Consider the following 288,358-nt stretch of genomic DNA (forward strand, 5'->3'; position numbering starts at 1 on the left):
GCACCATCGATAACTTACATTCATTTTTATTTCTATATTAAAAAGTAAGGTTTTGAACCATTTTTCAAATATTTTGTTGATGACACAGGGTAGTGTATATTTTCTTTTCTTTCTTTTTAGTTTCAATATTTAATTCTGCATTCTCATGGCTGACGTCGGTGGTGGGTATTTGCAATGAGAAACTCGGAACGCCTTACGAGCGTTGCGTCAAGTCGCTTGAAGTATCGAAAAAAAACTGTACCCTCAAGGTACCCAAGGAGTATCTTTGGGCATGCGAGCCGTCAAGTACAGCCCAGGCACTGTGTCACATTGCAAAAGTAGCCGATTATATGTGCCAGTTGGTCGACGTCATCGATGATAAAGTGGTTGAGGTTATACAGGAAAGTAAGATTTATGAATTGATAAATATTTGTATTATTAGTAAGTACCTTGAATACTAAGATTTTTTCTTTGTCTTCGATATGTTTGAATTATCTCAGAAAGTAGATTGAGAGTACTCGTGATTTCCTATATTTTTATTTTAAGAGATTTTTTAACTGATGTCAGCCTCCTGTAGTGAATTTAACAGGTAGTGAGCCCGTCACGCTTACAACATAGATTTCATGATTTTAACTCATGGCGTTAAGAATGATTTAAAGCAATTTCATTATATAAAATATTACAAAAACTCTTTCCATTGTCGAGTCGATTCTACAGTCCCACAAACTTATCTGAAGAACGGTCAAAAATGGAACTACGAACTACCATTTTTAATACGTTATTCGAATGTCGGATTCTGTCGAGTAGCGAGTCTTGATTGGGTAGTTTTTGACTGTGCCTCCCCCATCAATCCTTCAGATAAGTTTGTGGTATTGTACATTTGTCTTTATGTAATGTTTACTTTCTGTTCAGAGTTGGATGCATTAACAAATCGTACAAAAGATATGCTCTATTTCTCTGTGGATGTCTCTCACTCATTTGAATTCGATACAAACTCTTCGAAAACTGGCCGGCAGATAGCATCAGAAGTCATGAAAGACTTGGTCGAATCAACCAAGAATTTTGAGAAAATATTTAGCGTAACTGGAGCCATATTTAGTATTTTTGCATTACTTCTCATATTGAGGTAGGCTTCAAAATGATTTTTATCTCACTAAAATACTACCTATTAAAACTGTGATTTGAGTTCAGAGCCGTATTTGATCCTTGGCTTCCTTCTGACTGAAGTTTTTTTCAGAGTTATATGGTATCGTCAGAGGTTTTTAGCAAGCGATCGGTTTGACAATAATTACATCACCGGTGACTTCAAGAACATTGATGAACAGAGAACATTAAAGTCAAAGATTTCCATATTTCCACTAAACAAAAGAGAGAGGAGACGTTATATACCTGTAAGCCAATCGTAACTACATAATTGTAATTTCCATACAATATAAAGAAATTTCCATTCTTAAACAGAATGTAAAGAAAATATTTTATGCGCATAAATGCATTAAGGTATCTAATGAAAATATAAATATGATTTAAGAATTCTTAAAAATCATATTGTAAATAAATAATAATGTACTACAAACACAAGGTTCACAAAAAAAATTGGATTATTGCTTACACTATTTCGTCTCTGTTCTGGCAGAACACACTAACTGGAGAATACTAGTTTTGAGTAATTTGACTTTGAAGTTGTTAAAATGTTTGAAATAATGGTCTATCATGTGAGTTTTTTAAGTAATCGTAAAAAAGATGACTTTAAAATAAAGACTGTTTATTTATTAAGAAGGTTTCCAGACGGTAAAGTTTGAAATAAGGAACATTTTGGTACTAACTCAATATGTCATTTTTTTGAATTAGTGTTTTCTGCCAGAACAGTGACGATTTATAAATCAAGTTAGTAGTGTCATTACCTTGATTTAAATTACAAAGATGGTAGTCATTTTTTGGCGTAATTTTAACCTGACAAGTTATTAGAAATTATTTGTAATGACACTTAATTGAATTAAAGCTCTCACTCAGTAAGTGAATGATGTGTGTTTTAATCCCACTCGGTCCAAGATGTCTTCTAGGATTTAAAAAAAAGGTATGTTTCTGAAGCTTTTCAAAATTATATAAGTAGGTACCAAAATCAAAATTCATTTGGTTTTTTCAGGCGACATCTGTGAGGTTAATTAGAAGTGAGAAACTAAGTCTACTTAAGACTGCTGTTTTCTTGATTTTGACTACGATCAAAATGGCCATCCACATGGTTGCCGACTATTGCCTCTTTTGGGTGATGGACTTGGTCCATACTTTCGGGATGCTCCAGAGTAATATACCAGGTTAAAAAAATATGATTTCTTTGACAGTGTAGCGAGTTGAGGAAGAATATTTTCTGTACGATTATCTTTTAGCCATGTGGCAACACCAAAAAGTGCATCTTTGTGGCCCTAGATCCCAGCTGTCCGGTTTCTGTCTCCCGTGTTTTTTGTTTACTTACCTTCAACTCACTCATTAAATTGAAATTATCTTACTAATTATCCAAATGGTGTAAGATTCTATTGGGGGGGATAATAAATGATAAGTCTATAGACCAGTGGTGGCGAACTTATGGCACTAGTGGCACGCGAGATGATTTTGCATGGCACGCGAATGTTTTATTTGAAGAGAAAAAAATACGCATAAATGACAGATCGCATCATATAAAAAAATAGCTGGCAGATAAGACGTTCTTCAAGAATAAGCATTATGTTTAATGTCACTGTAATTGTATAGGTCGGTTCTTAGACTTTATGCACCACATATAATATTACCACTAACCTCACCAGGCGGCGAGCGAGCCGCGCTGCGAACCTATGATCATGATCGATTTACAATGTTTGAGACCACTGTAGCGAAAGAATGCCTCATCTGATCGAAGCAATTCTGGTGTCAATTTGAGCTTAAATAACCAAACTAAGTAATTTACCAAACCAAACAAACAATTTCATTTCTACTCACAAAAATGGATGTACCAAATAAGATACTTACAAAACCTTGGTGGAGCTAGTAGTAGTAATTCTGTCAGTTTCAAAATTAGTGTCCCGAAATGTATGGTGTAATTGAAAAAAGTGATATAGCTATATGTGTGCTATGTTCTGTGAGTGGTATCTAGAACACCATCATTTTTTAATAGAATTTTTAAATACTACCTACTTTTTCCCCCATGCTCGGCACGTCAGACAGTCGAAAAATAATATTTGGTAAATTTTGGCACGCCTATGTAAAAAGGTTCGCCATAGACTATGCGTCTCGATTCAATAATCTTACCCCAATGTAACGTAACTTAATATATCTCATAACAGTATCGTTTCACTAAAGTTTATTTTAGTCTCCCTAATAAATGTCTATGAATTTTACCGCCGTATTATTGTCTTAGTGTCCACCGGAGGAATTGAAATGATAGTCACAGGAGACGGCCTATTGGCTGATCTTCACCGCTCTATGGCTGATTCCTTAAATCTAAACGTATCCAGTGTTAAATTTGATCCCAAATCATGCTTACCAATTCCGAACGAGCCCAATTATCAAGTTTACAGGAGAATAGGTAAACGTCTCTCACACTTTAGGCAATGCACACACGACAACCATTTGTGGGTGTGACAGGTCATATGACAGGTGTTCATTGCACGGTCTGTCTGGACATGAGGAATCGATGCAATGTACTTCACAATTCCCACACCAAGTTGGTGGAATATCGTTTGCACCACTCGATTCTTATCGCACATAGTTCCATCTACAGCGAGAACTCTGCATTTCTACGCACTGATTCTTCATGTCTAGACGGACCATGTAATGAACACCTGCCTTACGATCTGTCATATCGACAAGTGGTCGTCGTATGCATGCGGCCTTAAATAATATAACGGCACATGAAATAAACTGTTACAGTTATAAATTATAACTGAATGTTTTAGGTTACATTCTGTTGATTTGCTGGATTTCAGCCATTTTTGAACCATATGGTCTGAGAGTGCGTCACCTTGTGATGTCACACTATTATCCTGAACGAGCACATCATAGAGCACTGTGGCTTTATCATGACATCTTGAAGAGGAGAAGTGAGGAATTCAAGTACTTGTGATGTGTTGAGCTTATGCAAACAATACTATAAGGACATTAAAAAACCACAGATTTGGCATGATTGCAAATTATTATATATTTGTATATTAATTGAACAATAGTTATAAACTTGACAGAATATACCATTGGATACATATTTTAATTTGTGAATCATATTGCTTATGTCATCATAATAGCAGGGGTATAAATTAAATTGTGGTATCCATTGATTCATTTTATGGATAGAAAATCTCTGAGAACTAGACCATTGCTCAGACTTAGTCGTTATATTATTGAAGGTTTGTGTAATAGTGTCAATCAAAAGTACGTTGAAATACATATAGGGATATTGGTTGGTATTTAATGGTTATTGCACAGTAACAGAATGTTAAAGTGCACCATTGATATAAGTCTTTGCAACAACTATAAGCCTAGCTTTATTATATTATGTAGATACCAGTGGCGAACAGTGGAAGTAGGCTGTTAAGATTCAACATTAATAGTGCACACGTCAGTCAAACGTATTTGTTTTCATTGAACTGAGGCTACAATGTATAGATAGTATTTGTTAGTTTTTTAAATTCAATTAAGCCCTGCCAAATTCAAGCCAAATAGGGATGATGGTGATTGTAGTGAGAGAGCATTTATTATTTAGATTTCATATTTAGGGATCTGTTCAACAAGATAACTGTTTGGAAGTAATAAAATAAAAATATTGACTGACGCAACTTTGAGGCATTCGAAAAGTTTACATCATGTTACAGTGTATTGTGCACGTACGCAATTTTATTGTTATCAGTAATACGCTATTATTTTTTAGTTTAGTCAAATTTCAGTGGCATTGCGTTGCACGAGTGACTCCAGTCCGGCCATATCGTACGGTATTAACTGAATATTTTTGTTTGAACGTTACTATCATGCAATTCAAATAGCACGCAAGCGCAGTGAATAATTAAGTAACATAAAGTTGTTATCTCACATCCTGAAAAATATCATTTTGGTGCTATGTAGTTATTCCAACTACATAATACAAAATACTAACAAAATTTTTTCAGGTTGATTTTCATACATTTTTGCTTCATATTTCATTAAAATACGGTACCTAGGCAATAAAGGAATTTAGTATATCTATTGTTGATTATTTTTATAGGTAGCATTTTATCAATTATTAAGAGACAAATAAAAGACAAGTTATCAAAAGATAAACATGACCAGGAACGCATCACATTTCGGGACTATTTTGGTGCGCGCATTCCGTAAGAAACACATATATATTTCAAGATAAATTAAGAATCTATGCATAAAATTTTTAAGATCTGTGCGAAAGGAAAAAAGCGATATGTCTTGAAGATTGAAAAACTATTACCATTTTTCAATCTTCAAGACATATCGCTTTTTTTTATAATTTCTATGAAAACATGAGAAAAAGGATGAGTCGAATTAATACCACTGAATTAGTAAATTCCACACGGAAACATTAGAGTTCTCATATAAAGTAGTCCAAAAATGAATCTTCAATTATTGGCTTGCCTGAAAAATGGTGATTTTAGGCTTTGATCATCTTTTCCCTTTCTTACGAATTATTTTTTGATTTAATTGTAATGTTTGGAAATATGTTTTAGTTGTCTGAGATGGCTAATGGAAGACAAAATAGAAGAGTACTGTATTATCTGCGGTGATCAATTGAAAGACCTAAATAAGTATGCGGAAAATAATAATTGATTTGTAAAAAGTAGTACACAATAGAAGTAGCAATCGGTATAAAATATGAACTTATTCCATTACTATAAGAAATAACTTAATAAAACTTTCATACATAATTCTGAAAACACTCATGAGAAAATATAGCCAATAGAAAAAATCTTTTTAAAAAAAGTAAGACACCCGGTAGAAATCGAACCTGCGTCTCTTGGGTATCGCTATCTATACTGTCACCTACATTATGCCAATACACGAGTGAATGATTGGTTTTGCTCATTTTGAAATGAAATAATAAAACAATTACATATTTATGAATAATTTTCAACAGATGTTTATCTCCCGAATGTCCAGGAAGATTCTGTAACGATTGTTTCGAGGACCTCAACAGAATATGTCCTGTATGTAAGATATCAGACGACGCAGGGAGCTGTACTGATTTTAGCATAGAAAGGTGACTTATACATATTATTTTTATGTTTTCAATATCAACGTTCTTTTTCGTGTCCCTAAATGTTGAGAATCGTGATCCAAGTTATGTCACTCTAGCGATAATAACTTTATTTAATAATAAATAAGCCGTAGTGAGTATCAGAAACAGGCATTTTCGGCACGATATCATTTAGCCGTGTGGTAACTGAAAACAGTGCTTACAGCAGGTGGCACTTCCTTCACAGCCCTTCTGTTTTCAATATTTTTAATTAATAATTACAATCATTTATTTTACAGAGATTCATCAGATGAAGACAAAGAAACAGGTAAATTATCTTTGTAAATATAAGGTAAATCGAGTTTATTATGTAATATATTTTCATATACATGCACTGTTGGATTATTATATTGACGAAGTGTGTGAAAAATAAAATGACAGTATAATTTTTGTTCTCTCTAAAGTTTACTTTGCCGGAATCATATCGTAAATTTTTTGTTCTTTCGTAATACACAAATAAATACAGATGAAAGTGATGGAAAAATGAACTCTTAAGTTGTGATTATAATGAGATGCACGTCGCATACTGTCACGGTGACAATTTAGTCTATAGTTTCGTCATTTTGCAGAACATTTTGAACGAACATTCTTCAACCGCTAAAAACAAAAACACGCGATTTTGATGAGTCGAAAATGTGCAGGTTTCGATGCAGTGGGGTACAACGTGAGGTGACCTCATTGTTGTTCTGGTGATTTCGGCAGATTTTGCTAACTGACAATATACATTTAAAGGTTCAAAATGTGCTACGGGATGGGAGCATCAGTCTGATAACATTTTAAATACCAAGAAAAACGACATTACATACTTTTTTCCCGTAACGGCAGCTTACTGTGACGTCATGTGATAGTACGCAATGTGCAGAATAATATAATCACAACTTTATCTGCACTGTAATGAGGGCCTATGTCCAACTGCGTTAATTCTTATGATACTGTCCGACAAGAAGATCTAGGCAATAATCCGAAGTCGCTGGAGTCGAAGTGCTATTAACTAAATATGAGGGGCTTGCCAGTCCACAGTTTTAACATGTGTGGTTTAACATAGCCGGAAGTCGTTGCGGTTTAAAAACAAGAGGGGCTTTAGTTCACAGTTTTAACACGTTGACAAGAAGATCTTGTTCGACTGTAGATATTATGGTTTTTTCTCACTAACGTCTGATGTTTACCCCATAATATATACAAATACATACCTAGTAAAACTGATTTGTTTTTAGGGTGACCATTACAGATTTTTGTCCGATGACCTTTTCTAGGAAAAGTAACCATCTTTCTGTTCAGACATTGTATGTAATGATTCATGTAGATATATCAATGTTTACAATTATACAAATTAAATTTAGTTCATACAGTATTATTGAAATTTTTAGCTTCTGAAGAATTGTACTACACTGATAATATGTCGACTGAAGATGAAGTGTCAAAACGATTACTCAACACAAAATTTGGGAAACAGATGACGCGATTTGATACATCTGACACTGAGTCCACTGGAACGATTTCAGAGTAAAAATTACATGAATTAATATTACCTAAATAAAAATATGCCAGGCAATGGGATGTATTGAGTGCATCCATGGGAAATATTAACTTCAGCCAACTCTTCTTCTAATCATCGGGTTTCTGACTCCCTGAAAAACCCTCGATCAGTGACGGTTTTCCATGTAGCAGATAAGGCTGTAGTGGTCAATGACCTCGAGCATTGTCATCATAATTTCAACATTGTAATAATTAGCAAATCATTTAAACTATCGCACAATAGTCGCATCTCCAGTCAGCATATTTTACACGCGTGACATCGAAGTGCAATAATGCAGAGGCCAGCAGATTTCTCAATAGCAAACTTCATCAACAATGATTCGCTATTTACCGAATATTCACATATATAATTAGCGGGTTATAGTTGATGAGGGGCTCAGTCTAAATACCTATTAGTATCAATCATAATCTCCGTCCGATCAGTGAGTTTCGCATAAGTCGCTACTGTCCCACGAGTCCGGACCTCGGGACAATAACACAAGTATTGTTACATAATGGTCTTGTATCGACTGTTTACGCTGCAAATAAAAACTCGCTCCTGCATCCATCGGAGCAACCACCAAATCTTGACTTCTCATCTCTCCTCCTGACTCTTCATCTACACCTCCTAGTCATCCCAAACACAGCGGCTTCATCCCCCACCAACGAGACTTGCGAAAAGGATGTCACTTAGTCAGAAAGTGTGACAAAAATCAACATAATTACATATTGCTATATTTTTAAAACCCAGTGGCAATTCTGCATACGTAAAATTTTCACAAAGGGGCGTCTAAACCCATTAGAGGTCTGGGCCTCCCCGTACCTTACCGCCAGTCGTTGATTACTCAACGTGATTGCGGGATGCAAGGCTAGTTGAGGGCTGGAAGGTCTGGAGGCATTTTATGATGGTCATATTATGCTCTTCTCGGAAGGGAATGGTGAAGAAAATTATCATGTCAGATAATAATTTTGAGGAATATGCAGATGAATAATAAAAACAGTTTGAAACTGTCAGTCAATCGTAATGACAGGTAACTTTATTCAGTTGGTAGGACTGGTGTTTCCATAGACAAAAATGCAATAGTTGTATGGCTGTATGAATAAATGTGGCTATAATAGGTAGGTAAAATAACAATGCATCTAATTATATTATTCCAACAGAATATTCATTACACATAAGAAAAATCATCACTAATGATCAAGAGCGCTTCCACATTAGCCGTTTTTAAAATGCCTGCTTCTATTTTGAAACTCTTTAACTGAGAGATAGTAATTATTATAATATACAGACGCCTTCACTCTACCGTAGTTTGTAAAAATGGGTAAGTAATAATTGGTTACTGGGTAATGGTATTGGCGTGTGACGGGAAGAAACTGCATTTAATCATGTGTGATGCAATAAAAGGTAACATGAATCTGCCACTTAGGCACTTCTATACAGCAGAAAATGAGGTATGTATTTTTTTCTTTTGACCATGTCTGATCCTAATAGGATCATATGGGCCTCTACAGAGTAGAGGCCCATATGATTTAACAGATTTTTATTTTTATGAAAAATATAGCCTATTAGGTCCATAATCTGACTCCAACAGACCCAGGATTCGTACCTGGGATCCACGACCTTATCAGCCGGCACGTAAACCGCATATGATTCATATAAATGTATGGAATTTAAAAACAAGCACACATAGCGCCACCACTAAGTGACTTGTTAAACGCCAAAGTGTAACTCCTAGTTGTACTTATTAGAATATCATAATTTTCAGTCCTGATATGACATATTATATTGTTAATATCAAAATAGTTTATGTCAAACGGTTATTGCTAGTTCTACAACGTTAATGCCAGTTTGGTTAATTTAGTAATAATGTATGAATGTATGTTTAAAAATAACAATTCTTAACACTTTTAGAAAACCTGGGTATTCTAAAAATTTTAAAGACACTTCTGAAAGGGAATTTGAATTGAAACTGGCAATTGAAAATTGGAAATCAGAGCTTCAGGTTGGGAATTATTCTCTTTGTTTACCAATTACTTTACATAAAATAAATATCTAATTCACATGAGATTTTAAGTTTAGAAAAAATGCATATATTTCTTTATAGAAACAATACAAATTTCAAAGTTTTGTCTGCGTGACTTGAATACATAAGTATTTCTTTGATTCTTGTGACTATACTATGAATTTTCAGTTATTCAACGATGGGCAATCCACAAGTAGCCCGGACAATAATATACCAACTGACGATGAAGATGGAACGGACAACGAAAGGCATAACTTCTTGCCCAAAAAAACTTATGAAACTGAAGTTAATTCAATTAATGAGGTTCCCGTGTTTACTTGGGAATGTATGAAGAAAAAGCCAGCAAGGTGGGATTTACACACCTGCTCAGTTACCATTTGTTTTTTTTAATCAATTATTAGTTTTTAAATAATTACTCACAAATATTAGTGATAGTAATTGAATGCACACTAGAATTGAGATATCTATATAATATCATCACCTCAATAGTACAACTAGATATTGATTTTCACTGTTTTTGAGATAGCTATTGTATATGATTCCTTCTCTACAAAATCATAAAACTAAGTCAGAAGTTAATGGGAACCGTATTAATTTTGTGTTTGAAAATATTAGATAACTTTAAACCATAAATACATTAAATAAATAAAATAATATATCTACAATATTTTTTCGTTCAATTGAACGTTATTTAATTGTTCCCAATTAGACAAGCACAATTTCCCATTTTTATTTTAAATAATAATTATAGCCTACATTTAATTTAATTTTCTAGTTATAGTATTGAGGTGACGATATATATTCTTAGATATGAAAGATAACAGCAAGCACTTCATGGGTAATTTTTAACATGGAGCATGTTTTACTCATGATCTCCGACACAAAAGCATTACGAAAAATAGACGTAGAATAACTATAGACTTGCACCCCGCCCCGATTACTTACGCGCGCCGATCTTTACGTTCAGTAGTCTACATTTTGTTTCCTTTGGATTCGGTTACTGTGACAAATAAATTTTCTTACAAATTTGGACAATCAGCATTCAGAGAATCAGTAGGTAAAGCATGTTCCATGTTTAATAATTTTAGCTGTCAGGGTTTAAGTAACCATCATCTGAGGGGCCCAGGGAGTCAGAGCTCCCCCTCGAGGCGCAATAACCAATAATGGTAAAACGGTACCACCGTACCTTTTATATTGAAAATGTCTTGAAATTGGAGTATGTACTACGAGAAACCTTAGGCCCGTCACACATTATAACGGCTAGATACAACCACAAAAGGTTCGAACATGGAGATATTGCATTGTGAGGGATGCAGACATATTGCACGCCTATAAATCTACCGCGCGATCAAAGACTGCGACTGAATGCAGATAATAAATTCCATGCAGCCGCGCCGTACTTGTGATTGTGGCGCAGATTGATGGGCATGGTACATCTCCTTATAATATATTTTAATGGTAGTCTATTTTAACCGGATGGCTGCCAATGACGTCTTAAGATGTGAACTTTTCCGTGAACGGAACGCCACTCATACAAAAATTACATCTTTAGACGTCCCGCTTTAAACGGGAAACGGGGGGTAAATCAATTATATTAAACATATAAAAATGTTCAACACACAACGACATATATTGGGAAAGTCGTCACATACTCAGAGTTGAAACAGAATTCGTTTTTACCACTTGAAACGTAAATTGATTTTATTTTTTTTTATTTTTGCAATAAAATTCGCGGTGTGCAAGGTACCGCCATACATACACCTACCAGCAGTAAAAAGGTTAATCTTTCTACAATTAATAGTTTGGTCTTAGACTTGTTTTATTTCGAGATCGATTAACTTACTTTCTATTTCTACTTTATGTAGGAGTTGGACCATTTCTTCTTAAGACCATTCAAGATAGAATCCTGTCGATATAAAAATGCATATTTTAAAGCATTCAATTAATGTGTTTCACTGACGTTTCCATTCATTTTTTTTTTTTACATCATAATGCCTCACCAATCTGTTATATTGTATCTTTACGCCATTCATTATTTCCATAATATCTGGTTGAATCCCATTGCATTGGGTTTACAATGATCCACAATAGTTATGTAACTGTTCAAGTTTAAAAACAATAGGTTCCAAATCTGAATCAAATGTTTCCATTTGTTCTTTGAAAGTTTCTACATCAAGTTCACGCTTAATATTTGATATTTCAATATCTACTTCTTCTTTTGCAGCCAATGTGTGTATTTCTACACTTGATTCTTGTGGCGTATGTTCTATCTCTAATTCTTGTTTAATTATTGGCTCTACAACATTTTGTTTCCTTTCCATTATTAAGTCTATGTCAGTTCTATCTTGTTGAAGGTATTTTTCGTCTACATTTTCTCTTATGGTCTGCGCGACTGTTTCCATATTTTTCACTTGCGGAACTCCAACCGATTTTAATTTTTTTTTTGTGTTCTTTTTCTTACTTGGACTCGACATTTTCTTTTCTAAAACAACCGTAATTTTACCTACTGGAGCCAATTTAAATCCTAATTTTTTCAAAATGGTTCTTAGAGTTGTTTTCGATCCAGTGAAATCACCATCCGAGTTGAGTTTCCTCAAAAGCTGCGTAAATGTTGGATATTCCTGATGATCTTCATGATAGCTTCGTATCACTCGATTCAGAAACTGCACATCAATTTTTTGCACCATAGTCGACTGTTTTCTTACTCGAACCAAGCCCGGCGTGACAAATGATTTATTTTTCTGCTTATCAAGCGCTTTCCCTTCATGGATTATTCTAGCGACAGTTTTAACAGAGATGTTGGTGGCAGCGGCAACTCTATTCTGCACTTGCTTGATATTTTTCACCCCGTACTCGGCTTCGTCTGTCATATATTTGAAGACTTCGTAGATTATCTCCCGGGACTGGCCCACTAATGTTTTTGGCATCTTTTAAGATTATCGTGTCACACTATAGATGCGGAATTTATAGAATTGCAGGTTTTCTTAGGTTTGCGAGACACAAAATTCAATTTGATTGTGTAGTATTTCTTTGGTTCTGAAAATTTTAAAGGAAATGTATTTTATTACGTTGTCTAATCAATGTGACAGGTATCTATCTGGTGGTTATGATATCGGTTAATGTATTTTCTTATTTTTAAAAACCCCACTTTACTGATATCGTTTTGCGGTCATAATTTATGGGATCTAAATCATACTAAAAAACATAACAGTCTTAGATAATTAAGTACTTAGGTTGTATTAGGATTTGGTTTGGCTTTGGATCTCAATAGACCAAGACCACAAAAATGATATTATGGAATACATAGTGTATCTTTATCACAATATTTGGTAAATGTGCCACAGATGCCGTCATGAGATTTTATAACTTTCTTTTTAGACCAAACCAAACCTAACCTAACTTAACCTAGCCTAATCTAACCTACCCCAACCTAATATTATCTAATATAATCTTAGTTTGTGATAATGATGTATAAAAATGTCAAATTTTCAATTAACATTATTGGATCGAAAATCCTATGAGCAGACAGAAAAAGGTATTTATTATAATTGTCTACATGGAATAAACTGTATTCGTAAAAAAAATATATAAAAGCTCATGACGGCATCTGCGGCACAATTACCCAATATTTTTCAATATAAAATTTATATTTATGGAATAGCAACTTTGTGGTGTTCGTAGTGTGTGGTGGATAACTTTACTAGGTACAATATCTACAGTGGAGCAGGAAAGAAGTTCCTAAAATACCCACCTATGTTCATAAAAATGACAAGACGAACACAATAGAGGTTTATAAACGAAGCTTGGAGTAATATAATAGATTTTAATACCTTGAAATCTTTCAAAATCCACTGATTCCGTCGTCAGTAATATTATGTATTATTATCAACAATCGAACTGTCAGACTTTTGCTTGCGTGTTGTCTATTACCATCAGTGTTGCCATATTTTGAAAGTGGAATTATAGTACAAAGCCTCCAAAATTATAGTATTTGGGGATAAAATATAGTACGCGTTGTCATCTGTTGAAAATGAAAATTTTCCCAATTTTTTACAGTCGACTCGTTTTTATTAGGTGAAATATTTCGTCGCGGGCCGCAGGTTCCCAATTTTTCATAGTCGGCTTGTTTTTTTTAGGAAAAATATTTCGCCGCGGGCCGCAAATTTCCAAATTTCCGAAGACCACTCGATTGCGAAATGGCAAGTGCAAAATTATAGTACTTTTATGTAAAATTATAGTACGATTTTCAAAATTATAGTATTTTGGGCGTACTATACCCATTTTATATCGTACATAGTACGCGGACCAAAATTATAGTACAAATACTATAATTATAGTACGGTTGGCAACACTGATTACCATAGACTCTATTACTATCAGTGTTGCCATATTTTGAAAGTGGAATTATAGTACAGAGTCTCCAAAATTATAGTATTTGTGGATAAAATATAGTACGCGTTGTCATCAGTTGAAAATGTATAGGTTTTTTGTTTCTCAGAACAAAAATAACGAAGAATTTAATAGAATGTGTAAATATTTCAACGCGGGCCGCAGGTTCCCAATTTTTCATGGTCGGCTTGTAGAAATATTTCACCGCGGGCCGCAGTTTCCCGATTTTTCAGAGTCAACTCGTTTTTTTTAGGAAAAATATTTCGCCACGGGCCGCAGATTTCCAAATTGATCGATTTGACTCGATTGCGAAATGAGAAATGCGAAATTATAGTACTTTTATATTAAATTATGGTACGATATTCAAAAGTATAGTATTTTAGGCTTACTATACCTATTTTATATCGTACATAGTACGCGTACCAAAATTATAGTACAAATACTATAATTATAGTACGGTTGGCAACACTGATTACTATATAATATTACTCAGACTCAATGCTGCCATCTTTTGAACGTGGAATTATAGTACAGAGCCTCCAAAATTACCGTATTTGGGGGAAAAATATAGTACGCGTTGTCATTGTTTTTTGTTTCTCAGAAAAAAAAATAACGGAGAATTTGAGAAACTCCGAGACCCCTTTTTATTTAGGTACCTCTTCCGGCCAAAAATGCTTACCGCAGAATTCTAGAAATTTTATTTTAAACCAAAGTCAAGGGATTTTTTTTACCTTTTTCGAGCATTTTTTTCAAAGTTCTCCAAATCTTCTGATATTGCGAAATTATAGTACTTTGCACCAATTTATCGAACGAAAATATCGAAATTTTAGTACATTTTACACATTTTTTCCGATATTCAAAATTATAGTATTTTGGGCGTACTATACCTGTTTTATATCGTACAATGTACGCGGACCAAAATTATAGTACAAAAACTATAATTATAATACGGTTGGCAACACTGCTCGACGCTCATGGCTTCTATTGGCTCTGGTTTTACGGTGATAACAGTAATAAAAATCATCATCGCATTTTAGTTGCTTGCTGGGTTCCATGACAAAACAGAAGAAGACAAAACAGAACACGACAAAACAGAACATGACAAAACAGAACATGACAAAACAGAACATGACAAAACAGAACAGTGACAAAACAGAACAACGATAAATATAACTATGACCTTTCAGGAAAAATAAAAATTTAATGTTGAAATTGTCCTATCTCTATTATGTTGATAGATTTTTAATAGCAGAGATAATAAATCAAATTATATACCTAATTTCTGCATTACTAATCGCTAGAAAGCCTCAAATAAACTGAACTCGGTGTTGCCGGCAAGCTTAGGATGGGTTTGGGTCGAAATCCCGAAGGCCGAAATCACGAAAGCCGAAATCCCGATTGCTGAAATCCCGATTGGCCGGAATCCCAAAGGCCGAAATCCCGAAAAATAATTAAGAGTGATAAAAAAATGCGCAACACAACACTTATCTTGAATTGCGCAACTTTTACAAAATGTATGATTTTTTTGTCTCTCTCGTGTCTCTCAAAATATGCGCAATTCAAAATAAGTGTTAAGGTTCCGCAATTTTTCACAGTAGAGACAAAACCCATTTTTTCTACAAAAAAATGTTTTTTTTTGTTTCCCTTGCAAAATTTGCGCAATTCAAAAAAGTGTTACGATTGCGTAATTTTTTTACAGGAGAGACAGATTTTTGATTTCGTCCGGCACTCCGATTATTATTAGCTAGTGCTCACACAGGTCGCCTTGAAGTTATAGAAAAAAAGTATGAGACACTTAGTAATCGAGTGGCAATAGTCGTGCATGATTATCAAAATCAAACAGATAAATTGAGGTATTTACGCCAAATGGCCAACATGCAGTAATTAGATTATACAATGTTGTATACCCTGTATATAAAAAAATGCATTATTTTCAAAATAATGGTATTGTGAAAAAAATGAAAGTATATAGGTATACCTTGATGATTTCACTTAAAAATTGTTTTTTTTTTAATATTAAATAAATATATGTATTTCGTTTAAAATTTAATTAATAAATAGATTCCACGAAAATTAATGTTTCATTTTTCCCCTGGCTGTTCTGTTTTATCATGTTCTGTTTTGTCCGCGTGTTGTCACCGCGTGTTGGTACCTAATACCTATTGTAAAATTAAGGCACATGGCACAATGCAATAAGCGGATAATCCAAAAACCTACTGGCAGATGAGAATAATCTCAAAATAATGCTTTGTCAACGGCGAAAAGATTATCTTTAGGCAAAATAATGTAATCTAACTATCAAAACCTATTAAGTCTTGATATTATTGTCTCTCAACCAGGGCCGTATGTAGGGCGAATAGGGTGATCGCCGGGCGCCGAGGTTCTGTGAAAGCACAGGGGCGCCATAATGACGCCAGGAATTTTAAGAAAGCTCGGTCACTAACTTGTTATAAGTAAATGATAAATTTAAAATGGATAATTAATGGTAGCGGCGACTTTGTTTATACTATCGATGTTTGAGAGCCGAAAGCATGGATGTATTATTTTATGGATAGGTTGATAACTATTTAAGATCTTATGATTTATGGGCGGAATCCCAATCTGACGTTTCGTTAGCGAATTCTCTTGAATTTGAAACACTGAATGAAGTCTTTATTAACTTTAATTTGTTGACTGATTCCTCGCTGAAGCTTTTAACATGCGAAGAATAATAATTATGAACATATGAAATGAATCTGTCCAACATAATATATCAACATAATTTGGATACAACTGAATTTGAAAGCGAAAAAGCGAGCTTCAAAATCAAGGAAATTCTCTTCTGTTGAGAAAAATACTAGGTACATTATCTAGGTATAACCAAAACAACTAGATGTTATCATTTTAAGAATGGCGATACTTTAAAAACTTCAAACCTAACATGCCTTCAGGTATTCTTGACATTTTATAATTATTTAGTGTTTGAATAACTAAACATACCTAATTGTATTCTTTTTCAATTTCAGAGATAATAAGGGTAACATAACAAAAGCTCATAAAATGGTTTATGAACATTTGGAAGTCGAGAATTCTGAAACTTTCGAAACCAGACGACAGGAGACCACGAAGACAACTTTGGAGAAAGTTCGAAGAAAATTAATGAGAAAATAGAAATGTTATAAAAATATTTAAAAAAAAAATAGCTTTATATCTTATGCTACTTTTTAATAGTTGTAAATACAAGGTGGTTGTTTGGTAAACAAGACGTCCGATCAAGGCCTCAAAGAACAATAAATGTTTTTTTTAGCACAGTCAGTAAAAAGTTGGTAAAAAATTGTAAAACCCGCAAATCTTCTTCATGGAAAAAAATATTGTTTCATTTCCTGTTCAGGAATCCTGTTAAAATATTCAGGTCAATCGTCGAATAATAAGCAAATCCTTTCATATGAATCGCCGACAACTAACTTGTTTCTATATTTTTATGATTAATATTATATTTTATTTATGATTACTTAAATGGAATGTAATTTGATGAGATCTTTCGAACGTGTAAAACAGACTTTTCAATTGTTAATAATTGAAAAATAATTAATTCTGATGTATTCATTATTTTGTTAGAAAATAAAAATGTGACTAAGTAGAACTCACTACTCATAGAAAATGCCAAAAATATATCTACGGTTCAGATTAAGGTTCATGGCCGACTGAGCTCTTTATCTCCAGTGACCAGTGACGTCCCGTGGGGGTGGGCAGATTAAGCGTTGCTTGGGGGCGGCAGTTACCCGAAGGGCGGCAAATCGAGAATACTTAACTAAACTAAACTAAACTTAATAATTGACATAGTTACCTAAACGGAAATTACTTTCTATTAAAAAAATCAGCTCACTGGTTGGAAACAAAATGTATTAATTATTACTATAAAAGTTTTAACAGGACTTTATATTGGTCGGGTTAACGATGTCTAGTTTACTTCCGTTGTCATTGGACATCGCGTCATTGGTGAACAGCAATGACACGTGCAGATTTGCACATAATATTTGAATTATAGGTAGGTACATACTTACCAAATTTAAAATTTATCCAAATATGTTTGCTAGTCACTCGCGAGTTTTGGAAGTTGTCAGGTGTATTTTTAAATGTACCTATCTGAAGTCGTAGACTCGCAATATTGTCTATTGAATCAGATATGGCATTTAAATTAGATTTAGTATATATCTTGTTAGTAATGTATCCATACAATACATTTCTTAGATATTGGAGTCATGAAAGGATGATAAAAAGCACTGTAAGTATAAAAAATGTGGCGGCATTTTGTATAGAGACGACACTGCTCCAGTCACTCACACTATATCCCCTGAAGGGAGCCAAAGGCGCGAGTGCCTGCTGGGGTTCTTTAATAAACTTTATGAGCTCTGAAATGTATACTTAATCTGGATCGATAACATTTAACAACAGGTACCTATTATAGTACTTTTTGCACGGTAAAGCAACAGATGAGCGTCCAGCATTAATAGTATATTACCTACATCATGGCCCCCACAATGGGGGACTGACAGGGCTCCAGTCTAGGGGCCTGGGATCGGCCAGCTAAGTGAGATAAACACAATATATCACCAATTTGTTCTAATCGTAAAAAAGCTATTTAACTTCTTAATATATTATGTGGTTGTGCGATGTAATTTGATTTTTTATTATGATGACTGATATACGTCTTACTAAAATGGTAATTCACTTGTAGAATTTTATTTTATTTTTCTTTTTAGTGTGTTTCCCTGACTAATAAAATGGCTAGTTTATTCATTATGATAAGGGGTCGCATGTTACTTGGCTACCACGAAAGGAGGTCGCGATCAGTGCTACATAATATGATGCCAACTGCCGATAGTTTAATAATTCAAGTGGATTTATTTAAAAATACAAGAAATCACTAAAATACATGGAATACCCTTAATTTTACTTCACAAAACTTTTGGGTTCCGCAGAATACCATTTGGGAAACGCTGCTGTTGTAGAGAAACGTTGCGCCATTAACATTAGGCTTCGGCCACATAGGTAGGTGCTTCGCTAGTGCTGAGCTAGGTGCTATGCTTGTCTACTAAAAACACTATTGCCACATTGCACGCTACGTGCTTAGGTACAAATTCATTTGACATTTGGGAGCGCTTAAGTCAACAACGATGTCACTCTCAAAACTAACCAGAAAGCTACTTCTCACAGAGAATTTAAGTTTAAAATTTCGAAAGTCTCAAATTCGAACTTGTTGGGTGCATAATGTCATTTCATCCCATGCGTCATTATTCATAACCTCAAAATGTACAATGTTTGACGTTTGTCATACTGAATAAATATCCGCCATCTTGCAAAATCATTAGGTGACACAATAAAAATAACCAACACGTTTGTTCGCTGGGAGACTCAGTAGGTGACTAATAATCACGTATCGAGGAGCGAAGCGTGCAGTGTGGCCATTGCGATAGTATAATATAGTGTCCGTCTGTTCGCTAGGTTATGTCACGTAGCCACCAAGCAAGGCACCTACCTATGTGGCCTTAGCCTTAGTGATAGACAGGGGGACCGCCAAAGATCGTGGCGTGGGGCTTATCTATTTTGGTTATTTTGTTTTTTACGTGTACAACAATGAATGCATATGACGTCATGTAAACTATGTACCTACCTAACTGATGAGTTACTGTGAGGATGTAGAGAACATTATGATTTTTGATGATGTCGAGAATTCCTTGCAAAGTTGCGATACATTGACTGTAAAGATGTTGAAGATTATGAAAATGGTTTCACTTATGTCGCAGGTGCTCGCGAAACACACCCGTTTAATTACATTTTTTTGTGTAATATTATAAACATATTTTTAATATACGAATACGTTATTATGATGTGTTGATACGTTTTTGTAATTGACATACATTTTCGAGGTCTTTTTATAAAGAATACCGAATATTACTGTCGAAATCGAAATATTAACATGTAAACTGGCGAGAAAGTCTCAAATATTTTCAACCGAACGTCTAATACGAGTATAATGCTTTTATGTTTTTCCGTTGTGTGAAAATACAAAATCCACCCGAAAGTTGCGCAGGTTGGCAACAGCAAAAGCTAAATTTTATAATGGGACGGGTGCTTGGCCTGCGCCGTTTTATTTCTCAAGCCTCATTAGTCTCAAGGTGGAGCGAATTTCTTTCGTTTTATTACAATGAATAATTAATTAAAATATCTCCAACATACATAACTGTACCGATTTACATAAGTATTTCAACGAAATCCTTGCAAAACATCAATGAATCCTTTAACTTCTCCGAATACCTATCACATAGTCATTTAACCAGCAGATTTGAATAAGAACTTAGGTAAGAAGTTGAATTTCTAAATACACATAAGCTACCATACATAATATGGTCCATTCATTTTCTCACATAATATACTCACATACTGGCTCCAAATGATAATTTACTTTTTGAAGTTATACTTCTTTAGGCGCGTTTGGGAAATTAGATCAGAGTGTATTTTTGGCGTGTGACATGTAACACATAATTTATTTTTTCACAAAAAAAACGCACTCGGTTGGATTCGAACCACCGATTGTTCGGTTATCAGCCGAACGCACTACCTTTACGCCACAGTATGGTAATGCAATCGTGACGATTATACAGTAAGTATAATAGTTTAGAATTGTTCCGTTGCCTAGGCAGCGAATTTATTATTGTCGGCCATTTGCAATTCCTTACGCAAACAAACGATTAAACATCATGACAGTTGGTACTTTAAAAATAAAAACAACGAGAAACCATTATATAATTTAGTAATATAAGTTAAAGTGTATAGAAATATACCAACGGCGTTCCAATAAGCGGTCCTTTTTCTTGAGTGTGTAATTTATGAAGATAATTAAGAGCTAGTCAAAAAATTTTGTTTATCACAAGTTTTGTTGTTTTGTTACACCATAGAAGTATAACTTCTAACTCGCGTACATAAGTACACACATCGATTTTTTTAAACATGGGTAGGTTTTGTAGGTACTTATTTTCTTTTATTTTTCATCTCATACTCTGTACGTCTTTAAAATATAAATTAATTCGTATTTTAAATTATATTAAATTTAGACAGACCAACTTGCGAAGATGACCTCTGTAACCAATTTTATAGTGTCATTGACTGCAGTGGACCCGAAACGCTGAGGAAGAAAAGACAATGGGAAAGATACGGTGATAACCTCAAACAACTACTTAAATAATATTATTATATTACTTATGGTTTACTTCATATTAAAAGGTCATCTGTTGATTGAAATTATATATAGTTTTGTACGTGACTTATTAAACTTATGATTTCTGTTCATGGATTTATAATTTTACTCAGTTGTTATGTAGGTATATAACCGTTGTAATGTAACTATCTGTGTATATACACAGATACATTACGGTGTACAGCAGCAATTTAATTTAACGCAGATGACGTAATCGATTTGTCAGAAGATTTAAAAAGGTGGCTCGAAACAGTTATACAATTATTAAATTATACCAAAATCTTAAGGGCGGGCGTGCTCAGCGTGGGTCAAAATGGCGCTTTTATTATATTTTCAAAGCATGATCCTGGATATTCCTTAAACGTTGTAGATAATATTTTTATATAATTTTGAAGCCTTATTATTCTTTATATTTATTTTAATCATTCGATGACTGCATAAAGAAATTTTATTACATAAAATAGTATTCTTTTAAACCTCTCGCTCTAATGTTTTAGAATATAGTCATATTTCAGTACATAAATGTGCAGTGGTGTTAAGATTTTTTACATTTATTAATTTTTAAACGCATTTATAAAACCATCCGTATAATTTATGTCGACATTATTATAGGGAAATATTTACGATAAAAAATTATATTGATAATCTCTGTGATTCCAAATTTGACAAGAATTAGGCATTTTATTATTTAAAAAATGGGCAAGATTAACACATTTGAAGATATTTCTAAAGATACTAAAAATAAGCTGTCTTTGACCATTCAAGTGTGATAAACATCCTACGAATAATGATTGCTTTATAATAATTATTGACTTAAGAATAAGGTAGTGTTTTTTTTTAAATACGCCATTTCTTTTGGCATTCCCCAGTGGTTAAGCTACAACATACGGCCGTAGCCATAAATTGACAAACTAAAACTGAAGTAGGGAGTAAGATCATGATAACGCGCGTGTTTGAACATGTACCGTTTAAAAAAAAAGATTTTTTTTTCGTTGGATGGAGAGGTGCATGCTGGGCATAACGCGAAAGGACAAAAAGAGGAATGAGTGGATAAGGAAGCAGACAAGGGTTTGCGATGTACTAGAGTTTATTAAAAGCCTTAAATGGAGATGGGCTGAAACATAGCTCTAAGAAGAGACAATCGTTGGACAAATCTAGTCATCCAGTGGTATCCCAGAAGTATAAAACTTCCGCAAGGTAGACCTAGATGGATCGATGAAATGATAAAGTTCTGCGGAAGTACGTGGCAACGCAATGCACAGGACCGAGAGGAGTGGAAGCAGCTTGAAGAGGCCTTCATCCAGCAGTGGATAGATTCAGGCTGATGATGATGATAGAAATTCATAAAATGTGTCAAAAATAAAACCCCAGGAAATAAAATTTTAATGGTAGATAGGCACCTATTATTTATAATAGGTATTTCATCTAATAATCTAGTAATCTGTAAGTAATCTGTTCGTAAAGAGGTAGGTAGTTAAACTCATGGGGAAAAAATCGTGTTTATCTTGATATACCGTTGTTTGAAGCATTACAATGGTCATGATAAGAAACATGAGATTATCATTTCAATTTATAATAATACAGAGTGTCCGCCGGGAAGGTTTACTACTTTAATTTTGTATAACCTTATGGAAAATGAAAATAAAATGATTCTATGCTGATAAATGTTTTATTGACTGTTGGGAATTACGTATGGAAGACATTGTCAGCTAAATGTCCGGGCTCTTTTTACAACATTTTCACACATTTCAACCAGTATTTCATTAATTTAGTCACGAATGTTTTGTTTAAGTTGCTGAAACGTTTCTGGTTTGTTGGCATAAACCTTGCTCTTTAGATAACCCCATAAAAATAAATTCGGGGCTTTTAAATCCGGCGACCGTGGAGGCCAATCGACATCACCATTTCTTGGGAGAATTCGTTGTGGAAACAGATCTCTCAGTAATGCCATTGTAACATTGGCTGTATGTGAAGTGGTAGATGTGGGGCATCTTAAAGCGAGCCCCCAGGCCAGGATCTTGGGCGGCCCCCCTACCTATCGTTATGGTTAAAGGCAGTCTGATGCTCTACACCGAATGTTCGAGGTCAAATAAAATTCAGTGTATTTTTAGGGATTTTTTAACACATCGAATTATGGAGTTGTCGAGTATCATTCAACACATCACAACAACCATATATTTTAAAATGGTAATAATTCCGAAGTAAAATATCGCCGCTGGCTACTTTTTTTACATTTAGAGCAAATTTAAGTTTTGTGTTTATCTCATTTATCTGGTCGACCTGTCACGCCGGGCCCCTCTGTCAGCCCCCCTTTGTGGGGGCCATGAGTGGTACCATCTTGTTGGAACCACATGTCAACCAAGCCCAAAGCATTAAATTCTGGTGTCAAAAAGTTGTCAATAATGTTACGATAACCGTTACGGTTACCGTAACGCCACGTTCATCTTAAAAAAAGTAAATGCCAATGATTCCTCCAGACCACATAGCGCACCATACCTACAGTCCCAAAGGTGACTGATGAATAATTATTTGGCCTCTAATTATCTGCTACTTAGCCTCTTCAAAATCATTCACCAATCGATAAATAGTTGGTTTTAATGGCACATTATTTGTACCCAAATTTTTACATAATTTTCTAGTCGTCACAATAATTGATGATTGATTTCAATAGAATGTTTTTACGATTAAAACATATTGGTATATCGAATATTTTTCCATAACAAATTAGCCACGTCTCTACTTCACGATTTCCAAATATGACCAAAAAAAGTAGTAAAGCTTTCCGGCGGACACCCTGTATGTGTGTAAAAGATGTATGTGAACATAGTATCAACACTTAATCCAGTTAATGGGTTGGCAATAAACAAGTTTCACGTATAGAAGTGTATCTACATAACACATTATTCTATTGTGTTGCTATACATATTCTGTTTAATAAATTACTGTGTAATTACAGTGTAACTGTAATTATTCTTATTCCATTATGTTATTAATTTATTGTCAGCAAATAAAAATTATCATGTATTTATTCCGCATTTAAATAAGCTATACATAAGGATAACATAACACGACATTAAAGTAGGTTGATGCAGTTTTTAATTAAATTCAAAAAACCATAATATAATATATTCAACACCATTGATCTACTGAACTGACTAGCAGTGGTGTGTTGCTTAAGGCTTAAAGTCTTCACTGAGCCTTTTTTAAAGAGGCACCTAGCGGAAAAATACGAAGCTTGCAATTTGAGACATTTTTTTGATAATTTACAATTTAAACTATATTAATGAATAAATATGTATCTGAAAACATTAAAAATAAAAATATTTTTTTATTTTAAGTCAAAGTCATACTTACAATAATTGTAAGCAATGTAATAAAATGTGAATTTGTTGTATCGGATCGCACCCTATTATTACATTTATTTTATGGTCATATTTATTACTAAAATTTAATTTATTAAGTTTTCTAAGCATCACTTAAGCGATTTTTGACTAATTCATAGTTTTAATATTTTTTATGTCTATTTTAAAAAACATCGATTTAATAAATCAAAATATTTATATTAATATAAATAAGTATAGTATAAGTAAGTTTCGAATGCATCTGGAGTTGGTTTAAGAATGGTTTGGCGTGTTTTAAGAGAAAAACAAAAAACAGGGACCTTTTCGAGTCCTAAAAAAGGGTAGTTAAAAATAAAAAAAATAATATTGATGACTTTGATAAATCTGTAATTCGACGGTGTATTCACGACTTTCATAAAAATCATAAAACTGTTGCAACACTGAAAAATATTCATGCCGTGTTGAAAGAAGATATTAATTTTAAGGGAAAGTTATGAAAGATATAGGATTTAGATGGAGAAAAACAGAAGACAATCGGAAGCTGCTCATGGAAAAAAGTGTCATAGTTTTCAAAATAATTGAATATTTAAGAAAAATTAAAGAATATCGTGTTCAGGGGAAATCTATTATATTTACGGATTAAACTTACATACATTCCACACATACCACATCATATTCTTATTCTGACGGATCGAGTTCTGGTTTTAAGAAGCCGATTTCAAAAGGTACTCGCTTAATAATAATCCATGCTGGTGGTGAAAATGGATTTGTGCCAGTCCAAATGCTTTATTAAAATTTAAATCCAATTTAAAAAGTGGCGATTATCATGACGAGATGAACTACAGTAATTATGAAAAATAGTTAAAAGAAATGTTAATTCCTAACCTACCACCTGAATCTGTTGTTGTTATAGATAATGCATCATATCACAATAAACTGTTGAACCCAGCACCAACATCAAATAAAAAGAAGGGTGAAATAATTCAGTGGCTACAGGATAATAAAATACCTTTCTCATCGACGATGATCAAACCGGAGCTTTACAACTTGGTACTAATGAATAAATCTCTAAAATCTAAAGAACAATATTGAAATGACAATGGCATCTGTTGATAGATTGGTGGCAGAAGCCTGCAATCAATTGCCTATAGAGCAGTGGCGGAATATCTGCGGTCATGTGGAAAAAAAAGAACGCAGTTTTTTGGAATACGACATAAGAACGGATGAATTGACCAGTGAGATTATAATCCACACCGCAGATACCTCTGACGAAGACGATATGGATACGCACACAGACAGTGACTCAAATGGGTGACATCAACGAATACCTTCAATAAATTATGTTCTTCCTACTATTTCCTATCTACTATCCTACTATCATATTGTGTACTTGTAGTTGAAAATGCCATTTGTAATTGTTCTCCGAAGTCCTAATGATTGTATGTATAATTAAATGACATTGCCAACAAAAGTATGTCTTTGCGTTATTATAATTGTCTTTAATTGTTTAGTTCTCTATAAATGTATAACTAATCTGTTAAATAACGATAGTGATATCGTTAAGGCTAATTCATAAATTCCAAAACATTGTATATTCCCAATCCTAACTAAGTAAATAATAATACACGATTAAATTATGTTCTTCCTATTATTTATTTTACTTTAACAGCATTATACTTATAGTTAAAAATGCCATTTGTAATTGTTCTCCGAAGTCCTTATGATTGTATGTATAATTAAATGACATTGCCAACAAAATTATGTCTTTACGGTATTATAATTGTCTTTAATTGCTTAGTTCTCTATAAATTTATAACTAATCTGTTAAATAATGATAATGATATCGTTAAGGCTAATATATAAATTCCAAAACATTGTATATTCCTAATCCCAACTAAATAAATAATAAAACACGATGTTTTCATTGAATATATATATAGGTACCTATGTTCTAATGTACGCATTTTTATTCTATATTTTATTAAAACAATACGTCATAAAAATATGCTTATTTACCGTAATTCTTCATGCACACCCTGTGTCAATACTACCAAAGAACACCAACACAATTGCAAATCGTTTTTAGCGTACAACAGTGCCGATGTAGAACGAAACACCTATACGTATAAGAACCAAGCGTCTATTTAATTTCGAATTGCGTGGCGTCCAGTTGTCCCGGCGCCAAATCGTCCTAGACCGATTTTTCCATAGTCACATGTAACTGATTAATTGCTTCCATCGTAATTCAAGCCCAGTTTACTACTTCTAGATTATTTCCAAGTGAAATAGTGACATTTTTATTATATTTCTTTTTTCTATTCTATTTTCACTTTCATCTTTATCCGTGTGAGTCAAAACTATAGCGTGTAACATAATATTGATGAAAACCATCTGGAGAGGTCCCGCAGCACCATTCCAGCGCGCACTGATCTCACTACATCACTGCTGACTCGAGATTATGATTTCTCGACTTTTTTCAATACTCGAATATCAAAAGTTCGAGAATTAAAGAATATTGAATTCTCGAGAATATTTGCTATGTTGTTATTAATCAAAAGAAAACAGTTGTGTTAGCTACCTACCTAGTTATTCTGCATGGTTAAATTTCAAATTTCATTTTTTTTATACATACCGTGAACATTAGGTACAAATTATAAATTTAAGACGTTCACAACATGACATTTTTAAAAACAAAAAAAACATTGTAAAGAAGAAATAAATATATGCAGTATCACAAAAACAGTGTGAAAAGTAAAGTAAAAGCTACAAAAATTATAAAAAAATATTAATTATTATCAAGGACATCGAATGAACTAAGTGGACCCTTTTTAAGAATCTATAAAAATCTAAATGTACCTATTTTTTTATATACTCTTTGTTGGACATTGAAAACACCTCAGATATAATATGACAGCTGAAAAAAAAATATACTTACGGGGGGACATGCTCGTCGAAGGTCAAAATTGAGTTTTTATTGAATGTTCAAACCATGATCCTGGATACTCCTTAAACATTGTAGATAATCTATTTATATAATTTTAAAGCCTTATTATCTTTTATAGTTATTTTAAACATTTGATGACTGCATAAAGTATTTTTGTTACATAAAATAGTATTCTTTTAAACCTCTCGCTCTAATGTTTTAGAATATAGTCATATTTCGGTACATAACTGTGTAGTGGTGTTAAGATTTTTTACGTTTATTAATTTTTAAACGCATTTATAAAACCATTAGTATAATTTATTCGGAGATAATTTTTGTAAAATATTCACGATAAAAAATTATATTGATAATCTCTGTGATCCCAAATTTGACAAGAATTAGGCATTTTATTATTCAAAAAATCGGCAAGATTAACACATTTAAAGATGATTCAAAAGATACTTATTATAAGCTATGTTTTTGACCATTCAAGTGTGATAAATATTCTATGAATATTGTTTGCTTTATAATAATTATTGACCTAAGAATAAGGTAGTGTTTTTTTGAAATACGCCATTTCTTTTGTCATTCCCCAGTAGTTAAGCTACAAGATATGGCCGTAGCCATAAATTGACAAACTATAATTAAAGTAGGGAGTAAAATTATGTTAACGCGCGTGTTTGAACATGTACCTAACCGATTTTTTTTTTTTTTAAACGGTACATGTTCAAACACGCGCGTCAATATCATTTTACTCCCTACTTTAATTATAGTTTGTCAATTTATGGCTACGGCCGTATGTTGTAGCTTAACCACTGGGGAATGACAAAAGAAATGGCGTTTTTCAAAAAAACACTACCTTATTCTTAGGTCAATAATAATAATGTCATGTTGTGAACGTCTTAAACTTATAATTTGTAATGTCCACAATATGTTAAGAAAATAAATGAATTAAAAAAAATGAATTATAAAGCAATCATTATTCATAAAATGTTTGTCACACTTGAATGGTCAAAGACATAGCTTATAATACGTATCTTTAAAATCATCTTCAAATGTGTTAATTTTGCCGATTTTTTGAATAATAAAATGCCTAATTCTTGTCAAATTTGGGATCACAGAGATTATCAATATAATTTTTTATCGTGAATATTTTACAAAAATTATCTCGTAATAAATTATACTAATGGTTTCATAAATGCGTTTAAAAATTAATAAACCTAAAAAATCTTAACACCACTGCACAGTTATGTACCGAAATATGACTATATTCTAAAACATTAGAGCGAGAGGTTTAAAAGAATACTATTTTGTGTAACAAAAATACTTTATGCAGTCATTAAATGTTTAAAATAATTATAAAGGATAATAAGGCTTCAAAATTATATAAATAGATTATCTACAACGTTTAAGGAGTGTCCAGGATCATGGTTTGAAAATACAATAAAAACTCAATTTTGACCTACGACGAGCACGTGGCCGTTAATATGAATTCAGAAATGTAATTTAGTTATACCGAATAGGAAATTTTATTAGGTAAAATAAGTTGACCGCGCGGCTTAAGCATTGGACTATAACGCCGTGGGTCCCAGGTTCGAATCCTGGGTCTGGCAAGTACACATATTGTTTTTCAATTTGTGTGTGTCAGGGTATGGACAAATAGGTTGAGCAAGTGGCTGACATCCATTTCTCGTAAAAAACAATATCTGTCAATACAAACCTCTACTCTGTGGAGGCCCATATGATCATATTAGGATCGGACATGGTCAAAAGAAAGAAAGAAGAATAGGACGTACGTGGCACAATAATTGGGAAACCACGTTGGCGCAAATCCTATGAATTCGTATATTATTGTTACCTAGGTACTCAGTATTGAATAGTAATTTTATTGAACTTGGAAACTCATAGTTGTCTACTAACTGTATTTTTGACATTCTATAATTATGCGTAATGTTGTAATTTGTAAGTATACAATCAAATCGGTAAAAATGATTTTGTAAAACATTACTTACCTAGGTACGTTAAATTTTGTTTAAGTATTACTTATTTGAATTCATATTTTTTGAAAAATTGACTCCTTTGTGAGTAAACAATGATTCCAGGATTCCGGTTCTATTTCCAGCTCTGATTAAGACAGAGTAATAATTATTATATTCACAATCCAGTAGATTTCAGTTATTCGGAAAAATACAGTTACAAGACAAAGACATGTTAATTATTAGGGAACTTACACGATTGCAATTAAACCTACGTATGGCGTGACCATTGCTTATACAAGATAAAATCGCGAAATCCAATTATTTGCATATGCAACTCAAACAACATAACAAAGAAAATGCAAGAAATTTTCCGGGTAACGCCAATGTATCACATACAATTAATATTATAGGATATCTGGTACAGGTTTAGAAATATTTTTTAATAGTTCATGGATCGGTGCATTTTAAGTCTCGCATATTATCTCGCCAAACTAAAAGCACTCTTTACAAGATACTTGTAAAGCCAGTGCTCACCTACGCATCGGAAACCTGGACATTAACTTTGCGAAATGAACGAGCCCTGAACATTTTTGAAAGAAAAATTCTCCGCCGTATAGGTATATGGACCGATCATGGACGGCACTAATTGGAGAAGATAATGCTGAGCTCTACCGGCTATATGAAGATTGCAGCGCAGTTCAATCAATTAAGATTGGGAGACTGCGATGGCTAGGTCATGTGCACCATATGAATGACAATGAACCGGCAAAGAGAGTAATGTTCGGCAATCCAATCGGGAGTAGAAGAAGAGGCAGGCCAAAGATTCGCTGGTTGGATGGAGCTGCCAATGACTGCCGTGTTCTAGGGGTACAAAATTGGAAAGCGTCCACACTGGATAGGGACAGGTGGAGGGAGCTGTTGGAGGAGGCCAATACCCACACGGGTTGTCGCGCTCCTGATGATGATGATGGATCGGTGCTGGCTATTATAATATCTCTCTAATACACTCAAAATATAAGAAATATTTGATTTTTTAACTGATTTCATTAATGAAGGCAGGTCCACAATAATACCTCGTTTACACGTGCATGGATGTACTGCTAACAGTACGAATTATCGCTGGCATAACAAAAAAATGCACGTATACACACGTATTATCATGCAAATTGCAAGATGGATTTAAAAAAATCAGAAGTTTCTATATTTTCACGCGACAATTATAATTGGACTGTGCCATATCTGTGCCTGTGCAGTAGAACGATATTGGCGAACCTGCCGGTAAAAAAATGAACTACACACATTTTGAGGTTAACCGATTTTCACAACCTGTCAAAATGTACTATAAAATGACAACATCGCGTCTTGCTTACTCTTGAATAATAATATTGGCTAGACAGTCAGCACTTTTACGTGTAAACAGTAATTATCGCGATAGTTTAAAATCAATAATATTGCTGCAAGTAAATCCATGCGCGTGTACAGGCGCTATAAGACTTTGTAATACCGTAGGTTATAGGGTGGGTACAGTAATATTTTCAAAAAGAAACAAATATATTTGTTTCTTGGAAACAATTTTCTCAAAAACATCAGTAAATTATTGTACGTTTTTAAGAACACCATCTTCATTCTTTATCAAATCAAATTTAATTATTTTACAAATAATGAACATAAAAAATTATAAATTCAAAGCGTTCACGACATGACATAAAATAAGTGTTAATCATTTTTAAAAATAAAAATACAGAGAATAAGTAATAATATAAGAAAATAAATAAAATAAGTAACAAAATAAAAGTAGATGGAAGCACACAGAGTGAACTTTGATAGAACCTATCTTAAAAACTTATAAAACAACGTCCACCTAAATTCACCCTCACGTAAGTGGAATATATCAATATCCGAAGCGATTTCATTAAACATGGTTACTGCCCTCCCAATTGGCATTACTAATGGCAGGTTAGTTCTGCACCGTGGGAGAACAAACAACGGATGCCTTCGATTCCTAAGGTAATTATCAGAGACACACAAGCCAACACCACCAAGAATGGCAGAGTTCACATTTACGTCTGAAAAAATATGTAGCTAAATAAAGATCCCTTCTAAATTTTAAGCTACAGTATGTAAGCATCCCAAAGAGGAAATCAGTCGGATAGAGTCACGGATAATATCCACACAGCTGAAAGTTTATCATTCGTGGCACAACATCCCGGGGTAGACCCTGGCCTTCTTAAGTTGTCTTCCTCAGTCCAGTGTACCCTCCGTAATGCTCGTCCAATCCGAAATTCAAATCACTCATGCATCCTGGGCATGCCATCCATTGTACCCCAAGCTGAGATTAGCTGAGAGAAGCCAAGATTTTTGATGACTTAGATTATGATAGGTTACCCTAATTCTTCGTAAAATTCGCGGCTCAGACGTTCAAATAATATAGCTCGCAGGATCTTTTGATCGATAATGTGAAGACGGTTTTCAGGCTTGCTGCTGATGACCCCGACACTCTGATCCGTTTGTGAGGACGTTAGCAGTATTTTGTTGTTACATGTAAACTGTACGTAAAACATTTTACCGTGGCACATTTCGTCGTGACCTATTTTATAGGAAAAGGCTTCCAATTTTATTAGATTCAATATGAACATTAAATTCAATTTTAATAACTGATTTTGGCAAAATTCATGAATTCAATAATGAAAACCTAACCTAACCTAACAAATAATCCAGTATATCAGATATTTCCAAAACTTGTTTGCTGCTTGCTTCCTATAAAGTGTAAACTGACAAGGACCGTGTTTTATTTAGACATGAATTTTATGTCAGTTCTATACGACACAAAGAGGTTGGACGGTCTTTAATATACGGGCAGATATTTTCAATACAACATTTCACGGCGAAGTGTGATACGGCGAACTGCATACGTACAAGTTTCCGGAGACGGTATTTTGTATATTTGAATTACCATGTTACGAAATAGCACTTTAGATTTAGATAGGTATTTACGGATTCTAAAGTAACATCTTATTGGGTATCTGCATTCGTTTTTTTGATTTCTGATTAAATATCGTTATTAGTAGTGACAATAAGGACCGTCAAAAAATTAACAATACCATTTTACCAATATTTTTCTTTCGATACAATACCAATACCAGTTATTGAAACTTTTTTTCTTTCGACATGACAGGCCTAGTGACAGCTGAACCCAGAAAAGTAGTAAATTTAACAATGACAAAACATATTTTTTAAATGTCTAGACTTAATAGTAAATGGTACTTGATGAAATCAACCATTGTTTTCGTAATACCCGTACGTAGCTACTAGTAGGCATTATAATCAATTAGTCATAAAAAGTTAAGGGTTCACATATCAATCAATACCTACGTCATAAATTAAAAATACGTCAGTCTAAATTTGATTAGATAATTCCTTGTTTTATCGCAGTGAAAAACATTGAATGTAAAAATGCTAACTGTTAATCTCTGAGTTGTTAATTTATTCTTTGTTACTTGCAGTCATAACATAACAATGGCAAGGTTATTAATGAATAATAATTGAAAAAAAACAACACAATATACGCTAAGAGAAATCATTGAATCAATAGGTAGACTAATTATGTTTTTTGACCTATCGCAAACACCTGCATCATCGTCATAAATCAGTATTGCTTCTTTGGTAATTGTAGGTATTAGTATAGGGTCTATAAAATTGTCGATTTTGATATGGCATTACTTTTCTGTATTTTTTCAAGCCTGGCATTACTCCAGTCAGTGTTGCCATGTCTACTGAAATTTTAGTAGATCGACTGATATTTTTTGCCAATATACTGATTTTTTTTATTTTTTTTTCTAAATTCAAGAAATCTACTGATATTTGTGTTTTTCCATAAATGTTAATTAACTAATGATTCTTTTAATAATAAACTTGAAATGATTTACGCATGACCTTTTTTGATGTTATACACTTCTAAATTGACATAAAAAGCATTGTAACTCTACCCTAGAGCGCCATTTTACCCATTAATATCATCATTGTTTATAATAAATTAATATTATTAGTTAATGTTATTCTTATTAGTTTTAAATCATATCTAATATACCACATTTTTCAAAATCTACTGATATTTTATAAAATCTACTGATTTTTTGTCAAAATCTACTTAAATTTTAAATTTTGACTTGGCAACACTGGCTCCAGTAGTGGATTTAGAGACGTAGAGGCCGAAACAATGGACTTATTTTGAGGCCTCCAAAATAAAAAATAAAATAAAAGAAAAGAAAAGCTATAAATTCCAATATCAACGTATACAGTACAAAAAATCGGTGTGTGTACTTATGTACACGCGTTAGAAGTTATACTTCTTTGGCGCAACAAAACAAAAACAAAACTTGGGATAACCTAGATTCTTCGACTAGCTCTAAATTATCTTGTTAAATCAGACACTCAAGAAAAAGGACCGCTTATTGGAACGCCGTTGGCTTATTTCCATACACTTTAACTTATATTACTAAATTATATTATAATGGTTTCTCGTTGTTTTTATTTTTGAAGTAACAACTGTCACTCTGACGTTTAATCGTTTGTTTACGTAAGGAATTGCAAATGGCCAACAATAATAAATTCGTTGCATGGGCAACGGAACAATTCTACTATCAAACTTGCGTTTGTATACAGCTGACTGATTCGCAGCTAACTTCATACTGTCGCGCACTTTCGTAACGGTGTGCGCGCGCAGCTCTCAATTTCACTATCTACCAAACGCACCAAAACAAGTATATCTTCAAAAACTGTCTTTCTAAACCCTTATATTTTGAACCAAAATATATGTTTAACCATTTTTATTATCGATATCTTAATTATATTGTATATTTATACTGTCGCCAAAATCTCTATCTTTCATAGAATCAATCATAAATATGGATGCTTCTTTAGAAACCTACCTGATTTTGCATTCATGCGATTTAAATGCAAATGAATAATCGAAATAGCACTATCAGTAAAGTTGTGAGCAATACTCTTAATTATAATATATTTGGAAAAAAAATGCCAAAGACTATTTTGAAACAGTTGCATTCATCGATGTTTCCTAATATGTTATGTTTATTATTATTTCGAAGTGAATTTTGTCCCGCCCAATGCGCTACGTCACAAACGACAAACTCGCAGGCCTCGCGAATAAACAACGAAAGATAAATAAATTGGTTTGTTACTTGCAACGGCCGACCTGCGCAGTCAATACTTTCTGCTACCTTGAGGTGTACCAACGAGGATTGCTTCACGTCGGGGGAAACCAACTCATAGGCACCCATAATTTATTTATTTATTTATAAACGGAGCATGTACATTTTAAAATTTATGATACAAATGAGAATGAAGTACAATGCGAACTAAAAACAGAGAACGGTACAAGACGGAAGCCAGACGGGAACCGCCCCAATTTTCATAGCCGATTTTGGCAAAATTCATGAATTCAAGAGTGAAAACCTAACCTAACCTAAACTAAGCCAACCTAACAAATAATCCAATATATCGGCTATTTTTAAAATGTTTTTTGCCGCTGGCTACAAGGATATACCTACGAAAAAATATTTAAATTCTTCTAAATTAATAAGAATATTCTGCTGGAATTTATGCAAAAAAAGATTGCCTTAAGGCCCCTTATAAATTTGGTACCTGATTCGATCAGTTCTATGAATAAACAGAACATGAAGAAACAGAACGGTTGCAAAACAGAACATGAAAAAACAAAATAGTGACAAAAGAGAACAGCGATCTACCATCTCCGCGTTTGGTGCCCTGGTTTGTGGGGCCTTTAAAGAGAAATGAACTTAAGCTGATACTGAGGCTAAGAACAGGACACACAATAGGTAAAAGATTTTATGTCTTCATGGTGAATTGAAACGTGCCCTGGCGGTAGGTAAAACGGAAGAGGTCGGTAGAATTGTAAAGTTCTTTAACATAATTGGACTAAGAGCCTGATCGGCTGATCCTATTCTAGATGAGAAGAGGCGATATGACAGCGAGTGGCAGTCAAAGCCTTGGTAAAATCTTTTAAAAAACATATTGAAAAAAAACAGGTTTTCAATACGCCGTAAAACAAATCATATAATTTCTGCATTCGTAATCGCTGTAAAGCCTCAATTAAAGGGGACTCATCTAGGTGTTGCGTGCAAGCTAGGTATATCTCGTGTTAATCAATCTAATATATTGTTCAAAATGCTTGGGTAACTAGGTACCTACAACGAAATAATCAGTTTAACAATTTTGTGGAGTTGTGCATCAATACCGGCAAGTTTTCCAGTCGATAGTAGTAGTATCTACTAACAAACGATGCAGAAGAGTGGTTTGAATCTTTGCTTACTTGACTGCATCAAAAGTTTTTCAAATAAGTTATTAGATGGCTGAAAATATTTGATTAATTACGGCCCGGAAAAAAACCGGAAATTTCCGGGTCCGGTATTAAAAGGAATAAACATTAATCACGGAAATTTCCGGGTCCGGTATGATAAGGGTTAAAATCAAGCAGATAAAGTAAGCCAACATGCAGTTATTATAAATATATTACATATTTATATAAATACTAATTTCTTTTATAAACTTATCAACTCAACAAAATAAAGATAAAAAAGGAAATTGTTGTATAGGTTTTCACAACGCCATTAACTCATTGTTTCAATATAGTCACCTAAGCATTTGGAACCTATTAGTTGGATTAAGGCAAGATATAGCTTGCCAGCAATTATTATTAGCCAATGCACATAGAAGTCACCTTGAAGTTAAGAAGGGTGTGAAACCCTTAGTAATCGAGTGGCAATGGTTATGCATGATTATCAAAATCAAGCAGATAAATTGAGGTTTTTAAGCCGATTGGTCAACATGCATTGATTATATAATATATGAGTACCTATATTAAATATTTATATATATTTCGTTTATAAACTTAAGTTTTATAAGTATTTAATTAACAAATAGATACGACAAAAATTAATGTTTTATTTTTCTCCTGGCTGTTGGGTATTGTCAACGCTCCTCTTTCTCATGGTCAATCGTAACTTAAAATCATGTAAATTCCGTTAAAGCACACTTGAGTGCGTGGTGACCTCAGTCTTAGGTAACTAATGCTGATACATTCCTAGATATCAGAAATGCTACTACTACATAACCGAACGTAGGGTCCCGTGATAAAGACCGAGTGTGGTTTGGTGGGACTATCTTCAATGTTACCTACCAACGAGAATTTTTACTATAAATTGTCATAATCATACAATTTTACCACGTTTTTATTAGCTCGTATTCTTGTTTGTCCAGTACAATTTTTTTTTTTGTTTGTTCAATAGAAATCTTGCAATCGATTTTAACTAACTTTTCGTTAACTAGCTTTCGTAACTAGCTAGACATTTGAAACTTTTAGAATATATCAGAACACGACGACAATGCATTATTTTAATACTTTTAGCCATCTTTAAGCAGAGTTGAATTCATTTTCAGTTAATTCTGTTTTGTATGAAAAATTATTTCGGAAAAAATTCGTAAAAAGTAAAACACTATTATTGGTTGCTAAGGAGGTCCTAGCAACTAAATTATTAATATATACGTGCTTTACTATGGAAATCAATATGAAATATCAAAATGACATTTCAGTATTCTATATTTATTCAGTATTTCTATCAAGTACAAAAAAAAGTATTTATTAATACATAGAATTGTCAAGTTTATATGATTTGACAGAAAATTTAAAAACGTGGCATATAAAAAGTCATTTTTATCTTGTAATTATTTATGTATCTAAACACCAAAATGAGAACAAACAAAATTTGCGTTGCAATGTTTACCGCGGGCCGGTATTTAGACTGCCCTGTGCTACGCCATCCTGAGCAAAGGTACCCATCGAATACTGGCTGGTTCAATCGTCAGAGACAACTGGTCAGTACTTTGAGTGTGCTCTGACTGCACACACGTATTTCCTATTGTAGCATCTTCAGCAAACATATTATTCCATAGATTCATATTAATACAATCAGCATATTTCTATCAGTGACCGACAGTGTTAATTAATAACTATTCTAAAAATTTCTTTGCTGCCAAAATACAGTAACAATTCGCAAAGCACAAAAAAAAAAATATTTTTAAGTGTCGTGTTTATTTCGTGCTAAGTGTCGAAAGTAAATAAAAATTTTAAAAAAATCGATTGGGAAATTTTCCGAGAGGTAATCAACACTTTATTTTATATTATCTATTCATAATTTAACATTTTTAGTATGTAGGTACCAAAGACGTCGAAGAAATTATTATCTACCTATATAGATAGATGAACTCTAAATTTATGAAAACGAAGGTGAAAAAAGAGCCTATAAGACTTATGATTAAAATATGTTCTACCGTCATTTCATATTACAGATTCATTTGTAACATAACTTAACATTTTTATCATCTGTCGTATCTGTAAAAATCTGCATGCATATTATCAACACAATTTTAATTGATTTAGACATATTATAGGTAATTAAATGTTTAGATATTACCATGACACAACCAGTTTAGATCGATATAAATAAACAATGTAATAGATTATTTTGCCCACTACGTATTATAATTATGTTATGTATTTTCCACGAGTGCATTTAGATATAAATGCACTGCCGTGTTACAAACGTATAATATATTTTTTAATACAATATATTATTCAGATTATTTAAATGAACAATCAAAAAAACATAAAATAACAGTACTTCAAACGTAAATTATGATAAAACGTCGAAAAAGGTCGCTATATTTCAATAATTTATATACCTACGTAAAAAATATAAATTACCCTGGAAGTGTTCATATGACTCTTTCAAATTTTGCAAATACGTATTTATTTTTGAATCTTCACAACCTATCTATAAAATTGTGGGGAAACATTGTGATGACAACTGAAGAAAATCGTCTTAGATAATATACGAATTGTTTGGTATTTTAATACCCATATTATAACTAGTTTCTTCTCTGCATTTCCCTCATTATATAATATATAATACTATAAGGGATTTCCCCCCTCTTCAACCACTATGGCTCCGCAGTGAAATTACGAGATTGACGCCAGATTTGTCATTATTTGTCAATAGCCAATCTAATTTTCAAAAACTAAGTATTAAATCTAGCGTTTTTCGACACAGAAATCCGCTTAAAAATTCGCATAAAATGACTCGAATATTACACCAAATTTACTTAAAAAACAACTTGCTGGCCTTTTGCATTTTATTTCTTAACAATAAAATAAAATGTAATATATTTAAGCGATTACTAAATATCAAAACCACATAAATTTTTAGTTGTATATTAGGACGTCAACACAGTATTGGTACATGTTGATCGATACTTTGATACTTTCTCTCGATATGATACCGATATGATGTCCCTTTGTATGGCATTAATTATTAGCGGCAACAATATTTTTTCTTTGGTCTTTATGACCTGTGTTTTTTTTTAACGTTTTTTTTATTATTATTACAACGTTTTTCTTAGGTCGTATTCTTATTTGTCCGCTACAAATCTTACAATCGATTTCCGACTATCTAGACATTTGAAACTTTTAGAATATATCAGAACACGATGCCAATGCATTTTTTAAATACTTTTAGCCATCTTTAAGTAGAATTGAATTCATTTTTAGTTAATTCTGTTTTGTATGAAAAGTTATTTCGATACCATTATTGGTTGCTAGGGGGTCCTACCAGGGAACTCAGAAATAATGGGAAATGAAATACATAACGGGTAAGGCGATAGCAGGTAACCAACTCGAGTAAAAAAGAATCCGGGTTAAACTTACACACGTGTCAATAATACGTTTTACGTCGAATACAGAAAACTGCTCTCGGTTTATGCATTTGCGCTCATTTAATGTTGGTGTATTACACACACCATTGCACGTGCATAATGCGTGCTTCATTTTCGTAGGACACTGACACATTCAAAATCCTGCTTCACCATGCGGCGTATTGAATATGGCCTATCTGTTCTGTGGGTCCTACCAACTAAATTATTAAATAATATATTATAAGTACGTTACTATGGAAATAAATATGAAATGACATTTCATTATCCAGTATTTCTATCAAATGTTGTAAATAAAAAGTTCTTTTTATCTTGTATTATTTAAATTTTATTTTCCAAACATTTGATCAATTTTTGAAAAAATCGACATTTTCACTGTATAATAATAAAATATCATTGACACACATTGTTGCCACAACATAAAATATAATGATTTTTGTTAATATAAATATTTTAAAATTAATTTGACAAAATACAAATAAGGTCCAAAAATGTGAATGCAAATTTATAAATAAATAAACATATAATACCTGTGGTTGCCCATCGTGAATCTCAAACATGCCTAATTTATTTAAGTAATACCTACATAGCATTAAGTTGAACCTACAATGTAAACTATATCATTTATATGTACCCTTCTATTTGATCTTGACTTGTGATCCGTAACTTCCCAGAAACGCATTGAAAAGATATCAGCAAGAAAGTCTGCAAAAATTAGCTGAATTGAATTGAAACGAATTCAAATGAATTTTTGATAAGCACTAAGATAGTACTTAAACTAGAGGTCACCAATATTGTGAGGGATGAGGAGTGGATGACCAAGTCGAGGATTCATCAAATTTACGATATGCAAGAATACCCGAACAATAAATAATCATTACAGACTGAGCTACAGGTGACGATTCGATGATGTAACATATTTTAGAAATAGAGAGAGGGAGGAAAAACTACATAATAAAATAGTGGAATCTTCAATATAGAATTTACCAACTTAGTTTAATTCTAATCAGTCAGTAAAAATATTTATGAAGCAAGATCTAAAAGTTGTCCAGCGATATAGAAACGTGAAACAGAATTTCATGAACTTCAAATCTAAAATTTTCTCATTTTGTATACCGTGGGTATTCTGCGAATAAGCATTAAGTCAAAAATACTAGTTTTGAGATAATCGAGTTTGAAAGTTTGGACGGTCTTAGCTTTTTTTATATATATAAAAGGCAAATTCCTTTCTGCGATATTGCTTTGAGTATGACTGAGTGCAGTTTTGCACGCAGAATTTTGTGAATATAGCCTGAGAATGAGAGAAGCAAATGCACTAAGTCCCTTTAGTGCCTTTTCTCTGAATAGATGTATGTCTTTTTGACTTATAACATAAATTATCTTCGCCAGTTTTATAGATATGATTGTGCATGTTTTTGTAGACTATAGAGCGTACTCTTAATAAGATTACCTCATCATTAAGTCAAAACAGCAAAATTTTGACTTAGTGCTTTTTCGCAGAACACCCACGATACTTACTAATTATTTATTTTTTATCATATTATTTAATTTAATCTACGACATTTAAACGTAGAAAGGGTTGTTAATCGTCTGGAGTTTTATTTAAAATACGGAAGGTTATTGACTTACCCTTAACCTTACAAGCAGCAGTTACAAGGGAACAATTAAGTATTAGAAACTTTACTATGTATCCCAGAAGTAAGCTCCAAAGACATTTTTTATCATAATCTACATATGATTATAGTATGGATGAGCCATTCATTATATTTTCGAGTTTTAATACACATAGAAATATCATTTATTGCATTTTTGTTAGGTTATATCAGCTAGTCATTTATTATTCTTACCTAGGTACATGCTTTATTAATTTGTACTAAAGGTTATTGGAAATTTGAATTGAATTCTATATTTGAAAATTATTATAAGTAGATATTAAAAAAAAACTATCGTAAAGAAAAAAATATGTTTACCATTTATTGTTTATCATTTTTGATCAGTTATACGATATAAAAAATCAAGGTCTCAAACATATTATTGTCTATAATTATAATACTGCTAATTATAATTGTTAATCAAAAAAACATGACAGCTGTTTAAAATCAAATTTATTTATTTACATGAGTAAAAATAAGAAATGATTGTACTTTTTTAAAAGTTTTACAACACGAAAACATAATAATATAGTGAAAGCAAAATGAAATATAAAAAATAGTGCATGAAGGCTGAATAAGCTACTTATATAAATAAACCTTTTTTAGGAATTTATAAAACAACATTCACCTCCTATACTCAGTTCACACAAGTGAGAACTATATTGGTGGCCTAAGGAATTTAATTTAACACAGTTATTGCTTTCTCAATAATAGTATCACCAATCCCAGATTAGTTCTGCAGACAGTGCAGATTAACACAATAGCAATGCTAAAGCCGGTATACATAGATCAAGACTGAAGCCAACTTTAGTCCAATGAATTCAGCCCCAGTGACCTCAAATGTAATATTACCAATATTGTTTACGCGATCTGTTTACGTTTAATACATATTATATTGATTGAAAATAAGATATTCTTTTTAACACGTGATAAAATTCATCGTACATTTCTTCACATTCTAAAACTATACATTCTTATAGTCTCACGTCTCACCCAGAAGGTAACACAAGGCAGCACACGACCACTGGTCAACGACCAGTCATTGAGACCTGTCGTACTCATAGGCCATAAGTGGTTACCATATTATGTGGATGGCCTTATATTAAAGTACGCGAGAAACCGCTTCGTTTTTCTGCACGAGAAAATGCATATAATATGTAAATACACGAGAAAAACAGCATACTACTAATTTATAGTATACAACAATGTTAATTGCGGTTGAATACATTTTGTATTTGCTGCATAACATTTGTATTTTATAAAATCATAAGTGAAGAAGGCTATGCGTGTTATTCCTCAGTAAAATGCAAGACCATAATGTTAATATTATAAGTGAATCGTTAACATAATAATCAAATAATTACGGCAATGAGAATGATAAATAACTGATTATATTATATTAACTACACAGGTGTCTCATAACCAAAAGTAATACCCCATTTACACGAGTATGGATTTACTGCTGACAGTGCGTAGTATCGTGGTCATAACAAAAATAATTACAAGATAAAAAGAAACGATTGCATCGAATGTGTCGAGAAAGAAAATCACCGCTGCATTGCTCCCTTTGTAAGTCTTAATTTAAGAAAAATGTCAACAAACCGTCCACATAAAGAAAAAGATAAATAATTACAAGATAAAAAGAACTTTTTATATACAACGTTTTTAAATTTTCTGTTGAATCATATAAACTTGACTTGACTAGTTTAAACGATCAAAAAAAATTGTACTTGATAGAAATAATAGGTACTGAAATATAATTTTGATATTCATATTGATTTCCATAGTAACGCACGTATATATTAATAATTTAGTTGCTAGGACCCCAGACCCCTAGCAACCAATAATAGTGGATTAGATTACGGATTTCTTCCGAAATAACTTTTCATACAAAACAGAATTAACTGAAAATGAATTCAATTCTACTTAAAGATGGCTAAAAGTATTAAAAGAATGCATTGGCGTCGTGTTCTGATATAAGTCTTCTAAAAGTTTCAAATGTCTAGTTAGTCAAGAAGTTAGTTAAAATCGATTGCAAGATTTTTATTGGATAAACAACCACCGGACAAATAAGAATACGACCTAATAAAAACGTTGTAAAATGCACGTGTAAACACGTATTATCGTGCAAGATTGCATACATGAACCAAAAAATTCAGAAGCTTCTAAATTTTAAGGCGGAAATTAGACCATGAATATCTTCGCCTGCGCAGTAAAGCGATAGTAGCGAACCTGCCAGTAAAAAAAACTAACTACACTGCGCAGAGACTTATTTTGAGGTTAACCGATTTTCATGAACTGTCAAATAGTACACTAACATCACAACATCGCGTCTCGATTACGCTTGAAGAATGAGATTGGAGTGACAGTCAGCACTTTTACGACGTGTAAACAGTTATTATTGCGATAGTTTAAAATACACACTATTGGTGCAAGTAAACCCATGCACGTGGACAGACGCTATACGCTCAATTTAAAAAAAATACTTCAATTAGATAGATTATCAAAAATATCACAATATAAAATCTATAATTTTAATCCAAACAGGCTGCATACAATTATATTATGATCCATAATAATATGTTAGTTAGTAAATATATTGCTTTAAAATAAATAACGGATGCACAACATAATATATTGTTCATAAACCACTTGATAAGAAACAACTTAAAAAAAAGCTATATTATCAATAAATTTATTATCCTAATTTTAAAGATTCGACTGATACCGTTATCATAGTAATAGAGGTGAGTTGGAAATACTATCACCAGTTTGTGTACTCAAGTATCGGATGAAACTACCCATACTCAGTACGTGTGGCCCAATAAACTTTCAAAAAACTTGTGATGATATCATCGCGAGTCGCTGGCTTAATGGAAGACTTTCAATACTATTGACATTAAATGCGCGCGAGCGAGGTAGCACTTAAATACAATTATATTTTAATTTATTAGTATATACATGCAAATGAGATCATCTTATGACGTATGAACAAATAGGTCATAAGTTTTCTGTAGCAGCATATTATTCCCTCGGAAATGTGGTAAGGTGACTGAGGTGACGTAGTTTACAATAAAAAAATCATTATTATTCATTTTATGTTAACAAGAATATTATAACATAACATAAAAACAACTCATAAATTTATAATAAATGGATCATTTTGAAAAGCCCAGCTCAGTGTATTTTTAGCGATTCTATTGAAGCCGATATTTCAAATACTAATATGGAGTTAAGTTTTAGTTCCAGTTTAGTATGAGACCTATGTCACATACGCACGCCAACCGCTCTATATAGTATTCCAAATACAAGTAACTATTTTGGAACAAGTTTTGATACTAAGTAATTTTTTGTACTGGTAGTAAGTATACTTAGTCTTCAAAATCGACCAGTTTTCCCACCTCTATATAGTAATTTTCAAAATTAAAAAAAATCTATCAAAAAGTCAAACATTATTATTTAACTAACAATAATTTAGGCATACATTACTTTAACAAAGTCGATAAAAGCGTAATTTATAAATAATTAACTTGTGGGATATTCGTCCTCACGTGTATGGTATAGCAAGTGATATATATTATAGTATGCCAGTTTGAGGGTCTTTTTAAAATCGAAAATGCTGATTGTCAGTTTTCCCAGCGTCTAAATGAAAATGTATACTAATTACATAAAATAATCCGTCTCCAGAATGCCTACATTTTTTTGTAATAATGAATTCAACGGCATCTTTGTAGTGAAATCTGTTAACTATTATGACATGTTGTATTGGTTTATATGGCTTTTATTAGCGCCATTTCTAGATTAATAAAGCCAGAGCATAATATCTTCTTGCACAAGCAACGAGTGGTCCACTGTTCATCTGTCAAAATCAGATTCCAGATTGCTTTACATATTGATTCTCCCTTTCTCGTTTCAAATTGAATTATAAAAAATTCTCAAATCAAATTTATATGAATCTATCAGTGTTATTTATAAATAATATACATTCCTGTTATTCATCAGTTTTTAAAAGTCAGACTTGTCCTTCACACAAAAACCGGTGGTAATATCGATTTGCAAAAATATGTAGCATTGATCTATGCATTAAATTTGTAGGTGTGTAAATGCTAGTGTATTATTTATCATGTAACTCGTCTATCCAAATCAAATCATTCCCTGTGTGACCACGATAGACACGTTAGTATGAGCACTCTATAGAACAATGATAGGTCATCTATAGACAACAACGGGAGTGGTGGAAAAACTAGGACCAGTCGTTGTGAATGTATCGGCTTTATACCTGAGTCGCCAATGCTATACAATATTATTATCATTAACACATTTTTGCTATATAATTGTGAATACAATTGTATAAGTTTAATAATCAGTAATATAAATATGATTAAAATATTCCATAATATTTAAAATGTCTATATTATACAGATTATGACGTGATATTTGCAAAAAAAAACCATAAAACTTGAATATTTTACGTAGTTTTTACGTAATAAACAATGTATTAAAAAAAATATATCAGTTTGTCAATAAAAAAAATCAAGATTTTTGTGAAACAAACATCATCCCACCATAACCAGGTCGCGTATTAATTTTTAAATTAATTAAATTGGTAAGATAAAGTTATTATCTGATTTATTGAAAAATATTATATTAGCATAGATATATACAAAAAATTCATATACTAAATCGAATTAACCAACAATGTGCTTTAAAAGGTTTATTCGCAGAATAGTTAAAGTATGACTTTATAATATTGTTAGCATATCCCATTTGAATTCTGTTTCCGCAAACCAAACAGCAGGGCTATGCTAAATAGTTAACACGTTTTCGCTATTCTTTATTGCTCCAAAATAACACAGATATCACTCGGAGCAATCCATGAACAAGGGGGTTGTCTACAATAATAATTTTTACCACAGTTAACACGTCTTACTTGATTCCAAATGCATTTTATTGGAATATCTAATTGGATAAAAAAAGGCCAATCGGATATTATCCCACTACAATTGGAATCAAGTAACTCGTGTTATCTGTGTTACTCAACGACATTTACAGCTCGCGGTTATAGGTGACCATGTTAAAAAATATCGCGGCTGCCAGTTAACTTCCCGGAATAATTAACTGCCTGAATACGAAATATCATATTAATTTATCACTTTTTTTATTGATTTTGGAGTTATAAGTTATATGTTAGAATAGCCATGTTAATAAAACTACCCATTCATATATTACACGCATGGCCTGTTGGTAGAAAACCTAGAGATGCTCTAATCGAGGGTTTTGTGAGTCCCAGCACTCGGGCGGCAAAATACACAGAAAATACATATATTTCATTAGCAATAATTTACTAAACCGAATCGCATGTTAAAAAGACAAAATATATTTAAGCATGATTATATCAAAATCATCCTATTTATAAATTTAAAGTCTGCGATCCACGACTTATAAATTACATAAATCGTAGTTGAAGTCTCAATAAACGATCCAGTCCTATCATAAAGACAAAATTTTTTTTTGGAAAAAATGTGAATGTTTATAGCCAGGATTCAGGAAATTAACTAAGTCATTAAGGTACAATATTTAAAGAAGAATTATTTTAGAGAAATAGTTTAATGGACAATACAAGAAATCGTCTGTGGCACAATCTACGTGTATGTTATTAAATGTTGTAATGGGAATAGGAATAAAATTATGATTAATATCTTTAAGATGTTTGGAACGACAAAATTTTATGTAAAAAAACGAAGTAACGGAAATATTATGAAATAATAATTTCATTAGTTTTTATTTAAATTTGCTCTAATGACCTTCCAACAAGTTTAGTATTAAGTGCGCGTTATTAAAAATGTAAATACAATATTAATTACTGAAGAAACTTTATTAGTTGTTAAATAAACAGATATAGAGGTACCTAACTAAATTAAAGGTCATTAATCTTATACTTAATATTTTTTTTGTGAAAAACAATCATCAGTAAGTACTAATTTAACCATTTGTTTTTCAGTTTTTATCAGTAGTAGTAACAATGTATAAATTACAACATAATTAAAAATTTTAAAAACACCATGAACACTATTAAACTAACGTGGAGGAGTGATTTCATTCAATTAGACTAGATTTGTCACGATATTTACAATTATTAATATTTAATAAGATGTTTTAGGAATTAATATAATTTTAAATAATACCTCATTAATTGGGTATTGTTACAAAATTTTTCCGCGACTAATGATTAAATCGATAGCTTAATTATTATTCATATAACCCGATTAAGATAGTTAGTTGTGGGTTCAAGTCTAACTTAATAAAAATATTTATCTAAAAAATACAATAGGTATGTTTCTGTGATCTTTCAAATTATGTAAATTTAACAATACATAATTACTTAATACTGTTTGCGTAAATAATATAATATATTAATTTCCCTACCTTCCCAGAATGCATCACTGTACATATTATTAATCATGTGTTTCCCACTTAAAGTTACATAATAATCATGTATAATCGATATTTAATTTCAATCGATAAGTCCTCTAAGATTTTGCAACATTATTTAATATTTAGAAAGTTGTACTAAAATTTCTATTTTTATCATCGATATTAATTAATTATTATTGTACTACAACTATAAGTGGGTCTTAGCAATCTTGAGGAAATACCTTTACTCGCCTCTGTCTACTTCAAACTTTCTGCACTGCCATAGTTTTTGTTCTAAAGATTTGCTTCTTATAATATAGTTAGGAATCTTCCATCCTTGAGACATGTCCTTCCCAATGGAGTGTGGTCTACTTTCATAGCACGCGACTGCGAGATGATAATATCGAGATTACTGTACACGTACACAATAATTGTATCTTCATTGCCGTGTAACATCTTCACACAAGGCTAATAACACCCTTCTTAATATATTTCTTTTAATTAGTATTCCTATTCCTTTTTTATTTTTCGATAAGGCCAAGTATAGACTGTGAGTAAGTGTAGACCTGCTGAGAGTTTTGTTGAGTATATTTGTAAACTGTTACAGACAAATTTTACATTTTGACTAAAGAGACTTGAAATACGCCATTTCTGTTGGCATTACAAAAAATACTACCTTATTCTTAGGTCAATAAATATCATAAAACTATCATTATTCATCACATTTGAATGGTCAAAGACAGCTTATAATCAGTATTTTTAGAATTATCATCAAATGTGTTAATCGTGCTTATTTTTTTAAATAATAAAATGCTTAATTCTTGTCAAATTTGTGATCACAGAGATTATAAATATATATTTTTTATGGTAAATATTTCACTATATCATGTTAACAACAATTTTACTAATGGTTTTATAAAAACGTTTAAAAATTAATAAATCTAAAAAATCTTAACATCACAGCGCATGGATGTACTGAAATATGACTATATTCTAAAACATTAGATTGAGAGGCTTAAAAGAATACTATTTTATGTAATAAAAATACTTTATGCAGTCATCAAATATTTAAAATAAATATAAAGGATAATAAGGTTTCAAAATTATATAAATAGGTTATCTGCAATGTTTAAGGAATTTCCAGGCTTATGCTCTAAAAATACCATAAAACTCCATTTTGACCTACGTGGCGAATGTGGGCTGTTAAACAAAAAATAGTGTTATTAAATGTTTTTATATCTCCTTATTTTCTTACATTTTATGTGTTTGTAATGCTTTTTATATATTCAATAAACAATATTATATAAGTTTCAAATGTATCTAACTGCTTTTTTTATATTCAATAAATATGATTAGATTATAATATCATGTTTACACCTAAAAAGGAATGGCACGCACCACGAATTTTAAAAAAAATCGGCTTATTTTGGCACGGCGATCAAATCCTATTTGCCGTTCATGTACTAGAGCAGTGGTCGGCATACTCATTAGTCAACAGAGCCAAATATCAACAATACAACGATTGAGATTTCTTTTGAGAGCCAAATTTCTTAAACTTAAACTATATAGGTAGGTACACAACTATAGGTAAGTACACTGAATGAAACTTGATATCACACTTAATAATGTTCTTATTGATTGATAAAAAATAAATTTTAAATAAGGTATCCATAAAACTAAATCATGACAAACACTTAATATCCATCTCTTTGAAAAGTTTGGGTAAGTCAGGTTTGTATGTTGTTGTTTTTAATTTTAGGCACGATTCCAAGTTCTCATCAATAAGACGACTTCTCAACTTACTCTTGATAAGGTTATGTTGCACTCAATTACAGCATTTGGAATATCCTCTCCACGTGCTTGACATTTTAGTGGCTGTAATCCTAAAAGTTCTTATTTAAGACCATTGAATGAAGTAAAAGAAAAAAAAATGACTGTTCTATCTTTGTTGACCACTGTACTAGAGAATAATAAGTATACATTAAACGATTAAACTATATTTCCATCTGTCTTAACTATCAGTAATATCCTTATAAATCGAACACTCGGCCTCTTATGTCGTACTTATAGTTTTTTTTTCTTTTTATGCAAATACACCTCATGTATGTTAAATTTTAAATGAAATTAAAGCTTACAACATTGTTGTAAGAATCATAACATGCGTTATTAATTTTGACTTACTATATGAAATATATTCATATATACACCAAAACTCAATAGCACAGAGTCGATTATGACATCGGTCATTCGAGTTAGCTAACACTTTAAAATTTAATAGCTATTACGGCCTTGAATTTTTACTTTCACGGTAAACTTTCTCGTACGTTATGTACTCACCTGCTTACTACATATCTGAGCTACAATAATATCGAATACCTGTATTTAATGATTTGTACTTAATTGAAATATAAATAATATGATTATAATGGTAATACTTTCCCAATAGTAACAGTGAGTAGAAGGTGGTGTTAATTTTGAATTAGGTATTGCGTCTCATTTTCACTGACAATAGAGTCTGGTGTAGACCCTGGCCATTCCTGATATCACTTTCTAGAAATACCCTCTCTTCTTCTCTGGATCATCAGCTCAATACACTAATAGTCCAGAGCAGTGCTTCCAATTGGATATATGACATATATTGTTGGGCGAATTTCTTAATAAAATATTCGAAAAAGATAAATAAAATATTATAAAGATTACGCTTGCCGTGTCGTCCGTTTGATAAACTGATACGACGTCTACTATAGACAAAAGCGACAATCATGCCGCTTCCCCAACTATTTTTATATTATTTGCCAGCATAAACCATTTTTTCGTAAGTAGCATATTATTTTATTGGATTACGTAACAGCAAAGAACTAGGGACCTATAAGAGTGGAGGGAACTAGGTGAAGCCTTCATCCAACAGTGGATCCACCCCGGCAGATGATGATTTAGTAATTTATTTCGTATATAAAATCAGAGCTAAAAATGGAGCCAAAACCTAACCTCTGAACCCTGAAAACTCATTCTAATATTGACAACGGGACACTTTAAAAAAGGTCGGGTCGGGTCTATTTGTGGCTTGTTTTGATTTTTGTAATATTTCTATTCAATTATTTTTTATCATTGATTACTCATGCTGATACCAGTGAAGTTATTCCAAACTGATTTCAAGTTTTTTTTACTAATTTTACATACATACAAATTATGGTGTCAATATACTCCACGTGATATTTTAAAAAAATACTAGAGACACCTAATGTTTGCGTTTACCTAGGTAAGTCTATCAATTGTTTTAAGAACCCGTTCTGATTTTAGATCTAATGAAACCGAACCCGGAACTGAACTTACAAAATTGGTAATTTTACTAGCTCTGGGTATAACAGTCGATCTATGTCAATGTTCATGTCTAATACTTGAACACAAATGTAGGTACAGATGTCATTGGAAAAACCGGTTTTTTTTACCGGAATAATTTACTCATTCAAGGAATTCCAAAAAGTCTTACATAATAATAATTGATGAAAGTTGCAAGACGTGTTGAATGAAATTACTTAGAACTAAAAAAACTATACGTGGTAATTATACGTAATTTCCTATTGGTATAAATTCTGAACCAAATTAGTGATTTATTTATTAATTTAATGATGGAAATTGTGGACATAAAAAATCTAAATTCAAGACGTACATAACATGAAATTTACATTATAACAAATATTACCCTCACAAGAGATAAGAAGAGGATATAGGAAATAATTATAATAACAATAACAAAAAAATCAAAACATACTTAAGTACAATTTAATACAGAAAAATAAAATTTTTAAAACAAAAAATATACAATTTTATACAGAAAAATAAAGTTTCAAAAACAAAATGTAAAGTACATCATTGAAAATGTCTTTAGGGAGCGCATTTACTAATCTTGCACCCCTCGATAATGGTGCCTGATAGGTTTGACACGAGGAAACGGTTCCGATCCAGAATAAATCGTGGCCGCGACCACGTAGGTGATTGACAGGCGCATGTAAATTCAAAATCATTATTACACCAGGAACCGTTCATTAGTTTAACGCTTGAAAGTCTCTGTACGTCAAGAAGACAAGTTGTGTTCTTTCCGCACTCCGTTTTCTTTTTGGACCATAAATGAGGCAGTTTATAGGTATTATTCATGTTTTGATACATCTGACATCATCAAAGAGGTGCTTCTGAAAATCACCTAAGGTTCAAATAGACTATATGACGATCGGGCACATATAAGCTAAGAGCGTTTTAGTGTCTATGATCAAATCTATGCCATTCCGACATTTATACATACATATTGTATGACAGCTATGACATCGTATTAACACTCTATGACACCCTGTGACACAGGACGCCAACATAAGAAACGGGTTTTTCGACATATATATGACCGGTCGTCATAGAGTGTATTTGAATCATTACATTAAATACCAAAATCTAAAGTATATCAACACAATCAGTGTTTTCAACGGTCGTTAACAAAAATATGCCAGATAGAGTACGAAAACAGGAAAAAGTGCTAGATTTTGTGAAAATAAAATTACAAGTAAATTTACATATTCTACCAAGAAAGAAGTCAATACCTTTCATTTTGCGTATCGAAAAAAAGTGCAGAATTCGAAAAAATAACGTGGAAAAACCACACATTTTAACAGAAATATATTTCATATACAAATGCATAATAATATATTGTGTCAACTTAAGTTTCATTTCACGTCATTCCGATAATCGTCAAACTGATGTGCAATTATTATTGTCCCTAAGCACACATTAAATTATATTATGATACCATTTCACTACAAGGCCTTGAATGCTCCTATTGTTTAAATTGTTAAATTAATTTATTTTATTTCTCACTCTACTAAAATAGGTACCATTAAGTAGGTACGAGTATCTGATAATCAGAAATTTTATGCGCATGAATATAAATAAACTAAATATCTATCGTATTTTCAGCACATTTAAAGATGTTGGAGGCATTAAAAAATGCTAGTAAAAACGCCACAAGCTAGATGGGTATCTAAAAATGCTAAATTGGCAACGCTGATTACAATACTGGTCTTTTTAGGGTCTATGTATTGCTGGATGTAATCTGGAAAATTTGATGTACCTACATAATCTTCCTTTTAATGTAATTGCTTATAATTTATATGATTTTTACAACGTTTTTATTATGTCGTATTCTTGTTTGTCCAGTGGTTGTTTATCCAGTACAAATCTTGCAATCGATTTTTAACTAACTTCCCGACTAGCTAGACATTTGAAACTTTTAGAATACCTATATCTGAACACGGTGCCAATGCATTCTTTTAATACTTTTAGATGTCTTTAAGTAGAATTGAATTCATTTTCAGTTAATTCTGTTTTGTATGAAAAGTTATTTCGGAAGAAATCCGTAAAAAGTAAAACACTATTATTGGTTGCCAGGGGTCTGGGGTCTTAGAAACTAAATTATTAATATATACGTGCGTTACTTTAAAAATCATTATGAAATGTCAAAATGACATTTCAGTATTTTATGTTTATTCAATATTTCTATCAAGTACAAATTTTTTGATCTTTTAAGCTAGTCAAGTCAAGTTTATATGATTCTACAGAAAATTTAAAAACGTTGTATATAAAAAGTTATTTTTATCTTGTAATTATTATTGGTATTTACTTATGATCTGAGATAGACAAACTGTTTCGAGGTATTCGTTGTTTAGTGTGAGATGGCCCTACAGTGGCATTGATTTTTGATGGCATTCGATCATATTTTATTTACATATTATTTTAATGAATAATGTATTTATATGTGTTATTTTTAACGTTTATTAATAAGGGTATTTTATTTGGTTACAGCTAACTTCAACATAAGATGGATTCCACAATGGAAGGACTTCCTGATAGAATCGCCGAAATGGTGTCGGGGAAAAATATCCTCGTCACAGGGGGCACCGGATTCCTCGGCAAAGTGTTCATCGAGAAGCTGCTTCGGTAAGAAAACATTGACTTTATTAATCCTATCCAGTGATTGAATCCTTAAAATATATACTTCCTTGGTTTTTGGAAAGATGATTTTAAAGTCCTAATGAGGTTTAAATAAATATGTACTTATGACAAACCTTTAGATCTAAAATCCACTTTCAGTTTGGACTCATCTTAGCGTTAGTAATATAAAACTTCATTTGCTGTAAACCACTCCATCCTTTCAGTCTGCACCTTTTTGTTTATATATTGGCTAATGTTAATTAGCAGGCTGGCGAATGAATGGCCTTGAATGATTTACTTTAAAATATGTAAGTAGAATTATAGTGCTAATTAAAATAGTGCCAGTTTGCTGGTTTTTAAACAACCTAATTCCTTCCCCACTTAATTTTCACTTTTTTTAAAGTACATGTTTTAATAATTTGTTAGATACGTAGTGAAAATTTTGTAACATATACAGTAAAATTAAAGCGGTGTAATACTAAAGATCAATACATTTTCCATAATTGATTAAAAATTGAACTAACTAATTGCTAATCTTGCACATTTGCGCACAGTTTACTGGTTTTCGATTGTGGGGGGACATGCTCGTCGTAGGTCAAAATTGAGTTTTTATTGTATTTTCAAACCATGATCCTGGACACTACTTCAACGTTGTAGATAATCTATTTATATAATTTTGAAGCCTTATTATCCTTTATATTTATTTTAAACATTTGATGACTGCATAAAGTATTTTTGTTACATAAAATAGTATTCTTTTAAACCTCTCGCTACAATGTTTTAGAATATAGTCATATTTCGGTACATGAATGTGCAGTGGAGTTAAGATTTTTTACATTGATTAATTTTGAATCGCATTTATAAGACCATTAGTAAAATTTATGACGAGATAATTTTAGAAAAATATTTACGATAAAAAATTATATTGATAATCTCTGTGATCCCAAATTTGACAAGAATTAGGCATTTTATTATTAAAAAAATCGGCAAGATTAACACATTTGGAGATGATTCTAGTTTACTGAACATTTTTTGTTTGCTGTAAATTCATAAATTGGCGTGTTATATTATAAAGATATGTAACATAAGTTTGTAAAACATTAGGAACATACACATTAGAAAAAATCTTGTAAAAAAATTTGACCCAGTGGGACTCAAACTCACGTCTTTATTTTTCCGCATGAGTGCTTTAGCCTCTAAGCTATCAATTCGTGTTATGTTTTTATAGTGTATTAGAGTGATTAACTTTGATACTTCTAAAGCTATAAATACTATCCATAATTCTATGCGTGAAAAATGTGTAAAGAAAACATAATATTCATAACAGAATAATAATTAATAATGAACAGAGCCACTATACCACTGTATGTAAGCCTTGCTAAATGCCTGTCGTATATGGTATAACGATAAACGAATATACTGTATTTGACATACGGTGGATATAGATAGAATGGGTACATTGTACATGTAAAAATTTTCATTATGTCTTATTTTAAAGACTTTCCTTCCTTCGTGGGTACAAAAATCGTCTTCATAACTTCAAAGGAATCCAACATTCTAATTATTGTCACAGAAATCGACGATGGGTCGCTGTCTTATTATGCAACCACGGTTCGTAGTATCGTTTTATGCAGCCTTCATTTGGTAGTACTCTAAGCATTTGTGGAGTTTCCGACAATAATGTGTATTAATAATTATGATTCACATTGCAATATATGAGAAATCTCGTCATTATACTAGGACCTAGGTAATGTTGGATTTCATAATGTAGGTAAAGCCATCCACTGTTTCAAAGTAATGCAAATTAATTGATACTCATTGTTTCCGTGTAAGTATTTTAATTTTCGAATCGTTCACATGTGGCCCTACCTACACAATAATATCATGTGGTATTGTATATTTTGTAATTACCTTGCTTTAATATGTGTTTATATAAATATATATTGTTTTAAACGAAAACAGTAATATATAGTAGGCGGGGAATGCCGGAAGGTTATTCTTTTTCGCCAAATTCTCGCTTAATCCCTGACACGGGTTATATGAACCTTGGATGACACACACTGATCCAACCACACAATATTATTAAACTGTCGTAACCTAGTAAATTGCATGAAAAAATGATGACATAAAATTACTTTGACCGATGTCAAAATAATATATATAATTTATAGCCTAGCCTTCAACCAAAGGACATCGCGTGGACACAAGTGTAATTTTCAAAATGAAATACTTTTTTTCAAAATCATGCATAGTTTTTAATTGAGTAAGTCGACATGCATAGAATGCCATGAATCACCACACGCTATAGGCGGTCAACACTAGAGTAGACAATGTAAACATGCGCATAAGAACCTGCGCACGATACGCCGCCATTGAAAATAGTGACGTATACGTCACCTAAAAATCTACCAGATATTAAACAATAATAGTATTGAATATCGTTTACTTTTTGAAGTTATACTTCTTTTGTGGCGTTTCGTAGATAGTGAAATTGAGAGCTGCGCGCGCACATCGTTCGACACTAATCGACAGTATGAAGTTAGCTGCGAATCAGTCAGCTGTATACAAACGCAAGTTTGATAATAGAATTGTTGCTGGATACATAGCTCGAAGAAGAAACAGTCGTAGGACAAATTTGGTCATCCAGTGGTATCCAAGACGTAAAAAACGTCCGCAAGGTAGAACTAGAGGCCGCTGGATCGATGAAATGATAAAGTTCTGCGGAAGTACATGGCAACGCAATGCACAGTACCAAGAGAAGTGGAAGCAGCTTGAAGAGGCTTTCATCAAGCAGTGCATAGATTCAGGCTGATGATGATGATAAATAACAATGATTATTGGAGAAACGAAAACTATCTCTTCTAAGTAACACCAGTTCATATTATTTTCATTGAAGGCGTAGGTTGGGTATTATTTTTATAACCGAAATCTTATAAAATTAACAAATTTCTTTGAAAAAAAAATCTTTAAAAAAAAATGTTGTTAAAAGAACAGATGCTTGTAATAAACATAAATAAATTAGGAGGATATAAAAATCTTGAATCAAAAAATATCAAGGAAAAATCACAATAGACGACCTACACAAAATGTTAGCAATAAATCTTGAAATAAGGAAAAATCTGTCTAAAAAATATAGCATTGTGGGAACACCTATTATCGTAGTATTTTCATCGTTTATACTTTTTGAATAAATTTATTGATAGTGACATTCCAAAACGTACCAAGTTTGAAATTGTGATGTACCTACCTAATCCTGTTTTTGTGATTTCCAATTTTATATGACTTTATTGGTTTATTGATATTTGTGAATTGCCTTGAGAGTGTATTTTTTAAAGTATTGAATAAAATTAACATTAAAAAGTATATTAGAAGATTGTCAAAAATAATTCTAAGTCTATTTTTATCTTCAATGAATTTTGGATTACATCTTCTGTTAAAAAAAAATCAACTTCTCTGATAATATTAAATTAAAGTGTAAAGTGACTTTTTTATTCGGACGAATATGTAGTGAGGCCTCAATATATCTGAACACACTCTTATCAAGTTCCGCTATAATATGAAAAATCGTCATCGATGCGAATTCACTACAAATGATTCTACTGAGCAACTAAGCGAATCGAGTTTGGCATAATTTAATCATTGTTATAAATAATTTGGAATAACTCATAAACATACATATTAGAAAAATATATAAATATGTATTTGTACGGAATGGAAGTCAAGTGTCCTGCATTCATTGAATTTCGACCAACGTGCTTTACACAATTAAGCCGTCCATAATAAACCTAATCACAATGAAATTAACTAACAGGAATATGCGAAGAGTTTCTACATTGATTTCCAAGCAGCGTCAGTATTTCTCAAAATTTTAGTTTTAACGTAACGTACACTATATTTTTTTTATTCAACGAATAATTCACAAGATTTAAGAATGTTACATTCAAATTATTGAACATACATAATTTTGAAAACACTATAATATAATAACTATAACAAATGGAAGAAATCTTTTTGAAAAAAGTATGACACCCCACAGGAACCAAACCTGCATCTCTCGGGTATCGCGCCCACACACATATACTACTATACTAAAGGAGTCATACTCAATTACGACAAATTTTAACTAATGGTTATTAATACTCAATGAACGCAGGTTCGATTCCTGTGGGCTGTCTTACTATTTTCAAAAAGATTTTTCTATTGGTTATAATATAATACTTCCTCAGAAGTGTTTTCAAAATTATGCATGTTCAATAATTAGAATGTTAGATTTTTAGATCGTAAATTATTATTTTTCTTGTTTATTGGTACATATCCTTTTCTCCCACGGTGGCCGCGCGGCATAAGCGTTGGACTATCACGCCGTGGGTCTCAGGTTCGAATCCTGGGTCTGGCAAGTACATGTCATATTGTTTTTGTTGTTGTGTATGAGTCAGGGTATGGACCTAATAGGTTGAGCAAGTGGCTGACACCAATTTCTCGTAAAAAAAACAAAATCTGTTAATACAAACCTCTACTCTGTGGAGGCCCATATGATCCTATTAGGATCGGACATGGTCGGAAAAAAAAAACCTTGAGGATATACCCTAGAAGTGGGCATTGTTAATGGAATTCCGCCATGTTATTGTTGCATGACGTGTTGGGGTGACCGACCTCGAATAGGAAAATGATGAAAACTTTTGTAGAATCTGTCCTTTAATTATCAGTGATTCAATTGGCGGCTTATTCGAAGCTGTACATTAATATTCAAAACAAATTAAAATAACTCCGATATGATAATTACACTATTAGAGTTTATGCTTCATAACTTTGCATTACGGTTCTAGGATGAAAATTATGTAATAATTATATTCTAAAAATATTATATATTTATTTATTTATAACTTCAAAATATATTAATACAAATGAATATCATTTGATCTGATTTTATGCGAGGTAATCAGACAAAGAGGCGTATCAGTGTAGTAAAAAGTGCAAAGTTATAAAACATAATAATATTTGGTACTGTTCGTTTATACGGAATACAGCGGAAAACACATTTTGAAAATACCCGATATACTGGATTATTTGTTAGTTTGGATTAGTTTGGGTTAGTTTAGGTTAGGTTGGGTTGGGTTAGGTTTGGTTAGGTAAGGTTAGGTTAGGTTAACCTAACAAATAATCCAGTTTATCGGCTATTTTCAAAATGTGTTTTCCTCTGTATTCCGTATAACCCAGCGATACTCAACCTGCGGCCCGAAACACATTTATTATCAGGAATTTCGTATATCTTGAGATTCGTTTCGAATTTGACGCACATATAGTGACACCCAAAGAGGATTGTCATTATGGTCCACATCAGATCTGGTATTAGAGTGTTGCTATTGCACACGATTAATTTAAAAAACACGCATAATTTTTAAAATCTCAAAAATGTTTTGTAAAAAAGGGGGGGTTTCATGATTTTTTTCGTCACACCAGTAGTGATGCGGCCCGCGTTACTTTACAAATATATGTATTTGGCCCGAAGAAAAAAAAGGTTGTGTATCATTGGTATAACCATAACCGAACAGTACCTAATATTTCAATTTAAGTGGTATAAATTTTTACAAAACCATTTACCACATATAAATCACATGAATTTTATTATATTTTATGTAATATATTTTTTAAATAAATCTCAATATATCCTATTATTAGTATTATTCATGTCAGCATTGTTACGTTTAAAACTTTAAATTTGGCAAAAGATAATCGAAGCCCAGTGTCCACGTGAAATATTAAAAACTGGTTTAAAAATACAAAAAAACTATTTTTAACAGGAAAATCTTATTAATAAATATGATAATAATTTTGATCGTACAAAATGTGTGTTAAAAAAATATGAATTATATAAATTAATTTACATAATCTTCGTTTGGAAACATGTACCTAAATCAAAGTGAATACAATACATCCGTAATATAATTAACAAGTACCTACGTATATTTTATTTATCTTGCCATTGATTATTCGTATCATTCTCAAAAAAACATAATTTTTACTTCTTCCATGGAGGCTATTGATTCCTCTCGTGTTAGTCTTTTGATATTACGATGTTTTCTCTACAATACAATGTACTTAGTAGGTAGTTTTGCAACGGATTTTTTTATAACAATTATTTGTTAGATATTATTTCAAGCTATATCGTTCTATACAGCAACATTGGGGGTTGTCCATATGTTGTCCAAAGTCAAGTAATCCCCAAAGCCATGGATGTCATTATTTCCAAAAAATAACAAAATTATAAACTTATTTTTTAACGAATTTGGATGTGGGGAGAAGATTTTGCAACAAGACATTATTTAGTTGTAAAATCAAATAATATGTAAGTAGTATCTAATACAATATTATACATTCTTTATAGGAAAGATAATAAACCAACAAAAATAATAAGTTTCCTTTAAAATTGCTATAGCTTTCCAGCAATAAATTAGAACAAAGAAAATTAATAATATTTTAGTTAACCTATAACTTTGTGAGTTAACTTATTTGTCAGGCGAAGAAACCAACTTGAAGAAAATACATATCTACCTATCGATAGATTTTATTAAGGCTCAGTTTATACGTTTATATAACTGTAAATGTTAATAACTCAAAGATTTAATTAATTCAAATTCAATCCATCTACATTATTTTTAAAATCATTACCATAAAAATACTATAATAAAAACAAAACAAGTTTGACGTTTGACCATGCGTTGGAATATTTTGATGTTCACAGTAACGTTTTCACTAATAATGTTCATACAATGAAATATTTTTTCTTTATCGGTAAGTTATTGCTAGAAAATAGCAATTACAGTAGGTATTTTCAAAACAATACATAAATATATTACTTAATCTATATAGTTTTTTTTTTTTTCAACATATAGTGAACATTACAAATTATTAATTTAAGACGTTCACAACATGACATTTAGCAATTATAAAAGTTATTAAACAGTAGAAAAGTGTAAATACAAAAATATATAAATTAGATACAAGGAAGTACACCGAATGAGCTAAGCAGACCCTATTTAAAAAAATTGTAAAACAATGCCCACCTAATACTCATCCTCACGCAGGTGGAATATGTCAATATCCGAAGTGATTTTGTTGAACATAGTTATCGCCCTCCCAATTATATATATCAACTACTCAATATTATTATCAACTTAGATTCATGTAGGTACATAATATTTTCTTTTTTTTGCATCGATTGTATGATTAAATACTAGCGAAAAAACTATATTGAGTAATATACTAGTACACGTCGACCTTCACATACATTTCTCGTCTGAAATCTATAGATAACAAAGGAGGTCGCGATTTTGTCGGCCAGCATACGAGTGGGGACGATAAAAACATATTTGCGATTTGCACGTGGTATTTGAAGCACTTCTTTATACAACATATTATTCTTTTAACAACATAAATATACGATAACGACACCTAAATGGAAACTAAAATCAGGTAAATATAACGATTTTGAATCAAGTAAGATATTGCCGACTCAAGTAGAAAGCTGATACATTCACAACGACTGGTCCTACCTTTTCCACCCCTCCCGTTGTTGTCTATGGATGACCCGTCATTGCCTGTCATTGTTCTATTCTATAGAGTGCTCATACTGACGCGCTTGTCGTATCCACACAGGGAATGGTTTGATTTGGATAGATGAGTAGTTACATGATTAATAATACACTAGCATTAATACATCTTCTACAAATGCTACATATTTTTTGGAAATCGATATTACTACCGGTTTTTGTGTGAAGGACTTGACGTTGACAGCTGATGAATAACAGGAATGTATATTATTTATAAATAACACTGATAGTTAATATATTTGATGTGAGAATTTTTTATAATTCAATTTGAAACGAGAAAGGGCGAATCAATATGTCAAGCAATCTGGGATCTAATTTCGACAGCTGAAAAGTGGACCACTCGTTGCTTGCGCAAAAAGGTATGCTCAAGCTTTATTAATCTAAATATCGCGGTGGGTAAATATAACGATTTTGTATCAAGTAAGGATAAAGAAGAGTTGCAGACTCTCATAAAAAACTTATAGTGATCATTTTACGGTAATAATTTATTATAAATAATTAATTATCCTTAACTCTTAGAATGCTACGCAACGATATATTATCGTTGTTTTTGATAATGGCCAGAAATGCTAACAACGATCGTCATTTTGCTTTTGATGCCTGAAATGTTAAGTTTATTTGGGAACATACTACTGCACCAGTGGTACGAAACATTGTTTATCTATTTAGTTTTATTGTTGTGTAATATAACCCGATCCATATATGTTTTGTGACTGGGTAGGTTTAGAGCTTATAACTATTGTATTTTTTTTCATGGCATCATCCTTTTTACAATAAAAACAATTCCAAATACAAATTTCAGTTTACCATATAAAAAATTGTTTACAGTCAAATTTTTGGTGGAAGGACAATGTTTTATTTTATTTTATGCATTTGAAATAATGAGAAAGACTTTTACTCAACTCAGTGTTTAAAGTAGAGTAGATTTGTGATATATAGAAACAGTTTCATTTATAAAAAAATAATGAAATAAAATCATTTGCAATACATATTTTAACTGTTCCAATAAACAAACACCATGAAGAACTTTTTCACAAATCACGCATATTGTACGCGATCTTTCAACGAGGCCACCATGCAAAATTTTTCTTTTCAGCCGGGTAGTTTCCTCATTCCACTACTTTGTATTATCCCTCGTGTGGCATAACCGATTGTTTCCAATAACTGATAAAAATCAAAACTCTGTGCGCGGATCGTGCATTTTGCTCGCTCTCGCGATTGCCCGTATAATAGAGCAAGAAAGAGATATATCAATTACTTGGCTCGTTAACTATTCAAAACGATAAATTAATTACGAAACATGTTTTCATAATATTCCAATTTCGCAGAATAAATTAGAGTGGTAAGGTGTCTAAAAATAATACAATACTTTAATTTATCGACAATTATTAGTAGCAATCCTCGACCGGATTTTGCACAACATCGTAGCAGCCAAAGGGTTTAGAAAGAAAAACTTATCAAAATGCACTCAGCAGGTATACAGCTAAATCTACCTGAGACAACATAAATGTATAGATGGTCGCAAGTTTAATGAAATTGTTTGCAGAAAGAAATAAGACTGGTATATGCTTTTGTCTGTAAAATTGACCTTTCATAGTATCTAAAGGGCTAAGTATTGAACTAGTGTAAATCCCATTCTAGGGGCGACAGGTTATATGAAAGTATGTTGAAGCAGGCAAGTATGGTGAAAAAGTATGGTGAGGCAGGCTGGTAATCAATTTACGGCAAAATTTTCACGTTTCCATCATATTAAATGGGTATATTATAATGACCAAAGTAAATCCTTCGTGATGCCCTGCATTTTTTTTATCACGTCGCTATTTCTCCTATGTTGTCGGCTATTGTTGGCCTGCTTCATTCAATTGTATGAGAAAGCCAATTTTTTGCCCCTCTTCTTATTTAATACTCCTATGGTCCCATTATCACGGCTCGAAATGGATCGGAACGCACCGGAGCGCAGTTTTGTTTCATAAAATCGCTAACATTATCGCTCCGTCTCGTAGACATATTAATTTGACCGTCTAAGGGAGAAAAAAATGGCATTTAAAAAAATCTTATTTTTTATAACACACTTATTTTTATAAAATACACATACTATTAGATAACTATGTCAATATGTTCGTAATGTTATCGAGCGCTCCGGTTCGTAAAATATTCCATTTTGAGCGCTGCCCATTATACATAGTAGCAGGAAGTGATTTGATAAAACGGATGCTAAACATAACACGTCATAATTTGATAAAGGCTTTATTAACTAGATATAACGTAAAAGAGAAGTCATACAAAACGTCCGAAAGGTACAGCTGGATCATCAAAAACTTCCGCGGATGTACGTGTCAACGCAAATCACATTACGGAGAAGAATTCTATCAGTGATTTTTATTGATTCATCTAATGATAATGATAAACTAAGAAAAAAAAAATTAATTAAATTAAGATAAAATTAAGGGTACCTATACTGTAAGGTAGAAAATGAATATTTTTAAGTAAAATTGGGCGTGTATCCATAAAATGTCTACTAAATTGATCCCTCATCGAGCATTAGGCAATAATCAACTTCTGGCAGTCTTATAACTGGGATTTGGCTTTAATTTAATATACAATAATATTAAGTTCTATTTTGTATTCTATAGTAAGATAAATTAAGAGAATCGTACATTTTAAGACATTAATTAATTGTTGACTGGCCAAATGTCAACAAGGAAAGTTACAGGTACTAAACCATACTAACTTACCCGGTAGAATTTCTAATAATTAGTGTCGGATTGTTGCCGAAGACAATCAGATGTTATTTCTTGGCAAGTTTAAATTTGTTTGAATATTATAAGCCCATTACGTTGTGCGTACCATATTTTAAAAAAAGTCTTCCGCCAGACGCTGTATGTATGATGTTTAAACACCCTACACCACAAATCATAATTAACAGTTTGAGACTTTGAGATTCTGGTGGAAACCTAAGAATCTATTACATCATAATTAATAGATGCCGGCTTATGGCTACGTCACACAGCATTAACAATATAAACACATAAATAATTAAATTCGTAATATCTGTCCTCAGTGGAATATTTGGGCTATAGGCTATATTTTTTCGTTAAACATCCATTGTCACAAAATTTATAGGGTATTCCTGTTAACTATCCACTTAACCCAGTTTAGATTTACTACTACATATTATAAAAGTTGACCCATAGCTTTCAAATTGTCAGAACCTTCAAGGCCTTAAAAATACTTAGACAAACGAGGGGAAACGCTTTTATCCAGATTACCACCAATTAAAAACACCAATACCTTTTGACTAATATTGATCATGTTGACTTCCTCTAATATGAATAGAGTCAGTAATGTTAAACGTAACTTTTTATTGACGTTTGTAATTTTACGAGGGCTTAGTGTCAAACAACACTATCTACAAAAGTGCAACTTTACAGGAGAGCCAAAAATCGTTATTTTAGATTCTTGTAACTTAACAAGGGAAATGTTTATTTAAAACCTTATGTTAATATTTTATAATTTATTGTGTATTGTACATTTATCTTGCTTATGATGATGTTAAAATTTATAGGGATAGTTTAAAAAAAATATGAAAACAAGGGTAACTTATGTAATTAGCGTTAAACTTTACTGACGATTTAATAAGAAATTAGAAAAGATTGACATAACGTTGTTTGACTATCATGTAGCCGTAAATGTAAAATAACGTTATTTCAAAAAAAAAAAAAAAAACACTTTTTTGTAGATAACGTTGTCTGACTTTAAATAGGTGAGTTGCAACATGTTGCGTTCTATATTTCTGACAGTAGGTATTCATGCTCTACGATGATTTCATATATTAGTCTCAAGGTTTACCAATTCTTTGCCATAGATAAAAAAAATATTACTTAATTAAATCTCTGTGTATTAAAATAAAAAAATAATACATTTATGAATAAAGAATGTTTACATTATTGAACACATAGTTTTGTTATTACACATCAGAAATATACTTGTTGAAAAAGGATGAAAAATATTTTCAATTACCCATTCGGTGTTAATATGTTTCATTTATTTTCACTAACAGTTATGTTTATAATGTAATATCAGCTTATAATTATATGACAATTATTCCGATTTTAACTAAAGAATAATAATTGTGTAAGTTTATAATAAAACTATATAATTTAAAATCATCTGCTTATAGTTAATTAATATAAAAATAACATGTGTATGATGAAACCAACGCATGTAAAATACATGATTATTATATGTGCCCATTTCATATATAGATAGAGTTTTATACAATATTATTATATACCTTAAGTGGATACAGTGAAAAAAGTCGGATGTAGCGCATTTTTTTGTTTTAATTATCATTTTACAACGTTTTTATTAGCTCGTATTCTTGTTTTTTCGGTGGTTGTTTGTCTAGTACAAATCTTGCAATCAATTTTTAACTAACTTTCCGACTAGCTAGACATTTGAAACTTTTAGAATATATCAGACCACGATGTTAACGCATTCTTTTAATACTTTTAGCCATCTTTAAGCAGAATTGAATTCATTTTCAGTTAATTCTGTTTTGTATGGAAAGTTATTTCAGAAAAATCCGTAAAAAGTAAGACTATTATTGGTTGCTAAGGGGGCGGTCCTAGCAACTAAATTATTAATATATACATGCGTTACTATGGAAATCAAAATGACATATAAAAATGACATTTCAGTATTCTATAGTTGTTTGTTTGTTTGTTTTTTATTTACTTCATATCAAGTACAAGTTTGAGCATATTGAGCATAATAATTCAACAGAAAATTTAAAAACGTTGTATATAAAAAGTTCTTTTTATCTTTTAATTATTTATAAATGAGATTACGTGGCAGTACATTTTGTATCATGGAACACAACATTAATGGGAAATGGCCTACCCTACTGGATGTGGTATAAAGGCATTCAGATCTAGAGTGTAGAAAAATATGCGATAAACTTAAACGCGTGTTAAAGAAAATGTTATTTTGTCAATAGCTACGTCTATCTCATAATAATATGTATTAAAGTTTGTAACGTGGACATAACGCGCATTGAATGTTTGGAGACCATCAGCATGCTTTAATTTCATTAAGTTAGTAGTTGTATGGCCTAAAAAAATAAAACGTTACACTACAATATCTATCACATATTATTAGTATGCGTGCTGTGGTGAGCAACATGTCATATGGCAACACTTAACAACCACTGTTTAAAGCCGCGTTGACACGGTCCAAGTACGATCCAAGTACACTTGGACCGAATGCCATCCAAGCGCACTCGTATGAGACAGCTTCATACAAATGACTCCTATCCAAGCTAACTTGGATGAGTAGGACGCGGTCAGAGTAGCTTGGATAGGAGTAATTAGTATGAAGCTGTCGCTTGGATGGCACTCGGTCGTACTTGGACCGTGTCAACGCGGCTTAAATGCCAATATCACTTTGATAGAGACGTATATTATCAATAATACAAAAAATACTGGACAATTAATTTTGCCTTTAATTTAAATCAAATCACGTGGTTAGTTGCAGTTTTACAATTCGGTATTTTTCGAAAATCTTGTAACAGGTTCATGACGTTTTTTTACATGTGGCATATTTTTAAATGCCGTTTGTAAATTTTAGCATAAGTGTAAAATAAAACTTCAGAATCAAATTTTTTCGTTGGTATATTATGCTGAATCAACCAGTTTTGGTGAGGAACTATGTTTATATAATTGATTATTTAGGATTATAATTACATAAATATATATTATTTCAGTTCATATTATAATGATTTCTTTACTTAATCCATAGTAGAAGAATAAGTACCTAATTAAATAAAATATGTATTTCGATTCTTATTTTATTATTTTTTCTGCGTGTTATGTACTTATATAAATATAAATGAATATTCGTTTCCCAATTTGTTAGGACATTTTTAGATTGCAACAACTTAATTATCGTTTAATAGTATATATATATATAAATGTATTAGAATATATCTTTCATTAAATAGAAAATATATAACTTATTTCGATTGCCTTATACACTAAGAGATCGTCCAACATGCAGTTCATCGTGGGACACTTGTTCGTGCGCCGCAGTACGTGAAACATGAGTTCGTATAACATTTTATCAAATGACGAGTTCGTCGTTGAACATTTCACCATGGAATACATTTGTACGTATCTTACAAAATGCGGCGATAGTTTGCAAATAGTACTGTTCCAATTAGATTAACCCTAACCTAACCTAACCCAACCTAACCTAGTTAAGACATCTCCACATGTTGTAGCATACGTACAAATACACTCCATGGTGAAACGTTCAACGAAGAACTCGTCATTTGATTAAATGTTACACGAACTCATGTTTCACGCACTGCGGCGCACGAATAGGTATCCTGCGCTGAACTTTTTACGTACAAATTTCCGATACGATGAAAAAGTTGTCTCCATATTCGAATTCTACCAAGTCCAAGATTTTGTCTATGATTTTTCTAATATGTGTGTTCGTTGAGGCTGGTCTAAGTTTTTACAAAATTAAAGTATATGCTTGTCATTGTTTTAGGTGGTTATTCGCTTATTTTACAAATAATATTTATGCATGAGTTGGAAAATTATAACAACGTAAAAATAATATTAAATAATTCTGAATACAATAATATGTCAATTGGTTTAATGACGTGGTTGAAATTGTTACGGCTTAATTAACTAAACGATACCTCTCCACTACGAATATATTAAAATCGCTTTTCAGCAAAAACGTGGTCACCGAACACGAGTGTGATTTTTTTTAGTAAAATAATAAAAATAAATGACGTTTTGCTATGAAAATGTTTACATTTTCAATAAGATACGCATCGAAACACAATTATTTTTTTGAATGCCAACAGCCTCAATGTGAAATAGAAATAATCGAAAGCTTTTATTATGACTTTTATTATTATGAGATAGAAGGAAACATTAAGGCTATACTTCAGTTGAGGCATGGTCTAAAAAGATCGTGGCTAGGCGATGCGCGGATTGTGCAAATGACGTGTGCCGAACGAAATATAATTTTTCATAAAAATCCAACATGCGTCTATTTAATGTTATGTTTATTATTATATTACTAATAATAATAGTATATTCATTGACATTTTTTCTTTTTTAAGTACATACGTAAAGTTATTTAGTCATCTTTACACGATTTAGGAACATTTTCATCCGACGCCATGACAAAACAAATCAACATGCGGACACCTCAACTGTCCGTCTCCGATTGGCGACTAGTGAAAAATTTCTTCGCACCTAGTGTTGAAAATTATTTGCCGTTTCATTGAAACTAAAACTGACAAGTTTTATTATAAATGTATTATTAATTATTATTTAAAATAGACGGACAGTAAAAATAAGTGACAATTTTTTTATGTACAAAGTATTGTGACAAGCAAAATCTATCACCAATTGATTGACCTTTTAAATATACAAAAAAATCTTTTTTTTATTCAATTATTTTTATCTTCTTTTTACATGACAGCAAGCCATGAAGCAAAATGACAGAAGTCTAATAGTGGTAGTAGTAAAATCAGAGAACATAGTAATAATGGTAAGTGCGTTACCTTCTGAAAGTACAATAATTCTCGATACGAGATAAAGGTTTGGTGTACTCATAAAATCTCCATAGAGAATAATCCATACCACATCAACGTAAACTAAAAGAAAGCCAACAATATTATATTATTATTAATTTCGCAGCCATACGCGATTTATTACACCAGGTTAACTGCCAAAAACACAAATGGTCGGTAAAGTTTATTGAACAAAGTGTCGTCAGGTAAAATAGTAGATTTTTTTTTCTATATAACAGATAATTTTATGAATACTTACAACAAATTAATGAAAATTGATTTTCCAATTATATGGTGTGTTATAAAACAATTCAATGTTATACGTGCCTTCACAGAATTCATTAATATAATTATATGGGTACGTACTTCAGGTGTATTATAAAATTAATATTGATAAGTAAATATGTCTAAATATTATAAGGCAGGGGAAGGCAAACTTTTTGGATGGAGGGCCAAATTCAGGAATTCAAAATGAGCGGCGGGCCGCAAGTAAAATACCATTTTTAGATATACACTATTTATTATCACGAAAAATAAACATTACAAAAAAATAATGATAAGAATGAAACTGTTGTACATTTCTGAACATTTTTTTAAATTCAGTATTCATATTCTCAAAACTGCTTGTAAATGGGCATCGGAGATATTTGATCGTAAAGATTTTTTATTGAGGTTCATGATCGAAAATGTATGTTCACATATTATATAGGTTGATCCAAAAATAACGAACATTTTTCTTGCATAATCTTTAAGTTGGTCGAATTGGGCATTGTAAAATTTGGAGATTTCTTCACGACGATGCAATTCTCTTAAATCATCACACTGCAGATCAATAATCTCAAGTTGTAGCTCTGTCGGCACACTATCAATATCTATTGAAATCGATGTTCAGCGTAGAAAATAGTGGTTACATAGTGTGAGACGAGACGCAAGGAAGACGTAATGAGATAATACATTTACGAAACAACAAATTCTTAAAATTTTAATCTATTGTCAATATTCTTTAAAAAATATAAAAAAAGTTATTCGTAATCAGAAGTACAATTAATGATGGTGGGCCGCAAAAAAACACCAGGCGGGCCGCAGTTTGCCTCCCCCTGCTATAAGGTAACCAACCTACGAGTATCAAACTAATATCATGCTCGCTATTAGCATAAAATTCATATAACAATTAATAAAAAAATAAACCACAATTGTCTTTTTTCATATATATTTTAAAACGGTCCTATAGTAGATAATAACGGATGTCTATTTTTAAGTACCTACCTACCTAGTCTATAAAATATACCAACTAAATATCTGCGTCATCTTAGTTAGGTACAGCACATCAGATTAAAAAAATGCTAATTTTAGCCTCATTCACCGTTTAGTGATGTCAATATATTTTTTAATGTTTTTTGGTTCCCAAATAATTTTAATTGAATTATTCGGATACAATATTTTCCTCAAAAATATAAAAATACAAAAATAAATGCAGCTAATAGTAATAAAATTATATTTTCTACTTTGAGGATAAATAACTAATTTTGTTTTTAAAAATGGAACCAATAACCTAATAATTGTTTGACAACAACGGGTATTTTCCTGGTATTAACTTAGTTGGCGATCAAAAATTCTTATTAAAATTGTAGCGCCTGTACACGTGCATGGATTAACTGGCAGCAATAGTGTGTATTTTAAACATTGTGACAATAACTGTTTACACGTAAAAGTCTTGACTTTCTCTCCAATTTAATTCTTTAAGAGTGAGCAAGACGCGATGTTTTAATGTTATGATACTATTTGACAGGTAGTGAAAATCTGATAACCTCGAAATTAGTTCGTAGTTCGTTTTTTTGCCGGCAGGTTCGCCACTTATCGTTCTACTGCGCAGGCGCAGATCGAAAAATTCTCAACTGTCGCATGAAAATTCAGAAGCTTCCAAAGTTTTTTGATTCATGCATGCAATTTTGCAACTGCAGGATAATACATGTTTACAGGTACATTTTCTTATTACGGCTGCGATAATACGTACTGTCAGCAGTAAATCCATGTACGCATAAACGGGGTATTATTATTAACTCTTGGATAATTTTGCTTATTTGTTGACTTGATTAACTAATGCCGCTTTATTATTTTATTGCACTAATTTATATTTTCTTTAAATACCGAAGTTATTAATGGATATAGTGACGTTCAGATCTCAACCAGACACTTCCAAATATTGTGAAATTCTTATTATTATCTTGATATTATGTACAGCAAATAAACCTCTATGAAATTAACTAATCAAAACCAGACAAATATAACAATTCTTTTTGGTAGGCATTTACTAAATTTGATTTAAATAATGATCTTAGCACCAATCTCACGCACAAGCAAGACAGGTTTTTATCATAGTGTTTTCATTAATTTATATTTTTATATATTACTTTATATACATATTTTATTTATGTAGTTATCAAAATTCATGTATTTCTTCCAATACCAGTTTTGTTCAGTTGAAGATGTGGTAACCCCCTTCCCCTACGCCTCTCATGGTCCATTGCAAAATGTACTGGGCTTCCATGCGGTAGCGCGGGTTCGATTCCCGGGATCACCATATATCTGCAGTTTTCTGAACATCTGAGTACTTATTTATGTAAAAGTTTTACATCTACTATTACACTACTGTTTTACTATCATTGGGGCACATGCCCTATTGTAGTGCTAAAGATAATATATGTATATATATATATATATATATATATACATAATTTCAATTTGGAAAAAGTATTCAATTGTTATGTAAATTAACTCAACTTGTTCACTGGTGCACTTATATGCGTATAATCCCAAGGACAAGAATAAGGCCGGTGCTCTTACCTCTTGAGCTAACGGGCCAATCCCAAGGACTGTAATAATTATTGATGTGGACCACAGAACAGATTAATAAAATAAATTGAAATGTAAAAGCCATCGTAATGGACCAAAGTTCTGAAGCAGGATAGTTTATGGTCTGGTCGCTATATAAAACACAAGTAAAACAAACCACGTCGATTGTTCCCAAGGATTGAAATGACGTTACATTGAAGTGAGAAACTAATATGACGTATAATATTCACTATTGAAAATGGTATACGTGTTTACGTGTATCCCATATTTTTCCAAACTAGAGATATTTAGCCTGTTATACCACGCGCAGTAGGGTAAGCCAGTTCCCATTAATTTTGTGTTTTCTAGTCTGGACTTATCCGAGCTAACACAAACTGTGTCCGGAAACTTGTACGTATGCAGTTCACCGTATCACACTTCACCGTGGAATGTTGTATCGGAAATATATGGCCATATACTAACTAACGGTCGTCCAACTTCTTTGGGTCGTATAATTATGCTATAAAATTCATGTCTAAATAAAACACATTTCTTGTCGGTTTACATTTTACAGGAAGCTAGCAGCAAACAAATTTTGAAAATAGCCGATATACTGGATTATTTGTTAGGTTTGGTTAAGTTTTCATTCTTGGATTCATGAATTTTGCCAAAATCAGCTAAGAAAATTGAATTAGTGTTCATATTGAATCTAATAAAATTGGAGACCGCATAGTATACGGTCATCTCTTTCTGATAAGAAACCTCACGTCGAACTGTGCCACGGTGAAATGTTTTACGTACAATTTACATGTAACCCACACAAACAACAATGATAATTATCGTGCATACATTATATGCGTATTGTGCACGTAGGTATCAAGTTCCGGGTGATTTAATTAAAAGTGTTGGTAACACGCTACAAATGCACATCGATGTATTGAAAATTATCAGTTAGGTATTTTGTATTGCTTATAAAACAATGAAAATTGCTTATATCCATGACATCGATCTAAAATCTAGATTCTAGACAGCTGATAGGCATTGTTTTGCCCAGGCTACTTCGGTTGAATCGCATTTGGCGTAAATAAAAATGATCAGGAAATTCTTGTGCATGCGGTGTTGCAATAATAGTCATGCCACTTTGGCAATATTGTTCTACTTGAGCGGGCAGACGGGACAGACCCATCGTAATCGCAATAGCTGAGATTCATTTTGCTGCTAGAAGTGACATTAAAGCTTCTTCATCTACTCAGTGTTGCCATTTTAATAAATTATTCTCCCCCGCTAAGTAAAAGCTCGATGACATTGAGCTACTTTACAAGATACAAGCCGGCGAATTTACAATCTGCTAGTAAACTCGCCCAGTGTCATCATCGAACTATCCAACAATCAGATTGTAAACAATCTACCGAGAAAAGTTGAAAGCCGGGCAACTTTACTCGCTACTCGCTGGCGTGTGGGCCGATCTGCGTCTGCGCAGTAGAGCGATAGTGGCGAACCTGTCGGTAAAAAAACTTAAAACGTCAAATAGTACCAAAAATTACGTTTTAAGATACATAAAGTATAATATAATATGTACCCTTTCAATATTGGGGTCTGGCGTAAATCCCAATTGACTTTTATTTACATTTTTATTTACATTCACCGCAAATTAAAGAAACAACATATGGTTTCAACTCGCTAGCTTGTTAGCTTCTAAGCGAGTGGAAAGGTTTATGTGTCATCATCAGAATCGCACTAGCTGACTTGTCCACTTTTAAACTCGCTGACTAGCAGCTTGTAAAGTAGCTCAATGTCATGGAGCCTTAAAGAGACAGTGTTTTGGTTTTAGTGAAGTCAGAGAACCCAAGTTTTAAACTACTTTTTATCTTAAATTAGGTATTTAAAATTATTGAATTGTTTTGACATAATCTCTAAATATACACGTCTGTTTAGAGATTATGTCAAAACAATTAAATAATTTTACATAATATAAGAGAAATGGTAATTTAAAACTTGGGCGCTCTGACTTAAAACCAAAACACTGTCTTCTTACTTAGCAAGGCAGTATTGTCTCACAACTGGCGCGTAATTTAACTTCATACCCCGTTTACACTACATAATATATTTACTGTGCACAGTAATAAAATGTATGGGGAAACATGTATTATCCTGCAGTTGGCAAGATTGCGTGCATAAATCAAACAAGATTAGAAGGTTCCAAATTCAACGCGACGTAAGATTATTTTCGATCTTGCGCCTGCGCAGTAGTACGATAATGGCGAAACTGCGGTAAAAAAACGAACTACTAATTTTAGGTTAACCTATTTTCACTACCAGCTGTCAAAATTAGTACTACAAAATGACAACATCGTGCCTCGCTTACTCTTGAATAATGAAATTGGAGAGACAGTCGGCACTTTTACGTGTAAACAGTTATTGTCATGAGTATTTAAAATACGCACTATTGTCTCCAATAAATCCATGCATGTGTACAGGCGCTATAACTCCATTTGTATTTATCTCTCTTGGTCGAGGATTATCACTATAGTATCTCCTACGTCATCACGGTCATTTCTAGAACTAAAACCCTCCCCCACATTTATTTACCTCGCTACTTCATTCCCCGCGCACATAATTCAGTGTGTACTCGATACCGCATAGAGTTTCACTAACATTAAAATGTCTAAAACTTTGCGGATATACATGAAGTGCATTATATTATAAAATGCTATTTATTTCTCTGAAAAGTGTTAATTGAGCACGCGACGCAATGGTTACATGTAAGTTGCATGTATGCAGTTCATCCTGAGACACTTATTCGTGCGCCGCAGTACGTGAAACATGAGTTCGTATAACATTTCTATCAAATGACGAGTTCTTCGTTGAACAATTCACCGTGGAATACATTTGTACGTATCTTACAAAATGCGGCGATAGTTTGCAAATAGTACTGTTCTAATTAGATTAACCCTAACCTAACCTAGTAAAGACATCTCATAAAATTTGTCACATGTTGTAGCATACGTACAAATATACTCTACGGTGAAATGTTCAACGAAAAACTCGTCATTTGATTACATGTTACACGAATTCATGTTGTACTGCGGCACGAATAAGTGTCCTGCGGTGAACTGTTTACGTACAAATTTCCGAATACGCAACGCAATAGTATTAGCGCGCAAAAACCACATATAAATAATAGCGCTGTGATATTGAAGTTAGTCTATACTTTGAAACGCACGCCACCTTCTTCTTTTCTTTTTTCTTTCTGACCATGTCCGATCCGAATAGGATCATATGGGCCTCCACAGAGTGAGGTTTGTATTAACAGATTTTTTTTACGAGAAATGGATGTCAGCCACTTGCTCAACCTATTAGGTCCATACCCTGACTCACACACATTTTGAAAAACAATATGTGTACTTGCCAGACCCAGGATTCGAACCTGGGACCCACGGCATGATAGTCCAACGCTTATGCCGCGCGACCACCGTAGGCGCCACCTTCTTCATCTAAAATAATCCACAATTTTTCTCAAAATAGACTGAAGGTTGTCAAATCGAATCAAATGTATTTATTTTACATATAATGAACATAACAAATTATAAATTCAAAGCGTTCACAACATGGCATAAAATAAGTGTACAATTTTTAAAATAAAATTACAGAGAAATGTGAGTTAATAATACAATAAGTAATAAAATAAGAAATAAAAAAAGCAAATAAACAAAATAAAATATCCAAATTAAAAGTAGATGGAAGCACACAGAGTGAACTATTGATAGACTCTATCTCAATAACTTATAAAACAAAGTCCACCTATATTCACAGTCACGTACGTGGAATATATCAATATCCGAAGCGATTTCATTAAACATGGTTATTGCCCTCCCAATTGGCATCACTAAGGGCAGGTTAGTTCTGCACCTTGGGAGAACAAACAACGGATGCCCTCGATTCCTAAGGTAATCAGCAGAGACACATGAGCCAACACCATCAAAAATGGCAGAGTTCACATTTACGCCGCGTATAAGTCGGAAAAAAATATGTAGCTAAAAATAAAGATCCCTTCTAATTTGTCTGCATTGAGCTCCTTTCATTATTTATTAAATACTCTAGTACTCCAACGCTCTTTTGTCGTCTTGGATAATAAGTTTAAAATTTAATATAAATATCACATCAATAACCATATTCTATTTTTTTTAACATTGAGGCAATGGCAAAAAATCTCTCACACATTATGCTATTTTGACGGATTTTCCTTGTTTTACTCTGTATGAATCTGTACATATTTGATTTATTCTCAAACCGTAGGCATGCTCATTGATTCATTGAGCAAATTTGTCTCGTGGTAAAATTGGTAAAGTTACCACGAGTTTCTCGAGAAATTGTTTTATTTATTTTGTCATACTGTAGATCGGATATGTTTGTTATCTTTACTTCGCCTTAAATGTTGATTCATAGCTGGAAATTTCCAGAGAGATACATTGTATTTATGTTCTAAGAGACCGTCCACATTGGCAACAAACAAGTTGCTGGCAACCTCATTAAATTTCGATTAAAATAATTTTTGGTCAAACAAATTTTGATAATTATCGTGAAAAGTTAATGAGGTTGCCAGCAACTTGTTGCCAGTGTGAACACGGGATAATACTCAAATCGTGACACTTACGCCACCTGTTGCGTTGTCGTATTAATTCCACCCCCACAAGTTGTCAACTTTCATTGAATACGCGAAATATTTTTAACAAATTACCAAAGCAATGTTCCTACCCTTATACAACGTAAAATATACAATACAATATAAATGCGATATATGATACAATAATTCTTATTTACCGCGACATATTATAATGGATAAAAACTGTAGTACAGATGCGGGGGGTGGAGGTAAGCTGTTAAGATCCACCATAAAAAGTGCATATTAAACTTTCTTAGTCATACGTATTTCTTTTTATTTAACTTAGAATTTACAGATGGTATTTGTTAGTTTTAAAAAATCAATTGAACCCTGCCTAAACCAAACCATTAATTTTGGTATATTTTGGGCAATACGATAAAGTTTTGCACACTTTTTCACTCATACTTATTTGTTTTAATTGGATTAAAAATACATAATACACATTTTTTGTAAATTCATTAAGCCCTGCCCAACCAAACTATAAAAGATAAAAAAATATTATTCTATCTATAAAATATCCAAAGTTATGTATGATTTAAATGCATAATTTTAGATATTTTATAAATAGATGAATATTTTTTGACTAGTATCTATTATGGCTTGGTTTTCGCAGGGTTTAATTGATTTTCAAAAACCTATCAACATAATTGTAGTCTTGCTTTAATAAAAACAAATACGTATGACTGACAAAGTTTAATGTGCACTATTCATGTCGGATCTTAATAGCCTACTTCCATCCTTCGCCACTGCTGCAGTACCTACTTGCGGTAGATAATTCCAGTTCGACGACATTTTTTTAGGTTACTCAAACGTCAAAATGACATAATAAAAAATATATCAGTGACATTGCGTATGTACTGTAGGTGTAAAGTGTTAACTTACAATATTAAGATAACTAACTCCTCATATACAGAATGATCTGAGGTTATTGGAGTTATCTCGGAATAAGAAAAATAACGAAAAGATGTTATGGTTAGATAAGATAACAACGTAGTTAATGACTTTGTACCAACATGTGATGTACAGATGTGTTCATAATGAGTTTATTAATCGTTCCAAACGTTCTATTGAAAGAAAGACGGCACTGGTTTTCTCTTATACAAATTTTATTATTACTTACGTGTTTATGACGTTAGTTTAACTATCCATGCATCGTTAATTAGCTATTAATTCTAGTTGACCTTTATCTTCATACAAAATAACGAATATGAGGTGTTGCGGTTAAATAAACTCGGTTTAAATTGGCACATTAAATTATAAAGCGCATGTCATGCCTTTTGATTGAAATAAAATATCAGCATATAGCTATGCAATTTATAACGAATACTGTGAAACAATTTCAAGCTTCATCTGTTCTATCGAAGTGATTGCACTTTACTCCAAATTGATTTTTTAAAGTTAATTTCAAATTGTCTTATTCTTTATCAAAGTCCATCATAATAATTCCACCATTAAAATACGTATCGTTGGTTTATCTAGTAAAATTCAAGGATCTGTTTAAGTTACAAATGATTTTTTATTAATATTATCGAATATTAATCGATATCGAATCTACTCATTTGTAATATTCACGCACCCATTATACGTCAAATGAATCAATAAGAACCTCTATTAGGAGGTGTAGTTATTGTGTCTGTCATCTACCCTCGTTAATATTATAATATGTTCAGACCATAGCCTCCACATCTTGAAGCGGGCCCCCAAGCTAGGATCTTTGACAGCCCCCCTACCTATTTCTAAGGTTAAAGGCAGTGTGATGATCTACAATTAAAGTAAAATTAAGGGTATTTTAGCGATGTTTTGTTTTAATACACTTGAATAAATTATGGAGTTGCCGAAAATCGACAAACAATAATCAAAAATTGCATCCACTAACCACATCATCTTAAATACCAGTATGCTTGAACTGACTTTTTTACTATTAATATAATTTTCTGTTTTGTGTTCATCTCGGTTGGCTGGTCGATTGGCCATGCCAGGATCCCAGGCTAGAGCCCTGGCAGCCCCCCTCTTGTTGCTCCCATGGTTCAGACAGGTTGTGTTTGCATTTCTATCGTTGTGTAATTCGTATAAAGCACAATTACAAAAGTATATTAATCTATGATGGACACGTACAGGTTTATAATAATGATAGTTTTAACTTTTTTTTTTGGTAGGATGAGTGCCTTGTAATCTGTATATATTGAAGCTCTTTAGACAATTGACGTTTCCGTCTCGTTATTGGCTATGCTCTAAAAATAAGCAAAGACAAAAAAATGTGAAAACTCTGCCATTAGTAATGCCTATTGGGATGGCAATAATTATGTTAAATGAAATCGAAATTCGTTTATTCCATTTAAGTAAGGGTGAATTTAGGTGGACGTTGTTTTATAAGTTTTCCAGATAGTGTCTATCAACTTAGTTCACTCTGTGTGCTTCAATGTACTTTTATTTTTAATAATATTACCCTGTATTTTAACATTTTTAACACCTAGTTTATGTCATATCGTGAACGCTTTGAATTTATAATTTATAATGTTCATTATATGTAAAATAAATAAATAAATTTGATAATCCACATAATTTATTATGTTTACTTCATAACAAAAGAAAGACAACCAGTTTACGTGTATAATATGCAGGCAGCTGATTACCAATATCATGTCATAATAAATTAACAAAAATTAATTGTATGTTTAAACGTAAAGCTAAATATAACTCAATTGAGACATAGTAGCTTAATAATATATATATATATATATATATTTGGTGACAAAATATTTCCATGCGTGTAGGTAAATTGTGTCACTAAATATTACGCAAAATTCATTTTACAGTTGATATTACAAACTAAATTTTCTTCAAATAAATAAATTATATAGTGAAAGTGAATAATTAATAGAATTTGAAATCATGCACATTTTCGTGTATTATTTTTTCACGTGAAGGGTTTCACGTCACTTTATTTCAAAACTTATGATATTTACTAAAATATTGTAATTTTATACATATTCCATTGTTACCAATTTAAGCTTAAAACTGGTTTTGGGATAATGGGACGGAAGAGGGTAAGACTACAACGAAAACAAATAGGTTTCACTGACAAACTTTAGTACGTACTATTTATGTCGGATCTTAACATACTACCTCCACCCTTCGCCACGGATGCTACAAGTATCCAACCAGTCTACTATGCTAGGCGAAATTGAGAGAAGAGGAATGTTGTAAGACGGCACATAAAATATTAGTGAACAGTTTTCCGAATAAAATAAAAATTGTTGTTTACTGGTGAAAACCTTCGATGTGATTTTTTTTTAAATTTTACAGAATATCTAAAAATTAATATGAGTACAAAAATGAGGATAGAATTAATTAAGAATGTGTAAAAGCTTAATTTATTTGAATAAGAGTTTATGTTACATCGGAGATTTCTACAATTAATTAAATAATAATTGTTGAGGTATTTAACATTGATGATTTTGCTAAGTTGTGCTGTCTTACATAAAATACGGGTTCTTTTTCTGCATTGATCATCTCCACCTTTTGCCACTGGGCCAAGCTGAAGAAAAACTACCATGTCCGGTTAAGAAATGAGAAGTTAAATAGTTTAAAGTCAATCCGGTTATCTATATTATGTTAATTACAAAATTTCAATTGTGTAATTTGTGTCATCGTATATTCAGTGTAGTGCTTATGTATGTAGTAGGTATTTATAGTATGTAAATCTACCACCTTATGAATTTTATTAAGAGCATACTTCAGTGAAACGGCAAATAATTTTCAACTATAGGTGCGACGAAATTTCGGACTCGCTTGCAATCGGGAGCGAAAGTCGAGCTGTGAACACGTCAATTTGTTTTGTGATGGCGACGGGGGAATTAATTCGTAAACCGTGTGAAGTTGACTAAAAAACGTTACCCATTTACTTGAAAAAGAAAACATGTCAATGAATATATTATTATTATTACTAATAGAGCAATAAACATAACATTAAATGGACGCATAATGAATTTTTATGACAAATTATGTTTTGTTCTGCACGCGTCGTTTGCACAAACGTCGCGTAGTCACGATCGTTTTAGACCGTGCCCCAGCTGAAATATAGCCTTAACGAAAATTCTTTCTTCTTTCAAGGTCCTGCTACGATCTGAACTGCATCTACGTCCTGGTGAGAACCAAAAAGGGCAAAGAGCCCAAACTTCGCTTGGAGGAAATATTCAATGGCCCGGTAAGTGGAACCGATTATGCTTTAATTGCATTTTGATTATAATGTTAATGTCAACAATATTTTGATGAAAAATCTATCACCCGTGTCTAATTTTGAAGGGCGTTTAACCTCGTTGCGGTTTGTTGATTCTGTTATTAGATAATAAGTATTACTCACTAATAAAAAATGGTTTGTGATATATTAATTTTTATAATATGACAGTGATAATAATTATAAAAAAAATATGTCAAGGTACATAACAATTAATAGCAATGCTATTGATAAATACCGCGTCGAAGAACTGTAATCTATATCTGTCATGTTAACATAAGATAATAAATAATTGTTTTAGTGGCACATTGAAGTCCCATTTTGTTATGTATATTATATGTTTTATGTATGTTTGTCATGTTGAAAATTGTGGTTACCTACATGTAAATTGTACTTAAAACATTTCACCGTGGCAATGTTCGCCATGAGCTTTCTTATCGGAAAGAGATGACTGACTGACTGTATACTACGCGGTCTCCAATTTTATTAGATTCAATAAAAACATTATCTCAATTTTCATAACTGATTTCGGCAAAATTTATGAATTCAACAATGAAAACCTAACCTAACCTAACAATAATAATCCAGTATATCGACTATTTTCAAAATTTGTTTGCTTATGGCTTCCTATAAAGTGTAAACCGACAAAAACCGTATTTTATTTAGACATGAATTTTATGTCAGTACTATACGACCCAAAGAGGTTGGACGGTCTTTAATATACGCCCATATATTTTCGATAAAACGTTTCACGGTGAAGCGTGATTCGGCAAATTGTATACGTACAAGTTTCCGGACACGGAAAATTGTTTCGTTTCTATATAACCAATTAAGTCATTTGTAATCTTAGATGCATTGACGTCCATACAACTACGCCCACAACAATTATAATTGAACCATTAATGTTGTCCTCCTTGTGCCTCAGTATAGTATTGACAGGTAAACTTGCATCATTCTACAGTGATACTATGGGCAATTTCCATGTGTATTAGCACTGTTAGTTCACCAGAATGTATTTTTTCAATGCTAGCAAATAATACCAACATAACTTCTAATGTTTTTGCCTCATATAATATGGTCCCGCTGTAGAATGATTCCAATGTAATTTGACTCTCTGTCAATCTATTAAAATACTGAGTAGACACAATACATAATATTATGTTATGTCATTTCATAAAGCCTGACTACTAACGTGATATATTTTACTATCGTAATTGGTGCCTTCATGACCAGCGTTGCCAACTTAGCGTCTTAAGTGCATATAGCCTTCGGCGTTTTTATTGACGTCTTTTGAAGCCTACAACAGCTTTAAATTTTCTGAAAATATACAAGATATTTAGTTTATTAATTCAGAGATTGAATTAAGGTATTTCGGTACTTCGAGTCCTATGGGCATTATTGGCGTTATAGTGATATAATGGTATCATCTATTATAATTTAATGTGTGCATATGGCATAGCATTGACGATTATCGAAGATTCCATTGTCTGGTATTACCTAATTATTACTTATCATATGTTGTTAAATTAACTAATTATTTTTTGTCAACTTTGAAATGATTTTCTGGGAAAATGTGGTGTGGTTTATTTGCACTTTTTTTCGACAAAGTATTGAAATTTGATTTTCACAAAATCTAGCGTTTTTTCCTGGAAAATAGCTTGTTTTCGTTTCCCGTCTCGCATGTTTTTGTTAACGACAGTTGGGAACACTGCTCATGACCTGTTACAGTACCTATTCAAAATGTGAAGCGCCTAGTTTCAAAAGCCCCTAAAATGGTTTTTGAAAAATTTTGAGTTAGATATGTATTTAGATAGATATTTTTGTTAGCTTTATCATCGGCAAAAATTGATCTTTAAAAAACGCCAAAAACCGTCAATACGTATGATTATAAATAATGGTAAATTTCAAAACCCGCTAAAATGGAGGATGTGGTTTTCAAATACCTCTAAAATGGAAAGCCAAAATACTTTTTAGAATATAAAAAATTAAAAAATAAATACATTAAGTTCACAGATTGAATAGATATGATTTTTTCTCATTTTTTTCAAAACTATATGAAATCGTTTTTCTCATTTTTCTCAAAACTATTTAAAATCGTTTTAGGGGCTCTTGAAACTAAGCGTTTCATATAAAGACAAGCTTGAAAAAGACCAAGCTCTACATTCTACACGAAATAGATTTTTATAATAAGTCTCTATTTTTTTCATATTGTTTATAACCGATAAATTGCACTTTTGAATGATAATTTTGTGCATTAATTTTAGCTAAAGTACAAAATATATACTTAAAAATACATTAAAATTTTAACTCTTTTGAAAGGCACCACATAAAAAGTAAAGATCAAAAATTTACCGCTTTTCGAAACAGTTCCATACTCGACTTGACGTTTCGTCACAGATCAAATAAAATATTATTATTTTACGAAAAGGTGGCCACGCGCGCGTTTTCCCAAGCATCCATCGCTTTCCCAACTCTGCCACGGTTTCGAAATATTAAAAAAGAATAATATAAATATAAACACTGAGACTGGTTTGTTACCAAATTTTCGGGTCGCACTGTCGCTTTATATACGCCCGCGATGCCTGATTTATACAAAATATATTCTAATATAATAAATTAATACCCCAAAAATAAGATTCTTTTATTTATATATCATAATAATTATAAGATAAAAAGAACTTTTTATATACCACGTTTTTAAATTTTCTGTTGAATTATTATGCTCAATATGCTCAAACTTGTACATGATAAGAAGTAAATAAAAAACAAACAAACAAACGAATATAGAATACTGAAATTTAATTTTGATTTCCATAGTAACGCACGTATATATTAATAATTTAGTTGCTAGGACCACCCACTTAGCAACCAATAATAGTGGATTGGATTACGGATTTCTTCCGAAGTAACTTTTCATACAAAACAGAATTAACTGAAAATGAGTTCAATTCTACTTAAAGATGGCTAAAAGTATTAAAAGAATGCATTGGCATCGTGTTCTGATATATTCTAAAAGTTTCAAATGTCTAGCGGGGAAGTTTAGTAGAAGGTTCTAGTCGGGAAGTTAGTTAAAAATCGATTGCAAGATTTGTACTGGATAAATAACCACCGGACAAATAAGAATACGAGCTAATAAAAACGTTGTAAAATCACCCAGTACCTAATCGTTGTGTTATTATTATTTCAAATATCATTAAATACCACTCAATTATTTATGAAAAATATTATTCCAAAATTAATTTGCGTTATCTTTCAAATCGTTTTTCTAATATCACTAAATGACATATTCATTTCTTCTGTAATAAGTCATAAAATAGCGCACAATTTATGGAAAATATTTGAAAATTAATATATAATAATTACGATGAAAATCTTGCCTGATTGATGCAAACTATTGATCAAAAATTCATTTATTTAATTAATTATTACCTATGATCAGAAAAAAACAGATGACAACAATTATTTAGTAATTAGATTTCAGAAAATAATATGATTTATTTATTTGATACACATTATTTTAATACACCATTTTACAAGTTATTCATCGACATAAAAGCGACGTACGTACATAATATCATTGGCTGATTTTATAATTGATTTAAATATTCATTCTGAATTCTATTAATTTAAATTAAAATCTTAACTAACATTCATTGCCATTGGTCCGCAATAATACATTAATATGACGACACGCCATTTTTCATCCGCAGTAGATAAAAAACTACATCGGACATATAATAATATATATTATACTTACTTAGTTTTTCTGACATTGAAAGTAATACTTTGACAATACATAGATATATTATGTATAGGTATACAATACATGGCGGGAAAAAATCTAATACAATACAAAAATTTCCCTGGTATATGATAACAATCATGGGTTATCGCTTAAAAAAACCAAAATTAAAATAAAACAAACATTTTTTTTTCGACCATGTCCGATCCTAATAGGATCATATGGGCCTCCACAGACTAGAGGTTTGTATTAACAGATTTTGTTTTTTACGAGAAATGTATGTCAGCCACTTGCTCAACCTATTAGGCCCATACCCTGACTCACACACAAATTGAAAAACAATGTGTGTACTTGCCAGACCCAAGATTCGAACCTGAAACCCACGACGTGATAGTCCAACGCTTAAGCCGCGCAGCCACCGTGGGCGATTCTCAGTCTGCATAAAATGGCGGCACTTCTCCTAGGGACGTCACTGCATACACGCTGCCTAGCACACATGAACGAATGATACTCGCTACGAAAACTGAATTCTTTAACTTATCGATACGACTGACCTATATTTTCAACCGCATGTTTATAGCTCATGCCCGAAAAATACAAAATAAAAAAGGCAAATTGAGTACCTACTCAATCAAAGGGTCTATTTACTTTTATGGTCGAGTACCTGAACAGAAGTATTTAACTTATCAATAGATAAGGAATTCTTGCTATTGAAAAATTATTTATAAAAATGATCGTAAATCGGGTCACGATTTTTTATATGATTATTGGGGACATGAAATCTAAACATGACTAAAAGATCAGCTATGACGTACATCTTTATTTAGTGTGGATAAATCAGCTATCTATAAAAAATATACCATCGAGAGTAAACAATAGATTCATTGGGAATACCAACATTGAAGTTAAATAATCGTTGAAATGTATGTTGAATTACAGAATTAAATACTTGGTGTTTTTTTTTTAATTAAGAAGTTAAATTAGATGAACACGCATTTGAAAAATAGACGGCGAATTTCTGAAGAACTTCTGAATCTCGTAGTTGGATCAAATTTAAATGTATTTTTTCTGTATCTGGCTTTAACCCGATTTTATAGTTTGAGTATAGTTTTATCATTATTTGCTGTTGATTTATTATGGTGGAGACCGATATGATCCTATTAGGATAGGATATGGTCGACATGATTTATTAGAATATTATATAATATTAATATTATTTATTATATCATTCTGGGCAGTGTTGACCTGTCGTCGCTATAGGATTGGTTTTCCGAATATCCGTTTTTGTCGAAATCGACCTTTTAATGCAGAATGTTTTTTGTATCTAATTGGACTAGAACCATCCCTTTCTTTAAATTACTTTATAATGGTAATGAATACATCATTCATATGCTGTAAAAATAACAATTCAAATATCTCCATGTATTTAAATATAGGATTATGAAATTTGTTTTTCGTCTCCTGAACATTTGGTCTATTCGGGAAACCAATCACACAGCGACACTGTGTGTCTCTGATAGCTATCTTAGAAATAGAGAGCATCCGTTAATTATTCTCTCAAGGTGCAGAAACACTCTGCCACTGGTAATACCAATTGGGAGGGCGATTTACTATGTTTTTTTTTACCAAATTGCTTCAGGCTTTGATATATTCCACTTGCGTGAGGTGAGTTTAGGTGGACGCTATTTTATAAATTCTTAAAATAGTGTTTCTTTAGCAAACTCGGTGTACTTCTTTGAACTTCTATAGATGTATAATTGTATTTTCACTGCTTTTGTATGTTTATTTATATTTTCATTTTTATCGCTTTTATTACTTTTCTTCTTTATAATAATGTTTCATGTCATGTTGTTAACGTCTAAAACCTAGAATTTGTAGTCTCCACAATATGTTGTAAAAATAAATTGAATTGATTGTATCAATTTAAATAAACGGTTGCAAGTTTATTGTAATATACTTACACCATATTATGTCTTTTCTGTCATCACGGACTTGCACAAAGATTATTAAATATATCTCTGTAGTTTTCCCAGAAATGCACCAAATCATAATATAAATTCATTTCTGAATGTGGGACATGAATCAACAAACATGTAAATATTATCGTATGTTTACGCAAATGTCAGTAATATCAAATGTTAAGTTATAAAATCACAAATTTAAATTAAACCACAGTTTTATTCTCAAGTCACGTGTTTTATATTGTGGCTATATATATATAATAATAATTGTGTATTATATTATAATGAAAACATTTGTAATATGTATTTAATTATTGTACAAAAGCTATGCAGATTAATTCATATTATATTTGTTTCTATAATAGTCATTTTTTGCGACCCGGGTTTCGCTTTTCGGCATCTTGTTTAGACAATATGTACACTCACCAATGTTAAATGCCTAAAGATGCCGAGAAATATTTAAATGAATTATAATTTGAATTCAAATTTCATCAAGTACCCTCAGTCAATAGTATTAATTTTCTTCTATTGCATCATTTAGTTACTACAGTAGTTTTATTAAGTTTTAGTATTGTTATTGGTTACATTGTTAAATTTGTATTAAGTATTGAAAACATATAATTTTGAAATATTAGAAAATATTATAAAAAAAAACACTTGGTAGAGCTTAAAACCTCAGATAAAGTACTTATTATTAGTAATAATTCTTACGAGTCATTGCCAGAGCAATAGATTTAAAAAAACACTCACTCAGACAGTTAATGATGTCAATTCAAATAATTACGGTCGGTTTTTTATTTCTATATTTTTTTTCTAATAAGTACATTTCTTATGTTTTTAAAAATACTGTATCTTCTATTAAGGGGGAACATGCTCGTCGAAGGTCAAAATTGAGTTTTTATTGTATTTTCAAACCATGATCCTGGACACTCCTTAAACGTTGTAGATAATCTATTTATATTATTTTAAAGCCTTATTATCCTTTATAGTTATTTTAAACATTTGATGACTGCATAAAGTAGTTTTGTTACAAAAAATAGTATTCTTTTAAACCTCTCGCTCTAATGTTTTAGAATATAGTCATATTTCGGTACATAACTGTGCAGTGGTGTTAAGATTTTTTACATTTATTAATTTTTAGACGCATCTATAAAACCATTAGTATAATTTATTACGAGATAATTTTTGTAAAATATTCACGATAAAAAAATATATTGATAATCTCTGTGATCCCAAATTTGACAAGAATTAAGCATTTTATTATTCAAAAAATCGGCAAGATTAACACATTTGAAGATGATTCTAAAGATATTTATTATAAGCTATGTTTTTGAGCATTCAAGTGTGATAAATATCTTATGAATAATGATTGCTTTATAATAATTATTGACCTAAGAATAAGGTAGTGTTTTTTTGAAATACGCCATTTCTTTTGGCATTCCCCAGTGGTTAAGCTACAACATACGGCCGTAGCCATAAATTGACAAACTATAATTGAAGTAGGAAATAAAATTATATTGACGCGCGTAAGACATAGCTTATAATAAGTATCTTTAGAATCATCTTCAAATGTGTTAATCTTGCCGATTTTTTGAATAATAAAATGCCTAATTCTTGTCAAATTTGGGATCACAGAGATTATCAATATATTTTTTTATCGTGAATATTTTACAAAAATTATCTCGTAATAAATTATACTAATGGTTTTATAGATGCGTCTAAAAATTAATAAATGTAAAAAATCTTAACACCACTGCACAGTTATGTACCGAAATATGACTATATTCTAAAACATTAGAGCGAGAGGTTTAAAAGAATACTATTTTTTGTAACAAAAATACTTTATGCAGTCATCAAATGTTTAAAATAACTATAAAGGATAATAAGGCTTTAAAATAATATAAATAGATTATCTACAACGTTTAAGGAGTGTCCAGGATCATGGTTTGAAAATACAATAAAAACTCAATTTTGACCTTCGACGAGCACGTGGGCCGTTTATAACATACAAAAAATCAATATCGAAAAGATAATATTATAAGCATCATCAATGTTTCGAGTTTCCTCGCTGTTTCCATTCTACGGACCTCATTGATACAATATTATAGGTACTATACTTGGTTACATCATCACAACAGTGGGCTCTTGGCCGCCTTTAGGTATTTTAATATCAGCTATTATGATCGATGATCGGTTCTTAAGGATATACCTCAGTTGAGGCATGGTCTAGAAAGATCGTGGCTAAGCGATGCGCGAATTGCGGGTCGCGGGTGCAAATGACGCATGCCGAACGAAATATAATTTGTCATATAAATCGAACATGCGTCCATTTAATGTTCTGTTTATAGTCCAAAAACAAACATTTTCTTTCTTAACTTTCTTCTTTAAGCACTACGGTGCATGGTTGCAGCATCAGTCCCGTGCGGCTCCGTCTCGGGACGGAATGAGCACTTAAAATCACTTCTTTCAGACACGTTTAAAGCGTCATAGAAAGCGGCCGTGCATATCCACGGTTGTGCATATATGACGGGTGGTGGTGGGCACTTTAACGTATGTTTATTATTATTATTATTAGTAACAATAATAATGTATTCATTGACATGTTTTCTTTTTCAAGTAAATGGGTAACGTTTTTAGTCATCTTTACACGATTTAAGAATTAATATCCCCGCCGCCATCACAGAACAAATTGACGTATTCACGCCTCGACGTTCACTCTCCGAATGCCAGCGAGTCCAAAATTTCGTCTCACCTATAGTTGAAAATTAATTGCCATTTCACTGATGTATCGTCTTAAACCCTTTTATGGATAGTGGGAGTTATGTCTTGAATATTTTATTCATGCCCAAATGCAATTCTTCCATCTATATACATAATATACTATCATAAATCATGATTTAATCAAGGTTTAAAGTTTTTTTTCAGGGGTAGTCAACCTGGTCCTTACCGCCCATTAGTGGGCATTCCAGCTTTAATGGTGGGCGGTAGGGGTTTGTAAACCTACGGCAAAACAAAAAAAATACCTTTCCTATATCAAAATATGTAATTAAATAAATGCAATCTCGTCAGACTTCATGCTTATATGTATGCAAAGTATAAATAAAAAGATAGATTTAACTACAGTAAGTTGTTTTATAAAGATTTATTCTGCCAAACTTAGCAAAAGTCTGACATAATGACGTATCTGGTAAGTAATTATCAGGGAACTCAGAAATAATGGAAACTGAAATACATAACGGATAAGGCGATAGCAGGTAACCGACTCGAGTAAGAAAGAATCCGGGTTAAACTTACACACGTGTCAAGAATAAGTTTTACGTCGAATACTGAAAACTACTCTCGGTTTATGCATTTACACTCATTTAATGTTGGTGTATTACACACACTTTTGCACGTGCATAATGCGTGCTTCATTTTCGTAGGACATTCACACATTCAAAACCCTGCATCAAGATGCGGCGTATTGAATATAGTCTATCGGCATTCTATTTATTATCTGTTCTGTGGTAATTATTATTATATGCTTTAACTTGCTGTAACTCTGCTTTATAAATTGTAAGTATAAAGTAAATTTATTTTCCTACTTTATAAATCACCATTATTGTGGAAGCGGTGGGCGATGACAAAATTTTATTATTAACCGAGATACAAAATTGGGCGGTAGGTATAAAAAGGTTGACTACCCCTGGTTTAAATCTTCAAATTGACCTGATAGGGAAAATGGGTTAATAAGCTACATAATTTAAAAATCATTGCAAAAGATGACTGTTTGATATTTTACAACAGCTCTACTGGAGTAACCGGTCTGCCAATATTACGAATATAATATAGCTTAAGGTCTGATATGAATTAAAATATTCGAACTTTTATATCCAATGTTGTATTTTATTTAATACTAGAGATAGCCTGCGACATCGTCCAAGTAAGTAGACAGGAATACAGAATTAAAAATAGACCAAATCGATGTTTTTATCCAAAGCACTGAGATAGATAACGATTGAGTCTGATCTTCTGCCCACACATAACCTCACACTTCACAACTGCTATCTGACGTACCTAACGATGATTTTCTTTGACGCAAATGACACACTTTTTAGCAAAAACATTGATTTTAAATTTATCGTAATATGTGAAAGAGTTTTAACTAAAATACTTTGTTTACCTGTACGAAGTATGAGTGTCACCATTAGCACTGCAAGAAATCAATCATCTTCTTTTACATCCTACATAATTTGAAAACATATCATCATTGATATACTACTAGATGAGGAGTTCCCATACAAGTATCATTTTAAAAATGTACCACAAAAGAAGATATTACGAATATCGTCTTATAATATTTCCTTGTAGGTTTAATGCGTTAAGACCGTTAACATGGATTCCCGAATTTCATCCGTATTGCCCTGGCTGTAAAACTAAATTTGCGTTCTTGGAATAGTGACCCTAAGGGTGTCTGCAACCTAAATCTTGCAAGCTACCAAAAATTCATGTCTGAGCGGACAGAGCAAGTCGTCATGCGCTGGCCATTAGTTAGAGTAAGATGCAAGCTAGATCGGGCTTACTCATAATTATTACCAGGTCGTTTTCGAGACAAATATTAAGTGAGTTTATATCGAGTTAAGTCCGCTGATATTAAAACAGTAAGTTTTAACACTGGCCGAGTCGCTGAAAATCGGGCGTCATTTTAAGAAGCATATAATTCATCCAGTAGTATATCAATGCATATCATGCATATACCTACGAGAAAAAGATCTTATTTAGAACAGTAACCACTGGATTCACGCCACTGTACTTTTTCAATTAAACTACGGGCATCCTACTTAATTGTGACGATTTTAACTAGTAATTCTTACAATAAATTCTTATCGAATTGCACTACAACGTTGGCTATCGGTTGTTGTATATTAAATCATGGTAGACATCAATTAAATACCCTAATTACTATTACTAACTGACGTAATGTATCACACCAATATTTTAGTTTTTATAACGTACTTGCTAATAATTTAATAAACATATTTTTTTTATTGGACGAAGAATATCCCGTTTTCACGTGCATCGATTTACTGCTGTCAATATGTACTTATTATCGCAGCCATAACAAGAAAATGCACGTGTTTGTAAACATGTATTATCATGCAAGTTGCATGTTGCAAGATTGCATGCATAAATCAAAAAAGTTCGGAAGCATCTGACAGATAGTGGCGAACCTGCCGGTAAAAAAACTAACTACACCATTTTGAGGTTAACCGATTTTCACTACCTGTCAAATAGAACTATAAAATGACATTGCGTCTTGCTTACTCTTGAATAATGTGATTGGCGAGACAGTCAGCACTTTTACGTGTAAACAGTTATTATCGCGATAGTTTAAAATACACACTATTGCTTCAAGTAAATCCATGCATGTGTACAGGCACTATAATTCACAAGATTTGAGAATGTAACATTCTATAATATGATATTGTCATACATAATTTGAAAACATCTCATGCATATTATAACTACTAGAATTTTTTTAATCTTTTAATTACTTAATTGAATATTTCCACATGATCAATATTTCAAAAAACACATTATAAAGTATTTAAATTAGTTATGGAATAAAATAAAACTGCTAATAGTGAGTATAAATGACAATTTAAAGTTTAACGTAATATCAGTAATCCGAATAATATGCAAAATCGATTACAAAAGAAAGCATTTCGCGAACTTGATTAAAAATATTTCTTCAGCTTAGTATGTCAATGTCTTCGTATTGCATAACAGTCAAATTGTTGTTATGTAGGTATATCGTGCAAGTTTACTTTCCAGTTCAACATCTGCGTATTTCATAACGCTTCGAATGTCAAGGGAAAGTAGCCATTTTGATCAACCGAAACAAAATGGTGTTTCACCGGATGTTGGTCATATTTTGGACCAATTCTTTAATCACATAATAATGACAACTGCTAATGCATAGTTAATTATTGTTTTACGTCATCGAACTGGTGTATAAAATATTATTTGACGTAATTGATATGTTATTAGTATGTACATAATGTCAATATCAATCAAGCAAATTAGTATCTAGACAACGTCAAAATCATTCATGTAAATAATATATAAAACTTTAATTTTGAAAATAGAACATAATAATAACTTTCCATACTTATATTTTTCCGTATTATGAAGTAGGTATGATCATTTAGTATGAACGTTGGTTACGAAATTATTACTACGACGCTTGAATAATTTCCGTGAGAACGCCTAGAATATTGAATCAGTTGAAACGAAAGTTCTGATGGAAATTTCCGGATGTACCCCGGAGAATAAGACAAACTGAAGAGAAAAAGAACATTATTTAGGAAGGATGTATTATTACATGACATGTAATAATACATCCTTCCTAAATAATTCCTTCCTAAACTAACACATTGTGTTCATTTGATGGAAAGACGTGGTTTTCAACTTACTGGTATAGAAGATAGGCTATGGGTAGGGACTGCAATACCGAATGAAAATATAAATACCGGTTTTTCGGTATTTCTTATTGAATACCGGTATTAATACCTGCTTATCAATAAAAATATAGCTATTAAAATCTTTTAAAAATACTATTTAATAGCAAAAACCTACATACCTACAATTATTATGTTGACATTTAAAAATATGTAGGCATTGGTCATAATTGTAGAACTAGTGATTTTTTACAAATAATTTGAATATATTGATAATTTTAACAAAAACCTTCAAAAGTTCATCAAGTGCAAATAAGTCCGGCTGCAGGAAAAGCTTCTTAAATTCAATGCCTATACAGTCATCAACAGTTTTAGAATAATTGAACATTTTTGTCACGGATGTTTTCTATTTCGAAATAATATTATGATAATTCATCGTGACAATTACTTATATAAATATATTTGATGAAATTTGTTTTATTATTTTTTCACCTGTTGGATTCACTCAACACATAACTTATAATTCATTTTCAAAAACATAAACGAGTGTGCTTTCTTAATACCAAAAATTCCGGTATTTTGGATTTTTAAAACCGGTATTTCGGTATTGATGAATACTGGAATACCGGTATTGCAATCCCTAGTTATGGATAACCGAAAAAAAATATTTGTCAGTAGTTTACTTACAAATAATATACAAAAAATAAAAATATTTTTATTTACCTACTATAAAGTATAATACATAATATTATAAACTAATTCAAACTAGACAAAGGGCTTTTTGATCAAGACTTCTCTTTTACCCATACAATCTGAAATAGTATTTGTGACGCCATCGCCGTATTTGCTTCAAACACAGAATAGATAATAAATAGAATTCCGATAGGCAATATTCAATACACTTTATTTTGATGCAGGGTTTTGAATGTGTGAGAGTCCTTCGAAAATGAAACACGCATTATGCACGTGCAATAGTGTGTGCAATACACCAATATTAAATGAGTGTCAATGCATAAACCGAGAGCAATTGTCAGTATTCGACGTATGACGTATTCTTGAAACGTGTGTAAGTTTATCCCGGATTATTCCTTACTCGAGATCGGTTACCTGCTACTCCTTACCCATTATATTCTAGAGTTCCCTGGTTTCTGTGATCACCGTTACGATAATCGAGATGTCGCTGCATAATTTCGTGTAAATATTATTAATTCTTCTATCGTTCATAACATAGTAAGTAATGTTTAATAAAATCTAAAAGTTTTATATCGAGTTTTCGCTAAAAATTATACTGAAACATTGCTTAGTAAGATGTATTTGCAAATAAAATTACAAACATTTCAATATGTTAGTTCTATAATTAAAAATTATAACAATATGTACCAGTTTCGTTCAAATGGCAATTGACAATGGGCTACTAACAGTTTTACAACATAATAATTTATAATATATTTCTGTTGACACAATATACATCTTCAAATATTTTATGCATTGACAATAAACACACACTGGTTATTGCAAATCAAAAATATCTATTAGGATAAAAACGATTACGAAAAAAATAATTTAACATAATAATAGTGTTTGCTAATTTTAATGTAGGTACAATGTATCTAAGCTCTGTATATAAGCTAATATTGCTTAGGTAGGCAAGAAATTGTGGCCATCGTATATTGCGTGGGTTCCAAAAATAATCCACACCAAATAACCAAGTAAGAAGGAAAAAATGGGAAGAATAATAATCGTAATTGTAAAATAGTGGTATTTGAACCGTTTTACTAATATTTTAGCTATGATTTATCGTGTCCGGAAACTTGTACGTATGCAGTTCGCCGTATCATACTTCACCGTGAAATGTTTTATCGGAAATATATGGCCGTATATTAAAGACCGTCCAACTTCTTTGGGTCGTATAGTAGTGACATAAAATTCATGTGTAAATAAAACACGGTTCTTGTCGGTTTATACTTTACAGAAATCCGGCAGCAACAAATTTTGCAAATAGCTGTTATACTGGATTATTTGTTAGGTTAGGTTAGGTTTTCATTCTTGAATTCATGAATTTTTACAAAATCAGCTATAAAAATTGAATTAATCTTCATATTGAATGAATTTAATACGGTAAGTAATACGAAAAGAAAGCCCACGGCAAACTGTGGCACGATGAAATGTTTTACGTACAATTTACATGTAACCAAAGAACACGGGTCTCTTGGCTGGGTTCACGGAATACAAAATGAATGTTCTGTTCTGTGGTCGAATAAATGAAATATGAAGGGACGCGTTGAAGCTGCATGATCATAAACTGATGTAGACTGTAGAGATGAAGAAAGAAAATTGATGAGACCAAGAGTATTCCTATAATAATAATAATACTAATAATAATAATAATAATCCGCAATATATTTGATTGTGTTCAAATATGAATAAAACAGACAATGCATTTTTTCTTCCCGTACCATTCTGTATCGGAGGTCGGCCACCATCAGGGCGATCTTTGCTCTATCATCTGCTACCCGGAACAGTTTGGTAAAGCTTCACTTGGCATACCTACCAATTATGAAGGTTTTTAGGAATACGGCGTTGCCCACTACCGGCTAAGGATTTTTTTTTATAATTGTTAATAACCATGTCCTTGCTTTTTCGTACAAGGTGGTTGTTAGTAATTTTTAACAATCACAAACACCCAGACTTTGAGAAAATCACATAAATATTGTGTAATCACCGGGAATCGAACCCAGAACTCTCGGGTGGAAGGCCACTGCACCACGAGACCCGCCTACCAGCTGAAGATTGCGACCTGAAATATTATGCTATCATTGTGTAATAGTGAAAACAATGCATACGGATGTTTAAACATTAATAATACATTGTTTTAAATTTAAAATGCATGGGTATTGAGGTCATTCACAAAAATCCAATATTGTGCATTTTCATGAACTATATTTTTTAATCAAATAAATTTAAAGAATTGAATTGACAAAAGTAGGTCAATACTGCATTTTTACTAAGTTTCAAAATTGGATTTGCATTGTATAGTATATTTAACTCTAAAAATAGACGAAACCGGTACAGTCAATCCATTTGATATTAATTTATGGAGGCCCGCTTCAAAAAAATTATTACTATAATATATTGCTGGGCAATGTGTTTATTGACTATAGTCTCTATCGCCGACAGTGTTTAAATTACGCCTGTGGCATCGTCTTATAACAATTTCTTCATTTATGTAACCTCACAGTTTCATAATAATTCTACGGTGAAACCTAACTCCATTCGATTTTTCAACGAAATCAGCGCGCTAAATGGAACATTTAAAAAACTAGGAGTTCAAACATAAAAACATTTACGAATTAACATAACATTCATTTCTTTTTTTTTTTTGACCATGTCCGATCCTGATAGGATCATATGGGCCTCCACGGAGTGGAGGTTTGTATTGACAGATGTTGTTTTTTTTTTTACGATAAATGGATGTCAGCCACTTACTCAACCTATTAGGTCTATACCCTGATACACACAAATTGAAAAACAATACGTGTACTTGCCAGACCCAGGATTCGAACTTGAGACCCACGGCTTTATAGTCCAATGCTTAAGCCGCGCGGCCACCGTGGGTGTCAACATTCTTACATGTAAGAAATAATGCAAATTTAATCTACAAAAGTTTTATATAAGAGATTTATAGTGAAGGTAGTTATATATTTTAATATTTGTCTACAGTCTTTTCCCATCAATTTTAATAATAGCTTGTCTACAATTAATATAACCGTGGGATCTAAAACGAGATGTGTTTTTGTTATGATGTCTCTCACACTAATAGATTATTATTACACAAAGTCTTCTTCAGTAGTTACATATTTGTATACTTAACTATGATAATAATGTTGTATTTAATGCTCACTCCTTAATTATATATACTAAATACTACCTTATTTAAATACTACTTACTGTTGTCGAATATAATATATCTTTAATGGATGGTCTCGTCGTTTTTTTATTACAATATTATATTTTTCTAGCGTAGCTCTTTGCTGCTTATTACGAATGTACTGTATCCACACTCTTGACGAGACTACCCGAGCGAGCATGAGCGCGAGAATATGGTAGAGGTGCTCGGCCTCCCTCGTGTAACAATTAATAGTACTAGGGAAAATCTCGACAAGTGTTTTAGCGAAACGTCTTGGGTTATCAGATATGGCTGTTTTCTCTTTGCCAAACTCATTAAGTCAACCCATCTCGGATATACATTCAAAACATAGCAATTGAATTTGACCCATTCGGACAGGTATATTATACAATAAATATTTAGCTTATGTACATATTTTTTTAAATAATTCAGAAAACGCACACATTAAAAAAGGGCGGACTAATTGGGACTTGAACCTTGCGTCTTTTCACTGTGAATTTGATCCATTCGGATAGGCATTTTATAATATAATCAATACGTATTTAGCTTACGTACCTACATATTTTTTTAAATAACTCAGAAAACGCACACATTAAAAAAAGGCGGACTAATTGGGACTTGAGCCTCGCGTCTTTTCACTGCGAATTTGATCCATTCGGATAGGTATTTTTTAATATAATTAATACGTATTTAGCTTATGTACATAATTTTTTAAATAACTCAGAAAACGCACACATTAAAAAAAGGTGGACTAAGTAGGACTTGAACCTCGCGTCTTTTCACTGTCCAAGTGACCGCTCTTGTCCCTTTAGCTATCGTTCCATAATATATAACTCGCGCGAATTAAATATAATATTTACTGTCTCGGAGGTATCAAACATCGCCAAGATAAAGCGGCTGGCTTTGTAATTAAATCAATGCAATTATATTATTGTTATTGTGTTAGTTCATCTTACTTATGACGTCTTTATACTAGTGAACAATTATTATGTTCTATTCAGTATTTAAATACACAAGTTTTAAGAATATTAAATTGATCTTATTGAAAATACATACTTTTTTATGTAATAACTCATGCTACATACCGATTTGGAAAAAAAAATAACTTTGTCTGACGTGTGTCAAAATTGTGTATAAAAATAATTTAACATTCTTATCCTATCTACAATCATAAATCTCAGTATTGAATAGAAAAAAATAAGATTTAATACCTGATTAAGTTATTCAGTTGATTCAAATATCAGCCCTCGAAATGGAAAATTTTACGAACCGGGGAGCTAAATATTTTTCAAAAAATATTAACATATTATAATTTTATGTATATTATATAAAAACGAATGTGTTAGATTTTTCGTCATATGGCCTATCTAGCTCAGATGGTCAAATTATTTTTTCCTGGAAACGGAGCGATAACTTTGGGGATTTTATTAACCGGAACTGCGCTCCGGTTCATTTCAAGCCCTGTCAAAATATACTAATATTCCAAAATTAGTCCATTAGTAATCCACCATATTTCTAAACACAATAATTATGACATATTATTATTATTTAAAAACTGGTAATAATTTTTAATTCAAGAGCCCTGAATATAGAAATAATGTACTTTAAAACCGTAAATATAACAATTTCCATGGGTTAAATTAAAATACAATTATCGTCTTATAATATTATATTGCACTATGCATTATTTATTTTATAATCAACTGAAGCACGTTTTTTCTTAAGTTATATGATTACCACCTTCGAATATAATCGTAAACAATCATTGAACCACGAAATCTACGAGTTTGCAATTTTTTCTCAAGATTTTTATATTTGCTTCAACTCAACCAAGACGTCATCCATCAGATTCTTAGAACCATTATAATTTTAATGTACTATCAATCAAATTACTTATTTTTTGCAATAAAAACTTTGTTGAATCTTATATAAACAATTAAAATTAGCACATAGGATACTTAGCAGTAGGTTTTTTGTGCATACGACCTGTATTTGCGATAATGTATTATTTAAAATAGATTACGATATATTGGAGGTATTTGTCAAATTTTCTCGAAATGTATATGATTTAGTTATCCGTGACATATTTTTCTGTTTTTTCTTTCATCACATCCCTTTAATAAGACTACAAACTATTCTTTCACTTACTACTAAATAGCTCGCAGCTATTCTTAACAGTTAGCACTTTAACACATTTATGTTGGTCCAATCCAAATTAACATGGAAGGCATTCCATACGCAAGACGGTATCGACAATTTTCTACAATAATTTATAAATTCGTAATACGGTGAAAAATTAGGTCGGTCAAGTTCGGGTATGTTCGTGCTGGCGATTACGCCCGAACTCAAAAATGTTGTATTGAAACGTCCAACATATTAACATAACCTACAATTTTATTAGTCGTGTGACATGTCATTGCGATTGCAGCATGTATAAAAACAAATGTTATGTTACTATGTACTAGCCACTCGATATTTGACAGCTCGCGGGTAACTATAAATTAAAGCCACTACCGTGACGTCATTATTTTTCAAAACACTCGTATATTGCATTTTAATTCTCAATATGTAAAATTGACGTACCTACTCTATCTCGCTCTTAAAGTTAACACAGCCAAGAGAGGGGCTGTGAAAATATAGAACTATTTGATATGTTGTAATAATTAACTGCCCGAATACAAAAAGTGATATCATCAATAACATAATAACAGCAAATATCATCAATAACAGCTCTTTTTGGGTGTTAAGTGATAATATGTTAGAATAGCTTCGCTGACGGCGTCAGGACCTCTCGAATCTTGACTTGATATAAATAAAACATGACGTAATACATGACAATATCGACTATTTTTTAATTAAATTAATTACTTATTAAATCATTGAAATAAAATAATATATTTATTTTCCTTTATGCGATATATTTATCACATGTAGCGCTTTGTGGATGTTAAGTGATATGTTAGAATAGCCTCACAGAACTTTCTAACTAAAAACTGTAAATAATATAAATAGCATTCTTTCCACTATTGTAGTGTAGTTCTATAATTTAACGACACAATATATCAAAATTTAAAGTCCGGGGACGAGAAAGGGTTACGTAACTACTACCTTCGTTCGTAGTATTACATTATTATTAATAATTATTATTACTTGGAATTATTGTATGACAAGTTTTATTTTTAAAAAAATCCACTTTCGAGTGGCCTACTTTGGTGTCGGAGAAATGCAGTGCTGAGTACTGACGTATAACACTTACCAAAGTGCATACAGCCTTAAATGAAAACGAATACTGGTTACGGCCTTTCAGTTATAGATACCTCAGTCATAGAAAACCTTTTTTCTATTAGTCTTCACGATATTATAATGTCAAGTTCTACAATATTACATCCATTTTGTTAGAACGTATTGCAATAGTTAATTTATTGTAGGCATTTAGCGACAAACTATGAAAGATCGAATTTAATAAACTTTACTGATGATTAATACATAATATTCATCCTAAAATAAGCTTTCAACTTATTATTACATATTACTAATATCATTAAAATGTAGCTTACTTAGTTTTTTCAGATGTAACGAAAATATTTTTTGAATATTTTCGTTTATTTTTTATTATTTAAGAAATATCAATTTCTATCAAAAATAAAAATATTTTTAACACGAAATTCTTTTCATTGTATAATATCAAACCGACCTTCAATATGGTGACTCCACTCAAGTTCAATGAACATACATTAAATTTTATAACAGTTATTTTTAATTGTATGTTTATCGTTGAAGTAAAAAAATGTTATATTCATGTACATATAGATTATTTTAAAAAAAGCATTTAAACGTAAATTAACTGAACTAATTACAAGATAAAAAGAACTTTTTATATACAACGTTTTTAAATTTTCTGTTGGATCATATAAACTTGACTTGACTAGCACGATCAAAAAAAATTGTACTCGATAGAAATAATACTGAAATTGATTCCCATAGTAACGCACGTATATATAAATAATATAGTTGCTAGGACCCCAGACCCCTAGCAACCAATAATGGTGTCAAAATAACTTTTACACAAAACAGAATTAACTGAAAATGAATTCAATTCTATTTAAAGATGGCTAAAAGTATTTTAAAAATGCATTGGCATTGTATTCTGATATATTCTAAAAGTTTCAAATGTCTAGCTAGTTGGGAAGTTAGTTAAAAATCGATTGCAAGATTTGTACTCGGCAAAGAACCACCGGACAAATAAGAATACGAGCTAAGAAAAACGTTGTAATAATAATAAAATGTATTGAATTGCATCTTTTTTATGCTGTCACTAAATAGCCGTTACTACACAAACACTGATTTTTCAATATGTCTTTGATTCAGAGTTAAGACTAATGAGTTTGGCCAGATGTATGCAAATCGCGGTCCGCGAGTAACGTTAAGTTCAATATTCGAGCGGGGTTCTATAAACATATTATTAAATATTTAAAAAATATCTCAAAATTTTCCGAGAAAACAATGCGTTTAGAATAGCTCTCTTAGCACGAGAGAATCATATCCAACGTCATCTTATTACTATTATTAAATTTAGTATGAAAGAGATTCTAACTTGATTATTTGCTTGTACCTAATATGAGTTTAATTGAATGATTTACTTAACGTTAATATCTGCGGATATGAGAACTTTTCTATTCACACAAACCATGCGATATGTCTATACCTCAGACCCAAAAAGTCTATATTTTCAAAAATTAGCCTTAAAATTAGTACCTACAGATTTAAAAACTACCCAAAATATCTGTCAGCCTCAATTCACAATTTGAGTCTATTCATAACAGCGCATCTATTCTATACACAAGACTGCTTTCAGTGGCTATCGGCGGTAATCAATGTAGTATATGGTATTTTAATTGTTACAATAAATTAGCAATTATAACTGTTACTTTAAACTTTAACTTTAAAAGTTAACACAGTCAAGAAAGGTGCTATTAAAACATATCACTTTTTGACAGTTCAGACGGTAAACTTATTGTAAAAATTAACAGCCTCAAAACATAAATATGATAAACTATCATTGATAGCCGCTGATAGTAGCCTTGCGTATAGAATAGATGCGCGGTACAATATAATATAATTTTTATTATCAAAAATTTAGACGAATAAAATTATTTATCTATTTTAAAGCTTTTTTTCAGTTTCAAGATATGATAGAAATATCTAAAAGAAAGCAACCAGCAAAGAGCAGGCTGTCTATCACTGAAGAATGCATAACTGGTTTTGTTTGTAAGTCATAATCAGCGTACAAGAAACTGAACTTATTACATGATATAAGAGTGAATCGTATTTACTTACGTGGTTATTTTAAATGCGCACAGATGCATCGTCATTATTATTATAATTTCACTATGTAGGATAATATTATACTGTTGTTATTACAACAATATAATTGGCATAGAAATGTATCATTCCTCACGTCAACTAGCCAATCATCTTGTTGTTTTTATATTTTAATTATAGTTCATATTTAATAGGTAACGCTGAGACATTTTGAGGAACGCACGAAACTCACACGTAAATGCCATTTTTGTTGATTGTTTTACACTTTCACCTTTGCTTTGTTGTATTTACATATGCCAGAGGTTACGATATAGCATGATAGATTTTTAAAGACATACACGCTACGTACTAAATAACTATATCGCGTTTTCCTTAATAATCCTTTCATTTCTTGAAATATTACGAATATGTGGCGGACAGGTCATCGCAGATTTTTGTAGCAATAGTGTCATCATAGGACAGTATATGGAATCCAATCCCGAGCCAAAATTCTGATCCCGGGATTTCGGGATTACAATTTGACAATCCCGGGATTGGCATTTTTTTCCATTGTTAATATAAAAAAATTATATTTACACATAACATTGATAAAATCGGTCAAAAATAAATCTAGTATAATTTATAATATTTAAGACATTTATTGTTAATATTGTATATCTACGTTCAATCTTGGAAATACATAAGTTTAATGGAGTAAATTATATTAAATATACATATACCTATATATATAAATAATTATGTGAATTTAATACGAGATTGCTGTTTCTGATAGTAAAGACTTAACGAATGGAATAGGGAGATTTAAAATAATAGAGCAAATAATCATGGCGTACCTACTTATGGCCTTTCCACTTCATAAATCTAATTAGTCAGCCAAATATGAAATTGCCTTAAAACGTATGAGATCATGGTGGAATTACTTTGTTAAAAGTGCGAAGCATTGTTTTTTCCAATCTTTCTCATTTTTAATAATTTATGTGAAAAAATAAAATAAATCGGCAACTTACACATGGGTATAAATCAAACTTCATTCAAACTGAGTTTATTTCTAATGTAGTTATTTTTTATTAAAAGTATTTTTTCTGTTATATTTTCGCTTTTATTTTATGTTCCATAAAAATTGATAAAAAAATCAATCCCGAAATCCCGGGATTATGTTTATCAATCCCGGGATTCATAGGTATCGAAAATAGCTCGGGATCCCGAGATTGGAATCCCTAGACAGTACTGATTATTAGGCATAAGGGAGATTGGGTAAAAATATCTTAGCGTATTGGTCATTCGTAGTATGACGCTGAAATTTGTCAAGAATATAGCCCTTATGAGCCAAAGAAAGTACCCTGGGATCCGAGTGGCACGTGATCTTTTATGGGGCGGTTCAGATCATTATTAAAAATATATTATGTTTACGAAATTTTACATGACACGACTTATAATTATTACTCTATAGATACTAAGAATATATATAATATATAAACTTTAATCTAAAAAGATAAATTTAACTTCATTTAAAAATAATAGATAATTTTAAATTATTACATTCCTACTTCAATTGCAAAATAAAAGATTATCGAAACAAAATAATGTACTGCACTTTTAGCAATGATGTACCGAAATGCTATTTTTTTAAAAGATATTTTTTCAAAACAATTCGACTTCTTCCCATATACAGGAATAGTCTAATCAAAATATTCATAGAAAAGATTGTGTCTTCGGGTCAGTTTAATACGAAAAATAAGTATCCACTGAGTTTAGTGGCGCGAAATCCATTTGAGAGGCGATCCTATTCCACATTTTGGTATTAACATAATCTTCTCTGACTTTTCTTTTAATTGTCCTAGATTAACAATTGACACATAACATTGTAGGTATCTAATTAAATAAAAAAATGAATATCAGGTATACATGTACATAGCAATTAACAATTAAAATACTTGACTGGCAATACTGGACGAACGGTTACGCCAACTACCGATCGCGTCTGTTATCACTTTCTTTGTTTGTTGTTTCTATCACAAATAACTTGGTTCATTCCGTTCTACTTTTCGTTTTATTCCAACTTGTCACATACCCCTGCTTAATGCTAATGAAGTTCTCAATCGAATGTGAAAGAACCGAGAAGTTCTGCGTAGTACCAGGAAACTACAGTACATCAGCCACATTGTGAGAGGACAAAAGTACAGCATCCGCCAACTTGTCATTCAAGGAAAGATCAATTGTAAGCGAAGTAGAGGACGATGCCACATTTCGTGGCTTAAGAATCCTTAAGCTCTACTGAACTGTTCCGGGTAGGAGATGACAAAGCTAAGATAGCCTTGATGGTTTCCGACCTCGGCTAGGGAATGGTACAATAAGAAGAAGAATGCAAATACATTTAAAAGTATATAGGGAATATACTTTGTGAAACTAATACCCTGTTTACATGTGCATGGATTTACTGTTCACAGTAAGAAAATGTATGGGTAAACATGTATCATCCTGCAGTTGGCAAAATTGCGTGTATGAATCAAACAAGTTTGGAAGCTTCTGAATTTGAATGCGCAAGTAAGATCTGCACCTGCGCAGTAGAACGATAATGGTGAACCTGTCGGTAAAAAAACAAACTACGCATTTTGAGGTTAACAGATTTTCAATACGTCCTGTCAAATAGTACTATAAAATGACAACATCGCGCCTCGCTTACTCTTGAAGAATGAGATTGGAGAGACAGTCAGCACTTTTACGTGTAAACAGTTATTGTCACGATGGTTTAAAATAAGCACTATTTCCGTCAGTAAATTCATGTACATGTACAGGCGCTATAAAGGCTGTGTTCTGATTGGATAATCTTATTATATCTCATAACTTATATCCTATAATGGTGACCCCAACGTGACGCAATTTAATCGATGATTAAAATGAGGACATTGTTAATGAACCATGTCAAAATAAAAAAAAATATATCTACGTCAGTTGTAAAATAATTGTAATACGTAGGCTACATGGCAATATAATTATAATAATATACTATTAAAATCGTTGCAAATTCAATAGCCCTCCATGACCTCTCTCAAGAAAACATTACGTAACAACAAAATCGTTACGTAGTTGTAATAAAAAAAATCCTAGACGATGACATGATAATTTTACAAAGTAATTTTATTCGATATTTAATAAACTTTTTTCGGTAATTGAGTAATAATGATTTTCACCTTCTTCAAGTTTGCAGCAGATTAAATTGATACAAGTGAATTTAATAATACTCGGTTGGTTCTTTTTTATTATTCGGCCGACCTAAATATGCGTGATGTTTTTTTTTAATAATTAATTCAACTTGGGACGAAAAAATGGTGATTGCGTTATTTAATTTTTTGTATCACTCTTACATTTTAATGTCTAAGTATGAATTATTACACAAACTTAATCACTCGACCAATGACCTGAATAATTACTATGTAGTTTAGTTGTCGAACCCGAATTTATTGTCACTAAATTTTCTTCAGATCGAACTTTTCCTTCTGTAGCATAATAGCGCCTGTACACGTGCATGGATTTACCTTTACCAATAGTGTATATTTTAAACTATCGCTATAATAACTGTTTGTGTTTGTCAAAATCGAGAAAAAAATACGCACGTATTCTTTGTATAATTTGATCTATAAATTCCAAAATGCGACAAAACCCTACGAAAAAAGGTCATCAACCAATTATTGTTTCATATTATTATTTCCGTGTTTCATATTATTTAAAGCTTGGTAGATTTCGCGCGTGTTTGAGTCAGCCAATAAGGGAACGTTCAATGTTGGAAATGGCGTCTCCCATGCTGTAGCATCCGGTAAACTCATGACAGTGCCATGGAAATATGTGCCTTATGCGGAATAAATTAAAAAATGAGGTTCGAGTAGCGCTACATCCAATTTTATTTTGCTTAAATTTATTACATTTAAGAGTTTATCGGCTGAAACAAATTGCCATTCGATTCTAATTTCGACATAGAATACAATGGATAAAATAATCTCACGTAAAATAAATAATTGATGCTTGAAACATAAAAATATTGTTTCCCGCAAATATCCAATTGTGGACATGTCGTTTTTTGTAATTAGACGCTTCAATTATTGTTTTCTAATTTTTTAGTTGTTTTTCTATCAATCAAAGTGAGAAACTACTTAACTGCACTTCAATCATTAATTTAAAAAAAAAAAACAGTTGACATAATTATGGAATATTCCATGGGAGTGCTGAAAAAATATATCTTTGAAAGATAGCAGTTAACAAAAAATCAAAGCATCCAGTGCAAAGCAATGTAATAAAATTGTATACGGCGGATAACTTCAAGAGTGTGGCCGACTGGAGAAAGAATATAATCTCGGGATAGAAATTCCTGGTGGATGGTTTTGCATTTGGCACACAGAACAGAATAACAAATAGAATTCCGATAGTTTATACTACATACAAATACAGTAAATGATGACGCAGGGTTTTGAATCTGTGAATGTCCTACGAAAATGAACCATGCATTATAAACGTGCAATATTGTGTGTAATACACCAATATTAAACGAACGTCAATGCATAAACCGAGATTAGTTGTCAGTATTTGTCGTATGATATATTATTGATACGTATTTAAATTTTTCTCTTATTCTTCCTTACTCGAGAATGGTTTCCTGCTTCTCCTTACCCGTTAGGTATTTCAGTTTCCATTATTTCTGAGTTCCCTTATTTGGCACGATTGGTAACCGTTGTTATACACCAGGCATTTTTTGACTGGCTACGGTAGATTCGCTGCCAAACTTTTTGTCAATATATCTGTATGTCGAGAAAATGCAGAGTTCAAACCACATCCTCTGGGAATGTCCAAGAATTGTGCTTTGAAAGGAAAGATATTCGGTCCAACAGCAGAAATAGTCAGCAATCCATAGCTTGTATTTTATATAATAACAGATTTATTAAGTATTTGTCTCTAATACTCATTTAATTGTAAAGTGTATAAAAAATACGTAATATTATATATTGCAGTGCATCTACAAAAAAATATCTCATTAGTGTTTTCCGCGTAGTTTAAAACATTATGATAGGTCTCGTTTTCAAATCTTTTTAATTCTTGGTCAAAATATTTTTTTACTTTATAATAAATACTTAGGTAGGTAGTAGGTTTTGCGTCATTCCAAATAACATACGTCAAACTCAGGTGTCATTAATATAATGATGATCCCTCCCATATACGTGTATATTTTTCACAGAATACAAAAATAATCTATTCTGTTACGAGTTATAACTACTAATTTAATAAATAACTTAGATGATTTTGTCGGCGAAGGGTAGACGTAGGCTATTAAGATTTGACAAAAATGGTGCACACTAAACATTTTCAGTCATACTTATTTGTTTTCATTGAACTGAGAATATTATTTGCAGATGGTGCTGGTTAGTTTTAAAAATGTATTTAAAACTTACCCAAACGAAACCATAATAGTATGCTATGGGCCATCCGACAAAAATAGTGTAAACTTTTTCAGTCATACTTATTTTTTTTCGTTGAATTAAGAATACATAATATTGCAAATGGTGTTGGTTAGTTTTTTTAATCACTAAGCCCTGCCTAAACCAAACCATACGTAATTTAAGGTATTTTATAGATAAACGAATATTTTTTTATTATTATTATCCACTATAGCTTGGATTAGGCAGCGTTTAATTAAATTTTAAAAGCAAACTAACACTATCTATAAATTATAGTCTTAATTCAATGAAAACAAATTCGTTTGACTGATAAAGCTTAGTGTACACTATTTATGTCAGATCTTAACAGCCTACCTCCACTCTTCACCAGTGATGCCATATGTATCCAACATGTCTACTTTGCTAGGCCATATTGAGTGAAGAGGAATTTTCTAAGGCAGCACATCAAATATTAGTGTAAAGTTTTCCGAATAAAATAAAAATCGTTGTTGACCGGTGACCTTCGTGTGATTTTTGTGAAATTTTACAGATTTACTAAAAATTACGATGAGTACAAACATGAGGGTAGAATTAATTTTTATTTGTAAGTCTGTGTAAAAGTTTGATTTCTTTGAATAAGAGTTAGCGTGATGCTTGTTAGTTGTCATCGAGTGTTTATGTGATGATTATGTACATTGGAGGTATTAAAGTCTTATTAAAATGTGCCATGTTACATCGGAGATCTCTACAATTGATTACCTATATAATAATTATGGTATTTAACATTGATTGTTTTGCTAAACTGTGCTGTCTTACATAATATACGAATTAATTTTCTTCATTGACCATTATGTGCTCGTCAGTTAGACCATATTATGCTCTATCTATACGCTATATATAGAGACCGGATTATATTGTCACTGTTCTGGCAGAAGACACTAATTCGAAAAAATGACATATTGAGTTAGTTATACCAAAATGTTCCTTATTTCAAATTTTACCGTCTAGAGACCTTCTTAATAAATAAACAGTCTTTATTTTAAAGATATCCTTTTAACGATTACTTAATAAACTCACATGATAGACCATTTCAAACATTTTAACAACTTCAAAGTCAAATTACTCAAAACTAGTATTCTCCAGTTAGTGGATTCTGCCAGAACAGAGACAATATGCAGCATAAAAAGCTTGAAATATGCAAGAAAAATGGTTAAAATATGCACAAAAATTGTCAAAAATTGCAACATTAAATAATAAAAAAAATATAAGTAATTTTTAGTTTTTTTTTTAATTTCAAAATCAGCTTACAATTAGTATGTATCGACGATAATGTTTAATTAACAATTATTTAACATTTTGTTACTACTGTTCCAAATCGACTGTGTTTGCGTAGGTAATGGCGTAGGTAACCCTCGATTTTTTGAAAAGTGCTTTTATTAGATATTAACAATGTGTATAACTAAATACACGTTCTATAAAAAGAAGTAACCCGCAAATACCGTATTTTTATCATGCACCCAATGTATGTGCCTATTTTTTTTGAATATTAAACTAAAATCATTAAAAAAAACGTTTTTTGCGACTGTAAAATTTGTTCGCCCTTTTTCCTAAACACGGTCGAAATGTAAGATTGTGTCTTCGATCACTCAAAATATTTTTATAAGTGGAAAAGTACTGGGCAGTATTTGAATTTGGATGCTATGTTAGCAAAAGTTCATCCGTCCCATTAGTAAAACTATCGATTTGACTCAAAGGTTTAAAACTTGGATTATTGTTCAAAATGTTTTCAAACTTTTCTCTAAATTTACGCGGGAATACCTCTGGCAATGCGGAGTTCATTTGGCGGATTTTATTCATTAACGGAATAGATTCAGTCAAAGCCAAACCTTGAGTTTCAAGCTTTTTAATTCTCACAGGTATGTAGGAAGAATGGGTGGTAATCACAGTTATGTCTTTTTTATATACTAGAATCGTTAAAAATGCTTCCTTGGACTGACAACGTATACTACACAATATTGTAAATACAGCGAAAATATGCGCCATTACTAGATTTTAGGAAAAATATGCAATGACCGGTGAGAACGGGCTAAATATGCAAATGCATATAACCCGGTCTCTAGTTATATATAATATTATTATGTACACCACACGGCGCATCCAAGAATCTCTCTCGCTCACCAGATCTCTTTCATCTTCTCTGGACATGCCAGCATATACTTTTATGGATGTTATTTAGCGGATATAAATAATATAAAACACATTACTGATAATATCTAATATATCCTGAAACCAATTATGGATTATTAATTAATTTTTTCTTTTATTAAACGAATAATTCACAAGACTTAAGAATGTACCATTCTAATTATTAAACATACATAATTTTGAAAAACACGTCTGAGAAAATATATTATATCCAATAGAAAAAATCTTTTTGAAAAAAGTAAGACACCCGGCAAGACTCGAACCTGAAACTCCTGGATTTATTCCCCAATCCGCACATTATCCACTATCTACATACCAATAGCTAAGTCCACATTTAGTCACTTCATCACCCAATTCCTCTTCAACTTTTAAATTCTGGTTTTACACCGAGAAGTTTTGTGCATGCGCAGAGGAGATGAATCCGTTTTAGTGTCTACATTCGTTCATCACAGCTTTCACTTCGTGAAGTCAGATAATATACATGCGCTTCAGTTTGTTGGTATAATCTTTTTGGGTTATATCCCATTATGCGCAATGTGCCCTATACTCCTCAATAAAATTCATTGTCATAATTTCAGTCGACATTTTGCAAAAAAATCGTAATATTTCAATACTAAAGGTTCAAATAGACTATATGACGATCGGGCACATATATGCTAAGAGCGTTTTAGTGTCTATGATCAAATCTATGCCAATCCGACATATTATACATACATAATGTATGACAGCAATAACATCCTATTTACACTCTGTGACACCCTGTGACACAGGACGCCAACATAAGAAACGGGTTTTTCGACATATATATGACCGATCGTCATAGAGTGTATTTGAAGCATAATATGCATCCAATATGATCAACTATTCTTAACATCGACTACCAATAGACTAAAATAAATATGTTTATTGACAAGCAACTGCACGAACCACCCGAATCTTATCGAACAAATACGAAGCTGCTGGGGTGTTGAACTGAAATCCAAGCCGGTCGGATCGCAGTTCGCTAGTACTTTCATCACAAAATGGCGGCCATTTTCAAACCGATTCGAGGGCCGACGACGCATGCCCTGTGTTCAATTCGTGAGACGTACGGAAGAGTTCCGAGTGTAGACTTGGCTAATGACGACAAACTTGAACTATTTGCCTTTTAATACCCGCTCATCAGCGTTCTTCCAAATCAAGCTACTATATTGGCTATCGGTTTTTGTTTACTATTATTGATTATTAATACTCATTCTTATTTATTATTAGCAGGTACTTATATTATTGTTATTTCTCATTAGTAAACTTCATTAAATTTCCTATGTGTTACCCAATAATTACGTTCTTACGCTTATTAATTATGTTATTAGTGATCAGTACTTATTAGATCAACTACTTATTCATAATTTGTTTGTTATATTTTTTATTGTGATCCTTGACTTGATAGGTAGGTGATAAAGTTTTTACTTACTTAATTGTATCAATTTAGCATATAAGTGATGATTAACTGTATCCGTTATCAGTGTGTATTTACCACAAAAAACGACTTAAATGGAATAGTAGAAAACTTAACTCCATTAGAATTTAAATTTATATCCCACCAAGTAAGTACCCTCGGTCAATAGTATTAATATAAATAATTACAAGATAAAAATAACTTTTTATATACAACGTTTTTAAATTTTCTGTTCAATTATTATTCTCAATATGCTCAAACTTGTACTTGATATGAAGTAAATAAAAAAAACAAACAAATATAGAATACTGAAATGCCATTTTGATTTCCATAGTAATGCAAGTATATATTAATAATTTAGTTGCTAGGACCACCCAATTAGCAACCAATAACAGTGGATTGGATTACGGATTTCTTCCGAAATAACTTTTCCTACAAACAGAATTAACTGAAAATTAATTCAATTCTACTTAAAGGTGGCTAAAAGTATTAAAGAATGCATTGGCATCGTCTTCTGATATTATATTCTAAAAGTTTCAAATGTCTAGCTAGTCGGGAAGTAAGTTAAAAATCTATTGCAAGATTTTTACTGGATAAACAACCACCGGACAAATAAGAATACGAGCTAATAAAAACGTTGTAAAATATATTTTTGCAAAATTATCATATCAGAGGTTTGAATTGTTTAGCGACGTTTGTAACTTTAACGGGCTTATAAACAATAGTATCCAAATTTTCAACCGATTTCATTTGAGATTTTAATTGCATCTAACTGTTTCATTATTTAATCTAAAATTATGAATATCCGGCAAAAAACAATTCTTACATTCTTACCTAATTTAAAGTGGTGTTCTTAATCTTTATTAATTTCAATTAAATATTATTATATTGAAATCACACCATTTAGGTATGTGTCAGTATTCACTTAAAAGCCGTCCCAATTATTTTAAAGTATGCCATACACGCCTTGATTTATTTCTTCATTATTTTCTGCAATTGGGTTAACGCTTCTTGACCAAAGTAACAATGCCACAGATTAATTTATTAAGCAATGACAAACCGCATGATATTAATCTGTATCCGAAACATTAAAATTATTTCAAAATAATCTAGAATGGTGAAAACGATAAGTAGGTACATATTTAATATATATATTTATTTGTAGTATTACCTCTAAAGCTTACTATCATATCCAATGCCGACTTATATTCAGCCCGTAGCTGTGGCGAAAAGCTCCGACATAAATAGTGCACAATAAACTTTGTCAGTCAAACGTATTTGTTTTCATTGAACTAAGTTTACAATGTGTAGATAATGTTTTTTCAGTTTTTAAAATTCAATTAAACCCTGCCTAATCCAAGGCATAGTATATAATAGTTAAAATATAATATATATTATCTATAAAATACCTAAAATACGATTGGTTTGATTTAGGCAGGGCTATCTGTATATATTATTATGTATTCTCAATTCAACGAAAACAAATAAGTACGACTGAAAAAATGTACACTATTTTAGTCAGATGACCCATAGCACGCCGAAACTATTATATTTTGGTTTAGGCATGATTTAATTGAATTTTAAAAACTAACCAGCACCGTCTGCGAATTATATTATTAGTTCAATGAAAACAAATAAGTATGACTGATAAAGGTTATTGTGCACTATTTATGTCGAATCTTAACAGCCTACATCCACCCCTTACCACTGGACCGTGGCACTAACTCACGAATTACGGTGGTAGTGCTTATCTTCGGATGCAATTTTTGGAATAAATGAAGATTTTTGATTGCATATTATTTCGTTCAAATTATTACCATAAATTTTAATATCCAACAATCATCATTTTCTATAAACAGCTTACCATATTGTATTCGACATATAAGCGATAACTAGCACTACCATCAAAGTTCATAGTTTCGTATCATGGCCTCACTATTACAATGTGCCTTGTATTCCATCGGGTGTGTTAAAAGTGGTATACTTAGTTTCCCTCTTTTTGCCCTCACAAAGCTTTTCGAATGCATTTACTCAGTGCCCATTATCACATAAAAAAATGATAATATTATAGGAATATCTTAAATAATAATAATTTTTGAATTTAGAAAAGCTATCTGGAAAATAAAGTAACAAATAAAATTATATTTATTGATGCAACCAATTTTTACCCGTTTTCTTATTGTGTTTTAATAAAAAAATGCATATTTAAATTTTTTTAAATAAAATGTGACTGCTATGGTAGATCACGGGATCTTACGTCTGGTGTGAAGCATCATTTTTTTATAACTGGGAATGTCTCAGGAGCAGTTACCCAAGACTAAGGTCGCCACGCACTCAAACGTGCTTTGACTGAATTTACATGACTAAGTTAGGTACCCATGGGAAAGATGAGCACGTAGAGGCAATATTAAAAATTGTAGTAAGTAACAAATTAAAGCTCATACAAAACTGCCGAACATTCTAATTGAAGAGATCTTCACGTCACGGCAGTATGACGCCGCAAATTTTCTAAATGCAATAAAATTGGCCTTTGTGGCGACCAGGTCGGATGGTCCGATGGGCCCAACAGCTGTTTGAACCGACTTGAGCAGCTCTTTCCTTTCCGTACACATTTAGGACATTCCCAGAGGATGTGGTTTGCATCCTGAATTTCTCCACCACATGGACATGTTGAACGGGTAACAAGACAACGCGCAAAGAACCTGCCAACGAAGCCACCATATGCAGTCAAGAATTGACTGGTGTAAAATGATCTAGCTAGAGTCAAAGCGGTTATACCCATTCGCCATTTCGATATATGAAAAAAAAAACATATAAGTGCCGGCCTATGGTGGAGGCATCCTATTTTACAACGTTTTTAATAGCTCGTATTCTTGTTTATCCGGTGGTTGTTTGTCCAGTACAAATCTTGCAATCGATTTTTAACTAACTTCCCGACTAGCTAGATAATATTTAAAACTTTTGGAATATATCAGAACACGATGCCAATGCATTCTTTTAATACTTTTTTAAGCATAATTGAATTCATTTTCAGTTAATTCTATTTTGTATGGTAAGTTATTTCAGAAAAATCTGTAATCCGTGGTTGCTAAGTGGGTGGTCCTAGCAACTAAATTATTAATATATACGTGCGCTACTATGGAAATCAAAATGACATTTCAGTATTCTATATTTGTTTGTTAGTTTGTTTTTTATTTACTTCATATCAAGTACAAGTTTGAGTACATTCAGCATAATAATTCAACAGAAAATTTAAAAACGTTGTAAGTATATAAAAAGTTCTTTTTATCTTGTAATTATTTTCTACCAGGTCTTTAACGCCGCCGCTCTAAAACAATTACTTTAAGATAGTTTTAAATATAATTTACATAGTTTATCAAGTATTTTATTAAATACATTTGTGAAAAACTAAAACCCTCATGAAATTCTTAATTATATATCACGGCACTCATTTGAGAAATATTATATTGCATAACTTCTTTTTATGAAATATAACACTTGATCTATATAATGAATATCGATGTCAAAAATCACTCTTATCTATGCCAATATCAACTTTTAGAATGGCTTGACATTTGAAATTTGAATTAGTTTAACGTCGCCCTATTTTTTTAATCAAATATATTTTTTACAATATAAATTGGTAAATTCACAAAACTGTCAATCATTAATCTTGTTACGGCGTAAAAAAAACCTTCAAATCAACGCGTATAAAAACGCATTTTAGGAGACACAAAATACAATCTAAATTAATAAAAAACATGCAAGTGTTATGAAATTTATTCTAATTTGGATATAACTCATTATGTTACATTAATTTAGGTACCTGTTTTGATTGCAAGAGTTTATTAAGTAGGTATTAATACCTTCCACATATACAAAAATATGCAAGATTTGTTGTATTTGCTGACGGAACTTAATCTGACAACGCTATAGTAATTAATTCATATTTTTTTACAATATTTTGTTACAAAATAATCACAGCATGATTTATTTTTAAATAAATAATATATTTAAAACAAGTACATAATATTACAAAAAATCGCTATAAGCACTTAAGTAAGTAAGTGATTTTTTCCAATTTTTTTTTACATCATTTTTTACCAGCTTAAAATTTATTTATAACTTACGTGGTTTTACCAAAAGGTTGAACGAACAAAAAATAATAAATAAATATTTTTCAAGCTCATTAACAAAAAAATGTATGGACTGCATACTGTGCAGTCTTGTAGATGTAGACTACAAACATTTTAACAATGTGTTATATTTGGTGTCAATCAAACTAATGAAGCGATCACTTTGTTAGAAAATACTAACATCAAAAACATGCGTATTTTTTACATAAATGGATGTAAAAAATTGTCGAATCATATCAAAATCACTCATGCGCATCTATTATATTATATACAGGACCGCTATCGAGAGTACTTTTGTGTCGAAGTATTAGCACTTATTGTAACAATTGCACTAAGTTAGTTGTATTTGTTACGACAAGTGCTATGTTTTAACAGCGCCTCTCTTGGGTGTGCTAAATTTTAGAGCAAGATAGACAGTTTTTGACTGTTTAGATTAGACGGATAACTTATTGTAACAATTATAATACTTCGATACAAACATATGAAAAACTACCCTAAGTAATTGCGGATAGCAGTCTTGTGTATAGAATAGATGCGATATTTGTATAAAATTGAATATACAATTTAACATCACATTTTATCACATTTTAATACTCAATGATGGTTTATCGCATATGCAAAACTTTTGAAAGGGTAGTATTTAGTAGGAAGTATTTAAAACAGTCGAATCAAAATTCGGACTTTCTTCCACATCCCTAAAACCGGCGCTGGCAGCAATTAGTTTACGTGATTCTAAATTATGGTCAAGTAATTAATAATAAAATAACTATATCACTTAATATAAAACAGAGTTAAAAATAGAACTGGAATCAAAAAGCTTTGATTCCTAATAGAGCTTCAATATTGGGACCATACCTAAATAAGGTTTGATATAAAAAAAGGATTTCAAGTTATACACATTTATATTTTTATAGAAATTGATGTTTTTTTTTTAAATTAAATATAAAAAATATTAAAAGTTTGAATTACCTATTCAAAAATCTCTTAGATACAACATAGAAAACTTAAACTAAATTTTAAAAAATTACAATAAGAACTTCCAGAAGCAAGAAAATACTTAAATACTCATGGATACTTGTCATACAATGTGGTAAATTTAACGGAAATTAAATGCTCTTAAATGTAAATGTGTCATTGACTCTCATTGTAAAATTGAATAGTTTTCAATCAATCGGTTAAAAGAAACCCTTCGATGAATGGAATATCTACTTAATTCACATTATATAACATTATTTTACAATAATTGTAAGTTTATCTTTGACTTAAATAAAAAATATTTTTCTTTTAGATGTTTTCAGACATGTACATATTTATTAATTAATCTACTATAATATAGGTACTATTTAAATTGTAAATTATCAAAAAAAAGTCTCAAATTGTAAGCTACATATATTTTCGCTAGGTGCCTCTGGTAGGTAGAAGTATCACCTTAAACATGAAGTTACATTTTTTCATCATTGTTTTAGTCATCATTTTTACTCATACAAAAAATAGTAATTAAGGGGCGACATGCTCAGCGTAGGTCAACATGGAGCTTTTGTTCTATTTTCAAACCATGATCCTGGACATACCTTAAACGTTGTAGATAATCTATTTACCTAATTTTGAAGCCTTATTATCCTTTATATTTATTTTAAACATTTGATGACTGCATAAAGTATTTTTATTACATAAAATAGTATTTTTTTTTTTAACCCTCTCGCTATAATGTTTTAGAATATAGTCATATTTCAGTACATAAATGTGCAGTGGTGTTAAGATTTTTACATTTATTAATTTTTAAACGCATTTATAAAACCATCAGAATAATTTATATCGACATTATTATAGTGATATATTTACAATAAAAAATTATATTGATAATCTATGTGATTGCATTTCATTATTCGAAAAATGGGCAAGATTAACACATTTGAAGATAATTCTAAAGATACTCATTATAAGCTATGTCTTTTGCTTTATAATAATTATTGACCTAAGAATAAGTTAGTGTTTTTTTGAAATATGCCATTTCTTTTGGCATTCCCCAATAGTTAAGCTACAATATACGACCGTAGCCATAAATTGACAAACTATAATTGAAGTAGGGAGTAAAATGATGTTAATGCGCGTGTTTGAACATGTACCGTTAAAAAAAATCGGTTAGGTACATGTTCAAACACGCGCTTTAACATCATTTTACTCCCTATTTCAATTATAGTTTGTCAATTTATGGCTACGTTCGTATGTTATAGCTTAACGATTGGGGAATGCCAAAATGAATGGCGTATTTAAAAAAAAAACTCTACCTTATTCTTAGGTCAATAATTATTAGAGTTGTTTATTATTATAGAGGTTTAAAAGAATACTATTTTATGTAATAAAAATACTTTATCCAGTCATCAAATGTTTAAAATAAATATAAAAGATAACATGGCTTCAAAATTATATAAATAGATTATCTACAACGTTTAAGGTATGTCCAGGATCGTACTTTGAAAATAGAAAAAAACTCCATTTTGACCCACGCTGAGCACGTCCGCCCTTAATATAGCACCCCTCTTGGCTGTGTCAACTTTTGGAGCAAAATAGAATTGACGGCTAATTTATTGTAACAATTATAATATTTAAATATGATAACAACCCTCGATAGTGGCCTATAGCCGCCTTGTGTATAGAATAGATGAGCTGGTAATCGTAATTGACCTTAAGGTATAAAACCTTAAAAAGAATGTTTTTTCAGATGCATTTTATTATAATAATATTACTAGCTGACATTAGATTTGGTGTCAGTATGTCATAAGACGTAAGTTACGATAAACGTCCATAGAATTATCATATTATAAAACCATAGACACTAAGCCACATAAGTTATTTTCCCATTAACAGAAAATAGTTATTCATTTCGTAATAAATTCTTCTAAAGGTTACACGTTTAATTTTCACCCTACGTAGGCAACTAACTACACGTGCATAAGAGAAATTTTAGATAAATGAGCGCTGATTTATTACATTAAATTAGCATGTTTAATGCCGTCGTCTGTAGTCATCTAGCCACGGTACTACCTACCTACATACAAGCATTAATTTATAGTATGATGCATATGTTACGCCGAATGTGCGAAATTGACTATTACGTGAAATGGGCAAAATTTTGCCTAATTCATGTTATAGTCAAGCCCGTTGCCTTATTCATGAATTAGGTAAATTATCTGCCGAGTGCGTGAATTCGCCAGGGTATGGAAATCTTAAACTGTCAACATGACAGTAGAAAAAGTAAATTTAATACGGATGGTTTTATTAGTTATAATTTGACATAATATAATATTATTATTATTAGGATAGGTTTTATAATTCTGAATTCAACTGAATGTCCATTTTGAGGTTAGCTAACAAGTGTCGACAAACTATCAAATCATACTAGCACAAACAAACAATCGACCATTGCACGATTGATACCCAAGCATTAATCAAATCGCGAAAATACCTTTTAATAAATCCGTTATCATATTATAGTTCTAGATTTTTTTGGGCATAGTAAATGGATATGAACGTCATTGTAGTTATTGATTGGTATATTTTTTTTATATAATCAATGACATTCGACACATTTGGTTAGTTTGATTAGTTGCAAAAAACACCACCGGAGCGCGACCATCTATTTTGACCATGAGCATTTGACACATTTGGTTTAGTTGCAAAAAACACCACCGTAGCGCTACTATCTAATTTAAAAAGTACTGCCGAATTCACGCACTTAGCAAATATTTTGCCTAATTCATGAATAAGGCAACGGGTTTGCATTTTTCATGATTTAGGCAAAATTTTGCCCATTTCATGTAACAGTCGATTTAGCACATTCGGCGTAGCACATACGAAATGGACAGGCATTTTTTAAAATACCTACTGATAAGTTAACCATAAATTATTATTAATGAGTATTTTTATTTTAATATCGGTGATATCAATAATTATGTTTTCGCTTAACAAAATAAGTAAAACAGTAGCCGTAGCGATCGTTCAAAAAAATCGTTCGAAATTGTGTAGTTATTCACTTTCACTTTTACCCATACACCTGTAATGTTAAATAAATAAATCGCTATATACGATCTTCCGTCCCGTAACGAACGCAATCAAATGCGTGAGTAAGTGAAGGACGGAGAGAAAATCATGATGCCGTGACAATGATTCAATGAATATATTTTGAGACTGTCGCTCTATTTTTTTTTTTAAGTAATGTGTCAAAAAGGTTCATCATTCATGACAATATCATCTTAATGGTATTTTAAATTGAAAAAAAAAAACATTTTTTCAGGTTTTCGTCATTAATTCCGAATAAAAAATGGCTACTTCGTGTCTTCATCGCAATATTTATTTTTGGGACGCAAAATAATATTATAAACAAACTAACCCCACGGGCCACAATATAACTGATATTCATCTTTGCCAAAGCGTTCCTTACCCCTTAGAACCCTCCACTTGCAGTGATTATATTGTGTAAATGCCATTAATGAAATCACCTGAAACACCACTTCACATGGACGTACTGAAATATGACTATATTCTAAAACATTAGAGCAAGAGGTTTAAAATAATACTATTTTATGTAATAAAAATACTGTATGCAGTCATCAAATGTTTGAAATAAATATAAAGGATAATAAGGCTTCAAAATTAGGTAAATAGATTATCTACAGCGTTTAAAAAATGTCCAGGATCATGCTTTGAAAATAGCATAAAAGCTCCATTTTGACGTACGCTGAGCATGTCCCCCCAAATAGAATATCAATTTTTCGTTGTATTATCAGTTAGTTTTGATGTAAAAAACATTTACTGCCTAGTATAAAACAAGCCTGATAGAATAAACAGAAGCACTTTAAGAGCCAAATACAAAGATGTATTATGCATCCGAAAATCGACTACGTAACCTTACATTTATAAATTAGTGAACTAAGCATAAACCATGTACAGATACGACTGGATATGGTCGTTATCAGTAAAGTGACATTATTATCACTTGAATACAATATGATTAATTAGTTGTGCTTTACTTCAAAATATGTATCAATTGATATTATCTAACCATATATGTATTTAAAGTAGGTTGTGGGTTAAATTTCACTACCGGATGTAATTCATATGAATTATTTGTGCATTTGAATAAAAAAAAAAACCCCCAGTGGATTGAGCAAATGACTAATAAAGAAATCTACTTAAATATCATTTAACTAATTGGTTATGGGCAATTTATAATTCATTGATGAAGAAATAATTTTCATTTAATTACACTTATTTTAAATCACTTTCATCAGTGTTTCATTAATCGTAAAATGCCGACTTTTCTTGCATGGCGTGTCCTTGCAGTGATTCACTTTCGATTTCTCACCTTCGTGCAACAATTCGAGTGAGCCGTAGTTCCGCATTTCATAATCGTGTGGTCGCAGCCGGTTTCATTTGTTGAATGACTAGCGGTCATTTTACACCAACCTAAATTGATAATATAGTATATTTCACTGCTCTTATCATTAGTCATTGCGTTTTTTTTACGTATAGCTGAGCCTACATTGAAAGATGCTGTTGCCTACTATAAGAATAATCTGTTACGAAACGAAATTTTGACCTCAAAACTCGATTGTGCGGCCAGGTATGACGCTAATAAATCGGGTACAGCATTTTTTATATATTCAAAATGAAGGTCACTCATCCCATTATTACATTGCAATACTGTTCCATAACATTCTGTACTACAATCCACTGAGGGTCTTGGTCGCCTCCAAAAAAACATTCACACTGTCTATGTCTGTCGTAAACTCTCGTCAGTACAGAGACGTCCCGTGGGAGTAGGCAGGTCATGCATTGCTTAGAGGCGGCAAATGAAAAAAACGAGTGAAATTATTACTACTTTTGAAATCAGTGGCGATTTTCTATGAAGCAAACGAAGTGGTCGCTTCATTAGAAAGTGCCTACCGACATCGTTTTAGGAATCGAAAGGGACTCTCCAAAATTTTTTCAACGCCTCAAACCTCTACAAACCACCACTATTTGAGAGTAGATTTCGTAGAAGTGCTCTGATCTTCAGAAGATGATGTCTATTATATTTTTCTGTTAAAAATAGCCGAAAATGAATAAGTAATCAAGGCCGGGGCACGAAGCTGCAAATTTCGAACTTAGTACTAGTATCGGTGCTTATTCTTCGAATGCAATATGGTAATCTGTTTTAGAATATAATGATTGTTGTACAATGGTAAATAATACAATGGTAGAAATACTAAATAAAACATCTTCATTTACACCAAACAAGTTACCGCATTGCATTCTAATATATCTTATAACTAGCGTGCTAGTCTAGTTCTACCTTTATAACTCGCTATTTAGTGTCCCGGCCTTACTCATAGTCATCATTGATAAGTAATAATAAAGGTGAGTATTTACCTAACAAGTTTGCTACAATTTGAGAGTTAAAGTGAAAGGGGATGGCATTAGGGCAGCACTTTTGTCTAGGAACATCACTAGCCTTCACCGCCTTAACCTCGGTGATGATGGTCACTGTCCAACCATCTCAGATTAAGTCTTACGATACTCATTCTCCTCTGGTTGCTTTAAGAGGAGCTTCTTAAATCAAAAGAAGTCAGAAGTCCCCAATTATAATAGTTATAGAGAATTCGTAGATCTTCCTCGCCACGTGTCATTTTCTTCACATTCACAGACTACGAAGATCATTTTCAATATTTTTCTTCCACATATAGATCAATTATTATGCATCTTATGAAGATATTATAAATTTAATATTTTTGTTTTATTTAATAGGAGTCTTGATTTGAAGTATCTCTATAACTGCAGTAAAAATAGTTTTCCATTGTAATGCTACTATACTAACTTCCTAGCTGATTTATTAAGGGCCCACACGCGTCACGTAGGTAAAAATGGAGTTTTATGGTATTTTCAGAGCATAAGCCTGGACATTTCTTAAACGTTGTAGATAATCTATTTATATAATTTTGAAGCCTTATTATCCATTATATTTATTTTAAATATATAATGACCACATAAAGTATTTGTGTTATATTAAATAGTATTCTTTTAAACCACTCGATCTAATGTTTTAGAATATAGTCATATTTCAGTACATCTATGTGCAGTGGTGTTAAGATTTTTTAGATTAATTAATTTTTAAACGCATTTATAAAAACATTAGTAAAATTTTTGTTAACATTATATAGTGAAATATTTACGATAAAAATTATATTTATAATCTCTATGATCCCAAATTTGACAAGAATTAGGCATTTTATTATTCAAAAAATGTGCACGATTAACTCATTTAAAGATAATTTCAAATATACTGATTATAAGCTATGTCTTTGACCATTCATATGTGATAAAAGATCTTACGAATAATGATTTTTTTGTAATAATTATTGACCTAAGAATAAGGCAGTATTTTTTTGAAATACGCCATTTCTTTTGCTAGAATGAAATGCCAATATAATGAATTTTCATTCGTCAACTTTTGCACATTCGTATCCATAAATTATGAGTGCTGAGCTTAAGCTCACAATACATAACATATGTTTGTCTTCAAAACTAACGATAGTAATTCTTGATCTTTCCAGTTGTATGACAAAGTCCGCGCCCTCCGCGGCGGAACTCCGAACCTGCTTCGCAAGATCAAAGCGATCGCCGGAGATGTCTCCATGATTGACCTTGCCATGTCTAAAGAAGACAGAGAAGATATCGAGGAGAATGTACAACTCATTTATCATGCTGCAGCTACGGTCAGGTAAATAAAGCATCTAATATTATATTATATAATATATTATTTAAGACTGAGGATAGATAGACCCTCCCAATTGAATAAGTAAAAAGTGCATTAAACGAGCACAGCCAAACTTTAACTAAGCTGAACTTCAATGTAGTATTTAGTTAGCACCATAAAATACATATTGTCTAAACTGAAATTCAATAAATTCAGACGATATTTATAGGAATTTTAAGTTTTGGTCGCCGTCTCGGAATTTAGGTGATTCTGTGTAAATTTTAAGGCAAATGTAACTTACTTGAACTTGCTAATAATAAATAAAAGGCCAATAGTTAAAGTTTGTCGCAATTAGTACGTCGTCTTGTAGAATAAAGGATAAATGCGCGGACGGGGCGGGGCGTAAACCCAAGAAATGCAGAATTCGATTCCCTGCCGGGGTGGCTTACTTTTTTAAAAAAAGATTTTTTTCTATTGGTTATAACATATTTTCTCAGAAGTGTTTTTCAAAATTATGTATGTTCAATAGTTAGAATAATACATTCCTAAATTTTGTGAAGTATTCGTTGAATAAAGGAAATAGTTAATTAAAAATATGTTTATTCATCATGCCTAAGTTCAAAATCACACAATTCGTCAATATTTCGAAGTAATATACCGTTAGTCTACAAAATCATTTTGAAAATAACCGTAATTTCTTTAAAAACTTACATGCTATACGTTTTAAAAAAATTGGAAATATAATTGAAAAAAAACGGATTTTGGTCATAAAAAACTGATTTATGCAGACGTTAATGACACCAAAAATATTTCGTTAAGACATTATTATAAAAGAATGTGTTACACGTGGGTACGCCGCTAAAACCTTGGTCATTAAAACTGATACTTTGTATATTTGAGAAACACTGAATATAAGATTTTTTGGATTACATGCAAGTTGGTAGCAGAGATATCTGCTATTGCAGCGTTGAATCTTGCATATTGTGTCTTTTATTCTCCATCGTACTATTTTATGATTTTTTTTATTTAATAATATGGTACCCCAATCATATGCACACACAGAAAATTATGTGCAAGGAGAAAATGTCTAAAATATATCCGTAATATACTATTCCGCATAAGCTGCGTTGCGTACGATGGCCGGGTGCAAATCGCTACGTAGTTTGGTAAGCCCACTGCCAGCCGATGACACTGACTTTCGCACTTACTCAGTCTAGCACTTAACCCGCCTCGTCGCTGCCAGGGTCATCTCCAGAATTTTCTTTGATACATTCCGTATAACACCTGACCGGTAGTTATAGCCACTGGTGGGATGCTTGATTACCAATACATGCTCGCTTCTAGAAGTAGTTACTACATGCACATAGCATAACGTTTCTAATTATATTGGGTATGCATATGATATAAAATGCATGTTTTGCACCACAGTAAGAATATTCCATTTACTTAAACAATGTGTGTATTTTTTTCATTTTTCTATTAGTCTATTCGATAGTGATACAACTTATGAAATATTCCAGCGTTAAGTATATAATATTAATAAAATTATCAAACGTCAAAAATAACTTTTGCGAACATCATCTCTTTCGGCCGCGTTAATTAGAAACATCCGCGAGCCGTGCGAGCCGTCATACGTAAAATATCAATAAATTGGCAAAACCTTTTATCATAACAAACGCAACCAATTACGTCAAGCAACCAAAAAAATATCAACAAAACGAATAAAAATATTAGGTATTTAATTTTTCTCCAGTTTTGGCATTATATTCTGTATGGGCGGGGTGGAATCGTTATTACGAAAAACTGGCACAGATGTAGGGTTTGGCAATGCAACTTGTATGTATGACGTTGATATGAGGCCGCCAGAATCTACATTGACGTCCGCTGCCTGGATGTGTGGGATAGGGTTTGGCAATACGCGTCCGGCACTGAAAAATCCCCTCCCCATTAACTGTTCATCTGACGAAAATATTATTAATATAATATTTCGCCAGTTTAAAAGAAGTAGCAAGACATGGAAGTAACACTGGATTTAAATTGGTGAAATAATGTGTAATTTAATTTGATCAAATAGGATTAATTATTGACGTAAAAAAATATCGTAATCGCCATACTTTCAATGCAAGTGAAAACTTAACTGTTTTTGTTAAGCTTTTCGGTATCTTTATAAGTACATCTTTAATATCATGCAAACATATTTAAATCTACTATTTTTTAGTTCGTAAACACACGACGCATGTATCGGAATTCAAACAGTATTTTTTTTTAATGTTGACACGTCTTCTTTCTCAACGGATTAATCTCTAAAATCAAATCAGTATATTCCACTTTGGCGGTCATAATTTAAAAAAATGAATAATTACAAAACACTCACATAATAAACAAGTGAAAAGGCCTTCGGTCTGCCTTTCGTCATTTTCTATCGACACCGCCCCACAAAAGAGCGGTAAACATACTACATATATCAAATGAATTTTCTTTCACGGAAAATTCTTTGCGTTGATCGCTGACAAAAAAAAATCACAAGATGAACAACGAATTACAGGATCTGTAAAACCGTTTTTATAATAATTGATTTACATTTTGTGCTATTCCATTTGAATCATTTTTGGCAACTCTGATTTCGCATTTCATCTTCAGCGTACATCCACAAATTCACTCATATTATATTGACACCATCAACCGATTTTTAAGAAGGTACCAACTAATTCAAAATCCTTTCAAACATGCCTGCTGTATTGGCGGGTTTATCATGTTTAGCAGAACTACTCACTACTCGTACATATATAGTAGCTTAAGGACAGGAGAATAATTGTAGATGGTAAGGAGAAGCCTTCATTCAGAAACGGAAAATGAATGGCTAAGAATGATACATTTACTGATTAATATATGACGTGTATAATCACTTTAATGTTCTAATTACATTATTTTTCTGGAAATACTGTGGTTAGATTCCCGATGAGCTCACAATATATTATTATGAATATATGTGATTTTCTCAATGCCAGGGTTTTTATGTGATCATTTAAACTCTGTTGTCATTTAGGCTCATGCCATGTTGTAGTGTTAAAAAGTATAAGAATAACACAATGCATACTACGTCGTTTTCTAGATAATGTAATAATGATCAGCGCATCTGTTCTATACACAAGACTGCTATCACCCGCTATCGGCAACTATCGACGATAGTTTTTCTATTTTTGTATCGAAGTATTGGCACTTATTGTAACAATTACAATAAGTTAGTTTTAATTGTTATAATAAGTGCTATATTTTAACAGCACCTCTCTTGGCTGTGCTAAATTTTAGAACGAGATAGATAGTTTTGACTATTTAGACGGCTAAGTTATTGTTACAATTATAATACTTCGATACAACATATGAAAAACTGCCCTTGATAGCTGCAGATAGCAGTCTTGTGTATATAAAAGATGCGCAGGAACAGTTGCTACTATCGGTTTTTATTAGATTTAATTGAATGAATTTTCTTATAACTGTATTATACATAGGTAGTCATTTTATGCAGCCTGAATTACCTATTATTCATTCATTTCTTGAATAAATAACTTTTATCTTAGATGCTGTAATAGTTGAAACATGTCCTATCATAAAGAACGAAACCGTTACTGATCATTAATAAATTACACGGACTAAGTTTAGTATTACATATTATTTTGTTTTATTTTAATTAAGACGTAGATATCTAATATTATATAATTTTTCAAATATTGTTTTGTTTGTGTTCGAATTCTAAAGAACTCATAATTTAATGAGATTACGTTGATATTTTTTCCTCGATATATTCATTGTCTTCATTATTCCAATTATAAAAAATGAGTCAACATTTTATTCATTACAATTAATTATCACATAATGCGTGTGCAATGACCCCGGAGTTCTGAAATACCCGGTTAATGTTTTGACGATCAATATTGTTTTTTTTTACATTTAGAAGGTCGGTACCTTTTTTACGCCAACCTATTTCCAGACAGTTTTTTTGGTCTGATACTTAAATAAATCAGTCACAACTCATAATTAAAAGAATATTACTTACGTATGTTTTTGTATTTTTTATCGGCGTGCAAAACTCATGATTATGTAGGCGATAATCTTTGCAAAAACACGCACGAAAATGTTGGTGATGATTCGTATAATATACTATTACTATACTTTATTATTTTTAAACAATCCTTGACGTAAGGCCGTTATAAAATTACTTATAATTTATAACATTCCATCACTTTAAACCATAACAGTATAATAATAAAAATAATTATTATTGTTACAATAATGCCTTCATTGTTGTACAGTCATAATCGTGTCCTTGATTACCAGGAAATTATTATTTATTATTAGGATGAAGTAGATGTTTGCAGTGGCCTCACTAGTAGACGGTAATATGTCAAATAAGGTAAGAAAATAGGTGACATATAAATTGTACGTTTTCTAATTGTAATTTCTTCATCTCTGCAGTCTACCTCAGTTTCTGATTCGTCCTGCGCGTCATGCAGTTCCAACGTGTCCCCCCATAGTTCATTTATTCGACCATAGAACAGAACACTCATTTTATATTCCGTGAACCCAGCCCGTGTTCTTCGGTTACATGTAAATTGTACGTAAAACATTTCACCGTTGCACACTTCGCCGTGAAGTTTCTTAAAGGAAAGAGATGACCGTATATTATACGATCTCCAATTTTATTTGATTCAATATGAACGTTAATTCAATTTTCATATATGATTTTGGTGAAATTAATGAATTCAGGAATGAAAACCTAACCTAACCTAACACATAATCCAATATATCTATTTTTAAAAATTGTTTTGCTGCTGGCTTCCTGTAAAGTGTAAACCGACAAGAACCGTGTTTTATTTAGACATAGATCTTATGTCAGTACTATGCGACGCAGAGGTTGGACGGTCTTTAATATACTGCCATATATTTCGGATATAACATTATTTCACGGTGAAGTATAATATGGCAAACTGCATACGTACAAGTTTCCGGACACGAAGAAAATAAGCTGGATGACAGAAGAAAATGCTAAATTTTCAAAAAAAAATCAAAAAGCGTCTAGAAATCAGTATTTTATTTATTAACCTTTTTTACGAGTAGAATGTCGTATTTTACAAATAATAAAAGAATGCATTAAATCAAAAATAATGTTAAGTAGGTTTATTATTATTAATTACGCAGATAAAAAATGTAGTCATTTTGTATGTAACACTTTATTTATGTTGCATGTTGGTTTTCAAGCGAATCTAATATGCTAGATTTAACAGCATACGCCAGTGCATATTTTGTTAGATAGATGCAACGAATAAAAAAAGTGAGGATTATACTGATTCATTGCAGTATGAAAACGGCCAACCAAATTCGCCATTTTGGAGAGCGACGATTTTGCGTAGACAAATATCACGTGGGCTGTACGTGTGCGTATAAACTTCGTATGTGTTTGTAGTTTTGTGTATTTTATGTTTGTGTATCACGCAATGTCGGCCATATTTGCCGGCTTTTCTGATTGCTGTGATTTGTACATAATATGCTCATTCCTTCTTTTTTTATTCGTAAGATAGATGCCTATCCAAAAATGCTATGTCTGGCAAGAAAAACGCTAAGTTGGCAACGCTGCTAGTACAGACAAAATTTGCAACAATTGACAAAATTTGTCAATCTCAGCATATCTATAAAATGTATTAATCTCAAAACTGTCTATCTCGCTCTAAAAGTTAACACAGCCAAGAAAAGCGCTGTTAAAACATAGCACTTTTTGACAGTTCAGATGGTTAACTTATTGTAACAATTTTATTAAGCGCCTCAATACATAAATATGATAAACTACCCTCAATAGCCGCTGACAGCAGCCTTGTGTATAGAAAAGATGCACAGGTGCCAAAAGAAAACAATTATTTTTAGTGTAAATAAATATAAGAGGATTAAAAAAAGTTATATTAAAATAATTATTTTATTTTCAACAGCATATTTATATTACAACAAAAGTGACATATTATTCTACCTGATAAATAATTTTGTATTATTGTTTATTTCGTACCAGTTGACGATCTTTTTGAAGCGGATGAAACCGGCCTTGATTATTATTATTGAGCTAAATGGAATATATACTTCTTAATAGGCTATTTTATTTAATTTAATACAATGTATTTTCATCAATAATTGACAGTTAACACTGTCTAATAAAATAAATTATCGCATACTAAAAAAACTTTTAAATAATGAAAGTTCGTTGAAGGCTTTAATTTCGTCCCATTATTACATATATATAATGTTTTTCTATAATTAATTTCTATCATTCAAAGTTACTTAGAGATTTTGGGATAAATCACAGTTTTTATGTACTTTAAATCAATTATTTGTATTTATATCGAATCAACTCTCGACCGTCTGACAGAACTAACTCTTTATTTATTTGGGTTTAGTCACGTTTTATAAATTTCATCATTACTTTAATCGAGCTTTAAATCTTTGTTAAATCTATATTTCCACAACATAAAGATACGAGCGGATGTATTATAGAATTAATATTTATTTTTAGATACGGTGTTAAACGCTTTGGAAATAGTGTTTATTGCCCACATACTGATTGGAGTTACAAGATTATATCCACATTTATCATTGCACCATTTCTGCATTTCACAAAAAAAACTGTTTCAAAATCATGAAATGATCTTTTATACCTTTGTAAACGGTGTGCTATTAATTGTATACAATATAAATATATAAACAAATAATTACAAGATAAAAAGAACTTTTTATATACCACATTTTTAAATTTTCTGTTGAATCATATAAACTTGACAATTCTATGTATTAATAATTTAGGACAAATAAGGCAAATTGTCAACAACTCATTTTTTTGCTATTTTGCAACAAACAAAGAAATATAGAATACTGAAATATCATTTTGATTTCCATAGTAACGCACGTATATTTATTAAAAATTTAGTTGCTAGGACTACCCCCTTAGCAACCAATAATAGTGGATTGGATTACAGATTTCTTCCGAAATAACTTTTCATACAAAACAGAATCATATTAATACTTTCGACCGAAGGTACTTGATGGAATTTGAATTTAAATTCTAATGGATTCAAGCTCTGTACTATTCCATTTAAGTCGTTTTTTGCGACCCGGGTTTCGCCTTTCGGCATCTTCAGGCGTCGTGTACACTCACCAAAGGCAAACACACACTGACAACGAACACCCTTAACTCTACCTTATACAGTAAAACAATACAATAAAGTAGGTAAAAACTCCATTACCTACCTATTTAGTCAGAAATTACAACAAAAAATACAATAAACAAATTATGAATAGCTGAAGTGTCAGTAAAAAGTAGGTACCTTGTAAGTAGTATTATTATAGACATCTCATTAGTTAACTCGATTAATTATTTTTCTTAGAATTGACGATTTACACTTCTTGAGTGTAGTATTTTTTATTGTTATAAAGAATTTTGACCTATTATTAGGTTTGACGATTTATTATAATAATATGCTGTCCAGTGTATTGTTATTAATAAGATAGGGTTTTTACTAATTGGGGTTTTTTTTACTGACACTTCAGCTATTCATAATTTGTTTATTGTATTTTTTGTTGTAATTTCTGACTAAATAGGTAGGTAATGGAGTTTTTACCTACTTTATTGTATTGTTTTACTATATAAGGTAGAGTTAAGGGTGTTCGTTGTCAGTGTGTGTTTGCCTTTGGTGAGTGTACACGACGCCTGAAGATGCCGAAAGGCGAAACCCGGGTCGCAAAAAACGACTTAAATGGAATAGTACAGAGCTTGAATCCATTAGAATTTAAAACAGAATCAACTGAAAATGAATTCAATTCTACTTAAAGATGGCTAACAGTATTAAAAGAATGCATTGGCATCGTGTTTTGATATATTCTAAAAGTTTCAAATGTCTAGCTAGTCGGGAAGTTAGTTAAAAATCGATTGCAAGATTTGTACTGGATAAACAACCACCGGACAAAAAAGAATACGTGTTAATAAAAACGTGGTAAAATAATAATGAATCTGCATTCTGTTTTTATAAATGATCAATCTATTAATGAAAATAAAACACAGTGCGTAGTACTTATTCTACTTAGTTTAATAATAAACAAGGTGGGTTTATCTGATACAAAATATACAATACGTATTACAAAAATATGTATACTAACAAATTTTAAATGCAAAATTATGTATAGAAGATATTGTGGACAATAATTAAATAAAATTCTAAGATATTCTCCATTTAAAAATTAATTAATTATAAATGTTTTTACACCAAGAAAATGAAAAAATATCCATTTATTTCAATATTGTCAAACTCGTTAACCTCATTTTGTTGAAAAATTAGATATTTAATAAATCTGTTGGTGATATTGGATATTATCTATTTTTGTGTATGATTTTAGCACACATCTAATCGTTTCAAAAATAAAAATTTGTATACCTTGTAAACACCATGAATTACAATTTTTTGGTTAGTCCCTTTTTAGAATAAAATAAAATAAGAATGTCTGTTTTATGTAAAATGGTTATGTTTGATTTTATTCTAATGATAAAACGTAATTAAAATTATTGTTATTATTTCTTGCAGATTCGACGAGGAACTGAAGAAAGCAGTCCTTCTCAACACTAGAGGCACCAAATTTATGCTGGATCTCGCCAAGAAATGCAAGAAGCTTCAGGTAATTAATTATTATTTATTCAAGTGGTAAAAATTAACAAGCGATGAATTTAAAAAAAATGCTTTATTAAAAAGTCCTGGTTATTTGACTTTTGAGACATATACTCAATTCTAATCTAGCACTTCAAAAACACAAAATCTGTTATCAGTGTTATCACTCTGTTGAAACTGAGACAATATAATGTTTTCATAAAATATTTTACTCGCAGAAAATAAATGAGTTTTTAATATTGTATTGGCAATAAGGCCACATTTTTTTAAAACACCCCTATCCCATTCGTCAGAAATAATTACAATATAATATTATCAGAGCTAATTTCTTCTTTATAGATGATGCCTTACTAAATATTAACATGATTTCTATCAAATTATCTATGATATAGTTATAGCACTTCTTCTGCTTAATAGTATAGCAACCCAACAATTAGTAGTAATATGAAAAATTATTAGCAAGTTCAAGTAAGTTATAACAAAAAAATTTGGAGTGATCAGTGACGTCGGTTAGTAATTAAAGTAATACCTACTTTGATTTAAAATACAAAAACCGATCGCCAATAGTAGCTCAATTTGGAAAGCTCTTCTGTGAATGTTAAAATCCATTAGTTAAAATTTGTCGCAACTAAGTATGACTCCTTTAGCATAGTGGTCTATATGCGTGGGCACGATATCCGAGAGATGCAGGTTCGATTCCTGCAGGGAGTCTTACTTTTTTCACAAAGTTTGTTTCTATTGGTTATAATATATTTTTTTCAGAAGTGTTTTCAAAATTATGTATGTTCAATAATTAGAATGTTATATTCTTAAATCTTGTGAATTATTGAAAGGATAACATCTGTGTAAGAGTTATTATGGTATTATTTATTATAGTATAGTACTTGTTCGCGCTTATAATAAATCAATACTAGTTGCGTCTTACGAGATAATTATTAATAATCGGTCTTGATTTTTTTTTAAATCCATCTCTCAATAATAACAATAAATAAAATTGACAACTTCTTCAATTTTAATATAATAAATGTTTAATTATTTTCCAGCTATTCTGTTACATATCGACAGCTTACTGCCATCTCCACGAGAAGGTTCTTGATGAGAAGCCTTACCCTCCTCCTGCAGATCCTCATAAGATCATCAAGTGCGTGGAGTGGCTTGACGATGACGTTGTCAACGCCATGACCGATAAGTATGTTAACATTCCTTAAAAATTTATTAATTAATTCTGTAGTCTACAGCCATTTTAGCAAACATAATTCGTGTTCACCTACAGAACTAAACCAGTTATATCAAATATGTGTGGAAAAGTATTTTTTTAATTAAAATTATATTATTATTCAACAATTTAATGTTTAAAAAAATATTTATTATTATTAGTAACCGTGGCTTTATCCAACTGGCTTTCTCTTAGGTATGCTAACATACTGTAGTTTAAATGCTAGAAGATATCAATATTCGTCCACGTATTTTTTTTTACTTATACTTGGTGTAAATGAGAACTCGGCCATTCTTGGTGGTATTGAATTGTGTGTCCCTGATAACTATCGTCGACATCGGGAGCATTAGCTGTTTATTCTCCCAATGAGCAGAACTAACCTGCCATTGGTGATTCCAATTGGGAGGGCAATAACTCTGTTCAGCCATTCATTCGGTGTGCTTCCACGCTTTATAAATTTAAATTTTTATTATCTTTGTACCTTCTACTTTATTTTTCATACTGTTTTATGTGATACTGCATATATTTATTTCTTCTTTACACTGTTTAATAATTTGTATTTCTTTTAAATGTCATGTTGTGAGCGTCTTAAATTTATTATGTTCTAAGTAAGTAAAAAAAATGAATTTTTTAATATTTTTTAACATGAAAAAAGCAAATAAATAATACAAAAAATATAAAGTAGTTACATGGATGTACGCCAACGCCAAATCAACTAAAAAGAATCTATTTCAAGAATTTATAAAACAACGTCCACACAATCCCATCCTAATAAAAAAGGGATTAAGTTGAACATATTTATTTCTCGACCAGTTGGCATTACCAATAGCAGGTTAGTTCTGTACTTTGGATGAACAAACGAAATAATATAATGTTCCCGATTTCTAACATAGTTATCAGGGCCACGCGGGTCAACCACAGACAGACTAATAAATATAATTCAGTTAGGCTATATCCCAATAACTACATTTTGAAGCAGGGTTTTGAATATACGAGTGTTATATGAAAATGAAACACACATTATAGACGTGCAATAGTATATGTTGCAACCTTCAAATATACCAATATTAGCGTCAGTGCATAAGCCGAGAGAAGTTATCAGAACAAATGACAAGTGTATTATTGACACGTGTTTAAGTTTATCCGATATTCTTACACACTCGAGATCGGTTGCTTGTTACTCCACACCGGCTAGGTATTTCACTTCCCGCTAATTCTGTGTTCACTGACTACCAATAATAAATAAATTTTTATCCAAATAATTCGGAAAAAATACGTAGGCAAATACTGATCTCTTCTGACAGCACCTGCTAATAAGAAATAGGTCTCACGTTGGGTAAATTTAAATATTTGTCATTATTACAGAAGCTTTAATTAACGTATAATTTAAAAAAAAGACGAAAAAATCACTTTTGAATTTCATATTGAGTAAAATATGAATGTCTTCAATTATCATGATTTATTTATTGGATCATTCATATCGTGGGCCATATTTTCTTATGAATTGATTTACTTATTTAATTTCAGAATCCTCGACACCTTGCCTAATACATACGCCTTCACAAAAGCACTCGCTGAGGGTTTAGTGGTAGAAGCGATGGAGGAAATTCCAGCCATGATCTTGAGGCCTTCTATTGGTGAGTATAGTAACGACAAATAATATATAGTAACAATTTAATAAAACCTATATTTTATTAATTTGATCCTTTAGAATTTAGACGTTTCGTAGACAGACAATGGTCTCGAAATGCTGCTATTTTTTGCGTTTTTGTGTATACTTGCCACAAACACTCACTACGACTCCAAAGCTCGTACGCAGGCATATACTGTGGCTTTCAATGTTGTGCTGAAACTGTCCCAGAAGACATTTTCCAGGTCATTGGTTGGCGTACACGAGAGTGTGCATGATCTATATTCTATACTACAGTGAATCCTAAGAAGTCTAATGGTCCGGTGTATTCTTCTTCTTATTGTGCCATCCCTAGTGGAGGTCGGCCACCATTAAAGCGATATTAGATTTTTCGTCTGCTACCCGAAACAGTTCAGTGGAGCTGCACTCGTACCAATCACGGAGGCTCTTAACCCACGAAATGCGGCACCGTTCTCTGGTGTATTACACGGATATAAATTCTCTTTTATTTTTTTCTTTCGACCATGTCCGATCCTAATAGGATCATATGGGCCTCCACAGATTAGAGGTTTGTATTGACAGATTTTGTTTTTTGTGAGAAATGTATGTCAGCCACTTGCTCAACCTATTAGGTCCATACCCTGACACACAAATTGAAAAACAATATGTGCACTTGCCAGACCCAGGATTCGAACCTGGGACCCACGGCGTTATAGTCCAACGCTTAAGCCGCGCGGCCACCGTGGTTTTCTCAAGGCAAAATTAATATTAAAATATGTGATTTTTTTCTACATACCCGTTGCCTTATACGTGGTAATTGCCTATCGACATTAGTTAAGTTTTTCTACTAATCTCATTCCATCTAGACTCTGGAATAATCCTGCACAAATGTTGTGACTCCAGTCACTTTCTTGATGTTGTCACTTCACCTGTAAGGTGCACACCTTTATGATCTCTTTCTTCCCTTTGTTTTGTATCTGTCAACAATCAAATATATTTTTATTTTACCAATTTCAAGGGCCTGCAAAGAAAATTTTTGCTGTCATGATATTAATCATATTTTTATAATACTAGTCACTAGTGAATTAAAATAAATTGTATGCCACTATTTTAATAAGCTTGTGATTAAATGTTTGGTTTTATTATAATTCACAGTTGTCCCAATATGGAAGGAGCCCGTGCCTGGCTGGACAGATAATTTAAATGGACCTGCAGGATTATTGATCGGTAAGATAAAATATTTATCTTATTATAATATTATAAGGTTTAATTAAGTTGACATAACTATGTTAAATAATGTCATAGTAGTATTAATCTAGAACACTGTTACCCAAACTTTGTTGGACTACCGCCCCTTTAGGACATAATATTATATTTTATTAACTGTGAGCTTCAAATATTAAATTTTATTTTAAAAAATACGATTTTTGTTTTCGTATAAGCAAACTTATCATTATTTAAAACACACTGGTGAAACCCTCTTTTAAATTTGTTGTTTATTCATTTATATGCTTACACACGGACTACTTAAAAATACATAAGAAGATTCATTATATACAGACGAAAAGCCTGGAGTGACAAAGTGTATTCTTTGTTTGCTTAAGTCTTGCCTTACTAACAGCGATCCATAGAGTTTTTTTCCAAACAGTGTCTTGTAGTCACAAGGGTACAACTTTATTTACTTATTTAAAAAAGATACATGAAGCACATAACAAATTATTAATTCAACACCTTCACAACATGACATTTAGAATTAAAAGTACAGGTAAATCAACTTAGAGAAAAAAATAATATACAAATTCAACAATCAAGTATACATCTCTAGGGTGTGCATTGATCAGCCTCACAGCCCTCGCTATTGGTGCCATTTAATTTCACTATTGAGATCTTGTTAGGTGAACAAATTTATCACCAGATAACTTGTAAATGGAAGGCATGTTATTATTTCAATGGTTAATGTATGTACTTATTTTTCAGTTCAATAAAAAAATACGCAATGTATCATTTTTATACACAATATTCTACACATCTTCAGCCCATATAATATCGTATTGATTTGAATGTAAACTAGGAGTAAGTATATATTAATTATTTTTAAATGATTTTTCATTAACAGGAGCTGGAAAGGGAGTAATCAGGACGATGTGGTGCAACTCTACCGGATATGCAGATTACATTCCGGTCGACATAACAGCTAATTGCCTGTTGGTGGCTACTTGGAACTACGTGTACAATGGGTAAGTTCTAAATTCAAAATTACCTAACGATACAATATACTAGGCATGTCCAACTTCAAGAAGACTGCGATCTACTATTCGTGACAGTGACCTACCATACTCTCTCAAAGTCATTCTTTAACTTGAACAAATGTGTTATATTTGGCTTAGGACACTGATTCCTTACAATGATATTAAACAAGAACACTGGTATTTTACTAACAGAAAAAAATACTAAACCTCCTATTAATCGTAAATATCGCCATTTTGGGCACGTATTGCATTCATCGTCAAATTATTTTCCCGCTGTGCAAAAAACAAATAGCGCCTCTATACATGCATGGATTTACTGGTAGCAATAGTGAGTATTTTAAACTATCGTGACAATAACTTACTGTTTACACCTAAAAGTGCTGACTGTCTCTCCAATCCCATTCTTTAAGAGTGAGCGAGACACGATATTGTCATTTTATGGTACTATTCGTGTTTCGCACTATTTGACAGGTAGTGAAAATCGGCCAACCTGAAAATTCGTTCGTAGCTCATTTTTTTGCCGGCAGGTTCGCCACTATCGTTCTACTGCGCAGGCGCAGATCGAAAAAATCCTAATGAAAATTCAGGAGAATACATGTTTACCCATACATTTTATTGTTATGGCCCCGATATTACTTACTGTCAACAGTAAATCCATGCACGTCTAAACGGGGTTAATACACGACAATAATGGGAAAATACACGTCAGTTTAAAATGTAGCGATCGCAATTAATGTCTAGCTAGACTATAAATGGTTAATACGATCTTATATTATTATGGATTAGTTCAACGAATGGTATGTTTTTGTTATTTTTAGGGAAGTGACAAGAACAGTCTGCAACGTGACCAGCTCAGCTGAAATCAAGATTTCTTGGCAAGAGATGATAGACATTGGAAGAAAGATCATCACTGAAAAGGTTCCACTTAATGGAGTTGCATGGCAAGTTATGATTAATTATGTACTTAAAAATAATCTTAATTGATCCGTTATTTTAACAAAAAATGTTAGGTACTAATTTTGAGAAACTAGAGTACAGCTGATAATATACATTTCATTTCAAAGTAATGCTCAGTGCTTTTCCTGGGAATACATAATGATGTAACACCAATTTTTCCACCAATATGATGGTCACCAGGTTTTCAATGCATTATTTTGATTGATAATATTACATAATATATATTTTTTGAAAATTCTGTATGTCAATGGGACAATCCATAAAATGTAATTGAAACTTTTTTTTAATCTATCAAATTCAAATTTGAATTAAATCAGATTTTTTATTAGACATGCCAATCTTATATCACCTACACTTATTTTAATATATTTCTTATTTTGGCTTTTGATTTCTTTAAAACAAATTAAATACTTATTTAATTAATAATTAGGATACATATAATATATCTTAATGTTAAAAAAAAAACTGACATAATAATAGTGGTGTCTCTGATCTTTCAGGTATCCTGGAGGATCGATGAAGAGTTCGAGGCTGCATCATCAAATTTGCATGTTCTTTTTCCATCTTCTCCCTGCTCTTTTAGTTGACGGTCTACTGTATTTAACAGGAAACAAACCCATGTAAGTGGATTTACTTACCTATAATTTATTATGTGACCCTGGCGGGGTATTAGCGTCAATAGTAACAGATCCGTAGTACGCAAGGTGCTACGTGATTATGGTTGCAGGCGTAAGCCATGCGTTCCCCGCCAAAATCAAAGCGCGGAGTGCCTGGGCATGAGGAATATACACTGGGTAAAATTTGGATAAAATCTGATGGCGATCGAAGCAAAGAAGCGCGGTATGCTAGTGTGCGGGGATAAACTGTGGCGAATGATCATTCTCATAGCATGAAACATTTTTTTTTTTTTAAATAAATCATTATTTAAACCAAGGTGGGGAACCTGTGGTCTTGCATGCCATTAGGTGCTGTATTTTGAATGAACTCAAAAAAAATTAGGATGTAATAATTGAAGATTCTTAAATGCGCCCTTGTTGGGTTACGAACAGTTACCTGAATGTGGCCTTCGAACACAAAAAAGGTTCTCGATCCCTGATTTCAAATATTCAGATCAATTATACTTATATAAATAATCTCACTTAGGAGTACCTACGTAAGTAGCGATAGCAAAACGTCAAAAGAGTGACGTCAAAATGCATAATACGCCAATACATAATATAAGATAAAGAATATTAATTATTATAGCTACCGATTCGACCACAATAAAAATCGTTCTGGATTCGCCATCAAGTAGTGTAACATAAAAGTTCTCCAAAAATAAAAACTCCCACTAAAAACATATCACATTACCGTGAAATCATATAGTTTTGACAGAAAGAAAACAGTCGAAGCTGCATTGTAAGAGCAGTCAGAAATAGCAACCGTAATAATAATCACATTTGCCCTGTGCAATTTGTGCTCACTAGAAGAATGTATTTGTTTACGAGCAAAATATAATTTTACACAATAAAAAACCTTCTTCTGACCAAACTATCATTAGAAATTCTAAATCGAGTAGACCCTGCACATCTATTCTATACACAAGATTGCATTCGGCCGCTATCTAGGGTAGGAAAGTATCTAAGTATTAGCATTTATGATGACAATTTCAATAAGTTAGTTGTAATTATTGTTACAACAAGTGCTATGTTTTAACAGAACGTCTCTTGGGTGTGATAAATTTTAGAGTGAGATAGACAGTTTTGACAGTTCAGACGGCTAAATTATTGTAATTGTTAATATTTCGATACTTTCCTACCCTAGTTAGCTGCCGTATAGGCCGAAAGCAGTCTTGTGTATAGAATAGATGCGCTGCAGTAAATCTTGTTACAGAATATTGAATGGCTCTAAGGGTAATAAAAATATGATTAACACAATACTATACGGAAACACCCACGATGGCCGAGCGGCTGAATCGTTGGCCTTTGGCGTCGTGGGCTCCAGGTTCGAATCCTGGGTCTGGCAAGTATACACATATTGTTTTTCAATTTGTGTATGAGCCAGAGTATGGACTTACTAGGTTGAGCAAATGGCTGACATCCATTTATCGTAAAAAAACAAAATCTGTTAATACAAACCTTCACTATGTGGAGGTCCATAATGATCCTATTAGGATCGGAGATGGTCGGAAAAAAAATACGGAGTCATGAATTTTTGAAGATGATCAGCTCATTCACCTATTATGAATCAATCTAGCCAGGTCAACTCGTCCCTAGATCTTTTCATACATAACATGGTCCAGTTAAGTCACCTCCGTTTTATAATATATTTTAGATTGATGAGAGTCCAGCGAAGAATCAACAAAGGCTTCGAAGTGTTCGAGTATTATGCAAATAATCAATGGGATTTCCAGTCAAATCATGTCCAAAACGTCAGAGCGCACATGAATGCTAGAGAATCCATGGAATACAAGATTGATGGAAACGGTAAGTTGTCAATTACTTATGTTGCTTAAAATGAATTCGCCACTTATCAGAGCTTGAAATTAAATATAATTTATTAATAATTTAAATTATAAAGTGTTTTCATTAATCAATAATATGTACGTGTATCTAAAAACATTAAAAAGAAAAATATTTTTAATGTCAAGTCAAAGATGATCACATAATTTTGAATAAAATGAGGATTTACTAAATGATCCCATCTTTTTATTGCTTACATATTATTATTTTATGGTTATTGTTACTAATATGAATGATGAAAATACTTTTAAATGATTCATATTTTTAAATGTACCTACTTACTTAGGTAATTTTAATTTCTGTTATTAATTTTAGCAGAGGTTACGTTCCTAAATAGATGTCAGTTTTTTTATAGTGCTTAATAATTGACAAGAGATATTATTTCGTTTATCTTTTGATAAGCTTTCCACCTCTTTTTCTTAAAGTCAATCTTCGGCTAAATAATCATAGATGGCACTACATTCTATTATTTTAATTAATGTTATTAAGTATACTAATATTATTAGCCAATGTTATCTACTAATTTGGTGCATTTCTGTAATATTTTGACGACATCTAGTGGTAGGTATTTTCGATAGGATAATAATATTAGTATCATGTCCTAAACTCAAATTTTTAAATATTATAATAATATAACATTGGATTTTGAAATTAGTCGGCGAACAGTGAATTTATAATTCAAAACTTATTATCCTGTAAACCTGTACACGTGCATGAATTTACTATCAGCAATAGTGTGTTAAAAGGGGGGACATGCTCGTCGAAGGTCAAAATTGAGTTTTTATTGTATTTTCAAACCATGATCCTGGACACTCCTTAAACGTTGTAGATAATCTATTCATATAATTTTGAAGCCTTATTATCCTTCATAGTTATTTTAAACATTTGATGACTGCATGAAGTATTTTTGTTACATAAAATAGTATTCTTTTAAACCTCTCGTTCTAATGATTTAGAATATAGTCATATTTCGGTACAGAACTGTGCAGTGGTGTTAAAATTTTTTACATTTATTAATTTTTAAACGCATTTATAAAACCATTAGTATAATTTATTACGAGATAATTTTTGTAAAATATTCACGATAAAAAATTATTTTGATAATCTCTGTGATCCCAAATTTGACAAGAATTAGGCATTTTATTATTCAAAAAATCGGCAAGATTAACACATTTCAAGATGATTCTAAAGATACTTATTATAAGCTATGTTTTTGACCATTCAAGTGTGATAAAAATCTTATGAATAATGATTGCTTTATAATAATTATTGACCTAAGAATAAGGTAGTGTTTTTTTGAAATACGCCATTTCTTTTGTCATTTCCTAGTGGTTAAGCTACAACATACGGCCGTAGCCATACAATGACAAACTATAATTAAAGTAGGGAGTAAAATTATGTTAACGCGCGTGTTTGAACATGTACATAACCGAATTTTTTTTATTTTTTTTTTAAACGGTACATGTTCAAACACGCGCGTTAATATCATTTTACTCCCTACTTCAATTATAGTTTGTTAATTTATGGCTACGGCCGTATGTTGTAGCTTAACCACTGGGGAATGACATAAGAAATGGCGTATTTCAAAAAAACACTACCTTATTCTTAGGTCAATAATTATTATAAAGCAATCATTATTCAAAAGATGTTTATCACACTTGAATGGTCAAAGACATAGCTTATAATAAATATCTTTTAAATCATCTTGAAATGTGTTATTCTTGCCGATTTTTTGAATAATAAAATGCCTAATTCTTGTCAAATTTGGGATCACAGAGATTATCAATATATTTTTTTATCGTGAATATTTTACAAAAATTATCTCGTAATAAATTATGCTAATGGTTTTATAAATACGTTTAAAAATTAATACATGTAAAAAATCTTAACACCACTGCACAGTTATGTACCGAAATATGACTATATTCTAAAACATTAGAGCGAGAGGTTTAAAAGAATACTATTTTATGTAACAAAAATACTTCATGCAGTCATCAAATGTTTAAAATAACTATAAAGGATAATAAGGCTTCAAAATTATATAAATAGATCATCTACAACGTTTAAGGAGTGTCCAGGATCATGGTTTGAATATACAATAAAAACTCAATTTTGACCTTCGACGAGCATGTCCCCCCTTAAGCTATCGTGATAATACCCGTTTACACACAAAAATGCCAATTGTCGCACCAATATTATTTTTCAACTGTCAGCGAAACGTGTTGGTTGTTGTTGTGTGAAGGTTTACTGTGCTGCACACTGTAGTTCATATATTTTCCGGCAGGTTCGCCACTATCGTTCTACTACGCAAATATTGCACAAGTTGCAACTACCGCTTGAAAAATTAGAAGCTGCAGAACTTTTTTGACCCATGCATACCGTCTTGCTCGATAATACGTGTTTACACTTACAAATATGTGATGTCAGCAGTAAATCCATACACGTGTAAATGGGCTATAATGCTGCTAGGAACATCTAATAATAGAATAGGAAGCCTGAAATGTGATGCACAGTAATTGAATGCTATTCATTATTGCACAATGTAGCTATCTAGCTAATTATTATGTTTTATGAAATTATGTTATTCTTTTCAGGCTTAAATGTTCACGACTACTTTGAAAATTGCATCAAATCCACCAGACTCTACATGTTGGACTCTCCTGAAAGCACCCTACCAGCCGCCAGACGCCACATGAAAGTGTAAGATACATTTTTTTTTATTAAATCCATCATGAGTGGGGGAAGAACAAACATTCGCTCGCTTGGCCTAAATGCGGCGGTCTAATAAAACGAGTTCTCAAGTATTCGTCGGAGACCTGGTGCATGACTAAAGGAAGGAAGAGTGCTGGGCTCATTTGAGCGGATCATGCTGCACGGTATCTTCGGACCCACAAGTGACACACAGTTGGGGTAGAGACAGATACAGCTAGCCATACGTTTTTTATAGGGGCTCGCACATTGTACAGTCTATCAAATTATCCCGCCTTATAAGGCTGGGCTATGTACACAAGATAGACAACTCACGCGTGACAATCGGAAACCCGGAATTCAAACGAAGACCTGGTCTACCTCGTACAAAATGGCGGGATAGTATCGAGTTTGATTTAATGGCTTTGGACAGACCTTGATGGAGGCAGATGGCCAGGAGGCCAAGATCCACATAAGGTTGTAGTGCCAGAAAGAAGAATAATATGAACTTCTTCCAATTCTTAACGTGGCTGGCTCACTGTCACTTAAGTCAACGACGATTTCTTTAAGCTTTGTTCTTCGACAGATATCTTCATTATTTATATATGGTATCCTTTATATTATTATGGTATCCTTTATTTGTATGCTGGCAGATTATCTTCAACATATTATTTTTTGAACGTTTATATTATATTATATGTTCGATTAAGGGTTCTTACAAACCAAACAAACTAATTACATTTATCAGTGTCTAATTTATAAACATTATCTAGTAGTGTTATATACAAAATAAAAAATCTTAATCTATATATTATGTATTATACAAAAATAATAATAATTAATTTTATTTTATATAAACTAGAAAATAAGTAGATAATACAATCATATATAGATATATATATAAATATACATAATAAATATATTCATAGGTTATATATTATATATTCATTAGATATAGTCAATTAACTGTCATTTACTTTTGTTTGTAAGAAATAAAAAGGCTTTTTATATTTTATTTATATTATATTATATATTATATGTTGCAGGATGTACATCGTGGATCGCCTGACAAGAATAGCATTCTTCGCGCTGCTCATCTGGCTGTTAAGCGACGTCATCATGATGGTATTCAACTACATCTTCACATCGGAAGTCACCACAAGCAGTACCTTCACCCCCACAAAGTCGTCGATGCCCTCTGTAGAAATTTAATCATCATTTAGCCATAAGTAGATAGGATAATCATTAAACGACTGCTCTACATTCAGAATGCTAATTATTGATGGATATCGTGTATCACCAATGATACCTTAGTGCTGGCTGCCTTGTTGTATTTCATTTTACACTTAATATGTTTCATTGGAATTCTAAAAATTAAAATTAAATTGACAAAAACAATTGTCAAATAATAAATAAGTACCTATATTAAATCAACTATTTTTATTGAATTTCATAAAATGTAATTTAACATACTTTACATAATTCGGATACACTTCAAAAACACACCAATTACAAAAAAATCTATAAAAATAAATTATTTGCAATGGCTGATACCTTACGACTAAAATTTACTGAGATCCTCACACCATCTAGGAATCAAGTTAAGTACCTATTATTGGTAGGTACCTTGAAGATTAAATCCATAAAATCGCTCGCCAATATTAACAAAATTTGATTCACTTCTGTCGCATAGCTATTAGTTAATTTCGTCGTAATTAGTTCTAAGACAGGTGGCTAAATTGGCAAAGTACATTAACCAAAATTCGAGTCCCGTTCGGTACCTATATTTTTGTCAAGATTTTTTTCGAATGAGCATGTTTCTGAGATGTTTCCAAAATATGTATGTAAATAATAAATCATCATAATCAGCCGGGGTCGATCCACTACTCACTACTGGATGAAGGCCTTCCCTAGTTTTGTCCACATATGTGCGTAGAATATAATTATTAACAGACGAGTAGAACTCTATGGGTACGTATTTTATTTTGAGATATATTATATATTTAAGCTATCGTTGGTGTTTCCACATATATCGTATATCACTATTATTATTTTTGTACCTACTGATTCACAATATATGGGAAAATCAATTAATATTTTTATAAATTTTTTGAAACTTGAACTGTCACTGTGTATTTTTTCTTCTCCCTCCAGGCGTTTCGAGCTCTGTGCTATTAATAGATTACGCATGCATGTTAAGTTAATGATTGATACCTAAATCAGACAAAGAAGTCTTCATTAAGACACCAAGAAAAAGCAAACAGAGGGAAAAATACACCGTTAAAGTCCAAATGGAAAAAAAGATAATATTTCTAATTAAAAAAACTTTAGGCAACATTCAGTCTGGTTAGTGCAGTTATCTTTTTTTTCGTTGTAAGTATATCCACGAAATGATCAAAATTCATTTATCCATTTTTTAAATTACGTGTAATTTTTTACACGTAGTTTTCATAATCATATTTAAATAGTTTTAATTAATAAAAATAATTGCTCAACTATAAACTAGTGTAGAAATAATAAATAAGCTTATATTAATTGAGTTTTAAATAAATCTTTTCGATAATAATAACGTATCTAGTACCTGTCTACGCAAAGTACAATAAATTAATGTAAACTGCTCTTCTTCATGACCATAATTTTTGCCACAGCTGAAAATATTGTCAATTGTGTTATTGGTGTACAAAATGGAAAAAAATCTTTAATTGTATCATTAATCATTCCTTATTTTTTTCCATATACTTAAATCGGTTATATCTTTCAACATAATATTTCCATTATGCCATGACCGTAGATATATTATTTTTTAAATCATGTAAAAAATCCCATACAAGTATATTTTACCGACACATTATCTTAATATGTTTTTCTTAACGACACCGTCTATTATTCTATTTCCATATATTCATACTTATATGTTGAGTAAATTTTAATACTGTAGCCTGTAGGTAGTGTAACTTATCATAAGGACAAACTGAAGACTCATAAGTAAGTCATAAGTGTTATAAATACAATATTTTTTTTAAACAATAAAAACTTGAAAAATAATTCCTTCTTATTTTTATTAACCCAAAAACTACTCATACGTAGCAGTCAATGACTTCGGGCCTTGTCAGCATTATTTCGACGATGTAAGAATAAGCAAGTCAGCATATTTTACACGCGTGACCTTCTTCTATGGGATCCGAGTGCCTCGGGCTAAGTCATCAAAACGCTCAAAGTTGCAACAATGCAGAGGCCAGCAGATTTCCCAATTGCAAACTAAAGATTCAAATAGACTATATGACGATCGGGCACATATATGCTAAGAGCGTTTTAGTGTCTATGATCAAATCTATGCCATTCCGACATTTATACACACATATTGTATGACAGCTATGACATCGTATTTACACTCTGTGGCACCCTGTGACACAGGACGCCAACATAAGAAACGGGTTTTTCGACATATATATGACCGATCGTCATAGAGTGTATTTGAAGCATAAATCAACAAAGTCTAGATTATTTGTGTCGTCTTTATGATTTAGTTTTGGTTAATACCTGTTTTATTATTCAGTTGAAAATGTCCCTTTGAGGCGCACGAAACCGGCTCAAATTTATTGAATAAAAAAGTGGAATAAGTACTAAAAAAAATTGTGTTTTATTAAATTAATCAATAATTCAACAATGTCTCTTGCAATTTACCGAATATTCATGTAAGTATATAAATGGCGGGTCATAGTTGATAAGTAAGTCTTAGTATCAATATTAATTCAGTCCGATCAATAATCTTCGTGTCCGTCAAATCAGTCCCCGCACAGCAATTCATGCACCGAGCCTCGGACCTCAGACCAGTAACATGCTCTTGTATGCTGCAATAAAAACTCGCTCCACGAATCCTACGTTCTGGCGGCCATATTGTTTTACTATAAAACCTTTCAAGAAAATCATTTAACAATTTTGTTGGTTTCGTATATTTATTTTTCACCAAAAAAATGCATCTCCATCAAGGAATTATTCTTTATAACGGGAATTTTGGTAGGTACACTAAAAAATTAATTTTTGGTAATTCAACTCCATATTTTTGCCAAACTATCCTTAGCCTCCTCGATATCACATGATATCACATGATATATTATTATAGCTGCAAAAAATACATCTCGGTAATTTGGTATTGACACGTACAATTCCGGCAGATCGATAGACGATACTTTCTTCCGGTAGATAAAATACCAAGCATGGATACATATATTTTATGCGGGCCGCACTACAGATAATATGTAAATCATTTAATACTTTTTATATAGGTATATTTATTTTTCATCATCAACGCTATGATCCAATGAGTATTGGATGCCTCCAGGATACGTCTCAATTTTGCTTTATCTGACTGAGTAACTCCCTCCTCTATCTTCGCCTCATGGATGGTGTGTCACCTTCCACACGATCAACTCTCCCAATCATCTATTTTCCTTCCAGACTACTGAAGGGGACCTTACTAGTTTACTTTGAAAGAATTACTTTGTCAGAAATAGATTTAACGTTTGGTACTGTGAGTGCGCGGAGTGTGCCCCCCCCCCCTAAATTCAAATATGTAGAAAAAATATTTTAATTTATTTCTCTTTAGCCTTCCAACCAAATTTAAAATGATAATACTGTTTTTACAATTTCATGAAAATTGTTATTTATACATGTCTGAAGAATTATTATCATATCGACTGCTTACTCTGCAAACCGGCTAACTCCATTTGGGCAAATTGTTCAGAAAGGAGAAAAAGCATAATAATTTAACTATCGAGCGGAATTTCTTTGTTTCTAAATGTCATGTTGTGAACGTCTTAAATTAGTAATTTGTAATGCCCACTATATGTAAAAAAAAAAAAAATTAAAATTATTTGAATTAACAATTCCAAAAATACACTAGGATTTTTTTTCTTTTTTAAAAATAAGCTGCACTATGAATTAATACACTATTTTAGCTTCCCATTTTTATATAAAGAAAATTAATATAAAGAGCTAAGTTATTCCATTTACGATATTGGAAATTTGGCACCTGCAATTGGCTGTTTTGTTTCAAGACCGATAACGCATTTATTTATAGGTTTAAGAGTTTAAAATTTTGTGTGACCATAGAAAACATGCTTTATAACAAAATGCTATCAAAATCTAATTTTTGGTCAAAAGCGCAGTTAGCTGGTTTGCAGATTAAGGAGTCGATATCTCAAAATATTTATTGTTGAATTTCAAAAAGATTTTTAGATTATTGTGTAGACAATGTCTTCAATATAATTTCTAGATAATCTCGAATACTATTCTAAAGACAATCATGCATTTAAGAAATAATTATACCGAAGAAATACATAAACCCTTTAAAAAACTGTATCAATTGTGGAAACAATTAACACAATGTATAGCAAAGCCCTCTACCACCGTCACATTTAGATTAATAAAGCCTGAGCATAACTTTTTGCGCAATCAACGAGTGGTCCACTTTTCAGCTGTCAAAATCAGGTCCCTGATTACTTAACACATTGATTCGTCCTTTCTCGTTTCAAATTGAGTTATAAAAAAATCTCAAATCGAATATATTAATAAATTATAAATAATATACATTCCTGTTATTCATCAGCTGTCAAAGTCAGACTAGTCCTTCACACAAAAACCGGTAATATCGATTTCCAAAAAATATGTAACATTTATTTATGCATTACATTAAATTTGTATGTGTGTTAATGCTAGTGTATTATTTATCATGTAACTTATCTATTCAAATCAAACCATTCCCTGTGTGAACACGACAGACGCGTCAGTATGAGCACTATATAGAACGATGACAGGCAATGACAGTTCATACATAGACAACAACGGGAGGGGCGGAAAAAGTAGGACCAAGTCATTGTGAATGTATCGGCTTTCTACTTGAGTCGGCAATGCCTCTACCCATTACCACATTCGTTGTAGATCCGGATAAGTTATTATAATAATCAAATAAATCGATATTGGAGCAATACTGTGCTATAAGAATAATGTAAATAAGCAGAGTTTTTAATGGAGTATGTTACATCATAATATGGAGATATTATATACCTACTTTTGTCATCATTTACCACTACTAGTTAGCCTTTTCCTGTTTCGATATACACGCACTCGTTGACAGAGGTCTTCAATATTAATTTATACAACAATTAATAATTGTACTTATTCAATTCGTTGACAGTGTTCCGTTTGCAGAAGGGAAGATAGTCACAGCCGTTGGGATTTGCCGTATAACTACGTCTGTTTGGATTAGTGGAGTGAGTGGGGCTAGACCGCTAGAAGTAGAAATAGATTGACCCTGACAGATATTATTATACAAGTTAACAAGTAAAATTAACCCTCAACACCAAGAAACATAATAACACAATGCAATTGGTACGTAAAAACAGTTTATATCAAGCATGGCTAATTTTAAGTATACAGTGATCTACTATCCAGCGTCAAACCCGATCTACCACACTCTCCCGTTATGATTTTTTCAACATGAACAAACGTATGGACATGAATTACTTGACTGAGGACGAGGCGTTACAATTTAAATAGCCACACTAGCGTTTCCTACTGTGTAAAAGCCTACCTCTTGTCGGTAAGGGGAAACTGCGAATTACCTAGTTTAAGGTGTGGGAATTCACGTAGGTATACCCTTTCTCTCACTCTCGCGATAGGCCGTGAGTGATGTAATACGAATCAAGTGGTACGATGAGGTCACGCAAGCTTTCTTGTGGTTAATTTCAAAATAACGTATTTTTTTATTTAGGTCAACCAACATGATCAATCACAGATAATAAGTATAACGAAAATATAGAATAAAATAATATGTGCTGGTCCTAATAACAGTCCCAATACACAAACAGTATATTAAATCTAAAATTAAAAGGCTTTCTGTAAAGTGTAAACCAAAAAGAACCGTGTTTTATTTAGACATGAATTTTATGTCAGTACTATTCGACCCAAAGAGGTTGGACAGTCTTTAATATACGGCATATTTCCGATACAACATTTCACGGTGAAGTGTGATACGGCGAACTGCATACATACAAGTTTTCAGACATGAATGACACACCATATAAAAGCTTCCTTAGATTATCTAAGGAGAATTATATTATATCCATACCGAACGCATCAACTTACATCTGTCCTACAAAAGGGTCTGTTGGAGACCGCATAATAAAATAAAATAATTATAATTATTGGTTGCACCTGTATACATCTAACTATGATGCGAAACATGAAGCAACAACACAAGATTATGAAGTAAAATATAAATAGGTACACATGATTACTTACTTACTGGTGCACTTTTTACATGGACTTGCAGTGAAAGTTGTTCAAAGTAATTGTGTTACTTACTTTGCCACTTTTCGCATATTTAATATTATGTACTATCGTATCGACATCTATTGGGGAAAGGTTTTCTATATTTTAAGTTAATTAGTGACTAAAAGAGACAAAACCTATTGTTTTTTTTTACTATTTTTTATTTCAACTCATTTGCTGCTGACTAGATAATGACTTTTTAATTACCACCTTTAAAATGCACCTTAATTACATCGATCGGCTGCCTGGTCATTACGTGCCAGGTACGTCTTCAGCGTCCAAAGTATTAATAAATAATCATATGTAATATAATTTTTTAAGGGTCTTAAGGTCTTCTGCGTAGTTCCAATTTAAAAAAAAATACTTAATTGTTATTAATTAAATTATACATGCATATGAATAACGCCGGCTTATAATGTTGGGGGTCCGAAGTTCGAATCTTGGGTCTGGAAAATACACATATATTATTATTTTTCAAAGTGTGTTCGGAGTCAGAGTATAGACCATTCGGTTGAGCAAGTGTCTAACATCAATTTCTCGTAAAAACAAAAATTCGTTAATACAAACCTCCACTCTATGAAGGCCCATAATGATCTTCTTAGGATCGGACATGGTCAAAAAAATAGATTGTGTTTACTTAAGAAAATGGGGAACATTTAGCGAAGCATGAAAAAGATTTATTTGAAGGTTTTAAAAGACAATTTAGCCATAAGGTTGGTACCTACTGCGATCATCATTTTTTTACAGTAACAAACAAACTGTCTTACGTATGTAAAACTATCATTTCCACAATTAATAATTAATAATAAACCATTTATTTTATTCAACGAATAATTCACAATATTTAAAAAATATTAAAAAAAAAAAAATACGATGCCTGATGTGATTTGAGCCCATTGGTATCGCGAAAAATGCATTAACCAAGCTACAGGCATCCTACTTAATTACAATAATTTAAACCAGTAGGTCCTGCATGAATAATTAATAATAAAGTCATTCGAATATTATCTTCTAACAAATAATATGTTTCATGCTTTTCAGAATATTCCTCATTTGTCTTATATTTTTTTCAGTGCATAATACGCCAATGCATTTTTCATTTGTAATGTTCAATGGCAGATTTCATGGACTACAAAATAATTATTTTTTTAAATTGGAACTGCGCAGAAGACTTGTGCGAATTTTCACATTATTATTTTGTAAAATGTTAAATTGTACACAAGTTCATTAATATTTTCAAATGTACATATATTTTAGTTAAAAGTTTGTACATATTTACAATATTTAGCAAGGTTTAAGACGTAACAGTCACAACCGGTACATAATATTTGTTACGACCGATTACATGAACGTACTGGCGAATAAGATCCAGTGGAGAGCATTAAATCGAAAGGAAAGTGCATTCAGAAAGTGCAGCTTGCAGTTATTATGCAATTGTCTCTGCGTTTCTGCAGGCTAGTGCGTTTATTATTTCGTAACCGGAGATAGTTTTGCGAAAAAATCACTTGATTTATAATGGCGGTTATCGGTTTGTTTATCAAAACGTTTGGTCTATGCCTAAAGGGAATCACATCAACACAACATTTCTAGAACTATATTTCTATGATTTAAAACTTTAACAGGTAGGTATATATAAAAAAAAAGATTATTATTAAAATTGCGACCTGTTTTGCTCTATTGTATTAGTTACATTTTTAATTAGGTATACTGTTAGAACGTTTACACTGATATTATTAATATATCTAATATACATACATAATTTGAAAACATTTCTAAGAAATATATTACCAATAGACAATATCTTTTTGAATAAAAATATGACACCCAGCAGGATTCTGCTTATCATACTTGTGTAGTGATGTGAAAACTGCTTTTAACTCATTTTTTAAATTGAAAATTAATCTTACTTTTTATCCTAAGTACCCATACGTTTTTTTGTGGTGGTCGTGAATCCAACACGCACACGCAATCAATTAATAATTATTGCGTTATGGAATATATTCAAATAATTATATTTTCCCAGAACCGAACTTGGTGGGCATCGTGAAAGATGCGCAGAAGGTAGCAATTAAAAAACAATGTCTTGTAACGAATCACTAAATAAAAGCCTAATTATAGGGCAATGATCCACGGAACCCTGGAGCTCCGCGATAATTCGTAAAATCTTGCGAAAAAATATACAACTTGAAACCATTTTGATAATAGGGTAATCACAAAGTTTAACGTGGTTTATTTAAAATACTACAGTATTTTAAAATTTTAGGTTAATTATACAATAGTTATTTTTGAAGTATCGAGATATTCATGTGGGAGGGACAATTTTGTATAAAAAAGGAATTAAGAAATAATAATTACAAGATAAAAAGAACTTTTTATATACAACGTTTTTAAATTTTCTGTTGAATCATATAAACATGACTTGACTAGCTTAAACGATCAAAAAAAATTGTACGTACTGAATAAATATACTGAAATATCATTTTGACACTTCATATTTATATTTCCATAGTAACGCACGTATATATTAATATTAATAATTTAATTGCTAGGACTACCCACTTAGTAACCAATAACAGTGGATTGGATTACGGATTCCTTCCGAAATAACTTTTCATACAAAACAGAATTAACTGAAAATTAATTCAATTCTACTTAAAGATGGCTAAAAGTATTTAAAAAAATGCATTGGCATCGTGTTCTGATATATTCTAAAGGTTTCAAATATCTAGCTAGTCGGGAAGTTAGTTGAAAATCGATTGCAAGATTTGTACCGGACAAACAACCACCGGACAAATAAGAATACGAGCTAAGAAAAACGTTGTAAAAAATGAGGTATCAGTTGGCATTACTGAATGTCACCGCCTACTACGCACTACTCGTTTCGTTTCTGCCAAAGCTTTAACAAATTTCATTACAGGTATAGCAAATCATTGATGCGCTAATTGCTTTTTTGTTGACCCCACTAGTTTTGAAAATTGTGGAAGTACGCTCATATAAATCGTGTATCTGGCATATAGGTAATAAATGGAACACTCTTTAAAATATATGTCTTTCAAAACTGTTACCTAGTTACCACCTACGTAACAATAATTATTAAAAACAGTAAATTCCCATGCGTTGCTTCGGGCGGTACACAACTAATAGCGCATGTACACGTTCATGGATATATTACTTGCAGCAATAGTGTGTACCTATTTTAAACTATCGCGATAATAACTGTTGTAACACGTGCAAGTGCTCACTGTCTCGCCAATCTCAAAAGTAAAAATCGGTTAACCTCAAAATGTTCGTTCGTTTTTTTACCGACAGGTTCGCCACTATCGTAAACTTGTCATGTTTCAATAATTGAAAATTAAAATTATTTTTAACCGTGTTTTATTCAAGTTTTTATTAAAAAATATATTAATATTCCAATAAGTTTCGATAAAAAAATACGGCCATCTGCATAATTAGTTTCAAACTCGGCCAAAAGATCATCACTTATTATCAAAAACGGCCAAACTGAATAGTCAGTATCAAAAGTGGCCGAGAGCATATTATTTTATATATCAAATTGAGCTTTGTTAATAAAGTTACACTTAAATTTAATATTTAAAAGTATTTAGAAAATGTTATAGTATATTAAGAAAAATATAATACTTAAATATGCATTGTCAAAAATATAACTACAGTTTTTCGCCCTTCCTGTAAAAAAACATCAAGGTACCTTTGGCCTACTTTGATACTGGGCGCCTCATATAATCAATTCGGTATTTTTTTATTGACGTCACTTTGTATGGTGAAGAAATTACTTAATACGGCCCTAGTTTCTCGGTAAATAAAAAAATACTGGAGGGAAATGCCATTGCAGAGAAAGAAAGTGCACTTAACGTAGTGCATTTCAAAAGTGGGGAAATGCATGGTACCTTCGTAATAATTGCATTATGTCAGTCCAGATGAAGGTGCCACGAGACTGGTCGTTCATTTCTTGTATCGAATATCGAAAGCCATTACCCAATTACTTATTTTCGCGACAGTATGAAGTGCACATAAAACTAAAGAAAATTCTTTCGTTATAAAGGTTATTTTAATAATCAGCTGTCAAATAACATAAATAACAAATTTTAATTTAAGCTTATTGTGTAAATCTAATTGTTGTGTCAAATCGTCTTTCAGCATCTTTGTGTAAATAAAATTCAATTGATATGATATGTACTGACATATTATTTGATATCCATAGATTTTAACAGGTCACTAAAAATGGAATGTACAGACAAAAGTTGACAACAGGCAATTTATTTTAATTCCAAAAATCGTTTTCTTTATTTTATTGTTACTGTATTATTAAAAAAAATATAGCAATACATAAATACCCACTTAATAATTAATAGTAAACTCTAATTATTCAAAATCGTTACAAAGACATCCCAATGAATAGTGAAAGAAAGTGGTCAATATATGAGTCGCCTAGAGTCATAACTCAGATATTGCAATTGTATCACTTTTGAGTTAAATATACCAAGTAATTCTAACAAAATTAATCTATATAAAAAAATAGTTGGCTATCAAAAGTCAATTTAAACCAATTGGAAATCGGTCAACAAAGTTGACTATTGGTGTCATAGCTCACATCATTCATTGAATAATGTGAGTTCTGTCATCAAGGAGCTCTATTTCTTATAGTGTGTCTGCAGCTTAATGAGTATTCTATTATATATATTTTTTTAAATAATGTAAATCGACTCACTTTCTCATTAATATTCAAGGGAGCTCAATACTTTTCTTCTAATTACAAAAAAAGTATCTAGTGGTTTTTGCGATTTCCTCAAAACTCGATTTTTTTTAAATACATATGTGAGTTATGACTCTAGGCAACTCATATACACAAAAATTATTGTTTTGTGGTGTAATTCTAATTAATAAGTATTGTATTAATCCTGCGTCAAAATTGTAAAATACAATTTAATATACTAGAATGTGTTTCATTTGTTGAATATTACTAGAGAACTGGTTTAAAGTATAGATTGACTTTTACCATGCCATTGGTACGGTCGTGAGACGATTCATTCCTTTTGGAAAAAGTAAAATCGTAGATAGCATAATGTGTTTAGAATTGTTGATTGTCAAGACTGATTTTAGTTCTCTAGCAAGGCTATTTAGTAGTAATTTTGTATAGAAATACTCCATTATGTTTATTTAACTTAATCTGGGTTTGCAGATAAGTTTTAAACATTAGGCCAATTCTAATATTTATGTACAGTAATGTAACAACTTTGACAAATTTAGTTTCCTGAAAAAGGTTTCCAATATTTTATTTAGTTTTAAAGTAGTTGCATATAAATTATTAAAACTCTGTACTTATATAAAAATCTTGACATTTTACATTTTCTTGTATGCATTATTGATTATACAAGGTATAACCAAAAAAATATTTTTTCTTTGACAGCTGACTATTTTTAGGTGTAAGCTATCGCGGGAAATTCGAATCCATAACAAAGTTAAAACATTCGAAAACAGTGTTCTGAAGAGTGCAACAATACTCATATACAAGGATAATTTTTTTGGTAAGTGATTTCTAGCGATTTATCGCACAATAGTAATTCAAAATTAACAAAATTAAACTGTATAAAATATTTCATAAACAAAATATATTATATTATGTGGGAATGTTATAAAATTTAATGATGCATCTTCTAATAAATGTGTATTACTATGTTTGTATTTCCATGACAGATATTACTTACTATTTGACACCCACGGTGGCCGCACGGCTTAAGCGTTGGACTATCACGCCGTGGGTCTCAGGTTCGAATCCTGGGTCTGGCAAGTACATATATTGTTTTTCAATTTGTGATCTACATAAGATTGTACAGACAATGAAAAAAATGTTAAAATACATAATAGGTACTTACAGATGATATTATTATATTACAAATTATTCTTAAATAGCTAAACATAATGCTAGTAGAGATTAAAGTTGTCAACAGACATTTTACAATAATTTTGATTGATATTCGTTGAACGCATTGGATCCATTTGCTAAATCCAAACATAATATTATGTACCATTACCTAATTGGAAAAAAAAATACGTTAATGCTTTCTGAAAGCTTATTACATAAATTAACCCGTAGATCAACGTAATAATACCGATTGATAGGCGATAAAATTCTACTTAAAATATTAGTGGAATATTTTCTGAAAACCTTGAATTTTATTAAATGAACTGATGAGTCTTTAAGCGGAAGCATTAGTTATTGTCAAACCTAGATTAAAATGATGGTTAAAGATAAGCTTTAATTATTTCACAATGGACAGGAGTGAATAGAATATGCACTTTGCACCACTTATCGAGTCAAAGCTCGATGATCGTTCAAAACAACCATCCCTAGAAATTTATATGATTAAGTATCAGTAGTTGTCAAGACAACGAAACGTTTATTTCTTATTTTTTTAAATACGAGAATAATTCGATAACAAAATAATATACAATACAATATCCATGAAAAATGTAAATCAATGTATTATCAAATAAGTAGCCTAGGCAACGAATTTATTATTGTCAGCCATTTGCAATTCCTTACGTAAACAAACAATTAAACGTCAGAGTGACAGCGTTGCTACTTTAAAAATAAAAACAATGAGAAATAATTACCTATATAATTTAGTAATACCTATAAGTTAAAGTGTAGGTATATAAATAAACCAACGGCGCTCCAATAAGCTCAAGAAAAATCTTGAGTGTGTAATTTAACAAGATAATTAAGGGCTAGTCGAAGAATATAGGTTATAGTTTTGTTTTTGTTTTGTTACGCCAAAAAAGTATAACTTCTAATGCGCGTACATAGGTTTTTTTCTGTCATTTTTCCAAATTATATAATATTATGTCATAAAGTTTTTTTTAGTTTTGAATTTTCTTAAAAAATAATATGTTCGTGTGTATTCGGCGTAATGTTTCATAAAAATTCTTATTCTATAATGGCTCGATAACATTGAGCTACTTTACAAGCTACAAACCGGCGAATTTACAATCTGCTTGTAAACTCGCCCAGTGTCATCATCGAACTAACTAACAAGCAGATTGTAAACAGTCTACCGAGAAAAGTTAAAATCCGGGCTATATTACTCGCTACTCGCTGGCGTGTGGGCCGGTCTGCGTCTGCGCAGCAGAGCGATAGTGGTGAACCAGTCGGTAAAAAAACGAACTACTCAATAAATACGTCCTGTCAAATATTACCAAAAATGACGGTTTCAACTCGATACCTTGTTGGCTTCTGAGCGAATAGAAAGTTTTGTGGGTCATCATCACAATCGCACTAGCGACTCACCCGCTTTTAAACTCCCCGACTAGCAGCTTGTAAAGTAGCTCAATGTCATGGACGCTTAAGGGGGGACATGCTCGTCGAAGGTCAAAATTGAGTTTTTATTGTATTTTCAAACCATGATCCTGGACACTCCTTAAACGTTGTAGATAATCTATTTATATAATTTTGAAGCCTTATTATCCTTTATAGTTATTTTAAACATTTGATGACTGCATAAAGTATTTTTGTTACATAAAATAGTATTCTTTTAAACCTCTCGCTCTAATGTTTTAGAATATAGTCATATTTCGGTACATAACTGTGCAGTGGTGTTAAGATTTTTTACGTTCATTAATTTTTAAACGCATTTATGAAACCATTAGTATAATTTATTACGAGATAATTTTTGTAAAATATTCACGATAAAAAATTATATTGATAATCTCTGTGATCCCAAATTTGACAAGAATTAGGCATTTTATTATTCAAAAAATCGGCAAGATTAACACTTTTGAAGATGATTCTAAAGATACTTATTATAAGCTATGTCTTTGACCATTCAAGTGTGATAAACATCATATGAATAATGATTGCTTTATAATAATTATTGACATAAGAATAAGGTAGTGTTTTTTTGAAATACGCCATTTCTTTTGTCATTCCCCAGTGGTTAAGCTACAACATACGGCCGTAGCCATAAATTGACAAACAACAATTGAAGTAGGGAGTAAAATGATATTAATGCGCGTGTTTGAACATGTACCGTTTAAAAAAAAATAAAAAAAAATTCGGTTAAATACATGTTCAAACACGCGCGTTAACATAATTTTACTCCCTACTTTAATTATAGTTTGTCAATTTATGGCTACTGCCGTATGTTGTAGGTTAATCACTGGAGAATGACAAAAGAAATGGCGTATTTCAAAAAAACACTACCTGATTCTTAGGTCAATAATTATTATAAAGCAATCATTATTCATAAGATGTTTATTACACGAATGGTCAAAAACATAGCTTATAATAAGTATCTTTAAAATCATTTTCAAATGTGTTAATCTTGCCGATTTTTTGAATAATAAAATGCCTAATTCTTGTCAAATTTGGGATCACAGAGATTATCAATATAATTTTTCATCGTGAATATTATACAAAAATTATCTCTTAATAAATTATACTAATTGTTTTATAAATGCGTTTAAAAATTAATAAACGTAAAAAATCTTAACACCACTGCACAGTTATGTACCGAAATATGACTATATTCTAAAACATTAGAGCGAGAGGTTTAAAAGAATACTATTTTATGTATCAAAAATACTTTATGCAGTCATCAAATGTTTAAAATAACTATAAAGGATAATAAGGCTTCAAAATTATATAAATAGATTATCTACAACGTTTAAGGAGTGTCAAGGATCATGGTTTGAAAATACAATAAAAACTCAATTTTGACCTTCGACGAGCATGTCCCCCCTTAACAAGGAATTAAACTGTTGACTGTCGACTATTTATTTATCTTTATTTTACAACGTTTTTATTAGCTCGTATTCTTATTTGTCCGGTGGTTGTTTGTCCAGTACAAATCTTGCAATCGATTTTTAACTAATTCCCCGACTAGCTAGACAGTTGAAACTTTTAAAATATATCAGAACACGGTGCCAATGCATTCTTTTAATACTTTTAGCCATCTTTAAGTAGAATTGAATTCATTTTCAGTTAATTCTGTTTTGTATGAAAAGTTATTTCGGAAGAAATCCGTAATCTAATCCACTATTATTGGTTGCAAGGGGGTGGTCCTAGCAACTAAATTATTAATATATACGTGCGTTACTATGGAAATCAAAATGACATTTTAGTATTTTATATTTGTTTGTTTGTTGCAAAACGCAAAAAAATGATTTGTTGACAATTTCCTTATTTGTCCTAAATTATTAATACATAGAATTGTCAAGTTTATATGATTCAACAGAAAATTTAAAAACGTAGTAAATAAAAAGTTATTTTTATCTTGTAATTATATTATTTAGTTTAGTGACTTTTAGCAACGGCTGTCATTCGTAACTATTTTTTCACTTTGACTACAAACGCATAACGCAGTATTAAAGTTGTAGCATTGACATTGTTACCTTTAGACACTTAGTTTTAGGCAAAAAAGCTTTAATTGATCTTATCACATGGTAACAACATAATACATTCGTATATATTTTAATGCGCTATTAAGTAGTTTTACTGTCTAAAACATGGCAATGATATTTATTATGCGGAGCTTTATCAAGGCTTAAATTTAACTTTTTTTTGAGATTAATTAGGGCAAATTTTAAATAACAAGGTTAAGGTGAATGCATTCATTAAGCAACGAGTAAGTGTTTTAAAGTTTTTTTTATTAATTAAATAATTACAAATTTAGTAGTGGGCAAATAACATCACTGAATGTTTCATTGAATTTTCTGAATAAATTAGACAATATTTTTAACGAAAATCGTTTTATCATTCAATTATAATAATGAGTTTAATTTTAATTATACTCATGAGCTCATTTTTTCAGTTTTCATGTAAGGTATTTTACCTTCTTCTTTTAGTGAATTCTAAGGCCCAATCCAATACATATAATATATAGTCAAATTAATAAAATTAAAAACGTTTAAGATTTTCACATTACTAATAGGATTTGAACCATTAAAACTCTCCAATCCCGGGTGAAATTCAATTTCCTTTGATATACGAAGTACAAAAATAATTGAAACATACATTATATATTTTTTTCTTGTCAAGCCATCCCCTAGTGGAGGTTGGCCACGATCAGGACAATCTTTGCTTAAGGCTATACCTCAGTTGAGGCATGGTCTAAATCTAAATAGATCGTGACTAGGCGATGCGCGGATTGTGCAAATGACGCGTGCCGAACGAAATATAATTTGTCATATAAATCCAACACGCGTCCATTTAATATTCTGTTAAATTTTCTATTAGTAACAATAATAACATATTCATTGACATATTTTCTTTTTCAAGTAAATGGGTAACGTTTTTTAGTCATCTTTACACGATTTAAAAATTAATACCCCCGTCGCCATCACGAAATAAATTGACGTGTTCTCAACTCGACGTTCGCTCTCCGATTGCCAGCTAGTCCAAAATTTCTTCGCACCTATAGTTGAAAATTATTTGCCGTTTCACTGAAGTACCGTCTTAATCATCTGCTACGCGGGACAGTTCACGGACGTTTTTAAACCATGAAACGCAGCGTCGTCTTCTGGTACATTTATCGCTGATCTTTTCTTGGGGAATTATGTACTTTTTTTCCTCTCATAATGTGGCCGAGATACTGTAGTTTTCTGATTTAGATACTACGCAGAACTTCTCGGTCCTTTCATATCCGATTAAGAATGTCAACGTTTATATAGTAACGTATAATAACGTCTGATCGTGGTTGATTTAGTCACGTAAAACCATTCATCTATTTATTATAACACTATTTTAATAATCAACAATAGTTATATATATAACACAATGCACAAACACTTGTAGGTTCACGGGTTTTGAAGATTTTATTGGAATTTTTAGCATACGCATTTGGGCGTCAAAAATTCGCGGACCATCGGTTGAGAAACACTGTCCTAAAATATTACCATTATTGAATGCCCATTTCGTTAACGTGTCAAACTCTAATAAACTATTTCTTTTATTCAACGAATAATTCACAAGATTTGAGAATGTAATATTATTTATATTGAACAAACATAACTTTAAAACACCTCAGATACCTACTAGAAAAGATATTTTTTTATTGTTTGAAAAAATACCACGCCCGACGGGACATTGACGCGAATCTAGTGGTTACATGTTCATTCAGGTTACAGTCCTGACTGTATGATTTAATCGTATAATTTTAGATATTTTATAGACAGACTAATATTTTTTGATTATTATTTATTGTATTTATTGTATTGCTTGGTTTTCTCAGGGTTAATAATTGAATTTTAAAAACTAACCAATACCATCTGGAAATTGTAGTCATATATCAATGAAAACACATACGTATGACTGACAAAATTTAGTATGTACTATTTATGGCGGATCTTAACAGCCTACCTCCACCATTCACCACTGCTATGTTTACTATGATGATACAGACGGAACTATTGAAAATAACGTATTCTTTAACACGTGTCTAAGTTTATTCCACATTTCTCCACACTCGAGATTCAAAACTTGTTACTACTGCACCCAGACGGTAACGCACTTGCACTTATTTCTGTATTGTTTACTCGTCCTCTACTTCAGTCGTCGCAAAAAAAAACAATATGGCAAATGTTATCAATAAATTTATTCAAAAATTTTATAGTAAACGCGAGTTCTTTATGCAGTCTTACAGTTCTTAGGAAAATTCGGCCTCATTACGCATGAAAATCTTTGACGTGTTTCTAATAAACATATCCAGGAAATTAAAAACTGCGCCATTAGTGTCATAAGAATTCTGAACTAATTAATATTTTTAAGCAAATAAAAACGATATTTGTACGAGTATTTTGCAGCTATACAATAATTATGTGATAATTAATTGCATTTGTATAAATTGTTTTTTTAACATATTCATATGTACCAGATTCTAAGTGGAGGGTGTATTTACGAGAAATAGAAGGTTAGACACTTACTCAACCTAATACAGTAAGTATTAATAAGTAGTAGTAGTAATATAGTAAGTAGTAATAGTAATAGAATAAGTCTTAGACGAATATACCTAATAATTTCATTTTATTTCATTTATACACATTTATATTTTTATAAAAATCGATGTAAAATAGATATAAAAAATATTAAAACTATCAATTAGTCAAAAATCCCTTAGGGATAGTATAGAAAACTTAATAAACTACAATTTAATAATAAATATGACCATAAAACATATGTAATAATAATATGGGGTCTATCTATCTAAGTAGATCTAAAAATCGATGTAAAATAAATATAAAAAATATTAAAACTATGAATTAGTCAAAAATCCCTAAGGTACAGCATAGAAAACTTAATAAACTACATTTTAATAATAAATATGACCATAAAATATATGTAATAATAAAATGGGGCCTGTCTATCTCTGACTTTAAATAAAAAATATTCTTATTTTTAATGTTTTCAGATACATATTTGTAAATTATCAAAAAAAAATCTCAAATTGCAAGCTACGTATTTTTCCGCTAGGCGCCTTTGACAGGCAAAGATATCGCCTTAATTACAGTCATGATAATATGATAAAGGTGTAAAAAGTAAATAATATCACGCGTGTATCATTTAATCTTTAAAGATTTATTCCACAATAGTTGCAATATACAAATTATACTAGTTATATTATCGTGGTTAATATGAAAACTTTCGAATAATAAAACTCTCAAAAGCTCGTGAGCTATTTCTGAATACCCAGCGCACAAACACCAGTTTCTGACAATTTTATTAGTACGATTCCGGAGGTTATTTTCTTCCTCGTCTATAAATGAACAATGTCGTCCCATTAATTTTTAATTAACCGCATTCTTTTCCAAAACACAAACATGCAGTTAAATAGTGCTACCTTTTAATTTAAGATTTATCTCATTTCGATTGACAGCTTATATAATATTTTTTTATCAATTAAATCGAACGTTCAGCAATCAACATTTATTCGGAGGTAAATCAAAGTACGGATACGCGAATGCAATATTACTCATTACATTCATCACTATGACGTAACACTGGAGATTTAAAAAATACTGGTTCGATAATAATAGGACCTTGACTATTATCGTAACACGATTCGTACTAAAAATAGCCCGCAACAATGCATTGCATAGATATTAATTTTCGCCGGTTCATAACGTCTGAGTCGCAACATAAATAGGTCGAATTATTACAAAGATTGATTATAAATTTGGATTTATGCGCTAGAATATTGTTATATTTGATAATCATACGAGTATCACAGGCTAAATTACAAAATAAATTTAGCCTGTATGATAAACCGACAATCCAAACCATCCAAGAATCCAAATGTCTTACGTACACTCTACGTCTCATTAGTGCGTAGCATTCTTGAATATGGGTCGACTATCTGGTGTCCATATGAGGTTTCCTATAAGCTTATTTTAGAACGCGTCCAGAAGAAATTTCTTCGATGTCTTTATTTTAAGATATATGACTATTTTCCTCTCGATAATTCGTCAAATGATTATTTTCCGACTGCCTTTCTACAATCTACAAGGCATGCTTACATTTCACTCTCTTGAATCTTGTAGGTCTCTACTGCTCTTGAAACACTTTTGCCTGTTATCGCTAGTGATGGTTTTCATTTCGTAATGAATTTGAATTTACATGCGCCTGTCAATTACCTACGTGGTCGCAGCCATGATTTATTGTGGATCGGAACCGTTTCCTCGTGTCAAGCCTATCAGGCACCATTAACGAAGGGTGCAAGACTAGTTAATGCTCTGATTCTAAGTTATTATTTGGTTTTTAGATAGAATAATAAAATTGACAGTACCTACCACATATTGGAAAACTCTGACCTATATTAATCGGATTAACTTTCAAAAAATGATCGTCGCACCAATATTGAAACTGTGAAGGTTTTCCTGGTATTAAGTATATTAAATACAAGATGAGATGATCAACATGAGATTATTTTTAATTATTTTTAAATCAATTTCATGCCTACTCTGTTTTTTTATCAACGCTAAAACTTCAACCATACGTATATTTTTAGCACAGTTAAAATTCAGTGACTCTTAATATTTACTACGTATATTTTTACAAAACCTTCTGAACAATACAATCGTTTGCTTTTTTATTCTGCTATAACATAAAAAGGCCCACAATGGCCAAGTGGCTTACGCGTCGGTTTATAATATCGTGGGTCCCAGGTTCGAATCCCAGAATCGAGCAAAATATTGTTTTTCAATTTGTGTTTAGAGTCAGAGTAGGGACCTAATAGGTTGGGCAACTGACTAACATCCACTTGTTGTAAAAAATCTGTTAATACAATTGATATGCCTATAATATGATTTTATTAGGATCGGACACGATCAACAGAAAATTAGTCAAAAACTATTTCTGGTTGAAACTTGCAGAATTTATATTATATTATACTATATTACAATTGAAAAGAATGTAATAGAATTCCATCTTGATACCTACCTCAATAGGTTCTGAAATTTAAATATGAAATTACTCAAAAATAACGCACCAACAATGGTGGAGGGCTTGCCTACATCTAAACGTTATTAAATAACGCACTTGAAAAAAATCATTACGAGTAGGTAAACTGTTCAAATAGCAGCGGTGGAGTGGTGAGATGAAATGAGAATAGAGTGGTGTGCACGTAGATTGAAACGTTGATTATATCATTGATATGAGAAAAAAATCCAATCAAACTAATAATGCTTCAATCTGTATGTGTATATACCTATTTCATAAAGTCGCGGGATATCGCTAGTAATATAATAAAATTTAAATGTCTACTAGTTTTGTTTTCGTTACCTATGTTATAACTAAAAAACTACTTGACTATATTCATTAATCTGACATAGTGAATAAAACGACATTGTTGGTAGCAATTTCGATATCGGTGGAGTGGTGAGGTGAGGTGCGAGTAGATGAGCGCGAGCCAACCGTTATAAAATAAAGCACTTGTAACAATTCTTCATAAGTAGATAAAATGGACAGATAGCAGAGTGGTTATGTGAAAAAGAGTAAAGGAACTTGGGCCCAGAGCCAACTGAACTTTTTATATCACTGATTTGAAAGTTTTCAAACAAAATCATTAGTCTCGAACTATCAAAAAATAATACCCACCAAATTTCTTCTTTAGCCTAAAAATCAAGATTCTGAAACAACTATAATAAATTACTTGGCGATCAATGTTGATTTCCCCACTAGTGAGATTCTATCTACCCACTTTTGTATAAATTATTATGTAATTAAATTATTATTAATATGGTATTCAATTCAAGCACGACTTACGGTCAAGTTTTAAATATCAAACAAAAAGGGTAGGTAGGTACTTAAAGTAATGGCTAAAAATTGTATAAGAAACGACGTACCTATTAATAGAATGATCATTATATAGATTTATAATAACACTTTTGACTAATATTGTTCAACAATTTTCCTTATCCAAATATTGTACACAAATGTTATACATAACGATAATAATGACGGGACAATTGTAGAACAATCCGATTAGCTAAGATAACTGCAATAGTGTAAAACAATATTTTTTTTTTTAATTTAACTTTTATTCGAGCCCGATCAATAACGTGTCAGCTTATAGAGTTGTGGGTCTCAAGTTTGAATCCTGGGTCCGGTAAAATATCATATGTGATTTTTTTCAGTGTGTGTTTTGGCCACAGATCATCAACGTAATGAGTTGAGGAAATGACAAAAAAAACAGTTAAGAAACCACTTCTATGGGTGGCCAATCCGTATCGGATAGTCAAATAAAATATATAAGGTGTATTTATATAATACCCGACCATGTGTGATCAGTTAACTTCAATATATTACGTCCATACTATACACAAATTGAAAAACAATACGTGTACTTGCCAGATCCAGGATTCGAAGCTGGGACCCACGACGCTATAAGCCAGAGGGGGGCAAACTTTTTGGATGGAGGGCCAAATTCAAGAATTCAAAATGAGCGGCGGGCCGCAAGTAAAATACCATTTTTAGATATACACTATTTATTATCACGAAAAATATACATTTTTGTAAATTTAGGTGTTAATTTTGTAGTTGATATTCTCAAAACTGCTTGTAAATGGGCATCGGAGATATTTGATCGTAAAGAATTTTTATTGAGGTTCATGATCGAAAATGTTTGTTCACATATATAGGTTGATCCAAAAATAACGAACATTTTTCTTGCATAATCTTTAAGTTGGTCGAATTTGTCTGAATTAAGGGCATTGTAATATTTGGAGATTTCTTCACGACCGCGATGATGCAATTCTCTTAAATCAGTGTCACACTGCAGATCAATAATCTCAAGTTGTAGCTCTGTCGGTACACTATCAATATCTATTGAAAATGGATCGCGTACTATTGCTAAGCTTGTCTCAATTTTTCGGAAGTCACCAAATCTTTGTGAAAAATCGTCATTCAGAGCTTTAATAATTTTACCATTTCTTCAAATTTATATTCTGATATATTCAGCAACTTCAAAGTTGGAAAGTGGTCCACGTCGTTATTCGATATTTGTCGAAGGAATAACTTGAGTTTTAATTGAAATCCATTCAAACTTTTTACCATATCATGGGCATATATTTTTTTTCCTTGCAACGCGGAGTATTTAAATGTGTCACGATCTTCAACGTAGAAAATAGTGGTTACATAGCGTGAGACGAGGCGCAAGGAAGACGTACTGAGATAATAAATTTACGAAACAACCAATTCTTCAAATTTTAATTTATTGTCAATATTTGTGCAATTAATAATGGCGGGCCACAAAAAAATACCCGGCGGGCCGCAGTTTCCCCCCCCCCCCCTGCTATAGGCCGACGCTTAAGCCGCGCTGCCATCGTTGGCATATAATAGTACCTATATACATTCTTTTTAAACCATGTATAATTTGATATACCTCACAAACATACGTTTTGCGAAGAATATATTTTACTGCAAATACGTTGAACAAAGCCTCTCTATATGTAGACTAAGTTTAAATATATGAAAGTGAAGCTAGAAAAGGGTGTCCAAAACCAATTTATAAATAAGTTAGCAATAAATATGTTAAACTTATGGTGGAACCATAATATTCTCATCATAATAAAAGTACATAAAACTGTCCTTGAGAGGACAAACTTCAATAATTTTCTTATTATACATTTATAGGCATTTATAGTCACCGACCCACTCTTATTTGGAATGCTAAGATGAACGATTTAAAAAAAATACCTTAACTACTTCACTATGAATTTTTTTTAAATCAAATTTCTGAAGACCGTATATTTTATATAGGTACTTACATACCTAGTTTTATTAAACTATGAGTTTATTTCTTATTTAATTAATGTTCCTCGTTGCGTAAAACGTATTAAATTGATTTTAGTTTTCAAATTCGCTTCTAGAGACATTGCGATCAAAACAAAATAATAACACACAATGGCAATACAAACCCGCAATCCGCGGCTGCTTAAGATGTTTTCCAATTAATGTGATAAAATTACCCTAGGTCATGGCAATTAACATTGGTGAATTCCGGAAAAGACAAATCTGTCGCATCAACTTCCGGCAGGACAGATTGACTGCGTTTATGTCATGGTCTATGTTTAAAATACTAAAAAAATACTTAACGAGCTAATAGACTGCAATGACACACATTTAAGAATTAAATAATACTTATTTGCATATATAATATCAATTATCAATAGCATATAAATTAATCAACAAGTTTGTTGTCAAAATTTAACGTATTACTATTAGAAAACAGATTTCATAAATGCATATGAGATTTTCTTTGACGGAATAGACGCAACCATTCATGAAAAATTTAATAAATACCGATTTCGACTGTACAGAACAAACATTAGACTATCATTCCATAATATTAAAATTAGCGACGTCCCGTAGGAGTATGTAGATCAGGGTTTCCCAAACTATGTTCCGCGGAACACCAGTGTTCCGACGAACCTAAACAGGTGTTCCGCGACCATTTGGAAAGTTTTTATACACTGCAACACATTTAATGATCTTCTACTAAGTAGAAGTGAAAAAAGTAATACTAAAATAATTAAAGAATCTACTTCATATTGAAAGGCGAGTGATGATCAATCTCCACTGATGTTTATGACGTCAAGTATCTAGATAGGTAGGTCATGGCTCCCACAAGGGGGGACTGACAGGCCTCTAGACTGGGGGCCTGGACTTACGGGGGGGCCGGCGTGAGAGATCGGCCAGCAGGTGAGATAAACACACATCACAAACATGCACTAATAGTAAAAAAAATGTCGCCTGCGGAGCTGTTTCACTTCAACCGTACTACCATTTAATAGTTTGTGGTTTTGCCATACTTACAATTTTTTATTATTGTCGATATTTGACATGTCCATAATTGTGCATATCAACATAAAAGTGGGTGTATTAAAAATAAAAAAAATCGCTGAAAATACCGTTAATTATTTGGAATATGCAACTGTAGATCGTCACATTGCCTTAAACTTAGCGATAAGTAGGGAGCCGTCAAAGATCCTAGCCTGGGGGCCCGCTTCGGGATGTGTGGGCCATGATCTAGGTACAGGCGGAGGACCATCTTTTCTCACACCGTGCGCATGAAAAATATGCGGTAAGTATATTGTTTTTAACTGACCGGTTGACAAGTCTTGTCAGTTTAACGACAGTTGCAAAAATTGGCAGAATAGGTAGCTGCGCTAATAAAAAATAACCTACAAAATAAACTAAGTGTTCCGTTAAAATTTCCGGGTTAGCAAAGTGTTCCATTGCAGAAAAAGTTTGGGAAACCCTGATGTAGATCATGCGTTGCTAAGAGAAAGCAAATTAAAGCATAGATTTTTATTATTATAAACATACACCTTTGATAGCAGATTCAGACGTCAAAGTTTTTCTGGAAGAGAGACTACTTACGCGAATAAGATTAATTTTATGCGACTATATCGTGTTTGTATTAGATATATAAAAAAACTCGTTCAACCACGTGGATTTATTTGTAAAATGAAAATTCGATTGTTATTTTTTTAATATTAGGGGAGGATTAAAACCAGTCATCGTATCGGATTTCTACATGATTAAAAGAGCCACTGTTACAGTAAAACGGGGTGAAAAGGAACGTTTCCAGATTTTATATTCAATTTAAATCACAATATGCTGGATGACTGAAAAGCTAAATTCGCTTTTTTCAATTCAACAGTATGATTTAGTGAACGAGAACGTTCATTATTCACTCGCTAATGATATTTTTTTAACACCCACGATGGCCACGCGGTTTAAGCGCTGGCCTATTGCGTCGTGGGTCTAAGGTTCGAATCCTGGGTCTGACAAGTACACATATTGTTTTTCAATTTGTGTATGAGTCAGAGTATAGACTAGGTTAAGCAAGTGGCTGACATCCATTTCTCGTAAAAACAAAATCTGTCAATACAAACCTCCACTATGTGGAGGCCCATAAATGATCCAATTATGATCGGACATTGTAGAAAGAAGAAAAAAATGATATTTTACCAAAATTTTGACGTGCTCCGATGAATAGTAACACTAATAATAAATAGAATGGAAAAACTGCAAATTTGAACAAAAACACATTTTATTATTTTTTATATAATATGTATCATATTGGAAAGCAACCAGAAGCATTTTGGCAATTGTGACACTCAGTTTTTTTTTGTATGAATTTATTCCTATTCTCCACGCCATTATAATATATATTCACCTCGTTTTATGGTATGCCTTTTAAAATATCTGCTCAGCTTCCAAGTACCCAGCATATACTTATATCAGAATGGCGATAATATGTTGTTTGGAAAAATAAAAACAGATAAACAAGTACATACCCAATCATAAATCTTACCTCAGACCTATTATAACATATAAGATCGAGGTCAGATCGGACACAATCAAAACAAAGTGTACGTTGCGAAGTCCATAAATGAAGACACAATAATGCACCGCAGGCAAACCAATAGGTAATATACGTAAAACCCTCAGAGACCTGGTAGACGGTTTAGAGAAAAGGGAATATTTTTGGAATGCATGCGTAGAAAGAATGAAAGAGTCAAGGATCCCAAACTCGGTAACCTACCTTGATAACAACTTCGTAAAAATCTGAAAAGCCTATCAGGGCTTGAAAAAGTTCTCGTGTCTTGGAAAATTTTTAAATTTCATTCCTATTCATAAATTAATAATAATAAATGATATTCACTTACTTTAGATATTTCGCACCCCCAGACCTACACTGACGTAAGTCTGAATTTTGCTGTTTTGAGTTATGAATGCAGTTCAATTATATTTATTTTTCTCTATCTCAGGAGAACACTGGCGTATCTATAAAAAATATTTAAAGAGATATACCTCTAACTCCAGTGTTATTTTAAATAAATTGACTCAAATATCAAGAAGAACACTCCAGTAACTCTGATACTCTTAAATGAATACCACTAGAAAGATATTTGTTTCCAATTCTACAAAAAAATGGACATTGTAAAGCCATTAGACATTAAATCAAGTACCATAAACATGGTTCAAAAAGTTTGTTTCGGCTCTCCTGGAAAATGGCTGATTTTGACTTACGTCAGTGTAGGTCTGGGGTTACGATTTTTCTATAAGGTTTAACACGAAATTTGTCAGACGTATGATAAAAAAAAATAGTATACATTGCAGGTCAAAAGCCAATTATATACTAGGTAAGTTCTACCAAGTGCACTGTTGTTTTTATCGGTCTTAACCATTAAAAATATTGAACATCTTTTGTTAAATACACTACGTCTATGCTTAAAGGTTTTCAATGAAATAACAATATTAAATTTACAAACGTCAAAATTTAAAAGAAAGTATTTGTAAGCCAATTGCAAATTTTATCAATTAGAAAAAAATACTATATGGCTGTGCCACCTGTCAACATTTCTGTCTACGTGCTCAATAATAATATATTCTCCTTCTTCTTTCATCCTGTCACGCCCTAGCATTAGGCATAGGGCAAGCACAAGTTAGAGCCTCTTTCCTCTGTCCATCGCAAATCGCAAATCGCGCCTCCTGCCAAGCCAGATCTGCAGCGCGTAAATCACTTCTGTAGTACCACTGCAGGGTGAGGGAAGGCTGGCCACGGCGATGGAACCCATGAGGCTGTGCCACAAGGATACGAAGTGTCGCACTCTCTGACGACATCCGGAACACATGTCCCAGCCACGTAAAGCGTCTCTTCGTAATTATCTCAATAACTGATTAACTCAATATCTCATGATCTCGAGTGTTTATAACGCGATCGTACCAATGTACCCCTAAGAATCGGGGGGAGTCATCGATTCTCAAAGTTATATTATAAGTAATACTGACATAGCTAAAACGCGTTGATTTTAATAAAATATAGCGAGTGGATTAATAAGCGTGTGTGCAAAATACGTGACTAAGCGAATAAGTACAGCGCCAATGAGAGAGATGCAACATAGCTGGGCTATATATGCGATCGCGCAATAAAGACGCAGAAGTCTTTCGCATGCAAAATTACGTGCGTCAGATTGTGCGTTACAGATAGATAAATCAAGAAACATATTAACTATATTATTGTACGTAAAAAACTTAACATTGCGGCACCGGTCAAAAAGGGTTGAGAAACTTTGATATATAAACTGTTTTATGAACGAAATATAATGGCTTCAGTAAGCGATAATAATCTTTACTAGCTACTGAATAAAATAAAACAATTCCAGCCTCAGATCTCGGTAATAATTCTCTAAGTGCAATGTCGACGAATTGTCAACAATTAATTTCGTTCACAAAAAGAGTTCAATCTCAGACGGGAACATTGATATTCAAAGACAAAAAATATTTAATTGAATTAGGACAAGGTCTGTAAAATAAATATAAATGTTGGTATTTTTGTACATTAATTGGATCATAGTGCGCTTCGGCAGGTGTTTTAAACTATGGTATTATTCAACTAACGATTTTAAAAAGGTGTTACGTTCCAACACAATGAATCGACACTTAAAATGCATCTTGCACCAAATACTAGTAAAACCAGTTGGCATGTATGGCTCAGAAATCTGGTTTATAACCACAGAACAGAACATTGATAAATAGAATTCAGATAAGTTATACCAAAATAAACTCAATTTTGAAACTGGATTTCAATGTGTGAGTGTCCTACGAAAATGAACACACATATTATAGAACTGCAGTAGTGTGTTGCAACCTTCAGACACACCAATATTGAATGAGCGCCAGTGAATAAGCTCAGAGTATTAAAGTAATCCCTTTTTTATCAAAACTGCGATATGTTTACTTAAGTACAATAATAATTTTATAGTATAAGGGAAATTTGTTTATTATTATTATTATTATATATAACCACAGAACAGATTAATAAATATAATTCAGATAGGTTATACCCCATATACTACATTTTGAAGCAGGGTTTTGAATATGAATTTGTGAGTATCCTACGAAAATGAAACACACATTATAGACGTGAAATAGTGTGTTTCAACCTTAAAATACACAATATTGAATGAGGTTCAATCAATGACGTAAATAGCTTCAGTGCATAAACCGACCAGTTGTCAGTACGAAAGCTTACAATGACGTATTCTTGACACGTGTTTAAGTTTATCCTATATTCTTCCACACTCGAGATCGGTTACCTATCTCTCCACACCCATTTCTGTTCCCATTAATTCTGTGTTCCCTGCCTGTACCGTTGGGCTCCTTTAAACGTAACGTACTGCGTGGTATTTTCGGACCCATTTTTTAAAACGTTCTACTTAGCACAATCGATATTTTTGTATTTAATCTTCTTATTACGCAATTTTTTTTTCAAATATTGTTAAAGTGTAATGTTGTAAACGTCTTGAATTTGTTATTTATAATGTTCATTAATAACACACGGTGAGTGTGGTCACCAAGATGCAATAACGAGCGGTAAGTTTGTACCGAACTTTTCCCATTGTAGAGTATACATTTTATATCTTTGCACTTTTTACTACACTGATACGCCTCTTTACCTGATTACCTCGCATAAAATTAGATCAAACTATATTCACTCAATAATAAATAAATAAGTATATAATATATGTAACAATATATTTTTAGAACATTTACACCATTTTCATTATAGAGCCGGAGTGCAAAGTTATGAAGCGTATATTCTACAATCCATCGAAAAGAGCCGCCCTAGATGGCTGGCCATGTACATAATATTATTATGTAAAATACAGCTAAACTACAAATAAACCGACTTTTAGGAAACTGGATGCAAAACAAAGGTCTGGTTAACTGTTTACTAGATAGATGATGAAATTGATGAATAAGAGGGATGGTGACGAGTTCGTTTAAAGGTATTTTGCGGACATACCTAAATGGAATCAGATGATAGAGAAGGCCAAGATCCACTGTAATTGCAATTAAAGTAAGAAGGAAAAGATATTTTTTGTATTATTTGCTTGTAATTGCAAAGACCTTATCCTGTATTTTTTTCTCTATTAAAAATGATAGGGATCCTAAAATTCAGATAATATTATAAACCTGCGCATCTATTCTATAAACAATACTGCTATCGGCGGCTATCGAGGGTAATTTATCTTATGTATGAATTGAGGCGGTTAATTGTTATCATAAGTTAACCGTCTAAACTTTCAAAAAGTGCTATAATAGCACCTCTCTTGGCTGTGTTAACTTTTAGAGCGAGATAGTTTTGACAGTTTAGACGGCTAACTTATTGTAACAATTATAATAACTCAATACATAAATATGATTAACTACCCTCGATAGTAGCCTTCTGTACAGAATAGATGCGATGAAGCCGTCAAAAGGTATCGCTACTTTCTTTCGATACCGAAAAAACACCATTTGATACCGATACCTTTCAGTAAGTATCCATCTTTCGATATGATACCGGCATCAATAGGTAGGTAGGTACTTCTTCTGTCTATATGACGCCCGTAACATATTAATTATACTAGCGTATGTATACGTGCATGGCATTGCTTACTCACACCAATAGTGAGTATTTTAAACTATCGCGATAATAACTGTTTACACGTAAAAGTGCTGACTGTCTCGCCAATCTATTTCTTCAAGAGTAAGCGAGACGCGATGCTATTTGACAGATTGTAAAAATCGGTTAACCTCAAAATTAATCTCTGCGCGGTGTAGTTTGTTTTTTTACCGACAGTTTTGCAACTATCGTTCTACTTCGTAGGCGCAGATATTGCTCGGTCCGGCTCGGCAGTAAATCCATGCACGTGTAAACGGGGTGGGACCCCGTTTATTAATATAATTATTTATTATTTTTATTTCACTGATTTTTATTGATATCATTACGTATATTTTGAGATATTTTTATTAATAATAATCATGTCGTAAAATGTTATAAATATATTATTCAATACTTCTGAGCAATATTCAAAGAGTATATACTCCCTCAGTACACTAATCTTTATCTGTAACGACAAGGTAAAATCATAAAAGTAAGCCGCCAAATTATAAATTATAACACTTCCTTGTTTATCTATTTTTTGGAATGAACATAAAATAATAAATATTATATAATCAGTTTCCTTGGGCGGGTGGCTTTTGGACATGCAAGGCTAATCAGTTACTAGAATAATTCAAACCAATTGCCTTCCAGTTATTATATTATAATAAAAATTAATAAATTTAGCAAACAGTCAAAATATTAAATATATTACATGATACTTTTTAGCACTTTATGAAAATTCATTTTCGCGCATTATATTAATTATTATTACGTAACTACTTATCCATATTATAGTCTACTGACCACGGTCTGCAATATTGATCAAATCCCCTCAGGTGAAACTTTGCAATTATTGGCTCCCAAGAATATTATAAATAAACTAGCTGACCCGGCAAACGTTGTTCTGCCATATAAATTATTTCTAGTGAATATTTTGGTTGTTAAATAAAAAATAACGAATGTATCGTAAGTGTGTGGGGATGGGATATATGACAGAAAGAGGAATAGAGCGCTGTAGACGATGACCGCCGATAAAAACAAAAAACATCAACCATTCATTTTCTCAATTCAAAATGAGTAATGATGTTCATAATGAATGAATTACCTGTGACAGGATCTCGTTGTTTAATGTTTATGCAATATCCGTCTTGTCCCTTCCAGAAAATTAGCGGATATTGGAGAGCGTCGTATGAACGGTGTGTGTCAGCGATGAACTCCAGATTATTGTTTCTTCTTCGAATCACGATTTCTCGCGTCGATGTGTGGTCGCCAACCATGATTCCAGCAATGTCGTCAACAACAGGCGCATTGAATCGAAGCACGTGCTCTCCAGCTGGTGTTTTCTCATGATTGATGACAATAGCGTGATTGTCACTTTGCAATTCGTGCATGTGTGCTTTGAAGAATTTCAATAATTCATTGTGCTCATTCAACAGGGCGTCCAGTTCGCCGACGATGCGCCTGGCATTAGGCAAATTGAGGTTATTGTAGCCGCAACGTGCATCCACATGATTGATGTCCTCACCGCCCATGAAGTAGATTTGTAAAAATTTATGTAGTTCGTTTGGCATTGGCAGCAATGAGCCTACTTTGTGGTATACTTGGCCTTTGATTTTGAACGTAGAATGGAATTGTTGACCATTTACCGCAGTATTGTGAACTATTTCTGTTGCTCCGAACGAAGTCTTTTGGAAGCATGAATTGAATGTGCGAATGGACTTCAGGAACAGGTTTGAATCTGAACCGTGCCGATGAGCAAGCCGTTCAATGGTTCTGGTGGTATCTCAATTTCTGGTAGTTGCACTTTTCCTGATGCGTAACACATCCCGGCTGACTCATGTTTGAATTTGAGCGCATGACAATGGGGACATTCTTTGTCCATAGCACCGATCAGTACATTCGGATGAGCGAAATATTCAATATCTGGCTCGTACTCGAATGCGAGACGAAGGAACGAAGCGGATGTAAATGTTCGATGTACTTGTTGGCGTTGTCGGTCATTTGCTCTGCGTGTGTTAACTACGAACCGGCACGCTTGGCTCCGTTCCAATTGTCGTTGTTGATTGCGTCCAGCTCGTGCCTCTTGTGATTGGGATGCACGCAATTGCGACATGCTTACACGCACGTTTTTGTTATCTTGTTGGATTTGTTCGTCTGTTCTTTCTGCTCTACTATTTCGCATGTTTGTTGCTTTATTCGTTCGACGGCCCAAATGGCCCCCCTTTCGTCTTGATGGCATTGTGCACTTGTAATACACGCACATAAAAATAGATAAAGTAAAATAAATCGTACAAAATTTTGCACGCACTGCGTTGTGATATACCGAATGAAATGTCAAAATGACGCGACGCTTCTCTTGAATTCTTCTCGGACGTAGCGCCATCTGTCATTCAACAACATAAATAATTTCGTTCTGTTTGAAATACGAACGACGGTTAAATTTGTTCATACAAAAATAATAAAATCGCGATTAAAAAATGGGAGGGTGAGGGTAGGAGGGTGAAAATTTGGGGTTATAGGTATTTTTTATGCAAAATAATAAAAAAAATACAAAAAGAAATTTTCAAAAAAATAAGAGAAAAAATTTTCTGGATAGAGATACCCTAATCACTTAGCGGTATGAAATATACTTGTTGACCTATTCTCATACCTAACAAATATACATAAAAAAAAATCATAAAAATCGGTCGAGCCATTTCGGAGGAGTTCGACCACAAACATCGTGACACGAGATTTTTATATATATAGAGATATTACTCACAAGGAAATGGGACTTCAAAGTAAAAAAATACACGACTATCAAGGCCATCATTCACGATCGATTGCTACGCATTATTTGATAGGGAATGGGACAACTGGACGCCAGGACAATTGGACGCCGCATTGTCGTAGACACGTATACAGAACGTAGACGAGGAATTTTAATCAGTTTCCTTCTACTACTTATCTACTTACTACTGCGACGGTTCGACTGTGTAAAAATAGCACAGCATCTCTAACTCCAAAGTAGAGATAAAATATTAAGCTACCGACAAACAGAGGAGAATGGAGACGTTTCGATGAACTATCTCGAGACCCCTATAAATACTCAGGGCTTCAAACCATTATTTTTTCGTTTCGGTTTTCGTTCCAGTTTAAGTAATATATTGATTCGGTTCCGGCTATCGTTCGAAAAAAATAACGGTTTTTCCGGTTTGCAGTTTTCGGTTCAGAGTGGATGGTAGTGAGTGACCCGAGAGTCAAATAATCCAAGGGCCAAGGCCGAAGACATAAGACATATTGCGCCTTCGATAACTGAACGACAACTGAAGTGGGGAGTAAGCTCATGTTAACGCACGTGTCTGAATATTTCGTTCCGGCAAAAATAACGGTTTTTTCCGGATTTCGGTTCAGTTTAGGTAGGTTCGAACCCCTAGCTATAATCTATATCCGCAATGATGATTGATGGCACATAAAGTTATCTGACATTTTATGTAACCATTTGAAACATAATAAAACCTAATATTACAACCAATTAAAAAGGTTACGGTAGGTTGTGTAGGTTTTGATTTGATTTTATTCTTCTAATGACAGCACAAAATTTACAATTATTAGTGAATTTTCCAGATGCGTACAGAACGCAACCTGCGGCATTCGAAGCAGACAATCCACCACTACTCGACCTCGGGTACGAGTACAATTATCTAAAATACATATTTAATATTACTAGCATAAGATCTATTGAAATGATATATTTTTTAATTAATTTTTACGCGCTGTTTTAGTATTTTTAAATTATTGACATAATTATTACGTAAAGATATTATAATTATTATTTAACCTAGACAAATTGAGGCGGAAAACCCCACGAAAGAAATATGCCTAAATTATTTACATCACGTGAACTTGTCGTTTTTTTGCATATTTTTTCGTCTTGTATAATGAAGTTTCTGATATTCTAATTTCCAATGTGCACGTTAATAAATGCAAACAATATTTTTTTGTCAGCACGTCAATAACCTTGGTATTTGAATTTTTTATACTTAATACGAACTTAAATCGTGCACTGCCTGCCTACATAAAGAACGCTATGTTTTGACCTTAAAAACACTTAGTAACATCTTATCAAATAATAATAATTATTGTAAGCAGCTTACCTGAATTGAAAGAAAAAGTTACTTACTTCCAAAGTTGATCTACTAACTAAATATAGACTTTGAATGTAAGCATGATTTCTAATATAATTTCGACATACTTACAAAAGAATAAAAAATGTCTTCAAAATCTTTCCTGATTCTCCAATACAAAACGATAACAATAGTATTCCGGGGATAACCGGCGCGCAATAAATTCAAATTTAATTATTAAATTTATATGTGGTAAACTTTACAAATTACAAAACAAAGGAAAAAGTATTAAAAAATAAAGCAAACAGATAGAAACAATATTAGTAACACAAGAGTAAATAGAAAATTATAAAGTACTTTATTTTTATTATTTTACATAACATAACTTAACAAATTGTTAATTGAAGATGTTTACAATATATCATGCGATACAAACAAAAATATATGTAACAGTAGATATTAACAATATTATTTAGAAGAGTAAACTATATGGAAGTACATACACGAATAAGTTGAATAGACGTTATTTTAAGAATCTATAAAAAACAACAGCTACATAACCTCAATCTCACGTAAGTGGACTATAACAATATTCGAAGCGATTTTGTTGAACACAGTAATTATTACCCGCCCAATTGGCAATACCATTGGCAGGTTTTATTTTCACCTTGGGAGAACAAACGACAGCTGATGTTCCCGATTTCAAAGATAGTTATCAGAGCTATATAACTCAACTCTACCAAAATTACAGAATTTGCATCTACACCGCTGCAAGTCTGGAAAATTGGGTAGCCAAATATAAATCTTTTCTGATTTTTAAACTAACGGTAAGTATAAATAATCATACCTCAGAAAAAGTCAGTCGGAAAAACATCGGGTAGTAGGTAGCGATACAGCCTAAGGTAATTATTTCTTCATTAATCATAATTAAGTTTCAATAATTATTTCTGACCCCTTTCAACAGATCCGGGGGGCCAAACAATATGTACGTACATTCTACCCACTGAATGTATGTGGGGCTATGTTTCGAAAAATATCCATAACATAATTATCTATTTATTGCTGTTATTTTATGTGGAATGGAGGGGGAATATATCAATTTATTTTTTAACTAAATGCAACTCGATACGGATATCGTAAAATTCACAACTAGACAGCATGAGTAAGCACTGCTTATCCTTCTACCTTACCGCGCCTCCACCGTATACCATCACATTTTCTCTTCTACTTTCCCTATATCCAGTTACTTCGTGCTTTTAATTCTATCTATTTATGACACTTAACTGCTACTATAACCACTGGTGTGATCATCGCGTACATTTTGCAGTGTTCTATAATTTAGACATTTTTTTTGACCATGTCCGATCCTAAGTAGATCATATGAGCCTCCACAAAGTATAGGTTTGTATAAATAGATTTTTTACGAGAAATGGATGTTAGCCACTTTCTCAACATATTAGGCCCATACTCTAACTACAAACACACGTTGAAAAATAATAATATGCATATTATGTGACTGACCTATTTGAAATTCGGATTCTATAACTCGGAAACTGGGACACACATCATTATAATTAAGCCGATGCGTTAGACATATATGTACATATACAATACATACATATACAATATAAAAACCAAGCATTTCTTTTACTATACGACCATGGTTAGGCCTTGTCCAGATGGCGCATGTCTCACGCTCGAGTACCAAAATGGTGCGATCATATAGCGCGTTTCATTTGGAAGTTTGTGACGTAATACATTTTTAAAGGGTATAAAAAAATAAGCGCGAGTAGCCCAACACCTCAATCATGATACGGCTCCTTTGAGATTTAATACCTTGCAATAGTACTACATAATATATACTATCTTAAGATATATTCTTGGCAGTGAACCACATAGGTGGCCATAAAAATAATTCATTCTGGAATGGTTATAAAAACGTCGCGTGTTCGAGAATCTCGCGAATGCTTGCGCTTATCGCGCGACAAATCATATGCCACGAGTTCATGTGGACGGCTCAATGAGTTCACATGTATCTGGAATACGCGCAAGTTTTTACGCATGAGTCAAATCGTGCCATCTGGACGCTGGAAGTAGCTAATATTTAAAGCACAAAAACAATTTGATATTGTTTTGTCTCCGGGCATACTTTATCTAATTTTCATATATTTAGGGCCAATCTCTATAAAATATAGTTATCTAGATGTTTTTCAATTTCCATATAAATAATACGTGTCACTACAAAGGTGGACAATGAAAAAACCTTTGGATCTATTTATATACTCCCTGTTAAATCGTAAAACTAATTTTTAAAATATAGCATAAAAACGTGTAAGCAACCTTGTATCGATTTAAGCGTCCTTTGTTCTCAAAATGTAACAAAATATGTCATCTTAATGATGATTGCTGAAAAACAATTTTATCTGATAATTATGGTACATCAACATAATTTGTCATTCGAAGAATAATATTACTTTTAGACCATAAACTATTCGCATAATTTATCAATGATATTTCCTCCTTATTGTAGTCTATGTTTTCGGAAGACAAATGTTGACCTCTGAATAGTTTGTTGACATTTTTTTTGCAAATGATTATTTGTAATTAAGAGACGGATGTAGATAAACACTTCCATATATATGCCAAAGATTGTTTTTGTTTTTAAAATAATTAATACAAACAAAACGCGTAAAAATAAATACTTTTAAGTAACCATAACCCTTTTTTTAAACTGTATATTTTTTTTAATAAATAAATAAACTGGACCTTAGAAACTAATGGATAATAATATTAATACTATCAACCGAAGGTACTTGATAGAATTAGAATTTAAATTCTAATGTATTTAAGTTTTGTACTATTCCATTTGCGTCGTTTTTTGCGAGCCGGGTTTCGCCTTTCGGCATCTTCAGACACTATGTGCACTCACCAAAAGGTAAATACACACTGACAACGTATACAATTAATTCTAACATAAAATAATAAATTTATACAACAAAGTAGGTAAAAATCTTTATCGCCTACCTATTAAGTCAAGGATCACAAAAAAATATGAATAGTTGAAATATTTGTAAAAAACCCCTTTCGCTAATAATACAATCAATAGGCGTCTACATAGTCAAATCCTAATGTAATGATCTGTTATTAGGATTTGACGATGTAAATAATCAATAATTAATACTACATTCAAGAGGTGTGTGCTTATTTTTCAATTCAATTTAATTGAATTTATTTATTTTTTTAACATATTGTGGACATTACAAATTATAAGTTTAAGACGTTCACAACATGACATTTAGAAACAAAGATATATAAAACAGTATTACATAAAAAAGAGATAGCTCAGTAGATAAATTAGATAGGTACAAGGAAGTACACCGGATGAATTAAGCAGACCCTATTTTAAGAATTTGTAAAACAACGTCCACCTAAACTCATTCTCGCGTAGGTGGAATATATCAACACCCGAAGCAATTTCGTTGAACATAGTAATCGCCCTCCCAATTGGCATTACCAGTGGCAGGTTGGTTCTGCACCTTGGGAGAATAATCAACTGATGGTCTCTATTTATAAGATAGTTATCAGGGACACACAAGTCAACACTGCCCATAATGGCAGAGTTCTCATTTATACCTCGTATAAGTCGAAAAAAATACGCAGATAAATAAAGATTTCTTTGTGTGGATTTGTTATTATAAAAAAAATAGTAGCATATAAGAATATTTGTTTAACTTATATAACTTTTTAAAGACTGACAGGTATTATTGATATATCGCATTAGTTAACTCCAGTAAATTCCCAGTATTGCGATTTTACACCTCTTGAATGTAATATTTTTTGACTATTATTTAATGATCTATTATTAGTTTTTGATGATGTATACACATATTGATTGTATTATTTTAGTGTTGGTGTTTTTTACAAACACTTCAACTAAGTATTCATAATCTGTTGGTTATATTGTTATTGTGATCCTTGACTTAATAGGTGAGTGATAAAGTTTTTACCTACTTTATTGTATTAATTTATTATATAGGTTAGAATTAATTGTATTCTTTGTCACTCTATATGTGACGGAGAAATCACATCCTTTGGGAATGCCCTAATACAGGGGTGACGAACCTATGGCACACGAGATGATTTTGTATGGCACGCGTTTGAAGAGTAAAAATACCTATAATAATAATAAATGACAGATCGCATTGGAAACAAAATAGCAGGCAATACTCTTCAATAATAAGCAGTACGTTTAATGTTAATATATATTTGAATAGGTCGCTCCTTAGACTGGATGCGTCACATATAATATTATCACACTAACCTCATCGGGCGGCGGAGGATTCCGCGCCGCAAACCTCTAATTTTGATCGATTTACAATGCTTGACTACTAGCTTTTGGCATTCCCCAGTGGTTAAGCTACAACATACGGCCGTAGACATAAATTGACAAACTATAATTGAAGTAGGGAGTAAAATGATATTGACGCGCGTGTTTGAACATGTACCGTTTAAAAAAAATTAAAAAAATCGGTTAAGTACATGTTCAAACACGCGCGTTAACATAATTTTACTTCCTAATTTAATTATAGTTTGTCAATTTATGGCAGTATGGTAGTAAGTAGGGAGTAAAATGATGTTTTGTAAATATTTCACTATAATAATGTCAACATAAATTATACTGATGGTTTTATAAATGCGTTTAAAAATTAATAAATGTAAAAAATCTTAGCACCACTGCACATTTATGTACTGAAATATGACTATATTCTAAAACATTAGAGCGAGAGGTTTAAAAGAATACTATGTTATGTAATAAAAATACTTTATGCAGTCATCAAATATTTAAAATAAATATAAAGGATAATAAGGCTTCAAAATAATATAAATAGATTATCTATAACGTTTAAGGAATGTCCAGGATCATGCTTTGAAAATAGAAAAAAAGCTCCATTTTGACCCACGCTGAGCACGTCCGCCTTTAAGTCGGTTCAAACAGCTGCTAGGCTCATCGTCCAACCTGGTCGCCACAACGACCAATTTTGTTAGATTTAGAAAATTAGCAACGTTATACTGTCAATGTGAAGATCTATTTAAGTAAGTACTAATATGTTTCGGCAGTTTTGTATGAGCTTTTGTTATTTACCTACTAAAATTTTTAATTCTATGTGCGAGGAGATGTTAGATAATCTTCTCTTTACAGCAAAATTATTGTTTATGCTTATTTATTATACTAAATAACTCACCATAATTCGATTTCCTATGTATTAATTATAGTGATGTGTGTATATAAAGGGATTGTGTCTCAGAGTAATAATATAAAGAGAGTGGCTATTGTTCGACGAAATGAACCCACTTTTCTCGCATATAACAGTAGAATCTCAATTTTATTATTATCAACTTAACTATGAAACGTTATACCATCATGATGCCTTTCAGTACGGCTACCAAATTTAAACACAACTTAGTTTCTACTAAATTAACTAAAAATAATTAACTCTAACTTTACATTCAGCACAAAAACAATAAATTTCAGCAACACGTGCTCGCAGTTTTTAAATGAATGTAATCATTTAAATCAATATTTACCGGTGACGTGTACAAAAAATATTTAATTCAGCCGTAGAAATTCTATCTTACTCATGTTGCAGAGATATAAGCGTACCGAATGCTTTCTCATTCGCACTTATGGGTCGTTTTTGTTCAGGCCTTGTTGGCCAGCATATGTTTAATATTGTGTTTAATGATATTATAGTATCGGCGGTACCTCTCAATAACGTACATACATAATATGTAGAACCTCGATTATCTGGACTAATCGTTCACTGCAATATGCTCCATGTATTGTCTAGTTTTCTTTTTTCCGCTACCAATCGCGTGTCCCGTCAAACTATTTGATTGCAAACATGTAAAAAGTTATTCTGCAGAACTTTTTTTGCAGAAAATTTACACAAGAGAATGAATGAAAAATTGATATCTCATAGTATAACGTATACTACTTGAAAGTATTTATTACCCATATAAATGACATCAGACGATTGGAAACGTGGTATACCTACCCATATAAAGGGCAAAGCAAGAAAAGGGCGACAAGACAGGCTACTCGTAGTTACACGAGTCATATAGTTTTGTCTCGAGGATCATTACATTGAATCGATCTATTTTTTACCACGTTTTTATTAGCTCGTATTCTTATTTGTTCGGTACAGATTTTTTCTTGTGCAGTACAAATTTTTTCTTGTTTGTCCAAGATTTTTAACAAACTTCCCGACTAGCTAGACATTTGAAACTTTTTAAATATATCAGAACACGACGACAATGCATTCTTTTAATACTTTTGGCCATCTTTGAGCAGAATTGTATTAATTTTCAGTTAATTCTGTTTTGTATGTTTCGGAAAAAAATTGTTAAAAGTAATATTTACTACTCACTATTATTGGTTGCTACGTGGGTCCTAGCAACTAAATTATTAATCGATTAATATTTAATTAAATTAATTTAATTATTTTCGATCCAATAATCGTTAGTTGAAAATTTGAAATTTTCATACATTTTGATACACCATTATCACAAACTAAGATTATATGAGGTAATATTATTAGGTTGGGTAGGTTAGATTAGGTTATGTTAGGTTAGATTAGGTTTGGTTTGGTCTTAAAAGAAAGTTGTAAAATCCCATGTCCAACTCTGCGGCACATTTACCCAAGTTCTTTTTATCTTGTAATAATTACATATCAATAGTGATCGGCTTTTAGAGAGAAATATTAAGAAAAATATATGCCGTCGATCGACTTTTCGGGCAAATATTTCACAACTTGATACTATAATAACTATGTCACTAACAAAAGCATTAACCTTTTTGTGTGCTCTGAGTAATGCTTCGTAAACCTCGTAAACACATAAAAACTCAAACAGTTCAGCATTTGTACGGATCCTCCCTGTTTGGTTGTCTTTTACGGGGCCAAGTAGGTACCTATTCACTGAAGAATCAAATTTGTTAAAACGTAGTTTTAAAAAAATAATAAGACGCAAATAAGACTGTTTGTGTAACAGTGTCAATATTATAATGAAGGCTCGAAATGGACTGGAGCGCACCGGAACGCAGCTCCGGTTCATGAAACCCCCGAGATTACGAGAAACCCGCTCCGTCTCGTGGAGAAATTAAATATTGCGATTCGCTTTATTTGCTTAAATTCACTTATTTTTGTATATTTTTAAGTTTAATACGAATCTTATCGTATTCGTTGTAAAAAAATATATATTTATGACGGGATTTACCCGTTTATAACATTTACATATTATTGTATGCCACAAGATTAAATACTGTTATTTCATTTGCCTGAGCTAGGTAGACATAAATATAACAAAAAACTTAACACCCTAATTTTTACATACAATACCTACATGAAATTACATAATTATGATACTATTTTGGGTAAATTATCAAGCGCTCCGGTTTGATTTGAGTTGTCCCATCTCCACCCGCCATGTATATGCAGCCGCGGTTTGTGCACGGCCGCCTTTCCTGATGCAGAGTCAGAATGAAAAGATTTTAGTGCCACACCTCCTTGTCCCGAAGCGATGCTGCACGGGACTGATGTAGCAACCATGCACCTCAGTGATAAAAGAAAGAGTTTTCGAGAGCTCCGGTTTGTAAAATTATTCATTTCGAGCGCTGATTATAATTATATCTATTGACGCACATTGTCTTTTGAAAACCTCACCAGTGCAATATCCCGCAAATTCTCATTTTTTTTTTCAAATCAAATTTGCGTCAGAAATAAATAGATTTGCTATTTTTCCTAACAACGCGTATTAACAAAGGCTCTCTATGGAATGTTCATATAGGAACTTTATAAAATTGAGCAAATAAAAAACTAAATATAGACATTTCTTTTCAATAATATTGACAGCCATTATTTAAAGAAACTTTACACTGTACAAAAGATGCTATTTGTATTGGTTGACAGTATAATATTTCGTTTAAAAAATACTGATGGCATTAGATAACTTTTATTGTAAATTTACGTTAATATTTTAATCTTATTTGGAGTGTGGGGGTCATCATTGTGGGTTTCATGGTGTGGTAGAGGAAGGAATCGAGATTTTTTGGTGGTTGCTCTGATGGATGGAGTAACGAGTTTTATTTGCAGCGTAAACAGTCGGTACAAGAGTATGTCACAGTAGTTATATTACAATACTATGATACTGTTCCAAGGTCCGAGTCTCGGTAGAATGAGATATTGTGCGGAGCGATATAGAGACTGAGCTATTAACAGACCGGGTACTTATATTCGAGTGACATATCCAATGAATTATGATCCGCTATTTATTGACGTGTGAGTACGTCAAAATAATATCTTGAAAAGAACATTTAAGAAATAATTGTTATTATTGAGTCAGCTACTCTATGTGGAGTTTACGTCATTGGATATGGCTGACTATGTGGAAAAATGAATATTGCAGAAATTATAATTGCAGTAAGCTATTTACTGAGTTTGCCATAATTGGACACTACGGGAAATTAAGGAATTTATAATTGCGGTCAGTTATTTAATATCGCCGATCAATATGCTAACACGGATTGAGTTGTTTATCCCCATAAGACTATTGCTGGTATGTATCTTTCTACAGTTATTTTTAATTCTTAAGTTCGAAGCAGATTGAGAGTGGATCTATATTGCTTGGACCCCGCCTTAGTGGAAGTATGGTCTTATGGTTCAAAAGAAGTTCTTATGATTCCTTCAGGAATATCATCCGTGGCTGTATATGTACTTTCTGTATACTGTAATCGGTTAGAAGATCAAGATCAAGATCTATATTTGGCTACCTATTTCTTCCGACTTATAGCGGTGTAAATTATTTGTATGATTGACCTGTGTCCTCCTGATAACAATCGAGAGCATCAATAATTATATTTTGTTATCCCAAGGTGCAGAACTAAACCTTATATTGATGTGGATAGATTTTCACCATAGGGCATCATTATAAAAAGGGAAATGGAGTAAGTCGATTCTACCACCACCACGAGAGGTGCCCTGGTTTGTAGAGTCTTCTTTGACGAGGAATGAGCTAAAGTTAATACTGAAGCTAAGAACAGGGCACACTATGGGCAAAAGATTTGATGTCCTCATGGGAAGAAGCGAATCGCAACTCTGCAAAGAATGTCATGTTTTAGAGGACATTGTACATATAGCACCACAATGCCCTAAATATGAATTTCACAGGGTACAGCTGCGAATTGCGGATATCTAAGAGAATGTCGACGAATTGAAGGGTGTCCTGGCGGTGGGTAAGACGGAAGAGCTAGGCAAAATTGTAAAGTTATTTAACAGAATAGGAGTGAGGACCTGATCGACGGATCCCCTTCTAGAAGAGAAGAGGCGATATGACAGCGAGTCGCAGTCAAAGCCTCGGTAAAATCACAAACAAGCCTGAGAATCCCAATAATTGTGAGAGCAATAAGTATATTCAACTACACCGCATCGGATATTGATATATTTCAGTTAGGTGAGAATTATCTCAGGTGGACACATTTATAAATTCAGCTTAGCTCTTTCGCGTACTTTCATCTACTTTTTAAGATGTCTCTGCTTACTCTTCTATTTATGCTGTTTTTGTATAAATATATTTTTTCCCTTATCATATTGTGAACATCTTAAATTTAAAATTTGTAAAGTTTACAATATGAAAAATTTAAATAAATATAAATACATAAATATTTGAATGGAATTTTAGCGACATGTGAAATGTTGTAGATATTGACCATGATTAGCAACATGCATTGTAAAATATCGTCGCTATAGGATTGGTTTGTCGAATATCCGTTTTTGTCGAAATCAACCTTTGAATGCAGAATGATTTTTTGTATCTAAATGGACCAGAACCATCCTTTTCTTTGAATTGCTTTGTAATTAAAACTGTAAAAACAACAATTTAAATACCTTCGTGTATTTAAATATAGGATAATCAAATTTTTTTTCGTCTCCTGAACATTTGCCATTTGGTCTATTCGACAAACTAATCTACAGCGACGATATGTAGAAGAAGAACACCCACATATTGAAAATCGTAATATTATTAAGGTTTTGACCTCAGAATAAGTTAACTCAAGATTAAGATGAATTTGGGTATAAAACAATAATAAACACACCGTTAATACAATGTCGTCAAGATGAGATATCGTCTTTGTTCATGGTATATCAATTCAATATGATATGAAGTTAAGTATGACATTTTTAAACTCTATTAAAACACCATCATGGGACAGTCTAATATTGTCACCGCATTAGCACTTGTGTACCGATTCGCATAGCAACTAAGTACACAAAAAAGCATTGGCAGATTAACCATATTATATAACACAGTGGCGAAGGGTAACTTTTAGAAAGCGGTAGGCTGTGGAGATCTGAAAAAAAGAAGACACTTTGTCAGATATAGGTACTTACGAGAAATAAGCAGATAATACGATATTACTGTTAATGAATAGGTACATATTAATGACACCGACACACTAATTCGATGAAATTTAACGACGTAAAATTGAGTTATGAGTTTAAATTACATATTTTCCGAAACATGTAAGTATACATCGATAAAAGTCGTAAGATAAAATTATTTTTAATTTTTAAAAGACTTGCCGATCAGAGCCTACCATAACACATACAATGTGATAGAGAGACTGAGGTAACGTGACGTAAAGTTCATACAAAAAATCACCATTCCTGACCGAATAGTTCGATAAATATATTAAAGACAGATGGCACACTGTGGCCTATTTTTTTAAACCTTTGACAGATTGTTCTATATTCTGTATGATTTATAATACATATACGTCAATTGTCGTTGGCAAATTAAATTATGTTTATAGAATATAAAATAAGCAACGTTACATGCAGGGAACACACAATTAATGGGAACCGAAATATATAACGGATGTGGAGTAACAGGCAACCGATCTCGAGTATTTAATATGGGATAAACTTAAGGACCTGTCAAGAATACCTCATTATAAGCTTATCTTCGTTCTGAAAATTGCTGTTGGTTTATTCACTGACGCTCATTCAATATTGGTGTATTTGAATGTTGCAAAACACACTATTGCACGTATATAATGTGTGTTTCATTTTCGTAGGACACTCACACATTCAAAACCCTGATTCAAAATGTAGTGGTGTAATGATACACCCTGGATATTGGTCTTATACCAATGTACACGTTTGAATATTTTAAGAGGCCTAAACATGTCGTCTGGTATCATAGTCAACCGGCTTAAGGCGATACATCAGTGAAACGGCAAATAATTTTCAACTATAGGCGCGACGAAATTTTGGACTCGCTGCCATTCGGAGAGAGAACGTCGAGCTGGGAACACGTCAATTTGTTTCGTGATGGCGACGGGGGTATTAATTCTTAAATCGTGTAAAGATGACTAAAAACGTTACCCATTTACTTTAAAAAGAAAACATGTCAATGAATATATTATTATTGTTACTGATAGAACAATACACAGAACATTAAATGGACGAAAGCTGGATTTATATGACAAATTATATTTCGTTTGGCATGCGTCATTTGCACCCGCGACTCGCAATCTGCGCATCGCCTAGCCACGATCTTTCTTGACCGTGCCCCAACTGAGGTATAGCCTTAATAAAAACATGTGTCAGAACACAACTTCAGGGTTGAAGACTAAGCGAACCCACGTTGGGAGCCAATTTTTGACACCCCGCAGTTCGCTTACGTCACTGAGCTAATCGTCAACCCTGAGGTTGTGTTAATAGCTTACCTGAATTTTATTTATTTATCTGTTCTGTAGTTACATATAATAATAATTATAAATAAAATTTCCCTTATATTATTAAATTATTATTGTACCTAAGTATAATTATCGCAGTTTTGATAAAAAAGGGATTACTTTAACAATACTTATTATCTTTTAACCTTCATTTTAGTTACTAAGAAGAATAAATATTTTCGCCTTTCTGTGCGTAGTATTGACAATAGGCCATGATAAAAAAGAATTCTTTCGTACTTCGTCAAAAATTTTACATCAACAGACGTCATAATGTTTGAAGTTCATATTTTAATTTAATACACACCAGTAATAAAATGAAATGTTCAATGGTTATTATTCGTGTTTTTATTAAACACCTACGTCTCGGAAAAAACGGAATCTTAAATTTAACAGTAAAATTTTAATAAAAAAGGGAAAATATTTTTGTTTATGTACATTAAAAACAAAATATTTTAATTCTATTTTAGGGTTTCTCTCAATTATTTTCAGGTAGGTATTGTGAAGGTGAATAATCAACTGATTGATGTCATTGTAAATACGTGCTCGCTTTTTACTATATCGAACCTCATAAGTTACTTGTGTCCACATAACAGATTAATAAATATAATTCAGATAATATGCTATAATATAAAAATCAATATTTGTTTGTTTGTTCGTATTTTATGCGCTGCCATACCGTTCATCCGATTGCGATAAAACTTTGTCAACTTATTGCTTGCACTTTCGCGAAGAGTATAGGCTATATCTTATATATAAAAATGAATGTCTGCCAGTCTGTCTGTCTGTCTGTCTGTCTGCCTGTCTGCCTGCCTGTCTGCCTGTCTGTCCCGTATGCGTTCCTATACCATTCATCCGATTACGATGAAACTTTTGTCAGTTACTGTGCGCATAACTTCGAAGGTTTGTTGTTTGTTTGTTCCATCCAATTTTGATTTTTTTTTTACTACGTATTAATAACATTAATAAAGTTTGCATATTTTGAATTCGATTTTAATTTAGTGTTTTTTTGTTTGACCTCTACTCCTATTAGAATTATTTTCATATTGCTATAATGTATTACACAGATATTTTAATATTAAAAAAATAATTAGCTCTTATTATTTTTTAAATGTCTAAAATAAATATAACCACGAAGCGACCCTGTGCGAAGCCGGGTACTTCAGCTAGTATGCTATAATAATACCTCACTACACTACAATTTGAAGCAGGGTTTTGAATGCGTTAGTGTCCCACTAAAATGAAACACACATTATAAACGTGCAATAGTGTGTATTGCAACCTTCAAATATACCAAAATTGAATGAGTGTCAGTACATAAACCGAGAGCAGTTGTCAAAACGGAGCCCCCGGATGAAAGGCCAGCGCCTTACGCACTGTACCACATGTGCCGATATCCTTGAAGAATATACACTCATCATCATTGTACACGAGTGGGAATTACAGCCAAGTAAGTCAGATGCCTCGGATGTCTTACCTATATAACACCCCTTTTCATAAGGAATCCTTGGCCAATAAGTTGAAAAAAAGGCTGACGATGAAATCTTGTATCACAATAAAAAAAAAACCATTATTCCATAAAGGCAATTATTTACTCTATGAAACAATGTAAACCGTAATGATATCAAATTAAAATTAATGGCCATTCTTTGGTGGGAATATTGACAGCTTGTATCTGTTTCAAATAGAGCGCTCGATATGCTGTATGAATTATTAATGTAACAATCGATATCGTATGGAGAAAGATACTTCCTATTATATTGACTGTTTTATTACTATTCTATTCTATTCTAATATAAAGTATGTATTTTCAAGGTTTCCCCGAAATTATTTTTGCAGAAAATATTTAAAACCGTTTTATGTGTAGTGTGATCAAATAAATTTCCTAGTTTCATAATTTTCATAGTTTCCCTCGATAGTAGATTAGTGAGAAAATGCCTCTCATTAAGCCATAGTTGGTGTGTTTGAATTGTTTGAATCCCGGATCTAGCAAAAAAAAAATTTAATGAGATTATTTATGATCCGGAGGTTTGTACGTCTTACACGTGAAAGTGTATACGACTCCGTTGAACAGGCTGTGTCTCAACGATGGTAGATACCCAATAAAGGAAGTGGGTTACCTTCTAAAGGTGGCTGTAAGAAGATACAATAAAAATTTTACATTAAGAAAAATATGGAATAAGTTTACACGTATTTAAGAATATATTACACATTTTCAATTTAAGGCTGTTTTTGAACATGTATTAAAGTTTCTGAGATACTTCCAAATGATGCATATTTAAAGTACTGAATATTTACTTTATATGGCAACTGGCTTGTGCATTTCTATCTGATTAATCTGTACTATGCAATCACCCAAGACACTCCTTTTCAACATACCAATAGGGAAAAAAAGGATACGGTTACATAACCTAGATAGTGGTGGTAAAAAGACACACAGCATCGCTAAAGCTAGGGTAGTAGAGAGAACTTGTGATAGACAGGTGGGAGTGGAGACGTTTCCTTGGGACAATCAAGGCCTACATGGTAGTATTGTCACACCGATGATGAATTATTATGAAAGTAAATAATTAAGTCTTTAAACATATATTTTTGTATGATTCTAGCGGAATTTAGAAGATTATTTCGACACAGAATAGAGAATCGATTCGTCAAAAAAATTAAAAGGGGGCCTCAAAACAGTTCATACAATTATTAAATTATACCACAATTCTTTAAAAGGGTGCGTATTTCTCACAAATTCTGAATTCAATGGGGCCCATAACATAACCAATTTAATTAACGGATACGTATAATATGATTATGTGCATCACAGTCGTCTTCAAGTATCTAATAGTTAAATTTAGTTACGGTATATGACTCTAGGAGATAAATATATTGATATATTTACTAGGCTAGTAGTTGTAACTTACGGTTTTTATTTTATTTATCATTCTGGAGGGCCTCAAAATCAGTACTTTGTACCTCTTAATCTTTATACCAGCCACTGGTGTACTTGCACATTATAGACCTGACGTGGGCAAATGCGGCTCATAGTTGGTTAGCCCAATGTTCAGTAAATTCGGTTAGGTACATGTTCAAACACGCGCGTTAACATGATCTTACTCTCTACTTCATTTATCGTTTGTCAATTTATGGCTACGGCCATATTTTATCACATTTGAATGGTCAAAGACATAGCTTATAATCCGTATCTTTAAAATTATCTTTAAATGTGTAAATCTTGCCCATTTTTTGAATAATAAAATGCCTAATTCTTGTCAAATTTGGGATCACAGAAATTATCAATATAATTTTTATTGTAAATATTTTACTATAATAATGTCAACATAAATTTTACTAATGGTTTTATAAATGCTTTTAAAAATTAATAAATATAAAAAATCTTAACACCACTTCACATGGACATACTGAAATATGACTATATTCTAAAACATTAGAGCGAGAGGTTTAAAAGAATACTATTTAATGTAATAAAAATACTTTATGCAGTCATCAAATATTTAAAATAAATATAAAGGATAATAAGGCTTCAAAATTATATAAATAGATTATCTACAACGCTTAAGGAATGTCCAGGATCATGCTTTGAAAATAGCATAAAAGCTCCATTTTGACGTACGCTGAGCATGTGGGCCGTTAAGTGCGGCTCCCAATATCTCTTGATAAAAATATAGCCCTTTTCTTTCCCCATTATACTTGTATTTTCGCGAGTTTTCCTTTCTAAATGTTGTAAGTAACAAGATACTCGTATTATATTTGAATATGTGTATTTAATACTACGTGAGAACTTGACTATGGTGTGGTTCTTTATATAATATATGGAAATCCAGAATTTGGCTCTCGTTGACCTCGTGAATGTCATTCCTAGTATAGACTATTATAGAATATGTATAATATGCGATCGTTTCTTTAAATATACGTCTCATATAAATAATATTGTTTTTCACATATACGAGCTTTATATCACGTATTTTAATTCATTTAATTCATTCATTTGTTTTTTTAACATATTGTGGACATTACAAATTATAAGTTTAAGACGTTCACAACATGACTTTTAGAAACAAAGATATATAAATATAACAGTATTACATAAAAAAGAGATATATCAGTAGATGAATTAGATAGGTACAAGGAAGTACACCGGATGAGCTAAGCAGACCCTATTTTAAGATTTTATAAAACAACATCCACCTTAACTCATTCTCACGTAGGTGGAATATATCAACACCCGAAGCTATTTCGTTGAACATAGTTATCACTCTCCCATTTGGCATTACCAGTGGCAGGTTGGTTCTGCACCTTGGGAGAATAAACAACTGGTGGTCTCTATTTCTAAGATAGCTATCAGAAACACACAGGTCAACACTGCCCAGAATGGCAGAGTTCTCATTTATACCTTGTATAAGTCGAAAAAAATACGTAGCTAAATAAAGATTTCTTCTAAATTGCAGACTGCAGTATGTAAGCATGCCTAAGAGAAAGTCAGTTGGATAAAGCCACGGATAGTATCCATACAACCTCAAGTAAAGGAGTCTCAAGATTTTCTTCTGTACCCTCTCCACCATAAGGCCATACTTCAACTGGTGCGGTGCCCAAACAATAGACCCACTCTCAAGTCTGCTTCGAACTAAAGAACTAAATAAAAGTTTCAATACCGTAACATCTGAAAAGACACGGGAAGTACGCATGACGAAGCCCAACATTTTAAGCGCTTTGTTACAAATGGTAACTATATGGCTAATAAATGTCAGTCTACTCTCAAACGTAATGCCAAGATCCCTTACAGATGATATTCGTGACAGAACTCTGCCATGCATCGAGTATTGGAAAAACAACACTTTTGAGGCTCTGGTAAACGATAAAAGATTGCATTTATCAATATTGAATTCTAGCTTGTTACGCCTGCCCCAATTTAATACATTATCTATATCAAGTTGGAGCTGACGACAATCGTTCAAGGTGACAACTTCCAAAAAGAGTTTCAAGTCACCAGCGAACAACAAAAACATAGCATTTTTTATTACCAATGCTATGTCATTTATAAAAATTGTGAACAGCAACGGCCCTAAGTTTGAGCTCTGGGGGACACCAGAAAATGTGTAAAAGGTCTGTGACTGATAAAGGCCGTACGATACGTATTGTTGACGGTTCCTAAAATAACTCCCGAATAGTTTCAAAAATCGATCCGACAATCCAATAAGTTGGAGTTTTTCCATCAGGATGTCATGATCGACTTTGTCAAATGCTTTCGAGAAGTCATTGTAAGAACAGTCAACCTGGTGGCCTCTATCCAGTGCCGATGACACATAATCGGTAAATACCATCAGGTTAGTTTCCGTTGATCGGCCTGCTCTAAATCCATGCTGTTCATTTATTATGAATGACTCAATTTTTGGATAAATCATGTTGTGCATGATCATCTCAAGAACTTTTGCTGGTGCAGAGAGAACAGCTACCTGCCTGTTATTCTCCACTGATGACTCTGTGCCACTCTTATGGATTGGAGTAACCTTCGACATCTTTCACGTTTCCGGGAAGATACCTGTCTCCATTGCGAGATTAAATATATATGAAAGCGGGCCTTTAACGAAGTCAATGCGACCCTTTAAAAAAATGTAGGAACATAATCAGGTCCCAAAGAGCGAGTATTCTTCAGTTTTTTAATAAACTGAAGTACTTTGCCCTCATAAATAGAAAATATATCGACGGATTGGGCACCACATGACGGTTTTCCTGACGTTGAGGCAACATCCAGATTTGGAATACTACTTAGGTAGACAGACTTGAAATGACCAGCAAATGCTTCTGCCACTCCATGTCCGGTCACCTCTTCGCCCTTCCAACTCATCCTATCAGTAAACCCACCATCTCTTCTTAACGATTTACGTCATTCCAAAACAATTTATGATTTTCGCGAATGGAATCTCCTACCGTTTCCATATATGTTCGATAGGCCCGTCGAACAGCTTGTCTCACTTTCGAACGATAGATGCTAAACATGATATAGTCAGTCTGATCATGCCCAGCCTTCCATACTGTATGATAGTTATGCTTGACCTTAATGTCCCCAATAATCTCCCGAGAAAACCACCTCGGGTATCGCCTTCCACCACGACATGGCGACTTCCTCGAAAAACATTGATCAAAAATATTATACACAATATTGTAAAAACATTGTACCGCCTTATTCACATCACAAATCTTGAGCAACTCACTATATTTGAGGAAGATTATTATAATACTGCAACAAAAATAAACAGGTATGAATTACATTTTAGTTGTTATTTGAACTCACTTATGAGTAACGACTTAATTATAGTTGTTACCTACAGAAAAATGATTGCTTTTTTTATTGTTGCAAGGTGAAGACCATGCAAAATATTCAAGGTGAATTTAACAAAAAAAAAATACAACGTAAAATTCCTATTCTATAATACCAGTCTACTTAGTGAATACAGATGTAATGATTTTGTATTTAATTTATCTTTTTGAGATCTCATTTTTTACAAACGCTACTGGTTTTCAAATAGTGTGTGTCAGTAACTACGAATAGTTTTTATTTTATATTCAAGTATTCGAGACTTTCAGTTAGAAATAATATTTTAATAATATGTGTGATAAAATAGATAAGATGGAATTAGTAATACATAACAGTGGCAAAGGGTGGAGATAGGCTGTTAAGATCTGACATAAATAGTGCACAATAAACTTTATCAGTCAAACGTATTTGTTTTCATTGAACTAAGATTACAATGAGTAGTTAATGTAGATAATGTGTGTTAGTTTATAAAATTCAATTAAACTCTGCTATATCCAAGCCATAGTAGATAATAAATATTCCTTTATCTATAAAATATCTAAACTTATGTATGTTATGATATGAAAAATATGTGAGTTATAACTTTATGCAACTCAATTTATCAATAATATATCAGAAAATATTCAACAATATAATGGTCAATTTAAAAAAAAATCAGTATTTATATCAAATAATCCCGGATCTACTCTCCAATTGGTAGTTATATATATTTTTTTTAATATATTTGAAAGCATCATATGTGATATGATTATGTAGTTAATCATTTTAATTGATCAATATAAACTGACATTAATACTGCACATGTCTATTAGTTTCCATGAATCGTGACTATACATGTTTTTGTTTTATTTTACCTATTAAAAATATAAAACAATACCTAAAAGATCGTCTTTTAAACTAAAATCTTGAAATTGATACCAAGTAATAATTATTTCGACAAAAACATCACCTACATTCTTGTTTAAAATACAGACCTTACGAATAAAACGATTTAAATAATAAATTAAAGATGTGATAATTCTATTATTTTTAATTTATGAGGAAAAAAGATATCACGATTAGCTATTAAATTTTTTATTGTTCATGGTTGATTTTGGAAAAATCACATGTTTACGTCTACGTGACATGTTGAGGTAGACATGTAAAATATTTTTTATGCGCTTTTCAAGTTAGATGTATTATTTCTCACGTGATTTTATGAACAGGATGAAATTGGCCAGTTATTTAACTGGGAATTTCCATGAGGAACTTTTAAAATGAAACAAGTTAAAAAAAAAACGAACTTAATGCACTGTATCTATGATTCATCTACGATTAATCTAGTATCTATGATTAATCTATAAGTACATCTACATTGGCAGCATACTACAAATATAAACGGATATAATAATATTATGAACGAGTAGAATTAATATAAGATAACATCGACTGCTTTATCTGCAAATCTGCCAAATGCACTTTGGGTCAAAAATAAGTTTTTGAAGGCATTTTGTATTCATAATCAATCATAAGCATGTTTTCTATGTTCACAAAAAATTTTAAACTCCTAAACCTATAAATAAATGCACTATCGTTCTTCACACAAAACATCCAACTGCAGGTGCTAAATTTATTATAAGTATCTATATTATCATACAATAAGTATATAATTTCATTAGAGAGATAATTTTAAAAAACATCAGCGAAATATATAATCACCCACTGGGATTCGCACCCATGCGATCTACCAACTAAGCTATGTGCGTCCTATCTATTGCGAAGAAATTAACCAGTAGTTTTTTTACAACACTCTCTGAAGTCTAGAACACATGTGCCAGCCACGAGAATCGTCTATTCCTAAATATGTACTACAATCACCGAGGGCTGCCGTATCCGCTCATGCACTTGAGTGTTTGTAACGCATTACTTTGATTTATTTATAAAGTTTTCCTTTCATTAACAGAATTTTAAATACCTACCTCGAATACCGTAAAGTATATATCGCAGTGGCGAAGGGTGGAGGTAGGCTGTTAAGATTCGTTATAAATAGTGCACACTAAACTTTTTTTAGTCATATGTATTTGTTTTTATTGAACTAAGACTACAATTTACAGACGGTGTTAGTTAGTTTTTAAAAATCAATTAAACCATGCCTAAACGAAACCATAATAGTTTTGGTCTAATTTGGGCAATACGACAAAATTGTGCACACTTTTTCATTCATAGTTATTTGTTTTCGTTGGATTAAAAATACATATTACACATATTGTTGGTTAATTTTTTTAATTCATTAAGCCCTGCCTAAACCAAAATATAATAAATAAAAAATATTATTCTATTTATAAGATATTCAAAGTTATGCATGATTTAATTGTATAATGTTAGATATTTTATAGATTGACATGTATTTTTTGACTATTATCTATTATGGCTTGGTTTCTCAGGGTTTAATTAAATTTTAAAAACTAACTAACACTATCTGTAAAATGTAGTCTTATTTCAATGAAAACAAATATGTATGTCTGAAAAAGTTTAATGTGCACTGTTTATGGCGGATCTTAACAGCCTACCTCCACCCTTCGCCACTGATATATCGTCTCTGTTCTGGCAGAACACACTAACTGGAGAATACTGGTTTTGAGTAATTTGACTTTGAAGTTGTTAAAATATTTGAAATGGTCTATCATGTGACTTTATTAAGTAATCGTAAAAAGGATGACTTTAAAATAAAGACTGTTTAATTATTAAGAAGGTTTCCAGACGGTAAAGTTTGAAATAAGGAACATTTTGGTATAACTAACTCAATATGTCATTTTTTCGAATTAGTGTCTTCTGCCAGAACAGTGACGATATAGAACTCACCTGTTCAGTAAAAGGTGAATAATAATCGATTGAACTGTCTTTTTTTCTCGATTTTTTCTAAAATGTATATAGTATATGGTGAAGTTTTTCAAAATTAATAATTTACAAGGTTATTAAACGATGTAATTGTAATTTAAAGATTTATTTAGATAAAGTCTACAATAAACAGGTCAAAGATATCAGAGTATTAGTAAGCAGCTTAATTATGTTTCTAGGAATTCTTTTTCCGGTTTCAAAAATAAAAAGTAACATGCATTTAATTGTTGAACACTCATTGATTACCTACCTAAAATTGTAAACACATTTTTTTTACAATACTTAGAAAACAATGAGCTATAAATTTTAAACTGCTGCATGTTACGCATGAACACAAGGTGTGGGAGATCCTATTAAAAACTGATGCTATGGGTATTTACAAAAAATAATTGTTGGGTAGCCTTATTAGACAGGTAATAAATTATTCAATGATTACGAGTTTAATAATTGTATTATTTGTAATGTTTTAAACAAGTAACTATATTAGGTAAGTATTAATAATATAATAATTAGGTATCAAGTGTTTCTGTCGGGTGCATTAATTAAACTGCTTTTGTCCGCCTGAATAATGTCTTCAAAAGTAACCTCGCACTGTGCCTAAAGCGCAAAGTGTTCAACCTGTGTGTGCTTCCCGTAATGAAAAATATATATCGGGGAAATAATCTGTAGTAAGCTATTTACTGAGTTTACAATAATATTGAACACTCCTGGAAATGGATATTATTGGAGAATTTATAATTTCGGTAATATATTTAATATCGCCGATCAATATGCTGACACGAATTGAGTTGTTTGTCACCATAGATATAATACCTTCATATTTGACAAAAATACGACGCCTGATTTTTTTTCTAGTATACAAGTAAATTGTACGTATTGTATTTCACCGTAGCACAGTTCGCTGTAGGCTTTCTCATATGAAAGAGATGACTGTGTACTAGGTATACGGTCTCCAATTTTATTAAATTCAATAATATGAACATTAATACACTTATCATTGCTGATTTTGGCAAAATTTATGAATTCAAGAATGAAAACCTAACCTAACCTAACCTAGCAAATAATCCAGTATATCGGCTACTTTCAAAATTTGTTTGCCGCTGGTTTCCTGTAAATCGACATGAACCGTGTTTTATTTATACATGAATTTTATCTCAGTACTATACGACCCAAAGAGATTGGACGGTCTTTAATATACAACCACATATTTCCGATACTATACTTCACGATGACGTGTGATGCGGCGAACTGCATACATACAAATTTCCGGTCACGGGTTTAAACGTATTTCCGAGAGCCGTTCATCACATCAGCGAAATATAATAGGTACCTATAACCACTAGAAAAAAATCATTTTGAAAAAAGTACGACACCCAGCGGGATTCTAACCCACGCACCTGGGATTCGCGCCCATGCTATCTATAATCTAAGCTATGTGCATCTTATCTAATTGCGGTGAAATTAACGAGTAGTTTTTTTTTAAATACTCTCTGATGCGCTTTCTAAATATCGTAATTTTTGGCAGTCAGCTTAAAAGAATGTTACACTTTTAAATCTTGTGAAAAAACAGTTTATTCAGTATAAGCAGGACTCGAAATGGACCGGAGCGCACCGGAGCTCCGGTTCGGTTCATAGCTGAGAGCCATTCGTAAATATATTCGTCCCTCAACGAAAAAAAGAATTTTTCGCTATTTTGTAAGATTCAAGTATTTTGTATTTCAAATGTGTAAAAAAATACGACATTTAGTATTTTCTCACTTTTGAACAATGAGAACTGTTTATAAATAATGAGTTTTGTATGTATTTAGAAACTACTTATGCGGTTCTGTTAAAAATATATAAAAAGTTCAGTAACTACAATTAATTGGGAAATGTTGCCAATTAGGATTATAGAAAGAAGAAAACAAAATCGTATAGTTTAGAAACATCAGGGAATGGTTCGGGAAAACACATGTTTCTAGTTCCGGATAACGCCCTCTAAAGATGGCTTATCGCCAACCTTCTGTGAAGTAGCACGTAAAAAGGAAAGAATAATTTATTTTAACTGTTCAAATTGATGCGGTGTTTCCGTTGGCTGTACAACAAATTTTAGATCTTTCCTTGGATTTCTTGCATAATTTAATAAAATATTACAAATTAAAGATAAATAAATAAGGTACGATTAAGCTTATATTATTATATGACTCACCAAGTGATGTAGGCATAGGTATTATTTATGTAATGACCTTAAAATTTTTCCCATGTTATGATAAACGGAATCAATGTCTCGATCAATGTTATTGTGTATTCAGACAATAGTCAATTAAATTACAATAAAAAAATACTAAATGGAGGAAACCATAAGTACAGATAAAAAAACTTGAGAAACTTAAATGACAATCGGCCCAAAATAAGTAGTCCTTTACTCTAGAGAAAAAATAATGCTTGCTTTCTATAAGAAAATATTTTCTAATTTAAAATACTAACAAAAACTTCTTTCGGCGCAGTCTTCTAGCGAAGGTTGGCGAGAAAATTACATTAGATCTTAGACTATAGATACATCTAGACGCCACACGTTGCATTGCTAAATGAAGCCGCGTGATTTGCATTTGGTTTGTGGGCGAGCGAACGCATTCGTCTACAAATATTCGAGACCATAGACCATTTCGCTAGTGCTCGCCCAAAGTGCTCGCACTAGACGCTCAGAATTAAAATATAATTTTCTATTTTTTTTACGTTATATAGTATTTTTAAGCGGAAAAATGCAACCATTAGGTAAAGTTATCCATAATTTAAGTTATTTTAAAGAAACACTAGGTCACTGATATTAAAATATATAATAAAATCCAAAAGAATTATCACGAACATGTATCAACTTACTTATGAAACGTAATACCATCTTCTTGCTTATCAGTACGGCTACCACATTTTAAGACAACACACAGAACCATCTTTTCTACTTAATTAACTAAAAATATTTACCATTGAATTTATGTTTAACACAAAAAATATCAATTTTAGCAACTCGAGTTCGAAAGCTATCGACGCTATGTGAAGCGTTTCGCCCCGATTTGATGGCGATACTTTTGGAAACCAGCTCACAGATATGTAGACCTTTTATCTTACTCTAGCGCGTGTCGCAGAGATTGCAAGGGTGCCGAACACTTTCTCACTCGCACTCATGCATCGTTTTTGTTCAGGTCTTGCATTAGATACTTTCATCACTCTACAATGGGTCAACAGGGCTGGCTTTACCATGGAGTTGAAGGGACTGTAGCCCAGAGCCCCCGAATTGGTAAGGGCCCCAGCGTAGCAATTCTATACACAAGGCGGCTATCAACGGTAGTTTATCATATTTATGTATTGAGACTGGTTAATTGTTACAATAAGTTAACCGTCTAAACTGTCAAAAAGTGTTATGTGTTCAGCCCCTCTCTTGCCTGTGCTTACTTTTAGAGCGAGATAGACAGTTTTGACAGTTTAGACGGATTGTAACAATTATAGTACCTCAATACGTCAATATGATAAAATGACAATGTTTATCACTTTAATAGTCGCCTTGTGTGCAGAATAGACCCGCATATACCGAAAAACAAATTGAAAAAATCCATGATAAATTTGTGATCTTTTAAAAGATAAGACAAGCCCAATTCTAAGTACATTTCCGAATGCTCTAATTTGTTTATAAATTTACTAGATATACCTGCAATTAATTGCCAAGACAAAAGGTGGTTTTCCACAAGACTTTAAAATTATTCACGCAATACTATTAGCAAAGATCCTTAAAACTCACATGTGTTAATGTCAACAGAGCTTGAAATGTTAAAGATAATAAAATTTGATGTCATGAATAAAAAAAGTTAGAAAAATAAAATTACGTTTGAAGAAGTTGGGTTTTAGGGGCCCGTAAAATGTATTAGCACAGGCCTCCTTGAGCCATTTACAGAGGTCGCGAAGCCAAGAGAATCTCCTTGTATTTACACCTTTGCTGTCCTCTACTTTCCTCTGCATTATGAACTGGAAAAATCATACTTCTCATTGCATAAAATATGACCAAAGTATGCAGGTTTTCTGCGCCATATCAGATTTGAAGTAAAAAAAGTTCTATAGAGGTTTTACCCAACTCTACAACTAACACGTTATTGTCAATGCTTATGTTTAGGGCATAGACAATGACGAGTCGGAAATGAGAGTTTTCTAGAGATCTTGAATATATGTAGATGTTACAAGAGCGCTTAGCCCTTTTTCCAAATTATCAAGTTAAAAAAGTCAAGTTAAGCTTTTACAATCAAAACATAGTTTAATATAACATCATGCTCTTCTGCCGTGTAATAAACCACTAATGTATTTGTGCTATATAAACGATACAAATACCAACTCGTGTTTTCCTTTAACACTGCTCATGCAATATCACAATATGTCACGTATACAAAAGCAACTGTCTAAATATAAAATAATTACGGGGGTAGTTGACAAACAAATAACAACTACACCCCTTATATTTCAATTGTTCATCCAATAATTGGGGTTGATGGTTGAACAATATTTAAATCTATTCTTAATATTTTGATAGTGTGTATAATAATTGTAAACGATTATAATGAACGAAAAGATTAACAATGATATACTGAGACAGTAATCAATGTGTGTTGATATAAATATTATAATAGATAGCAACGACAAGTGACCTAATGCAATTTTGTTCTGGCATATTCTAAAAGCAAAATTTAAAAATAATATTGAATATGTTAAGTTTAATTTAATATTATTTTTGTACAGTAATTTCCGAATCTTTCCACGTTTTATTTTGTATTATTTACGGTTACAGAATAAAAATTACATACTATTTAAAAATGACGTTAGTTTCTCCCATCGTAATTTCATTACTACTTACTCGTTCGTATGAAACTAATTGTGGCAATTACATGAGATATATTGGTTTTAAAAAATCTCGAATTTTAATTATTTTAGCAACCCAAGGTGAGTGTCAATAATTCCTTGCCACTATTGCAGTTTTTTTGGCACAATTACGCAATTATAAAAAAATAATTATGTCGCTATAAAACTTTAGATGTCGTAATTTGAAGAACGCTCACCTACGTTATGATAATTATAAACATGTAACAATACGAAATTACGTGCTAATTAAGATGCCAACTTGACCTACATTGTGAGTTCAGTAGAGCATTGGATTTAAGCTCGTAGACAATTTTGTGTTCAATTCCTTCAAACAAATATAAAAATATAACGAAGTTAAAGTGGTAATACATGATCATAATAGATAAACATCGAGAGTGTCGACAGTTTCAAGTACCTGGGGGTACACATTCGATACCACAGTTCAATAGGGGAACAACTCAAAATTTAAAAGTTTTGAGTTAAGAATGCCATTCGATGTAGAATAATCTTCTCTTTATAATTCAGAAAAATTCAAATTCAAAAATTTCTTTAATGTGTCATAAAATTGAATAACCCTTTCTGAGATTAATCAGTAATTCCGTTGTATAATCAAATTTATTGGTTAATTCTTTATTAAAATGTACAATTTCATTGTGCATTGATGAATTCCACTAAATTAAATATAAAAAATCATACACTTTCATCGAAATCAAGGCATTAAAATCAAAATGAGAATTACTGCAAAAAAATCAAACGCCATTATCTTGGAACAAGGTTTTATGAGTTGTTCCCCTATTGAACCCCTATCGAGTCATGATGAGATGGCTTTTTGCAGAAAGAGCTCGCTGTCCGAATGGGAATGGCTGGAGCGACATTCAGCTCGATGCGGAATATCTGGGACTCACGATTCTACTCAGTCAAAACCAAATGCCGCCTATTCGAAGAATCCTGAGATGAAGGAGATAGAGGGCCCAGCCCTGGAGCTCCAAACAAATGTCAAAAGCTATACATCAATAAATAATAATCGACGCTTGCATTCTGATGGTGCTGCTTTACGGTAGTAAATCATGGCACCTTACGAAGGCTCAGAGCAACCGTATACTGAGCTTCTAAAACAGGTGTGCGGTGATATGACTTTAGGAGCAACGAGTAGATAAGAGAACGCACCAAGCAGCCTCTCATCACGCTGAGAGTGAAGAGGCGACGTTGGACATGGCTCGGCTACGTGGTGCGGATGCCAGAAGAGAACCTCAACCTGACTTGCATATTCTTCAAGCCGACTGGATTCCGGCTTCCTGGAAGGCCGCTAAATACTATCTATAGAGTGTATACGGCGGAGCTACGGGATGCTGGTTTGACCTGGAACGAAGCAAGAAGACTGGCGAGTGACAGGGATTATTGGAGGCGCCGCATGGTGTCCATATGCTCAAATTAAGGGGCGGATATGGCCGAAGAAGAAGAAGAAAACGGTTATTAGGTACCCCGACAAAATCACCCGTTCCAGTGCTCGTCAATACCGCCCGGACAAAACCGCCCGCAAAAAATACAAAAATATACAAAACAAGTGTTTTTTGAATTGCGTATCGATTTACAGACTTTCGATAATCAGTGAAATTTGAGATTTAATCCGTTGCAGCTGTTAATAGAGTAATAACTTAAAATCATCAGCTTTTAACACTTAGTTAATGCCTTTGTATGGTAATATTTCCAATTTAGAATATTTAAGAAAGTTAGTACACAATATTGAAATTTAATATTAAATAATTTATATTTTTTATATCTTTATTCCTATGTTTTTTATTTGTGTATCTAAAATATAATATCATGTAAAAATAAATATTGTCTCATTCTTAAGTTTTTTCACAATTACATAAGCTTTATATGTAATACCAATACCTAATACAAACGTGGCAACGTAGTCCTGTATTCAGTAGGTAGCTATTGAAATTATAACGTTTCCAGATTATATTCTAACTAGACTTGTCAAAGATATTAATGAATAACATTTAGATAAGACGTTTTAACTTTATAATGTGCATTTTAAGCCACAACTACCAACAAATATTTTTTTTCGATTGTCCTAATTTGCACAGCATGTACGTACACAGGTATGAGCAGGGAACTCAGAAATAATGGGAACTGAAATACATAACGGGTAAGGCGATAGCAGGTAACCGACTCGAGTAAGGAAGAATCCGGGTTAAACTTACACACGTGTCAATAATACGTTTTACGTCGAATACTGAAAACTGCTCTCGATTTATGCATTTGCGCTCATTTAATGTTGATATATTACACACACCATTGCACGTGCATAATGCGTGCTTCATTTTCGTAGGACACTCACACAAAATCCTGCTTCACCATGCGGCGTATTGAATATGGCCCATCGGTATTCTATTTATTATCTGTTCTGTGGGTATGAGGTATCTTGTAAACAAATTTCACATAATCTCATGAAGCTTAATAGCTACTTAGTGACAATTTCTAATGGGAGTATCAGTGGCGAGGGGTGGATGTAGGATGTTAAGATTCAACATAAATAGTGCACACTAAACTTGCCAGTTATACTTATTTGTTTTTATTGAACTAAGAATACAATTTGTAGATGGTGCTTGTTAGTTTTTTAAATTCAATTAAACCCAGCAGGTTATTATATATTTACATTAAAATTTAATAAAACATAATACCTATCTTAACTGATTATTTCACAGATATTTTCATTTGAGAATCTTACTTTAATTTACAATATATTTAGATTCGTTACATCACACCTTTAACATCAAAAATTAAATAAAGCTTTCAAAAATTTGCTATAATGTAGCTCGATATTGGTTCATGACTTTTTTGGGTTCTATGGGAATCAGGTCCTTGGAGGGTAGGGATTGCAATACCGGTATACCGGCATTCAGTTATTTATTGATACTGAAATACGGGATTCAAATATCCAAAATAACAGTATTTTCGGTATTAAGAAAGCATACACGTAAATGTTTTTCAAAAATGATTATATTACTATTTTTTCATTACGTACTACTTATTATATTGCATATAAGCACAATGCTTACGGGCCCCTTTAATTAATATTGTAATAATTAACGTGTTAATTTGCATTTGAAAAGTAATTAGCAAAAACACAATTTTGTGCGGCCCGTAAGTTATGGGTTAAATATAGTGTATAAGTTTTATGCAAATCGAAAATATATTAACTGAAATCGACAAAAGTTAAATAATATTTTAACAAAATTCCTCAAAAATATACTAAAATTGTCGTGATGAATTAACATATTTCGAAAAAGAAAACATTTATGGCAAATATTTCTAATTATTCTATAAGTAACTGTTGATCCAACGTTGATATTAGGTATATCCAATAAACGTTAAATTTTAGCGAGAATTTTCTGTACCCGAACTTATATATGGTATTTTTTGTAAAAATAAGCAGTTCTAAAATATTACGATCTATACAAATTTACAAAATCAACATAATAAATGTAGGTATGTGCTTTAGGTTGCTATAAAATAGTGTTTTAAATAGATTTTAATAGTTATATTTATTGATAGGTACTTCTTTTTTCTATAATATCTTTTATAGAATACCGGTATTCAATAAAAATACCAAAATACCGGTATTGATATATTCTTTCGGTATTGCAATCCCTACCGGTATGACACCTTAGAGACTATAGATACATCTAGACACGCCACCCATTGCATTGCTAAATGAACCTGCATGCCGTGCGTTTGGTTTGTGAGCGAGCGAACGCATTCGTACACAAATGTTTGAGACCATAGAGTATAATGATATAGACCATTTCACTAGTGCTCGCACTAGATGCTCAGAATTAAAATATAATTTTCTATTTTTTTTACGTCATATAGTATTTTTAAGCGGTCAAAATGCAACCATTAGGTAAAGATATCCATAATTTAAGTTATTATATACAAATAAATTATCACGAACATGTATCAACTTACCTATGAAACGTAATACCATCTTTTTGCTTATCAGTACGGTTACCACATTTTAATACAACACACAGAACCATCTTTTCTACTTAATTAACTAAAAACATTTACCACTGACTTTATGTTTAACACAAAAAATAACAATTTTAGCAACACGCGCTCGCAGGTTATCGACGCTTAGCTATGCAACAAACTAAGATTTGGCGGCGACACCTCAGCAAATCATCTCACATATCTGTAAACCTTTTATCTTACTCTAGCGCGTGTCGCAGAGATTATAAGGGTGCCGAATACTTTCTCACTCGCACTTATGCATCGTTTTTGTTCAGGCCTTGTATGACCCTTTTGACGTCGTTATTTTAGGTACAGACTAAGAATAAAAAAAAAAAAATATTAATGAAGCGCGATAAAATGTATAATGAAAACCGACATAATGTTAGGCAGATAGATTTATAGCACACATTTTATATCTGATCTAGTTTCAATACAAATAAAAAAAATATAATATGTAAGGCTGCTAATTAGGCAAGGTTATGTAATATATTAAATTAATAAAAAAACGAGTCCGTCCGTCACACCGAGTCCGTTACAAAATTTGCCAGTTCATTTTTCAAAATCAAGATCAACTGGATTAATAAAAGTAAATAGTATACCTACACAGTTAGTGGGCGTAGGTCAGTTATTAGTGTACGTATTAGATAGTTAGCTAACTCGAATATAACCAGGCATGCATAAAATACATTCAATGAATCATATTACAGTAAAACCTCTATTATTCGGACCTCAATTATCCGGATTTTCGATTATCTGGAATACCTTCATCCCCAATTAGTCCGGATAATAATTCTATTGTATATTACGTATGTACTTTATAGAGACGTTCCGCCGATACAATACCATTACACACATTTTTTTCTAGATGCCTTTAAGGATACCTCGCACTTACTATCGAGCTTTCTTTAAGGACTTTGGTACGCAAATTACTCTACTTGAGGGAATGGGACAACTGGACGCCAGGACAATTGGACGCCGCACTGTCGTAGACACGTAATATATACGTATATAAGAAACTTTAATCAGTTTCTACCTACTACTTAGGAGTTTTAATTAATTTTACTCTTAACATAATGTTTTTTATTGCGGATTGAGAATTACCATGCTCAAGACTTTCTATAAAAATAAAATACTCTTTTTTCGTTGGAACTTAAACATAAATGCACGATTAAATCATTATTTACGCGTGCATATTTAAATTCTCACCAACTATTAAATCATAATTTAATAATTGGTGAGAAATACTTAACGTCTCTTTATTTTCGAATTGCGTGGCGTCCAGTTGTCCCGGCGCCAAATCGTCCTAGACCCCTACTTGATGCTAGTCAAATGAAAACTGTGCCGGCTGAGAAATATGCTTTCTTGAAAACCATTCGTCTACCCGTATCGGATATTGCTAATTTGAATTCGGCCTGGACCTATGAAACTGCCTCAGCGCTCGAAATGGAAAAGTTTACGAACTGGAGCGCTCGAAAATTTTCTGAGGATATTAACATGTTTATCAAATTTTATGAGTATTTTATAAACATAAGTGTGATAGATTTTTTGTTATGTTGCATATCTAGCTCAGACGGTCAAATTATTTTGTCCATGAGTCGGAGCTATAACTTTATAGATTTCACGAACCAAAACGGCGCTCCGGTCCATTTCGAGCACTGGACTGCCTTCCAAAAGCCCTGGAAAATTCTTTGTAGCGCAAGGCGGTGGTGATTCTGATGAATATTTTGCCGTACCTATTATTGGATTGAGAACTGCGATTTATAGTCGAGCTTTCACCGTGGTAAAAATGTCGCATAGGACTGATATTCTACACACATTAAACATAGGGAGGCCAGCAAGGATTGAATAAAAACGAACCATACGTGGGAATAAGAAAGCATTCGCTACGCTTATATCTCCGCAAATGCATTAAAGTAAGATAGAATTTCTACGGCTGAGTTAAATATTTTTTGTCGCCGGTAAATATTGCTTTGAATGATTTGGTACATTCATTTAAAAACTGCGAGCACGTGTTGTTGAAATTTATTGTTTTTGTGTTAAATATAAAGTTAGTGGTAATTATTTTAGTTAATTTAGTAGAAAATATGGTTAACTATGTTATGTTTAAATTTGGTAGCCGTACTGAGAAGCAACCTGATGGTATAAGGTTTCATAGTTAACAAAATTATACTGATTACTTCAGGCAAATCATCCTGTCAAATATAATAAAATATTGTTTTCCAACAATAATATTGTAATATTCGCTGTATTTCGCTATGACTCGTTAGTGTTGTTTGAGATATTAACTCCACACCTTCATTTTTAATATCTTCTCTTTGAAGATACGTGATTGGTGGACTACCTCGTAATTTAAGAATCAACTCCAGTGACGTCCCGTGGGGGTAGGCAGATTGAGCGTCACTTGAATACGTGTATTAATTAAGGCTCTAAGTACCAAAAAGTAGTATTGCCTGTGGTTACAAAATACTGAGTCTTTGCAGTAAAATTGCATGAAGCAGACCTTTTGAAAAATGTGTTTTCACAGTGTGAAGCAATCTCGGCAGCTTCCATAATTTTAGAAATTTAGAACTCGTGAATGTCAACACACCGTCGTCAGCCATTTTATATTGAATGCCGTTGACCACTTCAGTGGTACTTACACCATAATAAATAAAACACGCGAACGGACTTACAACGTCGCCAGATTTAAATAGTTTGCTGTATTTTTTTGACTTGCTTGAGGCACTTAGACCATAGTTGACGTTATTGGCGTTGGTATATAGAACATTTTTCTATAAAAATGTCAGTTTTTATTTTTTTGGTACTTAGCGCCTTAATTAATACACATATTCACTTGGAGGCGGCAGTCACTCGAAGGGTGGAAAATTGAGGAGAATCATTTGGTATATATAAATAGAAATAACTACCTAAACATATTAATAACGAAAATATCTTTCAATTAAAAATTTAAGCTCGCTGGTTGGAAACAAAATGTATTAATTAACGTAAAACATTTATTAGGACTCTAATTTTTTTGTCGGGTTCGCGATGTCTAGTTTACTTCCGTTACCTTTCGACGTCCTTAGTGACCAGTGCAGATTTTCTAATAATTAATGTTTGACTTATTAAAACTATTATTATTTCATTTTGAACATAACACCAGTGTGCATGGAAGTTGTGTTGGCCGTCGAAAATGAAGATATACCCCCCCCCTCACCCCTCTTACAGAGCGTCCAACCTACCGCTCCTGGTTCACGATTTTGATCTCTATCGAAGAATCGCGCCGTCATTATATCGATTATCGATTTAATAATGACTAAACCTTTGCGATCTCAGACTAAAAATATCATTAAAAATGTTGCCAAGTTTTGTGAAGAAGAGAAGCGACACGAATCACACTTAATTCTTCAAGACAGCCTCATGCCCTCGATCTTAAAGTGTAAATTATCAGTACATTTTATTAAATAGCATATATTGTATTATATCGTTACATGCAACCAGTAGTATCACACTACTTCTTAAGCGATTCTTATCCAAAGGTAAAAACTGTAACCTCTTTTCTTTTGGATATCAATCACTATTGACAGATTATAGCAGATTTAAAGACTATCGAAGGTCACGGCATAATAATTTATCTAGATTATGTCGATTGGTGTGTGGTTTAACATTGTCTTTTATAGCCCAATTCATGGCTATCATGAAACGATGGAATGTGGTACGTCAAATCACAATGTCCGTTCCAAGACTAATCGCAATATATAAGCCACAGAGGATTGGCGTTCATTCCAGTGCTCTAAATATAAAATCTCACGAACCGGAGCGTTGAATAATCATTCTAAAATATGAAAGTGGGTTAAATATTTTTCGGATATTATAAGGGATATTATATATGCCTAGTAAACAGGGTTTCATTTATGCTTGAAGGAGCCCTCAGCTAATACACATTACCCCCCCTCCCCCCAATCTCAGCAATACAACATTAAAATATAGTTTTTTTTTTAAAAGGTACCTACTCATTTTTTGCAAAATCACTTATTTTTCATCAATTTTCTTAGAATTCGGCTCTTATCTTCAAAATTCTAGAAGCTCGTATATTTTTGTATTCCTTCGCTGCAAGGTTCTTTTTTGATTTCACATTATTTTTCGGGTTCTGTAGACCCACTAATTTTGGGTCCCGGACCTGTAGCCCTTTTTGTAAATTCAGCCCTGCTTGTAAGGGTAAATAATTACAAATTTGGAGCACATCTGAAATCCGAATAGTCTATATTATATTATAGACCTTGTAGGACTAATCGTTAATAAATAACATAACATATTCTCACGAATCAGTTCTTACAACTTTATACCTATATACCTACATGCAATATTATCTCAATAACATGAAACGGAACGCAATTTTCAAAGAATCCACGAGCCGGAACGGTATCTTTTAGAATTTCACGAACAGGAACGGCGCTCAGCGCGTTCCGGTCTATTTCGAGCCCTGGTTCATTAATCTACAGCTACACAGACCACAATGTCTAAGGCCCTATGCATCGTCATATTGATGTATACGTTATGTAGTCGATTTTCAAGTCAGAAATCAAGTAAACATTATATTGACTGTTATTTGCTAATTTCCAATGATTGACGTATTACCATACAGCCGAAATTTGTTTAAAGATAAAATTATTATAAAATTAATTGTAGTCTACTGTGAAGGTCTGCCAGAATCATTCCATAAAAAAAATATTCATTCGCAATATACAGATAAATACAAGGATGCATTGTAATAAATACCAATGTCCAAGCTGTTAATTTGTATACACCAATTTTATTGATACTTTGATTTAAAATAAAAAAATAATAAATATGCATTTTATGGGATATTTAAAAAGGTTACATGTAAATTGTACGTAAAACATTTCATCGAGGCACAGTTCGCTGTGAGCTTTCTATTCTAAAGAGATGACCGTATATATAATATAAGTTCTCCAATTTTTTTAGATTTAATATGAACATTAATTCAATTTTCATAGCTGATTTGGGCAAAACTCATGAAATCAAGAATAAAAACCTAACCTAACCTAACAAATAATCCAACGTATCTGTTATTTTCAAAATTTGTTTAGTGTAAACCGACAAGAACCGTGTTTTATTTAGATATGAATTTTATCATACGACCCAAAGAGGTTGGACGGTCTTTAATATACGCCCATATATTTCCGTTACAACATTTCACAGTGAAGTGTGATACGGCAAACTGCATACGTACAAGTTTCCGGACACGATTTAAAAAATAATTGTAATAAATACATATTGTATATGGATACTTTAAACTGAGCTCTGCTTACATTCCAATAAGGATGATTCTTACAGATTTTTTCTTATGTTCATAACTGTTTCTAAAAAAATACTCATTTTTCTGTTATCATATATTCATATATCAATGTTTCCGACATAAAAACATATATATATATTGAGTAACTAGTAATTATCTACGCAAACACGAAAGTCTGGTAGTTTTAAATGCAATTATTCAAACATTCAGTATTACACTACGTCAGGCTTAAGTGACTATGAATAACCCTTCAAAATTACCTCGACCATAGAAGATATTCTCACAATGTTGACAATGACTGACGTGCATTAGAGTTGGTGTATTCGCAGTAGCACTATCCCTATCTTTATTTCGGTTGATTCTAGGTGAGAAGACACGTTCTTTCATTAAATCGCCCATCGCAAAAAAAAACAGAATCAGAGGTGGTTTTACACATTTTACACGAGGCGCTCGCTTCGTCAAATAGTACCATATTATCAGATTAAATTAAATAAACAGATGGAATACAACACTTCTACCGAATAGTTGGCTATAAAATTTTACCTAATCCAAGAGTCGTAAATGCTGAACACGTCGTAACACAGCATGGTCCTATTTTTTTCATAACGGACAATTTATCATAATATTCTGCCAATCAGTGCAAATGGCATACTGAGAGTTACCTCGTTTAAAACCGATCTATGCTCCAAGTCAAAATCTTAAAAGTATACGTATGTTTTACAATCTGAATGTAAAAATTAAAGCATGCAGCAATAAGGAATGATTTGAGTTACCCCATCTCCATCCACCATGTTATATGCAACTTCGATTTGTGTACGTCGTACCGCCTTCCATGACGGTGTAAATGTATCAGAATGAAAATATTTTCTTACTACACTTCCGTGTCCCGAAACAGAGCTGCTCAGGACTGATGTAGTAAACCATGTACATTTGCGCTTAAGGAAAGGGTTTAGAAAATTTAAAATCAAAGAATCTTGACTTGCTCCGCCATCATTTATCTTTAGTGACATGAAGTATGTATGTATTAATTTATTTAAGAAAACAAAACATTGTGGACATAACAAATCTAAATTCAAGACGTTCACAACATGAGATTTACATTATAACAAATATTACCCCCTCGCAAAGGAAAAGAAGAAGAGAATATAATAATAATAATAATAATAAACATAGTCAAGTATAATTTTATACAGAAAAATAAATTTTCGAATAAAACATACATAGCACGTCACCGAAAATGTCTACGTCTTTGGGGAGCGCATTGACAAGTCTTGTACTCCTCACTAATAGTATCTGATAGGCTTGACACGAGGAAATGGTCCGATTCAGAATAAGTCACGACCACGTAGGTAATTGACAGGCGCATTTAAATTCAAATTCTTTAGGACACCAGGATTGGAAACCATCACTCGCAAAAACAGGCGAAAAATTCAAGAGCAAAAGAGACGTGCGAGATTCAAGAGAGTGAAAAGTAAGCATGCCTTGTTCTAGAAAGGCAGTCGGAAAATAACCATTTGACGAATTATCGAAAGGACAATAGTTATATGTCTCAAAATAAGGACGAGTTCTAAAATAAGCTTATAGGAAACCTCATGACACCAGATAATTGAACCATATTCAAGAATGCTTCGCACTAACGAGACGTAGTGTGCTCGTATGACATTTGGATTCTTGAATGATTTGGCTTGTCGCATGATGAATCCTAGAAGCTTACTCGCACTGCATAAATTATATGCGAGTGAAAAGATAACGAAGAATCAAAAATTTTCCCAAGATCTTTCACATCAGATTGACGCTTTAATGTACTTTTTGACATAATATAATTATATTTAATCGGGGTTCTTGACCTAGAAAAGTCAAAGTAAAGTCACCATTATAAGGTAAAAGCATCTAACAGAAAAATACGAAACACGCAATTTGAGACATTAATTATTGATAATTTACATTTTTTATGTGTTTTATTAATCAATACATATCTAAAAACATCAAAGAGAAAAATATTGTGTGTTCGAGTCAAATATAATCTTACAATTATTATCAAAATAACGCTATAAAATATGAATTCGTTAATTTACACCATCTTAATATTTTATATTGTAATTATATTGATCATTAAAATTCAGTTTTCTCTAGTTTATTTTTGAATAATTATTGATAATTGTAATGTATTTTATAATTATTAAAAAATAAACACAGATGTTTCTAAAAATAAAAATATGTAAGTAGGTACCTATATAACTTTTTAATATAAGCTTTTTTATTTACTTATATCAAACCGAGCTTTAATATTGTTACCATACCGAATTAACTTGCAGAGGCATTTCGGTCATCCATAGCTATTCAAATAACACACATATAGTACAGGTAAAACTTACAAAAGGTGTAATATTACTGTATATTTATAGTAGAGCATTCGCATTTTAAGGTAGGGCTCTGGGACTACAGCGTACCTAAAACCGCCACTGGCCAAGACACAATAGCTGATCGAGTCGACTAAGAGCCCTTTTAATTTCAGTTACCCCATCTTCGCCCGTTTTGTATAATATGCAGCCGCGATTTGTGCACGGCCGTCTTCCACGACGCTATAAACGCGTCAGAATGAAAAGCCACAATTCCTTGTCCCGAAACGAAGCTGAAAGGGATTGATGTAGAAACCATACACCTTGGCGCTTAAAGGAAGAGTTTAAAAAATTAAACATAATTAAATCTTGACTTGCTCTGGCGTCATTTATCTTTAGTGACATGAATTAATATCCTCTGTACCCATGTACTGAAACTCTCCTAAAACAGATGAAACATCGGAATTATTCCGTTCTCCATACGATGGAGCAAACTTTTCAAATGCACAAAATAAAATCTTTGCTGGTTGCAATAACTTTTCATTATTATATTTAAAAATTTTGTAATCAATATGTAACTGGTTGTTTCCTTAATAAATAAAAAAACTCTTCTTTTTCTGAGAAAAAAATAAAATAATAATAATAAAATTTTACGTGAGAACATTATACTTACTGAAATCGTTCGTTTGCAACTAATGGTGGGAAATGAGAATCCAAAAATGTAACCTCATTTAGACATGAGGGTAAAATATTATTTGGTGATGAATTGTGATGATATAACGAGAGGGTGGGGTCGAAAATAACAAAAAAAAACATCATTAATTTGATAATTAATTACTATGTATTATGTGTACTTGATGTGTACGTTTCAGAAACCGTGTGAAAATAATTCCAATGCTATCTAAGTTATCATTGAAAAATTTAAGTACGTTACGTACTTTACTTATTTGTATGCGTTTCTATTCAATTTGGATGTACATCATTTCCCACGGTTGACCTTCACTGAGTTCGGGTATTAACCAATCTTGAAGGGCATAAAGATGTAATAGTTATTAATTATTTCAATGATAATGTATGTAAACAAATTTGACAGTAGATAATTGTACAGTTTTGAATTTTAGATTTGTTGTTGACAATCCGTTTAGTTTAGGGCCTTACAACATAACATAATATGACAGTACTCAACATTAGAGGTGAGTTGAAAATACTGTCATCAGTTTGTGTACTCAAGTTTTGGATGAAACTACCCATACTCAGTATGTGTGGCCCAATAAACTTATTCAAAAAAACTTGTGATGATATCATCGCGAGTCTCTGTTCTGTGCACTCGCCAGTTGGTAGACTTTCAACACTATTGACATTAAATGCGCGCGAACGATATAGCACTTGAATATAGGTATATTTTAGTATATTAGTCTATTGCGTTCGAATGTATGAATAATAGGTCATAAATTTTGTGTCGTAGCACAGTGGTGAGGTGACGCACAGGTTTAGGCTTGTTATATTACTGCTCAGAACAAGTTTAAAATTAATAAAATAAAAAACTGTTATTCATTTTTGTTAACAAGAATATTGTAACCTAACAGAAAAACAACTCATAAATTTAAAATGTGTTTAAAATTTTACAATAAATGGGACTTTATGACAAGCGGAGCTCAGCGTATTTTTTAGCGATTCTATTGAAGCCGATACACAGTCTGAGTTCCCTGAGCCGATACGTATTTCAAACACTAATATGGATTTGGTTTTAGATTCAGTTGAGTATGAAACTTGTGTCGCATTCGCACGCCAAACGCTCTATATAGTATTCCAAATACTAGTACCTAAGTATTTTGGAAAAAGTTTCTAGTATTTTTTTTATACTGGTAGTAAGTATACTTATATAGTATTTCAAAATCGACCAGTTTTCCCATCTCTACTCAACATCATTATTAATTATTTATCTGGCTTTGAGATCCAATATTCGTAACTACGTTATTTTTTTTGTATAAACAATAATATGTGTCGATGTAACATAATGATACAATATTAAATTTATCAGTCATCAGGCGAGGTCAATCGACTGCTGAATGAAGGCTTTCCTCAGTACATAATGTTATTCTTATCTGCTACGTAATCCACAGAATTTTATGAATTCATCGCAGTGGCGAAGGGTGGCTTTTGGAAAGAGATAAGCTGTGGAGATTAGAGAAAAATAGCACACTTGTCAGGTATACTTACGGGATATAAGAAGATAATACGATAGTAGTACTGATGTTTGACTAGCATCAAGTAGTGTAGTTTGCGTGCCAAATTCTTGAAAGAAACCTCGATAGTAAATGCGAGGTGTCCATAAAGACATCTAGAAAAAAATAGGTAGGTAGACCCTAATGACAATGACACACTATGCCGATGAAATTTCAATAGCTCATTGAATACATAAAAATTTACGATTTTCATAAACATGTATAAATCATTAAGTACGTACAATTTATTTTTATTTAAAAAATCTATATTTTATATGTGATTGAATGCCATAGCCATAGCCATTGCAGTGGACTGTAATTTGAAGATGCTTGTGGATTATAGATCTAGTGGGGGGGGGGGGGTTTAAACAGGATGTCAGGCACTGACCTTTGATGTTGGGAGGGTTCACGCGCTTGAGCTGGTTTGGTGTTCACGCACTTACGCATTGGTAAACGGGCGGTTCGGAATGTCATTCTCACGGTTTCCCTTGAGTTGGATAAATGATGACGACAAGTTCAGGATGGATGATAGATGCGACGTTCGCTCAAACTGTATCAGATTTAGCGCAACGAAGGTAGAACAGATGCATTTTGGATGAGTCACTCTGTGGTTAACGACGGCTTAGCTTTAACAAGCCTAGGCGCGTCCGCTGTCTTGAAATAACTGAATGTCATTTAATCACGGTGGACTCATGACTCGTGACTGCTGGTCGCCTGGTCTTGCGACAATAACTGAGATTTTTGGTAGGTAGGAAAAAAGGAATGAGAGCCACCTTAATTTGCCCAACCATTAATTATTTTGGACAAAGCTGCAGTTATTGACAATAATATTATGCGCAAAGGTTTTACGTTTCGCATTTCGAGCCTGCCGTATTGCATACATCACATTAGACGGGGCTGAGGTCCGTGGGGTAAAGCCCATACAAACAAATCTGCATTCCTCGCTCAATAATACCAATGGATAAGGAACCAGACAAGAGTACGCGATGTAATAGAGGTCGATAAGCAGATGAAATGGCAATGGGCTAAAAGGGCTAAACATATCGCTCGGCAAGTGGACAATCTCTGGACAAATGCCGTCATACAGTGGTACCCGAGGGGCAGTAAACGCTCACAGGGACGCCCTAAAACCTACTGGATAGACGATCTCATAGGTGGATGTACGTGGTAGCAAAAAAAACTAGGGACCGGTAAGAGTGCAGAAAACTGCAAAGTAGAACAAAATGTATTTTGCGTCGATACACTAATTCATTTTTGAGTGTTACAATAATCTATTGCCAAGTGAAAAGTCCATAGTGAAAATCAGACCATTTGACAGTTGTCGATCATTTGTGAAAACGGTTTTTTTAATTGTGCGAATATTTATATTTCCCATACAATACTACCATTTTAACTTATGCTGTAAAAAACTACCTATATGTATCGAACTCCGGGGCTGAGTTTTTAGAGGGTCACCAGTGAAGGCTAGTATACTTCAATTGAGGCATGGTCTAAAAAGATCGTGGCTAGGCGATACGCGGATTGTACAAATGACGCGTGCCGAACGAAATATAATTTTTCATAAAAAATGTTATGTTTATTGTTATATTGCTAATAATATATTAATATATTCATTGACATGTTTTCTTTTTTAAGTACATACGTAAAGTTTTTTAGTCATCTTTACACGATTTAAGAATATTTTCATCCGACGCCATGGCAAAACAAATCGACGTGCGGACACTTAGACTGTCGGTCTCCGATTGGCGACTAGTGAGAAATTTTGTCGCACCTACTGTTAAAAATTATTTGTTGTTTCACTGAAGTACGCTCTTAAATAAGAGTAAATTGAAAAATTTTGACTACGATGCAAAATTAATTGTCGATATATTCAAATTGAAATTAAAAATGATTTATTTTACATACATAATGAACTTAACACGTTCATGACATAACATAAAAAAGTGTTAACAATATTGTAATAAAAATAAAAGTACTAATCACGTCCACCTGAACTCACCCTCACGTAAGTGGACTATATCAATATCTCCCAATAATTGGCAGTACTAATTAATTGGCAGGGTCATTCTACACATTGGGATAGCAAACAGCGGATGGTCCCGATTTCTAAGATAATTATCAGAGACACACTAGTCAAAACTACTAATAATGGCAGAGTTTCCATTTACGACGCGTATCAATCGGAAAAACATGTAGCTAAATTAAGATCCATTTTAAACATACCTAAAAAAAATCAGTCGGATAGAGCCACGGATAATATCCATACAGCCGAACGTAAAGGAGTTTCAAAAGTTTCTTCCCTCTTTACCATAAGGCCGTACTTCAACTGATACGGGGCCCATACAATAGACTCACTCTCAAGTCTGCTTCTAACGAAGGAGTTATAAATAATGTTTAATACCTTAACATCCGAAAAGACCCGGAATATAAAATACAAAATTTGTAGCGCCTTTTTACAAATGGTATCCTTTGATGTGTCGAATTTTATATTTACATAATATATTAATTTATTTTGTGTGAAATATATACATGTGTATTTAAGTAACACTTGATTAACTAAGTCATCTGAATAGCTAAAAGTGGAAACAAATAGTGTCAGTATAAAATTTATAATATTGCAACGAAAAATACAAACAAAAACAATCACTTATTATAGGACGTGGAAAAGATAAAATTGTTCTCTTGAAAATATTTAATGTTTAACAATAAACAAACAGTAACTAGTAACGTCAAACCAATTTCACTGTTAACATAACGTAAAAGAAAATAGAAAAAGAAATATTATTGGTTATTATCTAATATATAAAAATCAATATTTGTTTGTTTGTTTGTTTGTTCGTATTTTATGCGCTACCATACCGTTCATCCGATTGCGATAAAACTTTGTGAACTTATTGCTTTCACTTGCGCAAAGAGTATACGCTATATCTTATATATAAAAATGAATGTCTGTCTGTCTGTTTGTCTGTCTGTCTGTCTGTCTGTCCCTTATGCGTTCCTATACCATTCATCCGATTGCGATGAAATTTTGGTAAGTGGTTGTATGCACACCCGCAAAGGTTTCTGAATTAGAAAAAAATCATCATCTTTTTCTTCTTCTTCGTTCTATTTTATTTTGTTCGTATGGTTCCTATACCATTCATCCGATTGCGACGAAACTTTCGTCAGTTATTGTACGCATACCCGCAAAGGTTTCTGAATTAGAAAAACCATCTTCTTCTTCTTCTTTATTATATCTTCTTTTAATCGTATGGTTTCTATACCATTCATCCGATTGCGATGAAACCTTCGTCAGTTGTTGTGGTAACACCCGCAAAGGTTTCTGAAATAGTACAACCATCTTCTTCGTCTTCATTCTATCTTCTTTTATTCGTATGGTCCCTATACCATACATCCGATTGCGATGAAACCTTCATCAGTTGTTGTGGTAACACCCGCAAAGGTTCTGAATTAGTACAACCATCTTCTTCTTCTTCTTCTATTCTATGTTCTTCTATTCTATGTTCTTCTATTCGTATGTGTTCCTATTCCATTCATCCGATTGCAATAAAATTTTCGTCAGTAATTGTGCCAACACCCGCGAAGGTTTCTGAATTAGTACAACCACCTTCTTCTTCTTCTATTCGTATGTGTTCCTATACCATTCATCCGATTGCAATGAAATTTTGATCAAGTGTTGTCCTCACGCCCGCAAAGGTTTCTGAATTGATATAACTATTTTCTTCTTCTTTTTCTTCTATTCTATCTTCTTTTATTCTATCTTCTTCTATTCGTATGTGTTCTTATACCATTCATCCGATTGCGATGAAATTTTGACCAGTTGTTGTGCGCACGCCCGCGAATGTTTCTGAATTAGTACAACCATCTTCTTATTCTTCTATTCGTATGCGTTCCTATACCATTCATCCGATTGCGATAAATCTTTTGTCAGTTGTTGTGCGCACACCTGCGAAGGTTTCTGAATTAGTATTATATAAAATACCAAGTTTGTTGTTTGTTTGTTCGATCCTATTTTGATTTTTTTACTACATATTAATAACATTAATAACGTTTTCATAATATTTTGGATTCGATTTTAATTTAGTGTTTTTTTGTTTGACCTTTACTCTTATTAAAATTATTTTCATATTGCCATATTGTATTGACAGATATTTTAATATTAAAAAAATAATTACCTCTTATTATTTTCTAAATATCTAAGATAAATATAACCACGAAGCGACCCTGTGCGAAGCCGGGTACTTCAACTAGTACCTAATAATATCTTGTTTACGATAATGTAGCGAGGGTTAAGTTTGTAAGTATAACTCTTTGCCTATATGACATTATTTTCGTTGTTCATCGTAGAATCGTAGATCGTGGCTACGTTCATATTGTGATTTGAGAAACAAAAACTTTCCACTCACCGCCAAAGCCGAAGATTGCCGAACACTTCGTATTTTTCCGAAAAGTCGCCAGAACTAAAATGTAGCCATTTCGCTCAACATACCGTATTATTATCCAACCCTTAAATAAATATTTACGTACTGTCACCACACGAATAAAATATCCAGTAATATAACAGGTCTAAACCTGAGACATCCTGATATCTTATATTTCTGGAAAATATTCTTACTAGGTGACGTTACATAATTATTATCATTTTTTTCAACTCACAGACGACCACTGCTGCACATATTTTTCTTCACCATTTTTCCTCAGCTGCGTCATTTTTAGGGATTGCAACACCGAATAAATACATCAATACCGGTATTTTTTATTGAATACCGATATTAATACTGGTATTCATCAAAAAATATTATAGAAAAAATGAAGTACCTATCAATAAACATACCTATTAAAATCTATTTAAACCAATATTTTATAGCAACCTACAGTACCTACCTACATGTATTATGTTGACCTTTGTAAATATGTATAGATCATAATATTTTTTAATTGACAATTTTTACAAAAATACTATAAGTCTGGCTACAGAAAAATCTCTACGAATTTCCACTTTTGTTGGATATATAATTATATATGTATATATAAACATTGGAGAGTGCGGCTCTCGTGGTGCAGTGGGTAAGGCGCTGGCCTTCCACCCGAGAGTTCTGGGTTCGATTCCCGGTCATGACAAAAACATTTATGTGTTTTTCTCAAAGCCTGGGTGTTTGTGATTGTTCAAAATTACTAACAACCACCTTGTACGAAAAAGCAAGGACATGGTTACTAATAATTCAAAAAAAAAAAAAAAAAATATTGGATCAGTTATAGAATAATTGGAAATATTTGCAACGAATGTTTTCTTTTATGAAATATTATGTTAATTCGTCGCGACAATTCTGTAAGCATATTTGAGGGATTTTTTAAATATAATTTAACTTTTGTTGGTTTCAGTTTATATATTTACGTTTTGGCAGTATTAAATTTATACTTACTATAAATTTAATACTATACAATATACTTATAGGCCATCCATGGACTGAAACCGTATGCGGTTTTGAACCGTGTGCTATGTTTAGCACGGTTACAAGCTTATCTTTTCTAGTCATGGAAATATATTTCTAAAAAGTATATTATAAGTATCTGACCGGATCCGTTTATACTATACACTTACACTTGCAAATTTAGTGAAAATATATCTTCATGAACAAAAATCATAAGTTCAGTATGGTACACGGATCTAAATCGCATGCGGTTTCAGTCCTTGGATGGCCTCTTACTAGTTAGTATTGAAAAACATATGCTTTCTCAATACCGAAAATACCGGTATTTTGGATTTTTGAAACCGGTATTTCGGTATCGATAAAGAATTAAATACCGGTATCGCAATCCCTAGTCATGTTGTGTAAGACACGTATTTAGAAAAATATGGAAAAGTATGGAGGATACATTTTGAAAAAATATCCGGAATTTGACAATTTATTATTGATTTTTACGAATAGGAGGTTTCACGGAGTTCAAAAAGATGTCAGCCAGCCTGTGTCACTGACTTCCGTTCTTACTTCGCCTTAACACTTCCATCACTTACACTCCCCATACCCAGATACTTTTGATTATAACGATAAACACACTGGTGGAATGTTCACCTTCGAGTCGCGGTGACCCGTCCCACCCACAATTCGTTATCGTATGTACATTACCTAACGGTATTAACTCGTTAGTGTCTGTTTGTATCATCTGCGTCGCGTTACCCTATATTTTCGATATACCGCTCTCTTTTCACATCATCGCGGAATGTACCCACGATGGCCGCGTCGCTTGAGCGTCGGCTTATAACGTCGTGGGTCCCAGGTTCGAATCCTGGGTCTGGCAAATACATATTTTTTTTCAATGTGTGTATGATTCAGAGTATGGACATAATACGTTGAGCAAGTGACCAACATCCATTTCTCGTAAAAACAAAATCTGTTAATACAAACCCCCACTCTGTGGAGGCCCATGATCTAATTAGGATCGGACATCGTCAAAAAAAAAATTCACCTTATAATTTGTGTTTTTTTTTTCATTTCTGAGGTAAGTTTGGATCCGAAGTATCCCCTTTTTGCGTTCACACGTCCTGTGCTTTTTGCATCCAATTCAGTCCAATTAATTATTAACACAGTGAGTTTTCATTGGTCCATAGTGCTGCAAATATTTGAATTGACTGTATTCTTACAAACGCATTTCCTAATTTGAAAAACGAAACCACTGTGTCGTTTTTGTTTCAAAATTCGTTAAACGAATGTATCGTCGAAAGCCTCTTCTCATTACGCCTAACATGCACACTCGCATTATTCCGAGAATCCGTCATGCGTAAACCTCCCGCGCATCGAATTTCACGGTGAAGTGTGATATGGCGAACTGCATACGTACAAATTTCCGGACACGATATACATGACCTAATGGTTTCAACTCGCTAGTGTCCGTTTGTATCATCTGCGCCGCGATACCCTATATTTCAGACATACCGCATACCGATATTAAAGGTAAGCATATCATTTAACATCAGCGCGTAATGTACATTATTCTTCTTGAATAGTATATTCACTTTCTACAGTCGAACTTGGTTATTACGAGGAAGATGGGACCAACTGAATTTGCTCGTTATAAGCATTACCCGTTATATAATTATCACATTGACTGCTGACTAGAAAATCTCCGAAACAAGCATGGCATTTATAAACTACAAAAGAAGTTGTTTATTGTAATGAAGTGCTGTGCCGCCGGCGCTGGTAGGTACCTACCTACTGACTTCACAAAGCTTGGATTTTTTACATGCAATTTCAACCATATGCGTGGATACTTTTTCAATGTTGTCGGCGAAAACACCAATTAGGTACTAAATCACTGTGTTAATAATTAATTGGCCTGAGTTGGATGCAAAAATCATTGGACATGTAAACCCAAAAAAGGGATCAAGTACTTCGATCCAAACTTTCCTCAGAAACGAAAAAAAAATCACAAATTACAGTCGAACTTGGTTATTACGATCACGGAAATAGCGAGATCTCGGATGTAATGAGGAAACATCCGTTGACATTTTAGTTTATGATTTTTTTATGGGTCCATTGTGCTGCAAATATTTGAATTGACTGTGTTCTTATCAAACGCATTTCTTAATTTGAAAAACGAAACCACTGTGTTGTTTTTGTTTCAACGAATGTATTGACGAAAGCCTCTTCTAGTTACGCCTAGCATGCACACTCGCGTCATTCCTAGAATCCGTCATGCGTAAACCTCCCGCGCATCGAGCTTATTTTTAGGTGTGCCTATAAAATCGGCACCGTTAAAAATCCTTGCACATTGCATGTCGGAAATTTAGTGAGCTATGTTATTACTCACGGGTATATAAAAAAAATCGATCGTGAGAGTCAGTGCTTTGTGGTTTGTTTGCCGTACATTCCCTTGCGCCGCGAAATATTATTACTTTGTGAATTGACGTTAATTTATTTAATTCAGTTTGTGCTATATAGCGTTCACATTCTTCAAGAAAAGGATTATTCTATATCTAAGGTGGGTTTATGTTTTAATTACATACATAATATTAAACAAAATAATACTGCAGTAATTATTTATACATACAACGGTATAAATAGTATTTTTTTTTTAAATAATTTTCAATACAAAGGAAAACCGGTTATGATTAATCTGTTTGATTTAATAAAATAACAAACACTAGTTATATTAGTTTTTTAATCATTATTTTAAGTACTTATCTAATATTATTTCCACAACTTACCTATGTCATAACTGTAATACCAGTTTTTTTCTTATGTCAAACTTACGTTACAATTTCACTTGTATAAATTATGAAAATAGTACTTATCCACATAAAGTTAAAATAATTAGTATTTTGTTACATATTTCATTCAATAAAACATTTCAATTAAACGTTTAATAGGTAAATAAGTTGATATAATAGACCAAAAATAATGACTTGTGCTCCATTAGATTTGGAATTTTGAATTAGGTGGCCATTCCATATAATAAGCATGCTATTTAAATGTGGTAATTAAAAGTAATTATCTAGTCAGCAGTCAAGGTGTAAATAATTAGTATTTGTTACATATTTCATTCAATGAAACATTTCAATTAATTGTTTAATAGGTAAATAAGTTGATATAATAGACCAAAAATAATGACCTGTGCTCCATTAGATTTGGAGTTTTGAATTAGGTGGCCATTCGATATAATTAGCATGCTATTTAAATGTGGTAATTAAAAGTAATTCTCTAGTCAGCAGTCAAGGTGTAAGCCCAACTACTCAAATTTCATATAATATATAAGTATATATTTTTTTAAAGAAAGAAAAATAAAGCTTTTATGTCAATTATTATTGTTTCACTGTCAAGAAATTGTCGCTTGATTCGTAAATGTATGACACGGTAGAAATGTATTTTAGAGATATTTTTACACATTATCTATCTATATAAGTAGATGCTAATATATTAGTTGAGTACAGATTCCATTAGTTTTTATGGTTGAATGTCTGCAGTAAAAAGAATAAGAACATACATTTTGCAATGTTTGTTATTTTTAGTATTTTTACGGATGTTGAAAAATATTAAAAATACAAATAAATAACTAACATAATAAATTGTGTTGTTATTTTATTTATTTCACAACCACTAACACATCAAAATACCTACATAAATAAAATTAATAATATTTTTATAGACAATAACATATCTAAAAAAAATTAATAGTGACATTGAATTAAAATTCGTAATGATAATATTAAAATTTTATTATATTATATAACTATTCACGCCAACACTATAAAATTATTAATATTTATAGTAAAATATATTATAGTCTTTTATAATGGATGGAGTATAAGTCGAAACAGTGCATTGACATAAAATCAATTTTGTAGAATTTATTTCCGCTTAACCTTTTTAATACTATATAGAATAGACCAATTAAATTCTACATAGGTACTTTTGAAACAATAATAGAGTTCTACCACGAAAACGTGAATTAAATTAATAAATTCGAGATCAATAAATAGTTAGTAAATAAATGCAGCTTCCCCCTTTTACAAAACTATTGACCTATTTTATTTTTTGCTTTATACTTTCTTTTAAAAAGTAATTTAATGGTATCAAAGAAAAATTAATGTAACTATATCAAATCAACGTAAAATTGTATAATTTATACTAACTGCCATTTTTATTGTGTACTAAATATGAACAAGGAGATAAGTCAAAATAACTATTTTTTTCTTCTTTGTTTATTAATTATTTTTATAAAAACAATTCTGTGATGACCTCCATATTTTTATATGGATGTCATGTGTTTGACTTGTATTTTCTTTCCTTAAGACCACAATTTTTTTTATACTTTGGATAACATTAATAAACATTTTTTTTATTCAACGAATAATTCAGAATATTTAAGAATGTAACATTATTTATTGAACAAATAAATATGTTAAGATTCAAATTTGGAGAAATTACTGCAGCTGGCTAATAACCAACGTAAGTAGGTACCAATTATTGACAATTTGATTCAAACCACAAAAGCCAGTCGCTATTATAGCGAAAATTTTTAAGTGCTTCAGTTGCATGCTATTAATTAATTCGGCCGTAATTAGATAGGATGCGATAGCTAAATTGGTAAAGCATATTGACCGAAATCCGATGGATGCAGGTTTGAGTAGTGTCCGGTATCAATTGTAATTGAATTTCTAAGGTGTTTCCAAATTATGCGCTTTAATTTTTACAGCGCTCGAAATGGACCGGAACGCACCGTAGCGTATCTCCTGTTCTTGAAATAACTGAGATTAGAAGTCCGTCATGAATTATTAAAACGTAATATAGTTACTTAAGTACTTTAATTTTTTTATTTTAAAATACGTATGACTCACAAAGTTTAATGTGCACTATTTATGACGGATCTTAAGAGCCTACCTCTACCCTTCGCAACTGAAATATTATTATATATATATATATTGACCTTCTACCAAGCGTCAATATTAAGTAAGAATTAATATATCGGTTTATTTTGATTTAAAAAGTTTTCATTCAATGACATAGCTATAAAAGCAATCAATTTTATCTGTCTTTTATTTTTAATCTTTATATGCCATCTTCTAAACGAAGGTTGGCTATGAATGGTTTAATATTTGTCTTATTCACTGCGGCTCTAAAAAGTGTGACTCAGTGTCAAAATGCAGGATTTGGGTAGACTCAAATGCCATTTCTACCATTTTAAAATTATTATTTATTACATCTTTATGGTTATCTCAAACGGCTGTGATAACATAAAAATGTGATATTTTTATTTTTTAATTCTGACGTACAAATTCATTAACATAATGTAAACTTTGTTAGCGCCGCAGTATAAAAAACTTGTCTTCACAGAAAACATTGTCAAAAATATTATATTATGTAGTCATTATCTAAACCTGTGAATTAGATCAGGAATGGTATTATGATAATTAGAATGTTACATTCTTAAATTTAGTGAATTATTCAGTGAATAAAAAAATAGCTTATTAAAAATTATTAGCAAGTTCAAGTAAGTTACAATAAAAAATCTTGGAGTAATCGGTGACGTCGGTTAGTAATTAAAGTAATACTCACTTTGATTTGAAATACAAAACCCGATCGCCAATAGTAGCTCAATTTGGAAAACGCTTCAGATAGGTAGTATTAAAATCCACTATTTAAAATTTGTCACAATTAAGTATGACGCTTTTAGCATAGTGGTCTATGTGCGTGGGCGATACCCGAGAGATGCAGTTTTGATTCCTGCGGGGTGTCTTATTTTTGTCAGAAAGATTTTTTCTATTGGTTATAGTATATTTTCTCTTTCGAAATTATGTATATTGAAAAGATAAAGCTATGAACGTCGAGATGATTCCAAGAATGGAAAGTCGCCAACAATATTAAAACTAGAAAGCTGGCACATTTTGGATATGTGATACTTCTGTATCTTATTCTTCAAGGGAAGATTTCTGGAAATCAAGATCTTGGCAGAAAATAAATGTCATAGTTTAAAAATGTAAGCGACTGGTTTGACTTTAGTGATAAATACCAACGAATAAGTATATTAACTATTTATTTTATTCAACGAATAATTCAACCAATAAAAGAAATAGTTAATTATAAATTATTAGCAAGTGCAAGTAGTTACATCTAAAAAATATTGGAGAAATTCCACGACGTCGGTTAGTAATCGAAGTAATAGTAAATAGTTACCTACTTTGATTTAAGAAACAAAAATCGATTGCCAAAGTAGCTTGATTTGGAAGAAGGCTGATGAGAAAGTATTAAAATTGACAAATAGTTAAAATTTGTCGCAATTAGTATGTCACGCCATAGCATATTGGTTAAATGCGACGGATGGGGCGTAAACCCGGGAGATACGGGGTTCGATTCCCCGTCGGGGTGATTTACTTTTTTCAAAAAAAGATTTTTTCTATTGGTTATAATAATATACTCTCTCAGAAAGTGTTTTTCAAAATTATATTTGTTGAATAGGTATATTGTTTTCTTTAATTTGACGTCTTTAAAATGTGCTACCCCTAATCAATATAATTTGACACACAGGAGGTCACCGGACGAACTACTCATCGTTAGCTAAGAAACGTTTTATTACCTAATAATAATTCTTAAAAATTAAATATTAGCATTTTGTCTGTAAATTGACATAAAACTTTCGCCTATATGCAAATATCCAGTGTCAATTTATTATGCAAAATGACTAAACTTCCTTGTTCATCGTAATTTAATTTCAAGGAATTTTACTATGCAATCCATCTTGTATTTGTTAAATAATCACTTTCATTAAAATATTCATAGAGGATTATTCGTCAATAAAATATCGCACGACACTATGGCAGTATTATGCTAATAAACGTTTCCAATATGTTGTATAGCCTTAAATAAAATAACAAGGAAATAATGACTCATTTATTTTATTTTATTTTTAATATCGACAACGAAAATTTCTAGGTTATATACCGCGTATTTTTTAGCATTTTTTTCCTTCTGTGGCATGTGCGTTATTGGACGTCGGTGATGAATTTTACTTTCTTTGTCCGTCGTTTCTCTAAACATGGATTGAGTTCTGAGCAAACCTGTCTCTGATAATGAACTATGAACTGATAATGATTGAAACAAGCTTTAGACTATAGATATATCAAACAAGCCGTTTTTCTTACAGAGAATATTGAATGCGTGCGCGGAAACTTGTAAGTATGCAGTTCGCCGTATCATACTTCACCGTGAAATGTTGTATCGGAAATATCGCACCCTCGCAACTAAACCGCCACAAGTCCAAATTTACGTGTTTTGGGTTAATTACTATGTTTCATTGTCTATCATTCATAGTATATGTACATATAAATTTCATATCTCTAAGTCATCAAATTCAAGTCAAAACTTCATTAAATATCTAAACATATTTCAAAAACACAGTACAAAAATGCGAAATGTAAAAACTTCAAAGCTGATTTTCTCTATTTGACGTTTATTGGATTGTGGCAGTTTAGTTTCGATGATGCGATATATGGCCGTATAGATCGTCCAACCTTTTTAGATCATAAAACACGGCTTATACTTTACAACAGCAAACAAATTTTGAAAATAGCCGATATACTGGATTATTTGTTATGTTAAGTTAGGTTTTCATTCGTGAATTCATGAATTTTCCCAAAATCATCTATGAAAATTAAATTAATGTTCATACTGAACAGCAGTGGCGAAGGGTGGAGGTAGGCTGTTAAGATTCGACTTAAATAGTGCACATTAAACTTTCTCAGTCATACTTGTTTGTTTTCATTGAACTAAAAATCCAATTTTCATGTGATACTGGTTAGTTTTTAAAATACAATTAAACCCTGCCTAAACTAAACCATAATAGTTTTGTTATGATATGGGTTATCTGTCAAAAATAGTGCACATTTTTTCAGTCTTAGTTATTTGTTTTCGTTGAATTAAGAATACATAATATCGTGGGTATACTGCGAATAAGCATTAAGTCAAAAATACTAGTTTTGAGATAATCGAGTTTGAAAGTTTGGACGGTCTTAACTTATTTTATATATATAAAAGGCAAATTCCTTTCTGCGATATTGCTTTGAGTATGACTTAGTGCAGTTTCGCACGCAGAATTTTGTGAATATAGCCTGAGAATGAGAGAAGCAAATGCACTAAGTCCATTTAGTGCCTTTCCTCTGAATAGATGTATGTCTTTTTGACTTATAACATAAATTATCTTCGCCAGTTTTATAGATATGACTGTGTGTGTTTTTGTAGACTATAGAGCGTACTCTTAATAAGATTACCTCATCATTAAGTCAAAACAGCAAAATTTTGACTTAGTGACTTTTCGCAGAATACCCACGATGTATAATATTATTACAGATGGTGTTGGTTAATTTCTTTAAAATTCATGAAGCCCTGCCCAACCAAACCATTATCGATAAAAAATATTCTTCTATATAGTATATTGTGCCATTAAACCATACATAACTTTAGATATTTTATAGATAAATGAAGATTTTTGGACTATTATCTACTATGGCTTGGATTAGGCAAGGTTTAATTGAACTTTAAAAACTAACAAACATTATCTACACATTGTAGTATTAGTTCAATAAAACAAATTCGTTTGACAGACAAAGTTTAGTGTGCACTATTTATGTCGGATCTTAACAGCCTACCTCCACTGTTGAACAGTAATATAAACCTTTCAATATACTATGTCCTAAGTGTATGAAGAGGTACTATTTTGGCCTTGCTCGCTCTCTTAGATGTTTATAGATAAATTGATCTCAAAACACTGCGATTTTTTGTATTGCTGCGTACACACTGACTAGACTGCAGGGCTTAATAACCTTCGATCATATAGGTCATAAAGTACGGTCTTTTAAATGAGTCAATATTTCCTAGAATAATCATTTTCCCATCTGACATGTTTTATTTCCATCTTCCATTTTTTTAATCTTAAAATGAACATATAATTTAAAATACCCAACAGTTAACAGAAATTGACAAAATCAATAAAATTTAGGCAATATATTTTTTTTTTATTATTGTTTGCCCAAAATTGGATTACACCACTTAATAAAGTTGGTTAGTAGGTACATATTGATCGGTAAATAATTAATCAATAATTGAAAACACAACCTAAAGGATATCTCTGTAAAAAATATTTTTAATGGGAAAACTAGTTAAACGGAGTTCTAGTTTTTATATTCAATTAAATTATCTGGAATTATTAGGTTACAGCCAACTTAATGCAGACCAGCGCAACTATTCTTAACAGTAAGCACTTTAGCACGTTTCCGTTAATTCCATTGGTGCAAATTAACACGGAAGGCATTCCATATACAATACGGTTATCAACGGCTATCGACGGCTATCTACAATAATTGGTAAACTCGTAATACGGCGTAAATTTAGGTTGGTAGACATTTTCGTTCAAATTCGGGTATGTTCATGATGGCGAATACGCCCGAACCCAATAATTTTGTATTGCAACGTCAGACATAATATCAACATAACCTACAATTATATTAGCCATGTCATTACGATTGCAGCATGTAGTAAAACAAATATTATGTTACTACTAGCTAGACACTCGATATTTGACAGCTCGCGGGGAACTATAAATTAAGGCGGCGGCCGTGACGTATGAATTATATTTCAAAACACTCGGATCTTGCATTTCAATTCTCAATATATAAAATTTACGTGCTCGATCTCACTCTAAAAGTTAACACACCCAAGAGAGGGTCTGTTAAAAGAAAGCCCTTTTGTGACAGTTCAAACGATTAACTTACTGTAATAATTAACTTCCTGAATACAGAAAGTGATAAATGTGATATATTTATCACGTGTAGCTCTTTTTGGATGTTAAGTGATATGTTACCCCCGTTTCAGACGGGACACATGTGTCGCGCTCGTATATGATAAGGAGGCCTTTGTATTCGAATAAAAGAGCCTTTGTATTATGTTTATGAACACCCAGAGCTAATGAGTCAACATATAATTTCGCGATATAAATTAGAGCATAAAACTGGTTGCGGTCATAAAAACATGTGTATCGGCGGCTTGAGAATGAAGCGGCCGACGGAAAAGTGTACCGGACACGCTTTGACTAATTAGCTCGGGGCGTTCATAAACATAATACAAATGCCTCCTTATTATATACGAGCGCGACACCGGTGTCCCGTCTGAAACGGGCCTTAGAATAGCCTCACAGAGCTTATTCTTATTATAAAACAGTAATAAAACATAATCATTCATGAAATTTAATATTAATAAATTTCAAAAAAAAATACTTTTATAATTCTCAAGGATCATTATGTTAATAAATGGTATTTTAACCAGCATGAAATTTGACACTTAATAACTTAATAACTTACGACTTCTACACCCAAAAAAATAATAAGGAAAACGTTATTCGAAAATAATAGACACCTGCTAGAAGTCTTTTAGTGGTTTTTAATAACAAAAAATATTATACCATTATTTAACTTTAAATTTTTATTAAGCTATCCAAAACGCACGTTGTTAACTTTCAAGTTGCTACATATTATTGCAAAAAACAAACACATATCATACGTCAGAAATAATAAATTTATTAATCGATTTCGCATATTATTTTTTCGATTTTTTTTTATGACATACAACATTGACCTGTCGGTGTAACTTTGAACCTCATTAATCTCGTCAAAATTTTCAAATATAAGTTCATATTTATTTTAATCAAATAATATGATTCATATTCACAGTGACGGTGGCGGTATTCCTTGAAACGCATAACACTCTCAGTTCGTAAAGAAACTAACAGAATCGTATTTCTCTTAACCTGATATTTCTAGTAGATATAAAAAAAATCATTGTAAAACCACTCTATATTATATTTTTATAATCAGCAATGCAGTGACGTCTTTAGACAAAATACCATCCCTAGGCAGCGCTAAAACGCCGCCCCATTTTTGCAACGTTTTTCTTTGGTCGTATTCTTATTTGTCCGCTACAAATCTTGCAGTCGATTTTTAACTAACTTCCCGACTAGCTAGACATTTGAAACTTTTGGAATATATTATCAGAACACGATGACAATGCATTTTTTTATACTTTTAGTCATATTTTAGTAGAATTGAATTCATTTTTAGTTAATTCTGTTTTGTATGAAAAGTTATTTCGATACCATTTATGGTTGCTAGGGGGTCCTAGCAACTAAATTATTAAAATATATATACGTGCGTTACTATGGAAATCAATGTGAAATGGCATTTGATTATTCAGTATTTCTATCAAATACAATTTTTTTGATTGTTTAAGCCAGTCAAGTCATGTTTATATGATTCAACAGAAAATTTAAAAACGTTGTATATAAAAAGTTCTTTTTATTTTGTAATTATTTATACAGTAGATACTTTTTTATCGTCCTTTCATGACTCCAAAATCTAATAAATATGTTGTATGGATACATTACTAACATAATATATGCCACTAAATCTAATTTAAATGCCACCTCTACGTCAATAGACAATATTGCGAGTCCACGGTTTCAGATACATTTTTAAAATACACCTGACAACTCTCGACAAAACTCGCGAATAACTGGCAAAAATATTTGGATAAATTAATTAGGTAAGTATGTACCTCCCGATAATTTAAATATAATTCGCAAATCTGCACGTGTCATTGCTTGTCATAAACGACGTGACGTCCAAGGACAACGGAAGTAAACTATGCATCGCGAACTCTTTTATGTTAATTAATAGATGTTGTTTCCAACCAGTGAGCTATTTTTTTTAATGGAAAGATATTTCCATTATTACTAAGTTTATGTACCTATTTCTATATCTAATGATTCTCTTCGATTTGCCACCCTTTGAGTAATTGCCGCCTCCAAGCAACGCTCAATCTGCCTACCCCCACGGGACGTCACTCCAGTAACGAGTCATTGGGCAGACTATATTTTGCAAAGAGGACATTAAATCTTTTCTAAAATCCTCAAAAAACACCATTATACACGCGTGTACTCACATAAATGTTAAAATGTTTAAGTAAAATATAACCAATATTTTAGATCAAAACAACTTTTGGCAGACCAATGTAGAGTTAAATGCTATTGGATTCCGACTTCCACATATGGTTAGTACCAATATTGTATCTAGAAATATGTATATTATATATTTACTAAAATATTATTATCTTAATTTTATAGTAGACTCCTCTTTGGGTCGTATACTACTGACATAAAATTCATCTCTAAATAAAACACGGTTCATGTTGATGTACAGTTTTTACAGAAAGCCAGAAGCAAACAATTTTTGAAAATAGCCGATATATATTGCATTATTTATTAAGTTAGGTTAGGTTTTAATTCTTGAATTCATGAATTATGCGAAAATCAGCTATGAAAAATTAATTAATCTTCATATTGAATCTAATAAAATTGGAGACCGTATAGTACACGGTCATCTCTTTCCGATAAGAAAGCTCTCGGCAAACTGGGCCACGGTTAAATGTGTTACGTAAAATTTACATGACGTAACCGTAAATACATATTATGTACGTAATGAAAGTGATTGGAGTAGCTGATATGTAACTATTAAATTTAAAATAATAACGAGTCACATTGAGATTAACAATAAATGTTTCCTCTGCATTGAAAATGGTAAAAGCTCGATCGAAAGCTTTATAAAGCTCGCTAGTCGCGCCCGACTAGACGGCGTGTCGTATGGTCAATGACGTAGCACAAATATCTCAAATCACGCTATGCTAAGCGCCGAACCGCCTTCGCCAACGTTCAGACAATAAAAATGAAATAAAAAGGTTAAAAAAGCTAGCTATTATTATTAAGTAAGTATATAATTATCACGTATTATATTTTGTATTAGCATACGAATTAATTAAGGGTCCATTGCTTAGTCATTCGTATGAAAATACGTGAGCATATTCATTTTGGAGCCGATTTTATGTCACATAACACTTAAAATATTATAGCGAATACAGGGAACTCCCTAACGGGTAACGAGAATCAGGCAACCGATCGCAAGTGAGGAAGAATACGGGATAAATTTAAACACGTGTCAAGAATACGTAATACGTTGAATACTGATAACTGTTCTCGGTTTATGCATTGACGCTTATTTAATATTGGTGTATTACACACACTATTGCACGACTATAATGCATCGTTATAAGGGTAGGTGTAGGTACTTCCTTAATAAATATTATAAGGGTTCGTTGTATTCTTTGAAAGTATAACTATGGCAAAACCTGAACTCGTACCTACCTCACCACAATAGCTCACTGTACACTGATAGGGTTACGGGAAGCCGCTTATACCATTTTCAGTGTAAACAAGACTATTGCGTTGAGCAGGGTTCAGCAAGTATAGCTCACTGTGGTCTGATAGAGTTTACGGAAAGCCGTGTATATCTTTTTCAGAACCAAGCAAAACTAGTATGCTAAGTCAGGGCCAAGCTGGCCCAAGGTTCACTGATTTGTTCAAGGCCGTGTGGCGCCTTATATTCTCAACCGGGCGACCCTCTCCTCGCCGGCCAGCCGAGACGCCGGCGCGCGCAGGTAGGAAACGCCTCCATGGGAAGTGCCCGTGTGGACTGTAAGCGACGGCCGCGGTGCGAGGGAGAAAGTATTCGGGGCAAGCGAGAGGTCCCGCGCTACAATCTCCCCCTCTGGATCTGATAAGCGCCCCGCTGAAGATCCAGAATCTGTCTCTTGATGTTGGTTCTTAGTTGATCTTTTCTTCGGTCTTCCACGTCTGCGTCTAGGGGAAAGCTTGAAATTGAAGCCTTCCGATGCGTTGCTGGGTGCATGTGACGCATTCAGTACGGTATCTCCCGGGTCTGGGTCAGGGTCTGGCCTACGTTTGTGGTCGGCATATTGCTTCCTGTTATCATGCTTATTGTCATGTACTACCCTAGTGCGTCTGAGACTTCCGGTGAGTTGGAGTAGATTTGGCGTTATCTCGGGTATAACATTCTCTGACTCCGTTATCGAGTAGTTTCTCTCTGTGTGTGTGAGTGGACAACCAGCATATTCTACCGGTTGCTCTTCCTTACCCTCCCCCTGGAGTGAAACAGCTCCTGATGCATTACTGCTTGCATCAGTTTTGAGCAGATATGAGGTTGTCTCGTCCACTTGGCGTTGTGGAGTACCGGTTATCGGGCTCAGGAGAATGTCTGGTCCGTATACTCCAAACTCTTCACTCGGTATTGGTTTCTCTGCTGAGAGGTCGGTGAGTTGAAGTAGATTCGACGCTATCTCGGGTATAACATTCTCTGACTCCGTTATCGAGTAGTTTCTCTCTGCGTGTGTGAGACGACTAGCAGGTTTTACTGGATGCTCTTCTTTTCCCTCCCCCTGGAGTGAAACAGCCCCTGATGCATTACTGCTTACATCAGTTTTGAGCAGATATGAGGTTGTTGCGTCCACTTGGCGTTGTGGAGTACCGGTTATCGGGCTCAGGAGAATGTCCGGTCCGTATACTCCAAACTCTTCACTCGGTTTTGGTTTCTCTGTTGAGAGGTCGGCCATCGCCATCTGAGTGTCTGCAGTTGTTGGTCGGTAACGGACCTCGGTGTCACATAGCCCTTGTGCATTAACTGCATAGAAACTTAGCTTTGTCGGTGGTGATGGTTTCTGTTTTTGGCAATTCGGGCAGTTGGATCTCATTACGCCAGGCTTGCCGCATCCGTAACATGCAAACTTGTCGGCTATGCGTGTCTCGATGTTCTGTTCGGTTGGGTTACTGTTATGCTGTACCTTTGTCCGGCATGTATTAGCTTGATGTCCCTTCCTGTAGCACAACGAACAGAATGGAGCTGGCGTGTGGTGATTCTCATCTGGTTGCATCTTGTGTGATTTTTCTCTCAGCTTGTCCTCGATCTCTCGAGCCCTTTTGATGAGATCGTCGAAACTTTTGATAGTGTTTCGCGGCATTCCATCGCGAATCTTTATGTGCAATTGACCAAATATCATGTCAATCTGCACTGATTCCGCGTGTGCCGGGGCTGGGAGTTCTGCTAACAGAGCTCTTTTCTGGTTGATGAATATATCAGTCAGTTCGTTTGCTTTCTGACTGATCGTGCATAACTCTGTGTATACCTTGTACGCGTGCCTTTTGGGTGCAAAAGCGTGCCTAAGCCCCGCCATTGCATCCTCCCAGGAAGTGATGGTATCTTTCACTCCCATCCACCATGTAGCAGCATGTTTCTCCAATAGAAGCTGTAATCCAATCAGTGAATTATACTCGTTGATGTGTTCGATCGTCCTGAACACAGTCGCAGTTGCGATGAATGCTTCCACTTGGCTGCTATTGTTGGTCCCATCATATCTTGCTGTACACTGCGCAAAATTTCCATGTTTTGCGTCTTTTGTCAGCTCTTTTATCAAATCCTTAAACTGATCGCTTGTCAGATTTACGGACGCCATTTTCATTTTTCAGCCACTAGTTGGGGCGCCAATTTGTAAGGGTAAAAGTAGGTACTTCCTTAATAAATATTATAAGGGTTCGTTGTATTCTTTGAAAGTATAACTATGGCAAAACCTGAACTCGTACCTACCTCACCACAATAGCTCACTGTACACTGATAGGGTTACGGGAAGCCGCTTATACCATTTTCAGTGTAAACAAGACTATTGCGTTGAGCAGGGTTCAGCAAGTATAGCTCACTGTGGTCTGATAGAGTTTACGGAAAGCCGTGTATATCTTTTTCAGAACCAAGCAAAACTAGTATGCTAAGTCAGGGCCAAGCTGGCCCAAGGTTCACTGATTTGTTCAAGGCCGTGTGGCGCCTTATATTCTCAACCGGGCGACCCTCTCCTCGCCGGCCAGCCGAGACGCCGGCGCGCGCAGGTAGGAAACGCCTCCATGGGAAGTGCCCGTGTGGACTGTAAGCGACGGCCGCGGTGCGAGGGAGAAAGTATTCGGGGCAAGCGAGAGGTCCCGCGCTACATCGTTCATTTTCGTAGGACACACACACATTCAAAACCCTGATTTGAAAAATTACTGTATAGCCTATCGGAATTCTATTTATTATCTATTCTGTGAGCGACAAGCTGCCTAGTGGCAACATTAAAACACAGTAGCATCCGTCAAATAAACGCAGAAATTAAGTCAATGTTGGATTTAACATCACTTACTTGTTTCGGAGAAGTCAAAAGTATCGAGTATTTACGGAAACTCCAACCAAAAAAGGCCATTCTGAAGAATAACTTACAATGCATTAATATTAACATACGAGATTTTTATAGTGTTGCAATTTTATTAATAAATTACAATGATGCTTGAGACCATGGTCCCCACATCCATCTAAACAAAACACGGTTCTTGTCGGTTTACACTTTACAGAAAGCCAGCGACAAATAAATTTTGAAAATAGCCGATAGAGTGGATTATATATTAGGTTAGGTTAGGTTTTCATTCTTGAATAAATTCATGAATTTTGCCAAAATCGACAATGAAAATTGAATTAATGTTAATATTGAATTTAATAAAATTCGAGACCGTATAGTATACGGTCATCTCTTTCCGATAAGAAAGCTTACGGTGAACTGTGCTACGGTTAAATACAATACGTACAATTTACATGTATTCTAGAAAAAAATCAGGCGTCGTATTTTTTTCAAATGTGAAGGTATTATATCTATGGTGACAAACAACTCAATTCGTGTCAGCATATTGATCGGCGATATTAAATATATTACCGAAACTACAAATTCTCCAATAATACGAGTATCAATTTCCAGGAGTGTCCAATTATTGGAAACCCAGTAAATAGCAGACTGCAGATTGTTTCCCCGATATCTATTTTTCTACATAGGTACTCAGCTATATCCGATGACGCAAACTCTATATAGTAGCTAACTCAATTATAATAACTATTCTTTTCAACATATTATTCTGATTGTGAGTACATCAATAAATAGCGGATCATAATTCATTGGACATGTCATTCTAATATAATTTCCCGGTCTGTTAGTATCTCACTCTCGGAATCGCTCCGCACAGCATCTGATTCTACCGAGATCGGACCTCGGAACAGTATCATAAGTATTGTAACATAACTACTGTAACATACTCTTGCACCGACTATTTACGCTGCAACTAAAACTCACTCCAACATCCATCGGAGCAACCACCAAACTCGATTTCTCATCTCTCCTTCTGACGACCTCTTTATACACAACACCATGACTCCCACAGTGATGCCTACCTACATATCGGAGGTATGTTCAGTATAAAATACAGTTTTTTCTAAAGAACATTGTACGGGGACCGACCACGTTGTTTCACTTTTGTACTGAATTTATGCGGTGTGCCTAGTAAGTATGTTAAAAATCCGTTGACAGGTGGACAGAAAGATATGCGTGCACAATACTTACATGAAGTCCAAGTGAATTTGATATAAAGTTAGTATCTAATAAAAGTCTGTTACTGACCTTAGATAATTAACAAAATATATGCCTAAGTGTTTTGATTTTTCGAATGTCGACATTCACTACGAGTTTTTCTTTTTTTTTCACATGTCAAATGAAAAGGCCGGTTAACTATTACTAAAATTATATTATTTTTAATGCTCGCTGAAGGTGCAATCTGTATTGTATAAAATAATAGTTATTTTAATTGCATTATAATAGAAACCTTCGCCATTGTTTGACAGATGTGCAATTTTAAAACACAATAATATGATCCTAATTTAATGCAAATAATAACAGATGTCAGTAAAATGACATAATTCTGCCATTGTTCATATAATTATTTTAGTATTATGATATATTATTATGAATAATTGTTTTTTTTTCAATGTCTATATTATTATTGTGGTGCCAGTTCAGAGGTTGGCAAACTTTTGACACAGAATAGACAAATTTAAGTACACCGATAACATTCTTTCGACGCCATTTATTACGTAGGTATTTTTACATGTGGGGGTGACAGTTTGAAGAGACTGACCAGCCCCTTGTTGAACCGATCTTCATTGCTGTCAGTTGTGACCCACTTAACAAGTCCATTGACAACACTGTGGGAAAATTATGCACGGAATTAAAACTGTTCATGAAGACCATGATCCTCAGTAATAAGGCAACAACTGAGAAAAACCCATATGGTTACGAAAATCAAATGTATCAATAATATTATAATTTGTACGAAAAGCGTTTTCTTCTTCTTAGTCCATTTCGGATCCTTAGTTGGAGCATATTATGGACACCACGCGGTGCTTTTAGCTTACCTGCCGTCTGTCGTCTTACTAGGTAATGCCTTAATTCCGTAGGTACGCCGTATAATACACCATATAATAACGTTATATGATGCCAGAATCCGGTTGGCTTGAAAAAAGGTCACCGCCATCACTGCCAGTCGATTTTTACCAATTGGACACTACTTGTAGATCAATTATTTTTTGAATAAAATAAATCCCTTAAAGATATAAAATAAGGACAAAACCATAAATATTTGTGAAAACTTACTAAATCAACATGTTTCTCGAGCTTGCCGTGAATATTTTTACACTAAAATGATAAATAATGTTTAGAAAATATACACAAAAAGAATTTTACAAGAACGCACGAATTAACTCGTCCATGGCCTGACGTGATATAGTACATGCTTTGACGAGTTACTCAGTTCTGGCAGTGATCAGAAAATGAGCTAAATGTGATAAATATAATACAATATGTATCACTTTATCTATTACAATAAGTTAACTGTCTAAACTCTAAAGTGTCAAAAAGTGCTATCTTTTAACATCCCTCATGGCTGTGTTAACATTTAGAGCGAGATAGGGTACGTCAATTACATATAATAATTATTAAGGTGCGAGATTAAAAAAAAACGATCCATACCCAAGGGTCACGTCCGCCACCTCAATTTACTGTTACCCGCAAGCTGTCAAATATCTAGTAACTGGTAGTAACATAATATTAATTGTTTTACTACATGCTGCAATGTCTTGAAATAATAAACCGTAAATTTAATTATTGCCTTATTAGTATTTTGACTAGTTTATTTTCAAATTTATTATCTTTGAATAGTCTCGTGTGTCCCGCGAGCCGTAGTTTGTTGATCCATGTGCTAGGTGAACGAGAATTCGTTATTTTCCCGTAAATGTGCGCTAAAATAATTACGGTGAATTATGTTTGTCCGTTTAGAGTACAACGAGAAAGAATCTAATAATATTTAACCTTCAAGATTGAAATATAATGATTATTGTCATTGGCAATGAGATTGGACTAATAAAGAAGGCATAATGGTTACTGAAGTCTTAATATGTATTACAACATTTTGCTAGTGTGCTTCAATCATATATTTACATTCCCTTGATACTGTTTTTGTCCGTTGTTTGAGAAGATAAAATATATCATATATATCACCCATGGCCCCCACAAGGTGGGGCTGACAGGGCTCTAGCCTTAAGGCCCGGGCTTAGAAGAGGCCCGGCGTGTTGGGTCGACCAGTTAAATGAGAAAAACACACCACAAATTTTCTCGAATAGTAAAAAAAGTCGCCTGTGTCACTATTTTCCTTAATAATTATTAACATTTAAAAAGTTGATATAATTAAACGATAATAAAATTCACGTGTAGAAATTTACTTTATAATTATGTTTCTTGACTTGAATATGGCGCGGGGTTGCATGTTACTTGGCTACCACAAAAGGAGGTCGCGATCAGTGCTTCATAATAAATGCTAAGTGCCGACAACTTAATAAATCAACTGGATTTAATTAAAAATCGCTAAAAATACACGGCATTAACCCCGGGGTTACGCGAAAACCACTTGGGGAACACTCCTGTAGAAAATCACACTGCCCTTAACCTTAAGCGGTAGAATAATTTTCTACCTTTTGATTTATAACTTATTGATTTCCCAATGTTGAAATAGTACCTACTACGGATTCATTAATGTTTAATGATAACGTTAATAGACTCGGGAATTTCTCAAATTTGAGAGACTTGAAGAATGTACACATAATAATGTCAACCATAGCATAATAACCACTAATTAGGCTTGGTTTAATTAAATATGATATTCTCAATACAATTTAAATTGAGTTCGTATTAAATTTCGTCAAAATCTAACAAAATATGTAGGGAATATGTAATTTCATATAATATGTGAAGATCCATAATTTCTAAAACTTGTCAAAAGCACACAAAAGAAAATATTTTTAAAAAGTAATCATTTCGAGATAACTACATTTAAATATGTCCGATTTTATTTTGATTAAATTTCTTGCAATTACGGATCGAACAGCAAATAAAAATGGACATATACCTAGTTAAAATTATTTAAAATGCAATATGAATAAATCATTCGCAAAACGTGGTATACTTTAAATATGGGATTATTGATCAGTACCTATTTGAAAATGGACGCCTAAATTTTACTGATTATTTAAAGTAATTTAGTTTTGTGAATTTTATTAGAAATAACAAACAACTTTTTAAAGTGTTAAGTTATGTTTATTTATACGTATTCGTACATAATTATTATAATACAATCAAGACGTCATGTTTCATCCTGACGGACATTATCAATTGAACAGCGCTCGAAATGAAAGAAAATACGAACCAGAGCGCTCAATAATTTTCCGAAAATATTAACTTATTTATATAATGTTATACTTATATATAAGTATTGTAAAAAATAAATAAGTGTGTTTGATTGTGTGTTATATCTAGCTAGCAAATCAGATGGACAAATTATTTTTTTCACGAGACAAAGCAAAGCTGCGCCCCGGTGCGCTCCGGTTCATTTCGAGTCCTGATTGATATTTTACCAGAGCGTTGAAGCTAAGCTCGGAGCATCAGCACGGAGCACTGGAGCAATGGGATTTTACCCGGAGCAGGAGCGGAGCCGGAGCACCGAAAATTTGTAGTGCTCCACTGCTCTGGATGTTTTTTTTTACTATTAAATTTTCGTCCTAAAATCCAATGAAAATAATAAGATATTTTGACACTTTTCAATACTGAGATTATTTGAAATATGGCAACACTGACGAGTGATAAATAACCTCACTTTTTTGACAGAAGAGCCAAATAATGAGAGACGATTTGCTGCCGGTTTTGTTTAATATAATTAATAATGTAAATGACGGTTATTTTAAAACTATGCACTTATTTTTTTAACATTTGTATACTTACATAATATAATACTTTAGTTTATTAAAACTTTTTATCCGGAATGGAGCAGACCCTAGAGCGGAGCCGCAGCTAGTATTAGGTCTCGTAGCGGAGCAACACAAAAAAGGGTCCGCTCCAACGCTCTGTATTTTACATATTCTCATTCCACCAAGATATTTTAACCGTAGATAATATTAATTAATAATTATGTCTGAATTTTATTAGTTAGCCTTGTACATACATACATATATATATTATGTATAGGATATATTATAATTCGGCCTCTCATAGTGCATGTAGCCAAAAGGTCTACATTCTCTTAATTTGACTATACATTCGCACTGTGATGATATTTTTAGTGAGCGTCTCGTTAATTAAGGCATAATTAAAATACTATAAAATATAATAATCTTAACTGCTACTAATCGTGATATAAAGATTATAATATTGCATCTTCAAATATGTACATTTTTTTTCCTAGTCCATCATTGAACATCAATCGATGTATTTATTATGTCAAGATCTAGCATCGACCCTGAGCTTACATCAATATAATTCGACAATGATCAGTGGACTATCACCCGGAAAGCAAGAAACTAAGTAACTACTGTATGTCAAACAAACAAAAAAATAGATACATGTAAACCAGTGATGCACAAACCGTGGCCCAAAATTACAAGTACTCCATCACCATATTATTTCTATTGATTACCTACCACAAATTTCTAATTGCCATATACTAACGTATGCAGTTCGCCGTATCACACGTTCTCCGTGAAATGTTGTATCGGAAACATATCCTTCCTCATTAGGTCGTATAGTACTGAGATAATATTCATGTCTAAATACAACGGTTCTTGTCGAAAATAGGCGATATACTGGATTATTTTTGTTAGGTTAGGTTAGGCTTCCTTTCTTGAATTCATGAATTTTGCGAAAATCAGAGATGAACGTTACATGTAAATTGTACGTATTACATTTCACCGTAGCACAGTTCGCCGTGAGCTTTCTTATCGGAAAGAGATGAATGTAAGTATACCAGTAGCGAAGGGTGGAGATCCGCCATATATAGTGCACATTAAACTTTGTTAGTTATACGTATTTGTTTTTATTGAACTAAGACTACAATTTACAGATAGATAGATGGTGTTGGTTAGCTTATAAATTTATTAAATCCAAATCTAAACCAAACCATAATAGTTTTGGTATACTTTGGGCGATACGACAAAATTGTGCACAGTTTTTCATTCATACTTATTTGATTTCGTTGCATACATCCAAACTATACTTGCAATAGATAAAAAATACTATTCTATCTATAAAATATCACAATTATGTATGATTTAATTGCATAATTTTAGATATTTTATAGATAAACGAGTATTTTTTGACTATTATTTATTATGGCTTGGTTTCACAGGGTTTAATTAAGTTTTAAAAACTAACTAACACCGTCTGTAAATTATACTATGTAAACAAATATGTATGACTGGCAAAGTTTAGTGTGCACTATTTATGGCGGATCTTAACAGCCTACCTCCACCATTCGCCACTGGCAAATACATTATTACGTACATAATGTAAAGCAGAAAGTGATTGGAGTTTGGAGTAGCTGATATTTATTAGTATTAATTTTAAAATAATAAAATATATGTCTCGTCTAGTATAAAAATATCAATATTTTTCAACATTTTTACCCACAGCGGCCTGTGTTTCTTTCCCTTCTTCCAAAAAAGTTGTGCACCACTGCTGTACACTGTGCATTACTTAGGAGTTATTCAAATTAAAAAAACTAATTGCATTACGCTTAGATAATACTATCACTATTTTTATGATTTATGTTTTTACGAGTGTCTAAATTTTTTTGTTAAATCGTAATTGTATTCATTAGGATAACTAATGAATAACGGATTACCAATTACATATTTACACGGTTTCATAAATATAAATAATTTTTATTTAGTAGGAGAATGGGGCGATTCGGTACTGTGTCTGAGAGGTGAACAAATGGACGACGGGACATCTGGACAACGAACATCTAGACGCCGCTAAAGATTAATGATATACGTAAATGAATACATAATATATTAAGACTTAAAATAGCAACTCGTCTTTTTTGCGCCCATGAAGGCCGAGCGGTAACATGTAAGCTTATAATATCGTGGGTCGCGGATCTGACAAATTCACGTGCCATTTTTTAATGTGTGTTTTTGAACCCAGAGTATGTACTAGTTGAATAGGTTGATCAGTGCATCTATTCTATACACAAGACTGTTATCGGCCTCTATCGGTGGCTATCGAGGGTAGTCATATGTGTGTATTGAAGTATTGAATTTTTTACATGTGATCGCTACTTTTTCTTCTTCTTTCTTCTTCTTCTTTTCTTTTCTTTTTAATGTTATTCTTTTTAATGTTATTTTTTAAACTTATAAATCATTTAACTGCTAAGAGAGAAGCCTATTAAAAGTAAAAAATATAACGGACTTAATATTTTACTACAATTTATTATATCTGCATAATTTCACTTTCGTATATTTTTTGTTCAAAATTTAGCGATCGCCAACTCAAGGTTAGTCATCAGCTGGGCGGTGACCTTGAAAATAAGCTATCGATTGTATAACACGGAAATAACAGTAGGTCATCGAAACCGTCCAGTTTTTATTCGTTCGCTGACGGTTCACAGCTTTACTGGTATTGACACTTATAACTAGGGCCCGGATTTATATTCTAGTGCATGTTTTGTTAGGATGTATGCACAGCATTGATATACTACTAGATGAGCAGTTCCCATACAAGTGTCATTTTAAAAATGTACCACAAAAGATATAACGAATATCGTCTTATAATATTTCCTTGTAGGTATAATGCGTTAAGACCGTTAAAATGGATTCCCGAATTTCACCCGTATTGCCCTGGCTGTAAAAGCAAATTTGCGTTCTTGGAATAGTGAACCTAAGGGTGGCTGCAACGCAAAACAGACAGAGCAAGTCGTCATGCGCTGACTATTAGATAGAGTAAGATGCAAGCTAGACCGGGCTTACTCAGTAAGTTTTAACAAAGGCCGACTCGCTGAAAATCGGGCGTCATTTTAAGAAGCATATGATTCATCCAGTAGTAGGTATATCAATGGTGCACAGCTATGAGACTTGCACATAAATCCGTTTTGAAAGACACAGAATCCAAAAATAAAATTGTATTGTGCATATAAATGCATATTTGAGACGTTAGAGCATATTATTTGAGACATTAGTGCATATTTCATAAATAAATACATATTTTAGGGCTTTTGCATTTATAATTTTAGTTTTTTTTTATTTATTTTGTCGAAATATTACTAAATTAGGTAGGTAGATAGTTTAGAAGCACTTGCATTTTAATGGCATCCCCGAGCTGTGGATTTATCAGAAAAAGTGAAGTCAACTCGGTACTGACAGATATGCGGAAAATTTTAATGCCTGAGCACAATATTGTAACTTTTTTTCGGAGAAAAAAAATTAGCAAATATGTAGTATTTAGGAATAGTACCTATGCGGTCCGATACAACAAATTCACATTTTATTACATTTTTTTACAATTGTAAGTTTGTCTTTAACTTAAAATAAAAAATGTTTTTCTTTTTAATGTTTTCAGATACATATTTATTCATTAATACAGTTGAAATTGTAAATTATCAAAAAATGTCTCAAATTGCAAGCTTCGTATTTTTCCGCTAGGTGCCTCTTTAAAAAAGGCTCAGTGAAGACTTCGCCTTAGGTGTGTCGCTTTTGTTTTTTAAAGTTGTGTATAGTTTTCATCATTTCTTATTTAATTATTTGTACTTCTAAACAAACTATTTTTAACATTGTAGTTGATTAACTTTGTATTGATTATTTGTGTTTTTTGTTATTGTATTATATTGATTGAGATTATTAATTTGTTATTCGATTTTTTATTAGTAATATTGAGTGAAGTGGGTATTTACATTTTTTTTCCATTTAGTGCATATTTTACTGATTTTAAGTGTATATGTGCGTGCATATAATCATGTTTTTTGTTGCATATAAATCCGCTCCCTACTTATAACTTTATTTTATTTTTAGAGTTATTTAAAATTAGTCTTCAGTCAGTGTTTTTCAACCGGTGTGTCGCGAGATTATTCCTAGTATACCACCTAATTTTCTGTTTATCCTGCTCTTGTTATGGGGTATACACAATTCTGAATACCTACATCAGAAGAAAAATAACACATAAGAAAAAATATATTTCAGCGCTTCGGGCCTCCACGTACATAAAACCGCACCTGCATTCGCTAAATTTTCTTTGTTTTTAATTTTTTTTCTTTGACAACGTAAATAATGAGGTCATTTTAATCGTCTCTCTTGCCGATAATAATTTCCATTTAAACCTATTACACAACCTTCAGTTTAAAAAAGTGATTCCCAACTAGAGTTCTGCGGAACCCTGGGGTGACAGGGTTCCGCAAATATTCTCAAAAGATTGTTAAAAAATACAACTCTGTTGGTAATACAGAATTATGGTTACAACACACTATTGAAATAATATGTTAGGATAATATAAGTATCCAAAGTGTAGGCAATACATAATTATCATTTTTTATCAAAAATATTACATTCCTAATTAATTATTATTTTCTATGCTTTTAAAACAAAGTTATTGTTCATTTAGGATTAATAAAATATTATGTTGTTTCAGACGGTGGTAAATTAAGGAAAGAATGTCAGTAATATAACTTTTCGGTACTGTTCGGCTATCAGGAATACAGCGGAAAACACATTTTGAAAATACCCGATATACTCGATTACTTGTTAGTTTGGGTTAGTTTAGGTTAGGTTAGGTTTGGTTAGGTTAAACTAACAAATAATTAAGTTTATCGGCTACTGTCAAAATGTGTTTTCCGCTGTATTCCTGATAATCGAACAGTACCAACTTTTCAAAAAGATTCGGAGACAAAGACTGAACAAAAGCGAACAATAAGTGCAAGTGAAAGAGCATTCTGCACGCTTATATCTCCGAAATATGCGTTAGAGTAAGATAAAATTTCGACGGCTGAATTAAATATTTTCTGTAAACGTCGCCGGTAAATATTGATTTGGATGACTACAGTCATTTAAAAACTGCGAGCAAGTGTTGTTTAAATTCATTATTTTTCTGTTAAATATAAAGTTACCTAGTGGTAATTATTTTTGTAGAAAATAATATGGCAAGAAACATGGCTTCATTTTGCCGAACAATACCTACTCTCATTATATTATTACTCTGAGTTCTGATATGACAAAATTTTCCCGCCACAAAACTGGTATAATACTATGGAATGGCATTTTGATAACGGTGGCAAATTTTCAATGTCTACCACTGTCTATTGATTTAATAAACGTATATATTTATTTTATTGATACTATCAATCGATGGTACTTAATGGAATTTTTATTTAAATTCTAATTGATATTTGTTTATTTGTCCACTGTACCTTAATATGTGTCAGCCAGGTAAGGGTTCCGTGAGATTTTACAAAATGCTTCACGAGTTTCGCAAAACAAAAAAGGTTGGGAATCATTAATCACCAGTCGAAACAAATACTAGAAAAGATGTCTTTATTTTTTTATTATAGCAATAAAATTGTTGGCATTCTGAAAAATCGTGAAATATAACAGAAGAAGGGGTCTGACAGGGCTCTAGCCTGGGGCCCCAGCGTGGCAGGTCAAACAGATAAGTGAGATAAACAGAAATTGCAAATTTGCTTTAATAATGAAAAAAGTCGCCCGCGGCGCTATTTTACTACGCCAGTATTAATATTTTTAAATATGCGATTGTAGAATACAATTTATTATTATTGTATCAATACTCGATACCATAATAATTCATGTGGATATATTAATAAAAACAAAAAAAAAATCGCTAAACATACAATCAATACCATTAATTTTACCTCGAACACCATTTGAAAAACGCTATTTTAGAGTATCACACTGTCTTTTAACCTTTCAATTTAATTTCAATTTATTTATTTTTTTAACATATATTGACTTTACAAATTATCTTAAAAGATCCTCGCCTGGGGATGTGCGGTCCATGTTTTGGTGTATAAATTATTTTACGTGTGGTGTGCCGCGGAATTCTGGGAAGACCTTTGGTGTGTCGTAGGTGGGAAAAGGTTACGGAGCACTGATATAAGTGATGGGTTCATTTACAATTAATTCGTCTATACTGGCAAATATTAATTTTCTTGTTCCCATAAATATCACTTGTAACTCTGCGGTCTTCATGATACCCCGTCGCAGGACGGATGCAATGTTTCATTATGCTGTGTACCTATCGTGCAATTGACGTGTTTGATGGAACAATAAAGGTTGTTTTTTTTTTTGAGTATACAATATTAGGGAATGTGTTAAATACGTTAAATTTATAATTGTTTTTATCATTTTACTTTATTATTAACATAAGAACATACTTTCTCTTGTACTTTCTTGTTATATTGCTTGTTACTTGTAATTAAGTCATTTTACAACGTTTTTATTAGCTCGTATTCTTATTTGTTCGGTACAAATCTTGCAATCGATTTTTAACTAACTTCCCGACTAGCTAGACATTTTTAAGTAGAATTGAATTCATTTTCAGTTAATTCTGTTTTGTATGAAAAGTTATTTCGGAAGAAATCCGTAATCCAATCCACTATTATTGGTAGCTAAGTGGGCGGTCCTAGCAACTAATTATTACGTGCGTTACTATGGAAATCAAAATGACATTCCAGTATTCTATATTTGTTTGTTTTTTATTTACTTCATATCAAGTACAAGTTTGAGCATATTGAGCAAACAAATAATTTAAAAATGTTGTACATATATGAAAGTTCTTTTTATCTTGTAATTATTTATATATTGTACTTATTATTTATTGTGGCGCATTTGCCGATCGCTGTAATGCAATAATATTCTTTTTCTCTAAATAAATAAATAAAAATATTAACATACGAATTTGCAGTGCATGCACACCACATGAGAACGCCTCATAAGCAATACACCCTTCACTGTCCGTTGCATGTGTCATTTTTTACTAAATTTAAAAAAAATGCGTTAAGTTGTCGCGGAGGAAATAGAAAAAACTTGTTTTGACTAATTTCCTGTATTGTATTGCACTTTTCTAAATGTCAAATGTCGTAAGTCACAATATGTTTGCATTAACTTCTAATTAGTTATGAAAAACCTCTATCTTTCTCCTTCTGTGTTGTTATTGTCATTGGAAATTCACACATAAAAGACACATGTATTATTAATAATATTTAACGATGATTTTAGTATATTTATAATAAATATTTGGACCAATACATACTTATATGATTTTTTTTTGTAAATTTGAATAAATTATCCAATCGTCCTTCTTAGTTTCCTACTGCATAACTGTCGTCCCACACTTTTCATATCAATACGATCACAATATCCGGGTGGTGGTTGACTTTTTTCAGTTACAAATATTCTCAGATGAATGGCAGATACGCTCGTTTCGTGATAAGCGTTCTGAGGAGTCGAATCCTGTAACTATATCACATTCAATTTTTTTTACTACCACACGTACCTACGTAGTATCCAGCGTTGCCGGACATCGCGATTTTTGCGAGACGTGCCGTTTTTTAGCAAAAATAAATTGTCCCGCGCGGGACAGCTAAATTCACGATTAATCAACAACTACAAATAAGACGTTTAGGTTAAGGCTATACTTCAGCTGGGGAACGGTCTAAAACGATCATGACTACGCAACGCACAGATCGTGCAAACGACGCGCGACGAACAAAACAAAATTTGTCATAAAAATTCGACATACTTCCATTTAATGTTATTTAAGTAATACTAATAATATATTCATTGACATGTTTTGTTTTTCGAGAAAATACGTAACATTTTTTTCGTCATCTTTACACGATTTAAGAATTAATTCCTCCGACACCATCTCAAAACAAATTTACGTGCGAACAGGTCGACTATCTCTCTCCGACTGGCAACGCATGCAAAATTACGTCCCACTTATTGCTGAAAATTATTTGCCGTTTCACTAAAGTATGCTCTTAAGACAAAAGAACGCGATGGGTGCATGCACACGTGTCTACACATTAATTTCATTTATTTTAAGCATACCAACATATTCTCATTGCTATTCCGAACAGGTATTTTCTCAGATGAATTTAAAATGGCTCAATGCAATAAACAGATGTTATATTGAGTTAAAATCAGAATTACTTGTTCAATTAAACATTATATACCTACTCATGTGTTGAATTTTATCAATACATTAAGCAACATAAAGAAACTCTAAGTAGAAATCGGCGTGTCGAAAAAAATATTGTTTAATAATATTATTTTGATAGTTATGGAGTTTTTTAGTTTGTTTTGTTTCATTTATGGTTGTTATTACCTATAGATAGATATTATAAACATTAGAAATATTGAACTATGCGTGTTTTAGGTTGTCCTGTTTTTGCTTCTAAATCCCGATTTTTTTAATTTCACATGGTAAAAATCCCATGGTGCATAGGATGGGATGATTATGTATAAAATAAGCTTTGTATGCGTCCAGGATTGCTGCCTACCCAGCTGAACAAAAATAGTTGGCTGGAATATTGTTCAGAGTTTTAAACTGTCTTTGGTCTCATTTTGTTCTTACCATTATCGTATGTGACGTTACACCCCTTGTTGGGTTTTGGTCTACACCAAAAGCTCTTTCCATCAAGATCGATCAAATACCGACGATTATTTGTTTAATACAACCGATTCAATTGATGTCAGTTTTATGTGCAAATAATATAATAATAACAAGATAAAAAGAACTTTTTATGTACCACATTTTAAAATTGTCTGTTGAATCATAGAAACCTGACAATTCTATGTATTAATAATTTAGGACAAATACGGCAATTGTCAACAAATCATTTTTTTGCTATTTTGCAACAAACAAATATATAATACTGAAATGTCATTTTGATTTCCATAGTAACGCACGTATATATTAATAATTTATTTCCTAGGACCAATAATAGTGGATTGGATTACGGATTTCTTCCGAAATAACTTTTCATACAAAACAGAATTAACTGAAAATGAATTCAATTCTACTTAAAGATGGCTAAAAGTATTAAAAGAATGCATTGGCATCTTATTCTGATATATTCTAAAAGTTGCAAATGTCTAGTTAGTCAGGAAGTTAGTTAAAAATCGATTGCAAGACTTGTACTGGATAAACAACCACCGGACAAACAAGAATACGAGCTAAGAAAAACGTGGTAAAAATCAATATTCGATATTTGAATCCTGAATTTAGAAATTGGCATTACACGTTGATATAACTAGGAATTAGTAAACTTATATAAATAATCAATATATTGTGGAAGACATTTCTAAACTCTAAGTTATTATGTTCCAGGATGTATAGATACATGCGAAATTTGATGACAAATTCTCTAAAATGTCAAATTTAGTACCTGCTTTGTTCAAACAGTGATGAAGTTAATAAAGTAAATATAATTAATAAATTATAGACGTTTTTTTAATATGTAATGTTATGCATTTAAATGTTGATTCAATTGAACATACGTACGACGAGGATCATCCCGAAATTGAAGAATAAAAATCAAATTTGTTAATGTGACCAATCATAGAAAATTACCGAAAGAACCCAGTTCGATTTTTAAAAATACAGTATCCACAATATAGGATGTCACTGCGCGAACACGAATATCATCGTCGTTTCCCTCGGCGGATTGTTTAATATATATTTTAAGAATGTAAAAAATAAGGTACTATATTATTTGAAACCATCTATATAGTATTGTATTGTTTATAGAAGCTCTCATCCTGAACGAGAGATAAAACATTCGTTTCAGCATGCGTTTGCAATACAGAACAGATAAAAGAATACCGATAGGCTATATTTAATACGCCGCATGTTGAAGCAGGCTTTTGAATGTGTGAGTTTCCTACGAAAATGAAGCACGCATTATGCACGTGCAATAGTGTGTGTAATACGTAAAGCGTAAATGCATAAACCGAGAGCAGTTTTCAGTATTCGACGTAAAACGTAAAACGTATTCTTGACACGTGTGTAAGTTTAACACGGATTCTACCTTACTCGAGTCGGTTGCCTGCTATCGCCTTACCCGTTATGTATTTCAGTTCCCATTATTTCTGAGTTCCCTGGTTTGGTATGCTATAAAAATTTGACTAAAACTATCAATACAAAATAAGCTTTATCACAGATCGTCAAAATATATGTAAGTAGTTTTATAATAAAATTAAATTGATACGGAAAAAATACTATTTTCACCTCTTAGCAAATGATCGAAGGATATGAGTATCCACGATTAGCAGTTATATTTCGAGAGCTTCACGTGGAATGGTAGTCCGTACTTCAACATACATTAAAAACAGTAAATACATAACGATGAACAAATAATATTTGGTAATATTGTCGCAAATTGTTAGACAGGTATTCCGGTTAGTTAATAGGTAGTAATTACCTATTTAAATATTAAAAATATTTCATCGAATCACGGATTGGGTTAATGAGGTATTATATTATTTGCATGAGTAAGCCACACAAATAAAACAACAATAAAACCGGCGGCATTAATCCGGTCATACCCTTGAAATTTGCAAAAACCATATGATAGATATTTCCGTAATTAATTTTAAGTTTATGCAGTTTAATAATATCCAGAAGGCTTTCCAATACAATGACCTCGCGGTGAAATGATTCGCGTGATAAATTTTATTTTAACATAATAACTTATTAATTTTTCAATATGACAAAATATACACCTCATGAGGATAAAATTACACAAAATGCATAATAGTTATTTAACATAATATAGATAACATTACAAATTATAATAAATTCAAGACGTTCATGACATGAAAGGTCAAAGAATGAGAATAAAAGTTGTGTAATAATAAGTCTAAATACAAAAATCAGTACCTATTGTCAAACTAGATCTTCTTGTCTACGTATTAAAACTGTGAACTAACAAGCCCTTCCTCTGCAGTTAATCGTACTTCCGTTTCAAATGAGGAACACCCCGAAATTTATCATTTCATTTTACGCTTTCGTTGTGTACGGATCTATCGATTTACGTAACTTGATGCATTTTATAATAAAAAAATATATATAACGATAAGGAGTGATATTAAAATTATAATTAGTAAACTTTTGGCTTATTACGAAGAAAAAATAGGGTCGCATCTAAAAAGAGAACCGATACATTATTTAAACACGCGTTGCCGCCATGACAGGTACGTTAGTAAGAAGTCTTCCATATGCGACTACAGCGACTTCCGGTTATCGACGAGATCTTGTTGTCGGACAGTAACTATGTATACGTACGCCAAGTAGGCTAAATAATATATCATTTTTTAAGAATTTATAAAACAAACGTCTACCTTAACTCACTCACAAGCAAGTGGAATGTATCAGCATCCGAAGTGATTTTGTTGTACACAATTATTGATCTCCCAATTAGCATTACCAATGGCAAGTTAGTTCTGCACCCTGAGAAAACAAATACCGATGACCCTGATTTCTTAGATGTGTACCAATGTATCAGGAATACAAAAATCAAAACTACCAATACTTATTTTTATCATAACCCTAATAATATAAAAGTTTCATCTCCTGTATCAGTGGTATTCAAAATGTACAATACGAACCATCCCCAGGGGGTGCCGTGGGTTATTAATTAATAAGATATAATCCCTGTAATTCTTAATTAAATACGACGATACACGATCACAAGGATAGATTCGTACGCTTTGCTGTTTTTTTTTTCCTTCAGACTGTTTTAAAATTAAACTGCTCTTCCCTTATTACTGCGATGGCAATTCGGACTATAATGACGATACCTTTTTGATGATCAACTATCGACCTATTTAAAAAATGTATTGTAACACTCTCTATGTCTTCTTCTTCCAGTTGGTTTCCGGAAAACCTGCCCAAACGCGCTCGCAAGTATGACGGCGCTACCTGTACAGCTTCACATCAGTGGAGGAGTCATACCAATGGTGAAAGGGTAAGTTTACTTTTATTTTACATTGTGATTTACTTTTATTTTTATTATATTACATTGTGAATGCTTTTAAAAGTTTATGCAAATATTAGATAATGAGATGGCGTCATTTTAAGACCTCGGTGCAAATACTTTGACAACACATCTAGATAACCGTAAATGATGAATAATAATTTTGTATAAGTATATTATTCTAATTCTCAAGTAAGATTAAGTATATTTTTAGATTATCAAACTACCTACTGTGGAGTAGTGGTATAACGTTGCTGTAAGTGCCGGTTCGAATCACGCATCTGGCAAAAATTACATGTTGTGTTTCAATGATTTTTTTATATTCCAGTGCTGTGACCCAATCAATTAGTTGGGAGAATTGCTAAAAGCCGCCCCTCGTAAAATAACCGCTACTCAACGGAAGCGCATGAGCACGACTTAGAGACAATGTTATTTACCTTTTGCCAAATTTATCAAGTTCATAATACCATGGTGAAATGGACACTATTACGATGCACATAGGGATTGCAATACCGAATGAATATATCAATACCGGTATTCGTCAAAATATATTACACAATAAATAGAACTAGTATAATCTATTTAAAACACTATGTTATAGCAACCAAAAGTATCTAAGTACCTATGTTTAATATATTGATCTTTTATTTATAGATATTAGAAATGCACATTTTTACAGATACACTAAGTTTGGGTACAGGAAAATCTCTCTCAAATTCAACATTTGTTGGATGTACTATCAATTTTGGATCAATAGTAATTTTGGAAATACTTACCACGAATATTTTCTTTTTCGAAATATGTCAAGTCATGGCGACAAGTATATTTAAGGGATTTTATTAAATATTATGTAACTTTTGTTAGTTTCAGTCAATATATTTGCGTTTTGGCTGCGTACAACTTATACAATAAATTGAATATACAATAATAGTACTAAGTAATGAAAAAAAATACATTAAATTCATTTTCGAAAAACATAAACGTAATAATCTTAATATCGGTTTTTTTTAATTTTTGAAATCGGTATTTCGGTATTGATAAATAATTGAATACCGGTTTTTAAATACCGGTATTGCAATCCCTAGATGCACACATAGAGAACTCTTGCGTGTCTAAACATGGCGTACCTTTATCTTTACGAAGTAAATAATTGTACTAATGTTTATACATAGGTTTCCAACCTTTTAAACTAAGACGAATTATCTTTGGCCGCACATAAAATATATCATAATATAATTATTTATATATACAATAAATATTTTTTTCGCCAATCCAGTTTTTTGAACAAAATAAAAAAAAATCACAACACAGAATCGCGAGCTTTTTTAGCTCTTTCTTCGTTTTTTTTTTTTTATTTAGGACAATCAGCGTTTCTAACTGAAATTAAAATTGACATTCAAAATCAGAGCTGCTTTAAGCTCCCACTAATTAATTAGTAATCACTAGACGCATTTTAGCCTGCGTGCCTTAACAACACCGTCTATGTTTGCGTTTTAACAAATTGACTGGCTTCTTTCTGCGTTATATATAACGGGGTCATGGTAAGACGGCCAGACGTTTTAGTGGGTACACGCGATTAGTCGGTAAAGTCATTGCGCTTCCAAATTATTTATTGCTTTTTACTTATGTTCTGTCATTGTTTTATAATAAAATACTTATTTGAAAATGGGTAAATAAATTTTGTTCGCGTGATTATAGATTTGTAGAAGGTCGAAGCCATATCGTCACCTCAATACTACAACTAGATATCTCTGATTTGGTCATTGTTTGATAAATAAAATTTAAGCTTTACTTGATAAACATAAATTTAGGTTATAATTATTATTTAAAATAAAAATGGAAAATTGCGCTTGTGTAATTGGGAACAATTAAATTATGTTCAGTTGTATGAAAAAATATTGTAAATATGTTATTTTATTTATTTAATGTATTTATGGTTTTAAAGTTATCTAATATTTTACACACAGAACATTAATACAGTTCCCATTGACTTCCGACTTACCTAGTTTTATCATTTTGTAGAGAAGGAAATGTAGAATTTATATTCAATAGCTATCTCAAAAACAGTGAAAATCAAGTTATCGAGTTGTATTATTGAGGTGACGTTAATAAATGTAATATTGTTTACATGCAAAATCTAAATTCTCACTATAATAATAAGTAATTTAAATCTTTATTTTTTAAATTATAAAACTCAAGTCAAATTCGGCTATAAATAATTACAAGATAAAAAGAACTATTTATAGGTATACCACGTTTTTAAATTTTCCGTTGAATCATATAAACTTGACAATTCTATGTAGCTATTAATAAATACTTTTTTTGTACTTGATAGAAATACTGAATAAATATAGAATTTTGAAATGTCATTTTAGAAACATAAAAGATGTCTGCAAACATTGAATATTTCTACTGGAAAGCGAACGCACCAGAAAATAGAGTCATAAATTTATAATATTTGAATAAAAAGCCTTACTATATTTTTTTAAATATAATGTATAAGTACTGTTTAATATAGTATTTATATACGCTTTTTTATTATACTTACACAATACTGATTATAATAATATATTAATCACAAGGACCTAACTACAAAAATGCATGTTTTGAGTTAGCCTCGAATTCGACAATGCCGTAGATAATCATATTATTTATTTGTGACAAAGCTCTATAATATATCGTACATATATCCGTTTACAAGATACAGATAAGCAAAGTGTGCTTTATTTAATGAATTTCATAATAGCAAAATATTTATTTCCGTTTATCTCAAAACTTTGTTATTGTAGATAGGCCCCTGTGATCCTAAAACCCGATTTTTAAGTTGTCAATGTTATTATTATTGTTTATTAATATTTTTGTGTTTAATTTCCTTGTTATTGTATGTGAATTATGGTTTTTTTTAAATAGGAAAATTTTAGTTAGGTATCTGAAATAACTATGTTTTCAATTATTTAATATTTTTTATATATCTAATAATATGTACATTTCAACCGGCACCCAAGCGGCATCCGTCCTTGGGCCAATCCGATAATATTATTTAGGTAATCCCAACTAAAGTGTGATTTAAATAAATAAATATTTCGTGCAAAGTACGAATTTTTTTAATAAAATATCGTAGACACTGAATAATGTCTTTAATGCACCGATGACGTCACCGTACTATATCACGACAAACCATCGCCAAAAAACTAAATTGTTTACTTCGATATTTACAGTAATGAAAAAAGTTCTTCTATTGCTACCCAGTACCATGATAATACTTTTTTTGTTGGATGTATTTTTAAAAGTTCACAGTCAATAGAATAACATAAATAGATTCGTACAGGCAAGATGGCAAAACACGATATTAAGTCCGTTTTACTGAATAATTGTTCAGGAAAGCAATTTTAAACTTCGTTTTAACGTTCAAAAAATGGACATATCACATATTGACATCACACGCAACCTGTAAAACCTAGACATACCATATTTTGAATATATTATATAGAATGTTCTTCTTCAATGGCGCTACAGCTCAAGTCGAGCCCTGGCCTCCTCCACCGCCGTCCTCCAGCCGGAACGGTCCTCCGCACGTCTTTTCCAGTTCATGATTTTTAGCAGCTGGTTGGCATCTTTTGTAATGTTGTCACCCCATCATGTGCGTGGCTTTCCCACTGGCCTTTTCCCCCCTGGGTTTCCTTCGAGGATCTTCTTCGGTATCCGTGACTCTCGAGGATCTATATAGAATGTTACATTCCTAAATCTTGTGAATTATTCGTTGAATAAAAAAAATACTTCATTAAAAATTATTAGCAGGATCAAGCTACAACAAAAATCTTGGAGTGATCCGTGACGTCGGTTAGTAATTAAAATAATACCTACTTTGATTAAAAATATATAAGCCAATCGACAATAGTAGCTCAATTTGGAAAGCGCTTCGGTGAGTATTAAAAGATATTAGTCAAAATTTGTCGCAATAAGTATGACTACTTTATCATAGTGGTCTATATGTGTGGGCGCGATACCTGAGAGATGCAGGCTCGATTCCTGCGGGGTGTCTTACTTTTTTTCAAAAAGATTTTTCTATTGGTGATAATATATTTTCTCAGAAGTGTTTTCAAAATTATGTATGTTTTATTATCACATCAAATATCTATAAGACTTAGGCATACCATATTTTGATATCGTGTGCGATGATACACTGAGACGAGTCTGAATGTATACATAACTCAATTTTCCAATAAAACGGACATATCATTTTACTCCTTGGTGTTTTGTTTCTTTCTTTTTATTCTTTCAAAGATTGTTTGCTTAAATTTTCGTGAACTTGAACCACAGCTATCTTTTTCAAAAGTATCCATATATCCATCTATCCATCACTGGTGATAGTTTTCCTTGACCTTATCGCTAAGTTGGTCAATAAGTTTCAAGAACTTAATAAATGATAAAATTTAAAAATCTGAAGTTTATAAGACGTACAATAAATTATTGCAGACATATTTTTAACACTCACAAAGGTTAAATTTCGCAAGGAGGCTTCAGAATCTGTCATAAATAACTAATAAATATAAATGTATTTAACAGATAGGTACGTATGTACACCTGTTTATGCAAATTAATTAACGTAGGTAAAAAATAAATATATAATTAAGTATAGTTAGCTTAATTTAAAATGTCTAAATCAATCAGTGCTTACATGGACGCCCGTAACTTAAAGCTATACCTCAGTTGAGGCATGGTCTAAAAAGATCGTAGCTAGGCGATGCGCAGATTGTGCTAATGACGCGTGCCGAACGAAATATAATTTGTCATATAAATCCAACATGCGTCCATTTAATGTTCTGTGTATTAGTAACAATAATAATATATTCATTGTCATGTTTTCTTTTTCAAGTAAATGGGTAACGTTTTTTAGTCATCTTTACACGATTTAAGAATTAATACCCCCGTCGCCATCACGAAAAAATTTACGTGTTCACAGCTCGACTTTCGCTCTCCGATTGCCAACGAGTCCAAAATTTCGTCGCACCTATAGTTGAAAATTATTTGCCGTTTTATTGAAGTACCGTCTTAACCAGTAAACTACACTAAGCGTGTAAATAATATGTCCAAACAAATCGAGTCAAATATGTTGCGATGGGCAATGATGCATGCAATTATAAGAAGATGCGCTTCACGTGGCTGGGACATGTGCTCCAGATGTCGTCAGAGAGTGCGACACTCCGTACCCTTGTGGTACAGCCTCAAGGATTCCGTCGCTGTGGCCGGCCCTCTCGCCGGGGTGTTACAAAAGTGATCTACGCGCTGCAGGTCTGGTATGGCAGGAGGCGCAAAAGTTCCCCAATGCTGGGGGGTGACAGGGTGAAGGAAGAATAAATTATAAAATAATTTTTGCTCATCGATATGATTAGGGCCTTATAAGAGTCGCGAAATCATCATAATTTCTACGCAGCGACTAAATTGACTGCCGTCATGCGCACGATAATAATAATCTTAATGTTTGTGTAATAGATTTGAAGTTTTTTTCATTATTTTCGCGCTAGAATAAATAAATATTTATTAGAACACTTTTTTTCGAAAATCATCATCGAATGTTTCTGTCATATTTTTATAAAAATATTACAAATTGCAATTAAATGGGTGATAAAAATTCTTGCAGATGTCCGACGCCTATGCCTCGTCGAGAACCTCAGCTAGAAAGTCTAAAGTAAAGGAACTTGCGCGATTCTAAATACAATTAGTCCTATAGTCCCATAATAATGCAATAAATAATAATTATGTGTTATTAATATAATTTCGAAAGGAATCAAAAAACAAAATTGCTTTATGGATAGTTCAATGGTATTAAGATATAGTGGGTATAAAAACGGGACGAATCTTGTTTTCATTTCTTCGATATTTCGACGCGTATTTGTTTCATCGATATTTGTTTCGATCAATTATTGTAAACGACGAATTCAAATCCCCTCAAAACGACATCAGCCAAGAAGTTAGCAGAAGGATTACTTTGGCAAACAAATCTTACTACGGTTTACAGAGACACTTCAGATCAAGACTCCTCTCAAAGAAAACTAAAATAAAGTTATACAAAACCCTCATCAGACCCATATTAACACATGCGCCGGAATGCTGGGCTTTATCAAAAAAAGATGAGAGGAAGCTGGATATCTTTGAAAGAAGGGTATTAAGAAGAGTCTTCGGAGCTGTATGCGAGGAAGATGGCACGTGGCGAGGAAGGTACAACCATGAACTATATGCGTTGTATAAATATCCTCCTGTAGTCTCACACGTGAAAGTGGGGCGACTTCGTTGGGCAGGCCATGTCTCAAGGATGGAAGACACCCAACCACCAAAGAGTGGTCCAGACCGGAAGGGAAAAGAAGGTTCGGGAGACCTAGACTGCGGTTGCTGGACTGTATAGAAAGAAACACAGCATCCCTGAGACTAAGGTGGTCGAGGGAGCTTGCGGCAGACAGAGGGAGTGGGGATGTTTCCTGGAGGCGGCCAAGACCCACATTGGGTTGTAGTGCCGATGATGATGAATTATTGTAAAATAAACTGTGAAGGTTGAATAATTCAACAAAATATATTAAGAATTGTTTGTTATGAAAGTATGTGTCTCGTAACATTGCGTTTTTGTCACTCGTGTATCCTGTAACACTGTCACTATATCCTTCCATCTTTTGGAGGTCTACCAAAGAACGATAGCCAACGAGTCTTCTGTGCATCACAATAATATATGTTATCATATATTTACGTATCTTTTTTTATTCATGGGCGTTCTAAAAGTATATTAAGTGATTGTTTTCTCTAAAGATGGATATTTTACAATAACCTATTGTCTGTTTCTTTTACAGATCCATCATAACAGAGAATGAAGTAATAGCATCAGAAATGTCCAACGGCCTCATCAGAAATGAGAGCATCTTCCCGATGAACAACAACAACAACTTGATCGAGAGTGTCAACGAAGATGTCTACACTTCACCGACAGGAAACGTCAGGTCTTTCTACAACGGGACCACCGTCATGGTCACCGGAGGGACTGGTTTCCTCGGCAAAACTTTGCTGGAAAAGCTGATCAGAACGTGTGATGGAATTGAAAAGATCTACGTGCTGTTGAGACCGAAACGAGGCGTGCCCGTCGATCTGAGGCATAAAGACCTGGTTAAGAATGCTGTAAGTATCTTACCTACATAACTATAGACTTCTCTAACCTCATAGAAAATCTTCAGCGTTTCACCTCGTTTGTCATATGCAGGAAATATACTTGGCACATTAGCGACATTCCGTAATATTTGTATCAGTAGCGAAAGGTGGAGGTAGGCTGTTAAGATCCGCATAAATAGTGCTCATTAAACTTTGTTAGTCAAACGTATTTGTTTTTATTGAACTAAGACTACAATTTGCAGATGGTATTGATTAGTTTTTTAAAATCATTTTAAACCCGGCCTAAGCCAAACTATAATAGTTTTGGTATATTTTGGGTGATACGACAAAATTTTGCACACTTTTTCATTCATACTTATTCAGTTTCGTTGTATTAAGAAATTACACATAATTATTATTATCCTTGGTTTTTAAATTCATCAAGCGATTCAGGATTACAATTTGACAATCCCGGGATTGGCATTTTTTCCCATTGTTAATATAAAAAATTTATATTTAACATTGATAAAATCGGTCAAAAATAAATCTAATATAATTTATACTATTTAAGACATTTATTGTTTATATTGTATATCTATGTTCAATCTTGGAAATACATAAGTTTAATGGAGTAAATAATATTGTAATATAAAATAATAATGTGAATTTAATATGAGATTGCTGTTTCTGATAGTAAAGACTTAATGAATGGGTTAGCGAGATTCAAAATAGTAATGCAAATAATCATGGTGTACGTATGGCCTTTCCGCTTCATAAATCTAATTAGTCAGCCAAATATGAAACTGCCGTAAAACGTATGAGATCATGGTGGAATTACTTTGTTAAAAGTGCGAAGCATTGTTTTTTTTTCAATCTTTCTCATTTTTATTAATTTATGTGAAAATATAAAATGAATCAGTAACTTACACATGAGTATAAATCAAATTTCATTCAAACTCAGCTTATTTCTAATGTAGTTATTTGTTATTAAAAGTATTTTTTCTGTTATATTTTCGATTTTATTTTATTTTCCATAAAAATTGATAAAAAAATTAATCCCAAAAGTTTCGGGATTATGTTTATCAATCCCGGGATTCATAGGTATCAAAAATAGCTCGGGATCTTGGGATTGGAATCCCTAGTACCTACGTATTTAGATATTTTTCTATGAAATATCAATATTTTAAAGAGATTTGTATATATATATTTATTAATACCGGTATTCAATAAGAAATACCGAAATACCGTCATACCAATAATAATATTGGTATTTTCATTCGGTATTTCAATGCCTATGCATATCTGCATTATTTTTCGAATATAAATATTTAGTATCATCTCGGACTTAGCTTGCTTTTCTTGTATCATTTTCAGGTATTTGACAGAATCCGCGACAAATACCCAGAACGGCTGTTGAAAATGGAAGCAGTTTCCGGAGACGTTTCTCAGGCTAAACTTGGACTCAGCGATGCAGATTACAAAAGGCTCGGAGAAGAAGTCAACATTGTCTTCCACTCTGCTGCAACTATACGATTTGTAGAGCCGCTTGCCGAAGCACTAGAACTTAACACACTTGGCACCAAAAGAACACTGGAACTTTGCAGCACGATGAAGAAATTGAAGGTAGAGTATTAATTCATACATTTATACCCAATGACATTAATATGGACGAAGCATCTGGGAAAAAAATGACACTCACTTTTTTGTTGGGTCTGCCGAATGGCATAATCTGTTCTAACGCCAATACAATAAAGGTGATATTGCTATAAATTTCCGATCCTTTTTGTCCGGTCTGCCGAATGGTTCGGTTCGAACGGGTTCGCTCAAATGAACATTGACACTAGAAACACTGTTCTAACGCCATTACAATAAATGTGATATTGCTATAAATTCCCGATGCATGATATCGCATAATGGAAATTGCGTGACGTCTACCTATACATGTGCGAATGTCGCTATGCGCGAATTTACTTGCTATATACTGTATTGAGTGCTTTGTCCATTAATAATGTCATTGCTTATACCCCATTTACACTTGCATGAATTTACTTCTGACAGTACGTATTATCGCGGCCATAACAAGAAAATGCATAATATGTAAACACGTACATATTATCGTGCAAGTAGCAAGATTGCATGCAAGGATCAAGAAAGTTCTGAAGCTTCTGAATTTTCACAAAATAAAATGGCACTTGCATGGTGGGTGCGCATGCGCAGTAGAACGATAGTGGCAAACCTGCCGGAAGAAATACGAACTACACTGCACAGAACATTTTGACGTTTACCGATTATCTACGAACCTGTCCGAATCTATCAAATAGCACCATACAATGACATCATCGCGTCTCGCTTACGCTTGAAGAATGAAATTGAGACAGTCAGCACTTTTACGTATAAACAGTTATTATCGCGATAGTTTAAAATACACACTATTGGTGCCAGTAAATCCATGCACATGTCCAGGTGATATTTTTCATACACTCGGAGTCATCTATGAAATGGGATTATTGGTTTCAAACTTAGTTTCCTGCAATTTTCTTGATTCTAATTACATGGGTACTTTTTCATTCATAAAATATCAGAAATATAGCTCCGTTAATAATTAGTAAAATGTAAAGCTATCATCATATCTTTGAGACACGAGTAAGACCATTCATTCATTCATTCATAAAGTAACATATTTTTCTGACATAAGAAACAGAAACTCTCATCGACCGTGTTTAGGAAAAACGGAGTAACCCTCACAGAACAAATTTTACAGGAGGGGCAAAAAACGGTTTTTTAATGTTTTTGGTTCAAAATTTAAAAAAAAAATCACAGACATTGGATGCATGATGATTTGGTGTAATATCTTTTCGATCTAATATTAATTAAAGAAGTTATTACAGAAAAATCATTAGAATTGAGGATAAACGCGTTTTTCCTTAAATTAAAACTTAATTAATGCTCAATTAAAACCTGAATTTAGATAATAATTCGGCATTTGCAACTTACTTCCTTTTTACAGAACGTGTATTAAGTTGTATACATTGCTAATATGTAATAAAAGCACTTTTCGAAAAATCGAGGGTTACGCCCTTTTTCCTAAACACATTCGCTATGATTGCATTTATTGATTTATTGCATTTATTGATATGCATGTAACCTAATCAGTGACTATGATACAAAAAAAATGCACAAAATCACACCAGTCGTACTTTTCTTCGCCAATCTCAATCTTCAAGCGTAAGCGAGACGCGTTGTTATCACTGTATAGTGCTATGACTTCTATGTATTTCACTAGTTGTCAAAAATCTCTGTACGGTGCAGTTCATATTTTTCCGGCAGGTTCGCCACTATCGTTCTACTGCGCAGGCACAGATATCCCACAAGTTCCAACTGTCACGTGAAAATTCAGAACATGCTGAACTTTTTTGATCCATACATGCAATCTTGCAACTTGCATGATAATACATGTTTACACGTTCATTTTCTTGTTACGGCCGCGATAATGCGTACCGTCCGCAGTCAATTCATGCACGTGTAAATGGGCTATTATTGCAGAATTATATTTTTTATTATTATTTACAATGTGTAACTGTCCTAAAATGTGTACCGAAAGGGAAGAACTGCTCAAGTCGATTCAACCAGCTGTTGTGCCCATCAGACCGTCCGACCTGGTCGCCACAAAGGCCAATTTTATTGCATTTAGAAAATTTGCGGCGTCATACTGCCAACGTGAAGATCTCTTCACTTATAATATTCGCCAGTTTTGTATTAGCTTTAATTTGGTATTAACTACATTTTTTAATATTGCCTCTACGTGCTCATTTCTCCCATGGGTACCTTAACTTAATGTCATGTAAATTCAGTCAAAGCACATTTGAGTGCATGGCGACTTTAGTCTTGGGTAACTGCTCCTGAGACATTCCTAATCATAAAAACAAAAATGATGCTTCACATCTAAACGTAGGGTTCCGTGATACGCCCGATTAAGACCGGATGTGGTGCGGGGCGGGTGTGCTTTGGTGGGGCCATTTACTTCAATGTGTAACTGTTTACTTTTACACTTCCGGAACCGGGAGTAATTTGCAGCCCATCACTTTGAGTTTTGGCGGAAGGTATATAACCAAAAACTACCCCTCAATATTTGTAACAATACTCTCGCAAAGTTAACCATTCGTTAACTAATATATATATATAGTTAACTAATCGTCATATCCTCCGCTTGCCATAAATACATTCATTAAATGTTTTGTTGTTTTCTTACTTCCAGAGTGTGGTCCACGTGTCAACAGCGTACAGTAACGCTGACAGACCCGTCATTGAAGAGAAATTCTATCCCTCCACTTACGATCCTGACGCACTTATCCAGTGTGCTGCAGCCCTTCCATTGGAATCGCTGGACCTCATCACACCTAGGCTACAGGTAATATTTACAATAATATCTTCAACGCGGTAACCGGACAAAACAGAACAGCCAGGGGAATAATGAAACATTAATTTTTATGGAATCTATTTAGGTTAGGTTAGGTCATTATTTCGTCGTACCTAGTCACCCAATCATTTTGAACATATTATATTGATTAAGATGAGATATCCTAAGCTTGCCGGCAACACCGAGTTATGTCCCGTTTATTTGAGGGTTTCTAGGGATTAGGAATGCAGAAGATAGGTAAGTATATAATTTGATTTATTATGGCGTATTGAAAATCTATCAACATAATAGAGATAGGACAATTTCAATAATAAATTTATATTTTTCCTGAAAGGTCATAGTTATATTTTTTAGCGGTGTTCTGTTTTGTCATGGAACCCTTCAACGCTCCTTACGTACCGACGCATTTTTAAGCAGAAACATTTACCAAAACCATTCACGAATTGAATTTTCATTAATCGGGTCTAGCACGAAAAATTGCCTACCATTTATTTGAAATTCCAGAATTCGGCAATTGCGTCTATCCATGTATACAGTGACGTCTCTAGACAAAATTCCGCCTCCAGGCAGCGCCAAAATGCCGCCCCATTTTTTATACAGTATTTTGTTTCATCCTTTCATCAGTCCAATATCTAAGAAATGTGTTAAAAGGATGAATTAGGTACTTGAAAATGGCCTATAAACTGGATTATTTGTTAGATTAGGTTAGGCTAAATTAGTTTAGGTTAGGTTTTCATTCTTATATTCATGAATTTTGCCAAAATCGGCTATGAAAATTTGCGCGGTTCCCGCCTGGCTTCCTATAAACCGACTTGTACCTAAAACACTTACAAAATACGTAATAAAAACTACCGAAATACAAGGGAAAAACAGTAGAAAATAGGTATGTAATTAAATTAAAAATACAGAACAACGCGTATTTTCTTCATCTCGGTGCTATAGAAATGACTGTAGGTAAAGTATACTATCTCTTTCCGATAAGAAAGCTCACGGCGAACTGTTATGCGTACAATTTACATAATTTATGTATAATGTTTGAGGCTTTCACGGTTGTTTTTTTATCGTAATAGATTTTTGGGTTTCCACCGTGTGTCCTTCTTCCTTCTTTACTCGACATTTCGGGCTCGTTGTAGAGGCCATTATCAAGAGATGATATCATCTACTAAAATCTACTACGATAATTTACATATAACCATTTTCATTATATTTAATGAAAATGATTAATTTTACAAAACGTCTCAGAAAAAAGTTGGACCGACTGAGATTCGAATTCACAGCTTTCACTATCCGAGTTCAATTAAGTAATTAAATCTAAATTTAATAGGTATCACAATTTTCAAATAAATTCTATTTATTTTTAAATTTATACAAATTCTATGGCAAAGAGCTGATAGATGAAAATATCATCCGGCTTTATTGCTTCTATGACATATGAATTAAATTGGACTTATGGTTTCACGTGTTTACGTACAAATTAGCAGACACGAAAACCCTTAAGCTCTCTCTCATCCTCTTTTACAATGCCAATACATCGATCCGTATGTTAGTACATATCGCACCCGGGGAATAATAGTGGCATAACTCGAAAAACTTGTTTTTGCAGGAGAGCAGTTTGAATATTTTATTTTGGTGTGTTAAATCAGTTTTTTTTTTAATTTACTTTATAATAGCGTGAAGTTGGCACACTTGAGTCATCTCATTTTGAATGTTATCCGCAATAACAATGGCACTATTTCTGCTTGAATTCAATTAAAATGTTATAATATGATAAATGATAAAAATTCGTTTAAGGTCACCATTATATTTTTAAGAATTATGCCGTTATTTGTGCGGATAGAAATGATATCTTGGAACATTTCTGCATACTTATCTCAAAAATGACAATTTTGACAAATGCGATTATTATTCCCTGGGTGCGATATGTACATGAAGTAATTTTAATAATGACCACTGCGATAAAATGATTTCCTCTTTTTTTTCAGGGAAACCATCCAAATACATACACCCTAACAAAAGCATTGGGCGAACAGATTGTCATCCGATATGGAAACTCGCTCCCAATTTGCGTTGTCAGGCCGTCCATAAGTGAGTTTACAATAATTATTATTAAGTACTTCCCCTATTACGCTACAGCATCAGGGACATGGCCCCCACGTCCTGAAGCGGGCCTCCAGGCCAGGATAAATGTCGGGCCACCCTACCTATCGTTAAGGTTAAGGGCAGTATGATTTTCGACAGTAGTGTTCCTCAAATGGTTTCCGTGGAACCCCAGAGTTAAGGTGATTCTATGTACGAGTATCATCAACAATTTTTAATAAATACACTTGATTCATTGAGTTTTCGGCATTCATTGACGTCCTTTTATAGTAACCAAGTAACATGCAACCATTCGCCGTATTGGGTAAATAGTCATTTTGTAAATCAGAAAAACACACTTAAAATAATTATAAAATAAAATTCTAGACATAAATTATCATTTAATTATATCAATAATCATATCACATCAAATTGCATCGCACAGTCATGTATTTTAAAATGTAAATATTTCTTGAGGAAAACTTTTTTACTTTGTTTACTGTTCAAGCAAATTTCTGGTTTGTGTTTTTCTCACTTAACTGGTCGACCCGCCACGCCACTCCCATACCTCGTTGAAAACAATTAATTTAAATTGATCGATCTCAGTATAATTTTATAATGGAATATTTTATTCATTAAAAAAACAGGTTTGAATTGTTTATTGTTTTGTAACTTCAGTTTCCACAACCCTCCCTATCTCCCCCTCTTAGTGCGTGTCGTCATATATGGACGACCCCTCAATTACTTTGGTATTTGTTACCTTGCAATCATTCAATCATCGCCCACTGAGTACTCTTAATGAAATAATACCATAATGGTAAGTAACTAATCAATAGTTGAAAATGTTAAATTCATTTTCTATTAGGGTTGTCCTTGTAGTGACTCTGTATAGACAAAACGTAGGTGGGTAATTGGTTTTTGTTTTCCCGTATGTACTTTAACACTTCTGTATTATAAAATGGTCAATGTTATGAATTTTTTAATAGGACATCGTCAAAATCAATAATACATTACAGACTAGACATTGATCGAGTATAGTCTTTCAACCGTAGAAAAACAAAATAATATATTGAATGTGTATGTGTATGTGTAGATAGATTATTACATCATTAGATGTATTAGTTTTACGACATAGTAACCGCTATTAGATAGTCACTTGTATATTCTATTAAGTACTCTACTTGTTTTAAAAAGGAAAAATGTTCTTAGATGTTGACAGCTAAGAATAAAATAAAATATTTTTATTAAGTATATAAAACCATAGATAATTATTTATGTACTTAGATGTAAAACAAAAATGAAATTAAAGAGATAGTTATTAAATTAAGTACATTTTTTTTTTACTTTTTTTGCAAGCATTTACATAAAATAAATATTTCTAAAAATACATACTTACTGTGAACTGATCTGCAACAAAATTATTATAATAAACCAGGACTTCGAACGGTTATTTTTTCCGTTTCGCTTCAAGTAAAAAAAAATATATCCATTCGGTTCCGGTTTTTGGTTCAGCTCTGAGTTATTAATTTTAAAATATATTTATTTGTATTCAAAACATATTTTCCATAATTTATAACATTTTATGCTACTTGTATGATAGCCCGGCGCCACGCTCCGAAACCAATGGTTATGTTGCACCACACGGCCATAATCATAATTTAAAAAATATATATATTATAAATTATGTAGAGATGCTTCACACGATCGTGAAATGGGGATTATGATCATGTTAACGCACGTGTTGGAACATGTACCAAACCGAAAAACCGATATTTATTTTTCTGTTCGTTTCCGGTTTTTGTTCCGCCAAAAATAACGGTTTTCGGCTCACTTCCGGTTTGAAGCTTTGTCATAAACAAAAAAATGCGATTTGCAAGAAATAATAGTTACCTATGCATTGTTGGCAATTGCATGATTTAATTGGGTATAAAAAGTGGAAATTTTAATATTGTAATCTATTTTTATTCAATATTTTCATCTAAATCCCAATTACACTGGCAGATTTTCACGCCGATCGTTTGCACAAATCTATCGCCCTATCATGAAATCGTTCGACAAACTGTAATTGGCGGCCATACAGTTATCTTTGGTAGATAATCTGCTGCGCCCATAGATGGACAGTTTTCGACCTGTCAGATGTGTGCCATGTTCAAACTGCCAGCGACCCCCCACTCCCGTGTTTTTGTAAAACTGTTGGAATTTAAACTCACTGAAAGTTTTCGGGTGACGTTAGCTAGCTGTGTCGTAAAGTAGGAGTAGCTGGCGCGATTTGGCGGCAAATTTTGACAGTTCTGTCATAATCTGCTAAGTTCGTTCGATAATAAGTATATTATTTTTGTTGCGTATTCTATTGCTACTCATATTATATAATTACGAATATTGTGAAGTATCAACTAGGTACCGCAAACAATATTTTCCACTACTTAAATACAAAAATATGTCTAGGTATCATGGAAACAGACGCCAACTTGCAATTGCATGTTGTGCAATGTATGTCCATGACAGGGCGATGATGGCTAATACTATGAATAATTTATTCAAAATAAAAGAATCTGGACATATATTTCCACAAACAATAAATTGTAATCATAATAAATCTAACAAAATCAATATCGCTCAATATACCCTACTTAAAACTAATTTAACACTAGGTAAGTACCCCTGTGTATGATCTCCGCGAACATAACCTCCACAGTTTTTGACACTTGATCTGCCACAGACAATAACTGTACGTATATGGGCACGTCTGTTGACAGTTCGACAGATTTAAATGGGGTAGTTAAGCTGATCTGTGGTGTGGCCACTAACGTACAGTTATTGAACAGTTATTGTCTGTGCCATGTTCAACCTGTTACGAGAACTGTCCGTCTATGGCCGCCTAATATGCAATTTGGAAAAATTGACACTTTTGTCTATTCGACCGAAAAGTTTTTGTATACACATCTGTGTAAAATATCAAAAAAATATTAAAAGTTGTATTTTAAATTAAAAAAATCAGATTATCATATTATTCTACATAAGACCAAAAATATAATTATTGCAATATGTCATATTAATTTACAGGGAACTTAGAAATAATGGGAACTGCAATACCTAACGGATGGGGAGTAATAGCAATCGACCTCGAGTGTGGAAGAATATGAGATAAACTTAAACACCTGTTAATAATACGCCTGTCCGTCGTTCTGACAACTGCCCTCGTTTATGCACTCACGCTTATTCAATATTGGTGTACTTGAAGGTTGCAACACACACTATTGCACGTCTATAATGTCTGGTTAATTTTCGTAGAATACTCATAAATTCAAAACCCTTCAAAAGTATAGCCTGTCGGAATTCTATTTACTAATCTGTTCTGTGGTCGTATGCCTTCAAAGCGAGATATAGAACATCTTACGTGTTAGATTTTTACTTGGTCCGCGTCGATTGCCACAAAAATGTACAGAATAAACTATTTACAACTTCATCATACACTTTTTGTGAATTGTGGGTTACGACATATTGTAGTATGTCAAACGAAAATTCACTTTGGATCACAGAACAGATAATAAATAGAATTCCGATAAACAATATTCAATAAACTACATTTTGATGCAAGGTTTTGAATGTGTGTGTCCTACGAAAATGAAACACGCATTATGCACGTGAAATAATGTGTGTAATTCACCAATACCTATTAAATGAGCTTAAATGGATAAACCGAGAGCAGTTGTCAGTATTCGACGACAGATGGCGTATTCTTGACACGTGTTTAAGTTTATCCCGGGTTATTCCTTACTCGAGATGGGATACCTGCTAATCCGTACCCGTTAGGTATTTCAGTTCTCATTATTTCTGAGTTACCTGCTTTGGATCGTTCACTGTCTTGAGAATCTGGCAGTGTAATTTGACCTTAAAACCCGGCACACAAGGATCCGAGATAACTACAAAAACCGCGCTGCCTGCGGTTAGGTTGTGAGATGCTGTAGGTACTTTAAAATATTTATTATTGCCTTTACTATTTCAGTCACAGCAGCCGTCAGCGAACCATTCCCCGGTTGGATTGACAATGTCTTCGGAGTTACTGGTAAGCTAACTTGGACCAAGTTTTGTATTTATAGCCCATGTCACATGTTCACACAACTAAAATGCTTCACTTGAAACATCAATAATTATTGTATTTGACATTTAAAAAATGTGTCCCCCTAACTATTAAGACACATTACGACGGTTACACGATCTACTAATTAGATGTCGTAATGTGCGACCAGCCTTAGGTACGAGTAGCTACCTAGCAGACCTGGCTCACCACTGTAACACTGTAAAACCTATAATACCAATAGGTACTTACCGATTAATATATTTCCTACATCAGTGGTGTACAACCCACGGCCCGTGGACCGCATACAGCCCAAAATGACAAGTACCTACTTGGTCAACAACTGTTTCATTGAATATTATTTAAAAAATAATCTATGCTTGTTATATGAACAAATTATGCAGTAACAAAGGAATATGATCAGAATCGTCAATGAACTATGCAGTGCTGTTTTTTATTATTTTTTGCACATAATGCAGAGTGGAGTACCTATCTGATATGTAACCATTAAATTTTAAAAAAAATGAAATGTACCTACCTATGTCTAGTACCCACTGCGGCTCGCCAATAATTAGAAAATAGATAAGTGGTCCGTCAAATAGATTATGCATCACTGCCCCACACCCACGATGACCGGGTAGGCAGAGCGACTGTCTCTGTAGCCGTGGGTCACAGATTCGATCACGTGGCTGTACAAAAATGCATGTTGTTTTTCAATGTGTGTTTGATCTAGTGCAATAACGCAATGAGTTGGGCGAATGACTGACAATCCTTATATAAATCATAATATAACGTTTCCCCAATGGATGAGGCCCATACACTTACGAGCGTAAATCAATGATAATTGCCTTTTTACTTAATTTAGTGATAATATATAGTGATTATAAAGACATTATATTTTTAACTGATTCCAGGGATAGTGATGGAGATATCTCGCGGAACAATCCGTAGTGCCGTTTGTAACGATTCCGGAATTATGGACATAGTTCCGGTCGACACGGTTGTCAACACCTGCATTGCTGCTGCCTGGGACCACACGCACTTCAAGTTAGTACTCTACATCAGTTGACAATATCCTTCTGAGTGGACGAGACCGGCCCAGATATTTTTTATTAAATAATCTAAAATAAGTACTTAGGTACCTGTGCCGAGAAAGAAGAAGAATAAATTTGTGAACATTTTCAATTACTATTGCCAAAACCTCTGGTTGGAAAACTTATTTCAAATCAAAGAAAATCACTGCAGCTTATTTTTCCTTTTATAGGAATATAAGGAATATAATATATGTAGGTAGCAGTGGCGAAAGGTGGAGGTAGGCTGTTCCAGCATAAATAGTGCACACTAAACTTTGTCAGTCAAACGTATTTGTTTTCATTGAACTAAGTCTACAGTGTGTAGATTTATTGTCTGTTAGTTTTAATAACTTATTTTTTTTAAATATTACTTTAATGGCATAATTTTAGATATTTTATAGATAGAAGAATATTTTTTGTCGATTATGGTATGGTTAAACAAACTAACACCACCTTAATATTATGTATTCTTAATTCAATTAAAACAATTAAGTATGGCTGAAAAAGTGTGCACCATTATTGTCTGATCGCCTATTATGGTTTGGTTTAGGCAGGGTTTAATTTATTTTTTTAAAACTATCCAGCATCATCTGCAAATTGCGTGTTCAATTAAAACAAATCAGTTTGACCGACAAAGTTTAGTACGCACTATTTATGTCGAATCATAACAGCCTACCTCCACACTTCGCCACTGGTAGATACCTACCTATTAATTACAATTTTACAAACCTATAATAAATTTAATAAAACATTCCACTTCCAGATCCAAAGAACCTCGCATCTACAACTGCACATCCGGTCAACTGAATCCGATATCCTGGCACGAATTTGCAGAGCACGCAATTTCCCACGCCAGGGTCAGTCCAACAAAATATGTCATGATGTATCCCAACTTCAAGTTTACCAAGAACCGTGTCGCCAACCTGATGTGGGAGATCTTCACACACTACCTGCCCAGCATACTCTTTGACCTCGTCATGAGAATGCAGGGGAAAAAGCCAATGTGAGCTATCATTTTATTCTTATCCAACCAAACATTCTACACCATTCGGCACCTAATTAGCCCCACATCAATGCAACTAACCCACCCAACCACCTTGTACGAAAAAGCAAGGGTATGGTTATTATTAAAAAAAAAAAAAAAAAAAAAACCAAACATTCTATAACGTAGGTTTTCATGAACTTAATTGATTTTGGACAATTTTTAAAAGGTTTTTAGTGATTTTTTCAATTTATTTTTGAGTCCCTACCACATCGAAAGCCTTGGAGCGCGATGCAGAACCATACTCAGGCGCGAAGTTCTTAAGATACTCGCCTAACTTTAAGCCGGCTCTCACATCAAAACTCATCTTGTCTGCAACGTGTCGAATACGTCGATGTGACGTCATTCGTTATTCACAAAACACACGTTGCCAAATGGAGCTCCGCAGATTTGTCGAATGCGACTTTTTAGTTTGAAAAAAACATCTACTGTTGCAATCGACAAGTTGCATGCTTCTCGGGCTGCGAGTCGAAAACGCCAGAATGCATACGAACACCTACGAATTGGTCACTCCTATACCGGCTCGCTGATCGCTGCATCCAAATATCTATACGTTTCGAAGGTTACGTGCGACTATCGCTAGGTAGATGTGCGCGGTCTTCATATGCAACACCGGATCGACGTTCCTGGAAGTTTTGATTTATGGCTGTGTGTCAGACGAGGCGAGCAAGAACATGTAACATGCTTGTCGTGTTAGAACGGCTGCTTAATGTAGACCCTTGACCCATGATAAAGCCATCTGAAGAGACGTCCCTGGCCATATTGCCACCCACAAAAGCAAAATGCTGCTTCTTTCCATTTCTAGTCTAAAATTGTATGTAAATTTAATACATACTGTCATCTCTCTCCATTTTAGAAAGTGAAAACACGCTGTCACTTTTATTCTTTGTGGTTTTTCGTCTGGATTCAGGAATTGGAGGTGGACAAATAACACACCGGAATTGTGTTGCAAACGGCCAGATGTATTTACGTTTAATATTATCTAATGGTTACATTTTTATACAGTTACAATTTCTTTTATATGCGGAGCTCGAATAAACGTGTTCTTTATTTTTTTTTTCAAAATCCTTCTTTTTTTTCTTCTGCGCATGAGAAAGCAATGCGCAAAAATGGTGTGTTGCCATTCTTGTTAAATTGTTAAATTACACATTACAATACTATTGTCAGTTTTATTATTTATTTATTTTTGTAATCAACCCTTACTATTTGTAGATTTGGTATTGATTCGGGCCTCTCCAGATTCACAGAGACATCCATAAATGGGGACCATTAGGGGGTGTAACAATACCTACTGTAATCTATTATTTTTCTTCTCAGCTATTTGTTCGAAACTGATAAATTTATTTAAAAAAAAAAACTTATTTGCTAATATTGCAGAAAAAAATCTCATTTCCACGAAATTTGTTATCAAAGGATGAAGGTGCTTATTATTCTCTTCCCTTCGTCTATTTGCCACCCTTTGATTGAAGCGCCCCTAAGCAGTGCGTAGCCTCCTCCCCCACAAGACATCAATGCTCCTCAGTGATATATATACACTATTTATAATATAAGGAATGCTGTGTGAAAAATTACAAAAAATATAATACTATGGGATGTAGGAATGTTTTATAAGTCTACATTATAAAAAGCTTTCCGAAGATTTAGGCCCATTACGCATTGTCGAAGTCTCCTCCAACCAGGAAAGCGGTGTTAACACATGGCATGTGGCAACCAGACGATTACCGGAGACCAACCAAGAGCTAGAGTGGAAGGCAACCAATGGGATTGTCGTCGTTCTGCTTTGGAATAATATACAGTCGAATGTGGTTATTACGATCACGAAAATAGCGAGATCTCGGATGTAATGAGGAATCATTCGGTTTTAGTTTACGATTTTCTCCATGCATTTATTCACTTTTATAACGAGGTACTTCTCGGGTATACCGACCAAACTGTTAATGTGTCGATCGTTTAAAAACAACATTTTCGACCCGAAGCAATAAAATCCGACCGGGCAGTTAACTAGACCGATGCCGCCGGGATCGGATTACGTTTATGACACTAGTTAAGTATCTAAGTACCTAATTGGTGTTTTCACTGACAACATTGAAAAAGTATCCATGCATATGGTTGAAATTTCATGTAAAAAATTCAAGCTTTGTCAAGTCGGTAGGTACCTACCAGCGCCGGTGGCTCAGCACTTCATTACAATAAGAAACTTCTTTTGTAGTTTATGAATGCCATGATTTTTAAGATGGTTTTCAGATTTTTTTATGTTTTATGCTTAAATAGAACGTGGCGCGAAAAATGTTATATAAAGATTTAACGAGTAATGCTTATAACGAGCAAACTCAGTCGGTCCCATCTTCCTCGTTATAACCAAGTTTGACTGTATTATAATGCCTGTACTTATTGCATATTAATAAAACAAACCGTAATTTTGTCATTCCAGCATGCTAAAAATTGCCAGACGCATCAAGATGGCAACGATGACCGGAGAGTTCTTCGCCTTGCGCCAATGGAAGTTCAGCAACACTAACCTGCTGCGGCTGTCCAGCTCCCTTGAGAATAGCGGAGAAGTGGATGAGCTACCGTGCGACGTCCGGGAGCAGGACTGGTTCGAATATATTGGCATCTACATGGCTGGCATCAGGAAATATGTACTCAAGGATTCCATGGAGTCGATGCCAGCTGCCAAGAGAAAGCTTCAGAGGTTTGTTGAGCGCATTACTGTCCTTAACTAGTTTCCTTTCCCTTAGTTTACTTGTAAGTAGGTACTACATACTTAGGCAACATGGAACATACCGTGGTTTTCACTCACCTACTATAAATAGGATTGTGACACATAAGCCAAACACAGCTGTTACAGTGCCATATCTTTCCGAATAAATAGATAAGTCAGAGTTTAAACTACCCATATTACAGGGCCTTAGATTTTATGCATCACACATAATATTATCGCACTAACCTTATCAGGTGGCGGGGGAAGCCCCGATCGATTTATCGATTTATAATCATTTTATAATACTTGAGACAACTACTGTAGCGAGAGAATGCCTTATCTGATCGGAGCAATTCTAGCATCAACACCCAGGAACTCAATTATAATTTTTATTTTTTTTAATAAATTTCTTATAACTATTTTTTCCCTATGAAAAACTGCTTAGCGGTATGTCACAGTCCAAAAATAATATTTGGGAAATTTTACATGTGTACATAAAAGGTTCGACATTACTAATATAGGGCCTAAAAAGGTTTGTATTACAACACCTGAAAATGATTTCGAAACGTAGTTGAACTAGAAAAAATTATATTCTCTGCGTTGGTAGTTCGAGGTACCCTGGTGAAGTGACTGAATTGCGGAAAATCAGGGAGTTCAAGAAACTGTGTATTGATACATGAGTGTACCAAATTTCAGCTCTCTAGTTTTTGTTTTTTTTTTATTATAATTTGTTTATTGTTATTAATTCTTTTTTGGTTTTCTTTTATCAGATTATACTGGGCACAGAGGTGCCTGCAAGCTGTCACCGGATACTACATCTACAAATTGCTCTTTGGGAGAAGATAGAAAATGCTTTTTTGGTTGCGGTTTCTGCAGAGAATCAGCGACCAAAAGTGTTGACAGCAATTAACCAACAGAATGATTTTACCGGGTGTAAAAAAATTACCACTGAAGAGACTATTAAATTGGTGTCAGAAAAACAATGACACCTGTGTTTAACAATTAAGATTAATCTTATATTATTGTGAGAGTGAAGTATTTTTTTACGATAAATTTGAAACATATCGATTAAGCTTTTGAAGCTATAGTGCAAACTCATTCAACTTTAAATCACATATTATAGTGTAGTGGGGCAATTGTAATTTTGGGCAAATGAGACATATAGGTTAAAATCAACAAAATTTGTTGATAATATTCATAATATAATATGATACCATCTATGAAATAATGATACAAACATGAATGGTATATGCAATTTTATCAGCCAAGTGAATAGTAGGAACAAAGATTCATAATTTATAAAAAAAAGAAATATGTTGCTCGTTTTTCATTTAAATTTTACGTGTGTATGTGCAAAATAAGCAAAGCAGTGATTTTTGCATTTGCCCCATGAGCAAATGCAAATGCTAAAATAATCTTATTAAACTTTTATCACACAAATAAATCATACTTAAAATCAAAGTCACTTACCACGATTACTTTTATATAATATGAATGCATTTAGTTCGTTGTCCAAGCCAACATGAAATCGTAATATTGAAACTATAAATAATGACGCTTTTGCCCCACAGCACCTTATGAAATTTGAACAAAATATGTGAAACATAAATATTAACCGTACATTTTGTTTTATCGACTGTATCATTACTTCATTTTTTGGCTCCCTGATGTAGCCAGATGTCATTAATCTTAAAATGTGTTTATAAAATAGTTAATAGACAATAATATTATTATATAAAATATTTTTCTGGGTGGTTTCAAGTTTAAGTGGTTTTTGCACATCTCAATTTACTTAGGTATATAATAAGTTCACAGCTATTGACGGTCTTTCGAGGTAATTTTAATTAACACAAAAATTGTAATTTGAAATTAACAATTCAGTTTGGAAGTGTAAATTCGGGGTTTTTATATATTTTTTAATACTTTTCACAACATATATTTTTAAAATTTAAAGATTGTTGTCGTGGACACTACAGTGCAACATGTATTGGGGTCTTTCTATATTAAGTAGAAGTGGTTGAAATATAGTTATTACTGAATTCAACGTAAAATATTCCCTAATACTTTCAGGTTCTCTTATTAACCAACTAATTGAGTCACTTAGTCGCCCAAACCTTCTTGATTTTTTGTGCATACGTGCTATATCTATAGGTCTACTATATTATCTATAGTGTCTTAAATTCCGCAGTTTCGTCAAAAAATCAAAATGAATATTGACTTGAATCGCCAATCCCGCTCTAGGATAAATAACAGGTTACGAAATCCGCTCTACATAACCGACCAATCAGACGTCGCGATTCAAACTATGATTTTTAGCATACATTTAAATCGCTGTACAACCTTTACCACTACTAGCATCAACATTATCGTAAATCCAAAAAACGTTTTTCGTGATTTACTCGGAACTCAACAAAACCTCCAGAGCGGGTTTAGCGAATAAGCGTCTCACTTTAGGACATTAAAATATTACTGTTGTATGAGAGAACATTACAATTGGATCAAGTTAAGTATTATCCAGATCAAGTGACTTATAAAAATGAGTGCATGCTATCTGCTGGTAAAATCTGTGATTTTAAAAGAAGATTTTAAACAACTTTTTTGATTCATATTACTTTGAGAGTTTTGAACTGAATGAATTGAAAAAACTTTCTTATATTAGCAGTGGCATAGCAATGTGATCGTTGTTATCGGTTAAATTTAATTTGGGCCTACAATATTATGTATGTATGGGTAGTTACGTCAATGTGTATATTATCATATATTATTTCTGTGGGCGAAAGAAAGAGGGCGATAGTCTTAAAAATCGAAAAAAATGTTAAAGATGGCAAATCTAGGGGCGGCAGGTTATATGAAAGTATGGTGAAAAAGTATAGTGAGGCAGGCTGGTAATCAATTTGCGGCAAAATTTCCACGTTAACATTATATTATATGGGTACGTCATAATGACCAAAGTAAATCCTCCTTGATGCCCTGCATTTTTTTTATCGCGTCGCTATTTCTCGTAAGTTGTCGGATATTGTTGGCCTGCTTCATTCAGTTGTATGAGTGAGCCGATTCTTTGCCCCTCTATTTATTTAATACCTCTATATGGCAAATGAACCATAAAACACATGCACAAATGAGAAAAAGGTTAAGTCAAATCAACACATCTGAATTACTAAATTCCATACAGAAACATTGGAGTTCCCATACAAAATGGTCTAAAAATTAATCTTCTTTTGGCTGTCCTGAAAAGCAGCAATTTAAAACTTAACGCCTTCTTCCTTTCGCACACAAATTTTCTGTGTTCTTTGATAGGAAATCGTTTATTTTCAATAATTGTCAATAGATTTGTTTTCCTTCATATTAAGTAGTTGAGATTACAATTTTATTTTTTGTGCTATTTATGATGTAAATACCAAATTGAAAATGAAATCATGTAATTGAATACGTTAGCATGTTATCAATAAGTACTCTAAGAAAATATAATAAACAGTAGTTTTGTATTAAAACATAAGAGCAATACAATTTGTATAAATTGTCAATACAATAATAAAACTAAAGGATTGTGTACAATTATTTTTAATCATAAGTTTTTATCACTGAAAACAACTTTATAAAGGGAATTACATCATCATACAAACATTAAAAAGACAAATAACAATAACATTGAAGCAAATCAACAAAATAATGCTACAACAATGTTAGGTTCCCTACATAACACATAATAAGACCCAGTCAACGCATATATCGACTACCTCATGGAATAACACACTAACTCTAAATTATCAACTTTTCAGGAGAGCAAAAAAACCATTCAAAAAAATGTGTAGCAAAAGCCGTTTATTATGTGCAAATATTATTTAAATTATAATTTATATCTTTAAATAGAGTATCATTTAAGCATACAATCAACTTTTGCAAGACAATAATTTGGGAAATAATAGCCTAAATGTGTTTTTCCACGTTAAATTTGACAACTAAAATATTACATCTAGATTTGGTGTGATTTTTCCCGTTTATATATTTTTAGAGGGTGTATATATCTATACTTGGTGTGTTTTTCCACGCAATTATTTTTTTTTTCTTAAAAAAAGTACCACGTAACTTGAGATGGTGTTTTTTTTCATGCTAATTCTGAAAGATAATCTTAAATATCTCGACTTAGAGAGATTTTTGTTTTGACTTTTACGGGGAATGACATACTATGTGCTCTTAGTGATTTCTCTCTCGATGATATTTGATTAAACCAAAAATATGTTTAGATATTCTGATGGAATATGAAGAGATTTTTTAATTAAACAATATTTTATTGCAATAAACTGTATTTTAACCATTCAGTCAGTTTGAGGAAATTGTTTTACAGAACATAATATTATAGTAAAATAATTGCAAAGTTACTTGATGAATATTCCACTCAACATAATAATGATTGGTAGTATAAATTAAGAAATGATAGGATAGTTTGTTACCTATATATTTTACGTAAATTACGTTGCAGCATTATAAACGTTATGTAAATTAAACTTTTTTTAAATTACGTAAAGGAAAACTATCATATAATATACAACTGTATTCTTAAAATTAGATTTAAAATATGTAAAAATAGTACTTATAAGACTTCTATACTTCTATGCAGCTACTTATTTCTATCGCACCTCACTTAGCTGTTTTTAGATGCCAAAGGTAACAATTAATAGCCATCCTATCATGAACAGTGAGATTATAGATGGCATATTATTTTCTCTTATAATGAAAGACTCCTACTTCACTTTGTGACACAGTTAAAACTTTTGTAAATCAAAACATGCTGTAACAGTTGTAATGTGATTTTCTTTTGCACGATTTATATCACCCTGTTTCATCTCTCTCGAACGTTCTGTAAATAATAAATGTTGCTGATAATCACTTTATTTTTTATTAAATATTTAATTTACTCAATTATTGTTTCCGTTCCTGTTCAGACGAAGAAATAAGAGAAAAATATGCCTTTATATTGGCGTTCAGTAGCAATTGGAAATTGATATTATTTTGATCCAAATCATATGCTACGAGGGTGGGTCAATAATTCCTTAGAAAAAAGCATTAAAACAGTTTTTATTTTTGTATTTTTTTTTATTTCTCAACATAATCTCCTTGGAGCTCAATACACTTGGTTAGACGTTTCTCAATTTTTTTTAAACCGTCAGAAAAATAAGTTTTCGGAAGGTCCTCAAAATAAGCATTTGTCCGATCGATGACTTCTTCATTTGAAAAAAAACGTTGTCCACTTAGCCATTTTTTTAAGTTTGGGAAAAGGAAAAAGTCACTGGGGGCTAAATCTGGCGAATACGGTGGGTGGTCGACCAATTAGAACTTCAATTCTTCAATTTTAGCCATTGATCGTAAACATGTGTGAACACGAGCATTGTCCTGATGAAAGAGGATTTTTTTCCTGTTTAAATGAGGCCGTTTTTCTTCAATTTTGTTTTTTAGCTGGTCCAATAAAGATGCATAATAATCCCCTGTTATTGTTTTTCCTTTTTCCAAATAGTCAACGAAAATAATTCCACGTGCATCCCAAAATACAGTAGCCATAACCTTACCAGCTGATTTTACGGTTTTCACCTTCTTTGGACATGGTTCGCCTTTCGCAATCCACTGCTTTGACTGTTCTTTTGTCTCAAGAGTATAGTGGTGTAACCATGTTTCATCTACAGTCACAAAGCGACGAAAAAATTCATCCGGATTGCGTTGCATGAGCGACAACAGGGCTTTAGAGGCCACCACCCTATTGCGTTTATTGTCGACTGTGAGAAAACGCGGCACCCATCTTGCAGAAATTTTTTTCATGCCCAATTTGTCATGTAAAATAGAAATGACGCTACCTTTTGAGATCCCTGTAACCTCAATTATCTCACTCAACTTTAATCTTCGGTCACTTAATACCATATCGTGGATTTTATTGGTCATTTCTGGTGTAGTCACCTCTACAGGACGTCCTGAGCGTGGTTCATCCTTTGTTGATGTACGACCACGTTTAAATTCATTTAACCAGCTATACATAGTTGCAAGTGAAGGAGCAGATATGCCGTGAACTAAATCCAACTCATTTTTTATTTCCTTTGCTGTTAACCCTTTTATATTAAAATGTTTAATAACAGCTCTAAACTCAATTTTCTCCATTTTTGTAAACAAGCAAATTTTTTTTTTAAATGTACGAGAAACACACAACAACCCGACCAATCTGATTGAAACTTCGCAACATACTGAATCGGTAGTGCCGCTGCATGAAAACAAACCGCTTACAGTACTAGTCGCGCCACCTGTCGGCTTTTCTAAGGACTTATTGACCCACCCTCGTATATTGGGGAAACATTTTAACCATATTCAAATTCTCGTCTTAATATTCTTTTTGGCTATTTTTTCTAACATAGTGGGATTCTTTTCTTATGAAATATATTATTAACATGTTCAATTATACTATTTTTTTTTGCTTCCTTAAGTGCATGAGAACGGTTGTTGTACCTGCCTTGACTATACAATAGCAATTCTGACTCTTCCTTTTTTTAAAAGCACTCACCACCCACATATTTGAAATTGAAAGTGTTTGTAAAAACATAGTTTTACATACTTTTATTATTTCGTTATTGCATGACAAACCATAAATAAGTGCTTTTAAACGTCTTAAAGAAGCTGGTAGTTTTTGGGTTTTCTTTTGCACTAACTTGTCATATCGTAAGATGTAATCCCATTGTTTCTCATGATTGCCAATAATACAAAATGAATCAAAACTAACTTGACGTTCGGATTCACTCATTTTTTGGGCACATATTTGAATTGGCAAGAATTTTTACATAGTGCTTCCATGGTATTCAAATATTCTTATATTCATTTACATATTCTTCACCTGAATTGAATGCTTTTTTGGCTTTCTTCCTTTTACACAAGTCTTAAATTACAGCTCTCTTCTTTTTCTCGATTCAAGTGTGTCAATTTATAGTGAAAATACTTTGTACAGATGCACTAAGTAGGTACAACGTCATGTCTGATGACGTGATGTCTACAAGTGCATTTATGTTTCAAGGTGGTAAAGTACTGACAGAAGTATACTGTTATTTATTATGCTCTAAAATAGAGCGATATATTTCATTCTGTGTAAGATCTGCTGGAGATTTCGTAATTTCTTCGATCAAATCATCAATCATTCCCAAATCTCCTCCAAATTTTTTCGTCATAATGGCACACTGGAAGAACAACTAAAACCCGACTATCCAGGATCACTAGGACTATTCGGAGTCTTCAGATGGGGATAAAATCAACCTGGACTATCCAATTTTCACCCAAACATGCAATAAACCTTTTAGACTTTTTTTACTACCATATTTATCATAAAGGTATAGTAAAAAGGTCAACACATGTGCAAAAATAGGCAAGTATTACCTTATTTACTTATCACCAGTCGTCATGGAATCAATACAAGAAGAATAATTATTGTAGGTTGTAAATTGGAAACTAATGGTGCAAATATGCATTTATACGATGCTTACTAATGATAGGAAGACGTTATAGTTTATATTACGAAACACAGAATATTATAAACATTGAAAATAATCCTGTAGGAGCCAATAGTACAGACAGAATATTTAAGGTTGAATTATTTATAATTATAACCTAAAAATGTGTTGTCTGAAATAGGCGATTTATTTTTTTATTGTTTCCATCCTTTATTTTATTAGTCTCTTGAGCTTATTGTAATATTCGCCGAGATCTAGTTGGCGACATATTAATTAAATGGAATAGTTGATAACTTAAATCCATTAGAATTTTAATTCAAATTCCAATAGTACCTACCATAGGCCGATAGTATTAATAATAATATTAAAATTAGTCATTTGTACACAATAACAAAAATAATACAATTTTACTGTCACAAAAGCAATTTGTGATAATGAAAGTAGGTGCGATTCATTACAAAGGATAATGATTTTTCAATACAGTGTTGTTATATGTTGATAAAGGCGAGATTTGAAGGTGAAAGTTGAATTAGTGTCATATTCCACGGTGAAATCATAGTTCAATGATACACTAAAATGATTTGTGTAGGGAGCATGTATATTTTTTCCGAGTAATAACACACCAACTACAAGTGGATTATTATTCCATGTAATTTAAGATTTTACAAAAAATGTTATATAATCATAACTCTACTTACGAGTATTATTTTAAACAGTATTTTGGGTGTTTTTCGAGAAAAAAATCCAAAAAAAAAATTGGCTGGTGTGGTATTTTTTTCTATGCAACAATAGCTCAAAAAACATAAAACACACTATTTCGAATTGGTGTGTTATTACATGAGGCAGTCGATATGAAAAATGTGTATAACAAGAAATCTTAAATATGAAATTAATAATAAAATTTTAAACAAAATCCAACAAATACTTTCCCTTATAACTGTGAATACACTATTTAAAAAAATACAGTTTCATTGGATAATAGATAATCCGAATAAGTCTATAAATTGTATATTTATACTGAGTATTGTTACAAAGCAGTGGCGAAGGGTGGGGGTAGGCTGTTAAGTTCCGCCATAAATAGTGAACACTAAACTTTGTCAGTCATACGTATTTGTTTTCATTAAAAAAAAGACTACAATATACAGTGTTAGTTAGTTTTAAAAATTCAATGAAACCATGCGAAACCAAAGTCTATCTATAAAATATCTAAAATTATGCAATTAAATCATAGATAACTTTGGATATTTTATAGATAGAATACTATTTTTATCGATTATAGTTTGGTTTAGGCAGGACTTAATGAATTTAAAAAAAAAGGAACCAACAATGTGTAATATGTATTCTTAATCCAACGAAAAATAAGTATGAACAATAATTGTGTGGTATCGCCCAAAGTATACCAAAACTATTATGGCTTGGTTTAGGCAGGGTTTAATTGATTTTTAAAAACTAACCAACACTATCTCTAAATGGTAGTCTTAGTTCAATAAAAACAAATAAAAGTATGACTAACAAAGTTTAATGTGCACTATTTATGGCGGATCTTAACAGCTTAACTCCACCCTTTGCTGCTGTTACAAAGTGTATCTCAGGTCATATTAATGAGGATTAAACATTATAATAATTTAAACAGGCGTTGGGAGCAGTATTCACATTACCACATACATATTAATGAATAAAACAGGATTCAAACAACCCCCAAAGATGTTGAAGAAAGCCTTCTGTTGTTGAAATGGAGCCTAAACATATTGCAATTAGGAAAAAGAACCTCTGGGAACACAGCACTAATTTTTTTTATTCAAACTCTAGAGACAAAATTGTATACTTATATTTTATTTTGCATATAAAAATGGCTTACAACAAACTAGAAATTTTTCAGTGATTTTTATAAGG

At 32.4% G+C, this 288,358-nt stretch overlaps 3 protein-coding genes across 3 annotated transcripts in view; all 3 read left to right on the forward strand.

Annotated features, from left to right (window-relative positions):
- LOC147065103 (DC-STAMP domain-containing protein 2-like) overlaps positions 1-4,072 on the forward strand; it is a 9,322-nt gene extending 5,250 nt beyond the window's left edge. Inside the window, exons 3-6 of the mRNA XM_085956931.1 lie at positions 1,236-1,370; positions 2,123-2,279; positions 3,368-3,535; positions 3,906-4,072. Of these exons, the coding sequence (XP_085813057.1) occupies positions 1,236-1,370; positions 2,123-2,279; positions 3,368-3,535; positions 3,906-4,072 (627 nt within the window). The remainder of the gene's footprint in view (positions 1-1,235; positions 1,371-2,122; positions 2,280-3,367; positions 3,536-3,905) is intronic.
- A 33,488-nt stretch (positions 4,073-37,560) lies between these two features.
- On the forward strand, positions 37,561-145,711 carry LOC147065104 (fatty acyl-CoA reductase 1). The gene is made up of 14 exons (XM_085956738.1): positions 37,561-37,841; positions 53,364-53,498; positions 80,308-80,401; positions 122,598-122,764; positions 131,353-131,443; positions 132,477-132,622; positions 134,177-134,286; positions 135,435-135,506; positions 136,396-136,516; positions 137,347-137,469; positions 137,986-138,105; positions 139,799-139,950; positions 142,581-142,686; positions 143,721-145,711. The coding sequence occupies exons 2-14, from the start codon at positions 53,380-53,382 to the stop codon at positions 143,884-143,886; spliced, it is 1,587 nt and encodes a 528-aa protein (XP_085812864.1). The 5' UTR covers positions 37,561-37,841; positions 53,364-53,379; the 3' UTR covers positions 143,887-145,711.
- Positions 145,712-263,352: 117,641 nt separating this feature from the next.
- Positions 263,353-282,535, forward strand: LOC147065105 (putative fatty acyl-CoA reductase CG5065). Its single transcript, XM_085956637.1, has 9 exons — positions 263,353-263,633; positions 264,978-265,226; positions 267,859-268,011; positions 270,003-270,105; positions 274,103-274,162; positions 275,089-275,221; positions 276,011-276,250; positions 278,721-278,981; positions 279,761-282,535. The coding sequence occupies exons 1-9, from the start codon at positions 263,388-263,390 to the stop codon at positions 279,834-279,836; spliced, it is 1,521 nt and encodes a 506-aa protein (XP_085812763.1). The 5' UTR covers positions 263,353-263,387; the 3' UTR covers positions 279,837-282,535.
- The last annotated feature ends 5,823 nt before the right edge of the window (positions 282,536-288,358 follow it).

Source organism: Rhyacophila brunnea, unplaced genomic scaffold (assembly GCF_057557595.1).
Source record: "Rhyacophila brunnea isolate RB1 unplaced genomic scaffold, BYU_Rbru_1.0 scaffold_6, whole genome shotgun sequence".
NCBI lineage: Eukaryota > Metazoa > Arthropoda > Insecta > Trichoptera > Rhyacophilidae > Rhyacophila > Rhyacophila brunnea.

What these genes read in the sequence shown, in the direction of transcription:
- LOC147065104 (XM_085956738.1), top strand. Translation starts at nt 53,380, where the DNA reads ATGGATTCCACAATGGAAGGACTTCCTGATAGAATCGCCGAAATGGTG. An exon ending in TTCATCGAGAAGCTGCTTCG is followed by an intron (nt 53,499 to 80,307) that starts GTAAGAAAACAT and finishes TCTTCTTTCAAG; the next exon opens with GTCCTGCTACGATCTGAACT. An exon ending in TGGAACTACGTGTACAATGG is followed by an intron (nt 136,517 to 137,346) that starts GTAAGTTCTAAA and finishes TGTTATTTTTAG; the next exon opens with GGAAGTGACAAGAACAGTCT.
- LOC147065105 (XM_085956637.1), top strand. Translation starts at nt 263,388, where the DNA reads ATGAACAACAACAACAACTTGATCGAGAGTGTCAACGAAGATGTCTAC. An exon ending in CGTTGTCAGGCCGTCCATAA is followed by an intron (nt 270,106 to 274,102) that starts GTGAGTTTACAA and finishes TTACTATTTCAG; the next exon opens with TCACAGCAGCCGTCAGCGAA. An exon ending in ATGCAGGGGAAAAAGCCAAT is followed by an intron (nt 276,251 to 278,720) that starts GTGAGCTATCAT and finishes TTGTCATTCCAG; the next exon opens with CATGCTAAAAATTGCCAGAC.